Source organism: Ambystoma mexicanum, chromosome 11 (assembly GCF_040938575.1).
Source record: "Ambystoma mexicanum isolate Mex_15411 chromosome 11, UKY_AmexF1_1, whole genome shotgun sequence".
Lineage (NCBI taxonomy): Eukaryota > Metazoa > Chordata > Amphibia > Caudata > Ambystomatidae > Ambystoma > Ambystoma mexicanum.
In genome coordinates this window covers 1225387958-1225676315 of record NC_090934.1, presented here as the reverse complement: position 1 = coordinate 1225676315, position 288358 = coordinate 1225387958, and the positions used below count along the sequence as shown (strand labels likewise).

General features: G+C 47.6%; 2 protein-coding genes across 2 annotated transcripts; one reads left to right on the top strand and one right to left on the bottom strand.

Annotated features, from left to right (window-relative positions):
• The first annotated feature begins 117693 nt into the window (after positions 1 to 117693).
• On the top strand, positions 117694 to 230585 carry LOXL1 (lysyl oxidase like 1). The gene is made up of 7 exons (XM_069624597.1): positions 117694 to 119898; positions 198486 to 198594; positions 204903 to 205040; positions 211596 to 211752; positions 216632 to 216727; positions 224988 to 225103; positions 230279 to 230585. Exons 1-7 carry the CDS (start codon positions 118728 to 118730, stop codon positions 230283 to 230285), a joined length of 1794 nt encoding a protein of 597 aa, XP_069480698.1. The 5' UTR covers positions 117694 to 118727; the 3' UTR covers positions 230286 to 230585.
• A 4066-nt stretch (positions 230586 to 234651) lies between these two features.
• Positions 234652 to 235089, bottom strand: LOC138505125 (uncharacterized). Its single transcript, XM_069625420.1, has one exon. The coding sequence runs from the start codon at positions 235087 to 235089 to the stop codon at positions 234652 to 234654; it is 438 nt and encodes a 145-aa protein (XP_069481521.1).
• Between the last annotated feature and the right edge of the window lie 53269 nt (positions 235090 to 288358).

Genomic DNA, 288358 nt, shown 5'->3' with positions numbered 1-288358 from the left:
GAAAGGCCTGATCAAGTTGTGCAGTTGTGGCCCCAAAGGTCAGGATATCATCACTGTAGACGTGGCGAATGACTTTCTGCACAAGTTCCTGGAAAATTACAGCCACCGAAGAAATGCCAAAGCTGAGTCTCTTGTATCTGAAGAGCCCAATGTGTAAGGCAAATGTGGTGATTACCGATATTTTTCATCTATTCTGATCTAATGATATCCTGTGTTTAGATCAAGTTTCAAGAACACCTTCACCCCATTCAGTAGGCTGGCTATGTCATCTAAGTGCATTCATGGGTGCCTTGTACGTCCAATGGCCTTGGTTGCCTGCCGTATATGCATATTTTGTCTGATGACCCTATTTTTGGGACAGCTACTATGTGGGATACCCATGGAGTCAGACCGCTGGCCCGTTGTATTATGCCTTCACTCAGAAGACATTGGACGTCATTACGACCCTGGCGTTAAGGGTTTAATGGCGCCGTAAAAGGTGTCGGCGCCATTAAACCCGTAACGCCTGATTACGAGGTCCCTTTCCGGGACCCGACCTTAATGGCTGGTTTTACCAGCCGTTAAAGTAGGGTGCCGCAAAGGGACCTCGGTGCTAATTACGGTACCGCAATTTGCGGTACCGTACCTAGCGATTTCCCCAGCCCCATTGAGCCCTATGGGGAGAAAATTGGAATGGGGAAGGGCCAAGGTGAAATGGGGAAATACCGCCCCGCCAACCTTGGAATGGGGCGGTATTTCCCCATTCCACCATGGCGGACTCGTTACAACACCGGCACCAACCATGGTGCTAATAGCTTTAGCGCCGGGGTTGTAATGAGGGCCATTGTGTCTCTTTTTCTATGAGCGGTTGTAGGTAAATTGGTATTCTCCTTGGGTGTTGGGCTATGGGCGTAATGGATCTGTTAATGTGAAGTGTCACAGGATCCCTTTTGAGGCACCGCATTACTTTGAACAGAGTTGGAAAGGCTTACATAATCGAGGGGTTGTGCTGCATGGTGTATGTCACTGCCGCAATCTCCATCTTGAGGGCAATGGGCGGCCCAGTAAATTACTCCTTGGGACTTCCCCCTGTAGGACATGGAGTTCAGCATGTGCGCACTTTCCTTTGTATTGTAATGTTGTGGAAAACTTCCCATGATTTTATACTGGGCCCTTCAGGTCAGATGGTATTTACTGTGGAGGAGGTGTCATTTTGCAACATTCTGACACACACTTGATAGTTAGTGTGGCCCCAGTGTTGATGATGAATTTGGACTGCGATCCCCTACCAGCAGGTTGATGTCTCTCTCAGGCAAAGTCGTCAACTCGTTCATCATGTATGCAGAGTCATGCTGGGTCACCTACCTGGAAGGTGAGGGCAATGGAGACCTTCTTGTGACTTGTCTGACGTGTCTCACGAGGTCTCGTCATGCACCTGCATCTTTTCTCAAATCAGTGCTGCGCATGCCATGCTCTTGTTTGGCAGGCGTGAAGTTGTATCCTTGTGTCCGTCAAGGTGGGGAATAGCAAACAACTGCTAGGTGGTTCTCTCTGCCACATTGGGTGCATGTGTGTCCAAATGCGGGACACTTTACACCTTCTTTATGAGGGAAAAGGAGGCTGAATCAATAGCATCTCCCAGACAGAGCAGGTCCCCTTCACATAGTGCCACTCACACATTTGCTCCAAGTTGCTTGATATATTTGTTCTCTTCCAGAGGCCTTGCAGGTTTAAATTTGCGAGGCTTGTGTTTCCACTCTAGATTCCATCCTGCCCATTCGCAGTCTGGTGAACAGAGGGAGCGGTTCTCGAAGTAGCTTCTTTCTGAATTAGGACTGTTAAACGGGAAATCATATTGTGCCTCCTTCTGATTTATATTGGCCTAAGCCTAGTCGCTCTGTGAAGAAAACCGCGTTGCAAAGTTCCGATTTTAGATCGACTTTGCCGCCATTTTAGAATCATCCGCCATTTTGATTTATGTTCCTATGTGATTCTCTGTTCTAAAATGGTGGACTGTGTTTCTAATTGGCAACCAAGCCTTCCCAAACTTTGAGTTCTGTTAATGGTTAGACTGTCGAGGGCCGACTGTTTAGACTAGGTAATAAGATCTTGCCCCGAGCATGACTTGTGGTCTAAGGATTGTCTGCACTAACAAGACTCATCGACGAATACACATCGAGGACAATACTATGTAAATGTGGAGCGTGGACACTGGCAGAACTACATTGTGAAGGGATATGTACTAAGACTCACTGCTAAATCCAGGAATACACTTCGCCATTGTAACTTGTTGGAAACACAAACCTATGTAATCCATGTGCATATCATTGTAAGAGCTATATGTGAACTCGGCACGAACTCTAGACCGCAGATTATTAACCTGTAGAGGGGCTGGACAATACTGTAAGAAATGTATAACAATGTGAATGTTTAGATGTCCAGCACTCTCCCTCCTCACTCTGACGGGCTGGTACTCATTGCGGGGTGTCGACAGCCAGATAGCTATCTGTATCAGATCTGCTTTTCTTTGTAACTGCGCAGTATTAAAGATCTGTGAATCTTTATAGCCCGTGTTTGGTGTATTTCCTTTTGTTGTACTCAGCCTCGATATTTCCTTGCTTTTACAGATGGTGCCCGAATAGGGACCCTCAAGATTGATGCCATCTCGTTGAAGTGTTGAAGCGGCTATCGGACCGGGATCGGACGGTGAGAAAGTGAGCCCCTACCTGGATGAGAGGCGATACCTCAACAGTACTGCACAACCCGATCCCTGGACGGTGAGCCCGCGGTCCGAGACAGCATCTTGACGAGGGTCCATATATCGAGGCGGGCAGTTTTGTCAAAATCACCAACCACGAGGGTCCTTAGTTGTCCTTTGTAATCCGATTGGACCGCCTTCATTTCTTTGATCAGGTGAGTCGTGACCCGATTCTTAAGTATCCTGATAATTTGATTTTGGTGTATTGTACTCTCGAGCACAATTATTGACAAGATAACACCAGGATCTGATATGCCTGAGAAATTGTCTGCCTGTTTCAGGGCATTATTCCGCAGAGACAGACAATCTTTGGAATGTAGCCATCCAGCGCCACAGGAGGGGTCGGTGGCGTGTACTATGTACTGTGAGCATGGCATTAGTACTGTAGTATTTAATGATATTTGGCACAGACAAACTAGACATGCTTCCGAACTTCAGAGGCCAACCAATGGTAGCTTTGAGATTCCTCGTATAGAATATTTAGAGTCTATATTGTTAAAGAAAAAAGCTAGACCTGCAGCATTTGATGTATTACAAAATTGGAAAAAAGAAGCTATGGAGCAACTTAAAATTAGAGAGAAACATGCGCGCCGACATATGTCAAACGCTGAGAAAGCGTTATTGTATGATCAAAGTAAACAGTCAGAGTCAGTTAGAAATATGGACAGGGCTTTTCAACTCGGTATTCAGAAAATATATCTGTCTAAAGATTTTCATGTGTCCGATGAATTAATTAACAAGCTTCTAAATGAAATAAGGCCTGGTGCCACGGCGCCACCTCCTTATGTCCCTATTCCTGGTGCTTTACCTCTTCCTGCTGTCATTCCTCCTCCCGTGGTAGTTCCTGCTCTTCCTTTTGTTCCTCATATTGCTCCTCTGCCTCCGGCTATTGTTCCTCCTCCTATCGCTGGTCCTCCACTTGTACCTCTGCCTTTGCCTACTGTTACTGGTCTGGTAGATTTGTCTTCTGCACCAGTGATAGTACCTTTGTTACCGATTGTACAAGATTCTTCTACTCTTTCTCTTCTAAGTGGTTCTGTTCCACTTGTAGGTCGTGATTTGACTGCATGGCCTAGACAATGCATGTAGAAGGGTGAACAATCTGATGTTTTTGCCACACTCTCTAATTTAGAAAGTTTTCCTGGGAAAAATGTTTTTATCAAAGGACTAGGAATTCATTTATCCGTAATGTGGAATAGACTGAATTATGTAGATCTCCCACAAGGGTTGAGGGATCTGAATGTTTTAGCATATTCAAGAGATACTGCGGAGAAAGTATATGAGCACATCAAGAGGGTTTTTGAGTATAGAAGGGAGTTGGAAAGGTTACGGAATGAAGATATTGATGGTGACAGTTTGGATGCTATTTTTGTACAGAAACCGTTCCTTCCTCTTTGTAAATCGACGAGTGAGGAAACATGAATTTGCACAAAAAATGCAATTAGATGGATTTCAGACTTGTCGATATCTCCCGTAGAAGTATATGACACGTATAGTCAGTATACACCAGAAATGCAGAGGAAAGTGATCCAGGTTATGGTAGAATACCTGCAGGATGAATGTATAAAAAGAAAGATTTGTTGTCCCGTAGAATTATTGAATATCTATAAGAGCGCTTTTTCATCTGACACTCCTTCAGCTGCTTTAGCGCTCGATTTAGCTCTGTTGCTCAGTAAGCGTTCGGAGTTTCCAATCTCTCAGTTGCCTATGAGAGAGGTTCCTCCGACATTTGTCCCAAAAGTTGAGATTCCAGCTAATGTCACAACAGGTACTGCTGCTCATGACATTCCTGCACATTATGTTTGTTCACGTCCCGTTTTCAAGACAGGAAGTGAACACTATTAGACAATTCATCCCAGATATTAGAAATAATCTGACAGGGTTCTATAAAGAGATAGAATCTGTCTTGCAGTCGTCAGTATTTACTGAGTGATATAGATTTGTTATTTCCTGTGCTCCTACGCATTGATTTGTGGAAAAAAATTAGGACAGTATATGATGCAGCAGAGTTAGGGGACACATGGGATAATATGGCTAGACAAGATAGAGATAGACCACCTGGTGAGAGACCGCCACAGGTAATACTGACTTTGCCTGATAGAATAGTGACTGATAGAATAGTGACGAAACTGAAACCCTTAATTCCTGAGAGAAGGATTGTCTGGGACAAACTTACTGCTTGTGTCCAAGGAAAGTCTCAGGGTGCTACCGAACTTTTCTAATCGGTTTGAACAAAGTGTTTTCAGATTTCAGGGGAAAAGATTTGAGCACAGAGTCTGGAAAACGACTATTTGTAGACAAATTTGTGCGTGGATTGTTACCCAACATCCAGTCGCAAATTATGACTTCCGAGAGCGCTTGGCAAGCTAAGTCTAGTCTTAAGTGTTGCATATGGCTCAGTATTATGAAAACCGAGTCAATAATGAGACGGAAAGGATCGAAAAGAAGAAGGGAGACTTGAAAACTAAGGTGTTGTTGCAACAGATTGTTAGAGGTCCTAGAGGGGGTACACAGTTTAGGGGACAGTATGTTCCACAGGGTACTGTGCCGTTGGGTCCTGTACACGCTAACCAATGTGCTTATTGCAGACAAGAGGGTCATTGGCGAGCACAATGCCTGATTCTCCAGCAGAGGTCGAATTTCACATTTGGTATCATGGGTAGACGACCCAGAGGCCGCGCTGGGGCAGTGGGTCCTGTAGAAGCCAGTTTTCTCATAATTGACAGCCTTTTTTACAAGACAATCAGTCACCGAGTGTGGATAATAGAAACATTTTTGATCATCCTTCTACTGCATATCTCTGGTCCTTTTGATGATATATTGTTTCGCTAGGATTGCCCGAAGTAGGGTTTGGAACCAATGCCTATACCGGTTAATCAGAAAGGTCCCTATGTTGAAATGATAGTGGGAAATAGGAAACATCTATTCTTGATAGATACAGGAGCGCAGAAGTGTTCCACTGACCATTCACGGGTTCCAAACATTCCATTGTCAAGGCAAACCAATGTTTCTGTAGGGTTTTCTGGTACACCAGTGGTTAATCTGGTTTCTTCGCCAGTACCGATTACACTGGGTCCATTCATGGATTACTGTCTGTTTCTTTTGACAACGAACTGTGGAGAGAATTTGTTGGGGTTGAATCTGTTGAAGGAATTAAATGCAGTGATTCATTGTTCTTCGGATGGAGTGCGTTTGACGATTTCACCACAACAACTTTCTGCCTCACAGTTCCTGACTAGACCTTTGCCGCTGGAATTTAGTGATGTTCCGGAGTGTGTATGGGCGATTGATGACAATGTTGTTGGTGTTCTACAAATTGAGCCTGTTAAAACCATTTTGAAACAAGGCGTAAAGTTGCCACATATTCCTCAGTATAAGATTTCGGTTGATGGTGAGCAAGCTTTGAAGTGTACAGTTTCCAATTTTGTACACCGTGGGGTAATTGAAGAAATTGCAGGTAGTTTGTGGAATAGCCCGATTTTGCCTGTGTATAAGAAAGGAGATACACAGGAACACTTCCGGGGAAAAGGCTCACAGTGAAAACGTTGAAAACTGGACTTTTCGAAAAACTAACATCTCCAGTACTAAACGTGATGCGAATAGGAGATCGAGCCCGAAGAGGGGTCTCTCTCCGGTACCTCACTCTATACTCAACTCCACTCGTAGAATTTTTGAACGTGTGGAAAAAATGGATGACGCAACGAAGCAGGGCAGAAGTCCACCAAGAAAAATTGTTCCCTGTGAGGAGGGAACTAGATACAGCAGGATCTTCCCGAAACCTCAAGTGAGAAGGCAGTAGCCACCAGAGGGACTTTCCCGTGACTCCACCCGGAAGGAATTGGTTCCCCTGGAAGCCCTGGAGGTGATTTTGAAATTGGGCTCGTGGAACACCAGAGGATTCACCCACTTAACTACTATATCAGATGTTAATTTTGGGAGTTTCGACGCCTTATGTTTGCAAGAAACATGGCTAACTGAGTCACCCACGCTGGACGGTTTCCAAATGACACACTCACCTGCCCATAAAGGTGAGAGGGGTAGGCCTAAATCTGGCCTTATTACTGCCATAAGAGTGGGTTCCAGTCTATCATTGTCCAAGGTACTCTTGGCCTCAGAATTCATTTTGGCGACGCTATTGGAGTGGGAAAGGGTGGAAAGCCCCTCAGAGTCAATTCAATGTGCAGTGATCCTGCTGATCAATGCCTATTGGAACCCAAAGCGAGTGTCTAACGCCCATTTCCTCGCCCAAATCGAGTTCCTAATAGATGACTTTCTGATTACAACCAAGTCCAGTGATGTTATCATTGCTGGAGATCTAAATGTCGACCTATCCCTGTGCTCCAACGCGCCCCAAAGCAGAAACAGCATGTGGCACAATCTACTAAATTCAAGAGAGATGCATATTCTCAAACAAAAGGACGCTGTGGTGACCGAAGTCATCCCCACTTGGGAGAGAGAGGACCAAGAGGCAACAATCGATTAAATCCAGGTTTCCAGGAGCCTACTGCCATTGTTTATATCTTTTACAGTTACCAGGACGCAGCACAGCGATCATAACTTGCTAACCTTCTCGTGGTACTCACGGAGAAGAGAGGCGGTTTATGGTGCTCAAAACCTGGTAGTAAACCAGAGCGGTATAAGGCTAAGATTGTCAGAAGCAGCTATTGCCAACCTTACCAAGCAATATAAGGAACGCAATATGGTTGACCTTTCTAGCCCGGCAAGTTTGATCGAATATTCGCCTCTCCTGACAGTGTATCAACAGAAAAAAGGAGTGGTGAAACCGGGAAATAAGGCTCCACAACATGCATATAACGAACAGCTGGTTGCCCGAAGAAAAGGGGTCAGAAAATTACAACGGGAGGCTGCTAAATCCATATCAATAAGAAAGAAGGTAGAAGCTATTACTGCAGCAAAATCCTATAAATGCTGGTTGAAGTCAACAAAATCACAGAGGGCCCAGGTAGATGCGGAAAATATGCTACGCGCTATCTGTGGTCACAAGGCACGCGATTTCTGGTCACTGATTAAGGGTAACTCTAAATTAGTGAACCGGGCATTGCAAAACTCAATCGGTGAGAAAACTTGTCTATTCCACTTTGAAAATCTCTATGGAGTTCCGGACAAGGAGAAAGAGATCTGGGTCCCAAGTCCTGGGGAAGTGTGGGCAATTCCTCTGGACCTGAATACAATCAAATGGGAAATAACCCATCTTAACGGGTCAAGGGCGGCAGGCCCGGATGGAATAACCAATTTTGATATAAAAAACAACATGGAATTTTGGGCCCTGTTCATCAAGGAGGTCTTTTCAAATTGCGTCCAGTTTTCGATCATTCCATCGTCCTGGAAAAAAGCGATCTTGGTTCCCATTTTTAAAAAGGGAGACAAAGACAATCCTTCACACTATCGGCCAATCGCTTTACTCGACTCTATAGGAAAGCTTTTTGGTGCCTTAATCCTGGACAACTTCAGCAATTGGATCTCCGTGACTGGCCTGTCGGATCCCTTTCAGGCCGGATTTGTGAAAAACGTCGGAACCATGGTTAACATCTTGGCGGTGAGCACATTCAAAGCTAAAGTGTTCGAGGGCAGCCCGAAGATCTATATGGCATTTATTGATCTGGTCCAGGCCTTCGACCGGGTAGACAGGCAACTACTTTGGTCAAAATTACAACGCCATGCCTGTCCACCAAGGATCCTGGAGCCTATAAAGGCCTTATATACCGAAACCACAATGTGTGTTCGGTTGAACAATCAAGGCCTCCTATCGTCCTGGATTCAGACGGAACGAGGGGTAAAGCAGGGATGCCCCCTAGCCCCCGCCTTGTATAACGCATACACGGCCGATTACAAAGACTATGAAGCTAGAGTCCGTATGTTCCCCCCAACATTGGGAATTAGCAAAATCTCACGCCTATTATATGCGGACGATATAATACTTTTTGATGTAACACCTATTGGCCTCCAGAGGCAGATAAATAATCTCGACTCCTATCTTAAAGAGAACAAGCTCCTGATGAACTTGGAAAAAACTAAGATCATGACTTTGGGCAGAAATGAAAGGAAGTCGGAGAAATTTTCATGGTCGGTAAATAACATCAAAATTGAACTTGTGGATAGCTTTAAATATCTGAGCGTTATCATTAACAAAAGCAGTAATGAAACGCTGATGCAGGAGATCATCATGTCAAAGGCGAGATTGCTTATCTCACAATCTCGGGCTATGATGAACAAGTACAGCAAATTCACTATGGCGTCAGTGGTGATCTTCTATAAGTCGAAAGTGATTCCAACTCTCACTTATGGGGCAGAAGCCTTACCTAATCTTCCAGCATCCTTTTGGTTAAAACTGGAAGGTTTTTACTGGAGAAAGGTTCTCAATCTTCCTGACTCACTTCCAACTGTGTTAATAAGAAGGGAACTCTCTCTCCAATCTCTGGGCTCCATCGTGATTCGCAATGAAATTATGTTATTCTGAAAGATCTTACTTCCAAGTTCCCCATTGATTCTGCAAGAAATCCAGCGGGAAATACAATCGGGATCCTGTAAAATGTTAACGGAATGGGCAGCAAAGATATACTCATTGCTAGATGGGGCTGGCAGCTCCAAAGAAGAATTAATTCATAACCCTTCTAAGGTCAAACGACGCCTCCTAAACCAAGACTGGATAGACACTTTGGAAAAGGCAGAAGCCTCAAAACTGTTAAAAGATCTGCCTCCGCAGCTGACTAAAGTGAATGAATTAAAATCTTACCTGATAAAAGGCCCGGACCCTAAATTCCGGGCGAACTTTCTAAGAATCCGCCTTAATATCCTTCATACAAGGGAAGTCCTGTCAAGAAGAAAATTGGTAGCGGATGCAGCTTGTAGATTTTGCCAAAACCAGAGGTGGTGGAAACTATAAGACATCTCCTGCTAAATTCCTTAGGGGTCACGGGCCCCCGTTTGACACACCTGGGGCACTTGTTTAAAAACTTGCATGTCTATGATGAAGAGGAATGGTGGTGCCGGCTTCTGAGTGGGGAAAAGACCACTTGGGTTATTGCGGTGGTGGGCTTCTTTCGAGATATCGACCTACTCACCTGATTGTCGTTATGGTCGGGCAGGGCCGAAAGATGGTGTTCTCATCTTAACATCTCCTAGGGGGACGTCGACCCTGACCCTGAATGTGAATTTGAAACTGAGCTGAACTGACCGGGATTTTTCTTCCTCTTCTTTTTCTCTTTTTCTCCCCCTCCTTCTCCTTCTCCTTTTCTGCTCCTCTCTTTTTCATTTTCAAAGTGACATTTGGTTTTTTTAGAGTTGAGAGACGAATTGGATATTAAACGAGGAGGGAACGTGTTGCGGATCCGGAACAGTTAATGTGGGGACTTTTATTTATTTTGTAAAAATTGTTTTATACAAATTAATCAAATAAAAAAAAAAGAAAGGAGATAATGCAATTCCTTTTCGTTTTATCATTGATTTACGTGCTATCAATAAGATTGTTGTTCCACAATTTGCTATTATGCCTGATGTAATGATAATATTAACTATGATCCCAGCTTCTGCTACTCATTTTAGTGTTGTAGATCTTTTTTAGCATCCCTATTCACAAGGATAGCAGATATCTGTTCGCGTTTACCCTAGGGGGACGCTCATTTACATTCACCCATGCGCCACAAGGATACACGGAAAGTCTGAGCATTTATAGTAGAGCTTTGAAAGAGCAGCTTGATACACTCGAGTTGCCCACTACTTGTGCATTGCTTCAATACGTAGATGATCTTCTTTTAGCTGCTGATTCAGAAAGTGCCTGTAAGGAGGGCACTGTGTTGTTGTTTATTCACCTAGCAAAACATGGACATAAAGCTTCACCCAGAAATGTCTATATTGTCGACAGGAGGTCGCCTATTTAGGCTATCTTCTGTCAAAGGAGGGAAGAAGGTTGACGCCTGAACGGATTAAAATCATTTCTAGCATGTCTGTCCCAAATACACAGAAGGAAGTCAGAGTCTTGATAGGAATGGCTTCTTACTGTAGGCAGTGGATCCCCAATTTCTCACTAGTGATTAAACCAATGTTGGCTTTGACAAAGAAGGGCATTTCTTTGCCATTGCTGTGGAACTTGGAACACCAGAAAACGTTTCATCTGCTCAAGACTGCACTGTGTTCAGCACCAGTTGTGGGCACACCAAATTATGAAAAGGCCTTCGAGTTGTCTGTGCATGAACATGATGGATGTGCTTTGGCTGTATTAACGCAGGAACATGGAGGGAAGAATAGGCCGTGCGGTTACTTTTCTTCCGCCCTTGATCCTGTTGCATGCGCTTTGCCGAGATGTCTGAGAGCTGTCGCTGCTGCTGCTGCGTCTGTAAAACAGAGCGAGGGTATAGTCCTAGGCCATGCTTTAACCTTGTTGGTACCTCACTCTGTAGATGTTCTATTAATTAGAACACAAACACAACACCTCACCTCCGCACGATTAACGAGATATGAATTGATCTTGTTTGAACCACATATACACATCAAGAGGTGTTGTGTATTGAATCCGGCTGAACTATTACCTTTCCCGCAAGGTACTGCTTGCAGTGACGAAATGTCACATGACTGCTTTTACACCACAGATCAAGAGACTAAAGGCAGGATCGATCTGAAAGATACACCTTTGAACGACCCACAAGGGGAGCTGTTTTGCAATGGCTCCTGTTTCAAACTTCCAGATGGTTCATCCACGGCTGCTTATGCCATCACCACACTAATTACGATTGTGGAAACCAAAAGAATTTCACATAATTCCGTGCAGGCCGCAGAGATTATTGCATTGACTCGAGCTTGTGAACTTTCCGAAGGGCTTAGAGTAAATATATATACTGATAGTCAGTATGCTTTTGGGGTAGTTCACAACTTCGGTAGACTTTGGGCAGAACGAGGTTTCTTGACCTCACATGGAACGAAGATTCAATATGGCTCCTTGATAGTGCGGTTACTTTCAGTGCTTGCACTTCCCACTCAGTTAGCGATCATGAAATACGCGGCACATCAGAAAATCATAAATGATGTAGGAAAAGGGAACGCTTTCGCAGACCAGATAGCCAAACAAACTGCTGCTGATCTCTATTCAATATGTACACTACAAGGGAAGCCACAAATGTTTGTACCATAGATGAAGGTATTGAATCTGTAAAGAATATCCAAGCCGATGCCACTTCAGAAGAAACTTAGCAATGGGCTGAGGGTTTGGCGAGGTTAGATGATGATGGGTGTTGGTTGGATAAGTTAGAGGGAAAATGGATGCTGCCAGATCCGTACATTACTATGATGGTCGCAATGGCTCATGGGGCCACCCACATCTGCGCAAGGAAAATTTGCAAAATGTTAGAAAATGTCTGGGTGAATGATAAAATCACAAAAACAGCTGAGCGTTTTGTCCAAAGTTGCACGATCTGTCTATAGCACAATATGGGGAAGGGCACATTGACAACAAGGGGTAGTTTGGTCCACCTTCTGTCTCCTTTGAAGTGATCCACTTTGATTTTATTGAAATGGAGCGTTGTAACAATTTTAAGTTTGTTTTGGTTATTATTTGTGCCTTTAGTAAATGGGTTGAAGCCTTTCCTGTAAAAGATGCCACAGCAATGACAACGGAGAAAACCATGCTCAAGGAATATTTTCCTAGGTTTGGTTTTCCAAGGGTCATCTGGTCGGACAATGGTCCACATTTTTTCGCTTCTGTAATTCTGCAGATATGCGCTGGATACAGATCGATAAACGGTTCCATTCGGCTAGACATGCTCAGAGTGCTGGATTGGTAGAGAGACGCAATGGAATTTTGAAAAAACAAACTCACTAAGACGTGTGCCGGCACCAAATTGAAATGGCCGGATGCCTTACCGATAGTGTTACTGTCAATGCGCACCACCCCACTGACTAAGAATAGGCTCTCTCCATATGAGGTGGTCATGGGTAGGCCAGCTAACATTTGAAACCTCCCAAAACCCCGGGCTCTGAGGGACATTGAGCATGCACTTCTTTCTGATTACTTTGACTGGTTAACATAAAATCTGTATTTGATTTACCAACAGGTGCGAGAAGCCCTTCCAGCAAAGTACGAGGAGCAAGGTCATAGTATCTGACCTGGGCAATGGGTGCTCGTTAAGGCATCAAACGAGCATCCTGTTTCGCACCACGGTGGAGAGGGCCGCACCAGGTTCTCCTGGCCACACAGATGGCAATTCGGGTGGAGAGCAAGAGGCACTGGATACATGCATCGCATGTCAAGAGGATACCCTTCCCTTTGCCACGCGATAAAGAAGATACGGAGAAACCTACCTGTTCTGCTCCCAACTATCACTCAGCATTGAGCAATACTGAGAGTGCTTCGGAGACACTGCCTGAGCCCGTGGGGCCTGGGGAAACAGCTGCTTCATCTCCACACTCTCCTGCAGGTCCTTTTTCACCACTGTTAGGTTCTGTTGCAAATTCACCACTTCCATCAGGAAGCAACGACACACTATTCACAGATCACACTGTACCAGGAGTCACAAGGTACAATCTGCGTCCGCGGAGCTAGACTTATTGCACGGTTTGGCTGTGCCAACAGGAAACTCACATAGGGCTTCTCCTTTTCCCTGTCTTTTGCATACAAAGGAAAGTTGTTGGGTCGGGATAGGGAAAGACTAAGAAAACACGTGATCTGGAGATCACCAGCAAATGAACTCCAGTGTTTTCATTTCAAAGGAACAATGGCTGTTATCGCCTCTACCGGTATGGAACAAATAAATGACTGTGTGGCCAGTAAAGACAATGGACGATCAAATACATTGGGCCTCATTACACGGTAGGCAGTAACCATGGCGCTGTTAGCACCATGGTTGCCGCCGGTACCGTACCGAGTCCGCCATGGTGAATCGTGGAAATTCCAAGGTGTGTGGGGGCGGTAATTCCCCATTCACCATGGCCCTTCCCCATTCCCATTTGAAACCCTATAGGGCTCAATGGGAATGGGGAAGGCAGCAATTACGGTACCGCAAATTATGCTTCTCTAAGGGCACTATTCTTTGGCCGATGGAATGATAGCATCTCAGGGAACTTTGATGGAACGAATTTAAATGAGTTTGAAAGACGTGTTCTAACGCCCCTGGGATGCTCGCTTTTCGCAAATAGAAGCAAGCTTAATGTTGCTTCCATTAGGCCTTCTGAAAGATTGTCTCGACCTTTTCAATCTTTGATCTCTTTCAAGATGGCTCTTATACGCAATAGGGATGCCACGCCACCTTCCTATATTGTTAACCATAGCCCCGACTCAGTTTCTTTCTGCATACGGAGGAATGGTACTCAGTCAATGGGTGATTTCAAGGGTTGCACCAATGTTGCGAACTTGACCAGTGAGGACAGACCTTTGTATGTAGGCAAACATGTCTACTTCGTTTGCGGTAATGAAGCTTTCCCATGGCTACCTAGGGATTGGCAGGGAACCTGCTATTTAGGAATTCTGCTGCTAGGGGTATTTATAGCTAGTACCACAGAAATCTCTAGGGCTCGTCCAAGGTGGGATGAGAATGGCGATACTTTGTCACAAGTTCTGGGTGATGTAGCAAAATCCTTTGTACCTTTTTGGGGACAAATACTAAACTCTGAGGATATCAGAAGACTAGCGAGAGTACTGGAGAAAACCATCAACCAGACCACTGACATACTCTATAACATGACTCTAGAACAGAAAGCGATAAGGTTAGTGGCCCTTCAGAACCGGATGGCATTAGATGTCATCCCGGCTGAGCGTGGTGGAGTATGCAAATTAGTGGAGTCCGCTTGTTGCGTTTTCATACCGGATTCCTCCCCAACCATCTTTAAGGCTATACAAAATATGCACTTCCTTAGTCCAGTAGTGCATGTTCCTGAGGGAAATTGGGATCTTAGCACTTGGTTCTGGGACTTCTTACGATCTTGGGGATGGAAGCTACTCTCAGTCTTATTGATTATTCTAGGTATTGTGTTGTTCTGCTGTTGCTGTATTCAATGTCATCCTGCCATATGTTCACTGTTAAGGGGATGTTGTGCACAGACTATGGGAACATTAGGACCAAAGATACGCGCACTGGAAAGAATAACCAATGTATTTGTGTTAAAGGAAATTTCCGTCACAGACCTTATGGCGATTGATATCTCTGATGATTGTGATTCGGGTTGTATGGACATTGAGACGTTGAGTTACTCGTAAAGTGACTAGTTGTAGTTTAGCGCTTGGTTTAGGCCAAAATGACGGTTTGTTAAACGGTTAATCATATTGTGCCGCCTTCTGATTTATATTGGCCTAAGCCAAGTCGCTCTTTGAAGAAAACCCAGTTGCAAAGTTCCGATTTTAGATCGACTTCGCCGCCATTTTAGAATCATCCGCCATTTTGATTTATGTTCCTATGTGATTCTCTGTTCTAAAATGGTGGATTGTGTGTCTAACTTGCAACCAAGCCTTCCCGACCTTTGAGTTCTGTTAATGGTTAGACTGTCTGAGGGCCGACTGTTTAGACTAGGTAATAAGACCTTTCCCCAAGCATGACTTGTGGTCTAAGGATTGTCTGCACTAACAAGCCTCATCCACGAATACACATCAAGGACAATACTATGTAAATGTCGAGCGTGGACACTGGCAGAACTACATTGTGAAGGGATATGTACTAAGACTCACTGCTAAATCCAGGAATACACTTCGTCATTGTAACTTGTTGGAAACACAAACCTATGCAATCCATGTGTATATTATTGTATGAGCTATATGTGAACTTGGCAAGAACTCTAGACTGCAGATTATTAACCTGTAGAGGGGCTAGACAATATTGTAAGAAATGTATAAAAATGTGAATGTTTAGATGTCCAGCACTCTCCCTCCTCACTCTGACGGGCTGGCACTCATTGCGGGGTGTCGAGAGCCAGATCTGTATCAGATATGTGTTTCTTTGTAACTGGGCAGTATTAAAGATCTGTGAATCTTTATAGCCCGTGTTTGGTGTATTTCCTTTTGTGGTACTCAGCCTCAATATTTCCTTGCTTTTACAGGATGACAAACATCCTCCCATGATCCTTAATCTGATTGCCTCCTCATTCATGAATTTGTGAAATTCACAGTGTGCCACTAATTTGCAAAGACGATTCACCCACTATTTGGCATGCCATGTGGAAGGTGTGTCTTTCATGGTTGATGTTACTTTGTGGGTCGAAGTATACGCTTAGCGCTTCTTTGAGACCTGCGTACGTTTAACCTCTCCTGGTGGCAAGGTAGGCATTAGGTCTTCTACCTCATCTCCGACTATATTCATTGTCAATCTACTCGCAAATTTTTTCTTTCAGGCGCATTTTCATTGTGAGCTTGTAGATAGTTTTCAAATCTCCTTATCCATCTCTCCCAGCATGGACCCAATGCTTGCTAGTCGCCCATGTCAAACGGCCCAGGACACTGAAAAGCAGCAGCGCTGCGTGCCTCTTCTTCACTTGGCTAACCTTCTGATATCCCCGGAGTGAGGTGTTCTTTATTGCACCTTGAAAATCGAGTTGTGCTGTAAAATTGAGGCTGAGGCGTGTCTTTACTGAAAAAGTAATCCTACCTTCGTCGCATTATCATGTTTTCTTCAGTGTGGGTGCTAATGGTGCATAACATGAAGGTATGAGAGAAAAATGCAAACACAATGCCACCCAGTGGCAATAAACACCAGGAGCCTCAGTGCTGGCAAACTATCTTTTATATGTAGCACTGCCTAAGCGCGGTTTAACTTCCGAATGCGCATGGATGATGTCCGCACTTTCTGATTGGTGCAATGGACTCTGTGACGGAGCTGCACAGCTCCATTAACACGGTCCTTGCCAGATCACGACACAAGATATGACCACATATTTACATGCTGCATATAGGGGAAGGAAGTTACAAAAAAGATGAGCAATTTTGAAGCTATGTAAGATGTTCGGAGATGAGGTGGAGGATACACCCCACAGAAAGTGGATGCTTAATCAGCATGAACGGGAAGGCAAAGCGCCCACAGCTCCTCCTCCTCCTCCCCAGAATAGCGATCCGCCAAATGAAGGACAGGGATTTTACCCATTGAAAGAGTTAAAAGCAGCGGCAGTCTATACCAACCCCTTACATGCACCCCCACATATAGCAGCGAAAATTAAATAAATGGAGCCAAGTCACAAGACCAGAAACAAGTGTCTATGTGCAATGAGTATCAAGAGACAGAAAACAAGGCAGGACTACAGATAAGGGACAGTAATTGCACCAAATGAGTGGGTCGGAGGACAAATATTTGTTAAATTAGACAGAAGGAATAAAGACAATCCTAAAGACCAGGAAGAGGGAAGATAGGAAAAACAGGAAAAACAGGACGAAGAGGTACACAGAGAAGGAAGTTGGAAGAGGAAGAAAGAGCATGGGGAAACATATTGGAAGAAGCAGAAGAAAGAGAAAGGATGTACAGGAAAAACAAGGAGTAGGAGAAGAGACGCAGGAAGAGATGAGAAGGGAGTTAGAGGAAAGAGAAAAGGAGAAGGAGCGAGATGGCAAGGAAAGAGTGAGAAAGCAAAGTCAAGAGAGATGGTGAAAAGAAGTCCAAAGACTCAATAAAGAGCATGTGCATCAAAGGAGGGAGAAAAGTGAGGAACAGGAGTGGGAAAGAGAGAGGATCTGGGCGAGGCGCTTTAGAGAAATGGAGAAGACAATGAAAAATCTTACTCTTCTAGATGAAGATGAGGGAGCAACGATAAGGAGGAGGATTGATAGCCTATATAGATGCAGGAGGGACAGTGGTACTGTTCGTAAAGTGAAAAGGAGCATAGTTGGATCCCCACATAGGTTGGAGTCGAGTCTATTGGAGAAAGCACTGAAGGGGATGTATGGAAAAAACCCTCTATAACTACCAGATTTTGAGGATAGGGGAGACGGAGAAAGTGAGGATGACTGTGGGACGATGTGATCGGATGAGGAAAGGGAGGAGAGTGAAAATGAGGAGGGGGAGGATAGAGCCGCACCAGCCCCCTTCACAGGCAGGAGCCCAGTAAGGCAACTAGAGTGGTCTGATCTGGGAGAACCATAAGGGGAAAAGCCAGAAACTGTTACACATACCAAGTGCCCAAAATGGCGATCGAGTAGTTTAGAAGTTACCTCATATAGACAGAGTTTGAGAGCATTACCAGGACAAAAGAAAGGGAGCATGACCGGTGCCTTCACAAAAACGAAGGGCATAGATGAACTTGAAAATGTTGCAGTGCTCACACAATTCCCTTTGCTAGAAAAAGGAGGAGGGCGGATGCAATACATACCATGGCCACAAATGAACAAAAGTTAATTTGAGATGTAAGCTGCCCTCATAAACATCTCTGGCTGGAAAGTGAATGTATGAGCTGGAAGTAATGACAGCGGTAATGACATTAGCAGTGGGTGACGTTAGCAGTGGGTGACATAAAAAGCTTGCTCGATGCCATATTGGGGAGAGAGCTGATAACATTTAGAAGTGAGTGCAATAACCTGGGGTGACTGCAAAGAACATAGCTCATGATGCAGCCAGCATTTGATAACTGTAGGGCAGCTGTATGGGAGGGCGCTTACAGTACAATATCCCGAAACATCGGACATGAGTGTGAACATGACGCACAAAATGCGTGAGGACTTTAATGAAAAAGTACTCCTACCTTCATCGCATTATCATGTTTTCTTCAGTGTGGGTGCTAATGGTGCATAACATGAAGGTGTGAGAGAAAAATGCACACACAATGCCACTCAGTGGCAATAAACAGCAGGAGCCTCAGTGCTGGCAAACTATCTTTTTTATGTAGCACTGCCTGAGCATGGTATAACTTCCAAATGCGCATGCATGATGTCCGCACTTTCTAATTGGTGCAATGGACTCTGTGACGGAGCTGCACGGCTCATCGCAAAAAGAAGACCCTGTTGCCTACATTAAGGAGAATCAAAAGCGTTGGCGTCTTGAGACTCGTGATCTGTGGGACAAAACTATAGTCCTTTTCTACCACATACTGTGTCGTAGACTACCTGAGCCAGTGCAGAGTCTGTTGAAAGAAGGAGTGGGAATGGAAACGAAGCCATGGCCAGAGATTCAGTTGACTATTCTTCACCATAGCTAGTTGATACAAGAGAAAATCAGGAAGAAAGTTGAGGAAAGGAAGATAAAAGAAGCAAAGTTAGTGCAAAAAAAACGATTGAAGTTTTCAATGGAAGGGGCCATGTTGACAAGTGGAGAGGGAATGGTAATGCAAGACAACCAGCACAGTCAGCCAATGGCTGGGGGAAGCTTTGCCGGAAGGGGAGAATACCATCACTGGCCCTCCTTCTACACAACCAGGAGATTTGTACCATTTTCCCACACGTCCAACATTGCTAAAATGGTCCTCCAAACCGGGGCTGTCCCCAATTAAAACCTCCTCCTTGCAAAAGTTGGAAATCCAACCCTCTTTCTCTAGGAGAATAGGTAAGAGAAGCAATCTTCATCCTGCTCCACTTCACTTCCTCTCTTCTCCTGGATCCCCTCCTGGCTGGCCAATGGATTCAAAGTATTAATAGCTATATTAGTGCTAGTATTATTTGGTTTCTGCATCCTAACAATAGCCATAAACCAATGCAAGAAGACTGCTAAAAAGATGGTAGTGATGATAATAGTGATAGATATGAACACTAAGACGGATGAACAAACACAAACACAAGCTGATAATCTAGTTCTGTTCAACCTGAAACAACGTCCTATTGTTCCCCAGGCACAACATTCTTCTATCCCTGAGACGCTGGCAATTACGTGGGATGTTGGGTGTTGTGCAAACGAGATGGGGAGTACTGCACTATGACCTGGAGCATGGATGAACATATACAAAGTTCAGGTGACCTGAGGCAGGTGACAAAGTTATGGATTCCCAAAGTACCCTACAGTGGGGAGCGTCCTCTGAGAAGTATGGTCGAGGACTCGAGTAGAGCGGGGAATGTTGAGAGGCAAATAATGTGTCATTCATTGCATCAGCCCCTCCCTGTCTCAATGTCACAGAAATGAAAGGTGCATATCATTTATCGCATCTGACTTCTCCTCACCACCATACAACAGAGGGATGCAGAGCAACTGAATTTGCAGGCTCTGGAGGATATGAAAGCACCATGATGCCTTTTTTGGTGACTGCACGCTTTATAAGAATTATAACATAACATAACATGCTGTAACCAAGATGATGTAAACAAATGACATCACTGCTGCGTAGATGCATTAGACATGAAGCAGATACGCATTCACCACGAAGATACACAAACAATAGGTCAAACTGCATTTAGACATGTAGATTATGCTTGCATGCAGCCAATATATACTAGAAAACAAATGCTTCATATATATGCTAAAACAGAAGACACATAAGAATACATGTAAAGCTTGCTTAACGCAGAAACGTAACAAGAATGAGTGGCCATTTTAAATAAGTGCAACTATGTTTGAATGAATGGGAGACATCAAGAAACCTCAAAGCTGCACGGGGAACCAATTCACTGAATTAGCAAGGAAAGTTAGATCTGAACAACCCAGACAACAATTTAGCATCTCATGGATCGGCACTCAAGAGAACAGACGATAACAGCTCCCATTCGAGCGATTAAGCAAAGAAACAAATAACTCTGGAAGGTCAGATTCCCATTGACCAAGGCTTAAAATTGGGTAGAAAGTAGCTCGAACAAGTCAGCGGTCAGAGAGGGTAAGGCAGGGTAATGCGGGTGGCATTAATGAGGGCTAAAATCCTAGTAAATGCTGAGCAGAATAATCCAAAATGTGGTCACCACACAAGTGACCTGAAGGTGGAGAATAATGGCTATTCACTAGCTTCAGGGACAAGCAGGCTGAGGCCTTCGATACCCCTCAAATTCTCCAGACATTGATACAAGATATGCCACGTCCTGGCTTGGGGCCTAGAGAATCAGAGATGGTAACCTAATGTGGAGAAGCAGCACCTTGGTGCCCCTCCCCCCTGCTACTATTGTTGCTCATTTGCTGATAGCCTTTCAAATTGCCAAGGCTGAGAAATGCACTGCTAACCAATCCCTACCCCCAAATAATGTTGTCCTATAAAAGTTGCATCTGCCAATAACGTAGAGTAGAGATGACATGTATCACCTGTATCAATTTAGGGGTGGGCCCAGGTGGGGCCATCAGATAGGTTATAGCCAATGAAAAGAATAACACCTAAGTATACTATATGTAGACAGTTCCGTTTCCAATCCCTTCACCTTGTATGTTTGTGACAATGAGAAAAACCTAAGGTCAGTTGTGATGTATTTTAGGTTTATATCCCATTGTCAAACCTAAGACTGCCACTTGCTTGAAGAATTTCATTTTTCATGGCTGCCCCTGTTTTATGTGGATTGTAAATAAAACAGGTCTTTGTCAAATGTGTTGACTCTTCCATTATTGGGCGTGGCATTTCCCCAGCCTGTCCTTTCTGTTTAACCGGGGGTTTCCACCTCACCGTAACACAGTTCCACACATTCATCTTCCCTCGCACGTTTGACTGATGAGGATATGTTGCCTTTTTGGCTTACATATCCAAGGTGCAGACAGGACTGCCATGAACCCGGTTGTCACATAGCCCGGTGTAATGAAGCACCTGGCACAAAACTCTCCTTGGCACATGCTGTGTTGCCTAACACCAAAACTCTAAATCTTGCCACCGGCCAACACTGGTGGCACTAGCAGAATGGGCCGATAGACACTTTGCAAAGTATGAAGTGCCTGCACAGAAGCCTCACTCAAACTGTTTTGTATCACACCAACGTGTAATCCACTTGCAAATCAAACACTTAGCAAACATTGGCAGCAGCTGCCAAAGAAGAAGGTGAAAATTGCTATGCAATCTAGTGCTGTAATAAACACTAGCACATCTGGTGGGTCAAAGCCAACATCTTATGGAAAGTATGTAATTCCTTGACAGGATGTGTAACCACGAGGTGGGTGGGTGTGGTACAAATCAATCATGTGTACAGCATTACATTTCTGCAAGTTTAACTCTCAGGTCTGCTGCCAAAACCTCCTAGCAGCTGTGTTTTGCCAGGCAAGCTCTGAGCCCTTTGACTTGGACCGAAAGATTTAGTGCCTCCGAAAGTTTCTCTCTAGCCTTTGTGCAAATCTCTAAGTGAGCTCAACTATTATCATTTTTACTTTTTCCAAAGGGTTCAGCATTCAGCAGCTGAGAGCCGTTGATTAACTCATTATGTGACAAGTGGAACAAAGGCAAGAGGCCTCAGACAGGAAAAAAACATTGGATGTGCAAACATTTACAATTTAGACCGCTTTCCGAAAGCTATGGATTCCAAGGCAGTGATGGCAGCTGTTCAAAAACAAATGGAGAAAAAGTTCCGGAACCTGCATGTGCATATTGACAAGAATCAGGGAGAAATGAGGGTTGGTCAGCGAAAGGGGGGAGGCGGAGGGCATAGAATTTGACATAGCAAGATAACGATGCATTGAGCCACAAGGAGATGTCTCCCGCCCACGTTTATAGTAAAATGCAGCAGGACTTAATTGCAACGGAAGTCACGACGGACATCTTTGTTTGGGGCGAACAGGTCTGTAGTCATTGGAATTGCCACCTTGGAACAGGGTCACAATGCAGTGGCAGAAGGCAGCAGGTTGTGCAACAAGTATGGGACTATATAGGTCCTCGCATTTACAAGATTACAAGCTGGATAGAAGGGGGCGGGCTCCAAAGGCTCCAAATGAAAAAGACTTTGAGTGTTTTGAAAATATCTACAATGAGATGCACTGTAGCTAAGAGGACCATGGATTCCAAGACGCTGATGGCAATTGTTAAAAAAACAAATGAGGAAAATGTTCAGCAACCAACCCACACACACATGGGCACACATTCACAAGAATCAGGCAGCCACAAGAATTGAGTAGGATGCAAGGGGGCGAAGAACACAATGTAGTTAGAACACAGTTCATCGAGACACAAGGGGATGCATCCTCAGCCCCATTTTATAGTGGGGCCAATCAGGACTGAATTTACTTGGCAGTAAAGGCAGCCATCTTGGTTTGAGGTCAACCTGCCTGTGGTTGTTGGAATTGCCATCTTGGAATTGGATTCCATCACAGAGATATGGGGCAGCAGGAACTGCAGCAAGTATGAAACCTGAGAGGGCAGAGGGTGCTGATGCTACATCCAGCTGATCTCTGGGCAGCAACATGGAAGTACAAATTGCCTTGAAAGGTTGGGGACCCTATTGCGGCCAGCATTAGCCCAGTGGAACAACACCAGTGAGCCGAACAGAGCCGGTAAGCCTGTACCAACATTGCTCCAAAATGATACATTGAAATACTTTAACAAAGAACATTGTAGTAACTCAGATCATTCTTACAATGTAATCACTCATTGAGCATGCTCTCAGATAAGGCTGGAAAAATGTCGCATCGAAAATCCAACAGGTCGAACCGAATCCACATCATGGAATTCAGCAGAACCTTGAGATCTCACGAGGCTCGCTGGCGGCCCAATAAAGCACATGAACCCACACACCATTTGGGTGGCGCAAGTTTCTCTTGAGCTGGCCCATCATAAATATTCAATCCCTCTGGAAGATTTGGTGGGCTCTGCAAAGTACTGGTGGTTCTATAAAAGGCCCAGACACTTCCCTTTCCTTTTGTGGGGTTTTGGTAGGTTGTAAAAGATGGCGTTTACAAGTTAGGGCTACAACTTATCTTTTATACACGTTTTGGTAGACTTTGGTGCGGTCTGGTTGTCTTTTTGTGTCAGTGCATGAGATTTTGGTTTGGGGTCTAAACCCTGCATGCATAAAACTGACTTTACAGAGGCAGCCGTGAAGGCTAGCCCCCCTAAGGTCAGTCCTTTGCCTTCCCCTCCTTTCCCCTGTCAATTTCGAGGCCTGCACCAGCACCTCTCAAATGCTGTGCAGCCCCATCTCCACACTCCCCCTCTGCCCCTCCCCCCTCGTCCTCCCAGCCAATTTACCATCAGCGATCCGATGCTCTGTTCCGGCTTCCTTGTAGGCCACGCCCCCTAAAGTCCTACGTACAGGAGGTGTCCTTCTGTACGCAGCCTTCCTTACGCAGCCCTTTAGAGGGCACAGCATAGAAACCACAATCAGGGCTTTTAGTGCTTGTTTGAACTCTATTATCTCCCCTTTGTCTGCAGGTTTATTTTGTCACTTATCTGTAACTTTGGTTCTCCAGCATTTGTATCTTTCATAGATTCACATGCTGTTGAATATTCCCCATCGACAGGCTGGGAATCCGCGGAACATTGATGTAGAAGTTTCGATAGAAGTCAAGAAACTGCACTCACAACGCCTTAATTGACTTTGGACTTGAAGAGAAGATGGGTGAAACTCAACAGGGAGAGGGTGCGGCAGCAGTGGGGCGCATCTCAGCAATGGACGATGAAAGGTCGTGGGTGATAATGCTGCAGGAGATAAAACAGCAGCCGATGGAGAAGGCACCGGTGGAGCCCAGATGCTGGCTGAGGAGGAGGAAGAGAATGAAGTCTCTGTAGCCATGATTGGCTAGGTGTCCCGAGTTAAGGTTCAGGCAGGACATGTTACATCCTGAACCATTAAACTGCCCACTTTGTCATGGTTGTGGGACTACATTAGGTTGCCGGAGGGGAAGACTGTGAAGACAGATCAATTCACTGCAATATCCAGCATAGGAGAAATGCCATTCAAGCGCTGTATACCATGAAAGTATTGTGCTTTGGGACACCATGGCAATGCAGAAGCGCATACATGTGTGCCATGTTCGGACTAGCCCTTGGGTGTGCCTTTTAACATCCAGGGACACCTCTTCGAAGGCACCCTCCAGTGGAGAAGACGGTAATGAGGGAGTATCTCTGGGTAAACACCTGCAGCCTGTTGGTGGAGGTGTTTTTTTTGGTGTGATGTTATTTGGGCAGTAATCACCTCTGCCCCCCAAGCATACTACAGCAGTAGCACCATCCAACAATGAGGTCTTGTTGCCCCCAAAATTACTGCAAATTGTTGCTGCTAGTGGTGGTGGTGGTAATAGCTTTGTTGGTGTGTTGCAATTTGGGAAGTGTCTACTGCCTCATTCTGGAAACCTCTGGTGGGGTGACTAAGTGGGCCAGCAGCCTCCCCAAACTAGTGGATTATGGGACTCGGGTGGTATGGGAAGGATTACCTGGTCACCCACACTTAGTGTCTGTCTGAGGTCAGGGGACAGTTACATTGCCTCCTGGCCCCTTAAAGGAGTTGAAGAATGGTGGTCACACAGAACTTGCAGCACTTTCATGCTCAACTCCTCTCGCCCGCGTGCAAAGATCCCATATAATTCTACAGAGGGACCTGAGTTAGGATCTCCCTCCCTCCCGCCCTCCCTCCCTGAAGGCCTCCATGCGCATACAGTTATGAACATATAGCCTAAGGAGAGACAGGGTGTGACAATGAGAGAGAGGACCTCCCAAGAGGATGGATTGGCCAGCCCCAAGTCCCACGTAAGAACTGAAAACCACGCCCCGTGGTGGGACCCACATGCCAAATCCTATTAAAGGGCCACACCCGAATTCTCTTATCCTAGAGAGAGACTGAACACCCCATAAGAGTAGAGACGAGCCAAGCCCAAGTCCCACTTCAGGGCTGCAAGCCATCTCCACGGACAGAGACCGACAGCCAAATCCCATTCCCATCTAACACACCTCTGTCCCCCTTCATCAGGGAGAGGCACGAAGCATGTCCAAAGCCCTTTTAAAGCCCACACGCTCACTTTGGAGTAGAAGCTGGGGACTGGATTGTGAAGACAGGGGTTTGTTTGGGGAATACTGGCATCTGGGAGCTGGGGAGAGACCCAGGAGTCCAACACCAGGGACACAGAGCTGGAGAAAGAGGCAAAGAGTGGGAGAGAGGAGGCTAAAGAGTGGTGCATCATTGAGAAAGAATGTGATGCCCTAAGGGGTGGAGACGGTGCCCAGAGGGGCAGAGAAGAAGGGAGAGATCTAGAGACCATTGAACTGTAAAGTAGAAGGAAAGAGGGTGAACCCAGAGGGGTGAAGATGGTGCCCTCAGGGGTGAGGAAGACAGGAGAGACCTTGAAATCCTTGACTACCAAAGCTGAATGCAGAAAAGTGCTGCCCAAAGTGAAGATGAGGCATAGATTGGAAGTAGCCGGGAGAAGAGCAATGGCCAAAGGGGTGAACACATGTAGTGTGAAGGTATTAATAAGGAGTTTGATGCTCCGAAGAGCAAAGAAGCCGCACCAAGGGGTGAAGGCGAAAGAGGCATCGAGTTTATTAAGCCTGAGATTAGAAAGGGAAAAAGTGGTGCTCAGAGGGGCAAAGGAAGTATCGCAAGGGGTGAAGAAGGTGGGAGAGAGAAGAGAGGTTTGGAGAACCGGGACTCCACTGGCCAAAGGGGTTCTGAAGTGAGCGGACATGGCGAAATCTGAAAACTATAGAGAATAATACCCAGACGTGGGAAGACAGCGGGAGAGAATATAATCATTGCAATTATTTGTTATTTAAATAGTGCTTTCACCAAAGTGCTGTAAATAGAACATTGTATATATATTTATTATTACCCAACTTAAGTTGCTACTCATTTAATGAGTTCAGATGGAGGAAAGGCTGGGTTGGATTTGCAGAGATTCGAACCTGTGAGCTGCAGGGGGCAGATAAAGAAGCAGGGGCTTGGAAGAAAGGAAGTCAGAAAGGAGATCAGTGAATCCCCATGCTCCAAGTCCAGGAGAGTGGGAGGAACCCCCATTGCTACCAAGGACCTTATTCCTTTGCCACAAGGTGCCAATGAGTGAATTTATTTCGAGTTGTAGAGAGTGTGGGTCCCAAGGAAAGACAACTGACAGGGGACCCGCAAGACCAGGTCATAGAAGAGAAGGAGAAAAAAAGGTAAGACCCCACCTCGAAACCAGTTCTTGCTCAGAATCGCCAAAGAAACCGGAAGAAGCCAAATACGGAACCCCCACTAACCAACTCATCATACCCGAGAAGGGAACCCCAGGATCACCGCAGACTGGCGAGAAGTCCTTTTAAAAAAAATAGCTTTTAGCATCCTTCAACTTTTAGGTAGTCAACGCCATCATATGAATCCTGACGTTTCATGTGCGTTTTATTCCCACAATGTAAAATACCCTAATACAATATCTAAACTTAGGTGTTCCGTGTTTGTCTGGTCATTTTGTCCCCGTCACAGTTGAGTGGGTCCTCAGACTCTCTTCATGGTACCACTAGATTATAGGTGTGGCCAGGGGGCACTGGTGCTGGGGGCACAAATGCAAAATATTGCCACTGGCACGTCCGGCAGGGTTATTAAAATGAGCACAAGGTTGATTTAGCACTGAATTATCACCTTCCTTTTCAGAGGCGGGCTAAGTGACTCATGAAACAATAATAATATGACATCAATTTGTTAAATAGCGCTTCATGCCAGATTCCCCCAGCTTCTAAGTGCTGAAATAAAGCTGTTTTTGTTGGCCAATTGAACAGTGCTCAGTTTAGCAATCTTAGAAGGATCTGGAGTGAGTTTGCCCGGTATCCAGTCATTTTATCGTGAACATTACAGAGAAGTGCATAAAAGAGCGGACAATAACACTGAAAAACACTGACAAAGAAAGATTAAATAAATATTTAACGGGAAGTGGGACAAGGTGTTAAAATGGGTTGGGGAGGATTTGGGCTGGCATTAGAAGGGTGGACAATCAGGGGGTTTGGGTGGAGAGCCACCCAAATAAAATAAAAAAACGAAATATGACTGTTTTTCAGTGTTTTGCCCTCAATGAAATGTACCACTCTGTAATTGTGGTGGATAAAATCACATATAACCGATGCCCTGCCAGGATTAGAACTTGCGCCGTGCATATCGTGAGAGGCGAGCACCTACCGCATGAATGACCCCGCTGGAATATCAAAATCCAGCTGGGTTTCCAGAATGGCCAACAGAAATGTAAATAATCTTCACTAAAATTCATTACATTTTCATGCAAATTCACCTGCACTTTTTTCATGCGCAGATCTTGTTGAATTTCCTGATTTAACTATTTGCTGTTTTGGAACGCCCCGCTCCTCCTGGCGCCTTAGGTGAAGGTGTGTGGTATATCCGCGAAATAATGCATTTTTTGTTTGTGTTGCCAGGGGATAACCGTGTTAGGCTGTAAGTGCTGAAAGTTGAGTCACGTGATTAAATGTCAGGACTGTCCATCCTACCCAGAGCAAATGACCATTCACGGAATTAGGCATTTCTGGATTATAAATTGAAATGGCCTATTTTTCTCTTACATTATAGGAAGAAGGGATTTCTTCTTGTATGTGTTAAACCGAGCATAATTTGGATGGTTAATCAATCAATTTGTTTATTTTGGATTTTGTACTGTTGCATGGCACCCGTCCTGGGAGCATGGTAGCTCCCAGGATGTTGTAATGGGTCACTTGGCAGTAGCCACGTGACCAACTTAATAAAAGATATGAGCCGCTTCCGGCTCGTCAGTCAAACCAAGAAAGGCTCTGGTGTCGTTCAAGTCATGCGCCCTGCTGGCGCCACACCACGTGCTGTAGGCAGGAGGACGGGGCCCAGCACGAGGACGGTGCCCCTGCTGGGCAACGCCATCCCATGGGGTATGGAAGCCATAACCCAATGGCTGTTATGGGGACCCCGGCCTGGGTGCCCCCAGAGCCGGGGCCGCCGTGTGCTGTGTGCCCCCAGCCACGGGGATCTCTCCAGTGGTAAGGAGCGAGTGATGGTCTGTGGCATAACCGCTGCCCACAATGACTGTGTCGGGTGCTCCCGACGTGCCCATGGGGCCTGCTCGGTGGTCTAGGGCGGGCCCCCAACAATGGCGACAAGGTGTCGAGGGGATACGGGCTGCTGGAGGCCAGTCTTCCTGTGTTTGGATGCGGTGTTGGCCGCCCTGCAGGTGGCCCAGGGCCCTGTGTCCTTTCGTGGCACGGGCCGCCTGGTGCCTGCAGGAGACCCTGCAACGGTGGCAGCAAGAAGAAGTGGCGGTGGCCGCAAGAAGAACGGGAGGGAGCTGAGCTCCCCCTCCCCCACCCACAGGCCGCATAACATGAAGCGGCTTGGCCTGCATGGTTTTCGGTTTCAGGTATGGCATCGGAAACGTGCCGGCCGTGTGGCCTGCTGCCCCTTCCTCACCGAGAGGTGGAAGATGCGGGTCATCGCCCGCGGTGGGGGAGGTGAGATGCATGCTCCCAAGAAGAAATGGAGCGCCATTTGCCGCGAAAGGAGGGAAGTCTGCCCCCACGGGGGGGGAAGGAACATGCGAGAGGCTGCGCTCCCATGAAGTGGGCTGCCCCCATGAAGAAATGAGCGACACCCGCCGCAAAAGGAAGGGTGAGTTGCCCCTCCTCCACCCGCGGGCCGCGCTGGGTGGGAGCTGTGGCTGCCGCGCTGGTCGAGAGGTGAAGGGGCCGCCAAACAGCTGAGATGGCCCCCCACGGGAGGCGGGCCCAAATTCAACTGGCCCTGTGCAAAAAAAACCAAAAACGAAGGTAACTTAGCCGTCCGACGGCCCGATATGAATAATGGGAGGGGGTGTGGCCTTCCAACGCCTGGGCCCGGCGGTGATCATGACAGCATCTTGCCCGAAATAATGAAGAGGGTTGCGGTGGCACACGGAACAACAAAGTTTCGAGTATCTCGGCCACAGCAAGAGGGGCGAGGCCTATGAATACCCGGGCCTGCCAGGGTGAAATGTTCAAGGCAGACCACGACAGAAAGGATGAAGGAAGGGAGGTGCTGCAGGTGACCACCCAACACTGTGGGAATGGGGGAGAAGGGGACAACATTATCCTGCAGCGCTTCCGCCACCCTCAACCAGAACGGAGAGCAACACTGGTCGGCTGGGCACCCACTCAAAAGGGCCCGCAGCCCCCCAGCTGCTCAGGGTGTCCGTTCAGGGTGGGGCTAATCCCAAAAGACCGGGGAAGGCCATGCGACCAGCACTACCCAGTTCCAGAATGGACATTCCATCAGCCCAGAATGCGATCCGGGCCCATCAATGCGTGCCTCACACAGGCTCTCAGTTTTGCCATGGTAGAGCCAGGAAGGGTAGCGGCTCCAGGGAGGAGTGCTTGTGCGCCCTGAGGGATTTTGACTCTGAGCCGATACAGGTGCGAGCCGCAGGTGGACACGGCTGGGGAACATCAATGAGCCTGGTGCAGAAAAGGGAGCGCTGGTAGTGTCCCATCGACGAAACTCCCACCCTGCCATCATGCTACCCGAGTCTTCCTGCAACCACCCAGAGGTCAGACTGAGGTGGTGCCCGGGCGTTCCCAAGTACAGCGCTGCCTGCCCTGAACAGGTAGCTGGCCTGTCATGGCCACGCCAGCAGCCTGCCATACTATCTGCCTCCACCAGCGAAGGACTAGGCTGATGTGGCCCCTGGTGCCCCCAGGTGCAGCTTTGCCGGTTTTATCCTTGTGTGACTCTGGTGTGGCTGTCCCAAGTGAACATTGGTGAGGACTCAAGCTGGCCTCCTGCAACTCCACGATGGCGGAAGAAGGACATCGTCACCGACATCCTCATGAAGACTCGGAACCTGCAGACACGGACTTGCTTAAAATGGCCCTGTCGGTGGGAAATGTAATGTGGTGTCTTTAGCTCTCATCAGTGTTTTGTGATAGTAGAACCACTCACCCTGGTTAATAAAGGGTGAGAAAAACTAGTAGAGTGGTTACAGTAGCATTAGTGTGTGGTTGTGTTGGGGTTTTTGGGGTTTTGTTTTGTTGTTATGAAAAAAGAGGAGTGTTGCATGGCACCCTTCCTGGGAGCATGGTAGCTCCCAGGATGTTGTAATGGGTGACGTGGCAGTAGCCACGTGACCAACTTAATAAAAGATACGAGCCGCTTCCGGCTCGTCAGTCGAACCAACAAAGGCTCTGGTGTCGTTCATGTCATGCGCCCTGCTGCCTCCACAACGCGTGCTGTAGGCCCGAGGACGGGGCCCAGCACGAGGACGGTGCCCCTGCTGGGCAACGCCATCCCATGTGGTATGGAAGCCATGTGACCATGGCTGTTGTGGTGACCCTGGCCTGGGTGGCCCCAGAGCCGGGGCCGCCGTGTGCAGGGTGCCCACAGCCACAGGGTTCTCTCCAGTGATAAGGAGCGAGTGGGGTGACCCCCACTCTGGTCTGCGGCGTGACCGCTGCCCACATTGACTGTGGCGGGTGCTCCCGACATGCCCATGGGCCCTGCCCGGTGGTCCAGGCTGGGCCCGCAAAACGTACGATCCATAAAACATCACAAGATAAAATCAGATCAGATCATCGCAATGTACGACAGCTAAGATAAAACATAATATTCTGAAAAATGTACAGACAGTTAAATCGCCGTCTCATCCCCGTAACGTACAAAAATATAGTTTAAAAGATCCCAGCATCTGCAGAACATATATTTTGCAAAGGGTACGATACTACGAAGCCATTCATTTAGATCTACGGTGCATACCTGTCTACATTCCCAAATGAAAACCTGGGGAATGATGTCACCGATGCCCCACCCCTTCCCCAAGACCATGCCCACCCGACTCAACCACGTTAAAAAAAAAAAAAAAAAAAGAAATGGCTGAGAGACACGCAAACAAAAGAAAAAGAGACGTCTTTTTTTTTTGCTAGTGTGCGGGTGTCACTCTTCACATCAGTGCAGGAAATGCTGCTAACTGGGCGCTGGCCTTCAGATCTGTTGCAGATCCTTAGTTTCTGCCCACACCTCGATGTGATTGGCCACAATAGGTGTGTTTGTAATCAATCACATCGAGACGTGAGCGGATTTCCTTGGATTGGGGAAACCCCAGAGACTCCACGCTCTTTCCCGGAGACCCGGAGAAGAGCATAAAAACTCGGAGTCTCCGGGGTAAACTAGAGACTAGGCAGGTATGCTACAGTGCCAAGCAGATTTTAAAGCAGTTTAAAAAAAAAACAGAGAAAAGCAGAGGCAACCCTAGGTTCAGAAAGAGACAGCAAAAGCATAAAGGCCAACCACAGCCTCCGCTAAAAGCTTTCGAGTGCAGCGCGGTACCCTGAGAAAATCCCTTCCTGCTGTTTCTGCTCGGCACGATTTGTATTATCTGCTCAGCTCTGCAAATATCGATTCCTCTGCTGTGTGCGACAGAAACTCTGTGATAAAAAGGCTGCTGTGTTCTGTGACATACGACTTGGTTCCTTTCCAAATCAGGTAGAATCTATTGCGAAAAGACATAAGGAGCTGCCTTTACTTCAGTTACGCATTTTACTGTAGTCTGAATGTTATGGTACTGATGATTTGTGCCTATTAAAGACTTGGAGTTTCCAAACAATAGTTTAAAAAATAACAATATAAAAACAATGAGTGTTTGAGCATTGAATTTCCTGCTCAGAACATTTTCGTTTTGTGTACAGTGCCTGGCGTGCAGATCGGAGTCTGCTTTCTACTTCTACACACAGCCTACAAAGGTGATATTGCAGGCGGAGCCTCGGCGGAGTGAGGCAGAGTGTTGTGTTTGGTGTTTGGCGGGTTGGTGTCCCACGGCCCCAAGGAAAGGCTCCATCCCCAGACCCAGACCGCACCCTATCGCACTTTTCATCTAGGACACGTCACATCGTTCCGGTGTGCCGTGATGTCTATTTCCACTGGATGGTGAGCGCACTGGAAGCAGTAAAATTAACATATTGAGAAAGCCCCTGAGAGGGACGCTGAGGACAGGAAGTCGATCCTCACTTGCTGCCTGCCTGCTCCACCCCGGACTGTCACGCCTCCGCTGACGCCGACGCTCACCTTAGGACAAAAAGCGGGTTGGGAGCGAAGCATAGCGGCGTGTGACCTAAGCGTCCGTTGTAAGGTGATAGCGGACGGAGACAGGTGACACTCCGCAGAGGTTTGAAATTAAGGTAAGTATTTTGCTGACACTGTGAAAAGGACACGTGTGAGCTATTGAAGCCTAAAAGTATGGAGTCTATCCAGCTACAGGCACAAAGATTGCCTTTGGGCCAATTGCAAGAACCTGAAACAGGTGACCGCCATAAAACAGATAAGGAGATCAAAGAGTCGGAAGACTGTGCTACACCATCATGGGCGGCGGAGCCAGACACGGTAGGTCCATTGGTAGACCCGTTTAAAAAAATAGATGATCACGGGTGCGTGGAAACAGTGACAAAGTACCCATTTAACGTAACTGTTAACATAGGAGCAACCATGGCCTCCTTTATCAAAAACACAGGGAAGACCTAGGACTACAACAAAGTGCAGAGAGTATACCACCTGCAGTATTACTTCAGCCCCATGTAACTAAATTGGAGCTACACAAGCAAGATACCTCCAGCCAGCATAGCGCGGACCAGCTGCTGATAGCGAAGGGGACTACGCGGGGAGGCCAGGAGCCTAAAACGGGCCAGCTAGAAGGAACTATTGAACAGCAATTTAAGCCGAAGGGAGACAGCAACAGCCCTGCCAGAGCACAAGAGAAGCTAACAGAAGAAAAAAAAAAACACAAATGGGGGCATGGAGAAGGGGGAAAGCCACAACAAAACGATATAGTGACCAGTAAACAACAGGAAACGTCCTATATCCAATTTGAGGAAGGAGAGGTGGACGATACCTTGGATGCATCGACACCGAAGAGAATGGACGACAAGGAAATTGAACAATGGCGCATTAGAGAAAACACCCTAACAAAGCAGGGTAAAAACAACATGGAGGAACTCAAGCCAATGGTAAACAGAGGGACAACAATACGATTTAGATGACGGGCTCTCCATTTCAAAACACCACCGTACTAAGAATGTGGTTACCAAATAGAAGACAACAGAACAGTAACATGCTAACTGAAACTCCACATGTAACCAAAAAACTAGTGGACACAAGTATCTGGAAACCTCAGAAACTGACTGACGCCTTGAGACCCTGCCGCTTCGTTTTTAATAGATCACCACTCCAGGACAAGCAAAGTTGCTTCAACAGTTACCAAACACAGTCAGTGCAAAGAGTGGCAAACAAAGCGCACCTCGAAATTCCAGACAAAGTTATATTAGAAACAAACCTCAAGATCCATGGAAGACGAGGTGAAATCAACAATGCAGGCAAATGAGGTCATCAATAACGACCAGTGGAAAAAAATGGCTTCAACAATAACCAACGACAAGGCGGTACAGACATTGCAACGTGGTAACAAAACACGAAAAATCTTTAATGACATGAAGCCGCATTACGAATCAGGCGTTAAGGGGTTAACGGCGCCTTAAACGGCGCCGACCCTTAACTCCTGATTCCGAGGTCCCTTTGCGCCATGGTGAGTTTAACGCCTGCTTTTTGCAGGCGTTAAAATCCATGGCGCTAAGGGACCATGGTGCTAATTACGCCACCGTAATTTACGGTGGCGTAATTAGCGCCTTCCCCACTCCCATTATGCCCTATGGGGCAAAAATGGGAATGGGGAAGGGTAAAATGGGAAATGGGGATTTACCGCCCCACTCACCTTGGAATGGGGCGGTAAATCCGCCATCCACCATGGTATAAACGTAGTTTGCACCATGGTGGTAAGGGTACGACCCAGGCGGTAACTTACCTCCTGGGTCGTAATGAGGCCCATGGTGCTGCAAACGTCCCCTTATAAAGAAGAACAACTACAAAACATGGGCAAAAACAACACAAAAAAAGACTGCTATCGCGAGCGTCCAACATGGACAGACTTTAATAAAGAACCGACAATAAAAGGCCCAAACCTACAAGGATATCCAGAAGAAAAATGTCTACTAGTCTCCACGATGGTGGCTATTTTGGAACCCTTCATGAAGCTATACGAGGATTTAGCAATCAAACTACAAGATCAAACCACGCTTTTAGCAATGCTCCATTTGAAGACAATTTTTGTGGAAGGCTTAATTACGTCAGTGCAAAATAAACTTGACAATAGTAACGTGAAGGTAGCCCAATTGTTGCAGGACATACTTGAGCCGATTGTAAAGGATAGAAAAGAAACAAAATTGGAAGAAAGGAGGGAATCAATGGTTACAGTACCAGAAACGAAAATAGACAGTCATACGGCTCATAACACAAATTGGGTCATCAGACACATCAACCAAGATATTGGGGACTTCAGGGAACCAAATACAGCAGGAAAAAGCCTCCCCTTATTACAACTATCAAAGGAAGCCCCTATAGGTGAAAACAAAGTAAACAAAGAAAAAATGACAGAGACCTTCCAAAATCCTAAAATGGTTGTGAGCAAAGCTAGCAGAATCGCAGAGGGGACAAAGCCGTCATCAAGCATACAAAAAGCACCAACCACGAACCAGAGAGAAACTTCAAATCGAAATGTTAACCCAAGTATGGTCCAGGGAAAACACGAAAATAAAAAAGACATAACGTTAGAAAGCACAAACTTAAATGAACGGATAACAGATGAAAACAGTGAAAACAGTCACAACGACATGAACACTACCGAGGGAAAACAAAAAAAATGTTGTGACCTCTTTTCAAAACCAGGACAAAGGGAAAACCACAAGGTTTTAGGGGCAAAAAAAAATACTAGACCCTAAGATCAAGGAGGGTAAAGGAAGCATAATGATGAAAAAAACAATGAATCAACCACCACTCCCTAATCAGAAATCCAACAAAAGTCGAGAGTTCTTTAAAAAACTAACAGCACCAACACAAGGCCTGATAAGTACCAAGCTGGGAGCAGAGGAACCCAAGTGCGAAGAAAAGAAAAAAGAGGGAGAAAAACAAAAACCAGAGATCGAGGAATGTCCTGAACAGGAGGAAATAGAGCAAAACCTCCTGGACCTCTCCACATACTCATCTCAGAGGAGGAAGAACCGACGGAAGAACACAAAACCACAAAACACGAGAGTGACCAGGAAGTAACCTCAGATAATTCAGTAAACCTGGAGACTGATGTAAGCGACTCAGAAGACAAAGGAAAGAGCGAAGTCCAGCAAATGAAAGGTAGAAACCCAGGAGAAACTCGATACCCAGAAAAGAAAAATTATGATAGGATACCAAAGGGCCTAAACCGGAAAGTAGAACCAGAAAAAAGAGCAGGAAACTTCAAAGACGGGAACACTGAAAACCCACAGAGAAAGGGAAGAAGCCAAGTACCGTCTTCGTTGAGGTTAGGGCTCCCAAAAAGTAGAAAAACCCTGTCAAACAACTAACCAGACTTGGGAAACCATAAAGACGGGCAAGCAAAAAATGCAGAAGTCAGAAAAGAGACTGAAGCAAGGGAGGAGAGCCCGGAACAACCAGAAGGCCTTATCTAGGAGAGAATTCTGCACTACAATGATGGTCTGATCTTGAATAGATCAAATGTGATTAGACTACTGCACCATATCCCGGCACTGAGATTGATAACATCAAATGATATAGCCACAGTAGAATTTCTTGAACAAGATGGCACACCTATTCCATACAGTTTTGAGAGTGGTAAAAAACTGCTTCTGGAAGAAGCCTCTCATCTAAGACCAATGGGTTTTGACCTAAGTATAAAAAAATATGTGCAACCAAAAAAAAAAGTTTCAAATCCATGTAACTCAAAATCTAGAGACAGGGAACCGACCAAAGGCAAACAAAACGATGATCTGGAAAAAACAGGAACAAAAAAGCAAGGAGTCCAAAGTACAGCTAGGGGAAAAACAAAAATACAGACGCTGATGACAACAAATGGAATTGGTTAGCCACACTGGTAGCTGCAAAAATGCAACAGAAATAATGTTTAAAGGAGCAGACAGAAGATCAATGGAGGTTGCTGAGCTGGAATACAAGAGGTTTTACTCACCTGTATAGGTAAGGTGATTTGCAAAAACTAAGGGCTCAGGTGATGTGCCTCCCGGAAACATGGCTGATTGAAACACAGATGATAGAGGGTTACCAAGTGTTAATAACCCCAGCCAGAAAGGGCCAAAAGGGAAGACCCCAAGCAGGCCTTCTGACTGCAATAAAGAACGACCTGAACTGGGAGGTGCTGGACGAGACAAATCCTACCCCTTACATCCAGGCACTAACAATTAAGACAGAACAAGTACCAACAACTGCACAGAGGGTTCTGATAGTCATTAATGTTTACTGGAACACGGCAATACCATCAAACGAGAATTTACCAGAGGATGTAGTGAGGTGGATAGACGAATATAGGGAAAAATGGTCAGATACGACTTTTATAATAGTCAGTGATTTAATTTGGAATGTGGATAATTTGCAAAATGACGAACTCACTAACAGCACGAACAAACAAAAACGTGGCACACGATGGAGAAACACCCTAAATTCAAGAGTCTGGGCCTCATTACGAATCCGGCGGTAACCGAGGCGGTAAAACCGCCTGGGTACCGCCGGACTCGTATTACCATTCCGCCTCCGTGATTCCCGGAATTACCGGGGCATTACAACCCCGGTTTTCCGGGAATCACGGAGGCGGAATGGTGTTAATCCCCATTCCCATTCAGTCCTATGGGACTCGATGGGAATGGGGATCGTGGAAACACTGGCAGCATCTCGTAATGCTGCCGGTGTTTCCTCATTCGCCTGCAGGCGGGCGGTGTTAAACCCGCCAGGTCAAACCTGGCGGGAACATCACCTCCCACCTGCAGGGGTCGGACTCAGGCGGTCCGGAAACAACGGTGGCGGCGGGTTTACCGCCACCGTTATTTCCGGACCGCCTGGGTCATAATGAGGCCCTCTGTGTCTTATTGAATGGATCAACAAATGGGGACGTCCTGGCAAGGCCAACGAAGAGAGCCATCTTTTCTACAGCGACCCTTGATTACATATATATTTCCTCGAAACTGTCTCACAGAATTGAAAAATTGGAGATAGTTGATATCTTAGCGAGCGATCATAACATTCTGCAGCTGACATGCAAAAATATGAACAACAACAAAATATGCAAACACAGAGCTGATCTTACATTGTCTGTTAACCTGGGTGGAAACAGACTAAGAATCAAAGCTAACAAGTTACCTGGTTTGACTCTTAATTTGAGAAGCTTAATCAAGAAGAAGCAAAGAGAAGAAGAGAAAAACACAATCGATTACTTGCCGCTATTGAAAGTTTTCACAACAACTTAAAAGGAAGGAAACAATAAAGCATCAAGTACACATAAGTATGTATATGACAAAGCAATTGTAAACTGGAAAAACGCACTGAAGAAAACAATAAGAAATGTAATCAAAATCAAGAATCAAAACCCAGAGGAGGAAATAAGGAAAGACAAACAAAAATACCGAAATTGGCTATGTATTCACAAAAAAACGATGCTAAATCAGGATTCTATCTCCATGTTTTTTTTTAACTTTGTTTATTTTAAATCAAGGCAACTAGTCACGAAATCTGGAGCCTTATAAATCAAATCAATGCTCCTCAAGATGCCTTGATGTCAAACCCTATAATGGCAAGCACATGGTGCAAATTTCATGCACAAATGCAACAGACAGCGAGTACACATGAAATACTGGAACAACATTTAAATGGGAAAGACACAGAATTGGACTATGCTATTTCAACGATAGAAGACATGATCAAGAAACTCAAAAACTCGAGGGCTCCGGGACCCGACGGTCTCACAAATATGATGTTAAAAACCCACCCACTGCAATGGGCAACCTTCCTGAATCATCTATTGGAATATATAATAAAAGGGGGCAAGGTACTGAATTCTTGGAAAGATGCAGTGATTGTCCCTATACACAAGAAAGGCCTTAGGACAAATCCAGAGAACTACAGGCCCATAGCCCTTCTTGATGTGCTGGAGAAACTTTTTGTCTCAGTATTGCTGAAATCGTTAACAACTTGGAGCCTAGAAACAGGTAGAAGGGACCCTTGGCAATCAGGCTTTGTAAAAGGGAGAGGGACCTCCCTCAACAAATTCCTAATCAACTTGTTAAAAGATAAATCAAAACAAACAAATACCAAAATATATGTAGCCTTCGTGGACCTATCTAAGGCCTTTGACATGATCAATTGGGAAAACGTATGGCCAAAATTAGCAAAATGGCAGTGCCCCCCGACAGTGCTGCACAATATCAAACCACTATACACCAACACCATGATAAGAATACGACTGGATAAGTCAGGGCTAACATCTAAAAACATAGGGCCTCATTACAACTCAGGCGTTAAGGGTTAACGCCACCGTTAACCCTTAACGCCTGATTCTGATTTTAACGCCTGTTTTTAGCAGGCATTAAAATCCATGGCGCTAACCTGCCATGGTGCTAATTACACCGCCGTAATTTACGGCGGCGTAATTAGCGCCTTCCCCACTCCCATTATGCCCTATGGGGCAAAAATGGGAATGGGGAAGGGAAAATGGGAAATGGGGATTTACCGCCCCACTCACCTTGGAATGGGGCAGTAAATCCACCATTTACCATGGTGGTAAAGTTGGTGCACTTAGCACCAAGGTTGTAATGAGGCCCATAGACACCATCACAAGGATAAAACAAGGTTGCCCATTAGCTCCTGAACTATATAATCTATATACCTCCAAGGATTGGAGGAACACCTGTAGGGAGACTCCTATACGCGGATGACATCGTCTTACTAGACCAGACGCCAATAGGACTCCAGCGACAATTGGAGGCACTGGAAAAATATATCAAGACAAACGGACTAACAACCAACTCTGAAAAAACTCAAATACTGACCTTGTCAAATACAAAAAACAACAAAAGAGACGACTTCAGTTGGTTCCTCAAGGGGAAGAGAATTCTAGAGGTAAACTCAATAAAATACCTAGGAGTATGCATCAACAACAGCCCAACTGAGGCACAAAGGAAAGACATATCAACAACAAGGTTAAAAACTTGAGTGCCCAAGGAAAAATTCTACTAAAAAGACACTATAGATTTTCACTTAAACCATTAATAATTTTCTACAGAATGAAAGTGATCCCAATCTTGGTGTATGGAGCAGAAACCACACTTGACTTACCCAAGAAGATCTGGGCACATTATGAGGGCATGTATTTGTTGGCGAGCGGTATTGCAATTGCCAAAATCATTGGCAATACAAGCAATAAGGAGAGAACTTAGCTTAACATCATTGAAAGCCATAGTGGAGTGGAAGATCATTTCATTCTACAGTAAATGCCATGAAAAGCCCCTAACGGGGGGATTTGAGTTGCTAAACAATGTGCTAAATAGCGGTAAGGACCCACAGTTGAAAAAATGGCACGTCAAATGTGAATCACTCCTAAAAGAGTTGAACGAAACAAAAAAAAAGCTGTACACAAAAGATTAGATACAGACACTCGAGGAGTTAAGCCTCTATAAGAGTATGAAGACTTTTGGTCCATACCGAGGAAATTGAACATGAACATGCTTCCAGGAAACCTAAGATTATTCCCAAACTGTTTTTTCAGGTCGCAACTAATGAGGTTCCACCTGAACACTTTACCCTCAGGGGAAGTCACTCAGAGAAGATCGAAACAAAACGCCATGTCAAATTGTAGAATCTGGTTAAAACCTAACTCAGTGAAATCATTGAAACACCTAACTTTAGAGTGCAAAGGTTTAATAAACGAAAGAGAAACATATCTGAGAGAAATTGCAAAAAGCACCCCAAAGAGAGACTTGGAGACATGAAAGAAAGTTTTTATTGAAGGGGAGAAAATATCGAATAACTTGGCTCTGGTTGGACTGATAATAATTATCTTTAAGAAAATAGAAAATCTCCCAAAGCATCCCACCTAAGAAAGTGTGTTTGGATTTGCAGACTCAGCAATATTTCGGCGTTTTAAGTGTTATTGCGACAAAAATGTGAATGCTTGTATTTTGGCTTAAGGTTTTCAATTTGTTAAACCAATTGAGGCCAAATAACAAAAAAAAAAATAATAATAATAAAGGCCATAAGCCACACTCTGAGAAAGTTCAGTGAATATCGTTTTGATGCTGTTTAAGTCAACATGCCCAGTCGACAACACACAGATGATCACCATTGAGGTTGAAATTGCGTACACATTGTTACAATGGTTGTCACGTTTGAATGCACTCTCATTGACCTATCAGCCTTGAAGAGGACCCGTTGAGGTCGAAACACATGTCGGCTGACTTTTGTTACTTGTATTAATGCAAGATTAAATTATTTTTAGATGTATTCTTGTGTAAACAAATTGTGTGTTCTACTAAACCAATAGTGAGAAACAGAGTTTAGATGAAAGAGTGACCAAGCGCAACCTGTGCACAAGACCCCTCTATGAGTTCATATACTTTAGATGATGCCAGGGCATCGTTATCTCACCTTTTTGCACAGTCTTTTTTTTTTCACACTCAATTGCAAAACCAAGCTCAGTTTGAGAGATGTTGTATTCCCCTAATTTCTCTTTTGAACGCACAGGTGGTTATCGCATCCTTGAGAGCTGCCCGTCATGAGCTGATGAAGCTAGGTCTAAAATGGCAGCAGTGCCCTATAAGACAATGGTAATTATCTCACATGGAGCTATCATGCAAGCATTTCCGTTAACACAGTGCATTGCTCTGTAGCTCAGTACTGGAGCTAAACTTGCAGCGCTGGCCACTAGGTGTCGCTGTGGCATATGTGGCTTGTTAACCGAAATGGCCTCTTCTACTCTCAGCTTTGAATAACATGCTTAATACCCAGAGGTGTCTAAGCGCGGACCCAGGGATCGAAACTGAGTTGCTCCGTGTTGTCTCGCTTCCAAAGCGAGCACGTTGCCCCTGAGCTATCCTCCCAAGACATTTTAAATTTCACGCTATATCAGATCTATTTCTTTGCATTCCACTAAGGGTCAAGTACTCACTCTGTCAGTCGGTGAGTGCTGTGGATGTGTTTGTTAAAGCCAACTATCTCGGCAGGTGTGCGTGTGTTGTCCTCATGGCGATGCGCCAGAGCATGTGAACGCTTCCCACATCAGAGGGTGATGTGAGTTCAGCCCACAGACAAATGCTGGACTGCCCCAGCGTCAGCTTTTCTGTTGGATGAGATCAATGTTAGAGGAGGTTTTAGTATGCAGTGCAATAATTGAAGTCATTGGGAAGAAGCCTGGACAGAGGTGTAGACAAGGTAGGGCCTGACCAGGCAAGTCCCACCCAAAATCTATAAATGCCCTCTCAGCAGCACTGTGTGGGCATTAACAGATGTTAATGTCACTGCAGTGGGCCCAACTACATTAGCATCAGGCCCCACTTGTTAGACAATCCTCACTACCCCTCTGGGCCTGGAGTTAGCTAAAAATTGGGAGAGGGCTGATGGGTGCATGAAAGAAGAGTCCTCTATCACCACATCACCAGGGGAAGGAAGGTTGGGTGCAGAGAACTGGAGGGAAAGAGCTGGAGGGTTACATCCTATGCCCACGATTGCATCCCTGGAATGAAACATCCCACCTGCCACTTTCGCCCTGGGCAGCAGCATCCAAAGCTGATGACAGAAAAAAGATTTTAAAAATCCAGCAGCTTCAAAGGGAAGCAGGGTCCAAGCTCCTACTCTGGTTGTTGTTTGGAAGTCAGGCCCAGCCCATCATTTCTTACAGATCTTTCAGCCAATGGCGTGTCCAGACTCTTTTGGCTGGGGTGGCACAAGTGGGCACTGACTTATGCAGGGGTGGCATGAAGTACGAGCACATACACACACACACACACACACACACATAATGATCATAGTTTAGCATAATGGGGTGGCACTTGGGGTGACCAATTAGATTCTAGGGGTAGCACGTGCCACCCGAGGCCACTCCCTGAACATGCCACTGCTTCTGATGCCACTGGGTTTGAGGTTAAACTACAGAAACATATCACTGTCAAAAGACCCAAAGTCATGCGTGACACCTTCGACAGTCTTGGCTTTTTCAGGATAGGGAGAAAATGGCGAGTCCCATCGCTGCGAATAATGTAGTTTTTTTCTGTTAAATCGTTGCACTTTTTCTCGCAATTATAAATGGTAATGGGAGTTAGGGGTATTAATTGGACATGGGGGGTGTAGTCGGGGGGCGCTGCTGTGGTCTAACACTGCATTTATTTGCGAGAAAAAGTGCAAACATTTAATGCAAAAAATAAATCGACTGTTTCGGGACTTGCAGTAAAAAATTAACAGTGATGATATAGATCCATCTTTTCACTTTGGATGCTGGGAATTGTAGGCCCATGCCCAAGATAGGAAACATGAACCTGCAAGTCCCAGCATGCAAATTGAAAGGACAGGACTGGGTCAAGTTGCCATGCACCTGGCAGCTATGTCAACAGGGCCAAGCTTGTCTTCCGTCCTGCAAACAGAACAATTAGCCAAACATCCAAACTTATTAACCCCGGCATGGTTTCTCCAGCTTTTCCCCTCCCTGTCAAGAGCACCTGCCTACTATTATGATGCTACTCAACGGAGCAGTTTATCCTCCACGAACGCTCTTCTGTAGCTAATTGAATTGAAGGGTAACTCATTGGAACACCCAGTAACTCAACAGCGGTTTCTTTCCTGTCTATTCTAAACTCGCATCTCTTCCCATAAGCCCTAACATGCAAAGGGGACAAACAGATCAGACGGAAATGGAACAAACAGAATTCCTGTTTTTAGCAAACACGTGTTTACCTTATACTCACCTTAAAAGGCAGCGAGCGTGAATGCAAAATGAAGAAGGATATGGGTCACCGTTAGAGCTCCCCTAGTTGGTGTCTACCTTTCACACACTGTAGTTTATTTTAACTAGACCACTGCTCCCTGTAAATGTATACCCTGTTTGAGTTGCATTAGAACAGCCAGAGGGAGATACATCATACGTGTGTCCTTGAAAGCTACAATCCAAAAATATGGTTTGCCCATGAGGGATGGAAGATTGCCCTCAGCTGAAAGAGATGATGACGCATCTCCGGATTGATAAAGACAACTCCCTGTACCTGGAACGACAAACCAAAGCACTAGTCAAAAACGCTGTGTTCCATCTAAAGTCTATCGCACACCCATCCCATATTTGACATTTCCACACAGAACACTGGCGGGCATTGCCATTGTGCTGTCTAGACTCAACAGCCTACACCTAGGCCACCTCAGAACTCCAGACCCTGCCATGGCTTTCAAGAGACTATCGCTCTGCATCGCACAACGGGTCATGAATCCTAGGGGTTCAGGAGAAACCCGGGAAAAGTGAATCCCCTGTGACCCGGGCAAGACATTGTGTTCAACAGAGGCAACCTAAGTGAGGGTCTCATTTGCTGCTATGACCACTAACCTTCAAAACACTATGGAGCTCATTTTGTACAGTGGCGTAACCCAAATGGAAAGCATAAAAGCCTTGAATGCCTTCCATTCATACCACAGCTCATTTTTAATCCTTTGTATGGTGGAGAGGAGTGCTAGAATGCAACTTGCATTTCCACCGCCTTCATTCCTTCCTCTACGCCATACAAATACTCCAGCAGTTGTACCAGCATGCATGTTCATGCCCGTGCAAATGCTGGGGATCCTTATGGGGTCCGCCGGGTTTATGCACCAGCAAGAAGCAGGCAGATCCCATGGGGATTGCATGGCGGAGTGCAAACGTGCAGGGCAAAAGGCAGCATAGTCATGCTTGTGCCCTGCCTTTTGCCCTGTACTCGGCCGTGCAACTGACCAAAATTCAGCAGCGGAGACCTGTCTAAGTGTACGTGTACAGGTGACGTGTCTCCAAATCCGAATATTCAGGGATTCGAATATGAGCCCCCATACGGGGTCAGCTCTTATACAGCAGGCCAGCTGACCTTTGGAAACTGGAAACCTTTTGGAAACTGCTCAAAATCAGTGATGGTTTGTCCAATATGTGTATGGAAGCGTGTATGCTTGTGTTATGAGTGAGTGCAAGATGATGGGTGCTCGTGTGAATGAGAGAGTGCTCGCTGTGTCTATGTTGTGTAAATGTGTGTATTTGTATGTTCATCACTTATTTATTATTTAAATATGTGTATGGAAGCGTGTATGCTTGTGTTATGAGTGAGTGCAAGATGATGGGTGCTCGTGTGAATGAGAGACTGTTTGCTGTGTGTATGATGTTTAAATGTCTGTGTTTGTATGGTCATCATTTATTTATTATTATTATTATTTTAATTAAGTGCATTTGGCTTGTCAAACAAACCTTTTACGCTAAACACATATAAAACATGCATACACATAATTATGCAATACAATATCACAAATTCTTCTTAACAGGAAGACACTAACATATCGAATAAAAACAGTAAAATTCCAAACATGTCATTGTGTAAATGATGAAATTGCAATAAGATGGAAAAAAGAGACATCCACAAATTAAGTTGAAAGAATCGAATCAAACTGTATCTTAGCCTTCAGCCATATGTGGCAGGCAGCCCTAGTTATTACTAATGATTCTGCCCCAAAAATCACAGACCAGAATTGGTCAGTAACAGAACTTGCAAATGTAGGCTTTAGTCTAGCATGCTCCACTGTAAGGCCCAGCAGAGATGCATTGGAGCCAGCAGCCATGATGATTTTAATAGGAATTTACACTTTGCCACTTTCCAAAACAAGGAGAGGGACTGGAGGCCTAATTCCAGTCTCACTGCCTCTACTGGGGTTGCACCAGGCTGGCCTAGTAAAGATCGCAATATCTTGGCCTCAACCTTGTCCAACTAACTGACAAATCAGCAGACAATAACTCTAGTGCATGTAGAATGCTAGGTATTATGCATTCACTATACGCTTCCACCATTCCTTCTATAAAATTGCCACCTCACTTACAAATGGTGCTCTTAATGGCTTGCCATTTTCGGATGGATTTATCCGGCAATACCTCTGTTTAAAACGATGAAGAAGGGACATTATGAATCGTCAACCCCAGAAAATTACATGTTTTTACCAGCTCTACCCATTTGCCACCCATAATGCAGGGATAGACTGGCCTTCTAGACACCCTCCTTCTGAATATCATGATCTTAGCTTTTGTCAGATTGATTTTTGAATCGTTGGGCCGAGCGTACTGATGTAATGCATCTAACAAGTGATGCAAGCCTATCAATGTTTTATCAAGCAGTTCTGTATTGCCGGCATACAAGAGCCATAAGATGCTCTCGCCGACAAACTTAGGTGGAAAATTGCAAGCAGTCTGTGTGGTGCTCTAGCACCTTGAAGCATCTTGTGTGCTAGATGGAATTACAAATAATTATCTCAGACCAAATAATCGGACAGACTCAAAAAATATGGCAAAGTACTACTTTATACTCATTTAATAAAGTAGGGAGACCTAACAAACATCGGACTGATGCATGTACACTCGCACAGTAGCTTTATTACATAGAGGTCTTATACCCCAATATGCGTCATCAGTGATGTCATTCTACATGGCAAAAATACAAAACCTATTGAGGGAAGGGACTGATTAAGGGAACACATCTATGTATAGAACATATACAAATTAGTACATCATTGGCTACCCCTTATCTGTAGGGCACACCTCTAGATACATATAGTACTGATTATAGTGAAAAAAATAACAGTGGATTGGTCTATGCAACATTGTATGTTAGGTTGCCCCATCAAACCCACTGATTGGTTGGCATACTATCCAACCTTGGACTTCCGCCTCCTTAACAACATGTGCGTGAAACAAAACTTAGGTGTTTTAATCCTTTCAAACTATGCCCTTTTTTCTCAATTAGTCCATCATCTCTCATTGGTCTTCTGTTTGTAGTTGACCTTGCAGCCTGCTCATTGTCCTTGAACATTCAATGGAGAGTGAGCACACCACTATCTTCATCTGTATCTTAATAAATCACGTGTTAGCAGACCACACATTTGTCCATTTCGGCCTTCTATTTAATGCTATGTGATTCAATTATACAGGGTGCACTTGCTCCTCTCGCCCTCTAGATACGTGCTCACTTTATCTCATATGAACTTTGCACACGTTTAATTGACCAACAGTTGGCTCCTGCAGATGTTTTCTTCTTTTTCAATCTATGAAGAATGTCCCACATTCAGAGCTTATCCATGTAACTCCATTTGTTCTCTGTGCTTATTCTTTTCCTTAAAATAGCATCCTTAATTCTGGACCGACCTTGACTCATCATCGGTTCTGCTGGCAGAACTATTCTTCTGTGTCTCCTGATTCTACAGTCTTGGTCTTTCTCTGAGGTAGCTTGGTTGAATTTGACACGAGCCATCACCCATTTCCCAATCATGGCCTTCCTTACACATTATATATTCCACTATAGCAAGCCTCTTTCTGTTTCTTTTATACCTTGCGTTACTGCGTATTAACAGTTATTGGCCAGTAAGTTACTTCATTGTCTTTGTATTCACGATTACTTTAGCTTTAGGTACATGTTTCTCTTGGTGCTTCAGTTACATTATCACCCTTAAGTATCTTCATATCATTTCAGCATAGGTTCATATATCTTGTTCATGACATCAGTCTGCTCTTGTCAGATTCCACTTAACGTTCCATGATGTCCATAGGTGGGTGATGACATCCTTCCATGTAGCATCCTTCCACACATAGAGCTGCAACAATCTTACTGCTAGAGTTCAGCATAGCAGCCGAAAATGATTTGGGTCCTGGCGAGACCTCTTTTTGTGAACTGGGATCATGATTGATTCTTGCTAGCTGCTAGGTATTTTGCCAGGCTTGATAACCGATAAGAAAAGCTCATGAAAAATACGGGTCCAAAGCTGGGGTTCACGCTTAACAGCAGCATTTGAAGGTCATCCGGGCTAAGGGCTCGAGCCCTTGATCCTTGTAATAACCTTAAAAACCTCATCTTCATCAAAGATAAGAGATTCGCTACTGTCCTACTGAGTAGACCCGGTGCTCATGGATGAGGCAGTGACACGTCCCAGTACATGCCAGCAATATAGTGCCCTCAGGCCTCCTCAGAAATGCCACACACTTCATTAGCCATCTCCCCCCGACATAAATGATCGAAACAAATGGCAGAACTTTTTTACTGTCATGCGTTCGAATTAAAACCTGTAACATTTTCCAACTGGCGGAATCAAGGATAAACGTGTGGTTTAAAACCCAGTTTTTGTAATGCTTGCATAAGATGATGACCCAAGCATTTTCCCACCACTTACAGCCAAGTGCTTATGCCTCTTGATCTTGCATATGGCTGCATATAGCAGCCTTTTTCTCTTATATATAGAGAGCAAGGCCTAACCAGGAAAAATTAGTGGTAAAGGTTTTATGCAGAACTAAGTCCCTATGCTGACAGGGCCAGAAGTTATTTGCCATTTCCTTTATGTCCCATTGACTATGGTATGGTATTGTTTATTTATATAGCGCCTATACACAGGCAAGTGTTTTAAAGCGCTCAAGGAGGGTGTGAACATGGGAAAAAAACAAACAGTCGCTCAGAGCCCTTGAAATTCGGAGACGATAATAGTCTGCACAGGCAGAGTAAGTGCGTAAAAAGTACATTTAACAGATTGGGGGACAGCAAGTAGGCCTGACAGCGATTCTGCAGTTTTAGACACTGCGATTAAGGGGTGAAGACAAGGGAGACAGACATGCGATCTTTGGCGCAGTGCATACGGATCAAGCAAGTGCACAGAGGGTCACAGTGAGAGGGGGGATCAAGTGCACCCAATGAGACAGAACTTGTACATAGGGGTTGGTTTAAACTAACAATGTTCACCTCTGACCATAGTATTCTGTTTCCCTGCAAGTTAATAGCAACATTCACACAAGAGCCTTTCTTCGGAGTAAACATGTTTAAAAGCGGAGATGCTTTAAGCATGGCGTGATCACTAAGTCGTGTTGGAGCAATAACAAGATCCCTAACACATCTACGTACTGGATGATTCAGAAATATGTCATCGATACAACATTGAGCCCTTAGGTGCGCAGTAAGAAGCATGCTCAGGCATACTGTCGCAATTCAACACTCTATTGAGCACATAATGCATTAAAATGGCCGGACAATATGATGCCCCCCCTGCGGCATTTGCGCCAGCCAATCCAATGTCATTAGTTGTTCCGTGATCATTCCCTCAGGGGGGGTCATGGTGTCCAGTCAAAGGGTCGAATATATTGATTCGAATTACAATAGTTTCGAGTCAAAAGGACTGAAAAAAAAGGTTGAATGCTTTTTTCAATTTGCTCAATTTTTTTTGGCTTCCGTATAGGAAAAAACCTGTTTTTTACACCAAAAACAGGGGTTAGCGGGGGTACCCCCCAAAAAAAAAAATCGACCTTTTTTTCTGGTCCTTTTGACTCGAAACTATTGCATTCGAATCAATTGCAGTCGAACCTTTAACCTACCACCGGGGGTCATACAGCGTAAACCACCAGCGTGTTGTTATTGAGAGAGGGGCAGTTGGGTAACACTGTGCAAAGAAAATTAGAATGGGGCCTAGGACCTCTATGTTCCCTCAATGATAAATGTGCCCTCGCTCCAATACACAAACCCTCCTTGAGGCGTCCCCCCTGAGAGGGTTGTGCCGTGTAGCCATCAAGTGCAAATTCCGTCAATAGCCATGTCTCTTGTAGTAAAAACACATTCGCATTTTGTAGGTCCTCCAGACCCGCCGGTTGGGACAACAAGGAGCGATGGCCATGGGTATTCCAAGAGAGGATGGAGAAGGACTCAACGTCTTGCTTCTTAAGTCAAGGCTTTTCATCCCTGACAGGCATCCACCATGACCCAGCCTGCCTTGACTCTGAATTTGCCCCCCTCTGAGAATTTGTGTAAAGTTCAGTTTGATAACCAATGTCAGATGTCTGTGGACCATCAATTCTTGTTTGTCTTCCATTGTGTACATGGGCAGAAAAGACTGCACCATTTGATATTTGGGTTAAAAGGTCCAAATCCATTCTAGTCATATTAACAGAATATGAATATATTCTCTCAACAATGGAGAGACGAATCCCGCCAGCACCCAGTTGTGGTACTGCCTCCTCCCTCCTGGCTGCCCTTACACTTGGGTCTGTATCTGCAACTCTACAGTCCCCTTACCTGCACTTATTAGACACCGGTTGTCTGCGCTTAATTCTTGCACTTGCCACCTGCTGGCAGCACTACTTGTTGTTATATGATCCCGTGTTCAGCACTTTCCACTCCTCCCCTGCCCCTTCCACTCTCCCCTTCCCCTTGCACGTTCTCAATGTCACTGGACCTAGTGAGATCGTTCTCTTGCGCTCCCTTGTACCCCTCCCTTGCCTTGTCGTGCCCTGAAACACTTGTGTATGGGTGCACTATAAATAAAATATCATATCACATCATATAGCTCAGGCAGTTCGGGGCACTCAATGTCTCTGGATGAAATAATCCTAAACTCTGGTATCTGGTGTAATACATCCAGAATCCTGGCACGGTTGAGGAAGGGCCTGGTGTCAAAGGGCTGTTGTTCAACCATTTTCAAACATTTAAGTCTGGCAAACCTGGGCCTTATCGATTGTGCAGGCCGATTCCCTGGTACAGGCATGCAGTGTGCCGGCTGCGATGAAACTGGAGGATCTTGGCTTATACTCGACCCCCGGTCCATAAAAGCACACAATGATCAATCTTGTTGGGTGTTGGCTCTTGCCAGAGCACTCGAGAAACTATTACACCACGTGCCAATATGATATGATATGATATTTATAATGCGCCTATACACAAGTGTTTCAATGTGCTTTTGCTTTCCCCCTGAGAGCTGCCTGCCCCTGTGCCCTCATGGAGCAAGGGGAGAAGACCAGCCTACACAGGTTTTTCAGGCACTTGATGCCACTTATCCAATGCCCCTTTGTTAATGCTTTGACCAGCTGTATCTACGGACCACCCTCTCATACTGCACGGCTGTTGTGTGACCGGCATCACGCGTGCCTCCTCCATCAATGGTAGTTCGCCTTCATTAATTGGAGGCTAATGTAAGTGCTGCATCGGGTGGGTGGGCGAGCGCGGCAGCACTATTCTTATTTCTTTACCTTACTTTGCGTTTCTTTCTTGCCCCCCACCCTCCGGCTGAGTGAGGCTGAGTTTAGGTTTCTCGGCCCCAGTCTGCCTTCCCATTTGAGCAGCATTCAGGCTCAGACTGGCCTATAGGGCAATAGGCCCACAGCCGAACCAAAGACACAAAATGCTGCTGTTGTGGGCCACTGTTTTGGCCAATGTGGGCCACTTTGATGAGTTACTTCACTTTGTGGCTAAATGCAAACTTTGAATCACTTTTTATCAAAAAACTCCCCCTTTGGTACTATTCAAACAGTCTGGCACAAAAGGAATGAACTGCCATTTGCAACTGTGGGCCACTTTTTCATTGGTGCCCGAGACAATTGTATGGCCCAGTCCGACCCTGGCCGCAGTCAGTGCCCTTCTGCCGAATGATGTAGCGGAATTAAGGCACAGAGCGAGGGGGACACAGAGATGTTTCCATCACGTTCCCAGGTCGTCAGTGAGTATAAACTCACACAGCTGGGTTCAAAGTCTGTTGGAATAGGCCCCACACATTCGCTATATTTTAATATTATATCCATCGCTCCTGCCAAGATTCATTTCATGCGTGCCTGTTCTGGTGCTTACGTGGAGCAGAGACCACATACTGCATCGAGTCCATCGACAATCACCGCAGTAGAGTTTGGTGTCGGATTAAAAGGCGCTTCCTCAGGCGGCGAGTGCTTAGAATTCATAGGTGAACTTGAGAGGTCGAGGCGTGCTGCCGGGCTCTGTATTGATTCTGAGGCCAAGCCTAGGAGGTCGGGCGAGGTGGATTAATTAGAGCAGATGATTTTGTCTGCCTCAACTGCTACACCTTTATTGCGTCGTGCTCTCCTTCGCTTCCTTCTGAAGATGTAGGGAAAGATTTAGCAAAGAAGTGTTATCCATTCATGCCGATATTGTAGGTGAGATAGCACTTAGCTGTACAGTCGCTTGGCCCATGCCTCCATTGGCAGTCATTGTGGTAACAGGAAGAAAGCCTGTGATCTTGGGCTGATCTGGCGGATTCAGTGCTTCTTGAGTGGTATTTTTTTTGTGCAGCGCCACCACTTGAGAACATCCCTGCTTCCCTCAGAGCTAGCCCCGCGTTGAGCGTGATGAAAAGAGACTTCTGATGGCACACGAGTGCGGTGGGGTGGGGTACGTTGTTTTCACTTTAGTGGTACGTACCAATTCGTCCCTGTGAGTGAAAGAGCCGCAGCAGGGAGAAAACTTTGCCAAACAGTTGTAAATGTGCATACAGAGTACCCTCTGCCTCCAACTACCAGCAGATCACTCTGCTCATTCCGCCGTGCTCCGTGCCAGAGAGCAGTTTTTGTAGGAAAGTGATGGTGTCACCAGCAATGCGTTCTTCCCCACAACGCTGCACACAACCCAAAGTTCCTGTAACTCCAACAATGTCCCCAACTGCCAGCATGTCACTCTGCTCACTCTGCTGCACTCCGCTTGTTCTTCTTCTTGCTGATAGATTTTTATCCATCAGCGGTGATTTTTTGTATACCGAGGCTTGAGCCTCATTACTCCATCTTCTCGGGTTGAGTGTGTAGTCGTGGGTTTGTATTCTTCTTGGTCTGTGTGGTCTTGTCACAGTAGGGCTGGTTTCACTGGGTCTTCGCAGTGATGGGCCGCAGGTAGCGGTCGAAGGGGTTTGCAGTGGTGGCAGTGAGTCTTCTGATCAGAGGGTTCGGGTTCTGATCCAGTTCTTGGCAGAAGTTTTTACTCAGCTTCGCTAGATGTTCATCCAACATCTCGATGTCCAGGTCTCTGTGAAGGTCTGCTATCCTTGTGAAGATTGGAGCTCCAGATGATATCCGCAGGGCCTTGTTCTGGACTATCTGAAGACTCTTCCGGTGTCGCTCATGGCAGGTCATCCATGCTGGTGAGGCATAAGTCAGGGTTGGTCTGATGATCGCCTTGTAGACGTTGATCTTTGTCCGGAGGGGCATGGACTTGCTCTTCAGGAGTGGGTACAGCGCTGCCATCTTTCCTGTTGCCTTCTGCTGAGTATTTTCGATGTGGCTTTCCCAGTTGAGTTTGCTGTCCAGGGTCACACCGAGGTAGCGGCTGCTGCTCTCCCATTTGATGGTCTCCCCATTGAGGCTGATGTGTGGATGCTCCTTGATCTTCTTTCTGGTGAACAGCGTTGCAGTTGTCTTGCTGGTGTTGAGTTCTATCCGCCAGTCGCTGTACCACTTTGCAATGGTATCCAATGAAGCTTGCAGGTTCTTCGCCACTTCCTTTTCGCTGAAAGACTGGGAGATGACTGCAACATCGTCTGCATACAGCGCCAGGTTCGTCTTGTGGAGATCTGTCGGGATGTCGTTGGTGAAGAGGTTGAACAGGAAGGGTCCGAGGTTCGATCCCTGTGGCACGCCTGCTCGGATGGGATGTGAAGAGGACATCTCAGACCGCATGGCGACATGGAAGGTGCGGCCTCCCAGGTAGCTTGCAATCGTCTTCACCAGGTAGTTCGGAAATCCCAGGCCAATCATCTTGTGCAGCAGTCCCTTGTGCCAGACTCGGTCGAATGCTTTGGCTACATCCAGGAAGACGATTCCTGTGGACTTCTTGATGTTGAATCCGTGGCTGATGGTGTCCACCACTCTCAGTAGCTGATGAGTCGTTGCATGCTCCTTTCGAAATCCAAACTGTTCTTTTGCTAGTAGATTTCTTTCGGAGGTGAAGTCGCTGAGTCGAGCGAGGAGGACCTTCTCCAGGAGCTTCGATAATTCAGAAAGCAGGCTGATGGGGCGGTAGTTTGCTGGATCCCTCAGTGGTTTGCCGGCCTTTGGAAAAACGATGACCCTTGCTTCTTTCCAGGAACTCGGGAAGTGCTGGAGCCTCATGCATGCATTGAAGATCTCTGTGAGATGTTCCATTGATGCCGGTGGGAGGTTCTTGATTGCCAGGTTGGTTATTCCGTCGCTCCCCGGTGCCTTGCCGTTCGCCAGCTTTTCTGCAAGTCCTGCTACCTCAGAGCTTGTGCACTCCTCGATGTCTTCTGCTCCCAGCCCGGTTCCGTGATCTGTGAGGTACTTCTCAACGGCTTCCTCCACTCCGTCTGAGAGCCTACTTACCTTGTTCGGGGTGAACGAAGCCTCCAGTGTCTCGGCAAGGACCTCTGCCTTATCCTTGTTGCTGCCTGCAAGGTGGGTTAGTCCCTGGATTGGTGGGCTTGGCTCCTTCTTTCCAGTCAGGCGACGAGTCATTCTCCACACCGAGTTGTCCGCCTCCTTCAGCTTGGCTGTTGCTGACTCCCACTTCTCTCCACGGTGCTGTCGGATCTGTTGTAGGAAAGTAAAGGTGTCACCAGCAATGCGATCCTCCCCACAACGCGGCACACAACTCAAAGTTCCTGTAACTCCAACAATGTCTCCAACTGCCAGCATGTCACTCTGCTCACTCACTTATTTACATATGTGTATGGATGTGTACCGGAGAGCAGTTTTTGTAGGAAAGTAAAGGTGTCACCAGCAATGCGATCCTCTCCACAACGCGGCACACAACTCAAAGTTCCTGTAACTCCAACAATGTCTCCAACTGCCAGCATGTCACTCTGCTCACTCACTTATTTACATATGTGTATGGATGTGTGTATGCTTGTGTTAAGAGTGAGTGCATAATGATGGGTGCTTGTGTGAATGAGAGAGTGCTCGCTGTGTGTATGTTTTGTAAATGTGTGTGTTTGTATGTTCATTTATTTATTATATAACTATGTGTATGGAAGAGTGTATGCTTGTGCATTGAGTGAGAGCATGATGATGGGTGCTTGAGTCAATGAGAGAGTGCTTGCAGTGTGAATGTTGTGTGAATGTGTGTGTGCTTGTCTGTGGAGCAGATTTTGGCAAGTGAGGAGGAGGAGGGCTGTACAACAAAGGCATTTAAACAAATCCTCCATCACCTCCCCACTGGCCAAAATCAGCTCTGCTTCTGAGGCGCTGTGGGGCCCAGGGTACAGGGATGGTAATTTTTTACTGGACATCTATGACAGATGTCTAGTAAAGAAAATACCATGCTTGTCCCATGGCCCCCCCAGTGCCTTGCATACATAAATAATCACTTTGATTGTGTGCATGTGTTAAGCGCTGTGGGGCCCAGGGCACAGGGATGGCATTTTTTACTGGGCATCTATCAAAGATGTCTAGTAAAGAAAATTCCATGACTGCCCCTAGGTGCCCCAGTGCCTTGCATAAACACATAATCACTTTGATTGTGTGTGTGTTAGGAGTTGTGGGGCCCAGGGGACAGTCATGCCATTTTTTTTACTGAGCATCTATGACAGATGTCCAGTAAATAATACCATGCCTGACCCCGGTGCCCCCAGCGCCTCACATACACACAATTAATGGTGTGCGTGTGAGGCATTGTGGTCCAGGGGGCAGGCATGGCATTTGTTACCAGTAAAGGATGCCAGCCCATTCTGCAGGGATTCCTAGCGCTGCACATGCAATGTCATGCCTGACTCCTAAGCCCCCCAGTGCCTCATATGTACACATAATTGATTATCTGTACATGTGAGGTACTGGAGGGCCCAGAGGGAAGGCATGCCATTTATTAATGGGCATCTTTGATAGATGCCCTGTAAACAATGCCATGCCTGCTTCCCCCCCAACACCTCACACACACACTATTGATGTGTGCCTGTGAGGTGCTCTGGGGACCAGGGGGCAGGCATGGCAGTTTTTACTGGACATCTATACCCAGTAGAAAATGCCATAGCTGTACCCTGGACCCCAGAACCTGACACACATCTGCCCCCTGGGCCGCACAGTGCCTCGCACTCACACATAATTAATGTGATTACGTCTGAGTGCAAGGGGATGGGGAACCACAGGGCAGGCAAGGCATTTTCTACTGGGCATGGTTGATAAAGCAAGCATGATAAGTGTTATTATGTAGCTAGACAGGCATTTTAATGCAGCCAGCCTAGTCATTTCTTATTATGGTATGACATTTTGTATTGGGCATATTTGATAATTCAAGCATGATAAGTGTTATTACGAAGCAAGACTGGCATTTTTGTGAAACCCGTCTAGCCATTTCTTATTGTGGTATGACATTTGAAATTGGGCTTTGATAAAGCAAGCGTGATAAGTGTTATTATGTAGCTTGTTTGGTATTTTAGTGCAGCCAGTGTGGACATGTTTTCCTACTGTGGCATGCATATATAATGGTAAAGCCAACTGGAGTATGTTCTTAGATGGGGATGCTGCCATATATATTGGCAGACCAATTGCGCAAAGCATACATGAGTATGTTCTTATATGGGAATTGTAGAGTATAATTGGGCAGTCAGCATGGAAATGTATGGGCACAGACCGTGTGAGAATGTTTTATACTGGCACATATTTAGTGTAAGGGTATCATGAAAATGTGTTGGAGAAATGCTCCTGTGCACTGTTGGTGACTTGCATCTATTGTATCTTTCCATGAGTTACCCTACAAAACCAATTGCAAACTGTTTGGCTTTTTACCCAATTTTTCTAAAAAGTGTGCTCTAAAATGCTCAGTGGTAACCCATTATTTAAAAAAATGTGTCTGGGAGAGAACCCCTCTGAACCTCCACTTGATTGGTTTGGGCTCCCTCGCTATGCTCGCATATCTGGGAGCAATATTGATGTCCCTTAACTTAAATAATTCACCAGCCGCCACTGCTGAAAATCTCGCTCTTCAATTAAGCAATAGAAAGAAACTAGGTATTTCAAGCACTATGCATAAGACTGGATCTGAGTTTAGACACCAAGCCATCCAAGCCAAACCACCACCCTCCTCTCACCCTGTGGCAACACCCGCCCCATGACATTTGACTTTCACCCTGTCTCAGAACTGGAAGTAGCCAACATAATCAAAAGCCATCCCGTTGCAAAGGCGATGCCTGCCCGGCCCCCATCATCAAAGACTGTGCAGTGTCACTGACACTGTTCATCACAGCCATAACCACGGCCTCCTTCTCCACAAAAACTGTTCCAGCTTCCCTGAAAGAAGCATGGATCCTCCCGCTACTAAAAAAAACCTCCCTCAGCCCCTCCATCCCTACCAACTACCGTCCCATCACGGCAGTGCCCTTCATCCTAAAGATCCTCGACCATGCAGCCCACATCCAGATACAATACCTTGAAGCCAACCACATACTAGTCACCCATCAAGCAGGCTGCCGCACAAGGCATGGCATGGAAACTACCCTGCTCGATTTGACAACATCAAAGACACAGATAAATCTCACTTGCTCCTCATGCTGGACCTCTCAGCTGCATTTGATCTCATCGACCATCAGCTTCTCTGCGATCACCTCACCACCACAGCAAATTTCTCTGCTGCAGCCACTGGATGGATCAGAACCTTCCTAGCAGACATATCTCCTCAGTTCGTCATAGATGATCATGCCGTTTTACCCATGCCAGTTGCCTGCTGTGTCCCCCAAGGTTGTTGCCTTTCCCCGACTCTGTATAACATTCATACAAAACCCCTTTCGATCACCTGGATGCCCTCGGTATCTCCTACACAAACTACGCCGATGACACCTAAATTCTCCTCCCCGTCTCAGGCTCTTACCACCAAGACACTGCCACCATTAACTCAGCCTACAACATCATCCAAAACTGGATGGCAACACACATGCTATGCTTAAATGTCGACGGCAACATAATCCCCATCTCACCCACCGCCAAGACTCTGGGTATCTATCTGGACGCTTCACTCGACCTATCACGTAAAGTTAACGCCATCTCCTCCACTGCTGCCTACACAGACAAACTGATCAACGCCAGTAAGCCGTTCCTCTCCATACCCAATCGCCTCACTAATGCCAGAGCCATCACTGGGGCCAAGTTGGACTACTGTACTACTGACTTTGCTGGCACCTCGGAACGTAACCTGAAAAGGCTACAAATCATACAGCACGATGCCCTCCAAGCTGCCCTCGGTCTTACCAAACACGCCCATGTCTCAGAAGCCGGAAAAGAAGGCCATTGGCTGCCGGTCCGAGAGCGAATCGACTTCAAGATCCTTTCCATCGTGCACAAGTGCCTCTCCAAAACTGTACCAGCCTACCTTTCTCAGCGCATGGAAAAATAACCCCCTCTCGGACACTAAATCCTCATACGACCTCTGGCTCAAAGTGCCCAGCTTCAACCGCCAAACTGCAGGCGGCTCAAGCTTCCCGGTCGTCGCTGGCAAACTATGGACCAATCCACTTGTTCTTGAGAATGGAACCCTCCAATTGAACCTCTAGGAGAAACTTACGCCTCCTGCTTTCCCTGATTACCTTTACCTGCACACCCCATCCCTAATGTAACTAGCAAATAGATACCTGAGGGTTCAGTGCGCTGCTGCAAATGCATAAATAAATAAATAAATGAATAAATAAATAATCTCATGAACAACTAGTGAAGCCACAACATATAAACATCACCATGCATACTGGATAACCACAGCCCAGACGACAGCACTGATGTAAGTCATGAGTGAGATGGCCCATTCAATCCCATTGAAGTCTGGAATTTAAGACACCCATAGTTCACAATAATAGACACAAATGCATTTTGGAAATGCCAAATTAACTGGTCAGGCAAGACCACATACCAGCATGCACCTAGTATACCACCTCTCAACCTGAAAACTGCACAACATACCCTTCAGCATATTTTCTCACACAAAGAGAGTGAATTCAGTTCAGACTCAATTACTTAAAACATTGCGAAAAAGCTTCAGATAATACTTATGAAAAACAGATGCAATTCAGCCACACAGCCTCATAAGCAAGAAAATACCTCATCAGGACAATCGATAGAGATCTGCAAAGTCACAGGGGCAGGCCCTGGATCTGCCGAATTCAACATGCAGTTAAGGATACAAGCATCCATCTGCAAGCCCCCTGCACGCCCCCACGATAACCAAACTTCCCACCCACCAACTCATCACACCCCTGCTTCCCACCATACACTCCATACATCAAGTCGGCGGAACACACCGCAGCGATACGTCTATTCAGTGCCCTGTCACACGATGACAACTAACATCGAACCACAGTGCACCCCCCAACCTGCCTGTCTCGGGAGGATAGCTCAGCGGCAACATACTCGCCTTGGAAACAAGACGACACGGAGCAACATCGGTTCGATCCCTGGTCCGTGCTTAGAAACCTCTGGGTATTGAGCATGTTATAAACAACCTATCATATCATATCATATGCCCACCGGATGGTATTTGTTACCAAAGACCTGAGGCTCCCTAATGGTAACACAAACCCAACGTACCCATGGGACACGTCCTAAAAAAGGTGGACTATTTGTTAACATACGGAATGAGAAGTGATGTCACAGGGTGTCAATTGCCCCTTCCTAATCGAAGAATGTGCAAGGGGCAAATGAGCATCTGCCTTTCAGAGGCATAATCATCCACACCTGAAACATTTTCTGAGAGAGAGACATTATGTTGCTGGAAATGTATAAATGGTGTGAACCTTTCAGTGGAGTAACTTTGTTGAAAATGTTAGGGGGCACATGGCATCTAAAGGAAAGGGTTCCCTGACAAATGAGGGGGACACAATGGTGCCACGAAAGTTGGGGGAGAAGGGTGGGGCAAACACCCTTGTCCCCTCCTAAAATTGCACACATGGAACCTTTTAAACTCGAGTCTGATAACACTGTTACATGGCCTTGTGGGCAAGCATCTGGACTGAGAACCTGACATCATGGGGTTGAATCCCAACTTCCTAACACACACAAAATCAGTAATTTAATTAAAGTGAGGAAACCACCTTTTTTTGACTGCCAGCCTCAAAAACCAGGGAGACGGCGTCCACCCTATGAAGATATCGAGATGTCCTCCCGTGTGCACCTTCCACCTGTACTGCTCCCATTGTGAGTGCGTCATCACCTCAGGCTTCCACCTCTTGCCTTTTCATCTGCTCCCACCCACCAGCCCAAGGCAAAGAGGCATTGAACATGGCAGATGGGCTACTACACCCGTCCCCCTTATATTCCATTGCATTATGTATCTATGGACACCCTTTTGCCAACCAGCCGTGCACATATTTATGAGTCATACACACCCCAGGTTACCACCGTCTTTGCAATGTCATCAACCTTTGGCTAGAGGTGAGCAGATGGATGTGCCATGCATAGTGTACGTTACACAAGTGTGTTGCATGACATCATTGCCAGCTGCTGGGTCGCATACTTGAGGGCCTGAGGTGCACTGCCAAGATCTTGCCAGAAATGGCAAGCAGAGACGCGGCATATTTAAAACCCTAAACAGGTTTTTGTCTTTTTCCTAATTATTTCTGTGCCTACGTTTCTGTGTGCATATATGTGTTGAGTAGACTGGCATGGGGGCTGGAGGCAGGATATCCATCCAGCCTCCCTGACTCCTTCCATAGTGATGTACATTAAATACATTTCTATTAAGTACTTGACAAATTGCAAGCTGCTTCTGCACTTTGCAGCCATTCGTATCCTGCACAGACCTTCTAGTGGTTTTTTCAAAGCTCTGTGAGTGCTCACAGAGCGTAGCTGTACACAGTAGCACGCCTTGGTTGTTGTTGAAACCGGCGCTCTAATACTGCTGACGCTGTGTCTCTAGCAAAGTAGTACCCAAACGCAGGGGCGTTACTGGGGGGCGGGGGGGGACTAAGGGGGCTATAGCCCCTGATCTTTTGGTTGTAGCCCCGGATAGAATCTCAGGAGCTACAGCCAAAAGACTAGCTAGCCCCCAGTCCCAACAGTTCCGACATCAGCTTAGCCCCGGGTCTTTTCCAGACCTAGCAACTCCCCTGCCCAAACGGTACCTGCCTTCCCCCCAAGAGCAGCCAGGAGAATGGCCAGAGCTAGGGGCTTGGGGAGTGGGGGGGCGGTCTGAAGCCCTTTGAAAAGACAGATTTGTGTCTCCCTTTACTAGGAAAAATAGAGTACTGGCATTTTCGGTGGGAGCAGCTACAGTACTTGTATGCATCAAAATGCCTCATATCGAAAATTAAAAATAGAGATTTCTTTTGAAAATGACAGGGACATGTTATGGTCACAAAGGTCTTTAAAAATGTTAACTCTTTGAGGGTGCGCATAATTGTGTGCGGTATTAGCAATGGGTGTTGTTTTGGTAACTTGCATTGGGGATCACTGTGGGGCACAGTCTCAAACATTCGCCTCTGGGAAAAACTGCAAAAGCGAGGCGTTCGATCACGTCAAAGAAAGTGTAAAGTGATAAACATGCTAGCCCATGCATTGGCCATTCAATAGCCTGGTGTCCTTTACTTGCTAAGAAATAATACATATCGCATTAGTCAAAGAGCTGACACTGTAGTGAATTCTCCACACACACTATGATGTATTGGGTGCCAGTGTGTCTGCTGCTCTCCACAAAGACCTCTTCCCTGAAGCGGATGTAGAATATCTTTTTAAAAAAACTTTAAAGTTAATTCTAATGAACTACAAAGAATGATTGTCAGCACTGAACGCTCCTTTTACTCTTTCCATGCAACAGCAAAACAGCAGTATCATGGACTGTTTTCAGATAGTTCTCTTATTTGCTGACTATTGCATTCACAATTGAGAATGGACCAGATGTCCATAGTCATCTGGTTGAAGACCACCCGCTGAAGGACTTGTAATAATGGGGAAATACAGAAACTGGGCAATAGTTTGCTGGGACGTTTGGGTCAACAGAGGTTTTCTTCAATAGGGGTAAGACAGTTGCAGATTTAAAGGAGACAGTGAGCCTCCTGCGCAGAGAAAGAGGTGGAAGAGCTCAGAGAGATAAGGCCAAGTTATTAAGAGGGACTCGTCACAAGTTGGGTGGTGCGGTAAAAATGCGGCAGTAATAGTGTTACTGCTGCATAACTGCACCGCCCAACTACGAGGTAGGCGGAAAGTTGGAGGATTCACCACCAGCCATGAGCTGCAGGTAAATCTGCTGACTTTCTGCCCATTTTCGGTGCAATTACTGTCACAGTAATTTCGCAGAAAATGCCCCATTGAGTCCAATAGACACAATAAAAATGGGGACCTAAACCACCACCGCCACTTGTAAACCGATGGTAATACCGGGGGACTAACTGGCTGTAACGCTAATTGCACTGGGTGGTATTCCACCAGGTTTACTACCAGTATACCTGCCAACTCATGATGATGGCCTTAAGTCTTTGACCATTTGGAAAGCAAAAGGAGCGCAAGGTGAGTTGGCACTGCAAAGGATGGGTGAACATTCAATAGGGGAGGTTGGGGAGAAGTAGTTGAGCGTAGAGGAGGTAGCGGGAGAGTAGGGGGTCAGAATGAGGGTTAGGAAGGGAGAGAGAGGAGAGTGTTATGAATTTTAGAGGATTTAGAGGAAAAGTAGTGAGCACAGTCATTAGTAGAAAGGGAGCAGGCAATGGATATTAGCTTGTGGGGGTGAGAAAAGCTTGGAAGGTAGATGAATGTTTGCAGGGGTGATTGTGACGGAAGGAGATTAGGTTTGTGAAGTAGGAGGATTGGGCAGAGTCCAGTGCAGCGGTTAGGGCAGCAAGGGAATTTCTGTTGGCTAGGAGTAGGGAAGGTGTCTGTAATTTGTGCTAGCGGTGTAGGTTATGGCGCATGTTTGTTTTGAGGGTCTGAACTTCACAGGTGATCCAAGGCGTAGGGCATGGGACAGGAAGGTGTGGATGTGCAAGTAGGATTGTGTTGGTCATATGGTGACATAAGTGCATAGTGAAAACCAGAAAAAAGCATGGTCAATGGAAGAGGCATGAATAGGGGAAAGAGGCACAACAGAGGTCCTCAAATCATCAAAGTAAGGGGAAAGAGAGTCTTGCCTGATTGTCCTCTTAGTCATTGAAGAGAAGGTGGAGGGACACAGATGTTAAAGTGAACAATGGAGTGATCCGCGGACAAGGGGTGAATGGAGAAGGTAGAGGACGAAAGAGACTTAGAGAGAAAGGCAAGGTCCAGAGAGTTCCCACTAGAGAGGATAGGCTGGTCATGGGGGGAGTAGAAGGAGTGATCAGATAGGAGGTATTTAAGTTCCAGGAAGGTTGCTGCAGAGGGCCTGGGAAGGTTAAAGTCCCCCAGCATGACAATTGAGATGTTGGCATGACATGACTCAGGGAGAAGGGTCATATCATGGAAGAAGGAGTTGAAAGAACTAGGGGGTCTATGGAGAGCCAGGACAATGAGAGGAGTAGAAGTCGAATAGTGGCATATTCAAAAGGGGTAGATTTGATGTTAGAAGGGGATAAAGGATCAGTGTTGAGGGCTTTATTGATAAGGAACCCCACACCACTGCCCTTCTTAGCAGGTCTGAGCTAGCGGGAGAGCAGAGTCAGCGTGGAGAGATTCTAGCGTAGCAGAGTCATGAGGGGAGACCCAGGTTTCTGTGTATATCTAATACTACCCAAGCTCCGGTGTATTTTTCACTTCCCTATTCTGAGTGCCCCAGAGGCATACTTTCGTACAATACACTGTAAGAAGTACAGATATACGGAAGGATAAACTATCTTGAAAAAGATATTATAAACCTACCCACGATAAGTATATCCAAAGACAAAGCTAACTGATTTTCATACATTTTAACTCATTTCGATTCAAATTAAAAATAATCAGGACGTTGCGGAGGTGAGAGTGTATTCATCAGACCTGGATAATTCTGTAATGATGAAGATTCTCAAATAATTCTTTATGCATTTGGCAACCCAAGTCTAAGTTCAAGACTATGTTTTAAGTAATGTATAGAATTGAATACTTAAGAGAATAAATAGAAAAGTCTTACATCCTCATTACCAATTTGGTGGAAATTCCTGAGTAATGACTGCCAAACTTAGACACCAGGCAAAATACGCTCGATTACAGGTTGCAGAATGGCACATTTGATCCACATTCCTGCACTCAATATTACTCCATGTGGGTGCAGGGGGGGCTTGAAAGATATACTACAGGTTACAATTTTCACCCATGATGATTTCTCCATTGGATGGTGTACTCCACTGTAATCGGGTGGCGTGGGAAAGTGGCGGAAATGGAATTACTGCTATTTCACTGCCACTTTTTCCCACATGCCAAACTCATAATGAGGCACTAGGTAATCATGGACCTACTTCCAAAAACCCTTTATTCTTTACTGGATTTAAAAATGAAAAATGATGGATAACAGCTAACAAAACAATGAGCCATCTGGGGTACATTCCCCATATTAAAGGATAAAGAAGAGCAATAGACTTTAGTGGCATACTACATTTCATTGGGCATCATTACCACTCAGGAGCTAATGGCTTAACAGCGCCGTAAAAGGCTGCGGCGCCGTTAACCTATTAGCGCCTAATTACGAGGTCCCTTTGCGGGTCGAGACCTTAACGGCTGGTTAAAGTAGGGACCCGCAAAGGGACCTTGGTGCTAAGTACGGTGCCGCAATTTGCGGCACCGTACTTAGCGCCTTCCCCATTCCCATTGAGCCCTATGGGGCAAAAATGGGAATGGGGAAGGGCCATGGCGTCATGGGGAATTACCGCCCCGCCAACCTCGGAATGGGGTGGTAATTCCCCATTCCGCCATGGCGGACACCGGCATTGACCATGGTGCTAATAGCACCATGGTCCGCCGCCTGGGTCGTAATGAGGCCCATTGCTTTGAACTCTGGCCATGTTTTGATGAAAATTAATGTAAAGTGAGAAGCAAGGAAAACAAAGTTTAAAAAGAAAATCTTTTTTCTGTAGTAAGCAAAAACGGTGTTGTTTCAAAATATCATCAGTTGTAGGAAAAAAAACAGAGAAGAGGAAAATGTAGATAAAACTGGAGACCAGAACGTGGAGAGCAGGTCACAACAGAGGCTTCTTAAAATGAGTCATGACTGTGTGAGACCCTCAGCCTCACAATATGGACCAATGTTATGCAAAATTACATGTACACTATTCAACAGAAGCTCTCCTTAGCTTGTGTTGGCCAAAAGATCATTTATCTGCAATGCATGGCTCATTACAGTTCCGGCAGTGACCCTGCTGGTGCTACCGGCGTGTTGCCACCATACCCATAAGAAATTACTGCTGCATGAATTCCCGGTGCCACCGGGCTATTCCAAGTCCGGCGGCCGGGAAGTCAGGCGCTGGTAATTTCGTTAATCCCCATTCCCATAGAGACCCGGACTCTATGGGAGTGGGGACACGGAAGCGCCGGCACTGTTGTTAACGGTGCCGGTGCTTCCATGACGGCTTTGCCTGCCGTGACCACTGTGCCTGGCAGGGTCAGACCTGTCGGGCACAGTGGCTCCGGCAGGCAAACCCGTAGTTTGCCAGTCTGGAAACAAGAGTGCCAGTGAATTTATTAGCACCCTTATTTCCGGACCCGGTCAAACTTGTAATGAAGCATGGAGAGGACTAGGAAACTGCAGCCAGATGAATTTACACCGGGCTAAGTTAAATCATTACTGGTGCAGAATAACAAACACAATTGATGCTCGTTTGTCGCCTAGACATAGCTTTGATGGATAAAGGGATTCTGCAGGGATATGAGGAGAACGTAGTTGAATTAAATCGGCTTGAAAGGACTTAAATCTTCAACTTGATAGAATTGGCACAGAAAATGACATTGGGCCTCATTGTAACCTCAGTGGTAGCCGAGCCGGTAAATATGTCAGGCTGCCGCCGGAGTTGTGGTTTTTTTCCAGCGCCTGGCTTTAGGGAATAACCGGGGCATTACAGCTCTGGCGGTACTTGAAGCGAGGTGCCAGAAAATATCACTCTCCATTCCCATTGGCAATGGGGAGGACGGAAGCCCCGGCACCGTTAACAATGGTGCCGGTGCTTCCGTCAAAGTTTGTGGGTGGGTGCCGTTCAGCGGTACAGGACCCGCCCGCAGAACTCGGAGTGTGCCAGTCAAGTAACAACAGTGCCGGTAGCTTACCGGCACCGTTGTTACCGGAGCCAGCGCACTCGTAATGAGGCCCATTGAAACAACAGATAAATTAAGAAGCCCCGACATAAGTTGATTAGCTGGACAAAGCTGTAAAAACTGTAATATATATAAGAAACCCATCTCCAAATTCCTATCCAGTGAGGAAGAGGAAATAAGACTTCAAAAGCATTCATGTAGGTCGTGGATCATTCTGGGGGAATGTTTCAATTCTGTTGAACTGGATCAATTTATGAGAAACAGTGCTTAAGAGTTTGGTGGGAGGGAAAATAAAAGAAAGGAGAAAAGGCTAAAAAGAATACAAATAAAAAGGGTAAGGTCTTAGATAGTGGAATACCTAATCTTCTCATAGCAATAAGTAGCCTATGAATGAAAGTTCATTGGAGGGTAAATAGCCAGGTATGGGTGGAAAGTGGTAGGACAGTACAACGGTCGCTGGCCATGACGTCATCCAGCAGGCTGGAAGCAATCTTAGGGGGGGCAGTGAAAAAAAAAGGGCGGGCATATTTATAGGCCAAAACTGCATTCATAAAGGGTGTTGGAAGGGTGTGGCTCTCTGGGCCCTGCACAGGCTATAAGGCTTCCACGGCTTGTGGAAAACCACCCTGCACAATGAAAAACTTACAGTGGTATCACTTTAATTATTTGCTTGGAATATCTAAAGTCATACATTTGGCATGGCTCACTGAGAGTTCTCATGCCCGCTGCTTCTGCCCGCGCCCTGTGCCGCGCGCGGCTTTTCCTCGCCAGTGGGGATGCATGCAGCTCTCCTGCTCCTTGTTACTTCGCATTTGGCGCACTTGTTTTTTCTTCTGAAATTTAACGAGGTGACGTTTTGACTTAATGAATCGGTTGGCTGTTGCAGAATGCACCCACCACCACCTGTGTGCAGCTCGAGGCCGGAAATTGCAACAGTGCCACCAAAAACACTGACACACTGTGGCCAGAACACTGGGGATCTTAAACCTGGACTGCAATAAAAGCTCACACATTTCTGCTCCTCGGGGCTAATTATCCAGCAACGTTTTCGTTGACTCGTGGCTGAAATACATGCCTTGTCTTCGCCTGAATTACGTAATAATGGCGCTGCTGGCATTCCGTGGCACTGCTATTAACCAACGCCCCATTCAGAGCCGGAGTGAGCCGAGGGCACCATTTCAATGTCGGTCTAAGTTTTGCCAGCTCAAAAATGTGTTGAAGGAAAGCCAAGGGCCTTCTTCATAATGAATCCCCATTTCCTGGTTTCCCACAGGTTACGTGTTTTAGTTCTAGCTATTAGGAGGCGCTTTAGCACCACCTGTATGCCAAAACTACTGCAATAGAGTACAGATAGAGAGAAATGGCATATGAGACGCTTGTAGGTGTTGTTTGGTTATTTGTTCCCTCACTGACTGCCCATGGCCATGCTAACACCTATGGCCATTCCCAACCAGTTCCTGCCCCATCCGCCCAAAACTCATACTCATGGAACCCTCTGAGCTTGCTTTAATCAAGCCTTACCAGCCAACTTTACACTGGAAGTGTTTGCAGTTTTTTTTTTTCCAAAACAGTCTTCCGAGAGTTAATTACTTAACTGGAGCTGTAAACACGCTTCTGGTGCAATAAAAACGTCTTCACCATGTCTACCTTCAGCCACTCCATTCACAAGCACTATGCATGTCCTTCACTGAAGGCCTGTTAAAAACAAGCATTGACAAAGCCAACACGTTTAGCTTGTGTACAAGTATTAGACATTTTTATATGCTGGAGTGCTTGCACCATTTTGCACCTGCTACCATCAATGACTAGTTAATACCACTACAGCAGTGCCTGGCAAATGACTTTGCAAACCCTACACAAAAGCCCAAACCATTGGCATTGCCAATGCTTGTTTGCTTTTGTGATCACATTGGTTATCCCGATGGGGTGTCTGACTCCGACCAGTTTTGTATATTAGGAAAGCTTTAGCGTCCTAGTTTGTCATTTAATTGGTCATTATCTGTATTGCCGGACTAAGCGCTGTATGCCGATAACAGTCACTGGGCCTCATTATAAGTTTGGCGGTAGCCGTGCCCTTTTTAAGGGCACGGCTACCGCCAAACTCGCTACCGGCCCGGGCACCCGCGAATGGGCCATTACCGGCCCATTACGAGATGAATGGGCCGGTAATTGCCCATTCGCGGGTGCCAGTATGGCCTGCCTCCTGATCCCCATTCTGCCCCATATGGCAGATTGGGGGTCGGGAGCATGGTTTCACCGGCACCGTTAATAACAGTGCCGGTGCAATCACGAGTTCTGCTCGCGGGTGCTGGTCTGCACGCCTGGTCGGACCACGCCTGCAGTCCGGCACCGGCAAGCAGAACTCGTAATGTGGCGGAGAGGTAAGAACGGCACCGGTAGCACTACCGGCGCCATTGTTGCCTTTCCGCCACATTCGTAATGAGGCCCACTGACTCCATGGCATTCATACGATGGAGCGAAAACCGAACACGCAGTAAGTGGCACCGCTAGCACTCATGGCTGACATTGAGTCTCGTAGTCTGGAGTTAATTATTGCCATAGTGGCTGCACATGCAGCAGGTGCTACGTGGTGAATCTTTATGGTGGCAGCCACCTCCAGTGGGCTGGAAAGAGAATACGCGGTTCAGATATTCCTTACAACCGCTTAAACACAAAGCCTTACCACCAAAAAGGGGATGAGCTCTGACGCGTACACGAGCTAACCAGGATACATTTTAAAGGGCCTCATTACACGGAATGCGGTAATGGTTAACGGCCACCGTTAATGGTAACGGTGACCGTTAACCATTACCGCCTTACTACAAGGTCCCTTAGCGGGTTGGTGCTTTAACGCATGCAGCGTTAAAAACCAACCCGCTAAGGGACCTCAGAGCTAATTACGGCACCGCAAAATTGCGGTGCTGTAATTAGCGCCTTCCCCATTCCCATAGAGCCCTATGGGGCAGAAATGGGAATTGGGAAGGGCAATGGCGGAAGGGGGATTTACCGCCCCACCAACCTTGGAATGGGGCGGTAAATCCCCTTTCCGCCAAGGCGGTGCCGGTATTTTACCGGCATGAGCCATGGCGCTAATAGCGCCATGGCTCACTGCCTTCCATGTAATGAGGCCCAAAGCCTTTCACACCTTATACATTTGGGTATGGATATGACTTATATAGCATTAGCCCTGCTAAAGAGCAGCAGAGCACTGCCCATACATAGCATGCGGTACAACATGGAAGAGGGAGGTCATTGTGAGTAGCCTTTATCACAGGGGTCTGAAAACGGCGGCTCTTCAGAGGTTTGGTACGACAACTCCCTTGATTCCTCACCCTTGCATCTGTTGGCTAGGAGAGACAAAGGCTGAAGACCCCTGCTCTATCACCAGTCAGCGTAGGGTTCCTTCCTCTAGTGCAGACATCCTGATGTTGATCAGTATGTTCTTACAGAGAGGGGTAGCATTGCATGGGGATGCTTGCACTTCTTGTATCCCAGTCTGAAGATGACTTTGCTCCTTGGGGTTGCGTTGGCTTTCAGAAAGAGTGAGTGCCTCAACCAGGTAGGACATTATCTTGGCCATCTGCGATTTGTAGGTGAGGCGGGCTATCTTAAAGGCAAAACGGAGGTTGAAGGTGCAGCAAGTTGAGATTCTTTAGACTGTGGGTAGTGCTATTACACTTCTTGAGTCATATAATGATGCTGGCTGTGATCTGCTGGTCAGATTGCGGCAGAAGCAGGGTTGTGGCTTGGAGACTTGCAAGGAGGGTGCTCCCACTATTCGTGTTTGAGAGCGTCAGCGCCTGGAGGACAATTCTGAAGTCTCTGCTGGAGCTGGAGGGATTGATTTTCTTGCATTGGAGGGAGCAAGTACCAGCCTGTCAGCATCAGGTTTGCAACTATAACACTGCTGTCTCGGCCAAACTCGAAAGCTGACGCAACCCACTGGAAGCCATCGATGAACCATCCTTAAACGCAGACTTGTCTACTGACTTGACCTTTTGGGAGCCATTAAGTCAACTGGTGGAGTGCAATTCGACCATCTTGATACTGGCTCGACGTCAGAAAAACACCAGGAAGCCTGGTGTGATGCTATCAAGCCACCAAGAAAAGCACTGAAGGTATTTGGGATGGTCAGCTCCCTCTGGTCCACCTTAAAGGGTCATTGTGATTTATGAAGCCCTACTTTTTGCCTTTTCCATAGACACTTTAAGTACTTTTGAGATGTTTTATTATTATTAATATTGTTATTTGTTGAGCACGGACCTAGCTTCGAGACGCAACGGAGCGCTTTACAGAGGTATACAGCAGTACAGATGCATAACGGAGCACTTTTCAGATGTAACAAAAGAACAGATATGCGGGGGGGGGTAGGATACAGACGGCACAGGGGAGGGGTAAAGCTGTACCGGGTGGGGAAGAGGAGAAGGGCAGGCGCCATCTAGTGAGTCAGGTGGCGTGAGGGGCTAGGTGATGGCGTAGGTGTGGAGGAGAGACTCCTTGAAGAGGTGGGTCTTGTGTTCTTTTCTGAATTGTAAGAGCGTGGGGGCAAGTCTCATGCTGATGGAGAGGAGGTTCCATAGCCTTGGGGCATAGGCAGAGAAGGCTGTTTTTCTGGTCCTTTCCTTTTCGCAGCGGCAGATTTCAAGTCTGTACGTGTCTTTACTTCTGGTGGTGCGCTATCCACTGGAGAAGATGAGTGTCTCTGTGAGGTAGCTCGGTTACTTGAGGGCGATTGCAGTAAGACTTGAAGGTGATTTGTGCGTGCAGCAGGAGTCAGTGAAGGCCGATGTGGGCCAGGGTGATGTGGTCGTATCTGCCTAGACCATTGATGAGGCGTGCCACTCCGTGTAGGACATTTCTCAGGGACACTCAGGGAGGAGAATGGGAGACCTTCGAGGAGTACATTGCCCCCATCCAGGTGGGAGAGGACCAGTGCTTGAGCAGTGGATCCAAAGCTGTCCAGAGGGAGGAAGGGCTTGACTTTCCACAGGAGGCAGAGCTGATACCAAGCTGTCTGAGTTTTCTTATCTATATGTGCCTTGATGGAGAGGTGTTTGTCGATATGGAACCTGAGGGACTTGGCACAGGAGTTGAGCTCAGGTGTGATGCCCTCAGATTTCATGGTTAATACCCAGGTCTGTATGTCTGGGTGTTCGTGTTGTTGGTGAGGAGAAGGAATTTGGTGTTGGAGGGGTTGAGCTTCAAGTATGTACTGGGCATCCAAGACTGGATCAGCGAGAGGCAGGCTTTGAGCCTATGGATGTCATTTTCTGCTCAAATCAATTGCTTGCACCCCTGTCTTCAGCCACAGTGGCCTCTTGCTCTCATAGTCTGCAGTCTCTGTGTTTCCTTTACAGGGGTGGGTCTTCAGTGTTTTTTGTTAGTTGTATGCGTTGTTCAATTTGTTTAAAGTTCCTATTTTTATAGAACCGTGGTTGACATTCTTTTATTTTGGTGCATCTGTAATGCAATAACCTGTGTCTATTAACATCCTGGCTGTATTTATGTGTCTCCCTAAAATGTGTGCACCACACAGTTGCCTCAGATTTAATTTTCACGCTCTAGGCAAGGGCCCCCCCAAAAATCATACTGCAATGGGCCCAGTTGCACGTCTTCAGCCCCCCCCTCTCTCCGTAGGATTGCAGTTACAGGGTTTCTGAGTGTGACTTTGACCAGTTATGCCTCAGCAAGTGACTGCTCCATCTGTTCTGTCAGTTCAGACTCAAGAAGTCTGATTCAGTGTCAGCTGGACCTGCTGCTGCCCAGGGATCATCTCATGTGCCCCCGCTGCCACAGGGACGTCATTTCACCAAAATGCCAGGGGTAACGGAAGTGACATCACAGTGCCACGCCCCCAAGAGTAACGTCACAGGAAGTGATGTAATTTGACCATGCCGCCACAGGAAGTGATGTCATTAGACCACACCCCACAGGGAGTGATGTCATTTGACCAGGCCCCCCACATGACATCACAGGAAGTGGCCTCATAAAGCATTATCCCTCAGTACACTAAGAAAAAAATGGTTACGATATCAGTGTATTGTGACATTTCATACAAGAATGGATCATCATATGTAGCAGTGTCAAGGTCCATGTTGCCACGTGAAGTGTATGAACCCCAATCCCCTCTTTATGTGGATCTACCCTGTTATTTCAACTGGACTGCAGAGCAAAATCACATTCTGGGGGGACAGGGACGGATAGGCAGGCATGGTGATTGGGGAAAGCCAGGATAAAAGGGGAGAAGGAGAATATTTCACCAGAAAACATGTATGCATCCTCAGTTTTTAATGATTCTTCTTCTAGTGTTATTTTGGAGCAACATGCTCGCCTTGGAAGCAAGACGACATGGAGCAACACAGGTTCGATCCCTCGGTCCGCGCAATACAGGTTCGATCCCTCGGTCCGCGCAACACAGGTTCGATCCCTCGTCCGTGCTTAGAAACCTCTGGGTATTAAGCTCGTTATTAATAACCTATCATATCATATCATATCAAACAGTCTCATTTGCCCTCTCCCTGCCACCTCATTTTGCAGATGCAATGCAAGAGGGGCGCCAAAAAGATTTTTTGAAATTGAGGGACAGACTTGCTTTGCATCTGTGCCTCTATTTCTAAAAATCATTAGATCCCAACCATCGGCAGTACCCGTCTCACCTGATCCCGACCCTCGCCCGCACCCCTCTCACCTCAACTGATCCCCACCCTTACCAGCCCCCCTCTCACCTGATCCCCACCCTCGCCAGCCCCCTCTCATCTGATCCCCACCCTCACCTGCCCGCCCCCCTCTCACCTGATCCCCACCCTCGCCAGCCCCCATCTCACCTGATCCCCACACCCTCTCACCTGATCCCCACCATCGTGGGCATCCCTCAGCTGCCCTGATCCCTGTCCTCGCCAGTCCCCCTCTCACCTGATCCGGACCCTCGCCCACCCCCATTTCACCTCACCTACATCCTCACCAGCCCCCCGCTCACCTGATCCCCACCATTGCAGGAACCCCTCATCTGCCCTGATCCACATCCTCGCACGGCACTCCTCTCACCTGATCCCCACCTTCACCAGTCCCCCCCCTCAACTGATCCCCACCCCCTCTCACCTGATCCCCACCATCGCAGGCTTCCCTCATCTGCCCTGCATACGGGCGCTCCAACAAATAAACTGCAAAGGAGGATCTAATGAGGGTGATTATCCAAATTAAACTTCACTATCTTCAGGGGAAAGGCATCATTTACAGAGCAGGTCCTTGCAGGTCAGAGGTTGACTGACAATGACGCACTTTCAAAGCCAGCAGTGCAGTTGTTCCAGACTGTCAGTTCCGGGATTGGAGCACTGTTGCTTTCTTCCCAAGGCCCAGCACTATAGGCTGTGGCTGCCAGGTGTGGAATTTCAGCGACCTTTCCAGTGTTGTTGTGATAGCCGTTCTTTATCGCCCTGAAGTTCCACCCTCTTTGACAGGGGCAGCACAAAACAGGTTGATGGCCAGTAAACATAAATGTATTTCTGATCACTGACACGCCTTCATCGTCCCACACAGGCTCTGCATGTCTGCAAACTATCACAAACTGACAGCAGCACATTCCCTTTCGTTTATGTCCAAATCTTTTATGTACCTTTCAACTTTCACACCTTTGCCCTCTTCTCATGCCCTTTCGTATCAGCCCGCAGACCGAGGTCAGGACATTTACCCTTGGTGTCTTTGGCTCGAACACAAATCCCCTTTCTATTGGAAGCAGCCCTTGCTTGGGCCGTGCCAGGACTGCACTGTAAATAAAATGCTGTGCGTTGCTCTCAGTATAGAAGGGGGCCCCGGGGGGAACGCGAAGCGTTTCCCCCGGGGAAGTTTTTGGCGATGGGGTATTTAAGGGGGCAGGGAAGGTTCGGGAGGCAGGCGACGGTTGGACTTGCCGATTGTCCCGCCCTCCCACCCCTTCATTTTGGTTTAGGTCTGGGGTCTGGTTTATTAAAGGAGGGGGGAGGACCATTGGAGGTTGGTTTGGTTGGGGTTTTTACGTCCCATGGCGGTTTGTAAGGGAGTTTTTTGGTAGGTTAAGGGGCGACTGGCTGGTAGTTTTGTGTGACAGGTCGGGGCAGTAGAGAAGTTGTGATGTAAAATTTATGTTGCTGATGTGGCAGGTCAGTCTGGCTGCAGGTCATAGGAAGGGGGAGATTGGTGTAGAGGGGAGTATGAGGGGTATTGAAGTGGGTCTGGGCTCCGGGGGCATGGCCCCTTTTGATGTGGGGGGAGGGAAGCACAATGGGGGAATGACACGGGAAAGGATGGGGTGGTGCTGTTTGCACAAGCGGGCCACCCCGGGGGAACAGGTATTGAGCCTGGAGGGGCATGGCCCGAGGGAGAAAGCGGGACGCCTGGAAAAGGGGTAAGGAGATGGTAGGGTCCAAGGGACAGTTAGGGAGGAAATGGCTTTATTTAATTATTTAATTGTTGGGGGAAATGAAAATGTGTAATTAGTTAATTGGTTGTTTAAATATTTCGTTAGTCTGTAAGGTCATGGAGCCAGGTAAGCGTTAATTGTAAGCTTGGGCCTGTCACATTAAAGCGACCTTTTCCACTTTTAAATGAGTCTGGGTTTTTGTGCAGTAAGCCAACAAGCAGGACGGCTTTCATACCTTGTAAGACAATGAACACACCATGTTTAAAAAAAAAAGCACGAAAAGCGCTGCAGGAATTAAATAAACACGAGGTGCAATATTTTCATACCTTCCATTTATATGAATGTAAATACCGTCAACGAAATGAAAGTGAGTTCAATACATATTTGATTTCTTTGCATGTTATATATACTACGGCGAAAGCAGCGCACGTTTGCATACGAACTGTTCATGACACACGCGCGCACTCAATCTTTATCTATCTTGGCAGCGTGCGCGATATGGAATAAAGCACCTCAGTGCCTATACATTGCGAGTATACCATATGGCCCCTCCTGCCATCCATGCTAGCTACGTTAACCCGTGCGCTCCCAAGCCTTTAATTTGTTTCTCGTTCCGGGAGTACAGTTCACAAAACGATAGCGAATCTGCCCCAACGATGCTTACCGGAAACAACAGAGGCACCTGGGCCTCATTCACAGGAGAGTTTTATAATGGTGCAGTCCTGTTGGAAAACCCTCTGTGAATCGGGCCCTTACAGAGCAGCAGCTTTCCGCCGGTTCTGTGTGATTACCGACCGCTAGATAAAGTGGCAGCTCATAATGATGACTGGAGTCATGCAGCAGGGACGGGCGGCCAGAGGTCGCGAGGGCACACGGCCACCGACACGCCAGAGACATGTCTCTGCCATGCCGGTGGCCGCGTGCCCTCACCTGCGGCGTCACCGTCGGGTCCTGGGGCTGCGCGGCAGGCAGGCTATAAATAAAAACAAAACCCACCCAGCACTGCAGCAGCGCGCACCAAGCGCCAACGGTGGCAGTGCTGCACCGGCAGCCCGCCCGCCACACACACACACACGACAACACCCGCCTCAACCCACCAGTACTCACCAAGTCGCTGCAGCTTGCCTAGCCTGGCCTTCTTCAGTGGAGCGAGTCGGGCACGGGTCACTGGATGGACTGGAGCAGCAAGAGCTGATCAGCGAGCGAGCACTCGTTTACACGTGCGCAACTAAATCAAAATGGAGGACCACAAGCGTTGCAGCACGCTGTGGCCACGCCCCCTCCTCCTCTGACTGGTCAATGGCCAGAGGTCACAAGAGATTGACAGAGGTCGCTGGCCAATCGGCAGCGATCGCTCTTGCGACCTCTACAGACCCCTTAATGACGTCCCTGCACTGCCACCATCCAAAACCTGTGGAGTTTCTGTCTGTGGGGTCACTCTGTTGATGTGGCTGTGTCACCTGGAAAGCTATTCCCATGCTTCTGGGGAAATGGATAAGGCAGTGAAGCAGAGGAGTCCCCAGGACAGGGCAAAGGGGGCCAATTACCCTCCTGATTTGTGATCTGTCCCCTCCTCCCAACAATTGGTCCTATGCCTGCTCTGGCTAAGGACACTTGTCAGCATCCCTCCTTAAAGGTACTCCTTCGACCAGCAGGCAACTACATTTTGACAGTACCGTTGCTTGCTTAACTTTCCTTTCTTCATATGTGAAGTAGACACCATGGGGAAGTTATGGGCCATCAATATAGGTAAATAAATAAATAAATAAATAAATACATAAATAAATAAATAAATAAATAAATAAATAAATAAATAAAATATCATTGGGTGGAGGCCACCTATTTTCAAAGCAGGCTTCCCACATGCTGGGGATATTGGGCCTGATCACGAGTTGGGGGTAGCCCTTAAATGTGGCAGTTATGCAAATACCACCGTATTTAAGGGCTGGCCTGATCACTAGTTGGGTGCTAAATGGGCTGTGTCACCTCCATCTTTTTGCTGGAGGTGAAAATCCCATTTGGCGCCCCATTTTCAGTGCATTTACCGCCGGCGGGATTAGTGCGCGGTACTTGCGCCGAAAATGCCCTAATGGGGAAGGGAAATTTCCTGTTATCACCCAAACCGTGATCTGGCGCTAATTGCTCCGGACCATGTGGTGATAATGCAATTAACGTAGGGCGGTACCAAAGTAGTACTACCGCCGGGATACCGCCCAACTCGTGACCAGGCCCAATTGTTTGCTAAAGGCGCTGCTTGCAATTTATTATGAAACAACAAAGAAGGCATTTTCAAAGTGAAACACGTTCTTACACTTACACTTAAACCCACCCGTTTTTTTCAATCTGTGTTGATTTTTTGTGAGACTAGCCACACAAAATCTTTGCCATTCCTATTCCCCTTCCTTTGAGTTTGTCACCCTAGGGTATATCTTTAAAGACATGGCTGGCTTGCTCAAACTGCCCAATCAAAATGAAATACTTCATTGTACCGAAAGCAGTTATTAGGAAATTGAGCTGTGGGTTTATGGCTGCCAATTTATGATTTTTCCTATGGGGGGGTACACATTCTCCCACCCCCATCCTGAATATGAGCAAGCGACCAGGCCAATCCTTCCCTTGGTAAACCATTGCAATTTACGGCACAGATTTGTTTTTGCAACCAATACCAGAAAGCCATATGTTTTTCAGGCAGCTTATCTTTAAACATATACAATCTAGGAAACATACACACAGCTTTCTGACCCACCTTGGTGGATTTCTTTTTTGGGACATGTCACTCTAATTTAAAAGAATTGAAGTTTACACGTTGTGCCCTGATTGTGCTCATATGACTGGTTTACAAGTGCAGTTCATGTACATGACGTTAAGGTCACAAGTGTTTCACCCCTTTCCACACTGACACTTTGCACAGTGTAACTATGCCTCATTACAAGTTTGCCAGTCCAGAAACAAGGGTGCTGGTAAGCTCACCGGCACTCTTATTTCCGGACCGGCAAACTACGAGTTTGCCTGCCGTGGCCGCTGCACCCCCATAGGTCTGACTCTGCTGGGCGCAGCGGACACGGTAGGCAGACTCTTCACTGAAGCGCCGGCACCCGTTAGTAGCGGTGCCGGCGCTTCCGAGTCCCCACTCCCATAGAGTCCTATGGGACTCTATGGGAGCGGGGACTAACATTTTACTGGCGCCTGACTTCCCGGGCCGCAGGACTTGTAATGTCCCGGTGGTACCGGGAAGTCAGGCGCCGGTAAAATATTACGGGTCCGGCAGCAACACGCCGGTAGCACCCTAATTTAATTATGCTCCAATGACAGTATTAGAAGTGCAGTCCATGTACATGACTTTAAGGTCATTAGTGTTTCACCCTTTCCACACTGACACTATGTACAGTGTAACTAAAACTGTACAGTCAGAAACTGTGGGCCTCATTACAAGTTTGCCAGTCCAGAAACAAGGGTTCAACAGAGTCAGTTGCCCATTTGCTTCCCGCTGTACACAGCACCTATGTGTGATATCTCTTCTGTTAAACAGATTGGGCCTCATTACGACCCCGGCGGTAGCCATGCCGCCACCGAAATCGCGTCTGGGTCCGGGTCCTCAGAATGAGGAATTACTGGGCCATTCCGAGTTCGGAAGGCCTGGTAATTCCTCCCTCCAAGGACCCGGACCCGGTCCTTCCCCATTCCCATTTCAGCCCCCATAGGGCTGAATGGGAATGGGAGAGGGAGCAAACAACGGACCATTACGAGTTGGCCCGTTGTTTGCTCCTTCTTCCCCTCGCGGGACCCGGTAAGCACGCCTGGTTTGACCAGGCGTTGCTTCCTGGGTCCCGCGAGGGGACCTCGTAATGAGGCGGTACGGGTAAACGGCGCTGGCACCTTTTACGGCGCCGTTTACCCCGTACCGCCAGGGTCGTAATGAGGCCCATTGTCATTTTATTTGAAGCTTAACTGGAAGTGATGTCTGTGTTAATTTAGAGTACCATGCAAAGTGCATACTTCTAGGAGGCTGAAGTATGAATAATGCCTTGTAAAGGTGTGCTGTTCTATTCTAGTATGCATATCGTGCATAAAAATAAGCTGCATACATACCTGCATCAAAGAAAGACTACAAGCAGGTAACTGTCACACCAGAGGCAGATTTAGCCCTTGTATGAAGGGCAAAGAGCGAGTGTGCCCTGCAGTTTCCTGGTGACATCGTCCAAATATCTTCAACAGACACACCCTCATTCCCTCTATGCTGGCAGTCAGGCACAGTGGAATAACAATGAGCAGTTTTAAGGGCTCGCACACAGGGCCCGGGCTAAACATTTGTCTTGGCTAATGGGGCCCATTTCAATATGGGCCCCCCTTGCTTCAGTTAGGGGAAGGACACAGTCTGTGGCACCCTTTGGTTTCTTAAATTAGAATGCTCTTTGATCTCAATGGGGCAGCAGCCAGAGTGAACCTAAACTGCCACTAAAAAAGTTAGTAATTGCTCTGTCAGCAAGGTGCTAATGCAGATGAAACCAAGGGAAAAACAGTGATAACACTGCTGGCGGCTGGGTGCTATCAAAGCCAGTAACCTACTGCAAGCGCACATGTAAAGTCTTCAGTTAAGGTAACATTAGCCAGCAAAGGGCTGCCTGTAACATGCACACAAGGCAAAGTGCACATTTAATGCCATGAAAATAAGTAATATGTTGCTGTGAAGTAGCCAATTTAGGGGCAGCTGTTTGAACGCCCCCTGTTCCCCGAAGCATTTTCGCATACACAGAACAATAAAATCAAAACACTGTGGGACTGTTAGGAATACAAGACGCTGATATGTTCTAATTTGTTTTTCCGACCTGTCCAGCAAAAGATAGGCAGAACCCATTTTGCACGATAATGATTAACATGATCAGTAACAACATCACAGTAAATAACATTACAAGCAGTGGCATGTGTCTTCAGTACTCTAGGACACCATTGGTAAATACATTAAAAGAAGTTTTCAAGTGTAAACCAAGAGAATAATGTGCTGTGCAATATATAAATATTCACTATTATTAATATGCAGCAACTCAATAGTTCAGTAAACCATGAAGGTGTTTCCATATCTGAAAAATTTTAATCAAAATCACCTCTAGCGACGCCCAATGTCAGCTGATCAGGCACAGTGAGGTTTAGGGGTAATTCATAGAATTCAGCGGACAAGTGGCGCACGCGGCTGGCGCACAGTGTGCGCGTGCGAATCTCTGTGCCAGCCGTGTGCGCTAAAATCCATTTCCGCGTACAGCGTATTCATGGATTTTAGCTACCAAAACCAGCCGTGGCACACAGTGGCACAGCGACCCTGCAGCAGCGCCAGTTACGCCCCTAGGAACGCCCCTCGCGCAGGGAAAAGCCATTAAAATCCCCAATCCAGCGCAAAGGGCTGCGCTAACCCTGTACCAGCACGGCAAGCGGGGAACGTGTATTACTGGGGTTCACGGGAAGGTTCACACGCGATTGGCCCTGTGCAAGTGGGGTACGTGTATTACGGGGGTTCGCGGGAAGTTTCACACGTGAAAGGGCCTGTGCGAGTGGGGTACGTGTATAACCGGGGTTCACGGGAAGTTTCACACGCGATTGGAGCAGGGTACATGTATTACGGGGGTTCGCGGGAAGTTTCACACGCGAAAGGGCCTGTGCGAGTGGGGTACGTGTATAACCGCGGTTCGCGTGAAGTTTCACATGCGATTTCATCAGGGTACGTGTATTACGGGGTTCGTGGGAAGTTTCACACGCGAAAGGGCCTGTGCGAGTGGGGTACGTGTATAACTGGGGTTCGCGGGAAGTTTCACCTGCGATTTCAGCAGGGTACGTGTATTACGGGGGTTCGCGGGAAGTTTCACACGCGAAAGGGCCTGTGCGAGTGGGGTACATGTATAACTGGGGTTTGCGTGAAGTTTCACACGCGATTGGCGCAGGGTATGTGTATTACGGGGTTCGCGGGAAGTTTCACATGCGAAAGGGCCTGTGCGAGTGGGGTACGTGTATAACTGGGATTCGCGTGAAGTTTCACACGCGATTGGAGCAGGGTACGTGTATTACGGGGTTTGCGGGAAGTTTCACACGCGAAAGGGCATGTGCGAGTGGGGTACGTGTATAACTGGGATTCGCGTGAAGTTTCACACGCGATTGGAGCAGGGTACGTGTATTACGTGGTTTGCGGGAAGTTTCACGCGCGAAAGGGCCTGTGCGAGTGGGGTACGTGTATAACTGGGATTCGCGTGAAGTTTCACATGCGATTTCAGCAGGGTACGTGTATTACGGGGTGCGTGGGAAGTCTCACACGTGAAAGGGCCTGTGCGAGTGGGGTACGTGTATTCCTGGGGTTTGCGTGAAGTTTTACACGCGAAAGGGCAACGCCTGTGCGCAATACGTCACAGATGCGCTTACGCGCTAAGGGCCTTTGGTCCAATGAAATCAAGTACGTGTGCTGACGCGCTTACGTGCTAAGGGCCTTTCCTCGAATTACACGCTGACGTGCACATTTTTCACGTGCCACTCCGTATCAAGCTGGCCACGCATACACACACATAAGACCACGCTCCTGCCCTGAAGGACATTTTCCTGCCCCCCAGAGCCCCGAGCACGCTCCCACCTGCCATCTGCTGCTGCCTGACTGTCTGCTGCCCACATGCCCTGCTATTTGGTGCCTGCACATCAGCCATCTGCAGGGGTCCAGTTGCTGTGTCCACCCCTGCTGGAACAGAAGACTCCCGACTGGGATACCATCGCTCCACAGCCCAGCCCCAGGACCCAGTTGCCCACCCACTCCTGCCTCTGGGGTTGCCATGTCGGGCACATCTCCATCTGGCACCACTGGCAACCCCCAGCTATAGAGAGGCAGAGGGCCACCAGCTTCACTGCCACAGAAGTTGGTGTCCTGGTGGAGCATGTCCTGGGGCATTATGATGCCCTCTTCGGAACATCACGCGCCAACAAGGAAGGACGGGAGAAGATCTGGGACGACGTAGTGGTTGCCATCAACTCGGAGGGGGTGATAACCCGTGACATCAAGCACGTCAAGAAGCGCTGGGAGGACTTCAGGTCCAGGACCATCCACAGGGCCCGGCGCCTCGCAGAGGGGGGCCGGGCACGCATGAGTAACATCCAGATGAGGGTCCTGGAACGCGTAGGCCCAGCGCTCCACGCCCAGATCCTTCGGAGGCAGACCCGTCCGAAGTTGAGCGGTAAGTGGACATGCATTGCTGTGTGAGACAGGGCATGTTGCAGTGTGCTGGTAGTCTGATGCTTGCCTGTCTGTGTGACATAGGCCATGTATGGATGTGTGTGTGCAGGGACATCATGGTCATGCATGTGAGACCAGTTATGTGTGAACCACATGGTTGGTGCATGTGTCTCAATGCAACATGGGGAGCTCTATGCGGAATGCACACATGAAAGCATGGCTGTCTCTGTTCCTGGACATGAAGGGGGGGTGAGGAATGGGTGCTGATGTCATGTACATGTATGGTGCACATTTGTGTGTGTGTGCCTGAGAATTGTGTGTGTGACTTTGAAACGCCATGGATGCATGTGACTTTGAAGGCAACATCTTGGTTTACAGGGGCCCTTCTACATGGATGTTGATGTTGATTGCAGGCACCAGGACTGTTTCTGCATGTGTGTTGTGTGCATTCACCCATGTGTTGTGGAATGACAGGATGGAAGTGACATTTGACAGTGCCACTCATGTGTTATTGCTTCCTGTCTAGGGTATTTTGTACTGTACCCTGATGCTTGTGTTCTATGTCTCTCTCTACGCAGCGTCAAGTGAAAAAGAGGGCGGAGACGGCGCTGTGGAGCCAAGCGGCGGGGATGCCTACACTGGGCGGCGACGCAAGGCTCAGCCACCCTCCCAGGAATAACCATCATCCGGGACCGAGGGGGCTGGTGCTGCGTCTGCCACAACGGCTGTGGCGGAAGGGCCGGGTGAGCCCCCACAGGAGCTTCCAATGGAGGAAGACGGTGTGGAGACATCCAGGTTGGTGGTCTCCACAGAGGAGGAGGAGCCCGCTACTGAGCCGCACATGGGGCCTTGTGGGGGTAGTACCACTGGTGCAAGTGGTGCAGTCCAGGGCCAGGGTCAGGAGGCAGCACAGGTCACCGCGGAGGGGCCTGTGCATGTCGCTGTCCCGGACCCTGTGACTGCACCACCATGCACCAGCAGGGAGGCCCCGTCCCAGGCCCGTCCGCAGGTAGGGGAGAGTGCCATGTCATCTGCCTCTCCACTACCTGTGGACGAGGGGTCCCACGAACGTATGGGCTCCGTCCTGGTTGGTGGGTTCCTACATGTGTCGCGCACTCTAGCGGACCTCTCCTCCTCTGTGGTGACTATGCGCCAGTCGTTCTCCACACCGTCATCCGGCCCAGATTCCACCAGGGCCCCCTGTGGACCTGGCCTGACCAACACAGCCAGCTTGGTGGAGCTCACATCCCTGCCACAGTCGGGAGTCGGCGGCCCAGCAGGGGTGCACACCACAACTGGAGACCAGCTGATGGAGGATGCGCAGGCACCATCAGACACGGCACATGGACAGCAGCAGCAGGAGCAAGGTCTAGGTGGGAGCAATGATGGCTCGGGGACATCAACATCGGAGGGGCAGGCATCGGCCAGAGGGCAGGAGGACCCAGGACTGGAAGTGTCTTCCGTGTGGCAGCGGTTAGGCCATGCTATAAATGCGGAGCGGCAGCGGGCAGAAGAGGCACGGCTCACGATGGTCAGGGCGGAGAACTCCATGCGGAGGGCCCTGATGCGGGCCGAGTGTTAAGATGGATTTCTGAACTCTGTCCTGGAGGGGCAGAGGTTCAGAAGGCCAGCCTAGTTTCTTGGAACAGGGTAACCTCTGGACAAGCCAGACCAATCAGGGTAGCGATTGTGGCGGTCAAGACTAGGTCTCAAGAGGGGTGAGGGTGACTGAAAGCCCGCAATGAGCACACAAAGCAAGGACACTTACAAATTACTCCAAGCAGGTGTTATATTAAAAATATAGACACATTTATTACAAGGCCTTTGTAACATTGACCGCAGCGAGAAATCACAATAAAACTCAAGTAAACCAACACATCACAATCAAATACAATATATATACAATCACCAACGAGTCTAACGAGTTAGACGCACGAAATGTGAAGACCACCTAGATGGGGAGGAAAACAGGCAGTGTGAATAATAGTTAGACCCAGTCTGCCTTCAGAGGCACCTAACTAAAAGGAAGTCTGAGCCCTACGAAGAGTGGAGCCTTGTGCTCAAAAGTACCTGCACATGCTGGTGCCAACGGGAAAAGGGGAGTCTCTTCGAGGGAGTCAGGCAGTTTAGTTCGATGAACAAATGAAGATGAACAGAGCTCCGCGACTCAAGCGCAGCCTCCAATGTGGGCAGAAGCAGAGCGCGAGTACGGAAAGGTGTGCTGTTAGACACAGCGGGGAAAAGCTATGGGCTACTGCAGGAGGGCGACCAGTTCCTAGCAATGCTACTCACCGGTCCCCGATGCAGGCAGACCCAGGCTTCTCCGCATCAGTTTCCGTGCTGGCAGGTTCAGATACGAGCAGGGGACGTCTCAGCGTCGTGTAGATTCCGCAGCAGCAGAAGTTAGAGTTGCGGAGGTCCCAAACGCAGTGAACCCGCACAGTTTGTTACCACAGCAGGGCAACGGAGTGGCCGTGTGTATTTCAGCCCAATGTACACTACTCACTTCAGACCTGGGAATGCCAAGTGTACGAATCGTGTGAGAGTGACAAGGACTCGTAATACAACACAACCTGACGGCGGTTACAGAGCAAGACTCCTGGGCAGGCTGCTCAGTCCACTGGATGGCCCAGAGACACTTCCCAAGGCTTACGTACAGGAGATGGTGAAGATGCCGAGAATAGTTGTTCCCACCAATCCAAGGGTCGAAGTACCAGTACAGGCCTTCTCATTCGATCAGAGGTAGAAAGGGTTTCACCAAGCGACAGCAGTGCAGAGGAGTAGTCCTTCAGCGGGTCACCAGCGATTCCTCGGTTCAGCCTCGTAGTTGCAGGATACTTGGCTCCTGTATTCCTTTGTTCGTGAGATATCAGGAGATCGACATGGTAGTGGTGTTTCCAGCCCCCTCTTATCCACGGTTCCCTTCGCGCCAAAACGGAGGGGACCCAATGGGAGATCTGCTCACAAAACACTCACACCATACGTGGACCTATCACGGACCACAGTGGTCCCAGGCATTCACGGCACACTAGACTCTCTGGCACCCAGGATGTGTATTGGGACCAGACATCCCAGCCCATATCCTGGAGGCACACACAAGGCCTGTAGAAGCCCGCGAAAGCATCTGTGTTTCGCGGGAAAGTACATGCCCAAATAAGGAAGGCCCCGGGTCGGCTTGACCTGGGGAAGGTGAAGGGGGCAAGACGGTCAGCGGACAGGACAAAGAGCCTCGTGGTCTGGCCATTTTGGGAGCCAGGCCACCATTTTGGGCTAAGCGCGAGAAACGTGCTTAAACAGCCAAAAGGAGCTCAAAACACAAAGAGACGATAGCTGCTACCAGTCCCGTCCGTGATTCACTTGCACCGTTCATTAACAATCCAAAGAGAGTATCTAGGGCCTGTAGAAGACTAGAGACCCAAGAGAGCAGTAACTTAGCTTACAGTGCCCTCTTGTGCCATGTTGCGCAAAAGCTCAAACATGATAAAAGAACTACGGAAAACAATGTTTCCCGGTACTGACTGTCTTAAGGGCATGTCAGTTTCCCTGTAAGAATGGTGCGAAAGCCCAGAGGAGTGCGGCAGAAAGCTGCACTTCTCTGGCAAAGTCTAGATCATGGTGAAAATAACAGCAAAAAGTTTTGGGGTTGCCACATAATTGAAAATTACCCACAATTCAGAAATCTTTCCTAACACCGAGTGCCTCGAGGCAATTCGCAGGGAGTTGGAGGAGAACATGTCGTCGTCCCTGCGAATCCTCGGGGCCATGGAAGAGGACCGCCTCCAGGACATTGAGCAGGAGTTTGATGATGCCCTGGGCCGGGACATCCAAAAATGAGCCGTCGGACTAGCCCACTGCCCTTGTAAATAGTTTTTAGAGTTAGGTTTCCTTTTTATTTTCCTTTTATTTGTGGTCAATGGACAATGCCACACAAATTTGTATATTGTTATATTTTTAGGTAGTTTGTTAGGTAGGTTTCATTTGTTTTGTTGGGATCATGGACCCTTTACATCCTTGGACAATGGATTGTATATAGTTTCATCATGTATTCATTTTTGTTTTTTTTGGCATTATGGACATGGAGCAATGGACTTATTTTTTCCGGACAATGCATTGTAAATAGTTGGACTATGGATTGATTTCTCTTTTTTTTAATTATGAACATGAAGCAATGGATTTTTTTTTTACATTTCCTTTGGATTTGTGTTGTTGGAGGGTGACTTTGGACTGTTTTTCTTTCAAGTTTTTTTGGATTGGTTATCATTTTCATTAAATCATCTTTTACACATGCTTTTCATTTCATGTTTCATATTTTGGTATGCTTTCATTTCATTTTTGATTTCATTTACATAATACATTTTCATTTTTTAGTTCCATGTGTGGGATTCTCTCATTGGGTTGATGCATGTGAAAATGTGGGTTTACACAAGCAATGCCAACCAGTGTATGTGTGTGACGGACATGTGTTGATGTACATAGTTGACTAATGGTTTGTGTCATGAGATCGCCATTTCACTGCTGGGAGGTGGGGGTGCAAGGGGACATGAGTGGGGGCCTGCTGGCAGGTGCCCTGCACTGCTGGGGGGTGGGGGTGCAAGGGGACATGAGTGGGGGCCTGCTGGCAGGTGCCCTGAACTGCTGGGGGGTGGGGGTGCAAGGTGACATGAATGGGGGCCTGCTGGCAGGGGCCCTGCACTGCTGGGGTGTGGGGGTGCAAGGGGACATGAGTGGGACATGAGTGGGGGCCTGCTGGCAGCTGCCCCTCAGTGCTGGGGGGTGGGGGTGCAAGGGGACATGAGTGGGGGCCTGCTGGCAGGTGCCCTGCACTGCTGGGGTGTGATGGTGCAAGGGGACATGAGTGGGGGCCTGCTGGCAGGCGCCCTGCACTGCTGGGGTGTGGGGGTGCAAGGGGACATGAGTGGGACATGAGTGGGGGCCTGCTGGCAGGTGCCCCTCAGTGCTGGGGGGTGGGGGTGCAAGGGGACATGAGTGGGGGCCTGCTGGCAGGTGCCCTGCACTGCTGGGGGGTGGGGGTCCAAGGGGACATGAGTGGGACATGACTGGGGGCCTGCTGGCAGGTGCTCTGCACTGATGGGGGGTGGGGGTGCAAGGGGACATGAGTGTGACATGAGTGGGGGCCTGCTGGCAGGTGCCCTGCACTGCTGGGGGGTGGGGGTGCAAGCGGACATGAGTGGGACATGAGTGGGGCCCTGCTGGCAGGTGCCCCTCAGTGCTGGGGGTGGGGGTGCAAGGGGTCATGCGTTGGTGATCAGTAGTGCAAGGTGACATGTGGCTTGGGTGGGGGGCATTCCCATGGTGGATGTGCTGCCTGCGGGACATAAATCCATTGCTCAAAAATAAGTCCATAATGCCAAAAAAACAAAAATGAATACATGATGAAACTATATACAATCCATTGTCCAAGGATGTAAAGGGTCCATGATCCCAACAAAACAAATGAAACCTACCTAACTAACTACCTAAAAACATAACAAAATACAAATTTGGGTGGCATTGTCCATTGACCACAAATAAAAGGAAAACGTAAAGGAAACCTAACTCTAAAAAATATTTACAAGGGCAGCGGGCTAGTCCGACGGCTCACTTTTGGATGTCCCGGGACAGGGCATCATCGAACTCCTGCTCAATGTCCTGGAGGCGGTCCTCTTCCATGGCCCCGAGGGTTCGCAGGGACGACGACATGTTCTCCTCCAACTCCCTGCGAATTGCCTCCAGGCACGCGGCCCTCCTCAGGGCCCTCCGCATGGAGTTCTCCGCCCTGACCATCGTGAGCCGTGCCTCTTCTGCCCGCTTCCGCTCCGCATCTATAGCATGGCCTAACCGCTGCCACACGGGAGACACTTTTATTCCTGGGTCCTCCTGCCCTCTGGCCGATGCCTGCCCCTCCGATGTCGAAGGCCCCGAGCCATGATGGCTCCCACCTTGTTGCTGCTGCTGCTCTGCCTCTGCATGAGCCCTGGCTCTTGCTGCCTGCACATCCTCCTCTGGCTGGGGTGCAGTTGTTGTGGTGGCCACCCCTGCTGGACGTCCGACTCCCAACTGTGGCAGGGATGTGTCCTCCACCAGCCTGGCCGTAGGGTCAGAGGCAGCTCCACAGGGTACCCAGGTGATACATGGGTGGGAAGATGACATGGAGGACGACTGGGGCATAGGGTGTTCAGTTGAGGAGGGGGTCGGAACAAGGTCCAGAAAACGGAGGAATCCGGCCCTGGTGAGCTGTCCCAGTAGTCAACGCGGTCAACGAGCCATCCGAGAAGACGTGCAGTCTCCTCATAAAAAGACTGCAGGTCAGCTCGCATGGCCCGTTGACACACGCCACCCCACCCAGGACAGGCTCAACCCGGAGCCGGATAGCCATGTCCGCAGGGAGAGGAAGGCCAGTTGTTGTAAGCGGATCCCCTCCCTGAAAACGGGTCAGGACGTGGGCATCCCTGCTGGTGCGGGATGATGCAGTCACAGGATCGGGGACAGGATTACACACAGGCACCTCTGCGGTGGCCTGTGCTGCCTCCTGTCCCTGCCCCTGCACTGCACCTCTAGCACCAGTGGAATCCCCACCTCAAGACCCTGTGTCCCTTGCACGGCCTCCTCCTCCACCAAACCCCCCACCAACCTGGATGACTCCGTGCCATCTTTCTCCGTCGGACTCTGTGGGGTCTCAGCTGCCCCTTCTGCTGCTGAGGAGTCCAACTCCAACCTCCGCCTCTTGGACCTAGCCTCGGCAGCTGTGGCCTGGGACGCGGCACTGGGCTCCTCACTCCCTAACAAGATCACAACCTGGGAGGGGAGCCGGGCCTTGCGTCTCCGGCTGGTGGTGCGATCCCTGCCGCTGTGCTCCACAGCACCCTCTCCGCCCTCTTCATCAGTTGACGCTACAGAGAGGGAGAGATAGGAGACAGGCATCAGGGCACTGTACAATGTACTGATACACACATGACAGTTGCACATTAGGGGCATCGCTTAACTACAGACACGGCATCACACTCCACGACACACATGTCATTTTAACTCACACGAACATTTCAACAGCAATATTGCACCAGGCAGCACCATCCAAACACATACAACTGCATGAACAGCCAAAGGTGAGCCTGACATCACATGAAACACAAGGAGTGCACTAGACATGCACACACGCCACTACACTTACATGCATGTTTACATCTCCTCCAACTGTTGCAGTGATGAGATTGCCATACATGTCACATCTGCCATTCATCCTTCTACATATCAGTGTCACGTGCATCCATGTTGCATCACAGTTGCACACTTGTCAGATACACATACATGCACATGTACACAGTGCAGATACATGCATTATGAACCACCATCCATGCCACAACCATGCCAATGTACATACACAGAAACGCAAACATGTGTGCTCCCACACCTGCATTTGCCCAGCATGCTTACCAACACATACACCATCAATGTGTCTCACAACTGAGAGGACTCACATGTGGCAGCATCACGCCCATGTTCATACACATCCCTACATAGCCCTACATAAACACATGTGCAACCTGCACACTACTGGCACACCACGACACGCACAGCATACTTTCAACATGCATGTACACTTACCGCTTGACTCCAGACGGGTCTGCCTCTCAAGGATCTGGACGTAGAGCTCTGGGCATATGCGTTCCAGGACGCTCATTTGATGGTTCGACAGGTGGCCCTGGCGCCCCTTGGCATCCGCTGCCTCAGCGAGGCGCCGGGCCTTGTTGAGGGTCCTGGACCTGAAGTCCTCCCAGAGCTTCTTGACATGATGTAAGTCGCGGACTGCCACACCCTCCGCATTGATGGCAGTCACAATGCCCATCCAGATCCTGGTCCGTCCTTCATTGTCGGCACGCAGACTTCCAAAGAGGGCATCATAGTGTCCCAGGACTTGCTCCACCAGGACACCAACTTCGGTGGCAGTGAAGCTGGTGGCCCTCTGCCTCTCTGGCTGGGGGTTGCCAGTGCTGCCAGATGGTGTTGTGCTGGACATGGCAACCCCAGAGGCAGGACTGGGTGGGCAACTGGGTCCTGGGGCTGGGCTGTGGAGCGATGGAATCCCAATCGGGAGTCTTCGGTTCCAGCAGGGGTGGTCACAGCAACTACACCCCTGGCTGACGTGCAGGCAGCAAATGGCAGGGCACGTGGGCAGCAGGCAGTCAGGCAGCAGCAGATGGCAGGTGGGAGCATGCTCAGGTCTCTGGGGGGGCAGTAATTCGGCCTTCTATTTCTAGGAAAGGCCCTTAGCACGCAAGCGCGTCAGCGATTTCATTGGACCAAAGGCCCTTCGCGCGTAAGCGCTTCTGTGACGTGACACGTGCAGGCGTTTCCCCCATGACGTGGGCATAGTGGATTAGCACGCGCGCGAAAAAAATGCACGTCCCTGTGTGAAAGCGTGTAATCCAAGGAAAGGGCCTACGCGTGTAAGTGACGTGACGTGCGCGGGCGTTTCCCTCAGCACGGGTTAAAGGTGAGCGGGGCAAGCAGTTCACTGTACGTGCCTTTCGTGGAGACCGACGTGTGTTGCTGCTTCGCGTTGTTTCGCGTGCCATCACAACTTCACAGCTATCAAGGACGTATCTCTTCTTTTGGCGGGGGTATTGGCTATGCATGTTTTTCTGCATCGCGCTAGTCAGACGGTGAGTCGAGCACGCTATTTTTCCCACTGCGGGTGCCCCTGTGTATCGCACCATTTTTGATGTCATAGTAGCCTGCGTGTCCCAAACGTATGCGTTTTTCGTGTTACTGGGTGCCACTGCGTACTGCGGGAGGTTGATTCCATGCACGTAGGCTGCAGGGTTGCGTGCACGGTTTTACTGCAGTTTTGGGGTGCCTGAGCGTAGCGTGACCCGTCACTACATCACCGGGGTCACATACAGCCTTGCAGGTGCAGGGGGGCTGTTAACATCTTGCTTCCCACTCCCTTCAACCCAATTGCCCAGGTCAATTGTGGTGTACACCTCCCATTGGCACTACTCCATCTGTGCCGGCACTACTACATCTGTGCCATGGTTGTGAGGCCACCAAAGGTGAGGGGCGCCTCAGCTGGGCGTCCTCCTCGTGGCGGGCATAGTCAGGGACGTGGCCGGGGTGACCAGGGAGTAGGGGGACTCCAGGGCGTACAGGGCGGCCGCAGAGGGGGAAGAGGCAGGGGTGCGCCACTTGAGCACGATGTTGTGCCATGTGTCGGTGCAGTCATGCCACCACCCCCTGTGGTTCCGGGAGATGCAGCTTCTGCATTTGGCACTGGCGCCCGTGTGACCCGGCAGTCCGTTCCATCGACTGCCACGGGCCCAAGGGTAGTGGTAGCTGCAGGTGCAGCTGTGGACACCGCCGCTCAGGGTCTGCCAGTGCAGGCTGCGTTAGCACTTGAGGAGCCCTTGGAAGATTTCCAACAGGCCAGGAGGGAAACTGTAGGGGCACGCAGGGCTGCCCTGACCAAGACACGTGTCCCTGGGGCAGTTATGTCATCTGCTGTCCCGAACAGCCAGGTGTTGGCAAGTGCAGGGGCAGATGCACCCAACAACACCCCGGTTGTGAGTCTGCCAACCAGGACAGTTGCGGACAATGATCCTGCCACAGCGGATGTTGCTGCGCAGGGTATATTGGAGGGCACCCAGCTGCCACTGACAGAAGTCAGGCCTTTGGTCATCCCTCCACCTGCCACTCCCTTGGCTCAATCCACCGAACCCACTAGCCATACTGGTCAGGGCGGCATTAGCCAGCCAGGGTCTGAGCCACAATCCAATAGGAGGAAGGTTGCACCTGCAGCACAGGCTGGGACCCCACACACAGCCACGACCTCCTGCATGTCGAAGAAGAAGCCTTTCTGCAACCAGGAACTGGACTTCCTCATGGGCTACGTGCGGGGCCACAGCCGTGACATGCTAGTAGGTGCCAATAGTCAGACTATGGCTGCCCAACGTGATACCCACTGGAAGCAAGAGTGCAAAAAGCGTTGGAATGACATCAAACGCAGTGCTAAGGCTAAGCGTGCCTCAAATTACTCTGGTGACTGGCGGTGGGCCTGAACCAGAGGAGGAAGTCCTCACTCCGCATGAGTCACTCGTTGCAGAGTTCATACCATCTGAATCGGTCGAAGGAGTGGGAGAGATGCCGGACTTTGATGCCCAGTCCAGTGAGTGTTGATGCGTGTTTGTTGAGGATGTGTGTGTTTTACTTGTGGGATGTGTTGTGCATGATTGCCACTACATGTGACGTGTACATGGTTCTGATGTGCAAGTAATGCAATGCTTCTGTGATGCATGTCTGCTCTGCTGGATGGTAGACATGTGGAGCAGACGGGGACTGTACGCATCACCACTATTGCACCCTACTCACATGCTGGTTACCAGTATGCCCCTCCGGTCCATGTTCCAGCTCACTGGCCCGTCTGCATGTAGCGTGGGGTGACCTTCCTCTCAGCCCAGGCATGATGTCATAGCATGACTGACGTGCATGTGTCCTCTGCCTGCATGCGGGTACTCCATGTAGGCATGCTCCCTTGCCCCTCCACCCCCCGCTCTGCACCCCAATTCCACCTTTGCACTGGTCTGCTTCAATATTGCCGTTGGGTACTTCCCTGTTCATGCGTCCTGTGTACATGCTAACTTCCAGCGACCAATCTGCCAGACATATGCTGTGTGGTACAGCCTTAGTACTTGATGCAGGGTATCTCACTTGTACTGTGCAGAGGTCAGATGCCCCGCAGGGACATGAGTGCCCATTCATGCTCCATGTGCATTTCATGCATGCCCCTATGTGTCCTTGACTGCATGATCACCGTAATACAAGTCCTCGGTGACATACATTGCATGGCATTTCATTAGCCTTCCCATGTCAACTGTGGCTCAGTACTGCGTTGCACACATGTTTAGGGTCTGACAATCTGTGTGGGTCACAGGCCTCAGCCTGTTTAATGGCCAATGACTCTGTCCAACTGGTGTAGTGTCTTCTTCACACGTGGGTGGCCTCCAGACGTTTCATCATGTGTCCTGCTTATGTGTCATCATTTGCAGTGTTGTCACTTGACTCACATGAAGCTGTTGATGCTAGTCAACACTGCCTGTCAATACACAGGTCTATGGTCAGCCTTTTGATACCATGCTAGGCATCCCTGCTTGTGCACTTGTAGTGGAGGGGTGCTTTGCTTGTAGATATGCTACCCATTGAATGCACATTGCACGTGATGCCTGAAGTTGACCTTGCACTGCCTTCACATTTTCTGACACACACCATGAAGTACTTGTACATGTAGGTAGTGAGTAACATACATACACATTTGCTGCACTGCATAGACCCACTTCAATGCAAACTGCCACCTTTCAACAGGTCTGATCACAGAAGCAATTCCAAGTTGACCCAGCATGCATGCCAGGTTCTATTTTGTGTGTCACATGTCTGCCTGTCGTGTTTGTTGTCGGTGTGTGTGTGTGTTGTGTGCTTCGGGCATGTGTAGTGACCTTTTTTATCTCTATTTTTCAGATGATGACGCAATGGAGCCGGAGGATGGTGTTGTCAAGCCAGGCACAGGGTTGTTATCACTACATCAACCCGGCACAAGTGGGGGTCGTGGGGTGGTAGGCCAAGAAAACCCCCAAGTGCTACAGTCCATCTTGTCTCTGGATGCCTATGAGTCCAGCCCTGATGACAACTCTGACGTCCATGTCGAGTTGGATGAGCATCAGATCCATGTGTCAGGGGTGAGTGATTCTGATGTGGACACTCCTCTGTCCGTGACACCTGCACTGAGGGGTCAGACAGTCTTGGAACCTCCACACGTGGTGGATCGGGACGCAGGGTCACCATCCACACCAGTCACTGATGTGCCTGGGACATCACGTCGATGGGGGCATGTAGTCGTGCAGCCGTGGGCGGTGCCAACACGACGAGGACACCCGGTCCTTGAGTCCCGCAGGGGTCAAGCCCAGCAACGCGGTCGCAGCACGCAACCGCAGTATACTGAGTGGGAGCAAGACATGACTGCCAATTCAGAATGGCAGGGGACAGCTATGGAGAACATCGCTGAGAGCATGGAGTGTGTGGCACGATCCGTGCTCCCCCTGCTAGGCAGGTGCTTCTCCAGCAGCAGGCGGCACGGTCCACGGCCCACTCGCTCAGGCTGGGCATGGCGGCCTCAGACAGGGCACGCCAGGCTGAAATGTTGTCTCTGTGTGAAGCAATTGCTGCTCACGCAGAGGCACACATGGAGGCCCTGAGGGAGGAGTATGCTTCCCTCAAATCCACTCTGGGTGTCCTTATGATATCCCAGAGGGAGAGGTCAGAGGAGAGGTTTGCACAGCTTGAGCGTACCATCTTGGCTGAGCTACAAGCTTGCCGGGAGGTGCAGCGGTTGTCCAGCCAGGCCCTGCAGGAGGAACTCCGGGTTACACGTGCTACCTTGCAAGAGCAAGCACGTGTATCACGGGAGGTTCTGCATGCAGACCTACGTGTTATCACCACACAGAACCAGGCTCACCCGTCCGGCAGACTTGCTGCCGACGAGGGGCAAGCTGCAGCTAGGCGTGGCCAGGCTACTGTGCCATGTCCTCCTTTTCAAGATGAGCCAGACTCGGACGACAATCTATCTCCCACATAGGTCGGGCTGTGCAGGCGTTGAGCCCATGGAGGTTTTTTTTTTGCTCAGCATCATCGCATGTGGGTGTTGAGCAGCACCGTGTACCTCCCCCTCCTGGGTGCCTCCCCCCCCCCCAGGTCGTATGTGGACATTTTTGATTTTTCTTTTAGTTTAGTTAGTTAAGTTTCTGTTTGATAGTTAGTTTAATTAGGTAATGTAGGTTTTTCATAGTTAGTGTAATTAGTTAATATAGTTTAAAATTGCTTGTCTATTGTGCTTTCATGTGACGGTGTGGTGGTTTGTGGCTTTTGAAAGCATCCACTGTCTGTTCCAGCTGGGACCTTCAGGCTTGTCTTGTGTATGTAGTAGTTGGTTTGTGCCTACACTCCTTTGCGCCACATTCTTATGTCAGTCAAATAAATTTCCAGAGCCAAAATGTCTTTATACAAATAACTCTTGATTTATTTGTTCTCTTATTCACCCTTTAATGGATGACACGTGTTTCGGCTCATGCGCCTTTTTCAAATCCGGGCCTTATATGCTTAAGTCGAAATCCCCCTTTCCCGGGAAATAGATGTGTGATCGGATTAATTCAACGTAGTTCTAGGGTTCAATCCCTCCTGCGTGGCAACTGCACGTTCTCCTCATAGCTCCCCTACCATTCATGCGCAAATCCCACCGAGCAACACGGAAAAATTAAGTCTAACACGACATTGGGAAGACATCATTAGCCTCATCATTACAGGTCGCGAGTGTACACCTCAACATCCCCAACCAAAAAAGTTCCTCCATTAAGTTGTCTTGTGTATGTGTTTGCTGCTTGGGGTCCTTGACTCACATATGCCACTCCTGCTTCCCTTATTCATGGGCTCGCAAGGATGGTTTGGTGTAACAGCCTATTACACAAGGGCTTTGGACTGTCATATCTGTGGCATGTCTGCTGCTGTGGAACTTGTGTTAACACCCCTAGTGGGGATGATTGGGGTGTTATTGACCACTGTTTTGCTTTTGCTAGATGGGGTGTTTCATGATTCATGTGTACATTCATTGCTATGCATTGTGTAGTATGTTTCTTATCTTTACTGTACATGTGCTTGTTGCAATTCATGCCGTAGATAGTGTGTTCCACACTTTGGCTGTGAAAGACGGACTGATGGTGTGATTTCTGATGTACGTCTCTGCCATGGTCCAGTGATGAGATGCCTGAAGAGACACACACAGATTAATCTAAAGCATTAATCATGTGTTTCATGCCCTTTCTGCAGGGGGATGAGCCTCCAGACCACCTTTGCCAGCAGACATGGGCCATTGGACGTCTGGAATCTGGACACGTTTGGTGGTGCCCACATGTACATGTGTGCGCAAGCAGAGGCACAGGGATTGCAATAATACATCCTAAAACTGCTGACGTGTTTCAAGGGACTCCAGGCAAGGTGAGCAGCACAAGGGGGGCACAACACAGCAAACCTTCCACCAGGCCAGTTGCACATGCATGCTTAGTAGCAGCACTGAGGGTGAGCTTGGACGAATATTGGTGTTGAAGCTCACAATACAGCTCAGATGTGTTGGTGGACTCATGGCTAGTTGATTGTAAGGTTGTCTGGGGCACCTGCAGGGGCAGTGGCACATACCCTCCGGTCCACCATGGTCCATTGAGGCACTTGTATCACCCATGTAGCGTTCCGAGACATGGAAAGAAGCAGCTCACAGGGACAGACAGCAAGGGACAGACTCGGGTGCAGTGCATTTCATTTCCATGTAGAATTTGAAACATGCACTGCCTACTTTATTTCGGTCATGGTGGAACACAACTTGTTCTGAAGTCATACCTTGCTATATGCGCCTGTCTGCTTACCCAGGGAACATTGCATGTTGTGTGAATCGTGACACATTGGTGTTCCATTTGCCACGCACCCAACGGCGACTGACTGACTTCATTGACTGTGTATGAACCATCACAGGGGTAATGTTACGTATGGGTACGAAGCATCCACACCAGATTGTCTGTTTGTAGAGTAGTTTGTTACTTTGGGGCATATTTGGTGGTGTGTTTGTGTGTTATGGGCACGCACAGATTTTTAACTGTGGCTCTCTTTGCAGCATTGAAGTGCTCCTGTTACCGGACCTGAGAGTGAGCAGGCAGGAGGCCTGCACTCACCCCAGAGATAAGTTTCTCTTTGACTTCCATTTCAGTGAATTGCTGCTATGTGCATGATGAACAAGTTTCGTATGATTGTGTATGGGTTAATGTTAGTACTACATTTTTGTGCATTTCCTACTTTCCCGTGTCAATTCTACTCCCCTCTCCTGCCCCTCATTCCGGTTATCCTGTATGCCAACGCCTGTCCCGACTGCATATACCTGACCCTCCTTCCCCACCAGGGTCTCAGAGGCCTGTGTGAGTTTGACCTTGCAGGCACCCAGACCACGGTGGGGTGGATGGTTCGTGCCACTCCTGCGCCTGTACACGGGAGCTGTGACAGTACACATCCGTTTGTGGTGCATCATTCTATGTTATGTACCACACATGGTACACATCCTGTTGTGACATTGTTTTACTGTGCTACCTTGGTTGTTATGTCATTGTGGTAGTACTTGGCCTTTGTGAGGTACTGCTACTTCAAGTCATCTACTGGAGGCTGTTCTGGTTAGTTTTTCTGCCTGCAGGCTTTTTGCTTGGCTTCTGTGTTGGCCTGCTTTGAGTTCTCTTGGATGAAGTGTTTTTGCAAATCAAGATGGACTCTGAGGGTGCTGGCAACTTTTTACACACAAGGTGGGAGATGGTGACAAAGGGGAAGGGTGATCCTGTGACCAGGTGAAATTCAAGGATGAAGGCTCCATAACCCCGGTGCAGTTGTTCAGTGGGTCATGGTGATTTGTGAGGGAGGGGGGGTGCTTTGTTGGTGATAGTTGCCTTGCCCTGCAGTGTGATGGGCACCCTGACATTGTAATTGTGGTATCCTCTGTACATGATGTGTTCTGCTGATCAATGCCTGTTCATGTGTTGTGTTTATCTTTCAGGTGTGAGGGGATAGTTGTGGTTTGACATGCTGGGGTGTACACATGGTGAATGTTCACATGTGATGTGTAGAGGACACTGATGGTCACTTGATTGCACATGCATATGTTGAGTGCATGTCCCTACTGACCCACACACTCGCACTATAATGCACTACATGTACAACCACCCTTCCATGTCCACGTGTACACTCTGTTTGCCTTCTGGTGCCCACTGTGTCCCTGCAGCACATGTCCTATGACCAGTTGTGGATCCTGTACATGCCTAATTTGCTTTTTGATGTGGTTTGTCACTTAGGTGTGATGCTCAGGGTGTGCATCACACGCAATGGCTGTTAACTGTGCTGTGCACTGAGCAGTGTGTTGCAGGAGGTGGACACGGCACACAGAAGCTGCAGTGTTGATTTTGCAATGCACAATGTCCATGTAGACAGGCGTTCATTGTTATGTTACAACTACGACTTTTGGAATGCATTTAGGTATGACTTATTTTGGGTGGGAGGTTGTTGGTCAGTCATTCCATCTGATTCCATGTCAGGCATCATTGTCTGATGCCAATTTACATATTTCACATGGCAATGTGTACCTTATTGGTACTGTGTTGGTGTATGGCTATTGCTTGCCATGTCATGTTGTGGTTTGGGAAGGTTTGAGTGACATACCAGTGATAGTCATGGCCTGTTTTGCAGGTGTGTGTGATTCACACCTTGCATGTGTGCCTTTTGGTCACACAGGATTGCTTGTGTTTAAGTAGCTAGGGATGCACGCAATGTGGCACTTCCATGGCAGCAATCTCAGACTGTCTCTTTGTCATCATCGATTGTCACCTGGTATGTGCCAGGCCTGTGTGCACTCCGCAGAGGTGGGAGTTTAGGTGAAAAGTGTGGCCACAAGCTGGGTCCGGGCTTTCTCGCCACGTGCCCTATCCCCACCCATGGGCAGCACCTGTGCCTGTGGTTGGGGATGTGGGGGCACCACCATGTCCACCGGTACGCCTTGCCGTGTTGCAACATTGTGCAGGACACATGCTGCCACAATGATCCTGCACACTACTGGGGGTGCATAGAGTAGCTGCCCGCCAGAGTGGTCAAGGGAGCGGAAGCGTGACTTGACCACTCCGAATGTGCGCTCCACTATGGCCCTGGTTGCAATATGGGCCGCATTGTATCTTACCTGGGGTGGTGTGGTGGGGTTCCGGATTGGTGTCATCATGTGGTTGCTCAGAGGGTAGGCACTGTCCCCTGCAGAGGTGATAATGGTTGTGATTATTGGGGTTTGTGTATTTGTGTGTGTGTGTGTGACATGCATGCATGTGCAAGGGCATTTGTACTCACCTAGGAGCCATGTGTCGCCATGCTGCCCAGCTTCCAGGGCCCGGCTCAGGGCAGACATTCTGTATATGAAACTGTCATGGGTGGAGCCAGGGTAGTTTGCATAGACAGAGGTGATGATTCCCTTTGCATCGCATACCACCTGTACATTGATGGAATGCCAGTGCTTGCGGTTTCGGTAGATGTGCTCAGTGGCCCTAGGTGGACGTAGGGCCACATGGGTGCAATCTATGGCACCGAGCACTTTGGGGAAGTGTGCCACCATGTAAAAGTCCAGGACAACGGCCTGCCTTTCTGTGGGTGTTCTGGGCATGTATATGTGCCTGCGGACTGAGGGGCGCGCTGTCATGATTGCCAAGACCTGGTGTAGGCAGCGTGACTGCGTGGCCTGTGAGACCCCCCCCACTATGGCAGTAGTCCGCTGAAATGACCCAGTGGCCAAAAAATGCAGGACATTGTGCACCTTCTCCAAGGGGCTCAATGCTTGGGAGCAAATGGTGGGGGGTGTAAGGTCATCTTCCCACTCCCTGACCAGGTCTAGGATGATACGGGATGGAAACCTATACCTGCCGTAGACCTGGTCGTCAGGCATCCCAAAAAGGCTTGTCCGTGGTGAAAAAATGCATGCCCTGGCTACTCTCCTCCTCCTGCGGTGTCCCACGATCAGTGCTGCGACAAATGGGGCATTCATCGTAGCTGTATATACGTGTTTGTTGTTTGCGCGCACTTTTATACTGTGCATGGGGACGCTTCCGCCTGCCTTCGTGGGGCGGACGCGTTCACGCCTGTGTGCGTCTTTTGCTGTGCGCGGGTTTCCCGTATTCGAATCCATGAATACGGGTTGTTCGAGTGCGTGTGGGCGTTCCGTGTAGTTCCCTAAAGTACTTCCACAGTTACGCCTTCTTTTTCACGCGTTATTCCCCATTCCGTGTGTTACGCCCACTGTTCTGCCCACTTTTGTTGTGTGCGCTGCGCTATGTGCGCTTTTGCTGTGCGCGTAGCGCACGCCGTTTGATGACGTGTGTACCCGCGTGCGACATGCACCGATTTGGCGCACAGCCAGTGGGAAACAAGCGCAGCGCCTTCCTTGAATCGCACGCGTGCACGTGCGCTTGCTTTCTCACGCTTGCACCACTTTGCGCCTGCTTGCGCTGGGATTTTCGGCGCACGTTTGTTCCATGAATCGGCTCCTAAATGATTTGGCCAGAATGACACATTATGTTAAAGTGGTGAAATCAGTATTTGGAGCAAGGCTGTGATTTAAGCACTTGACTACATATCTTCCCATATGTTTTACGGTTGGATTTCCAAAAACAAAATAATTCGCTATTGTATGAATGCCTTGAAAAGTACTTAAATCACTTAAGAAACCAACCTGCCATTATATACATTGTTATAGAAATAGGTCAAGCAAAAAGACTTGCATAGCTTTACATCATCCACCCTGAATGCATAATCGCAGTAGCAGCCTGCAAAGGAATGTGGGATAAAAACAATATCATTTGGTTTTAAGAAAGCTACTCACAGTGAAAGAGAATTCAATATAATATTGAGCCATTATTTTACACAGCATGCAGCGTTATTCCATTCATTATCACCCACCAATTGCACCTCCTAAAGGACAATAGTACTTACCCAGGTGCCCCTGTGTCTGGGTCATTAACCTCTAATCGGTTTATTGAAATGAGGTTGACACAAAGCTGAACTTGGGGGCGCTAGGGGAGCAGTAGGAAAGGTGTTGTGCTTCCTTGCGCATTTAACTATCACATGAAAAGTGGGAGCTGGGAAGACTTTGGACAGCTGATCCTGCGTCAATGGAGAAAAGTCAGGCCTTTTTCCTGTCCCGAGCTGGCACGAGACATGGCCCATGAAATTGGGACAGTCCTGCAAAATACGGGATGGTTGGCCACCCTACAGACACACCCAGCCCTGTTCGCCGAACTTGGGTTTCACCTGGGCTTGTTTAGCTGTCAACCTGGTATAAGGTGAACACGGAGAACTTTCACAAAGGAGATTTTCGTCAACCATGTGGATCTTTTTGTCCCATTTCAATGTAACCTTGTCTAAGTGGCTGCATTTTAATTGTTTCCCTGTTCATGTATCTATTGCAGCTGTGACTGTGTATAGGTGACCAGCTAGGGCAAGCACATGCTCACCTCACATCACAAATATGCTCCTTTTTTACTCCTTTCCCTACTGCTCCCTTTTTCCTCCCATACAGCATTCTTTTTGCCACTCTCGTTTTTCCTTTCCAGCAATTTCCTCTCTACTATCCTACTCATTCCTGCTCTTTTTTAACATTGTCATCCCCAGTTCTTGCCTCATTCCCTTAATCCTCCTGCCTTTTTTTTTCCATTTCTGCCTTCACTCAATTCTTCCCTCCCTTGTTTACCCACGTCAAACACCATTTGCCTTTACATTGATGCAGCTCCACTCCCCATTCCTCACGCATTTGCTTCCCTTCTCTCCCTTTCTCCTGCCCTCCCTCACTCTTCACTTCTCCCTGACTCTTTAGACCTCCATTATTCCCCATGCTTCTTACACTCCTGAACCAACTGCTCTTTATTTCCCCTCCCTTTAATTCTCTTTACCCTGCATTTTCCCCACTCTGGTGCCTCATTAACTATTGCCCCATTCTCCTGCCCTCCTACATTCTCTGTACCCTTTCACCCTTTTACAGTCACTGGCTCCCTTCGATCACCTTATCTCCTGCCTTCCCTCACTCTCAATCTCTCACTCACGCTTCTGCCCGCCTTTATTCTCCACACGCCTGTGCCATCAGTGTTCATGTTACCTTCTCCTACTCTACTTTTCTCCCTCACTATCCTGCCCTTATTTCCTCTCCATTTCCATTCACTGCCCTGTAGCTGGAGGAGATGTAGGGGTGGTAGATTGGAGTTAAGGGTTCTTTCAAGTGCCACAAGCAGCACCCACCAAAAATGTAGCCTGTGGTATGCTTTGAGAGATTTCAGGTGTGTGGGGTAAGAACACCGCAGACATGCACAAAATGGTTCTACATGCAGCAGGGATTACCCTGTGATACCATCTCCTGTAAAGGCCCTTCCCATTGTCCATATTATTGCTGACTGCCTTGAACCTGTATCATTTCCAACATTAGCTGCAGGCTTGATCATTCAATATTACCACCATTGACAACAAAACCTGGCGAGGAGGCCCAGCTGTCTCTTGCTAGAGTCAGACCCCAACACAGAAAACAGTAAAAAAAAAACACAGAACTAAAGTTCTTCTTTGTGCAAATCCATCAACTCTAGGCTCCGCCTCCATGACCCACCCACCTGGGCCCTCTGTCATGTGTGTCCACAGGCCCTTTGCCTTAAATCTGCCACTGTGTCACACACGCAAAAACCACTGGGGGGATTAAAGACATCTCAAATTAGACCTTGTCAAATGTGAGATGCTAACTGGGTTTTTATCATCAGATACCATTCTGGTACTTATAAAGCTGACTTTATAATAAGAAACGGAGGAACTGATTCATGGAATTTTTAGCACGGTGCAGTGTCACTTTGCACTGGTGCAAAATGACTTTGCACTGCCAACAAAAACCCTGATTCACAGAGCGGTGCAAAGTGTATTTTTGCAGTGCAAAGTGACTTTGCACTACTTTTGCATCAGTGCAAAGTCACGTTGCACTGCAGAAATGCACTTTTCGACGCACTCTGAATACTTTGCACTGCAGACATGCACTTTTCGACGCACTCTGAATCAGGGTGTTTGTTGGTAATGCAAAGTGACTTTGCACCAGTGCTAAAAGTTCCATAAATCAGGCCCTAAAAGTAAAATTACTGTGCAAGAATACCGAATGAAGTGCGCCTACAGCAAGTCCTTGAACATCCCAGCCCTTACACCCCAACTCAAGAGCTTTGTTTCAACTGATTCATAAAACACAGTGAAAATAAGCAACAGTAGGTTAGTCCACGCCATTGGGATATTTACAGGACTAAAGACAGACTGGAAAAAGGGTGCCGTGGTGGCATGTAGTTACCTGGTCCCTCTAGTCAATGCCTGCACCCCTCCCCACAACTACAAACATAGTAGCACAATCAAATGTTATGTTATGTTAAACGTACTTATATAGCGCACCGTCACCAATGGAATTGGTCCCCAGGCACTCTGGTGGATCTGTAAACAGGAAGGTGGGATGGGTTAGTAAGGTGAAGAGGGAGTAGGATAGAGAGAGAAGTGGTGTACTGTTGGCAGCTTCAACTCGGTAGACACCGGGTGCTGAGCTTTGGTGCGAATATTGGATCAGTGTCAGTCCGCGTGTGCTGTTGGTGCAGCTTATGTGTTGTTGTGGTGTGGTGAAGTGCGTGCAGCTTGTTGTGCGAGAGATGGTTGTGTGAGTTTTTTGTGAGACAAGTATGCTGGGAGTTTGAGCTTATATCAGTTAGTGGGTTATATTACATTTAACATGCTAACACTCACAGTTCTGTCTAAGTGTAGTACCTGCTGATCTACATAGTTCCGTCTGAGTGTGGCACTCGCTAGTCTTCACAATAATTATCTAGATACTGCGCAGGCTAGTGTTCTCAATTCTGGTGTGGGACATGCTAACATCCAAGTTCCATCTAGGTGTGGCATATGCTAACATTCACAATCCTATCTAGAAACAGCGCAGGCTAATGTTCTCAATTCTAGGTGTGGCACATGCTAACATCCAAGTTCCATCTAGGTGTGGCACATGCTAACATTTACAATCCTATCTAGATGAAAAGGGAACTAAAATCTTCAAGTATAGATCGGGATGGAAGGACCGGGTAACAAAAGGTAAGGGTCATTGTTGCACAGGCAGGATTATTGCAAGTAACTTCCCACCGCTGACAGAAGAAAATGTGGTTAAGTGCAGCCTGGGCAGCAAAAGTGAAAGATTATATCATTCAGAATAGGTAGGGAAATAGCAAGGCATGCCTAAATCTACATCTTCCCCTTCTCTTCCCCTCTTCCAACAGACCTCAACTACCTGTATTGTAATTTCAATGTTTGGCAAAGGTTTTTAATCCCCTGCAACGAACCCACATACACCACAGACTTTGCCTCCTAAACGATAATGCTAGAATTAAGCCTTCCAAGGTAGACCTCAGATTCTCAGGCCGGTTGTAGTTTCCATAGGTATTTGGGGCCCTCACCCCAGTATTCCCTGTGAAAGAGTCGAGCCAGAAGTTTAAAAGCTGACCCTCCACTGTACATCAGGAGCGAGCCTAGGAATTGCAGTGCAGGAGTAGTGTGGTAAATGTTTTCAAAGTAATGTCTGGCTGCATGATGTCTGACTGAGCGCTTGCTTCAGACATCTGTGTGCAGTCTGCAGTCACACATTTGAGTTCTGCCTGGGTGTACTTGGCCCTTTATCCTTCTGAAGTTGATAAACTGAGTACCTTGAACATCATCCTACTCTTCCCGGGCAACCACACCATGGAGTTCAATGCCCATGTAACTCCACACACAGGATGGTCAGGCCTCATCACGAGTTGAGTGCTATCCCAGTGGTAATACCGCCGGGATACCGCCCAATGTTGATCGCATTACCGCAACTCGGTCTGGTGCAATTTGTGCCAGATCACGAGTTGTGGTGGCACTGTTAGTCTCCATTTTTTTAGAGTCCGTGGGACTCTGTGGGGCTTTTCTGCGCTATTAACACTGGTAGTAATATCGGCAGCAGTAATAGTGCCAAAAATGGCTTACCGCCAAGGCATTCACCTCCACATCAGAGTTGCAGTTTTGGGTTAGTTGGAAAGCTGAGGATGTTCGTTTGTAGCATAAACGGTGAAGAAGTTATGAAGGTTATTGTGGATTTTTTCAGAGAGAGGCAAAATTTTAAATAAGGATGCACTTTTTAAAATGACAAACGTTTCTTTACACTAGGGGTAGACTAGGAAGATGCAAACTACACGACAGCGCAGCCACCAGCCCATAATATCTCTGGTTGGTTTGGCCTGCCGAGACGCTCGCCTTTCTTCAGAAAATATATTAGCGCAAAGATGATTTTAACACTACTATTACAGAGAAAGGGTAAGAGAAAGAGTTCAGGCAAGACAAAATATTCTAATAATGCAGTTCTGGATGTGGATGTAAGAGAATGGGTTTGGATAGGGATGGCTTATGGACAATACATATGCTAGTGACAATCCTATGCTATGGATACTCACTACCAATGTTTGGAATGGACCCGTCATGGATCTGGTCAGGGATCTTTCTGGACAGGAATTCTGCTAGCACACCGGACTGGACTCAAGGCGCTCTGGTTCTGCAATCAGCAAGGCACTCTGGACACCGCACGGTGGGACTGGACTGGATCTCACGGGTTCTGGTTCTGGTTCGCAGCTATCTGGTCACAGCACGGTTCTACTGGGTTGGATCTTTGGATTCTGGCAAGAATACTTAGCAAGAAAGCAGGACAGCCAGGCTGTTCTTTTGTTTCCTTTAGACGTCTGGGGTAAAATCTGGTTTCTGGATTTTAAAAGGCCAAGCTGAGAAGGGTTCAGCTTTGGAAATGGGCCTTTCTGCTTTCAAAGTTCTGGAGTCTGGAGTATGGATTTCTCTTGCAAAGTGCTCCGCCAGCAATCGGTTGGTGTGTGAATGTGTCTGTCTCCTTCAAGGTCCTAAGCTATCTCTATTTATGTATTTCCTAATGGAGTGGGTATTCTGAATTATACTAGGCACACCCCTAGGTATTCTATTGGTTAGGGTCTTTCCTCTCCCCTGATTTGAAAAGAAAACAGAGTGTCATCATGACGATGTGTTTTATGATCCAGGGAAAAACCTCCCCTTTGTTTCTGCACATGAAATCTATTTTTCATACAAGACATATTTACAATTTTACACACTTGATAGTAATGGCATATTGATAATACAGATTTGGTGGAGCAAGTATTCATCCAAGCCCCGTAGCGATGAGAGCTTGGGTCTAGATTTGGCAATTTTTCGCACTTTTGGTCTGGTACCCAATGTCGGATTTATCCACAATTTTACATATATGTGCGCATGATATCTGGGCATAATCATATGAAGTTTCATGTTTCTGGCATCAATACAATTTCTACAAAACCACAAATTCTGCAGTCATGTCCTTGAACAAAGCACAGAGTTCTGAGTACTTTTAAAACGTGACCAAAAAATTCACATTAACAATACTGTAATTTTACAATTTTTACAAATTCGCACAGTCCTTTGTCAGTCCTTTTCAAAAATATACTTTTCTGTGCTTTAAGAATACACAAAACTGTCTATTCCCGCCCCCAAAGTTCCTGGTGGCTCAGAGCAATCCCCGCCTCTTTCCTCTAGCAGGGGCTTCTGTTGAAACTTGCATCTGCATATCTTTTCAATCAAGGAAGTCCTTTGTCTCTCCCAGCCCAAATCCCCTCCCCTCTTCATTAACTCCTGAATGTGAGTTCCTGGGCCAGAGAGCAGAAGGGAGGTGCCTTTTGTTGGGGTAAGCTGTGGAATTTGCTTTGGAGTTCTGCTGAATCTGGCTTACTTTAAAGTCAATTGTTAAGTTTTTCTTTGGGCAAACAGATCTCTAATTCCAGTCTTTTAAAACATAGAGATTAAATAGTTGCAACCTATATGGCTTTTGATAGCAAGTCACTTAATTCCAACCATTTGATTTTAACTGCACAAGTTTAAGCTTCCAATGCACTTAAATGACAGCTGTCATGCAGGCGACCGGCGGTACTGCGCCCATATTTTGACAGATTGTCCCAGATAAGCACACTTTTTAATGTGGGTATTCTTATGATGGATTCTGCTTTTCCTGGCATTGTGTGCTTATGTGTATTCCTTAAATAAGGTGATGGGTAACACCCAGCAAGGATGTTGCATATTTTCAGATGTTTGGAACCATTATTTTGCAATCTCAGCAACCAAGGAAAAAAAAGGAGCACTTCTGGGTTTCCTTGCAATAAAGCACTGCCCTTCATGTAGTTTCCATTTTCACTCTGTGGGCAGCCCAATGACAGGTTTCAGCAGTGTGGTCTCCTGTTCCACCACTGACACAGGCAATGTAGATTGGCAGCCATCTTTCTGGTTTCACAGCGCAATTTTCATAGGTTTAGCGGGCTTTTGCGGCCTTTTTGCTGGTTCTGGTGCCACCAGCACACAGTGATGTCGTAGGGCAGAGCCTAGTGGGTCAGTACATCCCACAAACCTAAGACATTGACATTACCCCACAATCATCATAAAATGGAACCCAGAACAGTAACAATACCTCATCCCAAGAGACAGCAACATGACTCTCCCATTTCATGCAGCCCTAAAATACCAATAATCGGACTCCACGGGCACTGCACACCACCTTCTGCTTCTCCAGCTGATTGACCCACATTTAACTGCATGAGCACCGTTCAACTCCACACATGGACCACAAAACACAAGGAAGCTATGCCTGCGGGCGCCATCCCAACCACAGGAACTCTGTGGAAGCAGCTCAGAGATCATCTCACGGTCTGCTACATCTTTTGCTCTACAACAACTGTGTCCTACCAGAGCCTCTCTCCGTCTCCCAGCATGGACGTCAAAACATACGCAAATGTCAATAAAGCCAACCATATGTAACTAAACCGGCATTCAGGATTTAGGTCCTTCCAGCACAAAGTTATCAACACCACATGTTTCCCACTTGCCTTTCGCTTACAACCCCCCGCCACTTTTTTGGTAGCACCACGCCGGACAAGGCCACCACACATTTCAGAGATGCGCTATACAAGACCACTTTACAATCCATTACATTACCATTAAATTGGGTAGTAATTACACGTATTACAGCTCTCAAATAAGAGAGATTTCCGCAGTTAAGCGCTGGATAAAAATGTGCTATTATTATTATTGTTAAACTTGAAATAATAGACATAGGGAAGATGGAACATTGCTACGGGTTATCTGTTTAAAGCACAAAGTTGGCACTTTAAGGAAGGCCGCAGAACTGTCATGCTGGTGTTGCAACATTGAAGAGTGGCTGAGGTGCAATTCTAGTTACTGCGGGTTGGATCCTCAAGGTACCTGATGATGGCAAAGAGTGGGGCGCTGAACACAGACGATCAATTTCTTTTGCTATGTATTTTTTTCATCAATTGATTTGAAGCTACAACAATGAATGATGGTGAAATGTGTTCAAATAAAAACACACAGTAAAATACTTGTAAGGCCAAATGCCTGTGGAAGTTTTCTTAAGGGATTTTTGCCACCCTTGGACATGAATGGCCTTTTAAGGGTGTCCATTAACTTGATGCAAACCTTTTATTGCCTCAAACCCACTCAGAACTTGCATAATCTCGCCTTTTTAATAAATACAAACAGCTTGGTAAAATATATGTTTACTTAAACCAGTCTGGCCTGTTGACCCTTATTGATTTGTGTTCCCACCCCACACACCTAGCCCTATTTGTGCCCCCATATTTGTTTTAGAATACTTTAATGAACTATTCCTGTTGATCCCCAACATTAGCAACGAGGGCTATGGTTCTGCCGGCGCTGTTCTCACCGCCTGGAGTGTTGCTAGGTCTGGAAAAGATCCAGTGCTACACTAATGTTGGGACTGCTGGGACTCGGGGCTAACTAGCCTTTTGGTTGCAGCCCCTGAGCTTCTATCTGGGGCTACAACCAAAAGACACTCAGCCCCCCCTTTCTAACACCTCTCATTTTCACCCTGAAGGCAATCCTGACACCCTGACTATGGGCCTCATTACAAATCAGGCAGTCCGGAAATAACGGTGGCGGTAAACCCACCGCCACCGTTGTTTCCGGACCGCCTGATCCCGACTCCTGCAGGCGAGAGGTGATGTTCCCGCCAGGTTTGACCTGCCGGGTTTAACACTGCCCGCCTGCAGGTGGACGAGGAAACACCGGCAGCATTACGAGATGCTGCCGGTGTTTCCATGATCCCCATTCCCATTGAGTCCCATTGGACTCAATGGGAATGGGGATTAACACCATTCCGTCTCCGTGATTCCCGGAAAACCGGGGTTGTAATGCCCCGGTAATTCCGTGAATCACGGAGGTGGAATGGTAATACGAGTCCGGCGGTGACCAGGCGGTTTTACCGCCTCGGTTACTGCCGGACTCGTAGTGAGGCCCTATGAGTGTTTCCACTGTACACTTTCATGGTGGGCCTATGGACATATATTTATTTTATTTATTGAACATTTGTATCGTGCCTATACAGCAGAAAGTGTTTCCAGGCACCACAAGATAAAAAGGTATCAGGTAATACTATCCCCACAAATAATGTCGCCGTATATATGGTCGCCAGGAAAGGCCATAGGCAACATTATTTGTGGGGATAATTTATGGGGTAAATGGGCGTAGGGGTTGCGGGTGTGTCCTCGGTTCCCTATAAAAAAATATGGGGTTTGCAGGGGTTTTCCCCGCAGGTTCCATGGGTTAATATCACCACAAAAAACGGCGCCATTCTTGTATGGCAATATTTTTGCTGGGATATTAACACATGGAACTGACAAAAAAGGGGGCTAGGGGACAGGAGAAAACAACAATAATGGTCCTACTAAGATCGTGCAAGTGCATTATCAAGAAGTGCAGGGGGGGGGCAGGTCAGGACAAGGGATGGGATAGGGAGAGGGTGAAGGAGGAAGGAGTGCTGGCGGGGGGCAAGGGGCTGGGCAAGTGCTAAGTGGTGCCTAGGAGGGCAGGTGCCAAGGGGAGGAGGGCAAGGGGTCACTAGTGGGAGGGCGTAGGAGCATCTCCCTCGGAAGGCTAGTCAGGGAAGAGTGCCTGAGGGTAAGCGCTGGTTTGAAGGGGAGAGAGTGGAGGACTGGACGAAGGAGAGCCTGATCCAGGAGAGATTCATAAGGGACACAGGCATTCAGTCATGGCGGCCGGCGGAAACTAGCAGGGGAGGCAGAGAGAGAAGGAGGAGGAGAAAAGGAAGGTCTTGATAAGCTTCTGGAACTTAAGGCGATCTGGCACATGTCTGAGAGGGTGTGAAAAAATCAGTGAGCACACTGATGCAACAATGGTCCTCTTTTTTTGTTAGGGGCTTGTGGGGGGAGGACTAAGTCAAGGAAACACAAGGGGGTCCCAACAAGCTACCTTTCGATGTCTACACCAAAGGTGACAGAACTAGGTCTCAATCCACATACACTTTTAGGGCCATCTTTTTTAGAAAAAATAAAAAGATGGAGGGCTCAGGTTTTACAAAAAATATATCTTATATTTATTATTCTGTAATAGATCATATAAAAAAGACCGTTAGGTCACATTTGCAAATCAAAACACCATAAAACAAAGTTATTATAGAGACAATTATTCCACAATTTCTGTCCTTGCTTTCACTCATGGAATACATTATATTTTAAGTGATGTTTGTAACACGTGGATGACATTAGAAAAGCCCATTCATGTTTGCTTTTATACAAAGTCCCCATCTAAATTGTGTAGACAGGAGTAGATCTGTTCCCAGCCTTATTCTTTGATTAACAAAAGGACTGTCGCTCATTCTTATACTGATCAGTCTTTTGTATAAGGTTTTCCTTAGGACACATCAACCCATCATCTTGGGGAGTGTTAAGATGGATTTCTGAACTCTGTCCTGGAGGGGCAGAGGTTCAGAAGGCCAACCTAGTTTCTTGGAACAGGGTAACCTCGGGACAAGCCAGACCAATCAGGGTAACGATCGCAGCGGTCAAGACTAGGTCTCAAGAGGGGTGAGGGTGACTGAAAGCCCGCAATGAGCACACAAAGCAAGGACACTTACAAATTACTCCAAGCAGGTGTTATATTAAAAATATATACACATTTATTACAAGGCCTTTGTAACATTGACCGTAGCGAGAAATCACAATAAAACTCAAGTAAACCAACACATACCAAACCAATACAATATATATACAAATACAAACGAGTCTAACGAGTTAGAAGCACGAAATGTGTAGACCACCTAGATGGGGAGGAAAACAGGCAGTGCGAATAATAATTAGACCCAGTCCGCCTTCAGAGGCACCTAACTAAAAGGAAGTCCAAGCCCTACGAATAGTGGAGCCTTGTGCTAAAAAGTACCTGCACACGCTGGTGCCAACGGGCAAAAAGGGAGTCTCTTTGAGGGAATCAGGCAGTTTAGTTCGGTGAACAAATGAAGATGAACAGAGCTCCACGACTCAAGCGCAGCCTCCACTGTGGGCAAAAGCAGAGCGCGAGTACGGAAAGGCGTGCTGGTAGACACAGCGGGGAAAAGCTATGGGCTCCTGCAGGAGGGCAACCAGTTCCTAGCGATGCTACTCACCGGTTCCCGATGCAAGCAGGCCCAGGCTTCTCCGCGTCAGTTTCAGTGCTGGCAGGTTCAGATACGAGCAGGGGACGTCTCGGCGTCGTGTAGATTCCGCAGCAGCAGAAGTTGAGTTGAGGATGTCCCAAACGCAGTGAACCCGCACAGTTTGTTACCACAGCAGGGCAACGGAGCGGCCGTGTGTATTTCAGCCAAATGTACACTACTCACTTCAGACCTGGGAATGCCAAGTGTACGAATCTTGTGAGAGTGACAAGGACTCGTAATACAACACAACCTGACGGCGGTTACAGAGCAAGACTCCTGGGTAGGCTGGTCAGTCAACTGGATGGCCCAGAGACACTTCCAACGGCTTACGTGCAGGAGCTGGTGAAGATGCCGAGAATAGTTGTTCCCACTATTCCAAGGGTCGAAGTACCAGTACAGGCCTTCTCGTTCGATCCGGGGTAGAAAAGGTTTCACAAGGCGACAGCAGTGCAGAGGAGCAGTCCTTCAGCGGGTCACCAGCGATTCCTGGGTTCAGCCTCGTGGTTGCAGGATACTTGGCTCCTGTATTCCTTTGTTAGTGAGAACTCAGGAGATCGACATGGTAGTGGTGTTTCCAGCCCCCTCTTATCCACGGTTCCCTTCGCGCCAAAATGGAGGGGACCCAATGGGACATCTGCTCACAAAACACTCACACCATACGTGGACCTATCACGGACCACGGAGGTCCCAGGCATTCACACAGGGGCGTTGCTAGGGGGGGGCTAAGGGGGCTATAGCCCCTGATCTTTTGGTTGTAGCCCAGGATAGAATCTCAGGAGCTACAGCCAAAAGACTAGCTAACCCCCAGTCCCAACAGTTCCAACATCAGCTTAGCCCCGCGTCTTTTCCAGACCTAGCAACTCCCCTGCATTCACACCACCCTAGACTCTCTGGCACCCAGGATGTGTATTGGGACCAGACATCCCAGCCGACACCTTGGAGGCACACACAAGGCCTGTAGAAGCCAGCGAAAGCATCTGTGTTTCGCGGGAAAGTACATGCCCAAATAAGGAAGGCCCCGGGTCGGCTTGACCTGGGGAAGGTAAAGGGGGCAAGACGGTCAGCGGACAGGACAATGAGCCTCGTGGTCTGGCCATTTTGGGAGCCAGGCCACCATTTTGGGCTAAGCGCGAGAAATGCGCTTAAAACGCCAAAAGGAGCTCAAAAACACAAGAAACGATCGCTGCCACCAGTCCTGTCCGTGATTCACTTGCACCGATCATTTACAATCCAGAAAGAGTATCTAGGGCCTGTAGAAGACTAGAGCCCCAAGAGAGCAGTAACTTAGCTTACAGTGCCCTCTTGTGTCATGTTGCACGAAAGCTGCAACATGATAAAGAAACTACGGAAAACAACGTTTCCCGGTACTGACTGTCTTAAGGGCATGTCAGTTTCCCCGTAAGAATGGAGCGAAAGCCCAGAGGAGTGCGGCAGAAGGCTGCACTTCTCTGGCAAAGTCTAGATCCTGGTGAAAACAACATCAAAAAGTTTAGGGGTTGCCACATGGAAGGAAAATTACCCACAATTAAGAAATCTTTCCTAACACGCGGGCTTGTACAAAACCCGATCCGTACGCAAGAAGACTCCTTCCAAAAATTCCTGCAAGGATTGAAGTCAGGTGAGAAAGGGGGAAATCCGTGACAGTAACAAGCTAGCCTTTCTAGAACGGCATCACGTGACCGCACTACAATATCTTGTGGTGGCGTCACGTGCTGCACAGCCATCTGAGGAACACGCCAGTTCTCTGGTTTTGTGCACGGCTCGTCTCCGGTGTCAAAGACCCCCGTACTGCTGAATAACAACAAGTAAGCGACTGAATCCATATAAACATGGACCCTTTCATGCGGAACCATATTAATTTTGTCCGCGCCTTCCTTTTCTTTTCTTTTCTTGGCTTTCACTAGGTACCAGCGTATCTCAGCTGCTCTTTAGAACACACGTGGCGAATTTCCCCTGAAACAGCCATCTATACAAAAGCATCTGAGGCTGCAATAGGTAGGCGATTTTACATACCCCCTGCCTGTCCAATAATGATTGTGTAAGACGTACCCCACTAGATTAAAAAACACGTTTTTTTTTATTTTTATTACAGTTGCATATTGAATATGTGAAAGTGGCAGATCTCTAAAAAGCACCGTGATATTCAGTTACTCATGAACTAATATATCACTCACAAGAAGCCATAAAGGTATGTCTGGTTCCTAAAATCATACTGATAGGAAACAAGACATGTAGACAGTAATTTCGAAATTAGTGGCCTGCGCCCTCCTGTAGACTGTTGTGTGTGTCCACCCCTCCTTCCCTCCCTTTTGTTTTTGTTCCCCCGGCCGCTTTCCTTGTTTTTTTCCCATGTGTCTGGCACTTGACACTAATCTGTATAGTATGTGCACTAGATGCACAAAATATAAGACGCTCAGTGATGGAGGCAAAAATATGAGAGACTATGATATGTATGGCATAGAGTTGAATTAATTCCAATGACGTAACTGTCACTACTGTATAAGCCAGACAATGCAGTCACACTAAAGAAAGTGTTTGATGCACACCAAGACTGAGAGGTTGATAGTATGGCCTCATATAAAAAAGGATATAAAAAAAAAAATGTTAAGAACAATTATGGGTTCTGGTTGCTATATTTTGATATGAATGTCTCTGTTTTTATAGATATTTGGAGATAACTTTGCAATAACACTTGTGAAATGCTATACCCCCCAAGATGATGGGTTGATGTGTCCTGAGGAAAGCCTTTTACAAACGACTAATCAGTATAAGAATGAGCGACAGTCCTTTTGTTAATCAAAGAATAAGGCTGGGAACAGATCTACTCCTGTCTACACAATTTAGATGGGGACTTTGTATAAAAGCAAACATGAATGGGCTATTCTAATGTCATCCACGTGTTACTAACATCACTTAAAATGTAATGTATTCCATGAGTGAACGCAAGGACAAAAATTGTTGAATAATTGTCTTTATAATAACTTTGTTTTATGTTGTTTTAATTTACAAATGTGACCTAACGGTCTTTTTTATATGACCTATTACAGAATAATAAATATATTATATATTTTTTGAAAAACCTGAGCCCTCCATCTTTTTATATTTGCTAAAAAAGATGGCCCTACAAGTGTATGTGGATTGAGACCTAGCTCTGTCACTTTGGTGTAGACATCGAAGGGTAGCTTGTTGGGACCCCCCTGCCGAAGAGAGAGATTTACCACCCACACTTTACTTGGGGAAACGTCTGGTGTGCAGAGAGCTGGAGCTAGAGGACTGAAGGACTCTAGTGGCGAGGTATTTAGGGAGAGAGAGTTGGATGTTGCATGGTCCCAGGCCCAGGAAAGCCTTGTGGATGATGCAGAGGGTCTTGAATTTGATTCTTGGAGCCACCAAGAGCCAGTGGGGAGATTTTTGGGCTGGACAGATGCAGTCCCTGGGCTTGAGGCCAAGGATAACTCTTGCAGTCCTATTCTGGATTGGTTGAAGAGGGCGGAGTGAGGAAAGAGGCAGATTAAGGAAGTGGCTTTTGCAGTAATCAAGCCTTGAGAGAACCAGAGCTCTGGAGACATTGAGTTTCTGGGGGAAGGTGAGAAACGGGACAATGCCTCTAAGGAGGCAAATCTGATAGTGGGCCTTCTTGGAAAAGTCAGCGATATGAGGTGAGAATGAGAGAGAGGAGTTGAAGATGACACCCATGTTTTTTGCGATGCACAAGGGTGAGGGGAGGGGTCCCAAGGAGGGCGGACAGAGTATAGGAGGAATGGAGGGAGTAGGGGTCCCAATGAGAAGGATCTCAGTCTTACTGGCGTTAAGGTAGAGAGCATTAGTACCATACCATGCCTGGACAGCTGTCAGACAGTCAGGAATGAGAGAGTAAGGAGAGGAGAAAGAGGAGGGTAGCTTAAAGGAGAGCTGTGTGTCATCAGCATGACACCGGAAATGAGGCGAGAAGGTGGAGATCAAGTGGGCAAGGTAAATATTGAAAAGCCACCGCGAGGGGATAGAGCCCTGAGGGATGCTGCAATTCGAGAGTGAGGTAGAGGAGAGAAAGGGGCCCAATTGAACTTGGGCGGGCCGATTCAAGAGGAAAGAGGTCAACCAATACGGTGCCCGGTCCGTGATGCCCATGGTATCACAGAGCCGATTTGAGGATGGAATGATTGACTGTGTCAAAGGCAGAGTACAGATAAAGGAGAATAAGGGCAGAAGGAGAGTTGGAGTCGAGGTTTGAGAGCAGGTCAGCACGGGTGGTCAGGAGAGCAGTTTCTGGTTCTCTGGCTGCTCTGAAGCCAGACTGGTGGTCGCGAAGGCAGCCAACAGATTCAGTGTGATGGATTAGTTGGGAGATGACCAACTTCTCCAGGAGTTTGCCCAAGATGGGGATGTTGGAGATAGGGAGGTAGCTAGCCAGGCAGGAAGGGTCCGCAGACGGCTTTTGTAGGAGTGTGGTGCACAATGGAGTTCTTGAGGGGTCAAGGCAAAGAGCCAGTGGCAAAAGAGTGGTTACAGAACTCAGCCAAGGAGGGAGCGAGAGGCATGTTGTCCATGATAGTTCTAGTGGAGCAGGGAAGCACCTGTTTGGAGGAGACTTTCATAGAGCCTGCTGTCTTGGTGACTTCATCCAGTGAAATGGGTAAGAAGGAGGAGAGTAGGGAGAGCAAGAGGGTGCAGGGAGGCCTGCATAGAGGCGAGGGAGGGGGGCATAGAGAAGAGAGATGACAGGATGTCCTGAGTTTTGGTTATTAAATGGGTGGCCAACGCCATGCAGTGGACTGAGAGGGAAGAGAAGTTGAGATTGCAGTAGGATTGGCAAGTTCCTTGCAGATTTTTTGAAGTTCAGCCGTGTTGTTCGTGGCCCCAGTGATGTGGGATTGGATGCAGGCCTGTTTCTTGGAGTGGATAGAGAGTCTGTATTGCCTTTTGAGCAGGCGACATGCCAGATTGCCACAGGATGTGCTAGAAGCCAGCCACTTCCATTCCGCAACTTTGCATTTGCATTTCAACAATGCTAAGTCAGAGTCAAACCAACTATTGCACTTGGAAGTAGGCTTCATGCGGATCCTCATGGCAGTAGCAAGTAAGTCAAGGGTGTTGAAGATGGAGAGGTGAAGGTTAGCAAGAGCTGAGTTAATGTGAGGGTGAATAGTAGGAGTGGTAAGGGGTGAAGGAGATGGCAAAAGCAGCTATTGACACTCGCTTCATCGGTTGAAATACGTAGAAGGAGACTGGCAGTGCGGTCAGAAGCTTTGCCGGGGAGCCCAGGAGCTCCAGGTGGGAGGAGAGGAGAGCATGGTAAGACCAGGAGAGAGGAGTATTGAGAGGGTTAGAGAGAGCGATATCAGCAGTGATGAACACATCCAGGGTGTGCCCGGCTGAGTGGGTAGGGCCAGAACGAAGAATGGTGAGTGAGAGAGAGTCGCAGAGGTTTCAAAAGAGTAGAGTGGCCGCATCAGGAGAATCCAGATGGATATTGAATTCTCCAAGGAGAAATAGCATAGAGGAAGAGGTCGGCAGAGAGGAGGCGAGGTTGGCCTACTCAGAAAGGAAGGGGGGATCGGCCTAGGAGGCATGTAGATGGCAGCGAGAGGGTCTGAGAGACGCAGAGCTTGCAGAAAACTCATTCAAAGGAGGAGTACGATTGAATTGGTATGATGTGAGCAGGGATCCATTCAGGGTAGACAAGGGCACTCCTCCTCCAAACCGGTTTGACCTAGGCTTGGAGAGGATCTTGTAGCCCTCAGGAAGGAGAGTGTCAAAAGCAGTGACAGAGCTGGCATTGAACCATGCCTCAGTCAGAGGGAGGAAGTGGAGGAGAAAGTCTTCAAGGAGGTGACAGATGTCAGAGGAGTATTTGACAGCAGAGTAAGAATTTAGGGTAGCTGCATGAAGCTGATTGCCCCCTTTAAAGGTCTTCCGAGGTGGGATACAGGGGCGAGGTACACCTGTCAGTGGGGGCGAAGAGGTCACAGAGGTGGCAGCCGGGGGAAAGGCAGTGGGAGGGAGGAAGTTAATGAGATACAGAAGACGCCTGGTAAGAAGGAGAAGGTTGGGCAGAGATTCCTGGGCCATGATCGTGCCATTCTGGTACACATTAATGATGCACCTAGAAGATAGGAAGTGTGCCAAGAGAACTTCCCACCTGGTAACACCATTAATGGGTGAGGAAGAGAAAGGGGAGAGGATAGAGATCATCTGAGGAGTGCACATGGCCGAGGAAGGGGTGACAAGAGGAAGTCAGTCATTGTCTGCCTGGATGAAGCATTGACGTAGCAGTTGGAGTAGATAGGGGAGATAGAGAGCACCATAGTGGGAGGCCGTTGGGGGTGGATGGACAGAGGAGATGGATGTTCAGGAACTGAGCAATGCACAAGGAACTCACCAGGTGGCCTAGCAGCCATTCAAGGAAGAGAGACTGAAGAGCAGTAGGTCAGGCAAAGGGGGATAGAAATTCAGAGTAACAGTAGAAGGCTTCACAGTTTAAGCAGGCAGCGATGCATAAAGAAAGTATTTAGATCTGACCTTCAAGTAATGATAAAACCTAACAATTGGAAACAGCCAGTAGGATTTAAACACAGTGATTTGAGTTTCAAGTACTTCAGAATATACAACAAAGCTAGGTTTGACTTTCTAAATACATTCATATTTCTAACCAAGTAGATTTGACATTCAGTGCATTTAAGAAATGTTAAAAACACCCAGAAATGGCTATCGAAGAGATCAGAGATCCACATCACCTAGATCTGATAATCAGATACATCAGAAAAGTAAAAACACCTTCCAGTCTAGGCTACGTCACCTAGTGCGCCCCTGTGAATCCACAAACAAGATGAAATTCGTGCTCCGTTGATATGGCTCCAGAAGATTCTGCCAATGTTATGCAATCACGAACTGGCAGATTCCCGCACTGCTGTATGCTCGTGTCTTCAATTGGGAAGCATGCAGTGTGCTATTATCATTCCTTGCTATTTCTTACAAGTGCAGCTTCAAAAGGATGAAAGGCTGAGCTGCCCACACCCTAATTCAAACCTTGGACCTGCAGGTCATCACACACACGGACAAGACACGCACCACACACCTCCTTCCTCCTATGAGCGAGTGATTGTGTTACCGGACTGTCTCAATGGCAGATTGTAGTCTGTGCTTTGGGAACCCACAAACTGAGGCAGTCACAATCATTAAATGCTAAGCGCTGTACGCACACAGCTCTAAAAATCAGTCATCCAATGTCGATGGTTCTTTCCACTTCTGTTAGAGCTGTTGGCACCCCCACCTGCTTCTGAACAGAGATAAAGGGGTCTTGTGTAAGAGAAACAATAAACGGCTTTCTTTTCAAGTCGAGTGGCTGGCATTTTAACGAGGAAAAACCCTCAGTGCTCGCGGAATGTGGCGGTTTCTAGGACCTGGGGTGGGGGCTATCTCGCTGGCTGCCTGCAGCCCTCCAAAACATTTCACAAACTTGTTGCTTATTCATTCAGAGCCAGACCAAACGAAAGGGCTAGCGAGAGAAAGAGAGCGAGGGGAAGGAGGGAGGGAGTGAATTAGGGGAGATCCAATCCCTGCAGGGGACTTTCTGGCAACACTAAGAACACGCAAACAGCAGGAGAAAAAAACCCTGTTCGACACAAAAAACCTCCACTCGGAAAAGACATCAGCCGCAGCGTTGCCCGGGGCGGCCAACTCTTGCAGAGTTTGCGCGACCTTTTCTACTTGTTTCTTAGCCCGCGCCGGCAGGCTGCTCCTCTGACATGTCAATGGGAAATGCCACCGCCAGAAAACGCATCCGAGGAAACAGCTAGTGCCAGAGAGAAAAGGACTAGGGCGAGCTGTGGTTCCATCCGCGACAGCAAGAAAAGGGGCTCCGATCGCTAGGGGAAGAGGAGGTGGGACACCATCACCGGAGAGGAAGAAGAGGTGCGTATGCGAAGACAGATTGCGGTCCTGTGAGAAAACCAGGCGGGGCTATCTTTCCTTGGGAGAAGGAAGAGGGGGTTACTGCACATGTGAGGAATGAGACGGGGTAGCTGTGCTGGGAAGAAGAAGAGGTAGTTTTTTATCTCAGTGTAACAGAAGAGGCTATCCATCCCTGGGAGGAGGACGAGGAGACTATCCATCCCTGGGAGGAGGACGAGGAGACTATCCATCCCTGGGAAGACGAGGAGACTATCCATCCCTGGGAGCAGGACGAGGAGACTATCCATCCCTGGGAAGACGAGGAGACTATCCATACCTGGGAGGAGAACGAGGAGACTATCCATCCCTGGCAGAAGGACGAGGACACTATCCATCCCTGGGAAGACGAGGAGACTATCCATCCGTGGGAGGAGAACGAGGAGACTAACCATCCCTGGGAGCAGGACGAGGAGACTATCCATCCCTGGGAGGAGGAAGAGTTCTCCATCTCCAGGAAAGGGGTCTCATCACTGGAGGAAGGTATCCAACTTCCAGGAGACATTGGTAAACATCTGGGAGTGATTCGTCTCAAAGGCTCCGGTGACGCTTCTGACATGCCATCTGTTGGACCTTGGGTTCTGCAGACTTGCCTAGGGCTGGGAGTCCTCTTGCTGGTGCAGGGCCAGGAGAGCAATGGGGACAGCGGCCGCTGGAGGCAGATGATTCAGTGGGAGAACAATGGCCGGCGGTACAGTCTGCTGAACAGCGGCTCAGAGTATGTGCCGGCTGCAGGCCGTGCCGGAGAGGAGACCCCGTCTAGGGTCCTGCTGGCAGACAGTGCTGGGAGCCAAAGTCGCAGGGTCCCAGGGAACACCAGGAGGCAGGCCCCTTCGCAACCTGTACGCTCGGGTTCCGAGACAGTGAGGGGGCAGACAAGGCACCCGTTTGGGTTCGGTCAAGTGCCCGACAACTGGAGGGATGGAGCGACAAGGGAGAGTGCTGGGGGACAGCGATTCCGTCCATCATCAGGGCGGCAGCGCCAGGCTGGTTCATCCACATCCTCTTCTTCATCATCTTCATCATTCTCAAGCTCCTCCTTCCCCCAACCTCCTTTCATGCAACCTTCCTTTCCCCAGCCACCCTTCTTCAATCAGTACGAGACTTATGACCCACAGGTGCCTCCGGGCTACGATGATAGTTTCTCTTACTTCAGGTTTGGAGGTAGCGCAGGGGTGTATCCTGTCCATCCTCTGCCAAGGTTTAGTGACTTTAGGGAAGACCAGGGTGGCTACCGGCCCCAGGGCGTCTACCCTCCCCAGGAGCAACCTCAGGTGCCATATCAGCAGCCACCTCAGCCACCAGCACAGCCTGCCGACGGGCTAGACCGGCGGTACACCCACAGTCTCTTTCAGAATGGTGAATCCGATGCCACCCAGGCCAGACAAGACCCTCCTTTTGTGGCACAGACCGACCCTAGGTTTGGACAGTACCAACCAGTTGGGTATGGACCGCCAGATCCTTATGTGCCAGAGTCGCTGCTACCTTTCCGCAGCTTGGACCCTTACCCCGTCGTCCCAAGGCAAGACTCTTTCCCTGCCGTACCAAGGCAGGACCCGTATGCCGCTGTCCCTAGGCAAGATTCTTATCCCGTGGTGCCGCGACCAGAACCTTATTTGCCAGCCAGGAGCCCAGACGTGCCTCAGGCAGGACAGGAAACCCAGGCAGCACAGCAGACGAGAAGCAGCAGTGTGGGCAGCGTCTTCCGACCCAACCAAAATGGAAGAGGTAAGTCAAGTGTCAGTGCATCCTCATAATGGAATGTGGGCAGGACATGGCCTGCCTCAGAGCTTGGATGTCTAATAATCCAGTGAAAAGGTTGTGCTTTTGTGTGGCCATATGTTTGCACAACAGCTTGGGAACTTCCTCCCACACCCTACTGGTAGATATACGGTGTGTGTGACTTGTTACAGCTACAAAAGATATTCCATGTAAAAGTGCCCGCTGCTCCTTGCTGCTTGCTCTATGCCATTAGGGCACATTTCTGAAAGAAAATCAAATCTTATGTATTTGCAGAGCTCAGTGCTTCCTTCACTAGAACCAGTCCAGCATCCAAGGGACAATTCACACATCTCAGAAGTAGGGAGCAGTAACAACCTAGCCATGATTAAGAGGAGAACCCCTTCTGTCCCCACATCTCAAGAGCTAGCGACCTTCTCTCACTAAGAGCTAGCGACCTTCTCTAGTTCTAAGGGTAAATGAGTGATCAGGGGATAATCTTGCGTCTCTACACATTTGAGAGCCAAAGTGTAGCGGTGGGAGGACTTCTTAGAATTTCACTCTGATTTCCACCGGTAAGATGCAAGCGAAAAACGGTGCCATGATTACTCACAAGCTGCCATTCCACACCTATCCCTAAAAAAAGAAAAATACTTTTTCTATATTGTGCTTCATGACAGACTCCAGCCTCTGAGCGCTAGGCCGGGTATCCAAGCCATGCTGCTCAGTATTGTCTTCTTTCGAGTGCCTTGCCTCTTTGCTAACCTACTTACTAAGGACTAAGGGTGTCCAACTCCAGGCCTCGAGGGCCGTATCCATGTCAGATTTTCAGGATACCCAGCAATAATATTCATGAGATAAATTTGCATGCAATGATTCTAAATGTATGCACATTTTTGCTCATGAATATTCATGAGGGATATGCTGAAAACCTGTCCGGTTTCTGGCCCTCAAGGCCTGGAGTTAGACAACCCATATTATTGTTCTGAGACCCTTAAGCTTTTGCCTTTAACATTTTGCTAGGACTCACTGGCATATTTTTGTTAGTATTTGTACTTACTTTACCAGCATCACTGCAAAAAGTAGATGAAGTAAACCATGGCAAGGAACTAGACCCGACAGCGTTTTACAGAAGCCTGGACTGAGTGGGAGACAGGGAAGAGCGAGAGATGGGGGTGTGCGTGTGAGGCTCTGCAGATATGAGCATAGATGGACCGTGGTCCGAAGAGGGTTTATCGTTTTACAGAGGTCACTAGCTTCCTCACTGTGCCATTGCTGCTCATAACTTTCAGTGTGGGTGGGCATAAGGCTGCTTTGTGGTTCCTTCTGACAGAGGAGAGGGCTCTTGTGTCGACTCTCACTGTAAGGTAGCTCAGCAAGTTAACTGCTGCTTCAGAGATCTGTGTTCAACCAGTGACCAGAGGTTCAAATCAAAGACTCCAGGCATCCCCAATAATATGGGACCACCAATGTGTTGGAGTATGACAATGTTGCATGATTATTATTGGGCTACAACCCCATCATACATGAACCACAAACCACTGCCATCAATGTGCCATAAAACCATGATCCATGCACCACAAAACCCTTTGGCTGGGCTCCAATTCCCCCCACTTCCCAGAATGGGCCACAATATAACCTGTAATGGGCAACAAAACCCTCTTACATGTGCCACAACACCTCTACTCATGGGCGTGATATTATTGTGACGTGCCCTAGTTTCCTGGTGGCAGTGAACTGTTGCCTGGATGGAAGCTCCATTGTGCTGACTCCCATATACCAATGTTGTGACTCGGTCAGGGGTCCTCTTAGGCAGATTTGTTCACTGCACATGTTTGACCTTGTTCTGTATAGCTCAGTATGTCATCTACTTGCAAAAAAGCTTAATAATAGAGCAATTGCGCCAAACTTACAGATCTATAATATGCAAGCAAAGCAAGCCTCCTCCCATGGGGTAGAACTATTGGTGTACTGTTCAGCCCTTAAATTAGTTATGATAGAACATGCATCCCACAAAAAGGTACTGGGTCTCCCAAGAGGTTTCCCTATTATACCAACGTGCTTAGAAATCAATGCTCGGCTTATGGACTCTGTGATAGCCCTCTAAGCACTGATGTACTGAATTCTCATGTGTGCCAGCCCACACTTAACTGAAGCCCAATACCTCACTATTAGACATTATGAGCCAGTAAGTCGGCAGTACACTACCACTGGTCGGGCTTGTGTGCAATCTGGCAAACGATTTTAAATTTGCAGACACATTGGGTTATCTGGGGAGATTTGATCGAAACACACAGCGAAGCAGGCATATTCATTCAATGTCCTTGATAATATTATGGGGACGTGCATTTTGAGTTCAATTGCTAGTATTCTCTATAGGAGTCCACAGCCTTTGGATCTCCAGATGTTTTGAACTACAGATCCCATTTGCCTTAGCCAGAAATGACTCGAGGACAAAGTAAAAAAAATCCATGGAACAACAAGAAGGTATATGCAGAATGGCACCACCAATGTAGGACAGTCCAGCTAGGTAAAACACAGTTATCATGTTTCCATTACCCTTAAGGCCAAGTAAATAAAGCCATGCAACAACAAGAAAGTATATGCAGACTGGCACCACCAATGTAGGCCAGTCTATCCATGTAAAAACATGCATCTTTGCTTTTCCCTTGATGCACGTGTCCTGTGCATCAAGGGTAAAGCAAACATAATAAGTGTTATTACCTGGCTAGACTGTCCTACATTGGTGCTGCCAGTCTGCATATACTTTCTTGTTGTTGCATGGCTTTGTACTTGCCATTAAGGATCATGCAGACATGATAAGTATAATTACCTGTCTAGACTGGCCTACATTGAATGTAGGTCAGTCTAGCCAGATAATAACACTTATCATGTTTGTTTTACCCTTGATGCCAAGTGTCACATACCATGCCACATTAAGAAAGTATTTGCAGACTGGCACTACTATTGTCAGTCTGCATATACGTTCTTAATGTGGCATTGCATTCTTTTTACTTTCTCATCAATGGTAAAACAAACATAAGTGTTAATACGTAGCTAGACTAACCTACATTAGTAGTGCCAGTCGGCTTATAGTTTGTCAATGGTGGCTTGACATTTTGTACTTGCCATCAAGTGTAAATCAAACGTGATAAGTGCTATTATATGGCTAACTTGGCCTATGGTGTCAGTGTAGATTTACTTTTGTACTGGGGCATGGCATTTGATACTTTTGACTTGACATCACTGGTAACACAATCATTTTGAGTACTATTACGTGGCGAGACAAGGTTTACAATGGTAGCTCCAGTCTAGCCATATATGCTTTGTGTGTCATGGCATTTTTGTACTTTACATCAAGGGTAAAAGCCAACTTAAGATTACTTGGTACACTGGCCTATCTTGGTATAACTTGTCTAGATATACTTTATTTCTGTGGTGTGACATTTTTTACTGAATGGGAGTTTGTATATGGTAATACTGGCATATAGTGGTGCGGCATGCATGGGCATGTATGGGCACAGTCAGCATGAACATGTTTGAAATACTGGCATATGTTGTGAGCAAAGGCATAATGAAAATGTGTTTGAAAATGGTCCTGTGCACCCCAGATCTCCTGCTTGGCTCCCACTGCCTGGCTGCCAAGCAATTGCCAGCCCTTCCCCATAACTAGGGGCCCCCTTCGCTGAAGGCGGCTTCAGCGAGGGGGGCCCCTAGTTATGGGGTTTGTCCTAAGTACGGGTGGGTGGGGTGGTGAGGGAGAGCCTTCCTGCCACCTCAAACTCTACTTAGGCTTCACCACCTAACTTGAGCCCCCCGCCCTCCCTCGATTCTGCCTCCCACATAAAGCTCTGGATAACTCTACAGTTAATCAGGGGCCAGAGTATGGTGGAACGAACAACCAAAACGTGAAGCTTTAGTGGCCCTGAACCAGAAGAACTGAGGCCTTCTGTATCATCTGGAACGTATTGAGTAAGTGGTACATAGAGGGAGCTGTATGAAGACTGATTTCCACTATAGGTTTCTGTTTTTCAGAATAAAAAGAAGAAGGGTCTTTAGATTCCTAAAGCAGTGTCTAGTGCAGGGGTCTGCAACCTTTGGCTCTCCAGATGTGTTGGTCTCCAATTCCCCTAATATCTGGCTATTGACTATGCTGGTTAGGAATGATCGGAGTTGTAGTCCAAAACATCTGGAGATCCAAAGGTTGCAGACCCCTGGTCTAGGGCAGTCCCAAGAGTTACCAAGCTTCGCACAAACAGTCATTGGTGAGAGGTCATGCTTGTAATCCATACCTTTGCGTGCACCTGTTTGGTTTCTGGCTTGTATGCAAGTGGATATTACCAACACACAACACTCAAGGCCAGTGTTTGGGCGCCTGTGCGCAGTAGCTAATCCTGGAAGGATAGACCTAGGCTCAGGGGTGGAAGTCAAAAAAAGGAACTCGTGGTACTCTGGCTGTTTCCAAAAATGAGGGCTGGGCCGGGCAGGGCTTGACCCTTAGTATGCAATCTACAGTGGTTCTTGTTGCTTTGTGGCTAGACTAGACATTACCTCGAATACTATCAAAACAATATATTCAGTCTTTGATCCACCTGTGCATGCAAATTACCCAGGATACTATGTGACACACATTTCTTCAGAACATGTTTACTAGTGTCATCTGTACATCACTTACACTGAAACACACTTACAAACATAGCTGAAACATAGTTTGATTGGCATTGCATTTGAACTGCACAAGGCTCTAAACAGTGTCAGTAGATACACAATCTAATTTTCCTACATGAATAGTACAGGCAATGCAACAATGGCAGGTTACTCGCTTTAATGTTCCTTTTAAACAATTGTGTTATCCTTTTCTATTTATAAATACTTTTATGTGTAAATAATGGTCATTAAGAACAAAAGAAATTCAATACTTCAAACACGCCCATACCCCTACATTAAACTCAATACGCTTTGTAGTTGCCATTAATCACCCGACTGCAGTCACTTCAATTGAATACAAACATTAGCAAAGACAACGATTTTGGCTTTTATGCAGGCATGGGATAGGCATTTGCCAAGTACTACCATAGTCGTACTACCTGGTCATATGATGGCAACGGCTGGACATTTTTGTGATTATCTAGGGATATGATATGAGTGCTTGGCATGTGCCTATCTATTACCCATACACAAGCCAAAACTGTTGACTGTGTCAATGTTTGTTTAAATAGGACCTAAGTGCAACAGATATGAATCAAGTGGTTGAAGGCCCTTTTTATTACACAACTAGCACATTTACACCTTCCGTTAAGCCATTAATTCTTAGAAGACTACTTAGAATTAACACTGGCATGCCAAAGTTTGATGTGACTGCCGATAGAGCCAACTCAAAGAGATCTAGGATAGGTTTCAGCCTGGGAGGGGCATGTAGCGGATGGGAATGACAATAGTGAATAACATGGCTATTGCAGTAATTGGGTTGGTAAATAACTAAACAAAACCCTCAATCTGTGCGTACCTCCTCACATGTCATCTCCCTTCTAGCTGTGCTCCAGTGCAATAGTTTTCAGCTTATAGTCAAAACTGAAGTAAAACTAAAATAAGAGCAAATCTCTCTGGTCAGTTGCCCCTCTGGTCCTTGGCTTCTCCTGTCCGCCGTCCCTCTGCTCCTTGGCCACTCTGGTGAGTAACTGTCCTCTAGTCCTTGGCTTCCTTGCGAGTTGCTCCTCTGGTCCATCCCACCTTTGGCCTTTGGCTCCCTGGCGAATCGCTGGCAAAAACAACCGGAAGCAAAAAGCTTCAATTTTCTGCATGCTGTTGCTGCTTAAAGTGCACTCTGAAAGCTACAAAATCCCACTCTTGCATGGTGTGTCCATGCAATCAAATTCAATATTAATTGCAGAAACCGAATGGCAATACTTTCGAGTCAAAAGGACCGAAAAAAAAGGTCGATTTTATTTTGGGGGGGAGGGGTCCCTCACCAAACCCCCGTTTTTGGTGTAAAAACCACTTTTTTTTCATATACGGAAGCCAAAAAAAATATATACATTTTAAAAAAGGCATTCAACCCTTTTCTTCGGTCCATTTGACTCGAAAATATTGTATTTGATCCTTTTGTTTTCGATCCTTTGACTGGACACCAACGATAGCCACTTCAACAATACTTCTTCCTCCCACTTTACTGATAATACATCTGGGAATGCAGCCCATTCACCAAAACAGCACAGATTACACAATGGACGTACACAACATCCGAAGGCACCTGTCTGCACTCAATGTGCCTAAAGACCAAAATAATCCACCATAGATACACCAACACAACTCTGCACAGTCCATAAGCAGCTCTATGGCAGACTCAGACACTCACTCACACAGACAAGATCCTTAACAACATTGAGTGCACATTAACAAATTCTCCAGACAATTAAAAAGGAACATTGCACAGAGAGACGTATCCTTTCACATCTGCAAACATCAATGTTGTAACAAACCAATCATGCCCCGATCCCGGGCCGGGAGGATAGGTCAGGGGCAATGTGCTACCCTTGGAAGCAAGAAGAAGTAGAGAAACACAGGTTCGATCCCCGAGTCCGCGCGTAGAAACCTCTGGGTATAAAGCGCATTATAAATAACAAATTACCTATTACAAATCCCTTGCTACTGCATTAGTCCCCTAACCTATCTCTTGCAGATACTCAGAGCTCCTAGAAGAGTGAACATGGCAGATGATGGCCACTAAAAGATGAAATAAGATGGCATAATAGGACATAGACAAGAGTCTCACTCAGTCTCCTGTGAGGCGATACACGGGACGGCCCAAGCAACTTCTGCGTCTGGCAGCAATCGGGGAAAACATGTAATGGTTCTGCCACAGTTAGTCTGCTATACTAGAAGCCCTGGTCCATTGACTGGCTGGTGAGAGTATATATCTGCCTTTCAAATCAAGTGATACGGGACTAAGCGAGGCCTAGAGAATCAATATTGCAATTCTAGGTGACAGCCTTGGGGTCCACTAAAAGAGGAACCCCCAAACTCATTATATTTGTTAGGATTCTGTGTTGGGCCCTAGGTAGGGAACCTTCCTTGCTTGTTACGGTCTGAACTTAATCACTTATAAGCACTCCAATTTTTCCACTTATGTCAGAGTGAGATTACATTTTGTACCCAGGGTCTCGGACACTGGCTGAAAAGCAAAGTCGTGATTCTAAACCACTCTGCAGTTTAGGCACATGACCACATATCTTCCAAGCTTTTTACTTGGTACAAATATGAAAGTTTTTGATGAATAATACCGTCTCGTAGAGTCCGTTTACAGAATACACAAATTGCATAGTAAAGCGACATGATAACATGTAAATCCTTAAAGCACAAGTGAAGCGAACATTATATAATTGTAGCTTTATTTTCAACATCCTGAACGGAAAACTAGAAGACCCAGAATGCAAATAAATGCAAGCCTGAGCAATCTATTTGCCCACTGTACTTTCAATGGTGTAAGACCCACAGTACAATACGTTGTGTAATAAACTCCGTTATGTTTGGAAATGCTTTGTCAAAAACTCCCAGCTCTTGATCTATACTGCCATCTTAATCCTATGTTGTAATGTTAAGCACTCAATAAACAGTGCGATGCATGGTCTTTCTGCTGGGAATGCCCCATCATGCATAGGAAAGCCTCTGCTGCTGACAACAAAGCAACCTTGGTGAGTTGGTTAAGGTACTGGCTGCAGAGCCACGCGAGAAACTAAATGGGTCCAACTAGTGGTACGACGTACCACTTAATATGGCACGTCTACCTCTGCCGAAGCAAGCGTCCGCTCTGTGTATACCTCCAAGGTGCACACTGCAAGGTAGCACGGCTAAGGGCCCTTCCGATACTCATCCAAGAAACACACTAGAGCTGCTTGCAATGTTAACATCATCTCTCCTCATGACCTCCGGGAGGTAGTCACTTGGTTGTCCTCCATCTTGTGACCACAATTCTTCTCCCTTCTATGGCTTGCGGCCAGCCACCTCAACACATGTAATCGTATGGTAAGCCGCTTCATGTCGCTCAATCTAGTGATCGCGTTCCACCAGCCTCTTCAGCTTGTAGTCAGCCCCACTTCCCCCATCCTCGAACTGATCCATCATGCGGTGGGTCCGATGCCACTGTTCCCCCGGCATATAGTCAACCTATCAAAGTCCCTCCTCTATCTTGTGTAAAGCCGCGTCTCTTGCAGTCCCCTCCAGGTTCTGGACAGTTTTCTACAGCCCCCACCTCAAAGCTTTTGGGCACTCCGACCATCTTCTTGCAGATCCCCAGACCCACCTCACCCTAGCCGCACACTCCAATCCGCCTCTCGAGTTCTCGTTTGCTTTTTATTTTTGGTTCAGGCCAATTGGAAAACAAACACACGAAGACCTTGATAGCATGGAGCCTAGTTCATGGAGGGATGATATTTTCCTATGCTCAATAAAGAGAATGTGATTTGCCGATCCCCCACACTACAGTAGGGGTTTGGGCACTGGGGTGGTTATAAGGGCCAACACTGGTGGGCTGTTGCATATTTGTCTGTTATCGCTTTTCATGGAAATTCCCAATTTCTTTTTCTTCCCCCTTCCTCTAGAAAGGGATTTGAGGAGCGGGCGAGTGGAGGTAGGGATGCAACATAATACCACTAAGCGATATGAAGACATCCTAAAAGTAGTACTGCACAGAGTTCAAAATGCAACCTCACCCACCAATAAATTACAGTATCGCAAAAGCCCCAAAATAATATGAAAGTAAAAAACAACCTGTAGTAAAATTAAATATAGGAATCCGCAGTAACGAATAACAAACACATTTTGAAGGAAAGGTGCATAGACGTTAAAACAGAAACACAGCAATAAGTCATTTCTCTCACTTCCTTTGCCAGTCCATCTCTCCTCTTCTCTTTCTTTCTGCCTGTTTTTCCCTTCATCCCTCAGACTCTTTGATTCCTCTTTTTCATATTCATCCATCCCCCCTTTACCTCCCTGTCAAGCCCCCTATCTTCTCACGGTTTCTGTTTTCTCTGTTACTCACTTCACTCAATTTCCTTTCCGGACATGCCCCGTGCCTTTGTGAAGAAAACACATCCAGTTTTACTTTGGTTGTTTGAATTGTGGGGCACCTAGTTTTGCTTTTCTCAGGATAAACACATGAGTACAAGTTCAAGAATGCAAAGGAAAAAACAGAGGCTGGCTGAGCATTCCCTGAAGGACGGGGGGAATGTTTCAATACAAAACCATGAAATCAAGTATATGTACCAGTTAAGTAAATCAACGTGCATTGTTGTGTTCCTATATGTGTTGATTTGTCTTGGCATTTCGAACAGAAACAACTTACAAGAGTAGAGAGCTGAGGCTGGAGCAGTGCCGTGACTGGGTGTTTCACGTTGGGATGGGTGTAGTAGATTGGGGTCCAGTTGATGGAGGGATCAGAATGTAGCACTGAATGGGGACAGAAGAGACAAGAATAAACATAATATTACCAGTACATCTAAAGCAAGGCTACTAGGCTGTTCAAGGCATTGTATAACAGGGAGATTAGACAGGTGCGTCTTGTAGTTTAATTTAGGAAGCATTTGCAAGGTAGAGCTAATCACAGCTGTGGGGACTATGGGGAATGGATGATGAGATGGGTCACATCAGGTGGACCGTTGAGGGCGGGGAGATGCTGTATGAGGGCACATTTAAAGGCTGGAGTGCTGTTGAAGTTCTTCATGTCAGGATGGAGGCCGTCCCACGGGTTGGAGGCAAGAATGGTGAAGGAGGAAAGCAATAGGCAGAGCAGGGCGAGTGGAGTACCGTGAGACTGAGTGAAGGATTAGAGGAAAGGATATCGGCTGCAGAATGATGTAGACGTAGCCAGATTTGGAAGGAAAAGGGGAGGCCCATGGATTGATTTGAAGGCTAGGAGGAGAGCTTTAAATAAGGCTCAGTGGTGCACAGAGAGCCTCCCCGTGGGCAGAGTTGGGGGTGGTGCCATGGAGGTTTGAGAGAGGTAGAGTTGCAATAAAATGGACATAGGAGTAGAGAGGAGGACCCCAAGAGGAGGCTGCAACAGAAGTCCAAGTGTGCCAAGGGCACAACTAGCAATCAGAGTCTTGGTAGACAGGTAGATGAGGTGGGGGTGGATCTTCCTAATGGTGATTAGGTTCAGTCTTGCACATGTGGCGGGACCTAATCTTGAAATCATTCTCAAAGAGGTTGCAAGCCTCGAGACAGGTATCAGACAGTCATGGGAAAAGGAATGCTGGAGGAGTGACTGAGGGGTATTAGAGGCAGGGAGGTAGATCACTTCAGTTTTGGAGGCGTTCAACATAAGACACAGCAGTGCCCCCCAGTGGCAGAGAAAAGTTAGAAGTACATGAGGATAGTTTAGGAGGCGGGGGGGAGAAAATCTGAGTGCCTTTGGCAAAAAGATGGAAGGAGAAGCTAACGGATTAGAAGATCTTCCCAAGGGATTGGGTGCAGGGGTAAAGAGCAGGGGGACAAATACAGATCCTTTAGTGACTCCGGCCATCAGAGGTTTTTTTTATTATTTTGTATTTATTTAATTGTTTTTTTTATAATGTGCCTAATACCATACCTGTGTTCAGTTTCTAAGCTCGGATCCAGGATTCAGAACCTCTGTTGCTCTGCATGATCTTGCTTCCAAGACCAGCGTGTTGCCCCTGTGCTATCCTCAGTTCACAAGGGTTGGGATTGAAGGGGTGTGAATTCAATTAATAAGGGATTCATATCTGATCATAGTCCGAATAAACACAGATAAACCATCTGTCTTGTTGGCAGCTGATTTCTTGCTTTGACTTAAAGGCTACCTTGTCCAGTGCATCACGCTCAGCGTCTGGCGTCTTATGTGTTTAAGGTATAAAACAACTGCTCGCCTTGGTGGCAGTGGGAGCTGTCACACTCTGTAGCTCCTCCATTGTCTGATTAAACCCACAATCAATCATTCCTCAGCTGTGATTTTAAAACACATATGTATTTACAATGTACACCGTTGGCATTTTGAATTGTACTGAAAATAAACCAATCCAGTGCTTAGCCATTAAAACCCTATGGGCCTGATTCGTGGAAGTGTTTTATAATGGCGCAATCCCATAGGAAAACGTTCCATGAATCAGGCCCTACATATCTTTTGGTGGGCACAGTGAGCCATACCTCCAGATTCTGCACTAATTAGTTTAGTAAAGATATTCACATTCGCTTTTGATCTCCTAATTGCGGCCACTGTGATACTCCATGGACAAGCCTAGGCGCTCTGAGACTACTTTGGTGGTGATCTGAAGCCTATTCACATGATATAACATAGCTGTATTTTCAGAGGCCTGATTATTTATTTAACCAATAGAACATTTCAGGAGGTTCCAAAGGGCTGCATAGTCGAAAAGCCATTATGGCTTGGGGTGCCCATATGTAAGCTCAGTTTGACGAGGAATCGGTCATTCACCGGTCCTGTGGTAAAACTCTGGAAGGCTTTTCCTATGAAAATGTTTTGACCAAAGAAATCTGAAGTTTCGGCAGATTTCATAAGCATGCCCTTGGAATGCCGCTGTTTAGACTTGTTAGGAGTTCAGTCAGTGATAGGCTACATGAAATGTTCGAGGGGATTTTATAAGCCTATGTTTTTTTTAATGGACTCTTTTTAGTGGATGAATTTGGACATTATTGTATTCCTTTTATTATTTTGTTATGTTCTATTGTGAGTATTGTATGTGTTTTTTATTGTACAGCCCCCTGAAGCTCTTGTTTGCCATGTTTGCATTTAAGATCATTTTCTAAAAATAAACTATGCATAACACCAACTTTATTATATAATAGTGGCGTTTGACTCCCACCATTTAGTTGTACCAGTAGCTGGTTTGCACTCCACGCGCATCCACTGCGTCACATGAAAGAAGGGTTCTCAGAAAGAATCTCCTTTCAGTGACACCATTCGGCCTCAGTGAAAAGAATTGTGCATAGGGTAGTAGGAGTTCACGTTAACGTCTCTACAAACCCTCTCACCAGTCACCCGGACATGCGCATTCTACCAGGGGGTTCTTCTATGTGTGGCCTCCCCGTAACACCGCGCCCCCAACGCCCACTGACAGTAAGATGTCGATTGTAACATCTCTCTCCATCACTTGTTGCAGTCAGCTCCTAACGACGCCATGTTGATTTTAACAGTGCCCCTCTGTGACCTCACCTCACTGAGCCCTATTGACTGGCGCACAGAAGGTGAATCCCCGCCAGCATGAATGGGAGGTCGCGCGCACCGACCGGGGGCGCGCTTCTCCGGCCATTCTTAACATTCTACAGAAACCACTTCCCCGCTCGCAGCTCTTGGCCACAACTCCTCATTTCCGTCCAGTAGCAAATGTAGTGTCTCAGCGCCTTTTCCCTCAAATTGTGGCCAGCTCTGAAAAAAGTCTGTTCCCCAGAGAGAGCGGTGGCTCCCAATGCATGGATCACCTACATAGCACGTGTTGGTGCAGAGTGGCAATGTTTGTGTTAATAAAGTTGCTGCGTGAACTTGAATCATCCCTGCAGATCCTCGTGGGTTCCCTCGCTCGAGCACCCGCAGACACACACGCATTGGCAAAGCCAACTGGTTTTGGTTGGCACGTTTCAAACAACGATTGAACCTCATGCTATGACCAAATGGCAGCAATGAACCATTACAAGTGATAACAGCCAGTAATGTACTTAACATAAAATAGCCACACACTTCAAGCAAAAGAGGAAGAGGAAAAGAAAACCCTTCTATGTCAAGTCTGGACATCTGGGACTCTTTCCATTCTATTGAGAGCAGAGGCAACCAGCTGCAACTAAAGCACACACATAGTGTTCGCCTTTCAACATATGACAATGGCAGATGCATACAAAAGACTGGAATAATGACCGATCATCATGGCACATGCAGGGATGTCATTTCACCAAAATTCCTGGGGTAGCGGAAGTGACATAACACAACCCTTGACCTCTGATGACATCACAGGAAGTTATGTCATTTGACCCCGCTCCCAAGTGACGTCACAGGAAGTGATGGCACACGACTTTCAGATGCATCTAACACCTGTGTTTACACACAGAACATTGTAACACACATGATCACATTCCTACTCATTCACCCACCAGTCACTCACTCATACACCTTCTCTTACATCCACTCGCACTGCATTCACCACACAGGCACACACCCATCAAGAACATGCAAATATACACACTAGTGCATTTCTTTTCATTCACCCACCACTCACTGTCCCATACCACATGCATACATCTGACACACACTTCACACATGCAAAATACACACCACATTTAAACAAAAAAAAGCCTTGTTACCTGTTTTTCCAGCTTCGGTCCGTCACTCTAGGTCACCCTCAGCTCCTCTGTGCTGCTCACTAACAGGAACCAAGAAGCTGGGAGAGCTTCCTGGTTCCTGTATATGAACCATGAGGAAGCCGGAGAAAGGGTTAGAGCTGAACATGGCATGTGACACGTTCCACATGTCATGGTCTGCCCAATCTACTGAGCGCTTCCTCGCGCTGCAAGACCCGGCCCAGCCTTCACCCTGATGGGTAAGGATTGGGCCGGGCCCCCCCAGACCTGATGTGGGGGGCCCCCGCTACTTCAGTGCCCAGGAGCTTCAGCAAAGGAGACCACAGGGGTTGCTTCTGCGACCCATGGCGACCCCCAAATGATGTCCCTGGGTACATGTGCGTTGTTAAATATTTATCATCTGTCATTATCTTTACCAATGACATGTTCTCCAGTGAACCAATACCTAAAAAAGGGCCCCTGGATAAGACACATCAGCGACCCTCTACATTTTGCACACTCTAATGTCAGTCTTAGCGGATAGGATCAGTACCATTCAGGCCTAGCCCGAATACGACATAAGCATTTACCACTTGAAGTGAAGCATTACACACGCATGCAAAAAACACACACAGGCAAACACTCTGGCACCCAAGCACCTTTGATTGGTCCTTTACAAACTAAGATACAAAATATAACTAAAAATAATATAATATTGCAGATTCACACATAGTCTGCTAGATGCCTGTCGGGGTGATTATCCCGGGGTCGGCTGAGCCGTCCTCGGATCTCCAGGCTGGGAGGCCCCAACTCCTCCCGTGCTTCACAAAAATGAGTATGAGACACACACAAGGAGCAAGGTGGTTCTGCTGTTTATTATAACAATGGCAGGGATGGGTCTAGGATCGTACGCGTCGGTCCAGACTCTAAAAATTCATGGGACTCGCAGGCCCTTTTTACCGCAGTATGACGCGCTACTTGCATCACCTGGGAAAGTTAGCGAAAAAACCTATTTCCACTTCGGATTGGTTCCTCGAGTGGTAGGGTTAGTATAGTATACATATAGAGAACAGTATTAGTGGTTAAGGATGAGTCAGGTAGTATACTTGGGCTCTCCCTTCTATTAGATACTTGAAAATTGTTACACAAAGACCCCTAATGATTGGCTAATGTTAGTGGCGTCAGTGATGAGTCCCCTCATGTTCTGATTGGTCCTCCCGCGAGCCCCCAAGTCTGGGACCATCATCGTTCCAAGCTCGCGGTGTACCTGTCACTAGCAACAATGTGTAACTATGTGTTTGTGCAGACAATGTGCGGGTTTGCTCATAGGCCTGAGAGCAGGCCATTCCCATCGCCGTAGGTGTCCATCTTGTCATTTTCACTGTTGCAACCTGTGTCCCAGATGTGGGACCCAGGCGACTTCTTTCTCGTGGGTCTTGCACCTTGTCAGGTCGGCTTGGTCACGTGTGGAAAGACCGTAGCTGGAGCGGAATTCTGCACATGTAAAGTTGTATTTTGCTTCTGTGTGCTTGGCTTTGCTTACAGGTGTGACCTTGGCGCTGGCTGGTAGCATACGAGTTGCAACATCGCGCCCTTGGCTATGAGCTCTCGCTGGGCTTGTTCTGTGTGATCAGCACTTGTACTCTTGCTCATACAGTGTTCATTGCGGTTCCTGCTTGCGGCCTACTTGGGCCTAGTTCATGGGTGGGGATGCATAAAGCATGGTACCTACGTCGCGGTTTGACATGGCCTCATAAGCAAATTATGTCTACATTATGTTCTCATCATGATGCGAGAGGTGTGAGAAGCGTCAGCAAGCGTATACGCGAGTCCTTCAGGCGTCTTGCGTTTCTGCATTACTATAAAGGGGCCTATGTGAAAAATAATAAAGATGCGCGTCAGTGGGTGTTTCCGTCACCTACGTCATAACACTGAATATATTCTTCGTGTAGGCTGGTGCATGAGTGACCAGTGTGCATGGTGGCACGTGTGTTCTTGGCAGTTGGCTAGGTCGTTGTGGCATCACTAACGATGTGGGTGCTCGTTGTTAATGTCTTAGTCGAGTTCATCCATGCCGCAGGTGTCGGCTTGAGTGGGAGAGGCTGGTGGGCATATCCTTATGTTCTTGAACCAGGCTATTTTGTCATCTGGTAGATAGGCGAACTCATCTCGTGGTGGATGCCTGGGCCGCGATCCTCTAGGCCATGGTCGCGATGAGATTGGGGGGAGCTTGTTCTCCCATTCTCCCACTTCATTCCCCCCTCTGGTCGACTTGTCGAGCACAAACATATCCTTTTCTTTATCTCCTCTTACTCTCTATATTTTAGTTATTCCGGCCAAGTGTCCATAGTGGTTGACATGGTCTTCAAATGACCAGTACATATAAACACAGCTCCCTCCTAGTTTGCAGTATACCCATCTTCCAACATAGCTCCTGGGGTTTCTTGGGTTTTCCAACTTTACAGATGGTGGGTCCAAGTGGTTGGTGATGATCAGTTTGCGCAGTTTCTCTCTTTCCTTTATTATCACGTCGTTGTGCTGGTTATCATCAGTTGGCATCAAGGGGTGCATGCCAACCATTTCGATCATCACGTCTGTAGTGCGTGCCTTCCTGGCCTTCCAGATCCTTATTACAATCAACACTGCTGCAGCCAATATTATGCATCCAACTATTACCTTCAGCCCGTCTGACAGCCATGATGGCATCCATGACCATTACAATGAAAACCAGCTATTATCCTTCTTCACTCCTTTACTTTCTTCCATCATTTTGGAGTGCATCTGGGCCAGTTGTGATACTGCTTCAGTAAGTGTTCCATTATCTGCATCGTTAGCAGGAATAAATGTGCAGCATGATTGTCCTAGTTTTGCACAGAATCCTCCTTCTATTGCTGTGAGAAGATCCAGTACATATCTGTTCTGCAGTGCTACCATTCTTACCGCTCGCAGCTCCTCTTTTATGGCATTGAATCCGTTTACTGTTGAATTAATCGTCATCATTAGTTCCCATCGGATGATCTGGAGCCATTTCGCATTCGCATATGCTTGTAGTCCTGGGTGTATTATTGACGAGAAGAACATTGCAGCCCTGCTGAATAATCTATGTTCTGCTGGAATGGAGGTGAGTGCTGTTTCCGACCTTCCCCACAGGTAGTTTCCTGTCAGGGGTTCTCCTTGTCTTTTCATTCTTGTTAGAATATTATTGTTGTTGTTGTTGTTGTTCTCTCCTTCTTGTGATTGTACAGACCTTCTCTTCCTCTTGTTTCCTTCTTCCATTTTAGGGAAATTGGCCATGTTCACTTGTTTTTTGGGCACCACTAGTGATGGTACATTGATGTGTACCATTGTGCATACACCATTCCACAACGGAGGCAAGGTGTGGTATGCCTTATCTCCGCAGGCCCAATAGTGATCCATTATTACTGCCGTTCCTGCACCCCCCTCTGGTAGTTCTAACACGCCTCCGCAGTTGGTGTTATATCCCACCTCCACATCTCCTTTGTGTTGGTAGCATAACTTGGGTGCGGCCAGCGGTAGTATGCTTATGGGTCTTCATCCTTCTCCATCCATGTCAGCATGGGTACATATTTGCCCCATGTCGTCCAGCATCTGTCGTCGTGTTCCTGTATGGTGGTAATATTTTCGTTATCATGTTGCTACCAACCACTCCTATTCCCCGTTCATTGTTCATGTATATCTTCCCTGTTATTGTTATCAGTGGCCTTTCCCAACATCCCTGTACACCAGGAACTTGAGTGGCGTACCAATCACATGGCAGGTATTCTAGCGTTATTTTATTCGTTTCTCCTTTATCAGGGCCACTCGTCATGTATCTGAATGCCTCAGCATGTAAGCTGCTCTTATGGTAGCTCAAATATGACTTGAGGAAGTTGTTTTTGTATGGGTATGTGTCCCTTGTCTCCCTACTGCATCCTCACCACCATTCCTTGGAATCGTCCTCGCGTTTGGAATAGTGCCAGATATATTATACATCGCGCTGTCTTTTCCTGTATTTCTGTGCAACAAAGGTCCTTGAAGCGCTCATGGCGTATGGGATCAATGAGCATGCATAACAGCTATCTTCTGTTGTCTGCTTACCAATTTGGGTCATGTGCTGGTACCACATGTTGTTTGAGATGTGTGCTGAATCTGTTATGTAATTATCGATACCTTTGTTATAGTATATGTGCTGCGTTTAACTCTACTTCCCTTATCCTTAGGGTTGCTAGTACCACCTGACATCATACCTGTTGCAGCCGTGGGAGGGGGCATGTTAGTTTTGGGTGCAGCCATAATATTGATAGCATAACTTTTCTGCCATACAGAGGCAGCCAACAGACCAGTGATGACCAATACTCCTATCATTTTTATTACAAGAGCTAGTCTCACCGGCATTTTGCTCTTACCTTGCTGCATTCCGGCAGCTTATTCTTGCGACGTTAAAGGTGCCCGCCTGAAAATCCTCAATATGCTTGTTATTATTGTTAGTTGTTGTTATTAGGCTCTTCCTATCAAGTAATCGTTCAGTGCCCAGGCGAAGAGCTGTTCCTACGCTAATCTTAGAGATCTATCTCTTAGAGCCGGTAAGTGCTCGTGAAGATGGGGAAATGATTGTTTTATGGCCAAAACAAATGCGGTGTAATATACACGTACCCTTCTTCTTTTTATATACAAATTGGTGTGATAGTGCTTCAGGGGTGTTATAATCCGTGGGCAGCATCTACTCCTGGGCAGAGCACACTGTTCGTTACTTTATTTTCTAAACAGTACAATTATATACGGTACCTGCTTGTGCGAGAGAAAAAATAGAGAAAACATACAAGTGTTTTATGTGTGTGCAATATCCAAGTTTGTTATACAACGTCCTTCAATCAGTGGTGGCCTTGGAGGGGAGGGGACTGGGGCTCGATTGGGCAGAAGTTTGTTTACTTTGTGATCTCGTGACCATGGGATGGGCTGTGGGCAATCTTTCAATGTCTATGGCAGTGGTTGCGTCTGGGGAATCTGGGGGGTGATCAAGTGTGGTGACACTATTGTCCTCAGCTGTGGTCGATGTATCCTTCTCTGTAGCCGATGCTGTTGATGGCCCTGTCGTTAACGCTAGGGTGGGTCTGGAGTTTATAGATCTTTACGTCGTGTAGGTGATTCCAGGCGCGCTTATCCTGCAATTTCATCGCTCTGGGAGCCACCTCCTCTACCAAGTGAGGTCCGGTAAAGCGCGGGCCGTTCCACTTTCTATTAAAGTTGCGGAGTAGCACATGTTCACCTTCAGCAATAGTGCATAGTCCTTCCTTTCCCAGTTCCTTGCCGGTGTCTTCTTGTTGAGAACTCTTCGACCCGCCCCGCATGCGCTCGAGCTGTTGAGATACAAAGGCGACACTAGAAATCAAAGAAGACACATATTGATACATTTCGTCACCAAGAACAGTTGCAGTGTTTTCATAGTCCGTGAATGCTCTTGATGTTGGCATTAGAGGAAGGTGCATTTGACGTCCTGTCACCACCTCGTGGGGGGTGAGGTGGTGATCAAACCCTGGCCTATTCCTTAGCTCAAACAGAGCCAGCGGAAGGCAGTACAACCAACTTTTCTTAGTTGTCTGCTGAATTTTTGCGATCACTTCTTTCAATAGGCCGTTCAGGCGTTCCCATATACCGTTGACCTGCGGGTGATATGCACATGCAAATTTATGTTTAATACCCAGCAAGGATGTGATGTGTTGAAACATTTCATTATCAAAGTGTGGGCCGTTGTCCGACCGCAGCACTTCGCAGACACCCCACCTGGGGAAGACTTCTCTCACTAAAAATGTAGCTGCTCTGAACGCATCCGCATGTGAGCAGGGTCCGGCCTCAATCCACCTGGAGAATGGACATACCACTACAATCATATACCTATGTCCTTGACATACATTGATCATATCAATGTAGTCAATATGAAGGTGTAGGAAGGGTCCCTCGGGCCGGGGTATAGTACCATTTATCACTTGCAGCGTGTGACCAGCCGTAAACTGTTGGCATGTGAGGCAGTTGCTGATGAAATTGGTGACATGAGAATTTAACTCGGGGCAGAACCAATATTCCCTAATTCGTGCTGCAATCACTTCCTTTCCTGTATGTGCTGGATGATGGAGCTGGGCCAGGGAGGTGTTCAACAGTGCCAATGGCATGACCACTTTTCCGGTATTATTTTGACGCCACAGTGCGTCTGTTGGGGACATCGTACATCCTCTTTTTACCCATAGTTCCTTTTCTGTCATTGGTGCGGCTGCCTGTAATTTCATTATCTGTGTTGCGGGGAGATGAGAGTACCCTTCTTTCATCATCATCTGTTTTGCCATTCCCCTACCTCTCCCTCTCTCTGATTCTGGGGGGTTCCATATTTCACCAAAGTATGCCGCATGCTTGGCATGCGCATCTGCTGTTTCATTCCCTTTCGAGATATGGTTGTCTCCATTGGTGTGTGCCGGGCATTTAACCAAAGCTATCTCTTGGGGTCATTAATTAGTTCAATTAATTCTGCTAGTAATAGGGCATGTTGCACTGGGGTGCCATCAGCTCTTCTAAACCCTCTTCTCTGCCATTTTATCAGCCCTGAGTGGACGGTTGATGTGACATATGCGCTATCAGAATATATGGTAACTCTTTTGTCAACACTTTCCTTCAACGCCAAAATCAGCGCAACCAATTCCGCTGCTTGAGCCGAATAATGCTGTGGTAACTGCACGCATTTCACCGGGACATACATCAAATCTTGTGTCATTTTTTACAACTGCTGCCCCAGTTCTCCTTATACCATCACTTTGGTCTATTGTTGACGAACCATCAATGTACAAAATCTCCCCACCTTTAAGTGCATCCTCCTCAACTTTTCTAGTGCATGAGTACGTTTCGATAGTCTGTGTGCAATCGTGAGCATAATCACCTTCCTCAATAACTTCCAATATAAATCTGGCTGGGTGAACTGTACTGCATATGACAATTGACAATTCGGGTCTAGATAAAATGATCTCATAACCTGATGCCCTCTGTGTGGTTAGTGTGGATTTAGGCTTATTCAATATTGCAAATAGTGCATGCTCCACAAATAGTGTGGTGGGGCACCCCATTGTAATCGATGATGATTTCTCCACCGCAAATGCAGCTGCGGCGAGACCCTGTTTGCAAGGGAAATGTCCTAGCATAACAGGGTCCAAGTGACCGCTGTAGAACGCTATTGGCTTGTGTCCCATGCTGGTTTTCTGAGTCAATATTGCTTTCATTACTGCTGATTCGCAATGTGAAAAGATGAAGAATTGCCGTTCGTAATCTGGGGTGGCTAGTACAGGTGCTGTGGATATGGCGTGTTTCAACTCATCAAACGCCTCCTTCATTTCTCTTGTCCATCCCAATGTCTTGTCCCCTTTGTGTGCTTCTCTCAATGTCTCAAGTAGGGGTCCTATGTATGAGCTGTAGTCAAAAACCCATGCTCTACAGTAGTTGCATACGCCCAGGAACTGCTGCAGTTCCCTCACCGTTTGTGGTTGTGGCGTGTTGGATATGGCTTGTGCTCTTTGTGGTGCAATCTTTCTTCCATGCTGGGATATTAGTTAACCAATGTATAGTACCTGTTCCTGACAGTACTGTAACTTTTCCTTGTCTACCTTGTACCCTTTTTCGGCCAACACTGTCAGCATTTTCACTGAGTCCTCCCTGCACCTTTTCTCAGTTGTGCTGCAAATTATTATATCGTCAACATATTGCAGCACCGTACTTTCCAATTCAATGTTCTCCAAATCCATCTGTATTACTCTGTTGAAAATTGAGGGTGACTCGCAGTACCCTTGTGGTAACCTGGTGTGTTTCCACTTTGTGTTCCTGTATGTGAAGCTTGTCAAGTCTTGTGAATCTGGGTGCAGAGGTATTGAGAAAAAGGCATTTTTTAGGTCAATCACGGTGAACCGTGATGCCTCTGCTGGAATTCCACATAGTATTGTGGCTGGGTTTGCTGCTATGGGGTATTCTGCCTCTACAATGTTATTCAAGGGCCTGAGGTCCTGGATGAAACGCCAAGACCCTCCTTTAGCCTTGCGCACTGGGTACACGGCCGTGTTACATGGTGATTCTGATGGTACCAATATGCCATTATTTATCAGGGCCGTTATGGTTTCCTATATACCCTCATCTGCCTCTTTTGATAACGGATATTGCTTCACTCTAGGTAGTATTGCACCCTTTTTCAGCTTTATTTTTACTCCTCCGATACTCTTTATGCAACCCACGTCATAGGGACTGGTGGTCCACAGTGATGCTGGAACCTTAGCCATATCTTCCTCGTAGAATGGTACTGGGGTAGATGCGGGTGCCTCGAGAGCCATGGCCATTTTCTGTGCCACTTGCTTGTATGTCACTCTTAGCCAGATATCTACACTCATCATAAATACCATCTCTCCTTCTCCCCTGTCTTCTGAAAAGAGCTCTTCATCAGACACCTGGGTGAGCCTGCATCCCTCAGCCAGGGCTATCACTGCCCTCCATGCTCTCCCTTCCCTGTCTTGGGCATGTACTGCGATGTAATCAGCAGTTGCTATGATACTCTCGATGCTCACCGAAATCACCTTCCCTTCTGGTTCACTAGCTGGTGTCTCAGGCCTGAACAAATATGCTGTTGGCCTCTTCCAAATCTTGCCTTCTATTCCTGGCATCCATGCAAATGCCGTGTCTGTTCCGTACTGGAACAGCTCGCCATCCACAGGCTCAGCTCGAGCTACTATCTGGCCACAGTACGCTTGTAGAATTTGTCGTGCAGTAAGCATGTTTATCCCTGGTGTGGAGCAAATTATGCCACTCTCCGTGAAGGAGATTGTCATATTTAACCTGCCCATTATGTCCCTTCCAAGTATGTTCACTGGCGACTCCCTTGAGTACAGGAGTGGGACAGACATGTCATAATCTCCTATAGATAAGGAGATGTTATCAGTAAGGGGTACCAACCCTCTAGCCCCAGAAAATCCTTGGGTGTTCATGGCCTCACCTGACATTTTAAATCTATCCTCCCTTATGCAAGACCTGGTTGCCCCAGTGTCAACAGGGAATGATAATTTTTTGTCACCTATCGTTACCTCAATGCGTGGTTCCTCCGCACTATTAGGTGTTATCGACAGGATGGGACACACCAAGGACGTCTGTGGGCTGTCCTATTGTGGGTACAGTGACTGACGGCTTCCTGTGTAAGGGTTGTGTCCCAAGACAGTCACCCTCCCCAACTGTGTTTGTTGTAGTTGTGTATCGATGGGGGTTAACTTATGGTCCTGTATTTGAGTGAGCTGTTGCACTGGTTGTACTTGGTGTTGTTGTGTTATTGCCACCTGTTTTTGCGGTGGTGAGTACGTCTGCAACTGTTGTTGTGTTGCTAATTGCTGCTGTGTGCTGCGCTGTTGTGTTCCCTGTGGTTGTTGGTAACCCTGCTGCTCCCTCATAGGCCCTTGTGGTCCTTGTTCCCCCCATGCTGGTGGGGAGGGTCTCATTCTACACATACGCGACATGTGTCCTAACATTCCACAAACCCAACATACAGGTGGTTCCCTGGTCTGCCATGGGAAACTTCCTGCATTATCTTGGTACCCTGGTTGCCCATTGGGGTAGAAACTCCGAAATCCTCCCCCTTGCGGTTGTGCAGGTTGGCCATATCCCCTCCCTCTCATCATACCTCCCCTTCCCCTGATGTTGCTATAATATCCATTTCCCGGTATCATATACCCTCCTCCTGTGGGAGCCGTGTATGGTGGGGGTGGTGGCATCTGTTGTGTTATAAGTCGTGGTGGTTGTGATAGTGGTGCTATTTGTAGTTGTGAGGGATCCTGTGCAGCCACCACTTGCGTGGGGTTTGGTGTCATTGTTGTTGGTGTAGTTATTAGTGCTCCTTCCATGGTATACTTAGTTTTTTCTGCACTAATTTTTCCTCTTCCATTTTCTTATCTTCTTCCTTTTGTTTCATCTTTTCTTGCCACATCCTACAATGGTGTACTATTGTTAATTGTATTTCCGGCCAGGACTTAGCTTCCATCCCCACTATCTTCTTCAATTGTTTATGTACTGCCTCCGGAAGCCCTTGTATTAGTATGTGGTAGAAGACTGCCGGTGTCTTGTCCCATTGCTCTCTAGTTTCCATGCACCACTTCTCCTGAATCTCCTGGATATAATCAACAGGATCTTCATTCTCACGCATCTTGCGTGACGTAATTGCTCCTGTATCTGAGGTGTCTGGATACTGTACCCTCAGAGCATGCCATAATGCATGCCTGCAGTTCGCAAATGGTGCCCCGTCATGTGATGTGTTCATTATTGTAACCCCGGGGAATCCTGCCCTCTTCCAGATGTCGTCTGCCGCATCCCCTAATATTGATATTAATAGGCCCTTCACGTCCCCTCCTGCTAGTTTCTGGCCTGCGGTGTGTTTTTCCATCTCGTATATCCATTTTCCCGCTCCTCCACTTAGTGATGGGAGCCTGCACTTTATATTTTCCTTATCGGCATGCTTCCATGGGACGTATTGTGGTCTAACCCCTCCCCCCTCCAATAGTGGCATTAAATTGTGCCCCATCTGTACCCCCAGTTGTCGCGGGGTGGAGTCCGTATACTCCCCCTCTTCCTCTGTGTCTACTAGATCATCTGCCATGTCCATATTACCGCTGCTTGTTGTAGCTTCTCCTTAATTTCTCCCCTTTCTCTTATTGCTTCCTTTATTTACTGCAGGTGTGTGTGTCCGTTCTTCCTGTCTGTGTCCCAGGAGGTCTCTAAGCCTGCCGGCGTATGGGGTGTGTTCAGGAGCAGGTGTGGGTGGGCATGCTGGGTGGAATGACGTGGGTGTAACTGCACATGTTTGCCCTCCCGCCGCTTCTCGTTCTTGCTCCTCACTTCCCTTCACTTCTTCCTTCTTTCTGCATGCCCAAGGTGATTCCCTGTTTGTGCGTGTGATGTACAATTTGTCTAAGCTTTCCCTACCGCCGCTTCTTCCTTCTGCCCCCACTCCTTCTTCTTCTTCGCTGCAGAATTCATCCAGGAGCGACAACCCCCAATCTGTCCTTTTCCCCCTAATCGTCACCATTTTTAAGTCTATTAAATCCGTTCCTTCCTGTTCTCCTTTGCCAATTGCTCCCGTTTGCGCTGATGTTGTGGCTACTTCTGCATCCCATCGTACATATGTTCTTACCCCACTCCCCCCTTTCCTCTCTCTTCTTTCCTCTTCCCTAATATTTCACCACCTATCTCCTCTCCTTTCTTTTTCAGTTCCTCCATTACCTCATTACTTACCTTCTCTAATATCCTTTCTTCCTCTCTCTTCCTTTCCCATTTCTCTCTCTCCCTTTCTAATATGCTTTCTATTACTTTACCTTCTTCGTATTTCCTGGTGCTCTCGGAGAGTAGTTTCTTCTTCCATAGTTCCATTTCCTTTTCTTTCTCTTCTTCCTCTCTTTTCCTGTCATGCTGTGCTGCTTGTAATACCCTTTCTGCTATTGCCTTCATTCTCCCAGCTTCCCTCTTCCTTTCTTCAGTTCGTTCCCTCATTCTCTTTAACTCATCCCTACTTTTCTTCCTTTCCCGCCTTCTCCCTCGTGCCTCTTTCTTGAGCTGTTTGATCAGTGCATTTCGCTCATTCCTTAATTCGGCCAATCGTTCCTCCAACATCTCCTCCTCTTCTTGTGACAGCTCCCCTTCTCTCGTGTTACCTTCCTCCCCTCTTATTTCAGTACTACCCTCGTCGTCCTTGTTCATTCTTCGTACTACCTCCTTTTCTTCTCCCGTTAGTGTCCCTCGCAATTTTAACAGCACCTGCGCTGCTACCCACTCGTCGTGTCCTATATTTGGGATGGGTTCTTCGCTGTTCTTCCCTTCCCTTCGTTCAAGTTGGGCCTACCGTGCTTGTCACTTCCTACCCCCCCCCGGGTAGCTACCTGTGGCTGTATATGGTGGTGGGCTGTACGTAGGGTTTGAAATATCCCTCAGCTGCCGTTAGTTGTTGCCTTGCTGCTTCTTGTAGTTCCGTCACAGGATATAACCCGCCTTCCTCCTTCTTTACTACTTTCGCTAGGGGCATGTCGTCGGTCCCTTCCTTCTTTAATTCAACTTTACTTACAGTGCCAGGCTTTTCGTCCCCCTTTCTGTCTCTTCCCACGCACTGTGCGCTACCAATCTCCTTTTCCCCGTTTCCCTCTTCCTCCTTAATCTTCTTCCCCTCCTTCGTTTCCTCCCTCCCCTTTACCTCTGCCGTCCCTTCCACAGTGAACATCCCGGTTGGCCCTGGTCGCGATCCCTGGAACATCCTCCATAAGTTAAACACCTCCACGTGATGTGCCAACTTCTTCCCCTTGTACGTGTTATGTATGTGTGTCAGTAGTGAGTGTTGGACGTACGGGTCGAAACTGCCGTTAGGCAGCCAGGGTGTCGTCATTTTGTTGTCTGTCCCTTGTGTCCATTCTATGCTGTATTTGATCAGTTTTTCCCTATGGGGTGATAGTGTTTTACAAATATGCTGGAGGGGGGGTAGTCAGGGTATTCCCCCACCCTCCCGATTCTAACCGATATGACATGGTTACACTGTGTTTTTAGCTCCCTTCAGTACAGTTGTCGTTATCTGGCCCCGTAGTTTGTGGACTTTCGACCGTCCGCTGAAAGAAAAACAGCGAAATATAACAATTGCAAATATACAGTCTTTTCCTGTGTTTGTTTTCTTCCTTAATACCGTTACAGCCCCCTGCGGCCACGGCGCACGAAGCCCCCTGCGGCTGCGTGCCCTGTGTGACGTGCTTATACAGCCGTCCCACTTTGTCTCCTCCCCTCCTCCATCCACCTCACCCTGCGTGGCCGGCGTTCTCCGTGCGCGCTCACTTCCCCTTCTCCACCTGTCCCGTATTTGGGGTGGCCGGCGGTCTCCGTGTGCACCCCCTGCCCCCACCTCAGTTTCACTGCCCCTGTCCTCTGTTTACTTCCCCACCACCCTTCAACAACGCTGTGTGGTCAAGGTGTCCTATGAAGGCCCTACGGGTGACGTCACCAACCTCTTTCAACAACTACCGGTAAGATCTTTTACACTTCAAGAGAGCGCACAATAAGTTTTAACTGCTTGTCCCCGTTATCCCCACAGCTGTCCTCTTGTTACGCCTGGAACAAGGTAACCAACAATACACTTGTATAATCGGACTGCGCACGCTGCGTCGCTTCGTGTGTCACATGCCCCTCGCCGGGAGGGCTTAACCAGCCAATTATCTTCCGTACTTGGCAACAATCTAGCTACCTCCTACAGGAAAACGTCATCTATCTATCGAGTTTCACTGCTCGATCAATAGGGATCCTCATCTACTCATTGATCGAAAACGCCAATTCGTAGGAAAGCCACACACACACACACACCCCCCCTTTACAGGTGGCCACAACGTAGGCCAATCAGTGTCTACGAACAACCGCACGTGGTGCTTTCTGGCTCCACCCACCCTTCTTCCGTGACGTGGTAGCGGACGGCCCTCGCGCCTGTCCTGCTACCACTCACTTCTCCGTCAACACTGATTGATCAAATCTTCGTCGCACACCTTAGTAACACCTCCCGCGGCCCATATTACAACTCCTCCCCCCTCCCTCACAATCTCACATTGCTTGTTGGGTGTGACATACTCACCAAGTTCTCTTGATGCGGGGCTGCTCGACTGCGTGCACCCCTCCAAGCGGCTCGCCGCCTCCCTTCGTCTGGACCACGTCTGGACACTCGCCAACTGCGGGCGGGATACTTTTCAACCGGCTCCCGAGGGCCAATATCTGGATTGCGCTGTCCGGTCTTCTCGCAGTTTCCGCGATGGTCCTGTAGTCCTCAAAAAGGGAGCTGCGGCAGAGGGGCCCGCGCCGCCAGGCCTCCCCGAAGGTAGACCTTAAACAGATCTCAGCAGTGCCTCCAACTTGTCGGGGTGATTATCCCGGGGTCGGCTGAGCCGTCCGCGGATCTCCAGGCTGGGAGGCCCCAACTCCTCCCGTGCTTCCCAAAAATGAGTATGAGACACACACAAGGAGCAAGGTGGTTCTGCTGTTTATTATAACCACGGCAGGGATGGGCCTGGATCGTACGCGTCCGTCCAGACTCTCAAAATTTGTGGGGCTCGCAGGCCCTTTTTACCGCCGTATGACGCGCTACTTGCGTCACCTGGGAAAGTTAGCGAAAAAAACCTATTTCCACTTCGGATTGGTTCCTCGAGTGGTAGGGTTAGTATAGTATACATATAGAGAACAATATTAGTGGTTAAGGATGAGTCAGGGGTATACCTGGGGTGTCCCTTCTATTAGATACTTGAAAATTGTTACACAAAGACCCCTAATGATTGGCTAATTTTAGTGGCGTCAGTGATAAGTCTCCTCATGTTCTGATTGGTCCTCCCGCGAGCCCCCAAGTCTGGGACCATCGTCGTTCTCAGCTCGCGGTGTACCTGTCACTAGCAACAATGTGTAACTATGTGTTTGTGCAGACAATGTGCGGGTTTGCTCATAGGCCTGAGAGCAGGCCATTCCCATCGCCGTAGGTGTCCATCTTGTCATTTTCACTGTTGCAACCTGTGTCCCAGACGTGGGACCCAGGCGACTTCTTTCTCGTGGGTCTGACACCTTGTCAGGTCGGCTTGGTCACGTGTGGAGAGACCGTAGCTGGAGCAGAATTCTGCACATTTAAAGTTGTATTTTGCTTCTGTGTGCTTGGCTTTGCTTACAGGTGTGACCTTGGCGCCGGCTGGTAGCATACGAGTTGCAACATCGCGCCCTTGGCTATGAGCTCTCGCTGGGCTCGTTCTGCGTGATCAGCGCTTGTACTCTTGCTCATACAGTGTTCATGGCGGTTCCTGCTTGCGGCCTGCTTGGGCCTTGTTCATGGGTGGGGATGCATAATGCACGGTACCTACGTCGCGGATTGACATGGCCTCATAAGCAATATTATGTCTACATTATGTTCTCATCATGATGCAAGAGGTGTGAGAAGAGTCAGCAAGCGTATACGCGAGTCCTTCAGGCGTCTTGCGTTTCTGCATTACTATAAAGGGGCCTATGTGAAAAATAATACAGATGTGCGTCAGTGGGTGTATCCGTCACCTACGTCATAGCACTGAATATATTCTTCGTGTAGGCTGGTGCGTGAGTGACCAGTGTGCATGGTGGCACGTGTGTTCTTGGCAGTTGGCTAGGTCGTTGTGGCATCTCTAACGATGTGGGTGCTCGTTGTTAATGTCTTAGTCGAGTTCATCCATGCCGCAGGTGTCGGTTTGAGTGGGACAGGCTGGTGGGCATATCCTTATGTTCTTGAACCAGGCTATTTTGTCATCTGGTAGATAGGCAAACTCATCTCGTGGTGGATGCCTGGGCCGCGATCATCTAGGCCATGGTCGCGATGAGATTGGGGGGAGCTTGTTCTCCCATTCTCCCACTGCATGCCATTCTGCAGTTCCCCAGATAGCAAAGGGCCTCCTACACTGATGCTTTATAATAAAATCAAGGATGTATTCAGGCAGGATGAGCCAGAGGTTCATTTCCCAGCATGCACATGCAAATGGGTGCCGGCGCCCTGGCTTCTCTAAACCCGCTATCGCGGGAGAACTGGTGCAACGGTTTCACAGGCCCTGGGGATGGTGAACAGAATGATAGCGTGCAGGTGTGGTGAGCTTGGGCTTTTGAATACCAGGAACTTCTACTGCTGCTTCTTCTTTAGCTTCAAACTGGCAGCATCCTCTGACTGGAGTCAACCATGGATCGCCAACCTATGGTCCATCCCTTAGTCTCGGGAGGATAGCTCAGGGGCAAAGTGCTCGCCTGGGAAGCAAGACGACGCGGAGCAACACGGGTTCAATCCCCGGGTCCGCGCTTTGAAACCTTTGGGTATTAAGCGCGTTATAAATAACCTATCATATCATATCAAAGAGGGAGATGCAGCAGGGATGGATAGCTCATGGCATGGATCGGTAAAAATACTAACAGTGACCGGTTATACGGCACACATCTCTGTGTCTTAAATGTTAGCAACTACTATTACCCAACTCCAGCATTCAATCTATTTACCTTCAGACAATGGATGACTAAGTTAGCCGTGGTCTGGATGTAAGTCTGTGACATGCATGTCTGTAGGAGGGTGCTCCACCTCCCAGAGAATAATACATGCGAGAAAACTAAGTAGCTCAATAGAGCCTTAAGAATAGGTCCAAATTTCACACACATACAACACCCGAAATGAGCTGGTCACAAACAGAGGTTCACCAAAGTAACTGTGTCTTGCGCTGTAGCTTGATCCCGCTCAAGTCTTAATCCTGCAAGAGGTACTGGGGAGGCCAGAAATGAGAAGCACAATAATGACCTAATATTATAGGGAAAAAGGAAGCAATAGCACCCGAACATAGTCTTATAGGAAAGATTATTCCTAACTGAGAAAATGTTCCAGGACATGTTCACGGGGGGAACAGGCGGGAATTGGTTAAATCCTTTCTCGAGTGCTCTCTAGCGCAGTGAGCTTGCACTCCATGCCACAACCATTCCGCCCACAATTACAGAATTGGAATCGACCCACCGCGTCTCTCTCAGGATAACACCACACATTCCAACCAGCCAGTAAGGCAGGTGTGTAGCCAAGTCAATTGGGGCATGCAGAGGATCTGACCAGTAAGGGCGCCGGAACACTTTGCATCCCATGATAGGCCAGAATGCCCTACATTCCAGCCAATCAGGTGGCTAGAACTCATTGCCCGATGTGATCAGCAGTATTGCAGGGCATTCCAGAAAATCCTGCCCCATTATGTTGTCCCCACTGAACAATCCAGTTTAAGAATCTACAGGAATTATACGAATTCCACTTCCAGGGCAGTCTGAAATCCAGAGGTGGAATTAGTCCCTTCAACTTCCACCACTGGAATTCTGCTCACCTCTGGTTGACAGCAGACTTGAGTGGAATATGTCTAACTGCAATGCTCCTCTCTCAATAACCGTTCTGTTCCCCACCATCTGAACCTCCCCTCGCGTCCACTCCTTCTCCTTCGTATTGCCAAGCTCCTTCCTTGGCCTTTAAGGCCACCCATCAGTGAAACTGGGTAAGACCAGGCTCGAGCTCCACTGGCTAGCTGGTGAAGGGGTGTCTATGTCCCTCCTCAACTATCCACCCCCCCACGCTTCCTCGCTGGTTTTGGCTACAAATTGGGTCCACTTTTAAAAAATGTATGTCTGTTTTATAATATGTGATTTAGAGATGAAATGTGTATTTTATATTATGTAATGTGTTATATGTAAAGCCTTGCCAGCTGAATGCATATTATTTTAATAAATAAATAAATAAATAAATAAATAAAAAATGAGTATCACACTGAGGCTTTCTTGCAGAGCAGAGTTCTTGCAAGGGGTTGTTTTGAGGGTGTCACTGCGAAGACGTGTTGCTAAGGAATCCTGAAAGGCAACAGATCCATGGGGTTTTCATGAGGTGCCGGTGCAACCATGCCCCACCCCCATTCTGCCCTATTGGGCAGAATGGGGATCGTGAGCCCGGCATTACCGCCACCGCAAATGGGCAATTACCTGTCCATTCAACTCGTAATGGGCCGGGTATTGCCCGTTCGCGGGAGTGGCGGGGCCGGTAGCGAGCATGGCGGTAGCCGTGCCTCCCATACAGGCACGGCTACCGCCATGCTCGTAATGAGGCCCATTGTCTCTGATATCATAGATACAGCCCCGAGCAGGCTTCCATGTTTCTCTCTGGGGCTCTGCTGCCTCTCCCACCTCTGTCTCTCTCTCTCTCGCTCTCTCTCTTTCAGGGTCTATTTCTCTCCCATCTGGATGTCTCAAAGGGCCTGCTTCCCTCCCTCAGTCAATCTCTCTCAGTCAGTTCTCTCACTCTGCAAGGATGCTCTTTCCACTCTATATGCATTATGGTAGCCCAGCCTCAGCAGTCTCTTGAGGCCTCTGATTCCTCAGAGTCTCACATATCCTCCTGGATTTCCTGCTGACTCTAGTTTCACAGCCCTCCAGCTCACGTCTGCACTACTGCTTTCTTTCAGACTGTGGAAACAGCTCCTCCTTTATACTGCCTGGGCCAGGTGCCTACTCCCTGATTAGCTGAGGTGACCAGGTGTTCTCTGAGCGATGTAATTGGCAGTAAGACTGTGCGGCACAGAACCCAGGTAGAGGGCTTTAATGAGGCCGGCGGCCATTTTGAATCCATGCCATGTGTTCTTGGTGTTTAGTGCACTGTCTGTTTCTCTTTTCTCCCTGGTTTGCTGTCTTCACATTTCTGGGGCCTATGTGCTTCCCTTTTCCCTTCAGAATTTGGAGTTGGTGTTTTCCGTGTGGTTTTAAGGACATGGAAGTGTTCTGTATGCGCAAGCCTTGTTGCTGAATGGGAAAGACAGGTTACTATTAGTGTGTGAAGAAGGTGTTGGGGACGGTGTGTTTTCCTTCCCCTTTAGCTGGTGTTTGGGGCACTTCACCTCCTGCCTTGGGGCAACAGGTTGGTGGTTCCATTTAAAGCAAAGGAGTGGGTTCCCGCTGGATATCGGGTTGTGCGTGGGAAGTGGTGGGCTCCCTGACACCTGGCTGGGCCTGGGGAGCTTTCGGTAATGTTTCAGATGGGCGCCTTGATCAAACACTTCTCTCAAAATAGTCAGTAAGCTGGGCAGTATCCTCTCCTGTCCTTGGGGCACACAATACTTTGGGGAATGCGCAATGGCTCTTGGAAATCCAACGCCTACCACCTCCAGGTAGCTCCCCATGTAGCTTCAGGGCATCCCCCAGACCGGCAGATGTTCCCAAAATGGAGCCGTCGCACAGAGTGATTTAGTCACACAGGCCGACAAGTCCTATGGCATTCAGGAGGTCTTTTCTCTGTCCTGCTTAGAACTTTGGATACTGAAAATCATAGCCGTGATTTTTCCATGATAAATTACGGACTACATGTCCCAGAATACAATGGTAAAAAACAGGTCTGCACATACACAAAATGGGGCGTGCTGGCACTTACTCTATCAGAATTGTCCCTGGACCAAATGTGATAGCAACCTCGTCTGTTTCCTCCACCCTCCCATTACTGTTTTTTTCCTCCCCACCACCCCTGCAGCACTATCTGAAATGGTGTCAGGCCTAGTATGATAGTCGCTTGTTTTGGTCCTCCCCTCCCTTTCTGCACCCCTCTCCCTCACCTTTTGTTTTTCTCCGGCTCTACCAGAAATGTCGTCAGGCCTAGTATGGTAGTCGCCTGTCTGTTTCCATTTCCTTCCCACTCTCCCCCTCCCTTCCTTATCTATGTCTTAGCTCTTGCACTATCTGAAATGTCATTAGGCCGAGTATGATAGTTAATATCACATCCTTACTGTTCATGGCCTGTAAGAATGTCGTTGTATTTTCCCTTGTTCCCTCCCTTGCCTTGAAGCGCTTTGAAACACATTGTGTATAGGCGCTATATAAATAAACAATCATATCATATCATATCATGTAATCGAGAATCCTTAATCGAATGTGCCAAATGTTACGGAAGGCGTGTGGATTGGAAGACATGTTGAATCCATTGGAGCAAGAAGGGTTCGCACCAAAGGCACATTCACAAAACTAGAGGACGTTTGGCATGAGGGGTCTATGTATGCATTGGTTTGCACGCCAAATACCACAGGATAATCAAGAGCAGGTTTGGGCCAACCTCCATGGCCCCTTGTCAACAAAAGCACTGTGACCGCATGTCTGGGGAGTGAGATCACTCTATAAAGAGTGAATTCCTTGGAGTGAAAGAGTGGGCTGTATGATTCCATCCATGTACTGCTTAGAAGTATGCATAGCCTCATAGGCCCCCCCTTATCCATTTATGTAAGTCATGTGTTTAGTATTACGCCCACAGGCCCCAGAGCATCGAAAGCGCACACCGTTTATAGGAAATGGATAGTATGAATCGAGCATCAAAGAGCGAAAAGCCTTACCATGCTCACACTGGGCCATGGGGCAACAGGAAGGGACCTGACCCCTCCAGTGCTAAGGGCGGGTATGTTTACCCTGAATTCCCAGAATAAATCATTGTAGGATCCGCCCACTCCTGCCGGTAAGTGTTAAGGGCTGGTCGGCCAGCCTCCTGCGCTCTACTGTTTCTAGGCAACTTGGTGTTAAGCATAGTGGATTAAATCAGAGGTTTAGCATAAGCATAATGGGGATCATTACGAGTATGGTGGTGTGGCAAAATATTGACGGCAAAAGGAATTACCACCACTTTCCCCCCTCCGTCGTACTACGAGTATGACCATGGAGTGGGGGATTTACCTCTACCATTATGCTGACGGTAAACCCTCTGACTTTCTGCCGAAAATCATCAAAATCGGCGGAATTACCGCAGTGGTAATTCCACCAAAAATGACCAGAGTCCAATGGAACCTCAAAAAATGGGGATTAACTTTGCCACTTGTAATCCGGCGGTAATTCCACCGGACCAAGTGGTGGTAGCAGTAATTCCATTGGGCGGTATTCTGGTGGATTTACCACCGGAATACCACCCAACTTGTAATGAGGTCCAATGGTTTTTTTCATCAAGCAAGTAGACATGGAAATGGAATTGGCAGCTTTGAACAGCTTGTTATCTGTACTGCCTTTTAGTTTGGGCACATTTGAATGTGCTCCAGTGCCACACTGTTGCATGGAGAAGGAGGAGACATGGTTGGCATAGCAACTGACAATGCGTGTGACATGCATTGGCCGGTGTACAAATTGTTATATTTTTTGTTTGCTGGTATACAGGACCAATGAGGAGATGTTATATTCAATGTGTGCCACAGTGCCAGTCTGGACTTGTGGTGTAACATGGTGCAGTTTCCATGACCACAAGGAGTCTGATAATATGTAGTGTTGATATGGAATCTCAGGTGACACTGGACCAAGGTGAGAGAGGAGCGGTGAGTGAATGGATGGTTCAGTGACTCAGTGGTGTGTGTGTGGACGCATGTTTGTTTATTATGTTGCCTTATCGGGTACTGTCTGTTCACGGTGAAAGAGCTGCGGATTCATTTTGTGTGCAGAGGTTGAGAAGTCATGTGTAGCTACCAAGGTGGCAACTATGGACATGATTTTAAGGGAATGTATGTTGGTTCCCCCCGCCCTAAACTCTCCCCTGTGAAGTCTTCATCCTCTGTTGTTGCCTGTTGAAGTTCCCTTAATTGCTACATGTGTTTTAACGATGGGGGCCCCTGCATTGCTGCCTGCACCCACCATTTCTCCCTGCTATTTCTTGCTGTGTGTGCATGGCGGACTGCAGAGTCCGCAGCGCCTCCCGGCCCTCCATGAGGTTGAGTGATAACAGCTGAGAGCGCCCATTGCTGCATGCCTGCAAAGCAGTGGTATGTCAGAAAACCCGAGTCCCCATCGGTGGCGAACACTCTTTTCTGTCTCATGTAACGTAATGAGGCCTTGGGCAACGTTCAGTTTGGTTCTTTTTCTGATTCTGGACCACTGGACTTCCTGTTGCATGTCACCCCCTCCTGGGCGCTAGGTCGCTCCCAGGAAGGATGTAATGGTCACATGGTAGTTACCATGGGACCATCCCAATAAAAGGGACGAGCTGCTTCTGGCTCGTCAGTCACACCAAGACCTGACTGCTGTGTCTCAGTGCACCATGCTGGTGCGGCGCAGCATTCCGTGGGCCCGCCACGTGGCCCGGCCTGAAGACGGTGCCTCTGCTGGGCAACTCTGTCTATATTGAGGGGTAATGCCGTGGGATCACGGCGATGGCGTTGCCCCGGCCTGGGTGCCCCCAGGAATGGGGCTGATGGACCTGTGGCGCCGGTGCCCGGGAGCCCAGGAGGCCGCAGGGTGCCCCCTGCGATCCGCCAGGAGCAGAGTGTCCTATCAAGTGATCCGGATACAAGAGGGTGCCCCCTCTGGTCCGCCCATCTGCATGGATGCAGATCGGGTGGAGGCCTGGTGATCCCAGCCCCTACAACAATGGCAACGAAGGAGTGGCTGTCCGGACCTGTGTGCACTGGTGTGCAGACCACCGGAGGCCTGTGATCCTTCTGTGTTTTTTAATCCCCTTTTCATCCATGCGGCGGTGTCAGCCGCGTGAGGCACTGTGAGTGCTATGTTCCAGCCCTCGGCGTGCGCGCACGAGGGCTGGAGGGATTATGCAAGGCCGCACGGCCTGTGGCGCAGCTCCAGCGGGAGCTTCAATGACTCACACGCACACGGGTGGATGGTCTGCCCCGGAACTGCCTCCCGAGCGCGGGGGCGGGACTTTTATTTGGCACGCCCTGCGTCACCGCGTAGCGGGATGCAGGGCGGAACATAACAGTGAGGAGGAAGGAGATGCGGTTTCGGCCACTGGTGCTCTGGGTGGCCCAGGGTCCTGTGCAGTGATTGCGCGGGCCGCCTGGTGCCCAGGAGGAGGAGGCGCCGTGGCCGCGAAACGAACAACATGATCAGCTGCGAGGAGGGGGCGTGGTCTATGATCGCCGGGCTGCAGCGGTGAACCAGCATGGTAGTGCGGCCTGGCTGGCGGCTACCTGGGGTGCACATGATCTAGCCCCAAGGCAGGTGGAGGTGCGTGTGGGCGGCGGCCTGCAAGGAGAGGACACGGATGGTGTTGCGGGTCCTCGAGAGTGCCCGCAGCCTTGGTAGCGGGCAGCGCCATCAGCACTGCTGAGTGCCCCAAGAGGAGAAATCATCACGCGCCCGGAAGGGAGAAGCGTGCAGAGGCACCCCCAACATCCCTGCACGCATCTGAAGTGTGTTTGTTTTTGTTTGTTTCTGTGAAATGTGCTCCGTACCGGAGCGCAAGCAAAAACAAATAAAAAACCACGAACTGAGCCCGTGGTGGCCCTGAACATGAACAAAGGCGGGGGGCGTGGCTCATTACCACCGGGGTCCGTTAACAAAAAAAAATGCAAAAGAAACGGATGCCCGTGGCGGCCTCCAGCATAGCAAAGGATGGAAGTGTGGCCTGTGGACGCCAGGCCGCAGCGTTTCAAGGGACAAAGCAAGAGGGGGAGCAGCACTGGGCTTTGGCCCGCATTACCTGGTGCCCACCCCTACGGCAATCAGACTAGTGTACGGAGAGTCGGGGAAGCCAGAATACTCGTGCCTTGCCCACAGCATTAAGAGGAAAGGGCGAACAATGCAGGTGGCCCTCCCAACATCCCGGGCTGCCTCGTGGTGTTGTTCGGGATCAGAGCATACCCTAACAGGAAACAAAGGGGGGGGGGGCTGTCGCAGAGAGCACCGACAGACGGGTGGAAGTCCTCCCACCTGTAAAGGAGAAAAGGGATCATAATAATGATGTCACATAGGCAAGGAGGCACTCTGTGTTTGCAGGGTCCTATATCAATGACAACTCATCAAGTGTGGGCAGAGTATGTACCAACCCCTCTCAGCCTGCCAGTTTCACTGCCCAAGAGGTGTGCAAGAGGGTAGCGGCTCCACAAGGAGTGCTTGTGCGCCCTCGTTGCTAAATAGTGGGGCTCTATTGTGATCCAGGGCCCAGCAGCTGTGATGACCAGCAGGCTTCATGCCAGTGTACTTAACGTTCGGTCACCACCTCAGAGCTAGGTGGCCATGACCCCCAAGAGGAAGAAGACTGAGGGGACAAGGGTGCAACTCTCGCGAGTGCTTGTGCGCCCTATACCGGTAGTGGTGTCCTGCATCGGCCCCTGTGTGGAAGGCATAGTGATGTGAGTGGCCCGTCGTCCAACATCAGCACCCGGACATCGTGCTGCCACAGTCTTCCTGGTACTGTCTATGGACTACGCCGATGTGGCCCCTGGGTGCCCGAGGTGCGGCTTTGCCGGCCCTGGAACTTTGAACTGTCCTGAAATTATCCCAAAGGAAGTCGGGCTGGTATCCTGCAAACCTGCGAGTGGGTAAAGTGAGCCCAGGAGTCGTACCATTCAAGACTGGAGCACGCAGACCCTGCACATGCTTAAAAATGACCCAACCAAAATGTTGTGTGGAGCAGTGCTCATGCGTTGTGGGCTGTGTAGTGAGGGGTGTCAGGTGCGAGTGATGGGGTTTGTCAGTGGTGCAAGATCCACTCACCCAGGTTAATAAAGGGTGTTGCTTTAATGGGGATTTTTCCAATGTGTCACCAGTAGCCCACCAAACCTGACTGTCACCTAGTGGGTAACCTAGGCCCCTATGTATCTGCAGATTAGTTGCACTAATAGTCATAGTATTATTGTTTGTAGTGTGGTGTGATGTTATGTTGTTTTGTCGTTATGAAAAAGGAGGAGTGTTGCATGTCACCCCCTCCTGGGCGCTTGGTAGCTCCCAGGAAGGATGTAACAGTCACATGGTAGTTACCATGTGACCATCCCAATAAAAGGGACAAGCTGCTTCCGGCTCGTCAGTCGCACCAAGACCTGACTCCTGTGTCTCAGTGCACCATGCTGGTGCGGCCAGCATGCCGTGGGCCCGCCACCTGGCCCGGCCTGAAGACGGTGCCCCTGCTAGGCAACTCCGTCTATATTGAGGGGTAATGCCGTGTGATCACGGCGATGGTGTTGCCCCGGCCTGGGTGCCCCCAGGACCGGGGCTGATGGACCTGTGGCACCGGTCTCCCGGATCCCAGGAGGACGCAGGGTGCCCCCTGCGATCCGCCAGGAGCAGAGTGTCCTGTCCGGTGATCCGGATACAAGAGGGTGCCCCCTTTGGTCCGCCCATCTGCATGGATGCAGATCGGGTGGGGGCCTGGTGATCCCGGCCCCTACAACACTCCCCAGCACTGCCTCCATCCCCATGTAAAGCTTCCCAATGAAACCCTAGGCATTAGAAAGAGTTTCAGAAACAACTCGCTTCTTCCTCCCTGCAGGGACGCAAGCAGCCTTGTGCCAGAGCCCTCAGTAGCTGCTTATTCCACCTCTGTGCCAGCGTGTTTTGACTGATTTCTACTTCCCTTTGCTGTCAGCACCAAGCCGCTCAGTTCCTGACCTGGTGCAGATCGCGTGGCGGCCTCCATCTTGCCGGATCCGAGACCCAGCATCCATGTGTGAAGCCTGGATTCTCCTAGTAGGAACTCCCAGGTGTGCTGCCACCACGTCTCCCCATATCCAGGCTCCTAGGCCTCATGGTCCAGCACACAGCATAGCCACTGTTACGTTCCGCCCTGCGTCCTGCTACGCGGTGACGCAGGGCGTCCTAAATAAAAGCCCCGCCCCCGCGTTCGGGAGGCAGTTCCGGGGCAGACCTGTAACCAGCGTGGGTGTTTCATTCCTTCGGCTCCCGCTGGAGCTGCGCCACCGGCCGCGCGGCCTATTAGCATTGTGGCAGCCCCCGCGCGCAGGCCGCGGGCCGACAATACAACAATGGCGACGAGGCAAGACGAACTCCAAGACAGGCTCGGTGCTGTGAAGGCACCATAACGCCACACAGCCATCGCGGCTAAATTTTTGGACACCCGGTGGGGGTGCCATCACACACGTGACCCCCCCACCCCCAAAAAAAAAAAAAAAAAAAAAAAAAATTATTTTTTTCTCTTCTCCTTCATCAATTCATGCTCTCTGCCACTAAGACCATAGTTCTTCCCTCCGGAAACGGGAGAACCAGGTGGCATTGGACATCCAACACGGGAGAGCAGCATCACAGTGTGTGGGGAGCGCCAGGCCCTGAATTGTAACACGGCGCCTGGGTACGGCGGCACCTCCAAGGTAGGCCCAACGTCGCAGCATTGGTGGCCGTCGGAGGTACCTACGACACACGGATCAGGTCCACGCCAACATGGCGGCCGGCACATCCACGCCTGGGCCCTCCACGCCGTCCAGAATTGCGGCAAACCTGTCCATGACGCCACCTCCGCCTCGAACACAAGGCACTTCGTCGACATTGGTCCAGCCGTTTGACCCATTCACGGATCCGTCGTCATGCGGACCCAGATGGCAGCTGTGGATCCAGAAGTTTGAGATGGCGATGGAGTGCAAAGAGATCACAGCGCCCAGGAAACTGAAGGCACACCTACTACTCAGCGTGGGTGACGAGGTATTGCGCATTTTCAATTCCCTGAACGTTGATGATGGCCAGGATGGGTACCGAAGCGCGAAAGATGCCCTCACCGATCACTTCCTCCCTCAACTAAACCCAGACTATGAGACGTTTCTTTTCTGCACCACCTTACAGGCAGCGGAGGAAACCCTTGATGCGTACCACACCAGCCTGAGAAAGTTAGCCATGTCCTGTGAATTCACGAACGTGGAGAGGGAGATCAGGAGGCAGATCATCAACGGGATTCATTCGGAAAAATTGAGGCGCCTGATACTTAGCGAGAAGGGTATCCCCCTACAGCGGATCCTTGAACTAGGACGTCAGAGGGAACTGGCACATACCAGAGCGGCCAACATGGAGGCCACGCTACACAGGCTGCAACCTGCTCTCAACACGGCTATGGTAGCCCGCATCAACAACAAACAATCCTCGAGAGACGACAACAGTGGCGGATACGGCCAAAACAGGTGGCAACCGCGCATTCCGGGACCCACAGAGTGTGGCTGGTGCGGTGGCCCACGACATGGCCGTCGCAACTGTCCTGCTCAAGGCACCACATGTGGAGCATGTGGCCGGAAGGACCATTACGCGAAGGTATGCCGATCAACGGACATCCCCATACAGCCCCTGCAGAACCAGCCGGAGAAGGTCGCGACCAAGAAAAAGAAGCAAGCCAGTGCCAGAAGGGTCGCAGTGGCCAGCTCTTCCACGGAGGAGGAAGGGGATGACGTCTCGGCGATGCTGCAGGCCCCCTCCAAGGACACAGACAGGAAAGGAAGGAAGGTATACTTGGTGTCTGCCCTATGCCAGGACCGAGGACCTCGAAGAAAAGCCGCCCGAAGGCGCAAATGCATGGTCACCATCCAAAACCAGTGCATTCTCATGACCATCGACACAGGCGCTTCGGTGAACGTCATGCCTGAAAGCATCTTCCTGACTCTAAGTCCTCCACCAGAGCTGAAAAGCACCGACACTCTGTTGTATGCATACGGCTGTCGAAAGCCCCTGCCGGTAATTGGCAGGTTCCGCACTACGCTGGAACACGGAAAAAACAGACTATGGTCCAAAGTCTATGTTGTGAAGGCAGGTGTTGAGAGCCTCCTGAGTGGGGACGCAGCGGAGGATTTGGGAGTGGTCCAATTCATCTGCCATGTCAACGAAGAAAAGGAAGTGGAGCAGATGCTGAACCAATACCCTGACTTGCAAGAGGGCATAGGCTGTCTAAGAGGCAAAACCATCAAACTTCATATTGATGAGACAGTGCAGCCGAAAGCCGTCCGGCACCGGAGAACGCCTTTCCACATGAGAGAACAAGTGGAGCAGGAACTCAAGGCACTGGAAGAAGCGGGTATCATTGAGGAGGTCACAGGGCCCACACCGTGGGTCTCTCCAATGGTGGTAACACGGAAGCCTAAGCAGCCTGGAAAGGTGCGGATCTGCATAGACATGCGCCTCCCCAACACTGCCATTAAAAGAGAACGCCACATAACCCCAACAATCGACGAGATTGTGGCTGACCTCACAGGGTCGAACATATTTTCAAAGATTGATCTCAGGGCGGGGTATCATCAACTCAAACTCCACAGAGACTCTCGATACATAACAACGTTCTCTACGCATTTGGGGCTGCGGAGATACAAACGCCTAAGTTTCGGAATATCGTCTGCTGCGGAGGTGTTCCAGCAAACCATCCAGGAGGTCATCCGGGGCATCCCTGGTGTCCTCAACGTGAGCGATGATATTCTGATTCACGCCCCCGACAAAGAAACACACATCAAGAGGCTTCACGCCCTACTGGGCCGACTACAAGATGTTGGGCTCACAATACACCGGGAAAAGTGCGAGTTCCTCAAATCGGAGATCAATTTTTTCGGATACAAGTTTGGCAGCACAGGCATCTCCCCTGACCCGCAGAAGGTCGCAGACATCCAGGCGGCGAGTCCACCGATGGCCCCCACAGAAGTGCGCAGTTTTTTAGGCATGGCCACCTACTGCGGGAGGTTCATCCGAAACCTGGCCACACTATCTGAGCCGCTGCGGGAACTCACCAAGGCCAACGTCAAGTGGGAGTGGGGGCAAACATGCCAGGACTCGTTTGAAAGCATCAAGGACTCCCTCTCCGCTGACACCAAGATGGCCTACTATAACACTGAACTGCCCACAGAACTGTTTGTGGATGCCAGCCCCGTGGGGCTCGGAGCCATCCTAATGCAAGTCACGAGGGAAGGGGAGAAGAGACCGATTGCATATGCATCGAGAGCCCTCACAGAGACCGAACAAAGGTACTCACACATCGAAAAGGAGGCCATCGCCGTGCTGTGGGGGTGCCGGCATTTTCACCTCTACCTATATGGGCGTCATTTCACGACGATCACGGACCACAAGCCCCTACTACCCATTTTCATGGGAACATCAGCACACCCTCCGGCACGAATCACCAAGTGGTTGTTGCACCTCCAGCAATATGACTTTGATCTCGTCTACCAACCAGGCAGCGGAAACCCGGCGGATTTTCTCTCCAGGCATCCGCGAGAGGCCACTCAACAAGAGATCCAAGTAGCGGCAGAGACAGAGGAACACATATGCCAGGTGGTGCGCGCAATGAGGCCCAAGGCGGTGAGCATCGAGGAAATCGAGGCGGAAACGCACCAGGACCCGTGTTGTGACTTAGTGAAAGATGCCATCCTTTCCGGTGACTGGAAGACTTTCATGAGACACACACACAACAGAACAGCGGCAGCAAAAGGGTTTCTGTCCGGCATATTCACAGTGCGGCAAGACTTGTCAGTCACGGAAGGTGGACTGTTACTACGAGGAAACCGCATCGTGATCCCTCTCAAACTACAGAACAGGATAGTGGCCCTAGCGCATGAAGGACACCAAGGACTGGCAAGGACGAAAGCCCGCATTCGGCACCGAGTATGGTTTCCCCAGATCGAGGAGCGGGTCGAGACACTCGTTAGCACGTGCCTATCCTGTCAGATAACGGGGGCCCCGCCAGACCCGGAACCCATCATATCAGCAGAACGGGGCCGCTCTCGCTGGGAGGCCATCAGCATTGACTTTTGCAAGCTCCGAGAGGGCCTCCACCTGTTGGTGGCCGTCGATGATCACTCCCGATACCCGGAAGTTGAGGTAGTTGAGTCCACAGCAGCCGAAGTGGTCATTCCGGCCCTAGAGAAAATGTTCGCAACCCACGGGCTACCCATCTCAATCAAAAGCGACAATGGGCCACCGTTTACGGGAGAGGACTTCAAAAAGTATCTGCAGGAACTCAATGTGAAATATCATCACATCACTCCAAGACACCCCCAGGCAAATGGGGACGTAGAACGATTTATGAGGACTATCAACAAGGTGCTCAGAGTGTCTAAGGCTAACGCCAGCCCCTGGAAGGTTGACCTCTTCCGATTCCTCCGAAATTACCGGGTCACGCCCCACAGCACAACCGGCGTACCGCCAGCGGACCTCATGTTCGGCACCGTCATCAGATCCTCGATCCCGCATCACCCAAGCAGAACCCCGGACACGGTGAACGAGGAACGCACAGAGAGAAGGAGAAGGGATGCCAACGAACACATGAGCGGCAAGCGGAGAGCGAGGCCGTCCCATCATCAAGTGGGTGACCAGGTCATCATGCTACGAAACCCCTCCAAGTCAAAACTTGACACCAGGTACGAGGAACTTCCATGGACCGTCAGCAACCGGCATGGAACCATGGTAACTGTGACACGAGGAAACCGCCAAGTGACGAGAAATGCGTCATGGTTCAAGGCCATACCCCGTACCCTGTGGACCGATAAGGAGGGCCCTCGGGAAGGCGAGGACACTCCTCCCAGTGAAGAAGAGCCGGAGGCCATCCCTGAGGAGAATGGAGCGGGGGATGGAAACTGGGAGCCGGGGGATGAACCCGGCCTCGAGGGCCCGAACAGCGAAGACGGAACAGAGCCTGAAGCAAGGGGGAATGACCCCCGCGAAGGGCGATACAGACTGAGAACAAAGACGAGACCGCCAGCCAAGCTAAGTGACTATGTGTGGTAACTGGTGCCTTGGTGCCATGAACCCCAATGGCAGGGTGGCTGAGTGTTGAAGAATGAAAGCTTATGTTGGACTTCGCCGTTGTTTGGCAGTTAGAGTTATGTGTTTTGTTTTGTTTTATAATAAAGGAGGAATGTTACGTTCCGCCCTGCGTCCCGCTACGCGGTGACGCAGGGCGTCCTAAATAAAAGCCCCGCCCCCGCGTTCGGGAGGCAGTTCCGGGGCAGACCTGTAACCAGCGTGGGTGTTTCATTCCTTCGGCTCCCGCTGGAGCTGCGCCACAGGCCGCGCGGCCTATTAGCATTGTGGCAGACCCCGCGCGCAGGCCGCGGGCCGACAATACAACAGCCACATCAAACAAACGCGCGAACAACACTATCACACATGCTCACACTGCATGAGCAATCGCATACACATTTTGTTTTGCATACACTTTTTGATGCACGTTCCTCTTTCGCTCTAAATCACACACAAATAACACGCTTCACCCTGTTGTGTTGCATATTAGAACACCCTAGCGGGTGTTTGGCATTGGTGATTACGCACTGGTATAGCCCGCAGATTGATTACAGCCCGTAGTTTTCGGGCTTCATTTACTTACGTGAACAGGTGTCATTTCGGAACGGAAAGAGTTCACTTTCCATTCCGAAAGGCACGTTGCAAAACCAACGTGTTCATGTAGGGACAAGTGAAAGCGAAGGTAACGCTTTCGGTTTTAATTTAGATATGGAAGCCTTTGGATAAGTGAAAAAGAAGCAGATATGAGTTAGAGCAGCACTGTGCAACGTGGAACGTGGGGAAAAGCTTTGTGTTTGACAAGACAATTAAAAGCAATTTTCTACGCACCTCGGATTGTTTAATGGACCATGGCAATGGCAATATAAAAGAAAGACACAAAAAGGTAAGTGAATTGCCTGTTTATTGAATGCATGTACAGATGCAGCTTAGTAACTGCATGTTTGTGTACATTAATTTGAACCTTACATTTGTGTAGTGGGTAGGCACTCCTGAATGAAACTAAAATAAAGCAGGGGGGAGGCATATACACACACCTGATTACACTTTGGTAGCATACTCCTCCGACCCTAGCAACTTACACCAACCTATAAAAAAATGAGACATGTTTAATTGAAGTACAAAGAATGTCTGCAACATGTATTTACCGTTTTGCAATTTTTTGCACTTCAATTAAAAATGTCTCATTTATTTGACTTTAATTAAATGGTGAGGGTGTTCTAATAGCTTTATAGACCTGCAGCTCGGGCCGTACCTGGCGTTATGGTCCCTCATACCTCGTTAAAGGCCCTCGCTTCGCTTGGGCCATTAACTCGGTCTTCAGGGCCCATAACACATAGATTTAAAAAGCACACATTTGACCACAGGTAACCAACGCAGAGCACACAGAACTGGGGAAACATGATCCCTGAAGGAAGCACAGGTAGCAAGCCAGGCAGCGGAATTTTGAAGAATCTGGAGGCGATGCAACAGGTAGTCAGGTTGCACCAGATAGAGAGAATTACAATAATCAATCCTGCTAAGAACCAAGGCAGCAACGACTGGAGCACAAAGATGGAAAGGAATGAACTGCAGTACCTTTCTAAGAATCATCAACTGAAAATGACCAGCTTGACAAACTGAGCTAATCTGGGACGACATGGACAGAGAAGCCGACAGTTTAACTCCTAGATTCTTAACCAAAGGGACAGCAGCAGGAAATTAACCAAACAAGGAAGGGCAGAGAGACGGGATGCAAGGGGACGTAGCAGCAGCAGAACCAACAACCAAGACCTCTGACTTATCCCCATTCAGTTTGAGCCAATTCATCCAGTTTCCCACAGCCTGGAGGCAATCTCTCAGCTGAGTGGCATGGGCGAGATGGAGATGGTCCAACTGAACCAAAATCTGCGTATCGTCAGCATAAGAGTAACATCTGAAGCCGTGAGAGCACATAAAAGCATGAAGGAGCTGAATGTACATATTGAACAGGCTGGGATAGAGAGCAGAACCCTGAGGAACCCTGAGGAACCCCACATACCAAGGCAGAGAGAGCAGAGAGAAAAGGTTGGAAAGAGAGCAACTTTGAGCGATCAGAAAGAAAAGAGTGAAACCAGGAGAGAACAGAGTCAGAGATCCCCGCAGAAGAGAGACAGCTGATCAGGATGGAGTGATTGACCGTATCAAAGGCGGCAGAAAGATCGAGAAGGATCAAAGCCACCACTCCACTCTGATCAGATATCATCGTTAGGTCATCAAGTACAGAGACCAAAACAGTCGCTGTACCTCGACCCGTTCTAAAACCTAACTGAAGCGTATTAAACAAAGAAGTATCTTCACAGAACTGACCAAGCAGAGGAGCAAATAATGATTGCAACAACTTCATGAAAAACAGAAGGAGCGATATGGGACGAAAATCAGCAGGGACCAAAGGATCAAGGGAGGGTTTCTTAAGCAAAGAAATCACGGTTGCACATTTAAGTGCAGAAGGAATACTCCCTGTAGAGAACAAATGGTTAATTGCAGTTGTAACATTATATATAATAAGAGGCAAGATTGCTTTCACAATTCTCAGAGGAATAGCATCGGCAGGTGAGGCCGATTTCATTCTCTCCACCGCCGAGCTAATATCCCCCACAGAAAAGGAAGGGAAGGAATCCCAACAAATGCCGGTCATAGACAAAGACCCAACCACCAGGGATTTGGCAGATTGTGGGGCAGGAATTACCGTGTTAGGCTTCTGAACAGAAGAGATGTGCTCACGAATATCAGTGATTTTATGAACAAAGAAATCCGCCAATGCGTCACAAAGCTCCTGTGAAGGGGGAGTGGAATCAGCAGGAGACCCCTTCGCAGAAAAGGAGCAAATAACCTTAAACAATTCTTTATAGAATTCTCAATTTGAGAGGTAAAAAACATTTGTTTTGTCTGTTTTATGGCAAGATGATAGCTAGACGTGATGGCACAGAACATGGCTCTATCACTAGAGGAGTAAGAGGGACGCTATTTACATTCCGCTTGCCTACGCTTAAGACGGAGAAGCTTAAGATCGCCATTAAATCAGGGCTCAGAAGGCCAACCACGCACCCTAATATCAACCACAGGGGCCACTGAATCAGCAACAGTAGTGAATATCTCAAAAAAAGAGCAGACATCCAAACAAGGGGTCGCCCGACAGCACTCATTAATCTGGGCAGCCAGAAGAAAATGATCAACTGGACGCCAATTTTGCTTCCTCGCTTTCCTAGTACAAGATATAGGGGGGCAATCCAAAAAATCCTAAAGAAAAGGATTAACAAAATAGTCAGACTAGATGATCCTATTGGCAGAGGAGACAACCGTGCCAGCCTCAGCAAAAACCAGATCCAGGCGATTGCCCATAATATGCAGAATTAACATTGTGGAGTTGCACCTATGGGTGTAATGTAAAGAGATGCAGGGGCAAATAAGCTACCAAACTTCAACGATTGCCCAACACACACGCAAGCCCTTCGTGCATACAGCTGTACATTGTGTACTAATGTGCAATTCTTCAAATTTGCCTTCGAAACACAACCGAATTATCTGAACACTTTAGATCATATCCGCAGCGTCCTTTTTTGCAGAAATATGGTCCACCTAACGGGACTGACAAGCACTCATGCTATCACAAATCGTTCTCCCCCGCTGCATCCCTCACTCCCTCTCTGTGCTTGAAGTATCTATTTTCCACTTTCCCATACTTTTATCTTCCACTTGATCATTTTCTTTACTCCAGCAGACTAATGTCTGGACGTTCACCACTCCACAGACAAGCCCGGGTGCTCTGGAACTACTACATTGGTGACTCGGTGCAGTATAAAAGCATATTACCATAACATAACAATTAACGGTCTCAGGGTCCAAAAATGTGTTTTTACAGAAGTATCAGGATTTTAATTATCAGTCACATGCATTTGACATGTTTAAAAGGAATATGACGGTAAAGGTCACAGTAAAAAATAGGCATTTGTGGTACTTGCAAGTCTGCAGTTGTCACAAATCTGGGTAACTTGTCCCTTCTTCCCAGGGGGAGCCACCTCCTTTGAGAATAGTGAGGTCAGCCAGCTAAGCAAGACCCTCCTTAGGGGTCTGGGAAAGCGGGACCTCACTGGCAGTGACTCCCCTCTTGGATAGAAGGACTCCCATTCCTATAAGGAACTCCCTATCAGCATATATGGGAGTGGTAAAGACTGATGAAATCTCTGTGTGGCATTCAAAACATAATGACGTTGATTCTATATCTTTGGCTCAAGGTAATGTTAGAAGCACCTTGAGCTCAGCAGCTGGTGAAGAACAACATGCCCTTTTGAAATACGGTGGCGCGAATAAAGAGATGAGGAAGTTTGAACAGAGGAGAAGAGTCCTTCACAGAGGCGAGCCTCTGATGAGCATACGTCCTGGAGGGGGAGAGACACTCTAGACCGTGGAGGCAGTGGTGACATGGAAGAGCAGAGCGGATCATGAGAGATGTCGAACGGCTGGCACCAAGCACAGCGATACTGCTGTGAAGGAGACAATGAGGGAAGAACTGTCACCTGGTGGCATGACCATGTTGAAGCCGCGGGGGGCCTGGGGCCGGGAAACAAATGCTGAGAGCGGAGCAGAGGAAAAAATCCTCTGTTTGGCCTACGAGGGCTGATCAAGCGGCCAAGATGGACAGAATCCGAGAAGTGATCACTTCTATAGCAGAGACAGCAAAGAGGGGAATACACTGTAACATCCACACTGCAACACCATTCTGCCCTAGCACCCAAGACAACAAAGAAGGTGCCAGCGTTGCCCAGGGAGGAAGCAGGCGAGTGGGACACAACATGAAAAAGCCTAATGAGAATGGTTACGGGAGCCAGAGTTATGAATATTGGCAGGGGCCAACAATCGCTCCACAAAATGTAAGGCAGACAAAAACCCATAGTGGTCTGGAGAGCCATGTGGAAATGAGGAATCTTACACAACTGATGAAGAAAAGAGAACCTGGAGGGTTCAATGAGTCTGGTAAAGACTCTGACATAGGGGACGGAAGAAAAGGGCCAAATTGGTGGACAAGGAGGAAGGGAATCCTCTCTCCCGTTAAAGGACAATTGACATTTGGTTTATACAGAGACTTGCAACATTTTAGGAGGAACATAAAGATAGACCTTGGGAGTTTGCTTTGAAGAATGGTCAATAATATTTCTTTGGTTGCCATGGAAGTGATCCCAACACCATTGGCTGGATAAAGCTTGAACGTAGAGGCCATGGTTCTGGCCTAATTTTCTGTTGCTTTGTTAAAGTGGTAGGGCCAGATATTGAATAGGTTTTGGACTGAGGACTATCTTTTCTTATTTTGGCAGTAGACAAGCACCCTTAGTTTTAGTTCATAGGTAGGGAAAACCCTCTTAGCAGTAAGGAGCAGATAGGCATGTTTCTTTTAGTTAAATAAAATAGCTTGAATATGACATCCCTGTGTCTGCCTCCTCCTTCCGGCTCCCCACACAGTGCACTCCATAAGAGAGTGCAAGTCTCAGGGCCCAATTCATGGAAAAGAGTGCATCGATCCCGCAGATCCTGCACGCCGAGAAAGACTCTGCGTGAGCCTGCGCGCCGACGTTATTCTACACGCTCTGCGTATTCATGGAATTGTTTACGCAAAGTAACCATATAAGCAAGTTGCGGCCGGATCACCTACAACACACCTCCACGCAAATCACACAACAACCTTTGTGCCTACCTTTACCCGACCATACAGCACCCCCAGAGAACGGCGTGCGATCACCTTTTAATTTGCGTGCACTCAAGTTACGATCAGCATCACTCAACTTGCATGCCCTCTGTAAATTACGATCAGTATCGCTCAACTTGCATGCCCTCTATAAGTTACGATCAGCATCATTCAACTTACGATCAGCATCACTCAACTTGCATGCCCTCTGTAAGTTACGATCAGCATCATTCAATTTACGATCAGCATCACTCAACTTGCATGCCGTCTGTAAGTTACGATCATCACCACTCAACTTGCGTGAACCCAAGTTACGATCAGCATCACTCAACTTGCATGCCCTCTGTAAGTTACGATCAGCATCATTCAGCTTACGATCAGCATCACTCAACTTGCATGCCCTCTGTATGTTATGATCGCACCACTCAACTTGCATGAACCCAAGTTACGAGGTGCTGATCGTAATTTACAGAGGGCATGCAAGTTGAGTGATGCTGACAGTAAGTTGAGTGATGCTGATCATAATTTACAGAGAGCATGTAAGTTACGAGCTCTTGTAACTTGCTTGCACCCCTGCGATTGTATGTACTGTCACCCGTATGATCAGCGTTTTGCACGCTCGCTGTTCCCTATGGTTCTTTGGAATTTACGCCTGCTATCATGTGGCGTGTGCGTCCTGGGGTTTGAGTGTCATTTTTCGTGACGCGACGTTCCGAGTTCAAATCCATAAATATGGTTGTATTTGCATTGGTATGATTGTGCGATTGCTTGCCTGTGGACTGTTCCTCAACATGCCCACATTTTTTGCGTGTTCTTCTTCATTTTGCATGTTCGGCCCCCTATTTGGGTCGCTGCGTAGGCCGGGCCCACACTCTGCTTGGAGTTTCGCGACAGGTTCTCGTCCACTTGCAGAGACATGCCAGGCCTGCAAGGAATCCATTCAATTCCCGGAAAAGTCCCACACATTTGGTTCCATGACTCGCCAAATCAGGGAAAGTGTGTTTGTTTCAACATACCTCCACTTTTTGGGCCATGCATCAGGGCAGGCACCGTTAGCCCCAATCAGATGTAATTGTGTGCCCCTTTAGCCCCGCTGTCATTGTTAGCTGGTGTGACAGGGTCAGGGGCTTAACCCTGTCATTCGGGGGAACATGGACCCTTCATGATTTGTGGCAGGCGGCCCACCAGTGCGTATGCCAGTGCCTGTCCTTCCCAGAGGCTGGGTGAGGGAGATGGGGGGGCATTCCCTACCCCCTGAGTGTGCATGTGTACACTACTGGCCCTTCCACCATGCCTGTCAGCCTCTCTTCTGGCTAGAGTTGCCTTTTGTCATTTTCAGAACCGCTCATCCCATAGTACGCCTGGGCGCAACCAAGAAAACATGGACTGGAACCTGAGGAATGAAATCAAGGCCAGGCATGGAGCGGACTGGAATTTTTCCTGTCAAAAAGGGACAGGAAAGCCAACACCTGAATCATCAAACCGAGGCAGATCCCAGGGAAATGTTGGGGCAATACAAAATGAACTGAGTGTGAGAGGGGATTGCAGAGTAAAAGGGGAGATACAACCCCCGCCCCTAACCCAGCACCTGAAGCAAAACACAAGGAAAAGGTGCAGCTTGAGCACATTGGTGGCATCCGAAAAAAGGGGATGCAAAAAAGAGGGTGGGCTTAAAAACCTTTTGATAGCCTTTCAAAGAAAGTCCCATTCCACAGAGAAATAGCTTAGTCAGAGATTGGAAATGTAGAATGTGACTAAGGAGGCGAATGGGAGCCGGGAGGAGTGGTGGAAGTGGATAGGCTGGGCTATAAAAGGACACAGAGGAGCACAGAGGAGAATAAAAGGTGTTCGGCTGAGGTCAGGTGGAGCGGCGGTGGACCAAGAGGCCAGGCAGTGGGTGGATGGTGGATTGAAGTGCTGGGGAAACTGTGGCATTGTTATGAGAGAGTGCAGGTAAAGTGTTGTGTGTGAGAGACAGTGGTGCCAGTTGAGTGTAGTGAGGGGTGTGTAAAAGGCGAGTGAAAGAGAGATAGAGAGGGGAGGAAGTGTAGGGAGATTTTGAAAGGGTGTGAGAGTGAGTATAAGTGGTTCAACATTTTTATTTTCACAACAGCAAATAACAACAAAATATGGCGTTAATCTTTAAATCACATTCCTTGTCAACCAAAGTCAAAACATATTAATCAGATCATCACAAACTATACCTACATATCCTTTATAAGAAAAAGAATAGAGGGGAGAAAAGAAGAAGAAAAGGAAGAAAGGAAAAAGAAAAAGTAGTAATTACACATAACATCAATATTCAAAGCCAGGGAGACATCATTCCCGAATGAAAGTTCATGTTCATCCATAAACATCAAGAAAACAACTCCAAATGTCCCAACATTTTTCTATTTCATCCTTGTTCTTGTAAATGGCTTTCTCATATGTTGAGACAGTAAGAAGCTCCTCCACCCATTCATCAATATTAAAAGAGAGGCTTGATTTCCAGGACTTCAATATTATTTTTTTTAGCAACCATGCATGCTCGCAGCAACCAAACTTTCCTGCCAAAGTCAATTTCATCCAGTAAAGAAATATCACCTAGAATGAATAAAGAAGCATTCATGGGAATTGCAATGTTTAAGACTAGACTCAATCGTTCACAAAACTTTTCCCAGAACTGCATTGTTTTGGGACAAGACCAAATCAAGTGACTGAGGGAATGTCTTGAGCGGTTACACTTCCAACAGAGGTCAGTGTCCAAAAGTTGCCTCCTGAGCAGCCTCCCCGGAGTCCAATAGGCCGTAAACAGAAATTTTGTTTGAGAAGCTCTGAGGCCCAATCCAAACTCACCAGACAAGTGTTTTCACAGCACTTCCGCCAACATCTCAAGCCAACATCTTCTCCTAATTCCTCGGCCCAAATTGTCGGCAGCCGTGGATCTCCTTTTCTATTAGCTTTCATGATTCCATACATGGTAGAAGCAGGGTGTGATGCACTCGAGCATATCTCCACAGCTGCCCAGGCGGTACTTTGAACATTCAATCGTGGCACCTCAACACAAGCTGAAATTATAATCTTCAGTTTTCTATATTCAGCAAACGAGCAGTCCGCCATGTCACGTAACTGTGCAAGTCGAGCGTACGGTATCCAATTGCCATCTTCAAACAAATCTTTAAAGTATTTTATACCAGCCACAAACCATTCTGTCCAAAAGAGGGACTTACTCTGGAATTTCAATGCTGGGTTATTCCAAATGGAGGCATCTGGGTGTAAATAGCGATCAGTACCCATACGACTCGAGAGTTCACACCAGCAGTCCTGCAGAAACAAAGTGAGTGCGTTGGTCATTTTGGATTTACATCTTTTAGAAGACAGCAGGTCTTTAGGGTCCAGCTCAGAAACTGCACCACATTCCTACGACAACAGTTCAGACTGCTCATTGAAAGAGTCAGCAACCTTGCACAAGTGGCGAGCGGAGAATGATAAATGGTAGTCCAGGAAGTTAGGCAGGTTCATTCCCCCAATTTTAAAGGGAGTTGAAGTTTCCAAATTGCGAGCCTCGGAGGCTTCCCATTCAAAATAAAGTTTTGCAAAATTCTATCGATCTCCTTGAAAATGCTTCTTGGTATCCTGACAGGAAGCATGCTTCAGATGTAATTTATCTGAGGTGTCAAATTTATTTTTATTCAGTTTGTTTTGCTCAAGGTTGACAACTTCAAGAGACCCCATCTTTCCAAATCCGATTTGAGTATCGGGAGGATCCATGCAAAATTTATGCCAGGTAGTTTCACTATATCCGCTCAAATCCAGATGCCAAGATATTTCATCTTGTCCCCACACCATCGAAATTGAAACTGAGCACATGTATGCAGTAGACACAGGTTATTGATCGGTAGGATCTCAGATTTACTCCAGTTCATCTTATAGCCTGACAACATGGAGAAACAATGAACTGCTCGCATCAGGTGAGAAATACCAATAGCAGGGTCGTGAAGGGCGATCAACAAATCGTCCGCATACAACCACAGCAAGTTATTTCGGTCATTTCCAATAATAGGTTAAAAGTTTGCATTCGCTCTTAAGCATACCGCAAGTGTCTCCATGGACAAAATGAACAGGAGAGGTGAGAGCGGGCAGCCCTGTCTTGTACCTCGAACAAGTCTAAAAGCATCAGAAATAAGTCAATTCGTCAACACACTCGCAGAAGGATTGCTATAGAATAGCTTGACCCAGCGTTGGAAATCTTGCCCAAAGTTCATTTTTTCAAGGCACGCAAACAAATATTCCCACTCCACACGATCAAATGCCTTTTCAGGATCAAGTGAGATTACCGCATTGGCAATGATTGCGTCCCTTCTCAATGGTCAACAGCAGGCCTCTCATGTTGTCCGCCACCGCCCTACCAGAGAGTGAGTATAAGTGATGAATAGTGTTGGGCAGGAGAGTGGTGAGAAAGGGAAAGGTGATTGTAGGAGTAATAGTGGGGAGGGTGGAGAGAACATGGAGTACATTAGTGGTGAGAGACAAGCAGAGAGTGTGTGAAAAGATCAGGTGACAGATGAGCAGTTAGAGGTCATTGAGGGAGAGGTGAGAGGAGAGGGGTGCCGGTAAGGAGAGAGAGGGGAAAGCGGTGAGAGATGCAGTAAGTGAGTGTGTGGCAAAAGAGATGTGGGAGGAGAAGGAGAGGGGCATGGAGAGCGGAGTAGATATGAGGAGAGATGAGGGAGAGAAGTGAGTGGAGAAGGAAAGGGTGCAGGGTGAGAATGAGGGGTATGAGAAAGATCACAGAGAGAGCAGATAGAGACAGAGGGAGAGGTAGAGATTGAGATAGTGAGAGAGTGTGAAGGAGCGAGACAAGTGGGAAACTCATGTGAAATCAATATGCTAACAAAAGGGAGAGGATCGTTTAGAAATTCTGTGACGGAGCTAGATAGCGAAGATGACTGCCTTTAAGTTCCCTCCCACATTATAAAAGACATATATAGTAATGGCTATCTTGCTTCAGAATGTGTCAGAACATTCTGGTGCTTAGAAGTATCTAGCCTTCGGTCAAGGGAGCCCACAGGAAGGTTGAGAGAGCTGTAGGATTCCCCCTTAGTTTCAACCATCCCAGCATTACCAAACCATTTCTTTAAAATTGTAATACTGCACGTTAAATCTAGAATATAAGTCTGTGGATTTCTGAAGTCATCTGTGACAATGGCATAACTAGCCATAGGGACCCTCCAATAAGGTGGCAACAGAGATAGAATGCCCCTCCCTTGAGGGCAATGTAGTCCTCCTGTCAAAACAAAATGTTATACAACAGCAAAGATGCTGCGTGTGCAGCATTGGACCCTGTGATGAATCAACTTCCGGGGCACCAGTGGTCCAGGGATAAATATCGGCTTCTAAACCATCAACCAACCCCACACCTCTAGTACACCAGAAGGGCTCCGGACAGATTGGAAACACAAGTAAATTATAAACCTCCTTGTCCAATTTTGGTAACGTGGATGGAATGGCAGGCTTATCTCTGCAAGGTCGTGGATCGTTGGTAAATTACAACACAGTGAAAATACAATTATTATCCAATGATAAAAGGGACTGTCCAGTCAAGGTTGTATACAAATATCTACTTTATTATTATTACAACAGACAGTTCTTGCACACTACAAAATACAACCCACCGTGGAAAGGAACACAGAGGAAAGACAGTTTCACGAAGCAAATGGATACACTCTGGATACTGACAGGAGGGTAGTCGCTAAAGCAATCAGTCTTAACTGTCCAAGGTTATTTGGTTCCAGCACCAAGGAAGCAAGTGGTTGTAAATGTCACTAGCGGCCTTTGAGAAGGACCAGGGGGACAGAACCACAATGTACCTGGTGCTTGAGCTGATCTTGATGCTCAACAGCATTGAGTCGGTTCCAGGATGATTTGCAGCTCCTACGACAGAGTTCAAGATGGGAGACAGCTGCGGTTATCAGGCGCCAGGCAGTTCCACAAGTGAGGCTGGATGGACTGCTGCAGGCTGGGCTACACGGCTGCTCGGGGTCAAGAATCATTGTCTCTGTGCTGGTTGGCGGATCTGGAACACTGGTCGAGGTGTCTTGGACGGCTTTAGTGTCTGCAGCATGACAACAATCAGTGATGCAGCTGATGGTGGTGCGAGGGCTCGATGGTCTCGGGTTTGTAGAGGAGGTCCCAGACATGACCTGCAACCCTGCCCCTCATTTCGAGCTGCCAGGAAGGTACTCGTCAAGGTGCGTGACGTATGAAGAGCAAATGAACCAACAGAGAGCCCCACTGGGACTCTGCCCAGTGTACATTAGAAGATCCGTGCCTGTTGAAGCGCCCATAACCAGACAACCCTGGGCAGCACGGTAACCTATCAGACAGCCATACCAGCCGCTGATACGAAATGAGGAGTACCTTCATGCGGTCCATGAAGAGACCCCAAGAGCCTTAATGGAAGGCCAGTAGAAATGACAAGGGCCTGAACAGACTCGCAAATGAACAAAACGACTAACGAAGATAACACGCCAGCGCGAGTAGTTATGAAAATAGAGGTAATGGGCATAGGAGAGAGACGATGCTAAAATGTAAGGAAACGTGTTACAAGACAGGATGAAAGTAACCAACCCGTCAAACATATGTAAATAGGTTTGGAACGCAAGAAACTAAGAAAAAGATACTGCTTTCAATGCTTAGTAGAATAACAGAAGCGGCACGCGCCAACTATATATCTACCTCAAGAAGTACATTATACAAGTGCGACTCCATTTTGTAAAGCAGAAATGTGCCCAGGACTGCCCGAGGTCTAACAGGCCAAGTTTCACAACCCAGCCAGAACAGAGAGGAAGAGCGGAATAGAAACTCAATGGAGAGCGGCTCATGCCTGGGAAATCGAGGTCACCCAGAGAAGGGGAGGAGAGCGTCAACTTGCAAGAATCAAACTTCGGAGCGTACCAGCTCGCCCGTGAAGGTCAAGATAAGAGGCCCAGGCAGGTGGCAGAGCCGAAGCAGAATTAAATACAATAAAAGCTCGAAACTGAAGCGGATTCACGGTGAACTGACACGTGACCAGCCAGGCACGAAGTGCTACCATCGCCTGATGTCATCCAGAACCCGAGGATGCCATAACTTTTCCTGATAAGAGGCTACAGTCCGAGGCCATGCCCAGCCAACGAATTGACACATAGCCCTAAGATACTGATTGATGGAAGGGAGGCAGGGTGAAACTTGGGACACCAGGCACCTGGGTGTCCATTCTGCATGCTGCTAATTAAAATGGGGATTTATGTTTAGGGGTGTTACCCGCGCAATCACAATGGACCAAGTAATCTAGGGTCCTATAGAACGAAGAACCAACGGGATGTCGTAGTTATAGTGACGTCTATTACGCGTGACATAGAGGGTTGGACGAAGACGCCCACCCGATAAGAGTTATCCAATCCACATTCTCTGTTACCATATACAGATATAGCACCTATACTTAAGTTACCTTTCCTAAACAATTATATTGCATGATGATTTTTGTAAAGTTAGACGTCAATGATGACGAGTTTTATGCATAAAAGTTGCTGTTCAACGGAAGTTCTAGGAAGTCGGAGCGAGACAGGTGATCGCAATGCTGCTGATTTCCATTTGTTTCTCTGTTTGATGTACTTGTCTTTAAACGGACTTCCCTTTGCCAACTTACTGAGTCCTCATTATTGAGCCGTGCTGAAGTATGTGAATCCTGCACCCCCTGTCCTCACATGGTGCAGCTATCTTGTCTTACATGTTCTAGAGGGTGAGCACTGACCTATGGGCCCGTCAGTAACTTCCTCTCCTCCTGAAAACTTGGTAGCGTGAGGATGGTTTTGGCCATTGATTATTGATTATCGATTGATATAGTTATAAGACACCTTTAGACCAACGGCATGAAGTAACTCTAGGCCTTCGGTAAGATCACAAGTCTTTTCGCCCTTCCGGCTGAGTAGACTGAGAAGCTCCCCGTGGACAATGATAGAGTAAAACTTCAAAAATCTGCAGTGGGTCTGAAGGAACCCACCTTTCCAAGCATAACCCTTCTCATTCCCATGGGCAGAGGATCTGACGAAAACCTTAAAAGCAGGAAGAGGATTACCAGGGGGGCACCTGAGATAAAAATGTAAGGATTTGCCTTATTCCTGCGCTTTAAAGAGTGGTCAGAAGGAACGTGAACCCATAGCCCACAGTGGGGGGACAATTTAGGCTACGGTGACGTTCGTTCACATCCCATGACAGGGTATTGATTAGAAGGCAGGTATATGTATGACCAGCTGGTGTCCGTCTAGTCTGTCAAATGTCTGTCATATATGTCCTGTTTATGTCAAATGTGAAATAACTGTATTGATGATTGATTGAAATGCATTATGGCTTTACACGATTCTGTAACTAAGAGAGAATTGCCATTGAATTGATGGGTTTTGAGTAAATTGTTGGTACAAAATTTGGTGGGAAAAAATTGGATTGGAGCTTGCTTATGTGGTGCTCGCTCATACTATTGGAAGATTAAAGAACTGTATAAATACTGTTGGTGACGAAATTAAGAATGGAGGATGTTACCCCACTTGCGCATTTATGCAAGCAACTGTCCAAGCATGCACTAAAACTGAACAAATACAGCCAGGAGTGGGTTAAGGGTATCGCCAATAAGATGTTTATGCCTTGGCCCCAGAACGGGTCACATTCTAAGGCTGTTTTACAGCACATGACAACCTTCCTACATGCCACATATACAGGCAAGAAGCTAGAGAAACGTCTTGCTGTTCTAGAATTGTGGAAAATGTTTGAAGAAATGAAGGTGGAAGAACCACCCACAGACTGGATACTAAATGTATGTACGGAGGGGGGTGAGACACCTACCGCGCCACCAGTCCCGCCTGAGCCAGTCATTGAAGGGAGTAAAACAGATGGGCTTTACCCACTAAGAGAACTCAAGGCAGCTACGGGGTATAGTAACCCTGCCTATGAGTCCCCTACGTGCAGCAGTGACGAGGTCAAGGAGAGGGAGCAGGAGAGTAATCTTGCCTCCGCAGTCCTGAGGGACAAGGAAAGATGTGGTGGTGGAAAAAGGATCAGGCAAAGAGTAGTGCATTTCTCGAGAAAGAGAGAGAGGGAAAGAAACGGAAAGGAAGTGAAGAGTCAGCATTTGCAAAAGATGAATGGATGGGAGGGCAGATACTATTGAAATTAGATGGAAGGGGAAGTGATGAGGTAAGGCCGAGAGAAAGGCCTGATGAAGTGCAAAGAAGGGAGAAAGAAAAGGAGAAGGAAGTAAGGGATGAAAGGACAAGAAAGAAAGATAGACTTAGGCGAGAACAACTATATCGCGAAGAGCAAGGAATACCGCTCAGTCGCACACAATACGCAGCCTATGAAAAGTACAGGCAGAACATGCTAAAGTTAGAGGAAAAAAGGAGAGTGCACGAAAGGAAGGTAAAAAAGCGGGAAGATGAGGAGATTAGAAGGGCAAAGGAACGTAGAAATGAACGGATGAGGGAAGTAGATAAGGCTAGAGAAGAAGCGAAGAAACGAAAGGAAATCAATGAGGAAAAAGAGCACAAGCCCAGACAGAGGGCACGAGATCTTGAATATTTGCAGCGGGAAGTGATTAAACCCAATCCTACAGTAGAATGGGAAGAATTATTTCCTGCAAGCGATACGGTTCCAGGTACAAGCGGGACAAATATTGAAGATGACTTCGAACACCAGAAGCATTGGGGAAACGATTGATAAAATCTATGACGAGATGGGGCTGGAACTAATTTACCAAGGGGGAAGGGAGTATGAGCACCTAGAAAGCACTCAGTTATATGACACTGAGGATGTCGTTGGAGCAGGGGACTATTCCTTGACAGGCTGGAGATCAGGCAGAACGAAGAGGATGCAAGGGGTTGTGTGAACTGGGATCATTCAGAAACCGACTCCAGTGGGGAAACGGAGGACGAGGCACAAGAGCAAGGGAGTTGGTGCGAGAAGCGGCTCCGGAAGGGCCAGGGGGTACGATGGTCCGATGCTAACAAATCTGAGCCCAGTACATCGATGCCTGCCACAGTGCAAGGCCAACATGAGGGAACTCCCCACGGACAGAGGGGGGAGCCAGCATCTACCTATACAGACAGATTAAGGGCACTGCCGGGTAGATGGAAGGGCGGGAATACTGCCCCACCAGTAGACAGGAGAGCTGTGGGAAAAGAAAAGGAAGACTGTTCATTCCAGTTCCCACTGCTAGAAAAAGGGGGAGCAAGGCCACAGTAAATTCCATGGCCACATATGGATCGAGAGAACCTGAAAAATAAGCTTCCAATGCTGACATCGGCAGCTGGGAAGTGGATACACGAGTTAGAGAAAATAACGGGGGGAGTCACCTTAACCATAGGAGACATTAAGGGCCTCCTAATTCCTATACTTGGTGAAAGAGCAGATGATGTATGGAAGCGGGCAGGCTACCCTAGGGTAACCTTAACCGATCCCTCCCATGACGGAGCACCATTTAATAACTGTAGAGCAGCATTGTGGAAAGCGCTGCGTACGCTATATCCAGACATGTCTGATATGGGAGCTATAATGACTCGGAAAATGAAAGAGTCAGAGGATCCGTTGATTTATATCCAGAATTTTCAAGACGCGTGGGTGCTCGAAACGCATGAGTTTTGGATGAAATCTATCCCTGTATTCTACCACATATTAAGCCAGGGGTTGCCTGAATCGGTGCAAAAACAGCTCAAGAAATTGGTAGGAATAGAAGCTAAACCATGGGCTTAAATACAGGTGACAATTGCACACTATTGCAGATTGTTGCAAGAAAAGAATCGGGAAAAGGAGGCAACTCGTAAGGGAGAGGAGGCAAAGCTGGTGCAAAAGAAACTCTCCAAGTATGCTCTCGAGGGAGCCATGCTCACCAGCCCAGCCGGGCCAAGTGCACATCAAGCGACTAACCCATCGCGAATAATCAAGGTAACACAGGATTTTACCAGAGGGGAAGGGGTTTTGGAGGAAGAAGATGGCAGAATAATCAGGGAGGGGTTTGAGGTAACCAAGGAGGTTTTCAGAATGTTCAAGGGGGCTTCCAGGACACACAGATGGGCAGTCCAACTACGCCAGATGGACAGATGCCCCGACCACCGCCAGTGTATTGGCTGTGTGAAATGACTGGACACGTGGCGCGCATGTGCAGAAGCCAAGGCATGTGGCAAAATAGCCAAGGGATGGGGGCAGGCATGGTGAATCAACCTACCGTCCTGCAACAGGGTGGTGCATAAAATTACACTGTGCAACAGCAGGCGTCAGGCTTGCAGCAAGGTGCACAGCAAGTAGTTCAACCACCGAACATGGGGAATTTGCCACAGGGACAACCCCAGCAAGTACCGCCACAGATGGCACAGGGTACTAATTCCGGAGGGGTTGTTAACCCTGGAAATGGGGGGAACTCACAAGTATACAGTGGGCCGAACCTATATATAAAATAGGACAGCTCACGGGGGACTCTGATGTGCTCTATCCTATCAGTGACACCAGACCCTAACGGGGAACCCAGGGTAAATGTCACCATAGGGGGTAAAGAATATTCCTTCTTAGTTGACACAGGTGCAACGCGTTCGTGCATACGGGAAGGCAAGTTTTCCTTGTCCGGCGAGGCTATAGATACTCAGAGTTTCACTGGAGCTCATAGTAGAGTTCCCTTCACAGACACCATCCCAGTCTCAGTGGGAGAGCATGAAAGGAATGTACCTCTATTATATTCACGTCAGACCTCATGACTAAATTAAACATGACTATCTCGTTTACTGAGAATGGTATAGTGTGCTCCACCCCAGGAATCCATTATTCGAACGTGTGCGAAATGATCAGAGCATACTCAGGATGTATAGCAATGAGGGCTATACCGTTAGAACCAAAAGTTTTCGCATATGGCGTGCGGGTGCTTTTGGCGGGATTGCCAGGCCTCGCAGACAAAACTATAAGAACCCCTGATGAGTTTCTATTCAGACCAAGAATACCTATGCACGAAGACGAGGGACAAGTATTTACCTTAATGATACAATCTGCCGCAGTGCGAGGGAAAGTGGTATTGGTTGAAGGATATGACGATGAAGACAGACAATGGTGTGCAATTATCGCCATTGAAGAAGGGTATCGAGTGACTGACGTCACCAATGACGATCTGTTCAAAGAACACCCTGACCTAGAAGAGACAAGCGTGGAAGTGAGTCTCATATTTTGGGTCAGAATGATCCGACGAGAGGTGCCACAGAGAATGATGTTGGCACTGATACGTCCAGAATACTTTAATGACGACATGGCCCGAGTGCCTGCCGCAGTATGGACTACAGGGCCCTATGATGTAGGTCTCCTGAAAGGGGCAGGTGAAGTGAAATTTAAACTGAAACCAGGAGCAATTTTACCATGAGCGCAACAATATCCCATGTCCAGAGAGGCAGACGAAGGGACCGCAAAGACAATTTCTACCATGATGGAGCAGGGCATCCTAGTGACGTCAGAATCATCTTGCAATACGTTGATCTACCCTGTCAAAAAATCAAAGGGAGGGTCTTGGCGTTTAATCCAAGATTTAAGAGCATTAAACGATATTGTTGAAGCCGAGTTCTCTCTAGTCCCGAACACGTCTACAATTCTATGCAATATACCCACTGAGGCAAAGTATTTCACGGTGATCGATTTGAAAAATGCATTTTTCTCGATTCCGTTGCACCGTGACTCACAAGACCTGACGTCATTGACTTTCAGACAAATGCACCTGAAAAGCACGAGGTTGCCACAGGGGTACTGCGAGTCCCCGTCTATTTTCAACAGAGTCCTGCAAATGGACCTAAGCAATATTGCAGTGGACAGTGTTGTTTTGCAGTATGTGGATTACATTCTGATCTGCAGCACCACTGAAGGGCAATGCAGGCGTGACTCCATCCAGCTACTAACAATACTGGCTCAGAAGGGATACAAGGTTGATAAGGAGAGGTTGCAGTACTGTCAACAAGAAGTGTTCTACATAGGGCAACTGATCTCACATGAGGGGAAGAAGGTAACCCCAGAGAGGGCTGAAGCTATCATGAACAAGGCCAAGCCGCGCACGTTAAAACAAATGCAAAGCTTCTTAGGCCTGTGCAATTATATCAGAGCATGGGTCTTTGACTACAGCTCATATACCAAGCCCTTTCTTCAGGCCCTAAAATAGGCCTATGCGACAAGGGAAGATATCGAATGGACTGAGGCAATCGAAAAGGGGGTTACAGAACTCAAGGGAGTAATTTGTAAGGCCCCAGTTCTCAGGATTCCTAATTATGCAGAGGAATTCTATCTGTTCTCACATACCGATGGTAATTTCATGGCGGCAGTGCTCGTGCAGCAACCTCGCTGGGGTACAAGCCCCTAGCATTTTACAGCGGGGGTCTGGACCCGGTCATGAAGGGCCACTTCCCATGCGAACAAAACCTAGCTGCTGCCGCATTCACTATCAAAAAGGCATCAGCTTTTGTGATGGGGTGCTCCATGACACTGTATGTTGAGCACTCACTGTTTGCCATACTAGAGAAGCCAAAGGGCACACTGACATCTCAGTGAACATCCGCCTATGAGGTGATTATCTCTAATCCATCAAACAAAATAGTGCGATGTAAAACTGTAAACACTGCTACGTTCATAGCTGAGCCAATCACAGAGGGAGAACCTATACACGACTGTACGAACTATGAGGAATTCTATGATGAGATCCCCAGGGTAAAGGAAAATGCCCTGGCGAGTGGAGAGATCATCTTCATTGACGGGTCTTCGAGAATCGACCAAGAAGACGGACAAAGGTATACAGGCGTGGCCGTGATAAAACACCTGGTGAATGGGGAGTTTTGAGTACTCGTTAGTGCACAAATACCATCTCACTATTCGGCACAGGCTGCAGAACTCTTGGCATTGATACTCACCATTGAGAATCATGCAGACCAGGAAGTAACAGTGTATAGTGACTCCGCCTATGTGATGTCCACAGTGCACGCAGGACTAGCGCGCTGTAAATGAGGGGCTACCTCCGAGCAGACGGCACGCCAGTGCAGCACGCAGCCTTATTGGACAGGCTGATAAAAGCACTACAGCTCCCAGTGGGCATAGCGGTCGTGAAATACGCCGTTCACACCAAGGGGACAGATTTTGTGTCACGTGGAAACCATGAAGCGGACACAGAAGCCAAGTGTATGGCATCTAGGAACGAAACAATCGTGGAGGTGGCATATACCCATGAGTGGATGATGGTAGCGCAAGCCACACCAGAAGCCTATAGCAATATGGGGCAGATTCAGCTAATGGAGCTCCAGGGGGAGGCACCTCAGGAGGAGAAAACTTTGTGGAAGCGTCGAGGGTGTTCTTTAAACCCCTCTGACGGATTGTGGAGGCAAGACAGCACTGGTAAACCAGTAATGCCTGTCGCCCTTCTAAAGGTAGCGCTAGAAAAGCTTCACTACCCCATTCGCATGTCAAAAGAAAACCTAGCTGCAATGCTTGCAGAAGACTGGTTCAAACCAAATTTATCGGAGCATGTAGCATTTTATATGGTGAACTGCATAGTCTGCCAGCAATTCACCGCTGGGCATACATTAAAAGTAGTGAGAGGAATCATTCCCAGACCAAATGGACCGTTTTAGCACTTACATATCAATTATGTCGATATGATTCAAGTATGCAATGGGTGCAGGTATTTAATTGTGGTGATGTGTCCATTCTCTAGATGGATAGAAGCAGGTCCCTCCACACACCCCGATGCTACCTGTGCTGCCAAGTTCCTGGTGAGGAAAGTGTTCCCTAGATGGGGGGTGTGCGAGGTAATGAGATCAGACGGGGCTCACTTTGTCAACAGTTTTTGAGCAGTTTAGCTTGTTGCTTGGTATAAAGCACAAGTTCTCGTCGGCGTATCACCCGGAGGGAAATGGCATATGTTTGCGACTCAACGGCCTGTTGAAGGAAAGAATAGCCAAATAGAAGCTCACATTAAAAAAGGGATGGTTGCACTGTCTACCACTGGCATTGTATGCACTTTGGAACCAACCCGGCTCCGACCATTATCTCACGCCGCACGGATGAAGGATGGGGAGACCTCTTACCCCCCGAGATAGAGCTAGATGTGATGCCCAGCGACTAGAGAGGTTCTGGGTACAGAGATGCAAGACTATCTTAAATGTATGACATCCAGTGCCTCTGTCATTACAGACCAGCTGCAGCGACGGCGAAAAGGGGACATCACAGCACAAAACACAACAGGAAGTGCTGAAGCAGGCGCAGCTCAAATCCTTTGTGCGCCGCTCGTCTTCCCTGGTGATGCAGTATTGGTGAGAAACCACACAAGAAAAAGGTGGGACGAGCCAAGATTCAATGGCCCCTTTAACGTAGAGAACTGCACCCCGTCCTCCGTCAAGCTCCAGGGCAGAAGAGCATGGATCTTTCTAAATGACATTAAACCCTATGCAGGAGAGAGCCCTCCAGCTGCATCCAGATGCGGAGAATCTACAGACAACGGGGAAGAACCTCAGCACGTGCAGACAAGATCCATGACGAGGAAGAAGGACACATGATCAGAAAAGACAAAACGAGAGAGCTCATTGTGAAAACTTGGCCTTACACTGAACATTCCATCTAAGCGCTGAAAGGAATAAAAACAATAAAACAAACACTCTGTGCAGCCAAAGGTGCAGTGTAAAGAAGACAATCGCACATCCAAAGCTGCAGTAACGCTACTCATATGAACGTTTAAAGCCACACAAAGCATTGGAAAAGCCCTAAGACTTTGATAAGTGGAAAATATGACATTTCTGAGAACCAAAAACGATATCCTGAAGCAACCAGTACCAAGACTTTGTCATAAAACGTATGGTATCCCCCAGTAGAAATATTACAAAGGATGTGCTTTCCTGTTTTCGGTTAGTATTAGAGACATATCCATCACTTGTGGGGAGAGACACCAGTATCGCAGATTTCATTCAAAATCCAGCTAACAGGAAGATAATACGGCAGCTACTGACTGTCCTCGCGGAGGCTTTTGCCAAAGTACCAGAGTTCTGGGAATAAGGACACAAATGCTTCCACCTCAAGTGATCATCGATGAATTGACATACACCTTGTTTTTACGAATCATAGAGGAGTGCCCAGGACTTGTTGGGAGAACCACAGATACCCTAACCTTCATCGGAGATCCAAGAAACAACGAATTCCTAAACCAAGTGTGGTACAAGCTGAATTATGTGGGCGCAATCCACGCAGCAGGAAAGTGTAAAGACTGTTCACGTCACAAGAAAGGCCTGTGATCTAGAGACCAGAAAATCAGAGCGAATGTCGTTGTCACCAGAAGACAGCAGATACCCATACCAAGTCTTCTTCCACCTCATTGAGAACTTTCCAGAACTAGTGGGTAGACCCAACAATGTTGACGTACCCACATACCCACATTCCTCAGAGACCCAGTAAAGAACGCACAATTAAACAAGCTCCTGAGAGCTATCATAGCGCAACTGAGAAGCAATTAGGGACATCCACTGCTGAGGAGAGCCTTAGAAGGAGGAGATCCACAATACATTTTTGTCATCCTTCCGCCGTGGAGCAGATAGAGGAAAGAGACACTATTCTTTAACTTGTCACTGAGAGACCGAACGAAAGGAGCAGACACAAGAACTTCGCCATCTTATTTTCCTTTTCTTAATTTTTCTCATTTTTTTCTATTTTCTGATCTGTTCACTTTTATTTTTATTTTTACAGAATTCTATTTTTGTGTGATTTTTAGCAGTTCCATCGTTTCATTCTTTCACATTGAACTGTTTCCAGCATGTACTCAGGACCAAGGCAAATTCGAGGCGTGCACTGGGACTTCGCCTACCATCGATATGTATAATGAATGTGATGTACCAACATTGCTAGCCTAACCTTTTTTCCCATAGTCTAGCAAACGGAACCGTGCTGCATACCCAGGGACTATCGTCATCACCCGCAAGAGGGGGGACACTTGAAAGCACTCGACACTTTGGTAATAATAAACTTTTAAACTGTGAGCTCAGAGCGAGAAAAGAATAAATAATTGACTATGGACTCGGTCGAAATGGGGGCCCAGAACAGTAACATAGTTTTACCCCCAGCAGAAGGGCGCCCCCGCATCCATGGAAGGAAATGCTGCAAACTGCCATTCCGAACGATAATGTGCATATGTACAGTGATTATTACTGTTTTTCTATTATTAACAATCAGAACTGCTTTCTTTATTGGTGTACAAAGTGTCCCACTATGAGTACGACCACAGGATAATGAACGTCAGGGTCCCACAAAAACCACCCAGACCCTATATAGTGATTCCAGTTCCAAAAAAAAGCTAATGATGAAGCAAATGATTTAAAATTGAATGTAATTAGCAGTGATACGTATACACATGAGGTAATGAATGGGGAGAAAAGCTTGAGACAGGGTCAGCACGGAATGAATGATAATGTAGCATTGACCACAGCACGCACCGACACACAGAATGCACACAAACAAGGGCAAGTGTCAATGGCTACAAGACCTCCAACGTAGGCAGCAGAGAAGGAGAGACTGCCTGCCGAACAAGCAGTTCCAGAGAACAGTGGATATGACCAAGAAAAGCCAAGTAAAGTACCAAAGACGGAGGGAATAGCAAAATCCCTCAAAAGAACAGAAGTGGCCACGAAGGAATTCACAGAGAAGACACACATGCTAATAGATTATTTGTTCCCATTTATAGTCCAAGCAAAGAAACTGCACGCGAAACTGAAAAACAGGACTATAGAAACTATGACAGCAAGCACACCTGCTCCAACGCTAGGAGCAAGCCGCAGGCCTACATCACAGCCTCGCGTTGGGAAGTTGGCGAACAGATGGGGGTCAGGGGAAGGTTATGACAGACTACAAAAGGAAAGGAAAGGAAGCACAAAACCTTCTCCTACCACAGCGATGCAGTCGAGACAGCCTGCTCCACCGAGATACCCGAAGTGGAAAAGCAGCACAGATGCATTTAGAGAAGTAGTCATAGCAAACTACAGAACAACGCTGAGAATCAAGAGAAGCCCTCACGAAGATACCAATGAAATTAACGACTACCTGGACAGTACAGCCCATCTTAGAAACAACATATGGTACCAGCACATGAAGGAAGTAGGACGAAGCCAGTCAGAAGGAGAATGCTTCGTCTATGCACTCCTACCTTACAGCATGGGAAAATCCAAGATCTTCGTGGCTGTAGAAATTGCTGTCCAGACAGCAAACTGTATGTCACACGTAGCAATGTGCAAGACCAGAGGCCAGTTCATGGGCAGTGATGCCTCCCTGAAATGGGCAACAGAAGCAACTGACCCCGACGAGGATGATTATGTTCAGGACATAAAGACAAGAAACAGAGCCCATACTAAGAATCATGTAATCAGGTACGAGAACCCTGTAGTAAAGGGGGCTGGAATTAGATGGTAAGTGAATCAGAAACTAAACGTTCAAGGAAAAACTCCAGAGGAGGCTTGAAGTTGGAAGAACAGAGGCCAAATGCAGATTTGGGGAACAGTGCTTTCACCAGACAGATGGGTGAAAGGAGTGGTGATCTGCAGAGCCTAGATGGTCATTGGTCAATACAAACCTACCATCACCATAGTGCGGAACGGATGCAAGCCATTATGGCCAAAACTCGCAAAATTACTCACATGGGTCGAAGACAGAGGGGGACCCCTGCAGATAGTACCACTGGAAAACCCAAAATTTTGCTTCAGAAACAATGGTACGAGGAAGATGGGAGAGAATCAGAACTGTGGACGAGTCTTTGACGCCCCAGGAATGGTACATGGAACCGCAGTGATTATGGACCATTACTGGGCGTGTGGATCCAAGGCATACATAAGACTACCGAAGAACTGGGGAGGCATATGCACGATAGTAAACGTCCACGTTCCTGCGATAGTGATCCCAAAAAGTGACAGTTTCCCGAAAGCAGATGCTCACCTGAGGAAAAGGAGATCTGTGGAGCTGGTATCCTGAATGAAGAGAGAGAATTACTTCTCTGCCAAATTAGAGGAAGCATTTAATGCAATCCCCTACAAACACAGGCTGTTTAGCCTAACCTCATCAGTATTCACAACGATACTCTTGCCACACATCCAAGTTGGAGCAAATAATAAATGGTTACAGATAACCAGATGGGAGTTACTGCAGACCATCAATACCACTGTAAAATGATTCAACATGATCAAAGAAGAACTGAGAGCAATCAGACTGATGACCCTCCAAAACAGATATGTGCTTGACATGATCACTGCAATGGATGGAGGTGTTTGTGCAAAAACCGGAGAATCGTGTTGCACATTTATACCATCGCACGTTGAAGAAAATGGAACCCTTACAGAGACCATAAGCATGTTGCCAAACCTAAAGAACCAAATGATTGATGAAACGGATGAAGTGGACGATGACAGCTGGTTTAGGAACCTGTTCTCATGGGTCCCACAATGGATGGCAGACATATTCAAGTTTCTGGAAGATGTGCTAGTAATGATACTACTAGGTTTCTATGTGATCAAAATAATCATCACACAGTGCCAGAAAACTGCAATGAAAATCATGGTTGACGTCGAACCAGGGAGGAAGCCCAGAGACCTGACAGATGAAGAGATAAGAGACTTAGTGAAGGCCAGTGAGTTTGCGCCAGAAGGAACCAGTTCTAAATCGCTACCCAATTTCTCCTCCTCTTTATTCTCCTATGCTGACTAAACACCATACACACTAACTCACCTGTGCTGCCTCTCGTAAACACTCGGGAAGCATCTTAATACTTTTGTATGCACATCACTCATCGATCTACAGGACCAAGAAACCCCTACATTGGTGAACGTACGCCCTATAAATACGCCTGTTATCATGGGCGTAGGACATAGGGAGGACAGGGGGGACAAATCCCCCCACAATTTTAAGTGGGGGGATATAATAGATTTTATCCCCCCCAGAATGTGTGTCTCTAGCGCCTTCACCTCAATGCCATGTGTGTGTGTCTCATTCCTGCGGTGCCATAAAATACCTCACTGGGTCCAGGACCAGAACGCCCCCGCCCCTCGCCCACAGTGACAGAGCACGCCAGGTGTTCTCCCTGCTACCCAGTACACACAGTGCCACCGAACGCACACCTTTGATCCAGTGTCTCAGTCGCTGTGGTCCTGGGTTAAGAGCTGTGGCGAGGAAGGGGGGGCGCATTGCTGACTGCCCCCGTTCACAATCGCTCTATTTGCCTTGCTCGCATGCAGTGTCAGACCACAACATATTTTTACCACTGCATTCAGTGCCCCAACAAAACCCACCTTTCTTTCCACAATGCATGCAGTGCCAGCACACACACCATATAACATTCTTCCCCAATGCATGCATTGTTAGATCACCCACACTCCCCAACATAATGCATGCAACACCTGAAGAAAGCACCCCCAGAACACACGCACCCTAGCTCCCTTTAAAACTTGCATGCAGGGATGAAACATAGCCCGTCTATTTCACTGCACCCCCACTACATGCACTGTGTGAAGACACACTCTTTCTCTCCCCAATCAAGCACATATAATGCCAGAAAACACACCCCTCCGACTCCTTTCACCCTAATGCAGCAATGCCCCAATGCCGGCCCTGCCTCCTCCTTTGGGCACAATCCATGTACTGCCTCGGTGCCTCACCCACCGCTCCCAGCTGTATGCAGTGCCACAGCAGCACCTGTGCGCTCTCCAAACCCCTTCCACTGCAGTGGTGCCACTCTTGGCCCTCTCTGGGCACTCCATCGCATCATTACATTGCCTAGAAGCTGAAAGCATCTAGCATGAAGCGCTATGACCAAAGTGTTATTATATTCCATAAAACAAACAATTACCAACCCAGACCTGAACTCTGTCCCTGCCTAAAAGAAAAAATGTCTTGGTGCCCATGCTGCGCATCTCTAATCAAGCTCTAATCTTCTGTAGGTCTTGGCTAACCTTCACCCTATTTTATTCAGCCTGGCTGTTTCTGTCAGCGTACTTGAGTGGTCACAGTGTGATCAGATTTTGGGGGTAGAGCCTCAGCAGTATGTGGATTTAGTGATGGCTGTGTCTGGCCCGCTTCCGAATATCCATGGTCCTGACTATTTCTTAAGAGTTAATGTGTGCAGGTATCAATGGGCCATTTTAAGGTCATGGATCTGGCATGACTGTTCCAGCTTATTCTGAGAAACTTTATGGAGTGGTTGGTCATGCAAGGCGTGCAAGAGAAAACCTGTGAAATGTAAGCCAGGATATCGAGGGTGCTCTGAAGACTGAGGAGAAAGTGCCGAGTAAGTGTACAGATGAGAGTTGTGTTGGGTGCTGGCCAGGTGGGAATCGGAAGCGAGGGACTGGGGTGCAGTAGAGTGTGGGACTGCAAAGTGAAAAAGGGTAGAAAGGGTGCAGAAGACAGACAAAGAGAGGAGCAAGGGAGGGGAGAACAAGAACGGAGTGCAGATGAAAGATAGGGATGGTTTGCAGCACGGGGTGACCATTGTGTGACCAGAACACAGGGCGAGTGGTTTAGGGCAGAAATGGCATAGGAGGTGCTTCGGGTTTTGCAAATGAGAGAGAAGTACAGAAAAGTGAGAAAGTGCAGAGGGCAGTGTATCAGAGGAGTGACTTGGTGTGGGGTGCAGGGAAGGGGCATGGGAGAAAAGTGTGTACAGCAGACGAGAATGTGGAGTTGAGAAGGGTAGAGAGGGGAGATTTGTACAAGGAAGAATGGTGTTCCCAGATAAAGGGTGCAATCACTAATGCGTCTTCTTCGAATGCTTGATCCGTGCTCACGAGGACGATTAGAAGTCGTTTGTTGAAATAATTGCAGATATATGCACACTACACCATATCTGTCTGCGCTTTGATTGGGCCTGATAATACATACAGTGCCCCCCTCTCCCAGGTGCAGGCCAGCATGGGGAGGATTTATTAGAGGGAACGTGGGAGCTCGGGCTGAACGCTCTCCCACTGCCCAAGTGTCATCTGCACTCATGTCTGGTTCCTCTCCAGGAAGAGACAGTCACAGCAGGCGGTTCCTGCATCAACTCCCTTTTCATTCAATCCTACCTGCAGCCTAGGTCTGAAGGCAGGACTAACCTTAAATGAGGTATATATTCACCTCTGACCTGTCCTGTAGTGGGAGCTGGTGCCAGGGTGCGTGGCATCTTGCCTTGCGACACACCATCATGTTACTTGGGCTATCGTAGCAATTTTTATCGGTTTTTGGTGGATAAATGCCACGCAGGCCGCAGACTCATTTTACGCCATAACCTATTCCTTACACTAGAATGATCTATAAAGGGCACGTAAAGTGCCAGTTCTGGTTTAGATAAAGCCACTGACTTAGGGATGTTTACTACAAAGCACTGTGTAGTTAATAACTTAATTGGAGCTGGGAACATACTACTGGTGTAATACAAATGCCTTATCCAGGGATGCCTTCAGCCACTCTATTAGCACTATGCATTTCCTTCACTGAAGTCCTGCTAAAAAACAGCTGTGGCAAGTGTTTGCTTGTCAATACGTGTTGGGCATTTGCCAGGCACTGCTATTAAAGTTCCGGAACTTGCACCATTTTGCAGCTGCTACCATCAGAGGATACCTAATACCACTATGGCGGTGCTTGGCAAGTGCCTTTTCCATGCCTACATTAAAGCCCAAATGGTTGGCTGTGCCAACGCTTGTTTTGAAATAGGGATGCAACTGCATTTTTGGTACCCACCACCAGCTGAATAATGAGTTGTAGACAAGTTTTAATACAGGGACGTCATTTAGGGGTCGCCAGAGGTCGCAATTGCGACCTCTGAGGTCTCCCTTGCGACCTCTAAAAAAACACTCCAAAAAAACCCTGTTTTTTTAATTTTATTTATTTGTTTTAATGCAAGCTTCTGGGCTGTGGCCAGCACCATGTGGCTCTTTACTTCTGGAGTGGCTGGCTTTCTTGTTCAGACCACTTAAAAAAAAGAAGAACAGGAGTGCCACAAGTCTAACACTTTCAGCACTGACCCTAAATAAGAAAGAATAGGAATACCAAATACCAGATAATGTGTCTTTCTGGAATTCTATACAATAATTGCTAGACTCATTAAAGATCACTGATTTAGTCTGTTCTTAAATGCCTCAACTCAGCCTTTCATCCTTCTGAGGTTGATAAATGAGTACCAACACAGGTTGGGTGATATTGGGTGTATATTTTTTCTATATAAAGCGCTTAAGCGTAAGTGCTATATAATAACACATCATTATCATTTGTCATGGATGTCTGCTTGCATTCACAGTAATTTGGTAATATGGGCCTATACACACTGGTCTTAAAGATACATATGGCGATCCATTCTTGTATGAAATGTAAATCACATTATAGTGATATCTTAACCATTTTTTCGTAGTGTACATTGCTATGTGATGCCACTTCCTGTTTTGTCAACGGGTGAAAGGTCATGTTCCATCGCTTCCGGCGATATCACTTTGGGGTGGGGTCAAATGACACCACTTCCTGTGATGTCATCAAGGGGTCAAGGGTCGTGTGATGTCACTTCCGCTACCCCTGGCATTGGGGTGAAATGACGTCCCTGTTTTAATAGAGGCCGCCATAAGCCATCTGGGTGACCCATAAAAAAATATACAGAGCCTCGAGATTCACAACAGCACTTGTTCCGCTATCCATGTAAATCCAGTGAATACCCTGGTGCCGAGGTATGATTGCAGTTCATACACTGCTGTAAAGGGGCACACTCATATTCCATCATTGAGGGTTCAAGTGGAATAGGATAACTCCATAAAGCACCTGCACTTAAAGCGCAGGTGAGAGTATTATAAAAGATCTCTTTAAATCTCCATCGCTGGGAGGATTTTATACTCTGAATTGGAACTGCTTTTCTTTTTCTTAATTGTCTTCTGTTTTCTTTTCTTCTTTTCTCTTGTTTTATACAGTGATGATATATGTAATTTAATGCGTACTGGTATTTTTATTTTTTGAAAAGTCGAGTTCTTTGCCCAAGGTGTCCCCTGACCCCCTCCAGATTTTATGAGTCTCCTACGCCTCTGCCTGTTCTGCTTTTTATACTTCCCCCTTTGCCTCTCTGTCATTATAGACCTTTCCCATGTTACCTTGTCCCCATTCCTTTCTTTTAAGCTAGGAATGAGCAACACACCTGGCATTGTGTGGGCGTGGGGATCTCTCCCACCCGCCAAGACCCAGAACGCATCAGCCGACATAGCTCCTAGGTAACCTGTTCGAGGACTGGTGCCTTAACAGTGTGATGGGTGCAATGCACATGGGGGTCACTGCAGAACGAGAGGCAGCTCGCAGCCCCCCTCCCCCCGCCCACCTCGTTCCTCCCTCCCAGGGCCTTTTCATCACTCGCAATGACCTTGGGCAGAGGCAGGAAACCGCAGTCCAAACTGGTGATGTGATGTTGCCGAGGGAGCAAGGCCCGTGGAAAAGAGGAATTGTTCTTTTGGAAAAACAAACAGGCAACGAAAAGTGAGACTATAACAAGCAACGTGTTTAAAAGAAATAAACACAGTCTGGCGTGTGATAGGCTTGCATGTTGCAACGCCCATGCTTTGACGCAGAAAAGGAGGTAACGAATGGCGGTGTGGGTGAAGAGCGGTCTCGGGGGACTGAAACACATCTGTAGCTAATCAGGATACCCACGGGCAAAATACCTCCCCCCTGCACGCATCTACACTGCACTTGGCGGGAAGGAAATCAAGGGACTTTCCATTTCCAGTAGGTTTTGCAATCTGTTTATGACATGACTACACGTCCCTCTGAGGGCGCGCCGCGGCGGAGGCGTGACCTCACGTAACTCAGGGCAGGCCAGATTGCGAATCAAAACAGGGCAGCCACTAGGAAAACAAAGCCTGCGGGCAGATGATGTCCAGGCCTGGCGGGGCCCGGGAACTCTCCGGAGCAGGGGCCTGGCGTAGGCGGGCGGCTCTCCTTACCTTTGAAGTCAGAAAGAACACGGAAAGAGTGCGTTGGCGAGTAGGGTGGACAACTTTACGAAATGGTCCCGCAGGACACTTTGGTGGTGAAGCGTCCTGCAGTGCTCGCCCATTGTATACGGTATCATTCGCATCCCCCAATACACTTTTTTGGTAGCATTAGAGGTGGATGGCATTTTAACACATAACCAAGACAAAACTTTTGGAACCATTGCAGATGCATGAAACTCACCCATTACAGCTCTATTCAGGTATGTGGGGCAGAATACATGCACACCTCCTAATTTGCATATCTCTTGCCAACAGAAGTGACTTCACAGAACAGACATTGAAGGGAGCATCATCAGTCTTTGATACTTGGAGGCACCATGGAAGTGGCGTTAGAATAAGTTGATTGATTGATATTTTATTTCTATCGCGCTCGTACACAAGTGTTTCAGAGCGCGACAAGGCAAGGGAGGGGAACAGGGGAGAACAAAACAGCGATCTTACTAGGCCCAGTGACATTGAGAACGCGCAAGTGCATGAGAGAGGGGGAGGGGAAAAGTGCATGGAAGGGGGAGAGGTGGAAAGTGCGAAGCAGAGGAGAAACATAAATAACAATAAATAAATAAATAATAAAGGCAACAAACAGTTGTAATGCAGCCAGCAATTTGCAAGTGCTAGGTTTAAGGCAGTGGACAGGGTAGGTCGGATAAGTGCAGGAAGAAAAAGGGGGAGCTGTATGGGTACCCATACAGACCCCAGTGCAAGGGGTGGCCCAGAGGCAGTGCGGGAGGGTGACAGGATGAGCAGGTACCTGGGCCCAAAAGACAGAGGGTGGCCAGGTGCACGGTGCCAAGAGAGAACAGATCAGCAGGGGAGAGTAAGCCTAGTGGCAAATAACTTTGTAGTGTAAAATACCTAAATTGCACTATTATTATCCATGTAGTAACTCTATAGTCATGATGCTTTTTTTTATATAATAACATGATAACATAAGCTAAAGTAAATAATTTATGGAGGCTGTAGAGAAGACACAGTGAGATTAAATGATTTGGCCAGGATCACACACTTCGGTTAATCATCTTAAAGATGACCCACGCGTGCAAACCCTTCCTTTCTACTAAAAGCTGCATCACGCTGGCCAGAGCATTAGCATTGTCTAAAATGGACTACTGCAATGCACTATACCTAAGTGCCAGGAAATACATTACTAACAAACTACAGATCTTGCAGAATAATGCACTCAGAACTGCCCTGTGTATCTCCAGAAGGCAACACATTTCTGGGATCAGACGAGACAACAACTGGCTCTCAATCAATGAGTGACTACAACTAAAAACAGCTTGCCTAACCTGCAAATGCCTCAATAACCCAGCCCCTCCATACCTTATTGAAACATTTTCTAAGAATAACACCACCCGGCAAACCAGATCTACGAACTCTGGCTGCTTAAAAGTGCCCAGGTACAAATTAAAAAAAACAGGGGGCAGCAGCTTCCCTGTAATGGCTGCTCAACTTTGGAACTCACTACCTACCTCCTAAGTGCTGACCAGTCTTTTTATAAATTCAGGAACGAAACCAAACTCTGGCTCATCTCCAAAGACTCACCAGAATAGGCACCCTCTTCTAGATTCCCTCACTGCAGTCCTATGACTTGTATCTACACTTCATACCTATGGAACTACTGTTTGACTATGTAGCTTCTTAGTAATTCTTAACTATATAGTATTGTATATTATTGTAGATTCCTTTTGAGTAAATTTGATATTTTTGTAATTCTCACTTTTCTAGATTCTCAGTAACTCTGAATTATTATTATTGTATATTATTGTATATTCCCTTTTGTGCAAATCCGATATTTTGGATCTCTCACTAATGTAATGCCATCTCTGTAACCAAGAAACTGCATGTCCTTGTAAACTGTGCCCAGTTACCCCCGGGTTGGGAGCACATTATAAATAAATAAACAAACAAACAAAGATGATGTTAACTCCAAAAATCACATATGTTGTAAGTGTGGTTCCCCTCCCAGTGAAGGAGTCTACATGGAGGAATGTAGATAGCATTCTCCAGTCCTTTCCATGGATTAAAAAGTCTCCAAGAGTGAAACTGTGGAAACTGCAATTACAATCTGACAGAGGAGGTCTAAACATTCCGAAATTCAAACAATATCACCATGCGTTCGCGTTGCGACACGTTATGCCATTCATAGCTGGAGAAGATGATGAATGGGATATCGCGGAGGATAATGGGGCAGGTCCATTGGACACTTGGGCAATCCTTTCTACCATCACTACAGACTGTGAAGCTCGTTCTGCTTTAACAGATTTTCTGAGATCCACCTGGGGGGCTTATGAAGTTATATCGAAATTGAACCCCGGTAGGACCGATAATTCATCAATTTGGATGAACCCAGTAATTAGGATAGATAGTAAAGTCTTTTGGATTAGCTGGTTCACTGCCGGTATCAGGAAAATTGAAGACCTATTCGAAGGAGCAAGATGGAAAACATTTAGAGAGTTAAAAATTGAATATAACTTGGTTGACTGCACGTATGGGGAATACAGGGAATTGAGAAGAGCAGTGAATTTGCCAACATTAGACAAATCAGAATTATTGATCACCGTTAAGAAAATAGGCAGCAATGATCATATGGCTTCTAAGATGTACAATCTGTTAAGTGGGTTCTCAGAAGGAAATAAAAAAGTCTTGGAAGCTTGGTCAGCATGCCTAGATGAGGAAATGACGGAAGAAAGATTGACGGCACTCTGTGGAAACATCAGGCGCGTCAAGTCAAAATCCTGAACAGAGTGTTTTGGACGCCAGCCCAAATGTTTAAGCAAGGTTTAATCACGTCAGGCGTTTGTTGGGGATGTGGTCATGCTCGTGGAACAATGGAACACATGTTCTGGGAGTGCCATGAGGTGAGAGACATTAGGAGTGGAATCACTGGCGTGATGAACAGCGTGCTAAAGGATAATCTGGTACATTGATCCTGGGGGAAACTACCTCACTGGAGGATTTGAACCATCATCAGAAAACCTGGGTCTTAAAAGGGGCCTTAGTGGCGAATGAACTGATTTTGCGTAATTGGAAGTCAACATGCTTTCTGACATGGAATAATTGGATGGAAGAAATGTTCAATACTTGCAATATTGAAAGGGTGATTTTATCAATGCAAAAGAAGGAGTCACTTTTTCGAAGAACTTGGAGGGCCTTCTTGAGCTTGGACCTGGTCTGACCGTGTATCCTATTGAGAGGTTTGCAGCTGAGATAAGTACTTCTCTCTGTTATTCCTTAACTCTGAATTAGTTGTGTAAGCATACATATACTGTGATTACTGATATTTGTATAATGTGATTCCCTTCAATATATATTATTTTCCCTGGTTGCCTTGAGATGTTCCCCCTCCTCCCTTTTTTGTATTTGTTTTTTTCTTCTCCCTCTCTATTCTTACCTTCCCTCTTTATTAAATATGTGCATTACATCGTAGAGGCTTGCTGGGGGTGGGTGTTATCTATTCATGTTGTTTTAAACTTGGGGGGGAGGTTAGGTATATTTTGTGCAAGTTGTTGTTTTCTTATTGTACATGTTTTATTTAAAATTTAGAATAAATCGGTTAAAAAAAAACCCCACATGTCCCGTTCCTTCGCTTGCACTGATTTAGATTCTCGTGTGCAACGCAGTAAGCAAAGATATTGAGCATTCTATTGTATTTGTAACTGTGCAGACCACACTGTAACCTGAGCCCTTGTCATTGTGGTGTCATTTCAGAGCTTTGTAAATAAATGTTCAGGACTAAAGCCTGAAATCATGTTCCAGTAATGTTCAACGAATGGCGTTTCTGAGTGGGGGAGCATAAATATGTAGATTCTCTGCAATTCTGGTGCATATCTGCCTTGTCATATCCTTTTTGCAATTGGGTTGGTGGGGCTTCTGGAGGAAGGCTGCTTAGCAGGGCAGCAGTGTTGCAAGGGTGGTTGTGTTGTTAAGTCCCCATGCCCATCTTTCATACAGGATCAAGGGCTGGATCCATGTTGGATTTTCAGGATATCCCTCATTAATATGCATGAGACAAATTTGCATACAATGATTCTAAATGTATGCACATTTTTCCTCATGAATATTAATGAGGGATATTCTGAAAACCCATCAGGATCCCGGCCCTCGAGGTCTGGAGTTGGACCCCTCCCTGGTCTAAGAGGAGGGTTCAGTATCCACGCCCATACAATCCATGGCTTCTTTAATAACGGATCATCTGTCAGGCCGCGTGGGGGAGAGTAGGCCATCGGGCCATTTTCCTTCTTATACAAAGTGTCACTTATTCAGATGAAAGATTAACTATTAACCTTCACTCCATTGCCTACATGGGTCTCCACCTAGGGGTGGACTAGCCTATAGCGAACTACAGAGAGTTCCCGTTAGGCCTCTGCACTCTGGGCCTCTTTTGTGTGGTAACAAAGTTTTTTCCAAATATTATTATGGGGAAAGGGTTGTGCTTGCTGAAAGGGGGCTACTTTGAAAAGTATTTCCAGGCCCTCTTTTGGTTCCCAGTCCACCCAAGGTCTCCACATATCACTGCTGAGTTACTTGATGTCTTTTTGTCTCCTCAGGACTCCCGGACCTGGTACCAGATCCTAACTATGTCCAAGCCTCAACCTATGTGCAGCGGGCCCACCTCTACTCCCTCCGCTGCGCCGCTGAAGAGAAGTGTCTCGCCAGGTAATGCGCACCCCTTCTCCCAGGGAATCACTTCCTCTGGGAGAGCACCTGCGCACTGTTTTTCTTGTGGAGGCAATCTCATGGTGGACCTCTGGTTCACCGTAGAGCCATGTGCGTTCTCTTCTATGGTCAGGGTTAATAAAAGTGGAAGCCAATCCCCAAAGCTTAGGGGGCACTGCCAGTGGCAGAGAAAGAAGAAGCTGAACCTCTAGCAGCATTTGTCCTGGCAACCTTGAGTTGCGGCGGCTGGCAGCCATAGATCTGGCTACAGACCAGGATCTTGATCAGCCACGCGAGGCGTCAACAGTGGTCTGATCTGATGTGACTCCAAGGTGCGGACGGTTCTAAGAGCACGGCTGTAGCTGACGTTTCGCCCTCTCCACAATGAAAGTAGTGCCGCGGAAGCATCCGCCCAGCAAAGTTGGTGAATTTCCTGTGACTAAGTAGCAACGGATCAGTACATGTACCCAAGTCATTAAGGTGCGCAGGCTTTTAGTAAAATTACACTGATGCTGCCAGACTTCTTTACAGTGCAGATCATCTACTTTAATCGTGGTAGGCCACGTGTGCCCTTCCAAAACTATGGTAGGTCACCTCCAGCCATAGGAAGAGAAAAGCAATTAGGTGTTCAAGTCATGTGTTCAGGGGTGGACTGACCTATAGGGAACTCTGGAGATTTCCCTGGTAGGCCTCTGCACCTTGGGCTTCATTTGTGTTTTATTTCCAAATGTTCTCATAGGAAAATGGTTGGCTTTGCTGAAAATGTGCGATATGGGGCCACTTTGAAAAGTATTTCCAGGGCCTCTTTTGGTTCCCAGTCCTCCCCTGCATGTGTTGGCAGAGGAGCTCCAGGCACAGCTTCTTTTCTTTAGGTTCCCAAAGCGAAGTGGCAACATGGCATGTCTGGAAGTGAGAAGATAGGCACCACCCAGATCTGCATAAATGCTTGATACTTCTGTCATATAAACGGATATCACTTTGCTTGCACACCTCGTTGTCTCGGGAGGATAGTTTAGGGGCAACTTGCTCGTCTTGGAAGCAAGATGATGTGGAACAACACAGGTTCGATCCCGGGGTCTGCGCTTAGAAACCTCTGGGTATTAAACACGTTACAAATAACCAAATATATATATATCGAAAGTGGAATTTGCCACAAACTGACCATCGCAATTGACATCAGACTCTGTTGTATTCTGCAACCAGCTCATTACCTAGCTTGTCTCTAGGGTTGTCAAATGTGCATGTCCTATCTTCCTATCATGCCATGGCACAAGGCAGGCCCAGATCTGGCTAGGGGGGCTGGTGCTGGACAATTGAGTTGAGTACTAGAATTTACTTCCCATTTGTAGAGGCTTGAATAACCAACAGAACAAAGGAAAGGCAAAATAAGAGCTTGGTCCCATTCATTGAATTGGCTACTCACTGTAGACAGCTCTTTGGGTGAAGTGGTTGTCTATTCAGCTGCATAGGGTATAGAACACATGGGGGAAGCACCCTTTATGAAAGCATTTTCAATAAGTAATGTGACAACATATATACGTTTTCAGTTTTTATTAAAAACCACTGTATAAAAAAGGCATATGGGGCTCCAATTCTAGGGCGGATCACTGTATGTGTTCCCTCATCCTTGAAAGGGGCTCCCCCACCCTACACCAGGCTCCATACTCCAAGAAGGCTTGCTGCAAGATGGATTTACTATGGCTATGGTACCCCTACTGACCAGGCTGTCCCAGACCTTTGGGGTGCCTGAAGGCCCTAGCTGTAACTATCTGTCTCCCTCAGGGAATTCCTGGGTAATCCAAACTGGGTTAGTCTGATGGTACTGTCATACTGCTCCTCTGGTGACAGTCTCTCTTTCCCTACCCTCACTCTCTTTTGACACTCCTCTGACTCTCACTCCACTGCTCTACCCTCCTTTCCTCTCCTAGTCTTATAGCTCTCTTCTGTATCCATCCTGGTCTTTGTCCAGCTTTCATTCCTCCTCTCACTCTGCCTCCCTAACTTCACTCTGCCTCCCTAACCTCCTTCCACCTCCTAGTCTTACAGCTCTCCTCACTATTCAGTTCTGTATCCATCCTGGTCTTACTCCAGCTTTCATTCCTCCTCTCACTCTGCCTTGCTTACTTCACTCTGCCTCCCTAACCTCCTTCCACCTCCTAGTCTTACAGCTCTCCTCACGTCTCATCCCTGCCTCCCTCCGGTCTTATTCCAGCTTTCATTCTTCTCACTCTGCCTCCCTAACCTCATGCTGCCTCCCTGACCTTCTTCTGCCTCCTAGTCTTACAGCTCCCCTCACTTCTCATCTCTGCCTCCCTCCTGGTCTGACTCGAGCTTTCATTCCTCCTCTCACTCTGCCATCCTAACTTCACTCTGCCTCCCTAGCCTCCTTCCACCTTCTAGTCTTACAGCTCTCCTCACTTCTCATCTCTGCCTCCCTCCTGGTCTTATTCCAGCTTTCATTACTCATCTCACTCTGCCTCCCTAACCTCACGCTGCCTCCCTAACCTCCTTCTGCCTCCTAGTCTTACAGCTCTCCTCACTTCTTATCTCTGCCTCCTTCCTGGTCTTACAACAGCTTTCATTCCTCCTTTCACTCTGCCTCCCTAACCTCACTCAGCATCCCTAACCTCTTTCCTCTAACGGTTTATTGAGAAGCCACCCTCAACACAGGGAGTTCCTTCCCTCCCCACTTAAGTGGTTATGCAACAAACTGTTTAACAGATTATTTTTTTTAGCCCTATCTCAGACACATACCATGCCCCTTGGATTCCTCTGCCCTGAGCTAACAATGAGCCAAGAACCAGGCCGGTGTACGGGAAATATCTTGGTATTTATTTAAATTAAAAGTAATAGAAATTAGCACGAAAAGGTCAAAGCACCACTTTATCCATTGCACAACACAATTAACTTCAGGGGCAACATGCTCACCTTGGAAGCAAGATGACACGGAGCACCACAGGTTCGATCCCCGGGTCCGTGCTTAGGAACCTCTGGGTATTAAGCGCGTTATAAATAACCTATCATATCCTAAACAAATCACAAAAGTGAGTTAAAAAGAACACCACCACATTTCATCCCTGTCTGTAAATTTCACTTCACAAAATAATTAAACTGATCAATAAAGAAGGCACTCATGTAATGTTGTGCGATTTTGATTTCCCTGCAGGCTTAAAAGGCTAGCAGTAGGATTTCAAAATTGGTTCAAATACATTTGGCAATTATGATTTCGTCCACACTTTTGGTTTAAAATAAACACATGGTGATTTAGCAGTTTGTTTTTCAGACCCCCTTTCCTTTGGTCTGTGTTGCGAAATCAGACAGAAAAATTGGAATGATTTGGGGAATTTTGGATTTCGGCCCCCCTTACTGAAAGGCCTGTGTTGGAGAAGCTGGATAAAAAGGTTGGATTGATTTAAGAACAAAAACACCCTCTTCCTTAAAGAAGTCAAAATCAGCTGGACAACAAGGATTACCCAATTAAATTATAGGCTATAGTTTTCAGCACAAACTGGGAAGTGAGCTTTGTTAATTTCAAATTTTAACAAAATTCACCCTGTCGTGTTCTGCAAAATGGGGAATGAATTAAATTAATATTTGTGGTTAAATAGGCTAAGGATCTACACAGTTGAGGCCCCCTGCCCACTATATAGGGAAGGAATTCAAGGCTAGCAGACTCCCCCACCTTTTGGTTTCCCAGGGCTCAGTTCTACCTACATAGCAAGCTTCTGTTAAAGGTTGAGGAAAGCCAGCTGCGTCTCAGGACACTGTGGAAAGATAGGGTAGGAGTCTGGTCACTCCTCTCTCAAAGATGGCCTCCCGCTCTCCTCCACCATAGGACCCAGTCAGCTTTGAGACCTTTCTAGAAATAGACAGCTCCACCCAGATCCTTTCTAAGCAATCTCCTCTGGTGTCTCCTTACAGCTGTCAGATGGTAAGTTCCAGCAGCTTTCCTGGTGGTCGGCCTCTTGTCTGTCTGTTCATGCCTTTCTCCTTTTTCTGTGTCCTAGTGCAGTCTCTCTTATACAGCAGCGATGACACCACCAATTTTACAATCTTGGGGAAGTACCCTGCAATAATCCCTGCCACTAGGATAGGGCAGTTACCCTTCTCTCTCCTCCCAAACCCAGCCTCCAAGTCAGGATTGGTTTAGGGGTCTGGAGCAACATATGGCCATTCCCATTTGTAATTGCCCCTTTGTTCTCCTTTCAACTTGTTGGCAAAAACGAGTTATGTATCACAACTTTAAAATTCTAATAGCAACTGCCATACTAAATTTATTTTCTCTACAGACTGACTCTCCTGGTTTTTGATGGTCCACCGCTTCCTGTCTAGAAAGTTCTGTAAGCACCAATCGGGTACTCGAGTCTGTGGCTTCCCTGGACCAATCTCTTCGATCTATTTCCAACTTCTCCAATCTCCCCCACCTTTGGCCTGGCATTTTCCCCGAAAGCCATCATAAAGGCCTTTAGCCCCACCCCCTTTTCTGCATCCATTTCTGCCCAGCCTGCCATGTGGTCTCTGGCAATGTTTGTTCTCTTTCTCCCTCTTATACTCAGTAAGCCATTGTCCAAAACGGGTTTGCAAAGTGTTCTCTGCTTTGCACCCGTTGCTCGACTGCGCCCCTATGGTCAGTATTGGGGTTGTATGGTAGGTTTTGGGTTTCCCATTCAGCTCCGGGAATAGGGAAGAACTGCTCATCTTCAATAATGCAATTACTTCTTTCCTCCTTTCCAGGCTGTATCTTGTCCCTCGGGCACAGGTGTATTGTGGTACTTGTAGTCCTTGTTTTTCTTTGGATGGTGCTTCCACCCGTAACCAAATGAACGATTTGTAATAGAGGCCTTGTCAGCAACCTCTGTGCTGACATGGCCTCTATTACAAATCGTTCATTCAGCATAGGCCAGCGTGGCATTAACTTATCCACTTAGGACTGCTGAGTTTCTGGCGTGGTAAGGACATCAGTGTCACAAAGTGGCAGAACCCTAAGCAGGAAAACATAGCAGCCTGCAGTGGGTGAGAGATAAGATCTGACAGAGTGAAAGCAGGCTTTTTACAGGCTAATCACAGAATCAGCAACTGGGGCCTCAGAAGGTGTTGCATTAGCGCGACCCTGGTGAGCACTGTCTGCATAGCAGTGCTACAGGACGGGAAAAGGCCTTTTATAGCCAGAGTCTCAAACCCCTGAAGCTGTCCTAGGGATGGGGAGTAGAAAGGGACAAACTGCAATGGGAAGACCACCTGTGCATGCACACGAGTGGCTTGCAGTAATGTGTGTATGCACAGTGGTCATATTGACAGGCTACAAGAACAGAGGTGCCTGGCACCTAACAGGCTTGCATCTGAGAAGCTGTGGATTGGTAAACTGTTCATTGTGATGGGTGGTAATGCCAATACCCTCATGTATTCATCCCCATTGATTGATTGAAGCTGTCTTACTTACTAAATGTTGCAGTAACTGATACATTCCATGGAATCAATAGAAAAATAATGGGTGTTTTATCATGTGATTGATTTTACCCCAGAAAGGAGACTAACTCGAAAATACAGGAGAGGCCATATAGCATTGTGGGAAAACAATATTTGCCTAGCAACAAAAGGTCGCTGTGGTTACAGCGGGAAGGGCCTGTTTTTTGTATAATGTTGTTAACAATGGAGCGTGAATTAGGGTTACCTATTGCTTACTGACCCCTACAAATGTACTTACCTGTTACTCTAATGCTTTAACAGATGGATGCTAAGGGCCTAATTCACAGAAGCGTTTTATAATGGCAAACCCCCATTGGAAAAAAGCACTGTGAATAAGGGCCTAAACCTGCGGTACACACCGTTTACTGATTATTGCAACGTTTACTGAGTCAAAGGCCCTCATTACGACCTTGGCGGAGAACCATGGTGCTATTAGCACCATGGTCCATGGCGCTAAGCTGCCAACTCCGCCATGGTGGTTGGCGGACTTACCGCCCCATTTCGACCTTGGCGGGGCGGTAAGTCCCCAATCCCCATTTACCCTTCCCCATTCCCATTTTTGCCCCATAGGGCATAATGGGAGTGGGGAAGGCGTTAATTACGCCACCGTAAATTACGGTGGCGTAATTAACGAGGTCCCTTAGCGCCATGGATTTTAACACCTGCTAAAAGCAGGTGTTAAATCCGCCATGGCGCTAAGGGAACTCGTACTCAGGCGGTAAGGGTCGGCGAAGTTTACGCCGGCGTAAACCCCTTACCGCCTGGGTCGTAATGAGGGCCAAAAGGGTCGGAACCGGTTTTTTAGTAGTAAACAATAATTGTCTTCTCTTTAACCCTTGCAGTACTGCCTACACAGCCGAATCTTCAGACTATGATATCCGGGTGCTACTGAGGTTCCCACAGCGCGTGAAGAATCAGGGCACAGCCGACTTCTTGCCCAACCGGGCCCGCAACACCTGGGAGTGGCACAGCTGCCACCAGTGAGTCTGGGTTGGTGGGGAGGTATGGGGTATTCGAAACCACTGTGAAAAGTAATGCTGCCAGTCGACACAAATCTCCTCTGGGTTGTACAACTGTACTTTCAAGACTTTAAAGGCATGCTACAACAATACGTTGTGACAAGGTCATCAGCTTGTAGTCATTGTTCGTTGCAGACCTTTCGCTTATTATGTATGCTGTGAAGAAAATGTGGAGTCCCAATCCCACATTTGTGAGTGGGTGTGTGTATTTAACGTCATGGAGCTAAACCAGACAGTTTAAAAGGGCAGGGAGGCTTACCTACTTTTTAGATCTTACAAGAAGAAGCCACTGTTGATAATAGTTTTTATACAGCGCTAGCTCACCCCGGGTATCAAAGCGCTGTAATAACACTTGATATCCTGACCCACCGCACAGTACTCAATTTATTGACCTCAGAAGGATGAAAGGCTGAGTTGGCCCCACTGGGATTCAAGCCTATGTAAGCAGGCTGTCCACAGATGCCAGAAACGAGTGCTTAACTTGCTGTGCTATCGGACCAGCACTGGTTGGATACTTATCTGAAACTGTGTGTGAGGAGTGCAGGAGGTAGCTTTCAGGTACACATCTGCCTATCCAGATGTTTTGTTAGAATAATTGTAGGTGCTGTCATGGTGACCATTCCCCACTTACTGCTGCATCTGCTACCTTCTACCTAAAGAGCTTTTCATAGCAGTGAGATAGACCTGTGGCAAAGGATTTGCCAGAAGACTAGTGAGGCTCTGTAGTTGGGGAAGGTCAGGACATCAGATAGATGTCCTGACCTTGCAAACTTTAATTTTGAAAAATGTTTTCTTTCATGGACATGCAGATGTGGCTTGGCTTGAGTTTTTGGTGGCTAGTAGCTTTAAACTAGAGTCAAACTGGAGCCAGCCACTTGACACGAGCCATGACAAGCTCGCCCCCTCTAATGCCAGTGCATGAGCCAGGATCGTTTGCACCCATGAAGGTTTCCTGCCCAGATCAGCTGAGAAAAGTTGCATTCCACACGATGAGTGGGGACACCTGCAAAACAGTGTGAAATATCGCTGAGATGCCTGACACCCATGAACGGATACAGGTCTTACATGAATCTGGGGGTTCTTAGCAGCAGTGCTCTCTCTGTACTGCCGGGGCTGCAGGGCAGTCTGTTACTCCCTTGGTTCAGACATTTATCGAAACGATGCCTGGGAAAGCAGGCCCTATGTTTAAGCAGAAATGATAAGTGGAGAGAGCGACCAGCTTGAAAATAGTGCCAAGAAGGTCCATAAATGGAAGAGGTTGAGCTATACAAGACACAGGTACATTCCTTGCATAACACGCACGCGCAGGTGCCACTCTTTGGTGTCTTTACCCATTCCCTCCAATCTTCACAAGTGGGCTGAGCCGCTTCTTTGAAAAGGTAATTCTAGGCAATCCGCCGTGGCACCAAAAGCCTGCGCCATTGGGGGGGGGGGGTTGCTGCTAAAAGCATAATCTCTAGTCCCATTGCAAGCTAATGCAGTGCAAAATGGCACAGATGGCATCAATCCTTACACCAGCCCCTGGAGAGGCTTCTTGCCCTAGTCCTACTTTCAGAAATTCAAGGAGACAGAGGGCAGCAGGACTCCATCAAACACAATTATTTTCATTGCCTTTTTAGGCAAGTTTCCATATTCAGGCTCCGTATAAGTCATAGCCAATGTGACGGCTTGGAATGCAGCATCCACTGCTGGTAAAGTCCCGCAAAAGAAAGGAACGCCGACCTGCTTTCGCCAAACGATGCTCCAGCATCTTCTACCTCTACCCTGCATAGCCGCCTGAAGCTGCCTCTTCCATGATCTGTGTGGCTGCCATGGAAATAGAAATGGGACTCCCTCGTTACAGAAGGAGCTCTGTCTTCCATTTCGCTGGCTGCCATCTTTGTTAGCGTTCTTCTTTGAAAGGGGAACGCTGTCTGAGCTCAGAACACATTGATTTGGAGAAACTCATGCTGGTTTCTCATTTTGGAGGAGGCAGCCGCTTGAGAGCAGAGCTCCTGCTTCTTCCTGGAAGTATTCTTGATAGAGCTAGATGAGGCTCAGACAAGAGGATGTAAGACTATGAATAAGATGGAGCTTCCTTCCAGTGAAAAAGAGACGGATGAGGTGGAAGTTTAGGCAGAGAAAGACAGGAACACTCCCTTGCCTGAGGAAAAAAAAAGATCTAAAAGGATCAGAGAAAGTGGTGAACGTCCTGTTCACCCTGCGCACCCAGGAGTGGCCAATCTAAGGAGCAATACCTTATGGGAATAATGGACCAGGGAGCCATGTCTACGGAGGCAATGAAGTTAACAATTAAAGAGCTTAAACATGATTATGAATACATTAAAAAAATGTATGGATGCCCTGAAAATTGGGTCTCAAAAGTTGAGAACAGAGCAAATTTCCTGGAGAAAGGAGTAGAAGATTTATCCTGAAAGAAACATAAGAGGTGAAAAAGGGTAGACTCCAAGTGTTTCTTCAAACAGTCCTTCCAAGAAAACATGAATTACCCCAGGAAATAAAATCTAACACCCTTATATGTGAGCACGCACATCAAGCACCAGCTCCCAAGCCTAGACCTGGACAACCTCCCAGGTACTTTGTTGTTAGATTTCTGTGCTACCCTGTGAAAGAAATGATCATAAAAAGGGCTGGCGAATTGTAAGCTGTCACGTGGGGTGAGAACAAAAAAGTAGGTTTTCCATTGGCTATGCCAAAGAGACTGTTCATCTGAGGAAGATGTCCAAGGAGATTAAAGCCTGTGCTAGGGGGAAACAAAGCATATTATATGGTATGCTTTGTAGTAGTAACCTATGCTTCACTAATGATAGGAAGGCTCTAGATTTCCTTAGAGATTGATAAGGTAGGGTTGACGGTTGTTTAAATTGAGGGTCTCTTGGACCGAAGGATGTTTCATTTGTTTCATATACTAACCATTTCTTTGGCGTTTCCTGTACACTTTTCAGGTGTACTGGCACACATCTCAAAGTGTTTAGGTCATATGGCTTAAACCTCTGGCCTGTTGGGCGTGGGGTGCTGGCTTGGGCGCTATAAGTACTGCCTCTGAAATAATTGCCTTTTTCTTGTTTTCCTTATTGTTCAAATGTGTATCATTATTGTCCATAATGCCCATAATGGTGATGGGTAGTGGTTACCATATGTATTAACTATTTAATTGACGTGCCAAATGAAAGTACTGGTTTGGCAGGTCAACGCTGCACCTCCAGGAGGTAGCATAACACCTGCACGGACAAAAGCACGCTGATGATGTGTACACTCAAGTTCGTCGGGCCTTCTTGTTCGGAGACCACCTACATAATTTGGGAGTCATGCAACTAGGAGGAACTCTGAGGTGCAAGGGGCACCTCCTTCCGACTCAAGCTCGGATTCATGGTCACAGACAGCCAGGAAAGGAAAAGAGTGGATGGTGTCCTCCGACCAGGACTTCACAACAACAGTGGTGGCTTCAGAACGGCTTGGACTGGACCAACCACAAATGCACGTTAGCACGGCTGAGATGGGCTTTCTGTGGTACGAAGCCCCCTTTGGTTCCCAATACCAATTGAATTGAGCTCAGTTGTCAGCGGAATAAATGATACGTGAAGTAGGTTCACAGTTTCGGGGGGGTGGGGGTCACCTGATGGAAAATTAAATATACAACTGGATTCCAAACTCATTTATTTCCCACTACAGAGCAAATCTGTTCCTTTCAAAAAGCATGAGCAGACCCTACTATAACAACTCTGTCTCTCAGGATAGTAGAACCCGTTTACCCACCTGCCGCAATTCCACACTCCTTCCTACACATGTTCTTGCTGGCAACATCTCAGGGCTAGACCGGTGTCACCCGGATCTTCCCCGACTCCCGAGGCTGGCATACTCTCAGAAAAATGGGGGAGGTACAGTGAATTTAGGATATGACCTGAGATGTGGAGGCCTAATTACATCTATCATTGAGGTGGAGGGATGACCCTGGGACTGTCGCCCTCAGTGTCCTGACCTGCCTATCCCCGTGTTGCAGCATTTCCAATACATCTTGCAGCCTAATTGAGGTGACAGGGAGATGAGGGTGTGGGGGTCTCTTTGGGGCTTTTGGTTTGAGTGCAGATAGTGTGTGCATGGATGGTTGTGTGCGCCTTTCCTTTTGTGTCTAAACCCTCAGGGATGGTGTCTTTTTGTTTGTATTCTACCACCTTGAGATATATGTGTACAATGATCGGTGTGCCACTGAGAGAAGCGGTGAGCCAGTAAATGGTCATCCTGATCGCCATATGCAGTTATCCGCCTTCTTGGACAGCATTTTATAATAGTAACATTATCAGGTTGTTCTGCTTCTAAGGGCTGTTGTAATTGCTGCTGGAATGCGATTTAATGGTATTAAATATATCAACCTAGGAAAAAGAGCGGAGATGACCCTGCCGTGACCATGAGAAATACATGCTGGTCCACGGAGCCACAGATTAAAGAAGTGGCAAGGCAGAGTAGAGCAATACCTGCGCTTTCACAAGGTCAGCATTATACATGCTGGTCCACTGAGCCACAGATTAAAGAAGTGGCAAGGCAGAGTAGAGCAATGCCTGCGCTTTGACAAGGTCAGCATTATACATGCTGGTCCACTGAGCCACAGATTAAAGAAGTGGCAAGGCAGAGTAGAGCAATACCTGCGCTTTGACAAGGTCAGCATTATACATGCTGGTCCACTGAGCCACAGATTAAAGAAGTGGCAAGGCAGAGTAGAGCAATACCTGCGCTTTGACAAGGTCAGCATTATACATGCTGGTCCACTGAGCCACAGATTAAAGAAGTGGCATGGCAGAGTAGAGCAATACCTGCGCTTTGACAAGGTCAGCATTATACATGCTGGTCCACTGAGCCACAGATTAAAGAAGTGGCATGGCAGAGTAGAGCAATACCTGCGCTTTGACAAGGTCAGCATTATACATGCTGGTCCACTGAGCCACAGATTAAAGAAGTGGCATGGCAGAGTAGAGCAATACCTGCGCTTTCACAAGGTCAGCATTATACATGCTGGTCCACTGAGCCACAGATTAAAGAAGTGGCAAGGCAGAGTAGAGCAATGCCTGCGCTTTGACAAGGTCAGCATTATACATGCTGGTCCACTGAGCCACAGATTAAAGAAGTGGCAAGGCAGAGTAGAGCAATGCCTGCGCTTTGACAAGGTCAGCATTATACATGCTGGTCCACTGAGCCACAGATTAAAGAAGTGGCAAGGCAGAGTAGAGCAATGCCTGCGCTTTGACAAGGTCAGCATTATACATGCTAGTCCACTGAGCCACAGATTAAAGAAGTGGCAAGGCAGAGTAGAGCAATACCTGCGCTTTGACAAGGTCAGCATTATACATGCTGGTCCACTGAGCCACAGATTAAAGAAGTGGCAAGGCAGAGTAGAGCAATGCCTGCGCTTTGACAAGGTCAGCATTATACATGCTGGTCCACTGAGCCACAGATTAAAGAAGTGGCAAGGCAGAGTAGAGCAATGCCTGCGCTTTGACAAGGTCAGCATAATTAGTTTGGAGACTCCCCCCGGAGGTGTAGACAGTGACTGCTGCTAGAAACAGCCTTTTCGGAAAGTAATAGGGGCAAAGAAGGCTCCATTGCCTACCCCTCCCCGTCACCAAATTAGTATTATAATTTTATATTGTGATTCTGGTTGTTCATACTCAACCTTACACAAGTTAAAACAAAAGGAAAATATGAAAATACATTGTCTATATATATATACACACTTGTATTATAAAAAATGCAATTTTAAAACAAAGGAAAAATAAAAAAAAAAAATCATAGTTCCAGCAGCTACATAACATAGTCAACATTATCACCAATGATTGTGCTAGCAGACACGTGTTTCGAACAACTTGTGCTTTATCAAGGCCGTAAAGACTTGAAAGGAGTTCCTTCGAGCTGAAGAACAATGTTTGTTATGGCTCCTTGTTGGCTAGATTCTAAAGGTTAGGCCTGCTAATTTTATAAAAGAAGAAAAGTTATCAATCTGTTAAACCGTTGATATTGTTAGGCAGAACTTTCCCAAATGAATTGCGTGGGTCTAAAAATAGCATTGTTACTATAAATGATTGAAAACGATATTATTTCTATTTAAGGAGATGTTGCGAGGCATTACCCACGGTTATGAATAACTATCAGGTGCAATATTCCCTAATTGTGAAAAATGCAATGTTGTCTGCTAATGGAAGAGAATCAGGGGGCAATGTTTCCCTATTTTCACAATTTCAATAAGAGAAGAGGGGATAGGCGTTAGATGTCCCTATAGAATGGCCAGTGGAAGGAAATCAGGGTTTACACCTCTCCTGCTCTGCAGAAAGGTGAGGGCTGAGGGGGCAGGCACAGGCAAGTCTGCTTTTCAGCCAGATGTGCAGACCTGCAGTGATACTGGTCGGAATTGGATGCCAGAGTTTGATGATCCTACTAACCTGGTTATGGCTGTCTTTCCTATTCGTGTGCTGTCTTATAAAGAGGTTTGGCTTGGAGATAATCATTTCGTGTACATGTGTCTTCTAGGCACTATCACAGCATGGACGAGTTTAGCCACTATGACCTGCTCGATGCAACAACGGGGAGGAAAGTCGCAGAAGGGCACAAGGCCAGCTTCTGCCTAGAGGACACGACTTGCGACTTCGGAAACTTGAAGCGCTATGCCTGCACATCACACACCCAGGTAGGAGGTCCTGTTCATCACACACCAAGGTAGGAGGGCTTGCTCATCACACACCCATGTAGGAGGGACGGCTCATCACACCGGTTCACATGGTACGTCTCTCCCTCTCCCCTCGCCCCTCTCTCTCTGTCTCTCTCTCTCTCTCGCTCTTTCACACACACAAAGGGAAACAGCATACATAACACATCACTAAAATGAATATGCACACATCACTCACACGGGTAAGGCACTTGCACATCATGCTAATGTGGAAAGTGCCTGAACATCACAAATTCATGTAAGGGGTATGCGCATGCTACAGTCAGGCAAAGGGAATGCAAACCACATACCAAGATCAGGAACTCGCACATCACACACGCTGGTGAGGAGCCTGCAAATAAAAAAATTAGAAGTTGCTGTAAGTGCCCACAAAGCACACATCCAGTCGAGGAGCTTGCGCATCACACACCCTGGTGAGGAGGCTGCAAATAAGAAAACGAGCGGTCGCTGTAGGTTCCCACAAATCACACCCCCAGGTCAGAGGCTCGCACATCACACACCGTGGTGAGGAGCCGGCAAATAAGAAAACAAGAAGTTGCTGTAAGTGTCCACAAACTACACATCCAGGGTTCCATGTCTTAAAATCACTGCAAAAATGGCCGTGAATACAAAATATCGCGGCAAAAATGCTGTGGTTTTGCCACCACGATCATGTAAAGGATGCGGGGGCACCCTCGCAACTCCTGCTCCCCTTAAATGGTATAATGGGGTACACCTTTAACGGGTCAAACCACAGCATTTTTGCCGTGATTTTATTACCTGATACCACATCCAGGCCAGGAGCTTGCGCATCACTCACCCTGCTGAGGAGCCTGTAAATAAGAAAACAAGAAGTTGCTGTAAGGGCCTACAAATCACACACCCAGGCCAGGAGCTTGCTCATCACTCACCCGGCTGAGGAGCCTGCAAATAAGAAAACAAGAAGTTACTGTAAGGGCCTACAAACCACACACCCAGCTGAGGAGCTCGCACATCACACACTGTGGTGAGGAGCCTACAAATAAGAAGTCACTGTAAGTGCCCACAAACCACACACCCAGCCTAGGAGCTCACGCATCACACACTGTGGTGAGGAGCCTGCAAATAAGAAGTCACTGTAAGTGCCCACAAACCACACACCCAGCCGAGGAGCTTGCGCATCACACACTGTGGTGAGAAGCCTGCAAATAAGAAAATAAGAAGTCGCTGTAAGTGCCCACAAACCACACACCCAGCTGAGGATCCTGCGCATCACACACCCTGGTGAGGAGCCTGCAAATAAGAAAACAAGGTGTCGCTGCAAGTGCCCACAAACCACACACCCTGCTGAGAAGTTTGTGCATCACACACCCTGCCGAGGAACCTGCAAATAAGAAAACAAGGTGTTGCTGCACTTGCCCACAAGGCACACACCCAGCTGATAAGTTTGTGCATCACACACCCTGCCGAGGAACCTGCAAATAAGAAAACAAGGTGTTGCTGCACGTGCCCACAAACCACACACCCAGCTGAGAAGTTTGTGCATCACACACCCTGCTGAGGAACCTGCAAATAAGAAAGAAGTATCTGTAAGTGCCCACAAGCCACACACCCAGGCCAGGAACTAGCGCATCACACACCCTGGTGAGGAGCCTGCAAATAATAAAACAAGAAGTCGCTGTAAGTGCCCACAAGCCAAACACCCAGGCCAGGAATTTGCGCATCACACACCCTGGGGAGGAGCCTGCAAATAATAAAACAAGAAGTCGCTGTAAGTGCCCACAAACCACACACCTAGGTCAGGACCCCACCCGTCGCACACCCTGCTGAGGAGCCTGCAAATAAGAAAACAAGAAGTCCGGTAAGTGCCCGCAAGCCACACACCCAGGCTAGAAACCTGCGCATCACACATCCTGCCGAGGAGCCTGCGAATAAGAAAACAAAAAGTAGCTGTAAGTGCCCACAAACCACACACCGAGGTAAACGGCCTGAATATTACACGTCCTGTTAAGATGACAGACATCACAAAGAGCTAAGGAGCCTGCACATTAATTTAATGCATTTATTTATATCGTTCCGACGGGTCTGAAGGCGTAAGGACATCAAAAAAGAAGTAACACCTTCGCATCACATAAAGACTGTGAAGGTATTTGCACATCATGCAAACATGCACATTGTGCTACACCTCGCAATTATATCTAAGACATTGTAGACTCAGACAAAGGGCCGGCCGACAAAACACCCAGGTCAGGGTGTGACATCATGACACACCACGGCCACGAGTCTCAACTTCCCACACATACAGAAGGAACACACATGCATCACATACCTAGTTAAGTCGACTGCATATCATCCACCTGTGTAAATAGACTGCAAATCACAAAGAAGCCTGTCCACGGTGCACTCAGATAAAGGACAAGCACTACATGCACACACATAGGGTGTTTGCATGTTTCTTACCAAGAAAACGAGCCTAAACATTACACATTCATTAAATAACCCTGCACATTAGACATCAGTGTGAGGAACATGCACACACACATCGCACAACTGCGTGCAAGACAACAACCTCACACACCTAGGTAAGGAGTCTACAACTTGTAAACCCAAATAGGTGGTCTGCATATCACACATTATGTAAAGGACATGTGCATCACACACTCAACCAAAGCACCCCCTCAACACACACCCATGAAAGCTGCCTACACATATCCAGGTGAGGATTCTACAATCTACACACACAGATGAGGAGTTTACACATTAGACACTTGATTAAAAAACATACATATTATTGTAATAATCGTTTGTTTCACCAAAGCGCTGTACATAGAACATTGTTTATGCAATTATTATTATTATTATTCAACAATGTTGGTACTCGTTTATCGACCATGGAAGGATGAAAGGCTGAGTTGCGGTTGCCAGGATTTGACCCTATGACCTACAGATCATGCAGACACATCTAAGCAGTGAGTGCCCAATCCACTGAGCTATCCTAATGGCACAAGGCATACGGCAGACACACATCCACACCCTAAATGTTACTTAACTACTTAATGAGCCTTCATGTTACCCACCCAGGTAAGGAGTCTACATGGTTCGACGTTGTTACATCAACTTCCTTTTGAAAGTCTATGCTACATATGCAGGGCAACTCGGAAGACCAGACATTACATGCACACACAGAGGCACTCATGCTTGTAGTTTAAAACGCTAACACCCCGGGCACTCAATCAAGGCCGAATATCATTAAAGAAAAGCACGAGAAACTCGTCCATGGGTTGAACCGTTCAAGCATTTTCATTCCATGCAGTCAAGGATATATGTCTTTACTTCCTGTGCATTCACTTCGCCATACACTCAATGAGTCACATTTACTTCTCCATACCTTTACTTCTCCTGTCTTGGCTTCCTCTGCATTCACTTTGGCATACATTCACTGAGTTACATTTACTTTTCCATACCTTTACTTCTCCTGTCTTTACTTCCTCTGCATTCACTTTGGCATACATTCACTGAGTCACATTTACTTCTCCATACCTTTACTTCTCCTGTCTTTACTACCTCTGCATTCACTTCGCCATACACTCAATGAGTCACATTTACTTCTCCATACCTTTACTTCTCCTGTCTTTACTTCCTCTGCATTCACTTTGGCATACATTCACTGAGTTACATTTACTTTTCCATACCTTTACTTCTCCTGTCTTTACTTCCTCTACATTCACTTTGCCATACATTCACTTCACCACATTTACTTCTCCATACCTTTACTTCTCCTGTCTTTGCTACCTGTGCATTCACTCCGCCATACATTCACTGAGTCACATTTACTTCTCCATACCTTTACTTCTCCTGTCTTTGCTACCTGTGCATTCACTTTTCCATACATTCACTGAATCACATTTACTTTTCCATACCTTTACTTCTCCTGTCTTTACTTCCTCTACATTCACTTTGCCATACATTCACTTCACCACATTTACTTCTCCATACCTTTACATCTCCTGTCTTTGCTACCTGTGCATTCACTCCGCCATACATTCACTGAGTCACATTTACTTCTGCATACATGTACTTCTCCTGTCTTGGCTTCCTCTGCATTCACTTTTCCATACATTCACTGAGTCACATTTACTTCTCCATACCTTTACTTCTCCTCTCTTTACTTCCTCTGCATTCACTTTGGCATACATTCACTGAGTCACATTTACTTCTGCATACATGTACTTCTCCTGTCTTGGCTTCCTCTGCATTCACTTTTCCATACATTCACTGAGTCACATTTACTTCTCCATACCTTTACTTCTCCTGTATTTACTTCCCGTGTATTCACTTCGCCATACATTCAGTGAGTCACATTTACTTCTCACAATTTACTTCTCCTGTCTTCCACTTCTTGCATTCATTTCGTCATTACAGGGAGGAGACACCCTTTGCACCCCTTCTTTTTCACCCCATATTCTACCCTGCTGCTACCCTTTGACCCCAACCCTAACCTTGAGCTAATCTTAACCACATGCATTGCCTGTGAAGAGGCAGACAAAGGCATGGAGAAGTAAATGTATGACAAAGTAAATGGCTGGCAAAGTGAAGTTAGAGTGTAGGGGAAGTTTTCTAGGTGAAGTAAAGGGGGAGATACCGTAGCCAAAGAATATAACTTTGAAATCCCGGGCACCACCCCCCTTGCTATACTCATAGAGGGTGTTGGGATGCCCTGCATCCGGCTCCCTCCATGAACGCTAAGCAAACAGACGCATTCAGGTGATTTTCACTCCCCACATGCCTGTCCCTCTGGTGCCTGCAAGATTAGACACACAGCTCCAAGCATCCGAGGGAAGACACTACATCATTCCAACATCCCATTGTTTCTCTCTTCCAGGGATTGAGCCCCGGCTGCTATGACACCTATAATGCGGACATTGACTGCCAGTGGATCGATATCACCGATGTCCAGCCTGGAAACTACATCCTGAAGGTATGGAAGGAGGGGACACTGGTCTGTCTTCTAGTTCAGGGTATTTGATGGCCCACTAGGCATGCTGGGCTTTGCAGCTGGGGTGGTTACATAGACCACATAGTCATGCCACCACTCTTGCAACGTGGAAGAGACCATATGTGGTAGCTAGGTAAGATCTCTGGCGTCCTTCATGAAATGGGCATATACACGCCCCCCCCCCCCCTGTATTCATTATAAAGAAAGCAATGGTGAAAGCAAGGGGTTGTCAACAGAATAATGTACGGAGGGGAAAAAAAGCTAAATGGTAATAGGAAAAGGGTCATGCATGTTCTAGGCATGGCCTGGGAGCCAGCAGCATGCACAGGCCCCTGCATAAAGGATGCCCCATTAGAAAATACATTTGGTTCAAATCATAATGCGAATGATTACATGGTAATAATGTAGTGGTTAGGTAGTGCTTATGGACATAGGCTTAAAGGGATGTGTGAGTGTATTAACCCAACACAATGACATTTTTTAATGGGATACAGTAGGTTAGAAAGTGGAACATTATGAATTCCAACTTGCAGGGAGGGCTGGAAGGATAGTGCAGGGGAAATATGGTTGTCTTGAAAGCAAGACAAAACAGAGCAACACATGTTCGAATCCTCTTCCGCATCTAGAGGCAGGTCTGCTATTAATAGTGTTATAAATATTAATTATCTATCTTCAGTAAAATATGTGCTCACTTAGCTGGTCTATAACCTCACTGATCAGCACTAGATTTGAACGCATAGGCCCAGATGACAATGAAGGCTCTGCTTCCTCTGGACTGGTTGATGTCCGTTTTCAATGGAGTGCACTTTAAAGGAATAGTGACAGGTGTCACCAGTAGTCCGGAACACGTCTGCCTCCAGGGTCACTGCCAATGCATGTCAGTGAGTTTCAGGGTCCTCACTGCCCACTGATGGCCAAGTCAGCAGTGTCTGCCAGTGGCAGGATGCCGCTCACTATCCAGGACGATGCACTTGGGGTCTGCGGCAATAGGCACTAGGGACTCCCCATAATCTAAGGCCAGTAAGGTCTTCAATGTCACTGCACCTTAGAATACGTTTTTCCAGGCAACATCCATCTGTCCACTTGGGTACTTGGGTACTAGTGCTGCAAGAGTCGGTGGATATTGGTTGTGGGTTCTACAATGCCAGTAGCCATCAATGCCAAAACAAGTTGCTTGTGGTTCCATTTTTGCATTGGTCCTCCGCAAGTGCACTTCACTGCACAGTAGCCGGGATAAGGCACATCAGTGACATAGCCCTAGAATCCCTCTGCCCCCGAGGCAGTGCCCATGCATGCAAATATCCCCGAGTCTAATCAGTGCCTCATTACCAATATCTCCGGTCATCGTCATCAACAGTGCACCCATGACTTATGCCCATAAGTGTACTCATGCCTTATGCCCATCAGTCTCAGGGCCATAGAATCCCTCTGCCCCGGTGGCAGTGCCCAGGTATGCCCATGCATGAAAATATTCCTGAGTCTGATCAGTGCGTCATTCCAAATGATTTTCATCATCTTCATCATCAGTGTAGCCATGCATTATGCCCATCAGTGTACCCATGCTTTATGCCCATTAGGGTCGAGGCCCCAGAATCCCTCTGCCCCGGTGGCATTGCCCATGTATGCCCATGCATCCAAATATCCCAGAGTTTGATCAGTACCTATATCTCTGGTCATCGTCATCAACAGTACACCCATGACGTATGCCCATCAGTGTACCCATGCGTTATGCCCATCAGGATCAGGACCCTAGAATCCCTCTGCCCCTTTGGCAGTGCCCATGTATGCCCATGCATGCAAATATCCCAGAGTCTGATCAGTGCATCATTACCTATATCTTCGGTCATCGTCATCAACAGTGCACCCATGACTTATGCCCATCAGTGTACCCATGCGTTATGCCCATCAGGGTCGGGCCCGAGCATCCCTCTGCCCCTGTGGCAGTTCCCATCTATGCCCATGCATGCAAATATCCCAGAATCTGATCAGTGCATCATTACCAATATCTCCGGTCATCGTCATCAACAGTGCACCCATGCCTTATGCCCATCAGTGTTAGGGCCGTATAATCCCCCTGCCCCTGTGGCAGTGCCCTTGTATCCCCGTGCATGCAAATATCCCAAGGTCTGATCAGTGCATCATTACCAATGTCTTTGGTGATCATCATCAACACTGCACCCATGACTTATACCCATCAGTGTACCCATGCCTTATGCCTATCAGTGTCAGGGCCCTAGAATACCTTTGCCCCAGTGGCAGTGCCCATACATGCAAATATCCCAGTGTCTGATCAGTGCATCATTCCCAATGTATTCCGTAATCTTTATCACAGTGCGCCCATTATGAATGCCCATCAGTGTCAGGGTCCCAAAAACTAAGCCCATCAGTTTAGGGTCTTCAGTGGTACTACAGCAAATCAGCACACATGTACCTCTGGTATTGCTAATCAGTGGGTGGCCAGGTGCACAATGCCAGGAGAGAGCAGATCAGCAAGGGAGAGGCTGAGCGAAGGCAGAAGCAAAGAGGAAGGCCTTGAGGTGCTTCCGGAACCGGAGATGGTTCTCCTCAAGTTTTAGAGTGGCAAGAAGGCTGTTCCAGAGAGAAGCCCCAGCCGAAGACGGAGGTCTACCCCTGCTCGTTTCTCTAAAAAACGACTGACCCTGAGGGAGTTCGAAGTAGAGGAGCGAAGGGCTCTAGAAGGGAGGTATTTATGGAGGGATAGCTGAAGGTATTTTGGACCCAGGCGCCAGAACGCCTTGTGGACAATGCATAGGGTTTTGAATTTAATGCAATAACTGGGAGCCAATGGAGAGATTTCAGAGCTGGTGAGATACGATCCCAGGGTTTGAGGCCAGGGACAAGTCTTGCAGGCCTGTTCTGGATAAGTTGTAGAGGGCGGAGAGTAGAGGCAGGTAGATTTAGAAAGAGGCTGTTACAATAGTCCAACCTGGGGAGAACCAGAGCTTGGTGAGACAATGAGCTTCTGGGGGAAGGCAAGGAAAGGCAGAGTACCTCTGTCGAGGTGCAGTAGGAAGTTTGACTTTTTAGAGACCTCAGAGATTTGGGCGGAGAAGGAAAGTGTGGAGTCAAAGATGACCTCAAGGTTCTTAGCCTTGCAGGTAGGGGTAGGAGGAGGGCCAAGGGAGGCTGGCCAGAGAGTGAGGGGAAAGGATGGTGAAGGTGTGCCGATGAGGAGGATCTCAGTCTTGCTGGCATTCAGACAAAGATCATTGGCGGCACACCAATCTTGAATGGCAGTTAGGCAATCAGAGATGAGAGAGGGAGAGGAGGAGGCAGAGGGGAGCCTGAAAATGAGTTGAGTGTCGTCAGCATAGCACTGGAAGTTTGAGCAGAAAATGGCAATGCAGTGTGCGAGAGTTGCCAGATATTGGTTGAAAAGCCAGGGTGAGAGGTTAGACCACTGGGAAACACCACAGGTAGAGAGGAAGATAGATGATAGGAAGGACCCCAGTTGGACCTTGGAGGGTCAATCAGAGAGGAAAGAGGTCAGCCAGGCCAGAGCCTGATCAGTGATACCCAGGTTATGACAGAGACGGTTGAGCAGGACAATATGATTGACCATGTCGAAGGTAGAAGAGAGATCGAGTAGGATGAGGACAGATGGAAAGTTAGAGTCAAGGTTGGAGAGCAGATCTTCACGGATGTTCAGGAGAGCAATTTCCATGCTTCTGGCTGCTCTGCAGCCAGACTGGTGGTCATGGAGACAGCTAACAAAATCGGAATGAAGGTTAAGCTGAGAGATGGCCAGCTTTTCCAGGAGTTTGCCCAGAAAGGGAGTAATGGAAATTGGGCAATAGTTAGCCGGACTGGAAGGATCAGTTGTGGGCTTCTTGAGAAGAGGGTGCACAAGGGAGTGCTTCAGAGGGGAGGGGAAGGATCCTGAGGCACAGGAGTGATTGCACAAATCGGCAAGGTCCGGAGTGAGGATGTCATTGTGGTCTTTGGTGGATTTAGAGGAACAGGGATGAAGCTGTTTTGACAAGGCTTTCATGGATCGGACTTGCCTAGCGACCTCATCAGGGGAGAAAACAGGAAAGGAGGAGAAGGAGGGTGGGGGTGGTTAAAGGAGGGTCAGCAAGCACAGACTGAGAAGGAATAAGAGGGGGAGGAGAGGGTGGACAGGATGTCCTGGGTTTTAGAGATAAAGTGAGAGGCAATGGCATTGCAGAGAGCCTGGGAGGCAAGAGGATGGGTAGGGACTGCGGCAGGGTTGGCAAGCTCCTTGCAGATTTTAAAGAGTTTGGCTGAGTTGTTTGATGCCGCAGAGACACGGCTTGAATGTAGCCTCTCTTCTTGGTGCGGACAGAGAGTCTGTATTGCCTTTGGAGCAGGCGACAGGCCAGTTTGTCAGAAGATGAACAAGAAGCCCTCCATTTCCTCTCAGCTGCCCTACACTTATGTTTAAGTGTAGCTAGGTCAGAGTCATACCAGGAATTCCACTTGGCTTTGGACTTCAAGCGGATCCTTATGACAGGAGCAAGAGTATCAAGAGTATCAGAAATAGAAGAGCAGAGAAGGGACAGGGCTGTGTCCGGGTGTGAGTCAGCCAGAGGAGATGGGGCGGGGGGAGAGAAGGTGGCGTCAAAAGCCTCAACTGACACACGCATCATAGGCCGGATGTCCGAGAAGGTAGGTGGCAGTGTTGGGGTGGGCTTGGTTTGGGGGCAATAGAGTGAGAGATGAGTGGAGAGAAGGAAGTGGTCACTCCAGGAGAGAGGAGTGGTCAGAGGGCTAGAGAGGGGGTGGCCAGAGGAGATCAAGACATCAAGAAGGGGGGCCTGCAGAGAGCGTTGGGCAAAAGGGGAGGATAGAGAGGGAGAGGGAATCGCAGAGGTCCCAGTTTCCCTGCCTCACTATCCTTCGAGGTGTCCTGCGCTCCTACTATGGTCTCTGGTGAGAGAAGTTCACTGTGCTTCTTGCACTAGTTGGGCTCTCACCCTCAGCATCCTGATAAACATAGGAGTATTGAACAGAAGCCCATAGTGGCAGAAGTTTGGAATAGGTGGGATAGAGGCAGTAGGTGGGATACAAAGGGTAGGTAGAAGATTGGCAGCAGGTGGGATTGTGGTGGCAGGCGGGTTAGTTGTGGCAGGTGGGATAGTGGCGGCCGGTGGGATAGGGATGGTACTTGGGATAGTGGCAATTGGTGGGATAGGGATGCTAGGTGGGATAGTGGCTGTATGTGGGATGGTGGTCGCAGGTGGGATAGTGGTAATCGGTGGGATAGGGATGGTACTTGGGATAGTGGCAATTGGTGGGATAGGGATGCTAGGTGGGATAGTGGTGGTAGGTTGGATAGTGGCTGTATGTGGGATGGTGGTGGCAGGTGGGATAGTGGTAATTGGTGAGATAGGGATGGTACTTGGGATAGTGGCAATTGGTGGGATAGGGATGCTAGGTGGGATAGTGGCTGTATGTGGGATGGTGGTCGCAGGTGGGATAGTGGTAATCGGTGGGATAGGGATGGTACTTGGGATAGTGGCAATTGGTGGGATATGGATGCTAGGTGGGATAGTGGTGGTAGGTTGGATAGTGGCAGTATGTGGGATGGTGGTCGCAGGTGGGATAGTGGTCGCAATAGGTGGGGTAGCGGTGGGAGGCGAGATAGTGAAAGTAGGTTGCATAGTTGTGGTTGGTAACATGTTGGCGGTAGGTGAACGATGGTGATGTACTTTGAGATATATGGGCAAGGGATGATTGGTAAATTGAGGCAGAAGTGTTATGGGTTATTACAGAGATTTGATGGGAGACGGGGAAAGTGTTGGGGGGATAAAGAAAAACACGTGAACCGTAAATGTGAGGAATACAGAATAAAGGAGAAGCCTGCCCTCTTCCCGGGGCTTCATGGTGCACTACTCTTAAGCTATGGGCATTTGATCCGAAAACAAAGGCAACTTTTCTTCCCTTCTTCGCCTAGGAATCCCACATTGGCATTCTGGCAAAGTTGCCATCAAGCATCTGGGATTACCCTCCAATACACCTAGAAAGAGGATTCCTTTTTTTTGTACTGAATATAGCCAGCTATTGTTTCCCCAATGGAGGTCATGAAGAGATGACCTTGGATTCTGGACAAGGCATCCCAAAGTGGTGGAAGCGTCGCTTTCCCTTCCCCCCCAACTACAGGAAGTGACCCTGCCATTTTCAGGAAACCCGTGAGCTATGTGTGCCCTTCAATTACGCCCTTTAAATGCAGCCGTCCCAAGTATCTACCCCTTGAAAGCAGTAAGTCCTTAGTGTAGCGACAGATGTCGAAGGCTGCTTTCCTTTGTGCAAAGGTGAGAACTACCCAGTGATGGGTAAGATGCACTGGTCAGCCTTCCTCCGAGCTACCTGGGTTGGCTCGGCGTTCGCCCCCTATGGCAGTGATCTCCCTCACTCCACAGAATTTAGAAGTCCAATTCTTCAATTCCCTACCTCTGGGGCTGGGCGCGGGGAAGGCGTGGCCTACTCAAGGATACTGTCACCTCCTTGCACGAAGACACATTCTTATCTGGGAAGTTAAATCACACACGCTTAGTTCCTCTCCTCAGAATATATCATTTAAAAGGTGACGTTCACTTGAGCACTGAGCGGGGCCATGCACGAGGAAAAAGCGGCCTTCCGTGGGCAACGGGTTTCTTCATAATGATCCAATGCGTTCATTATAACATTGTAGATCTCCCCCCGCCCCCCTCCAGCAGGCAATGCCATTCTCAGTGCATCATACATCACTATTAAACATTAATACAAACGCCCCCTGTCCTACCGCCCGTATATCTGTTCTATTGTTACCACTGAAAAGCACTTCTTTATGCAGCTGTAATGTTGTACAACTCTGTAAAGAGCTCTGTTGTGTCTCGGAGTTAGGTCCGAGCTCAATAAATACAATTTTAATAATAATAATAAAAACGTAAAGGATAACAAAATGGTGTTACAATCCCACGTGCCAATCCCACGTGCCATTCTACAAGACCATGTTTGGAGTTGCCTTGCTGGCCAAGACCGTATATGCTCAAATTACTCAGCATACCACCGGATGCCAGCCTATCCATGCTCCCAACTCATTCTGGAATATCATAGCAAGTTAAGACGTTTCTTTAATTAATTGTGCGCAAGGCAGACCAACATTCTTTGGTGAGCATCTTCTGAGGTTATGTGTTGACTGGGGAAAATGACAACTATATCCCTCAGTTTAAAGAAAGGAAGGAGGGACTTGAAAAAAACCTATTGGGCCCTCCTATAGGGCGAGGAATTGAACTGATGGATCATAAAAAGTTGCCCACTCTTTGGGGGTCCCCAAAAGTATGTTGTTAGTTCCTCCCACTCCAAAATTACTCAGATGTGTCTGCACAATGAACTGTTATTGCATGTATTGCTGATGTAAACATTTGGAAGGGCGGAATTCTGGTGGCAAGACAGTCAGATGGAAAGTTGACTTTTTGTAACACTCTCAGAGAACCCTAAGGGCTCTGGATACCATAGTCCCGCCTGGTTTGTCTGTCAGCCATTGTTGCATGCCCCGACTGTGCTTAGAGTGTAAAGCAATGAAGGCAGTGTCCGTGTCCACTACCTGATGCAGAGAAGGAATAGTCACGGGTTACAGCGGCCCTCTACTCTGGTGCAAAGCCGCTGTGACCTCAGCCACCCCTGGAATCTTTCTACCGTTTCCACTGCCCCAAAAATAGTGTACAATGAATTATTGTACTACCATGGTATCCACTTCCCGGTGTAGGGATGCGAGGTGTGGGGTGGGCTCTGGGGTATTGGGAATCAGCCACTCAGATGGACGCCACAATTTGCTAGCAGGTCCTTTGAGCTCAATGACCACCTGGCACCCTGTTGCCCATGGGTTCTGTGGTTCTTAACTGCTGACCACAAACATGCTCACTGTGCACTAAAATAACGTGGCATGTCAGGATCCGCGTTCACGTGTAACTTCTTGATACAAGTATCCCCAAAGTGGAGGTTAGTGGTTATTCATCGCTTGTAGCGGCGTGTCCATCAACAGCAATGTTCTGAAAATAGGTTTCATGGTGGAAACCACATGGAAAGCTAACCATGAGTACATTCCGCAGCATGAGAAAGAAGAGCGAAGATTGGGAGAGGTTGTAACTCTGATTCTGGCAATGCCCTGTGCATAGTTCCCCACACAGACATGGGGCATTCTCAAGCCACTGCTCCGCATGTGACAATGGTACCTTCTGCGGCCATCTTTGACTAGTCTTTTTCCTGTCTCCTTCAGGTGGTGGTGAACCCCAAGTACATTGTGCTGGAGTCAGACTTCACCAACAACGTGGTCCGATGCAACATCCATTACACGGGGCGATTCGTCTCCACCACTAACTGCCGGATCTCACAGTAAGGGACGGACCGTGGTTTCTCGCTCTTCTTCTCCGGTACAGATTGGGTGATGGAGAGGCAATGATGGTGGGAATTAATGGCAGCATTGCCATTTCAAAGGCCAACCCTGTACTTAAATTCTATAAACACCTCTGTATTGCTCTACTACATTTTCTGTCAAAAGCAACATTCTGTGGTACTTCAGTAGGAGTTCAATGGTGTGACTGGGAACATCTGCTTTTGGCTTATTGTTACTTAATGCCTTTCTAAGGAACTAAGACTGGCAGCTAGAACAGCGCCTTAATTTCACCCCCTCCTCCCAGACACACTATTGACTTTCACAATCAGCTTGCTTATAACAAGGTTTGGTGCCTGGTTGAATCTTTAACCTTATATAGGCAGACTACTGCACTTAAGTCATATTACTGACTTATCAGTTCATGGCGCCTAAGGAGCTTTACTCCTGTCCCTCGTTTACTGGTTCAGAACATTCTTATTAAGAGCCTAGGTCCTCTTGTGAAAGTTGGCTCATCTGTTGTGAGAAACTGTCACCTCAAATTTCTCTAGCGCTCTGGCTCAGACTTTGAAATAAATTGTTAATTCAAGCAGCCCCAGACCTTTGATAAGCACATAGTAACATTCAATCAGGTTATTAGGATTTCTGAAATGAATATACATTAAAATCTAATGAATTTCCGAGCGAAATACTCACGTAATTGAGGCTCATCCCTGCAGCTCATGTTCCAATGGGATGGAGCCATCAAGTACAGAGGTGTGCTGCATAAGTGTGGTGTTATGTTGCCTCAATGTTTATGAATTATGAGAAGACCCATCAACCCCTGGAAACTCATAGACCCACATTCTGGTAATTCTACACTTTCATAGCTGTTAGATATCATTATGTGAAGGACGTAAGGCGAGTCCAGGGACTTCAGTTCATCAAAATGACAGGCGTAGCAGAAGTGATATCACACGCCAGCGACATCACAGGAAGTGATGTCATATGACCGTTGACCCTGATGGAATAAATTGCATGACATTTAACCCTGATGTCATTACTTAAAATAGAGGCGTCACTAGGGAGAGACTGGGGGTTCTATATCCCTGGGTCTTTTGATTGTATCCACTGATAGACACTCAAGGGCTACAACCAGAAGGCTAGCTATCCTGAGTCCCGACATTAGCATAGCCCCCGGATCTTTTACAAACCTAGTAACAGCCCTGCTTAAAATGACTCACAGGTGTAAAATAAATTGTGCATTAGCATGATTTGACAGGGGTAGACTGAGCAGAACCAACGTAGGCCAGTGACACGGCCATGCATCTACTACTACATATGGCAATTTGCTGCCATCTTATACCATTAATAGCTGCACATGCCAGTATGCCCAATGTCGCCTCTATTTGAGGCTACTATCATCCTATGTATGTTTTAACCTTGCAACACAGGTATAGTCAAAAGATACTGGTAACAGTTTTCCATATCCATTTGCTCAATCATATGCCAAGCGCATCCTTACATGTCCAGGAATGCCACCCAATGACAGTTAATGCCTCATGCACCTGGTACGGTCACCATATGTAGTTGCTGCTATCATATGTGAAGTGCAGCCTTAAGTGTCACAGTAATGTCATTCAATGCTTTTATGCATGTGTACGGTACCATATATGCGCAGCCTCGTGTGTAATATCTCTAAAGTGCCAAAACGTCACAAGGTTATTTCCACAATTAAAGAGAGCTCTAAGAAACCTCTTTATTTTCGTTTGCACACTGCCTCTGCAATCCTTGACCACAGGCCACAGAGGCAGTGCACGAGGTTGCAGGGGTGTGATCAGCTGCAACCCCTGGCAGCCCCCAAATGACATCCAGGGCGAGTCTCCCAACCCCACCGCCTGCCTTCCAGCGAAACGATAATTGCGGCTTGTTGACAACCAGAGTGTCCTTGGCTGCTCTTCCACTGATCACTGGGGAAACTCTATGGTGAGATGACAAGGATTTCTCATAAGTATATCTTCATGGGAACTCTCGGATCTTTGCTTGTCCAGCTCAATCCTTCCAATTTGGCCGTATGACTCTGTTTCCTGCTTCACTTACTTGGAAACAGATGTCAAGTGGACCAGAGGAACACTATGTGATCCTTAGAGACATTATACGTCAATGTCCATAGTAGATCAGGCAAGTACCTCTCGACAGGTTTGCGTCTACAGGAAGACTTAAGGTTTGATGAACAAATGTATAATCTCCAAACAGAGAAGTGTCTTCCTCTCCCGTTGGGCAGAAGCGGGTCATGGAACATTCGGAGAGGAAGGCTATAAAACGCACCTAAAGTTATTCTATCGCAAAATGAAGACAATAGGTCTCATAATTCCGGCGGTAACCGTGCTGGTAAAAACGGCAGGCTGCCGCAGGAGTTGTGTTTTTTTCCGGTGCCGGTGCATTACAGCCTGGTGGTCCGTGAAGCTAGGCGCCGGAAAAAGTAACTCCCCATTCCCATTCGAGTCCCACAGGACTCAATGGGAATGAGGAGGACGGTAGCACCGGCACCGTTAACAGCGGAGCTGGTTCTATCGTGAAAGTCTGCAGTGGGTGCCGTTCCGCCCCGCCAGGTCAGACCTGGCAGGTGGGAGGGCATCCTGCCCGCACACTTGTGATTTGCTGGTCCGGTAACAACGGTGCCGGTAAGCCTACCGGCACCGTTGTTACCAGACCGGCAATGTCATAATGAGGCACAGTGACCCTCCAACAAATGGATTGTGAATAGCTCTTGACGGTGGAAGATGCACTGACTTCTTGGATGGGAAAGTTTTGGACTTTTAGGAAAGTCGACTGTGCTACCTATGGAATTCTGAGATAGTCCTGGGGCTATTGTCTTGTGGCGCACAGTTCTCCTGTGCTTTGATGCTTTACGTGCCGTAAAAGTTGCTCCATCTGAAACCTTCATGTTTGCACAAGCAACATAAGACCCCAGGAAACTCTGCTCCCGCGTGCTCTGTACCATGGAAAAAGACCAAAGCACCCATTGCTCCAGAGAAAGTTGCTTTAGGGCACTCTTCTCGAGGACACAATATCATGAGGCACACCGAGCTAAAGCACTAATCCTGGTGGTCTCTGCTCACGGGCAAGGTGCACTAAAGCGCCCTGCTACAAAGTGCAAGGTCTGAGCGAACCCGTACTCTAGGGCAAAGGACTCGAGAACACACTGCTCCTGTGCAAGAGGCCCCATGGCTCTGTGCTCAGGGACAGAAGGTCCTAGAACGATACAAACCAGAACAGAAGACCCTGCAATACAGCACACCGTGGCAAGACTGTACAACTCTCTGGACTAATGCACAAGAAAACAACACAGTCTGCTCCAGAGTATACGTTCTTAGGGTAATTGACTACAATAAAGAATTCTTTCCTATTGCACATGACCCAGAAGCACTGCATTAGGTCACATGACCCTATGTCATTTGTCTCTAGGTTGTGTGTCTCTAGGACACAATATATCAGAACTAAACATCCTAATAGGCTCTACAGAGGATACAAGACCCTTGAAGTCTGTCGAGTACATAACGCCCTAAGGCAGGGGCTACAACCTATGGCTTGCCAGATACTTTGGACTATAACTCCCTTGATTCCCATCATTGGCTATTCTGGCTTGTACTGATGGGAGTTGTAGTCCATGACAACCAGAGGGGTAAAGGTTACAGACCCCTTCCCTGGGGTATACCCTGCTCTAGGAGACAACATCCCAAGCCACTCTATGCTAGGACACAGGAGCACACAGCTCAAAAGTTAGGTAAAGAAACTAAGAGTCCCTCCTGGATAGGAAAAGGCATGAAGGCACCATTACTCCAAAGCACATGGTTCAGGCTCTTCACACAAAAGGCAAAACACATCTGTGTTGTGAGCTATTAGCAGCCAATTGGAAGCCAGGATTGGTCCAGTTGGCAAAGCCAAAACCTGTGGTGTGGACAACAATTTGAGCTAATTCTAGCTAGAGTAGAGTCAAGGCTGTGACGGAATAGAGTGGTATAGGACTTACAAGGCTGAATGTTTTACATACGATAGAAGTTGGTAATTTCACTCTTATTCTGTTACTATTAGACAGGCGTTGTAACACCGCAACCTAGTTGAGAGTGCACATTAGGCAGGGATAGCCTATCTTTCGCTCTATCCTACTGTCTTCCGTCACAGCCTTGACTCTACTCTAGCTAGAATGAGCTCAAATTGTTGTCCACACCACAGGTTTTGGCTTTGCCAACTGGACCAATCCTGGGTTCCAATTGGCTGCTAATAGCTCACAACACAGATGTGTTTTGCCTGCTTATTGTGTGAATGTAATCTACTAAGGGCAATACCCTGTTAACTTTATATAATTCGCCGTCTTGTCTAGTAACAATCTTCACACAAAAGACCCCAGAGCTTTCTGCAGTAATATGGAGGGCCTGATTCATGGAACGTTTTCCTAAGGGATTGCACCATTATAAAAGACATCCACGAATCAGGCCCTGAATGTCCTGTAACTCTCTGAACCAATACAGTAGAACCTGGAAAAGTCAGTATCACTCCGTCATTTCGCGGCCAAAAATCCTGAAACCCAAAATGGCGTAAATGTTACTGTATTCAACGTAATTATGTTTGGGGGGTGGGGTTGGGTAATATATAACTTGAGGGGAGCATGGGGAGCTTTGGGCGGGGGTCCTCCCACATATAATTGTGCTGAATGGTTCGGGAAAAAAAGAAGTAAAAAAATCGACATTTTGGGTTTCGGGATTTTTCCCCAACTCAGTATTCACGTGGCTCCGAATATCCCTGGAGTCTGCCCTGTGCTCTAGGGCCCGTCTGGTACACTCCCACGCTCCTCCACGGGCCCCCTTCGCCTGTTCATACTTGAGTCTAATCTGTAGACACAGTTAAGAGTACAGTTTTCTAGGCGAGAACCCAAGTCTGTGATATGCTTGGAATAAGACTCGCCTTCTGGCACCGAGAAACGTGGCAGACACCCCCATTGCTCCCAGCCCGATGGCTCCTCCAAGCCAAAGACAAACAGTCATTATCGCTCTAATTTCTCCTTTTTAGCAAACTGTTCATCAGTGTATCTTTTGGGGGAGTGCCTGTGGAACGTGCTCTGTGCAGACAGTTCCAGCTGCAGGACTGACGCACTATCTCGGCTCGCTTTAGCCCACTTTCTGCTTTTTCTCTTGCAGGTCCTGAGCTCGGGGGACATGGCGAAAAGGCGGACGGCCCTCACAAGACCACCCCGTCCCACCCTTGCCCCTTTTGCGGGCTGACCATCCCTACAACCAGGGCCCAGGATGAGAGGAGGGGGCCGCCCTGACATCCCGCCTGCGAGACCTGCTCAGTCTAGAATACTCTGTAACGAAATAGGGTTGAAATGGGAGCCACTGTGTTAATATTTTTTTTTAAATATATTTGTTCAACTTTTCTCATAAATGTCCATGTCAGTGTTGGCTGTATTGATCGTTTTGATTAAATAAAAGGATTATATCCAGACGATGCGCACGTGTTCTTTCAGGACATCAAAAAGCACTAGAGGGGCAAAGAGGTGAGAGAAAGCAGTGACTAGGCGAGAAGGCTGACGAGGAGAGAGAGAGAGAGAGAGATTGAGAGTGAGTGAAGGGTAGAGAGCGAAAGGGAGGAAACGTGAGAGAATAAAGAGAACGATAAGACGTGGGGAAGATAAATAGAAGAGGCATGAAAGAAAGTAGACATAGTGAGAAGGGAGAGAGAGAGACAGGAACCGTCTGTGGTAGATAAAGCATGATACACCAAAAGAAACAAGAATTGGCAATGCCAACACTTTGGGCTTTCAGGTAGGCATGGGAAAGGCACTTGCCAGGCCCTGCCATAGTGGTATTAACTGCCCAATGATGTGCAAAATGGTGCACTTTCCTGGGCGTCTAATAGCAGTGCCTGGCAAATGCCTAATGCATATACACAAGCCAAAGCTGTTGGCTTTGCCAGTACTAGTTTTTAACAGGACTTCAGTGAAGGACACACATAGTGATTATAAATCGAGTGGCTGAAGGCAGACCTGGTTAAGATGTTTGTATTACACCAGTAATGTCTTTACAGCTCAAGTTAAGTCATTAACTCTCGGGAGACTGCTTTGAAAAAACACTGGCAAGGACTTTGAGTGCAAAGTTTGATGGTAAGGCTTGATTATGAGGAGGTGTTTTGGGCAGGGAGGGGCAGGAACTGTGTGAGAATGGCCATAGGGATTAGCATGGCCAGAGGCAGTCAATGGGTGGTAATTAACCAAACAACACCTGCAAGTTCTGTGTCCTTGCTCATATGTCATTTCTCCCCATCTGCACTCTAATGCAATCGTTTTCAGCTTATAGGTGTGCACGTAACAGCCCAAACTACTGGTACTCTAGCAGCATCCATAAAGGAGCCAGTGGGAGCAAGAGGGATGACAGGAGGGGTGGAGGAGGGGCAGGTTGGGAAGGACAGGGCTTGACCTTTGGTTTGCAATCTCCAATTGGGTCTTGTTGCATTGTGACTAGACTCGACATTGCCTGAAATAATACAAAAATGGCAGTAGATTTTTCCCCAACAGAAATATCAAAACAATATATTAATAAATAGAATCTTTGATCTAAAGGAGCACGCACATTAAACAGGATAATCTTTGGTGGCATGTATATCTGTTTAGAGCATGCTTATTAGTGTTATCAGTGAATCATCATTTACACTAAAGCACACATTTCTAAGCGTAGTTGAAAAATATTGTGATTGGCATTAAATTAGAACTGCACAGGGCTCCAAACGGTGTCAATAGGTAAACATTTCATGTTCCTACATGGATAGTACAGGAAGTCAAATCGGCTGTGACAGTTGATATGCTAAAGTTCCTTTTCATTTGTTACATTATTATTTTCTATTAATTATTGTATTTCTAAGTAATTTTTAAACATTTTAAAAACTTTTATCAAGTGTTGTTGATCAACGTTTGACCTTTACACAGTAAAAAGGAGGATACAAAACACAAATTCAATACTTGATCTTTACACTTATAAAAGAATAAAACACACACAATTACCGCATTAATTCATCATCCATTAAAACATTCTTTGAGATAAAAGTTTATAAATATCCCCATTCATCAGCACTGTAATGGAATCAGGAGGTTTAATTATTAGGATCAGGATGTTTTTAGGTAGGACGGTGTCAAGTAATTATATATCTCCTTAAACATAGGTTTCAAAAGTACTACTTACCTTGTACCTGAACGTACTTGATTTAGGGGAGTCCTCCAGATTTTACATTAGGCCCCTTAAACAGATCCAGATTTCTTTCCACATGAGGACAAATGTGATGCGCTGCATTTATAAGTAATACTTATAAAGCAACGCAGAAATCAATATTTTTGGCAAGCCCTTATACATCCCTTAAACTCAAAACACTTTGTAGTTGCTAGTCATCACCTGGTTGTTGTCACTTCCGCTGGAACAAGCATTGGCAAAGACAACAGTTTTGGCTTTTGTATAGGCATATGCCAGGCATCTGTTAGCCATTTCTATAAAGGTACTACCTGGCCATAAGATGGGAACAGTTGGAAAATGGTACGATTACCTAGGAATATCATAAATGTGCCTGGCATATGCCTATCTAATACCAATACACCAGCCAAAATCGGTTGACTTTGTCAATTCTTGTTTAAAGAGGTCCTCAGAGCAAGGAACATATAGAAATCAAGTGGTTGAAGGCACACTTAGTTAAGACATTTTTATTACACCTGAAACACATTTTCAATTAACCCATTAACTCCTAGCAGACACCTTAGAAATAATGCAGGAGGGCAAACTTTTGATGTTACTGCTTGATAGAATCTAGCTTAAAGAAATCCCAGTATGATGCATTATACTGGTAGTGGGTGGGAAGCACTATTGGATTGACATGGCGATGGCTCCTTAAAGAATAGCCAAACAACCACCTCAGCAGTGCACCCCTCCTCACATGTCATCTCCCTCCTAGCTGTACTCCAGTGCAATAGTTTAGTCAAAACTAAAAATAGAATGAAGTAAAACGAAGGTAAAAGCAACGCTTTCTGGTTAGTTGCTCCTCTGGTCCTTGGCTACTCTGGTTCATCACACTGCTGGTCCTTGGCTGGTCTGGTGGGTCACCTTCCTCTGGTCCTTGACTACTCTGACCCACCACACTGCTGGCCCTTGGCTGCCCTGGTGGTTTACTCTCTGGTCCTTGGCTACTCTGGACCCTCACACTGCTGGTCCTTGGCTGCTGTGGTGGGTCACTCTCCTCTGGTCCTTGGCTACTTATGGCCCATCGCACTGCTGGTCCTTGGATGTTCTGGTGTGCCATCCTCCTCTGGTCCTTGGCCCCCCTGGTCCATCGCACTGCTGGTCCTTGGATACTCCGGTGGGTCACTCTCCCCTTGTGCTTGGCTACTCTGGTCCCTCACACTGCTGGGCTGCTCTGTTGGGTCACTGTCCTCTGGTCCTTGGCTACTTCTGCTCCATCGCACTGCTGGTCTTTAGCTGCTCTGGTGGGTCACGTCCCTCTGGTCCTTGTCTACCCTGGTCCCCCCAGACTGCTGGGCCTTGGCAGCTCTGGTGGGCCACACTCCTCTGGTCCTCGCTACTTTGGTCCATCGCACTGCTCGTCCTTGGCTGCTCTGGTGGGTCAAGCTCCTCTGGTCCTTGGCTACTCTGGTCCACCGCACTGCTGGTGCTTGGCTGCTCTGGTCAGTCACTCTCCTCTGGTCCTCGACTACTCTGACCCATAGCACTGCTTGTCCTTGGCTGCTCTGGTGGGTCACAATCCTCTGGTCCTTGACTACTCTGACCCATAGCACCACTGGTCCTTCGCTGCTCTGGTGGGTCACTCTCCTCTGGTCCTTTACTACTCTGACCCATCACACTACTGGTCCTTGGCTGCTCTGGTGGGTCACTCTCCTCTGGTCCTTGGCTACTTCTGGTCCATTGCACTGCTGGCCTTTGGCTGCCCTGCTGGGTCACTCCCCTCTGGTCCATGGCTTCCCTGGTACACCGCACTGCTGGTCCTTGGCTGCTCTCGTGAGTCACTCTCCGCTTGTCCTTTGCTACTGTGGTCCATCGCACTGCTTGTCCTTGGCGGCTCTGCTGTGCCATCCTACTCTGGTGCTTAACTCCTCTAGTCCATCACACTGCTGGTCCTCGGCTGCTCTGGCAGGTCACTCTCCCCTGGTCCTTGGCTACTCTGATCCATCACACTGCTGTTCCTTGGCTGCTCTGGTGGGTCACTCTCCTCTCGTCCATGGCTACTTCTGATCCATTGCACAGCTGGTACTTGGCTGCTTTGATGGGTAACACTCCTCTGGTCCTTTGCTACTTTGGTCCACCGCACTGCTGATACTTGGCTGCTCTGATGGGCCACCCTCCTGTGGTCCTTGACTACTCTGACCCACAGCACTGCTGGTCCTTGGCTGCTCTGGTGGGTCACTCTCGTCTGGTCCTTGACTACTCTGACCCATAGCACTGCTGGTCCTTGGCTGCTGTGATGGGTCACTCTCCTCTGGTCCTTGACTATGACCCATAGCACTGTTGGTCTTTGGCTGTTATGGTTTGTCATTCTTCTCTGGTTCTTGGCTACTCTGGTCCATCACACTGCTGGTCCTTGGCTGCTGAGGTGGGTCACCCTCCTCTGGTCCTTTGCTATTCTGGTCCATTGCACTGCTGGTCCTTGGCTGCTTTGGTGGGTCACCCTCCTCTGGTCCTTTGCTATTCTGGTCCATTGCACTGCTGGTCCTTGGCTGCTTTGGTGGGTCACCCTCCTCTGGTCCTTTGCTATTCTGACCCACAGCACTGCTGGTCCTTGGCTGCTCTGGTGGGTCACTCTCGTCTGGTCCTTGACTACTCTGACCCACAGCACTGCTGGTCGTTGGCTGCTCTGGTGGGTCGCTCTCGTCTGGTCCTTGACTACTCTGACCCATAGCACTGCTCGTCCTTGGCTGCTGTGGTGGGTCACTCTCCTCTGGTCCTTGCCTGTGGCCCATAGCACTGTTGGTCTTTGGCTGTTATGGTTTGTCACTCTCGTCTGGTCCTTGACTACTCTGACCCATAGCACTGCTGGTCCTTGGCTGCTGTGATGGGTCACTCTCCTCTGGTCCTTGACTATGACCCATAGCACTGTTGGTCTTTGGCTGTTATGGTTTGTCATTCTTCTCTGGTTCTTGGCTACTCTGGTCCATCACACTGCTGGTCCTTGGCTGCTGAGGTGGGTCACCCTCCTCTGGTCCTTTGCTATTCTGGTCCATTGCACTGCTGGTCCTTGGCTGCTTTGGTGGGTCACCCTCCTCTGGTCCTTTGCTATTCTGACCCACAGCACTGCTGGTCCTTGGCTGCTCTGGTGGGTCACTCTCGTCTGGTCCTTGACTACTCTGACCCACAGCACTGCTGGTCCTTGGCTGCTCTGGTGGGTCGCTCTCGTCTGGTCCTTGACTACTCTGACCCATAGCACTGCTCGTCCTTGGCTGCTGTGATGGGTCACTCTCCTCTGGTCCTTGCCTATGGCCCATAGCACTGTTGGTCTTTGGCTGTTATGGTTTGTCATTCTCCTCTGGTTCTTGGCTACTCTGGTCCATCACACTGCTGGTCCTTGGCTGCTGAGGTGGGTCACCCTCCTCTGGTCCTTTGCTATTCTGGTCCATTGCACTGCTGGTCCTTGGCTGCTTTGGTGGGTCACCCTCCTCTGGTCCTTTGCTATTCTGACCCACAGCACTGCTGGTCCTTGGCTGCTCTGGTGGGTCACACTCGTCTGGTCCATGACTACTCTGACCCACAGCACTGCTGGTCCTTGGCTGCTCTGGTGGGTCGCTCTCGTCTGGTCCTTGACTACTCTGACCCATAGCACTGCTGGTCCTTGGCTGCTGTGGTGAGTCACTCTCCTCTGGTCCTTGACTATGGCCCATAGCACTGTTGGTCTTTGGCTGTTATGGTTTGTCATTCTCCTCTGGTTCTTGGCTACTCTGGTCCATCACACTGCTGGTCATTGGCTGCACTGGTGGGCCCCTCACCTCTGGTCATTGGTGAGTTACCGGCCAAAGCAAACTGTTTTTCTCTCGACTAAAGTGCACTTTGAAAGCCTCAAATTCCCACTTTTACATGGTGTGTCCATGCAATTAAAACTGGGACACCTTAGAGAAAGATATGGTAACAATAATCACTTCAATAACTTTCTACCTCCCAATAGAGGACACTACACTACAATATACAACCTGTTCTTCAAAACAACAAAGGTTACCCAATGGAACTTACACCATCCGAAGGCTTGTGTCTGCAAGAAATGTCCCTAAACACAAAACTAAACCACCATAGATACACCAACACAACTCCCCACACTCAAGCGCTGCTCTGACAGACCCATAGACAACCAATTACCTTAGCCACGTAGAGCACATATTAACCACTACTCTAGACCACTCATAAATGATCTGAAAACCTCCACTGCAAAGAGGGTCCTATCATCCCTGATAAGCACAAACCAACATTGTCCTGCTCCCTCTGCCACTGTATTATTCCCCTACCACACCGCTTGCTGATCTGGAAGCTCCTAGAAACTGAAAACCACAGAGAGTGAGCTATAAAAGACACAATAACGTAGGATAGCTGGGCGTATCAAAGAGTTTCACTCATTGTCCTGTGGGGCAGTACCCTGGATGGGCCAAGCAACTTCAGGGACTGGCAGTAACAGGTCCCTGACCTTATCACACTTGGTATTAATATTTACATTTTGGAATTCGAGGCCTCCAATAATACAGTCTTGTAAATGTTACAATTGATCATTTGTAATGCGCATTTGCACGTGTGTCTCATGACATGATCCTACTAGGCCTTGTACATTTGGATCGAGCGAGTGCAGGTATTTATAACACACTTACTAGCGGAGGTGGATTCTAAGCGCGGATCCAGGATTCGAACCAGTGTTGCCCAGCGGGGTCTTGCTTCTAAGACACGTGCATTGCCACTGAGCTATCCTGCCTTCACCCGTCTTATAGAGTTAACTTGTAAAATGCAAAAATTGCAAAGAAAAGCAACATGCCAACGTGTAAACCCTTATAGAAAGTTGTTATGCCAAAAGAATATCACTGCAGCTTTATTTTTCACACCCTGAAAGGAAAAATAGAAGTCCAAGAATGCAAAATAATGTGAGCCCGAAAAAAAATCTCCCGCTTAACACTGCTGTACTTTCAGAGCTTTCAGAAGCGCAGTGAAAGAAGTTGTTTAGTAAAATCAGATAGGTATGGAGATTCTTTGTCACAAACTTATGAATGATGTTAAGAACATTTGGCTATCAACGTAAAAGCAAACTTATTTTGTACATGGCACGTTAGTAGACATGGATAAAAACAAATCTTTAAAAGGGCACTTTATTGTCAATCACTTTGTCACAGATTTTCTAGGTAACTAGTGTTATCTGGAGTCTTTAAGTCAGAAATGGCCCATCACACATTAGAGAAAGTCTCTGCTGCTGATAACAAAACAAACGTGTCAGTGAGGTTGCTAAGGTGCTGGCTGCAGAGCCATGGACACGGTGTGTGTCTCAGCCTGGCCATGAATTTGGAAATGGGCCTTGCTTGATTGCCCGAGCCAAGTTGATTCTATATATGGCTCTAGCAGGGGTCAAACTCTAAAAAAACAAGTGTGGGGGGGGTGGGAGTACCTGTTAACAAACCAATTGAATATAGTGTCACCAGAAATTAGCATATAAAGCTGCACGCTGAAGAAAATGGGTGGACTCCGTCCACCCGCTTGTATCCCTGACTTGAGCCTCGGGCTCCAGAGAAAGAAAATGTGTCCAGGTTGCTTTTCGTGAGCCTGTGAACTAAACGTCCTAAAAAAGGAAGAACTCGTGGTACGGTGTTTGATTTTTATCACACTTCCACATCTGACTTTTTCATTGCTTACCCCAATACAAGACTCAGAGCCTGCTCTGTGTGCTCCATACACTTATCTTCTCTCGTGCTCTCTCTCTGTGCAAAACTCCGTTCCGCCCACAATCCCCTGCACAATAGACATGGTTGTGCCTGGACAACAAGTACACACAGTGGGAAGAGACATGGCTGCTTTGTCGCGAGACTGCACCATCTCCCTTTGCAAGAAGAGGGAGATGTTAATAGAGTTCGTAACCCTTTTTCCAATTGAGAGCTGGAAGAAGCTCTAAACCTTTACTGGAACATGTCACATTTTGAGGCTGACACCTCTACACATTTTATACAATTAGATGTGATCGCAAGTATGGGTTTTGGACACAGACAGACATTTGCTTTGGACTTCCTGACACAGACTATCATTAGTTTCAGTTATGTAGGGAAATCTCACCTAAGCATAGGCAAGTTAGGCCTGTTTTCCAACCCGATTTTTTCTTTAATAAATCTTTATAGCCCAAATTGTATTCAGCTAAGTCTGCTTCTTGATGCCTTCACAAATGGTGCCAGAAGTGGGATGCGGCTCAACTGGTACAAATATGGGGAACAATACACCTATACTTCTTGTAGTCCAACATCCATCAGGAAAATGTACTATTGCAAAAGTTCAGGCTCAGAAAAAGGTTTCAAAAATCAAAACCTTAACCACTGCTCAGTTTCAAATTTCAGTTAAGTGTCAGGATTTAGTGTATGAATCACAAATCCTTCTCGACACTTTTATTCATTTTTTATTTTTATATCTGTAAAGCACCTGGAAGCCCGGAGTCATCGCGGCGCTGTTTTAAGAATTTGATTTAGTTGACACTCTTACCTTTGCCACTTACCAATTAAAACAAGGTGACGTAATCCTCTTAAAAATTCAAAAACCTCAAGGATTCATTTGGCCAGGGGCATTAAGTTTGTTTTTCCCCCAAAAAAGGTATTCCCCTCTCTGCCTCTGCCTTCCTCTTGCCCAGAGATAGTTGGAGTTACACAGGAAGGAAAGGGCATGAATCTACACATCCTAACAAAGGTTGAATCAGGCCCAGAAACAAAGGAGGACTTAGAGTTCTTTTCCCTCTCTGATTCTGAGGAAAACTCAACCCAAACCACCACGCCTCAAGACATCATGGCCACGGTGGAAACTGCGTTGGCCCAATTGGCGACGCATCAAATACAAGCTGAGGAAAGGTTCCAGACAGGTTTTGTTTTTACATTTTGAGTGATTAGCCAACCAATTCCGATGGGGGATAATTTGAAACCCTGTTATCTAGGTCCTTTGCTGAAGGGGGAGCTACAAACCTACTACCAATTATTAAACATCCCTGGAACAGCTACCTTTGCTGAAATCAAGTAAGGTCTCTTATAAAGAGTGGGTAAAACTAGTCATTTCTATCGACAGAGACTTAGAAGCATTACATTGAACCCAGGAGAAACACCAGTGGAATCGGGAGAGCAAGTTAATAACACAAAGTTGTTGTGATTGGGAAGAAAAACTTTACCTGCGGTATTGGAAGCTCTAAATATAGAGCAGTTTATCAATTCCTTGCCCCCTCCCTTCAGAGGGCTGTTTTACAACTCAACAAACCCACACTAGCTTTAGCTTTTGAAAGTGCCCAAAACTTTGCAGTTGCCAATAAACATTTCCATCTGTTACACGAGGGGAAGAGAAAAGGAAAAATCGAGGGCTCCCCCCCCCCATAATTTCCAATCAAGAGAAAGAATGATGCTCACCACTAAACCCAAGGAGTTTAATAGCAGGGAAAGGGAGAAAACAGAAAGAAAACCAGAACCTAAAGTAATGAAAGGAATAAGGAAGGAGGAAAGCAGACCAGCTGAACCAATGGTTCCGGTATGTTTTTGCTGCAGGGAATATGGACACCTAGTTCGAAATTGTGCACAAAACAGAAGGGCAGAACCCATGGAGATTGGGTGTATGCTAGGGTAAGAGTGGGAAAGTCCAATACCCTATGGGATTATTGAGATAGAAAGTATTTTTTTTGTGGGACATTGACTAAATCCACTCATGAAAGAGCTCTAGTGAATGGGATCCCCGTACAAGCTCTGGTAGACTCTGCAGTAAACAAACAGCAGTACAAGCCGATTTGGTTCCCCCGGAGAAGCTAAGAACTGCTGCTTTGGTGAGAATCACCTGTGTCCACGGGGATCATGAGATCTACCATAAAGTTGCCATCCCCATCCACATACAAAAGACAACTCTGATTGTCCCCACAGCCAATATTCCAGATCTGCTGGAAGAAACAATCTTTGTGACCGACTTCCCTGGTTTTCCTGAAATTAAGAGCTGAATTTTATGATACTGGTGAAACTGATGAAAGGCGACCAACCCAGAAGAGCTGGGAAGTAACCCAAGGAGTTGTGTTGTTTTGAAACATTGAGAGACTTGGAAGCTTGGGAAAGGTAACCCTTGTTTTTGTGAATTGTGTTTTGGAAGATTGTGAGGCTTGAGAGCTTGGGGAAGGGAAACACCTTTTCGAAACGAGCGCTGGAAGAAGCTCTGAACATTTAATGGAACACTTTTCGATTTGACACTGACATCCCTACACATTATATACAATTAGATGTGAGGGCAAGTATTTGTTTTTGACACAGACAGACATTTGCTTTGGGCTTCCTAACACAGACTATCATTAATAAACGTTTATAGCCCAAATTGTATTCCTTTGTCTGTGTCTGCTTCTTGATGCCTTCAGATATCTCACTTGCCGAGACCCCTAGGGAGGGTCTTGTGGAGCGTGCTCACCTCCCTATCCTCAAAGGAGGTGGTTCCCCCCTGAGGAGAAGGGTTGAATGCTCGCGATTTATCACAATGTATACATAGATGTGTAGCCTTACAGGTGTATGGCTGTAGTGTTTTTGATTTTTGTTTGTGTTAGGGTAAAGTGCATATTTTATAGAGCCTTGTTTGGACTTTCCTTTTATTTTGGTACTTACTGTTTGAAGGCTTTGTCTGCTGATTCACATCTCTAGAAAGGAAGCCTGAACTTAGTCCATGATGACATTATACAGGCGAATGAGGTATTCTACTCACTAAGGGCCTCATTACACGGAATGCGGTAAACCATGGTGCTATTACCATACCGGTATCACCATGGAGGAAAGGGGAATTACCACCCCATTCCAAGGTTCCAAGGTTGGCGGGGCAGTAATTCCCCCTTTCTTCATGGCCCTTCCCCATTCCCATTTTTGCCCCATATGGCTCAATGGGAATGGGGAAGGAGCTGATTACGGTACCGCAAATTGCAATACCGTAATTAGCACCAAGGTCCCTTTGCGGGTCCCAACTTTAACGGCTGGTCTACACCAGCCGTTAAGATTGGGTCCAGCAAAGGGACCTCGTAGTAAGGCGGTAAGGGTTTACCGGTACCGGTGCCCTTACCGGTACCAGTAAACCCTTACCGCCTACCGTGTATTGAGGCCCTATGTCTTTTTTTACTTTTTGACTGAAACACGGCTGAGCCAAGTTGTTGTACAAGTTTGGGCACATTGCATAGAAGGCTTGCACTGGGGCACTCTCATTTCTGAACGTTTGCCACTGTCTGAACCTGTGGAGCACTTGTTAACGTGGAACTCAACCTCACATTGCATCACTGGCCAGTATTGCTGTCATGCAGCGGTGTGCCTTTTCGAGGGTCATCCCTATGTTGCTTTCATGATCTAGCGAAATGAGCGCACCTAATAAACACTTTCACTCTATTGTGTAGAAAAAGGTATGACTATCCACAGCAAAGCCCCTACCTTCCAAAAGGGTTGAAGTCAGAGTCCATTTGGTTCTCATATGGCAGAGGCCTGCCACCTTTGACCCTCCAGATGTTTTGGACTACAGCTCCGATTAACCGTAGCCATCATAGTCAATGGTCAGGGATCATGAAAGTTGTAGTACAAAGGTTGCAGAACCCTGTCCTAGGGCCATCATCTGGTTGCTGCAGTCACTGCTTTGATGCCTTCATCCAGACTCCAGCCACGTAGGACAGTGGGGTTAGTTGGAAACCAGCAAAGGCAGTCTGTTTGTTTGTTCTTCCAGCCGGCCACTTGCAGTTTCAAGGCTAGACCTGCAAGGTGAGGCTTTGCTTCTTTTTTTCTTTTTTTAAAAGGTGAGGTTATAATGTAGAAGATTGTGTTAGGTGTGCAGGGTATTCCAACTCCCCCAAATATGCTGTAGTTAAATTCTGCATTGCTCAGAAGCAACCGAATATTCAGTTCCAACCGCCATCTGCATGAAGACAACATGTGCTAGCATGCACAGCAAGTATGATATCATGATGTCATTTCAGGGATCCAAAGGCGGGCGGTAGGGGCATGCCATGATGTCCGTCTTTACCGGCTGAAAGGTTTGTGTGAAATGATCATCCTATCAAGACGTGTACCTTTCTTGAGCAGTGCACAGAGCAGCTCTGACTTGCACGAGCTTTGCATAGTACTCCGAGATACCCATGAATGAATGGAGTTGCTCTTTGGAAGTGACCTGGGAGTATCTTGCATACTCATCTGGGGGAGCAATCACACACTACGAAATTTAGCACTGCAAATACTACACTGAGCATTGTGGAATAGTGCAGCTCTCTCCAGGCAGTCCGAGGCCACTGAAGCTTGTCCTGCAAAGGATACACCCAAGAGTCTGGTCATGCTCGGCTTGGGTGTCGTCACAGACCTGTACATCTTCCTGAAAGCTGTCAACTCGCCAAGTGTTCCTCAACAGATGAGACACCCTTCTGAGATGCCAACGCTGCTCAGGGGAGTCCGACAGCCATGCTTGTGAACTGGAATGCGGTCTGTGAAGCTGCCACATACTTGGAGTCAGGTTGTAGATTGAACTGCTGGTATGCATTGCTTAAGTCAAGCTTAGGAAAGTGGATGGACTTGGCCAACGCCAGGGTCAAGTCTGCTAGGTTGGCTAGGGGAGAGTGGACCGCTGTCACGCTGCTGTTCACTCTGCTGAGGTCCACACGCAAGCGTAGTTCTCCATAATGCTTCTTGGTGAGGTTGATAGGGCTTTGCAGTTCTCTTGCCTCCGTGGCCTCTATCACATTACTCCAGCATGCCAGCCAGAAGGTTGCATAGCATGCCCCCGAACACAGCTCACTTTCAACATGGCATGCACCTTCTCCCAGTTGAATGTTGTGCATTCACACCTTCCCTGCACCTGTATAAGGTAGAAAACCATTGGCACATTTATGTAGCAGGTCTGCACATCAGGGTGCCAGTACAAACAAACTGGACCTTCTCTGCATGGGTCAAACTGCATGCAAAGCGACCCCTGGTCTTCCCATCCCAGTATCAGTGGGCTACTCTCCATGGCATACAATCTCCCTACAACAGTCCTCTTCTTGAACACCATCAGTACCCTGGCAGGTTGATCCTCTGCCCTTCATATGCACTCGAATGAGCTTGTGGGCTTCATAAGGGTCGTCGTGGGCTCCCTCTGAATAGGTCTTTCTACCCTACTTCAGAAATATTGGTGCAATAAGATTTACTCCCACCCCCCACCCCCAAGTCTGGCATGAGGGTCATCTGCAGACACCCAAAGAGACTTTGCAGAACAGTGTCGTTCTTTTACCGACCTCTGCAGCACAGACACATGCAGCACTGACTGACAGGTAGATTCTGCCAGCTCATCTGAATCCAAGGAACCATATTCATACTGGCTTTGCACGCTCCGGTGAAATTAAAGTTCTCCTTACAAATTGGCCTACCTGTTATCGCTAGCAGGAAATTATGTGCTATACGAAACATAGAAATGGCTTCCAGACTTCTTGTCTCCCGCAAGATACTGTAAGCTATACGCAACACAGGAATGGCTTCCACACCTACTGCACACCCTTTGGCTCTGCCATGTGATGTCTGGACCATCAGACCTGGTTCTGAGCTCCTGCACAGGGGATCCTTTTTCCTAGGCTTTCATATATTCCCTGGATGGCTTGATCGTTTCACAGACATCTTCCTTGGACTCCGTGCCCATCCCTTCCTGATTGCAATGCTTCACCCTCTTACCAATGCTGACCACTTCTTCAAGCGAGAGATCTCTGCTTGAACCAACCGACCCGCAACTGGCTAAGAAGCACATGAAGTCACCAATTCTTGGGGACCTGTGACAAGACCTTGCATCGACTCATGCGGCGGAGCCATTTTGTTGAAGAATGAGTCTCTTTCCACCACAAAATTAACTTGGTTTGTCAAATAGGCGCTCCGCTCTTGGGATGCCCTATCAACATTCTTGACCGCTGCAGTCAGTAAAGACAGTCTTTATAGAAAAGCGCCTTCTATCTCATCTCTGTGCAAGAAGACGCTGGGCAACACAGGTTCGATCCCCAGATCCGCGCTTAGAAACCTCTAGGTATTAAGTGCATTAAACAACCAATTACACTTAGAATTCATTACCACCCATCACCATAACGTGGTGGTTGTCCATGGCATGTGTCCACTGAGTCCAAGGCACTGGAAAAACACCAGGTGATTGCACAAATACAGAGGTGGTGAAAAAAATAATGGAGCCCTTCTATGAATTGGTGCCCCGGCCTTACCTCCAGAGGTGCCTTGCAGAAAATCATGCCATCTCTGCCCTGTTCAGCTCATTCTAGTCTCCACTTTGGTGTAAAAGATCAATGCACAGAAGACAAACAATCACTCTGACAGTTACTTCGATTGACGTCAGGGCCTTTAACCACTTTTGGGGCCCAGACTCTTTAAGGCCCCCCTCCAGCGAACCAAAGAAATGAAGGGATCCAGCATATCTGGTCGCGTCCCGATCGTCGCGGCCATAACCCATAATTTGATATGCTGCCCCACAGCGAACCAAAGAAGCATGGGTACGTGGGTTCAGCCCCCTTGCCCTCTTCCTTCTTGTGATCAGTATAATAAACAAGTAGCATTTCAAGGGACACTTTAGCAGTCCACAATGAGGCTATAGGCACAGGTCTCTATTTTATCAACAGCAGCCACGAGGGAGGTATATGGGCCATAGTGTCAATGCAGGACAGATATCATATGAAAACTGGGCACATTACCCAGAACAGACAGGGGACTCCGATGGGCAGACTCACAGAATGCAAAAGTGCTCAAACATGGCTAGAGGAGAAAGCAACATATTTCACAGCATTGATAGTCGATACAGATTAGAACATACCAGGACGACGTTCATATCTGGACAGACTGATATTAGAAAACAGACATGGGGCCTCATTACGAGTTTGGAGGTAACCATGGCGCTATTAGCGCCATGGCTGCCTCCAAATCCTTACTGACTGCGCCCTGGTGAATGGAGCTATTACCGCCCCATTCCAAGGTTGGCGGGGGCGGTAAATCCCCATTCACCAGGGCCCTTCCCCATTCCCATTGAGCCCCCATAGGGCTCCCCCCATAGGGCTCAATGGGAATGGGGAAGGCGCAAATTGCGGTACCGTTATTGGCACCAAAGTCCCTTTGCGGGTCGCGTCCGTAACGCCTGATAAAACCAGGCGTTAAGGGAGGACCCGCAAAGGGAACTCGTAATAGGGGGGTAAGTGATTACCGGTACCGGTGCCCTTACCGGAACCGGTAATCCCTTACCACCCACCTCGTAATGAGGCCCATGGTTTTCAAGTGGTGTTGCCATTAGAGAGCAAAGAAACAAGTGTCTGTAGTGTGCAATATATTAATGTGTACTACTATTATAGATGAAGCAACAACCTATCCAGTGAAACCATGAGTGAGGTGTTTTTGAAGATCATGGCCCTGATTCATGGAATTATTTGCATGTAAATGTTTGACAAATGGGGATTTGCGGGCCGAATGGCACCCAAATCCCTGTTTTCCACGAAAATAATTCCATGAATAAGGGCCCATATGCTCAGAACGAAATCACTCTGAAGAGCTGACAATTTTGAAAGGTTTAGGGACTAGTAGTTTTGACAGCTTAGGCAATACCAAATGAAATGAAAGGGCCAGGATCACGCATTGGCTAAGAGGTGAAGCCGGGATTTGCTCTTACCATAACCAAGGTGCAATTATTTGTTACTGTTTGACTTTCATGAACTAATATAATCCCATTTTATAGAACTGACTGGTAAAATAAGCAAATTATATAACACAGCATGACAATTTTAAAAAAAATACGTTCTAGAAGCATGTTGTGCAAAATGGGAATGATTATAGCTTCATTGTATGCAAGTAGAATACTAAATAATGTGCTCTTAAAAGATTTAATCTGTTTTTTCTTTTGTGTTTCAAAACTTTAAATACACCCAACACACAGGCTTGTGGCTAGTTATTTATGATGTGAAGAACCTTTCAACTGTACTAAAAAAGCAAACTTTTTTGTGCCAAATAAGCACTTGCTTGCCAGAGGCCTGTGATATTTTGTCTGCTTCATTCTGCCTTTCTAGCCACACAAATTGCATACATAAGAAGAAGGATTAGGTAATAAGCTAATCATGCCACCAGCATTTGAGAAGGGAAACCTTTTCACAGAAGACAGCGGAGTACTGTCACTGATATAAGATGATTTGTCCAGTATCACTGTATTGTCTGCTGGCAAAGCCAGGATACAAGCATGAACGCTTTGGTTCCACAGTCTTGAACTTGGGTACCTAATACCCTCTCCGGACTAGCACTTTATGCTTATCATTGGAGTTGCTGCCTAGGTTTTATTACCCCCTATATGAAGGAACTAATTTCTAGACGATCACCATTCTGAGGCTATGTCTGTTTTTATAGCAACCACTATCTGGTGCAGGTACATTGGTGATAATAGCACCTATTGTGCTACAAAACAAAGTACAAATGCAGGCATGTTTACTAGCTTCAGACATAGGAAAGGCTGAGTCGGCCTTGCTGGAATTTGGTAATGTACTCTTGCATATGAACTGAAATCTCTGCAATGAGTGCTTAGCACACTGAGCTATCTTCTGAACCATCATGGCACTCAAATTTCTCAACATGTATTTTGACATTGACTATTTCACATAATCAATATAAGCCCCACAGAAAGGGGAGAATGCTACAGGGGCTGTGCCCTAGTGAACAAACGCTCTGCATGCACAGTGAGCACAAAAATCATTATGGGCTAATTAATAAGAGCAGAATGCACTTGTCAATAACAGACATGCAAGAGGTTTCTTAAGAGCCTCAACAGCACACCATAAAATATGCTGAAATGTGCTAGTTAAATTGTGTGAACAATGGGAATTACTTCTTTTGATCAGGCAGCCTGGTGGCCATCGATAAGGTGGGAGCCCGGGTACTCTGCTCACTTGTTTTCTCTGCACCAAACGTAGCTCATCCACAGTCCCTCACACCTGGACAGGTAATGCATACTTCTGGACGGCAGGGATGGGTTGTGCAGTAGGGCAGGGACAGAAATTGGATATTACACTATCCCACCTGCAAGGAAGTCATGTTATCAAACAGTGAACACAGGCTCAAGAAGTGATCACAGTTCAGGGGTGTTTATTAAACTTCAATGGGTTGGTTCAATGCCTAGCTAATCCTAAATCTAAGGAGGGAAACAAGCTATGACCATCAAATAATAATAACGCAGTGCTACTGGAGTGTGTCGAAATAAAAGGGCTTATACTAATAAACCTATTGCCAATTCTTACTGCTAAATACAAAATGTGTGGGACAACAATCTAGGCAAAAGAAAAGTGTTCAACAAATGATATGTCAGGATAGTTGAGCAGTTGACTTTCCTTCCCCACATTTTCAGCACGGGACAAGGCAGCACATTTGAGCTTCACACACACTCTGGCTTCTTGGCCACGAGGAAACAGTTCAAAGGATAGTGTGAGAAACCTCTCCTCACCCACCAGTCCCTGGGGATCTGTCATCCAGGTGGCCAGGACACGGCCATCGCTATTGGACCCAGTTCCTGGGGGTGAACGAGTGCGGGAGGATCACCTGGATGGGGGGTGTCAGGGAGTGGTATGGTATGGTAGGGTATGGTAATGTTTATTTGTAAAGCGCCTACAAACAAGGCAAGTATTTCAAAGCACTCAAGGAGGGAGGGAACAAGGGGGAAAAAAACAACAGAGGCCTTGAATTTCTGAAAGATACAAGTCTTTACAGGTAGAGTAAGTGCACATTTATTTATTTATTTGATTTCTTTAAAGGTGCTGCGTGCCCGTAGGCCTCAGAGCGCTAGAAGAGAAGTGAGTAAACAGGAAGGAAACAGAGGCAGCAAAATTGAAATTCTATTCAGCAAGAGTAAACAGTAATATCTTCACCTTTTACTTGAACATAGTGACCGGTTGGGCTGCCTTAATGTTCAAGGGCAAGACATTCCATTCCAAAAAGGCATTAAATTCAAAGCTACAGTCGCCAAAATTTTTTAAACAAGAACGCGGCTGGCTGAGCTGGAGAGTGTCAGAGGAACGAAGAACTCTACTGGATGATTTCATCGTTAGTCTTTTGATGAGATTGTGTAGTGCATTTGAATTCTGGCATATATATGTATGTGAGAGAATTTTGTGTCTAATTCTCTGTCTCACTGGAATCCAGGGAAGTTTCCTCCAGAAGGCAGTGACATGGTCACGTCTAGCCAGGCCAGATACTGCCCTAACGGCTCCATTATGGGCAGTTTGAAGCCGAATAAGGTTTTCTTGAGATGTGCCGACTAGTAGACTATTACAATAGTCCAAACCGTGAGTTTATTAGTGAGGAAGCCAACATAGATCTGTTTATAAGTGTAAGATATGGCCTGATCTGATGCAGTAGTTTAGTAACAAGTGCACATGATGAACGAATCTGAGAAACCTATTTTTTCATTATAAGTTTGCATCCAACGTCACTCCCAGGGTTTTCACTTATTTGATTACAGGGGTAATGTTACCAGAAACATCAAAAGATTCATATTCTTGAGGGAGTACATTTAGTCGAGGGGCCGGGGCCAGGATAAGCAGCTCCATTTTTTAATCATTAAGAGCTTGTTACTTGTGTGCCATCCATGCTTGGATTAAAAAGATAACACGATTCATGGCCGCTTCATCCTCCTGATACATGCCAAAAAGTACAAAGAGGAACTGGGTGTCATCGGCATTATTTGCAAATTGAACACCCAGATCCTCAAAGAGATCCTGATTGCCGGTCCTCCGATAGCACAGCGAGTAGACAGATAACTTTAACATCTGTGCAGAGCTTGCTGACGCAGGTTCGAATCCCAGCAGGGCCCAACTCAGCCTTTCATCCTTCCGAGATCGATAATTGAGCACCACACACGGTGGGTAATAATAAGCAGCGCTCAGATACCTCAGAGTTTGTAGTGCTATATAAATGGTAAATTATTATTATTATTATCATCAAGAAAAGGTCTAATATAGATGTTAAAAAGCAAGGGAGACAAACATGAACCTCGAGGGGACCAACATGCGATGGAAGTGGGATTAGCATGAGCTCTCTCGACAGCCACTCTGGAAGTTCTGGTGCCCAAAAAGGACACAATTCATTTGGATGAATTTTCAGAGCAGTTGGAGATCATCAGCAGTCTATCATGTAGCAGATTGTGATCGATAATATCAAAAGCTGCTGAAAGATCTAAGAGTAGTAGCTGCGCAGGTTGCTTTCTTTCTATAATACCGAGGATGTTTGATTTAAGATCTAGAAGAGCGGACTCTGTGCCATGCTGGGCATGAAAACCAGACTGATTTGGATTGAGGAGGTTATGTTCGTCAATACATTTCTGGAACTGTAAATAAGCCACGCTATCTAAAAATGTTAACATGTAACCCATACCTCCTTCAGAGCTTAGGGTACTTTGCCCGTTAGAAAGGAGGAGTTCATCAAAACATCCATCGATTCTTTCAAAATATCAGGCAGGCAGGAGTCGCCTAGGCAAGATGTAGATTTCATATTGATGATAGTCTCATTGATCTCTTGTTCGGTGCAAGTGTGAAATTCAATTTTCGGAAGAGTAACTGACAGGGTATTGTCTTGATGATCTTCATTGATATAGTCTTTTTTGGTGTCAAGATTGGCCAATTGATTAGAAATCGCTAGGCGATGTCCAGCTATTTTGTGTGTAAATTCATCCTGGATTTGTTGACACTAGACTGAATCCTTAGAGATAGGAGGGATGGAAGATGTATGATTTTCAAAGTCTCTAAGAATTGTTAATAATTCTTTTGAATTTGATTTAGCATTATCAATGCAGGTGCTGCATGATTTTTTTTTGATTCAATTATAGCATTATTATAGTTTTGAACAGATTTATTATATTTTTCCAGAATAATCGGACATGGAATCTTCCTCCAGTCTCTCTAATGAGTCCTTTTTATTTTTCATGCTTCCACAATCTCATCACAGAACCAGGTTTTATTGGTAGTCTCAGCTTTCAATATCGTGGATTTTTCTGGAGCCAAGGTATTGATATGACTGAGTAGTATAGCTGTATCTTCATGTGAGTCAATGTTACCCAATTTGGTTAAGACCAAAGAAGAGAAGGCAGTTGGTGTGACCTTTATACTATTTCTGCAGTTAATCATAGTCCTAGCATTGGTATTAAGTCTTAAGGGAGGATTTGGTAAGATGATCGTTGTGTTTACAAAGAAATTATCGGACCAAGGGCATCCCAGGGTACGCATAGAGGAGTTCTGGACGTTATGCAATAATATCCAATCCAGGGTATGACCATCTTGATGAGTTGTACCTTTACCTGTTGGATGTGACCTAATACTTCCAAAGAGGAAAGGAGGGAAGTGGCAGAGGTATCTAGTGGGTCTTCAGCCCATAGGTTAAAATCACCCATAACGATAACTGGTGAGTTTGCTTTAGTGATGCTATTCAATATGCTATTCAATATGCCGAATAATTGTTCTTCAAAGGCTGGAATAGATTGGGGAGGTTTGTAAAGTATAATTAAGGTGAGGGAGATACTGGGATACATTTTCTATGTATCTAGAGATATGAGATTTACCCATGAGATATTAGCATCCATCCAATTGATGGATTTTAGGATCATGACAGTTAAAATGTTCTTTCACCACAATTGCAACACCCCCACTCTGTTGATCTTTACGATTAACAGTGTAGTTAACAGAAAATAGGTCTGATGACAATTCTGCAGTTGTTCCAAGTGCATTGAGGCACCACCATGCAAGTAGGGGAGACAGGGAAGATAGATAGACGATCCTCAAGGCATGGTATGATCAGATCAGGCAAGTGCACAGGAGAGAGCAGGGGGGACAATTGCAGGGAGGGGAATCCAAGTGCGCCGAGTCAGTCAGAAAAAACGGGGTCAGTGCTGAGAGATGACACTCTCATGGGTCATTGAACAGGTGCAGTAGCGATGAGGCAAGTGCAGGCCCAGAATCAAGTGTGAGAGGACTGGAGAGGGTACCAGGGACCACTGAGATTCTAAGGTACACCCGGTGGATAGTCAGCAAGCCGTGTGGAAAAGGAGGGAGAGAGGGAAAGAGCGCAGAGAGAGGTTAGCAGGGTAGAGGGAGAGAGAAGGAAGAGGAGAAGAGGAAGTCGGACACCAAAGGGTGAGATGCAGTATCCCCTTTCTTCTGACACCTTTTCTCCATCCTACCGGGTAGGATACCTAGAAACTCAACCCTCCCCCCCATTTCTCGACACAACCACTTTCTCACAGACAGTTCATCGTGAGCGACAACAGACGAACACCAGAGCCATATACCTGACATGTCCCAAAGCAAGGGTAGGGCAGAGTCAGGCAATTACTGATAATTACACACATCTTACTTCTATCACACTTTCGCACATGGATAAAATGGAGAGCAGGAAAGCACACTCTGCGCAAGGCAAAACACACAAGGAAGCAGCAATTCCAAGATGGCAGTTTAAACTGAGGAGAAAGGCAGCAAGACCAGAGAGGATGACAAGGAGGGAAGTACTCTTACCCTTTTCAGCAAAAGAGAGCGACTTTCGAGAAGCCTCAAGAAAAAGAAACATAAGACCGGGAATTGCAGCTGCCAAATGGTGTAGTGTGTGTCAAGGGTACATTGAGCCCTCCCTCATTGATTGCCAAGGCGGGGAGAAGCGATTGCCACTGTGGTACTGTCCTTGACTCCGACAACAAAGCAACAGCAGAGAGTTCAGCACAGCTGGTTGGTTGGAGAAACTGATAACAGACCGAGCGCTGTTACGCTCAAGGTTGCAAGCGGCAACAATGTATGAAGAAACAAAACTTATATACAATTGAACTTTATGAAACCGAAATAGGTGCCAGATACAGAGTGGTCTGGTGCTACATGGGTGCTCACTCGAAGGTCTCTGCTTGGTACCCCCCTGAGCATGTAAAAATGTATGAACTGTGAAATCAAAGTGGTCCTCCAGCGGGTTAAGTTGAATCCTGTGTACATTCGAAAGTCTTCGATTGTCTGTAAACTGAAATTGGTCTGAGCCTGGTTGATGGGGACTAATTGTAGAAAAGGGGTGTGGGGTGAAGAGTAACACACCCGCGAAGATATTGTTGTGACAAATGTGAACCCGACTGAGGGATGTCTGTGAACAAAAATGGTCTGACCCCTACTGATGGAAGTTAATTGTGAAAATAGGATCTGCTCCTGGCTGAGGGGGATCCCGGGTGAAGAGTGAATCGCCCAAATTGAATATTTGGAAGGGAACGTTTCTTTGTTGTTTCTGGTATATCAGGCCCTCTGAGGCAAGAGACTTTGAATACAAGAAACTTGGGCACAGAAGGCCTTGATGTTGGTAAAAGGAACTGTAACCTTGTGCCAAAGAAGCCCAAGAGTTTGCTGTGCTCCAGTGACCCGCATTGTCCCATGCTAAAAACATGGGGACGGGGTAGCCAACAGCCTAAACATCCTGACATATCATTTTGTGAACACTTCTTTCTTTTTGTGAACATTATCCCACACTATCTATAGCGTATCAGTAAGGACTGGCAAAAGCTTTTTTTTTAGTATAGGCTCTTTTTTATTTGACTAGACTCCACTAGGACTGTATTATTATTTTTTTGGTGGTCACAGCTTGCTCCTATCTTTGATTTAGTTTAGACAGGTTTTGATAAAGTTTAATAAACACCCTTGAATTGTGATCTCTTGTGTCGGTCTTACTTTGAAACCATGCCTTCTTTACAGCACATAATGGACAATATTGGCCACTTAAAGCTTTTGCTGTGAAAGGCTAGAAGAATCTCTGCATCTAAGATACCATCATTTTCACCCATTTCTGAAAACTTGAAGTCATTTGAAGGATAGCTCCACTGCTTTGAGCGCAACACAAATAGATTTTATTGGTCAGACTTACTGCCTCTCCATCACCAAATCCACGGATGACACCCGATGCAGTTACCTCTGCTTCTATGAATTTAAATATGCAGCAACCTTTACAAGAAAGTTCAATATGTCTGCAAATGGAATGTGAAGTACACTCAGCGTTTTTCAATGTGTTGTTTTTGAGCAGTGCCCATAGCTACTATTACCATCAAGTGCCCGACCACAATTTCTTCTCGTGTCTTGCTTAACATTAATGACAAAATGACAAATAAAAGTGATCTGGCATTTACATCTGAACCAGGGCATGAAAGGGGTTTTTTACAAGCAATTACTCAATGGGCAATGTTGGAAAATAAAAAGCGGTTGAATGCCAGGTAAGGGATGGGAAGTCAGTGAACGAATAGCGAAAAATTGTAACATAGGTGTGCTATTTTATTGGAAGTAATCACAGGATGAAGGAGCATCAAATATATGCTTCAATGGAAGAACCCCAAAAGGTGTGGTGTATGTAAAATAGGGTAAATGATATAGAAGTGTAAATCATGAACGCTGGGTCATTAGATTGAGTGGCCGTTGCAAAATATTTATCCTTGACTAGCAAGCCAATGCAACTCCTTGTGGAACACAATTAATAGTTATTGTTCCGTCAATCCATGTCCTGTATGCAAGATACATTTAAAAATGTTAATAATACATCTTGCATTTTTTTAATTTCAAAATATTCAATGATGTGATTGCATTACTTTCTGTGGATGTTCTATTTCTTCTAATGAACAATTTGCTGAGACTATTCACAAATAGTTTGAGAATAAAAAAGCATATGTATATAGAAATGTAATCAAAAAAGTATTTACAATGAATTTGAAATAAAGTCACATGCTTAAAATAATCAGATTGACATTTATTGTTGTCATATAAATCCAAGATATCGAGGGTAAAAAATAAAAAAGGCAAAGAAAAATAGCACTATTATCATTTTTTTATACAATCAAAACAATTTCCAAACATTGTGCAAAAGCTTGAAACTGGCTTTGTTAAAAATTGTGAACACAGCCACACATCATTTGAATCTTGAAGTCAACCTATCAACAAGTTCAGGTTTTGGAGGACAAACCTCTTTTGCAGTGTTCTGTTGCATAGACTGGGCCTCATTACGAGTTTGGAGGCAACCATGCCATGGCTGCCTCCAAACTCGGGTCCGTGTCCGGGTTCCTTGAATGAGGAATTACGGGCCATTCCAACTTTGGAGGACCCGGTAATTCCTCATTCAATTTACCCATCCCCATTCCCATTCGGGCCTCCATAAGGCTCAATGGGAATGGGGAGGGAGCTAACAACGGGCCTGTTAATAACAGGCCCGTTGTTAGCTCCCTCGTCCCATTGCAGGACCCGGAAAGGATGTCTGGTCTGACCAGACGTCCAGAGCGGGTCCCGCAAGGGAGCCTCGTAATAGGGCAGAATAGGATTAACGGCACTGGCACCTTTACCTGCGCCGTTAAACCCATTCCGCCTGTTTCGTAATGAGGCCCAATGTGTTTGCCTGGCCAGCACATGCAATGTCAAATTTTTAACAAATTCAAAATCCATCTGCTGGAATATTGTCTTTGCCACCCACTGTTTGTTTCTTTTTGTAAACTCCTTGTTTTAACGATGCATCCCAAACGTTCCTGCAGTTTTTGCTTGTTCTGTACCAATGTTCTCATTGTGTGCAAGTATAGCCAGCCTTGTTCTGGCTCCATCCCATCTATTCCAAAATGCAACCTTTTAGGCCTGTACTTTAGGCACTGTTTGGGCATCTTGGAATAAGACAGACAATACTTTCTGAATTAGAAACAAACTTTATTAACTTAAAAATCAAGATGGAAAAAAGGCCTATCTTGCCCGATGCTATGATGGGATATCCCTACCAAAACAAAACTAAGGAAAGTCCAAGTCAAAGAGTTCAACTTAGAAATCTGTCTGTGTCCAAAACCTATACTTGCCCTCACAACTAGTCTACACAAAGTGTAGGGATGCCAGCAACCGACAAAACAAAACAGTGGTCATCCCAAAGTTTGAAGCTCCGTCCTGCTTGCAGCTTTCTTTCAGCTCCCACCCCCCCCCCCCCAAGTATAAAACAGTTCAAACAAAAGTCTCAGGATTGAATTACATTCAGGATGCAAAAGAGTTTTAAGCAATGCTTGGGGTTCCCTTCCCAAGTTCCAAATAACACAGTTCCAAACCAAACACAAACGTATCTTGAGATTCGGCTTCAAGGCAATAAGTAGGTTAATCCTCAGAGTTCCCTTTCTCAAGATGAACTCTCAATGTCGGGGTATTCTTTCCAGTTCTGTGCCACACTTGCACCTTCTGGACATGATTGATGTGGACATAAAAGTATCTTGACTGAGAGTTACAGTTTATTCAGCTTTCCAAATATTTATTTACAATGTCTACCACTCTGCAGTTTATATATGTCTTTCTTTGGTTCACTGGTATAGTTCATATCCAAAGTTCCATTCACTCTCGAGTTCAAAATATATTGTGTTCACTTGTATTGTTCAAGTTTTATTCGTTTTGAAGTTTGTTATGTATTGGATTAATTTTAATTTGAAGGAATGTTCACTTGTAGATTCAACATATATAGTGTTCCTTGTATTAAAGTGTCAATCAGTTCTGGGATTGGCACATGGTGGTTTTATTTGAATTCTAAAGCTCCATTCACTTGTAAACTTCATAGATAGCAGTTCTGTTTATTTGTTAAGTTTTTCTTCAATTCGGTATTCAATAAAGATATGTTTGCTTAATACTTTCACTCTGATCAAACTTGAATAATTGTGAAGATATTTGTTAAAGCTTTCATTTAGTTCATCTCATTGTTTCACATCTTTGAAGATTTCCTTTTATTCAGTAGTTAATTAGAATTCAGTTCAGAGACCTTCGAAAATGTGTTTTACCATGCACGTGACCACTCTGATACAAAGTATTTTCAATTATTCAGTAGTTAACTAGGATTCTAATCGGAGACCTTCGAAAACGTGTATTATCATACATGCGACCACTTTGATACAAAGTAATCCTCCGCGTAAGTTCAAAACACTTTCATACAGGGTTTCCTCTTTCACAGAAACTCACTGGTTGCTTCTTTGGATTTCCCTGCAGCGCAGATCGCTTGGCCTTCTTTTCCCTGCCTCAGGGGTGCACCTTCTGCCCTCAGGCACTCCTGTGTCCACAGGAACATGAGCACTCCCCAAACCAGGAAAAGGGGCAGACTCTCTGAACGGTTCCCTTTCCAGCATTCATTCGGTTCCACAGAGCCCCAGCTCCCGGGTCGCACATTCATGAACCGTTAGAATGCAACACAGGCACAGCTCCCTGCTGCTTCTCTTGGCTTCTCTGCTGCTGCTTCACAGTCACCGCCACTGCCTCGCCTTCACCACTTTGCATTTGATTGGGCCTCTTTTTATACACCGGCAGCAATTTAACAGGTGTCAAGTGCGAATGTGAAATCAGCCTTGCCTGACCATCATTAAGGGGACATGCCTCATCTATACAGCTCTTAGCAGGCCTCTTCCTCGTCCCAGTACCAGAGTGGTAAAATCACCTAATCTTCATCACTCCTAGTTGCCTCGCCCCTGTACTGTCAGTAATCCTTTATGTTATATTATGTTATTGTGTCTTTGTATAGTGCCTTATATATCATTGGTATGATCTCAAAGCACTGTGAGTTAAACTACCCTTGAGGACCGTAGTCCAGGTCAGTGGAGAGAGTAGAGTAATATATAGTGGTAGGGTGCACTTGGTATGTGTGCAGCCAGTGCGGTTTTCCTGGAGTTGGCTGCATCCTAATGCTTGGTGTGGTGCAGTGGTTGTGAGAGATCAGTTGAATGTGAGCAGCAAGGTAGATAGCCTCCGAGTCTGCATTCTGGCTGCCGTGGGGCCTGTGTAAGAGATTGTGTGTGCAGCTAGGCTGAATTCTTTCATGGGGTATCACTGCATTCTAGCAGACTGTTGATGTCACAGCCTTATCCCCACCGCATGGCAACGGGTTCCTTGGAGCCAGTCCTGGCACTGTTGGCATCGGAGGCACATGCTAGGACGGGGTTTCAATGGGCAATGGACAAGCATGGCCGCCCCCATGAGGACTAATGGGGAACTGCAACTAGCGGTCTAGCATCCAGGGCGGAGCCCGCCCCGAAGGCACCTGGGATACCTGCTGGCTATTTAAACCACGCCCGATAGGAGGCACGTGCTTTGCATTATTCTGCTTTCGCAGCATGACGTTCACCGGGTCCTGCTCAGCATCCTGGCCTGCACGGGCGAGAGAAGACCAGAACCATCGTCATCCTTACCTGCCCAGCGGCATCCTGCATCAACCGAAGTCGTTCAACATCCATCATCTTCCTCCGGCATCATCTCTGGAAAGCAGAGCATGAACAAGACATTGAGTAAGCTACTTACCAGTCCGTCTGGAAGACCATCGTCTTCAGCACATCATCCGTCGGCTTAGGCTCTGGTGGGCCCATTCTTTCTGGATTCTTTCATGACCTGCAAGACAAACAATAGCACAGGTTAGCCTATTGCATGGACGCTCGCAGCGCCGCTTGGCTCATCCATCCTACCTCCTCGAACACAGCTCCAGCATCCGTTCTCTGCCTTCGGCACCTGCAAGAAAAAAGGAGAAGGTTATTTGGTGCCTTTACCAATATAGAGATTGCTCTCATTTTAAAGACTTACCTGAAAAGTGGAGTCGCAGCCGGTCTGGACTCCGGCCCTAGCCCGTGAAGAAACTCGGCAGTACTGTGCCATTGACAACGTGCCCCTGCCCAGCGCGGCAGGATGGAGAGCGCATCTTTATAGAAATCAAGGTGAGAAACTTCCCCAGGAGAACCGCCGGGAGAACTTGGGAGGTGGGTCGCAAGGGAAGGAATAGCAGCTAAACGTCACCTCCTGTCTTCCAGAACTGATCCTCGACAGCACGAACTTCAGTGAGGGTGCGGAGTCCCGGAGAGCGTTCCGGCCAGACGAGGGGCGTCCCAGTAGATACAAGGTGAGCGTTACAGTTGAGCTGTTCAAGGAGCAGTGTAGGTATATGTGCAGCTAGGCCAAAATTGATCGAGGGGTATAGCTGTGTTCTATTGTTTGTTGGTGTAAAGTGTTGAATGAGCATACCAGTGGGAGTGAGTGTCTGTGCTTACTGCTAGGAGGCCCCTGTTCCTGGCTACCTTCTGGAACCCGATGAGCTGGCCATGTTTGTCCTGGTGATATGTGGTAGTGGATCTCCAAGAGAGATTCTCTGGCTGGTCCAGAGTATTTTGTGTTTGCCCAGTTGGATGGTCTCTCTTCCAGAGGTGCTGTTGTAGGTGACAGAGGTCCCATTTTATGGGTCCTTGGCCATAGTTCATGGCGGGTGGCTGGCTAATTCCCGACACGTCTGTGCTTATTGCGTATTTCTCAGGAGAGTCCAACCGAGCATAGTTGCTACAGCACCTCGGGTGTGGGGATTCCCGGCCTCAGTCCCAGGTAGGCTAGGATTGCTATGAGGCTCTGCAGCAGGAACAGGGTTAAATGTAGTAGGCTTATTGGGGGGCCCACGACAGTGGCTCTGCGTGCTAATTCCTAGATGGGTAAAGTTTGACAGGAGCAGGCCCAATCGCATTTGGCTAAAGAGCTAATTACGCTCAGAGAACGCGGTGGTGCGCAGAAGTCTGCGTCTGGCCTGTATGACAGTGGTTGGCTTCTCCTGGAGTGACAGCGTTGTGCTTCCCTATGGGAAGATAATGAATAAGCTCAGTTATGGGTGCTGTTGTGCTCTAGATTCCAGTTTGATATATACAGACAGACATTTTAGACGTCTTAGATCGTGGGGCATGTCTGGTCGGGTGGTAGTGAGCTTGCCTGATGACGTCAAGGTGATGCCTAATGATGTCAAGTCTTAGGTTTGGAGTCGTGTGCCCCTTGGATTGGGAGCGCTGGGGGGCATGGCCAACTTCTTGGCACAAGGGGGGCTGCTAGGCTATTGTAGTCGAACCAGGGTGCAGAGAGCCCACAGCTGCTAAACCCAGAGCCTACTGGTCTCTTGAGCTGGATTTCGTGCCCCGCCTGTTCATGTATTTCCACGGTGATGCCTATTATTAGCCGGCTTCCCTGGCCTGCCTGCTCTTACTTTGAGATAATGCTGTTCTAGCCAAATTCTGGCCATTGGTGGAGGGTATGGCGGCCCTATGTTGTTCATTTCATGGTTTGGGGAAAAAGCCAGGTTTTCAATGCTTTATGGAAGGTCATGTAGTCATGGATGTGTCGAATGTGGGGAGGCAATGAGTTCCATAGTGTTGGTGCCAAGGTAGAGTAGGCAGATCCTCTAATCCTGGCTGAATTGGAGGCTGCAATCAAGAGTAGGTGAGCCGTGCTTGACCTTAGGGTGCTTGTTGGTGGATAGGGTATAATCTTGTCTTGTAGGTATGCCGGGCCAGCCTTGTGCACTGCTCGGTGTGAGGCATAGGATTTTGAAAGTGGCCCTTCGTCCAATAGTGAGGCAGTAAAGGGTGCAGAGATCAGGCGAGATGTGATCCCTTCATCCAAGTGCAAGAAGGAGTCTGGCAGCCGTGTTTTGGACTCTTTGGAGTTTAAGTTGGTAGGCCGGTGCACCCGAGTAGATCGAGTTTGCATAGTCCATTGTGGAGATGACAATGGACATAATAGTTGCCAGGCTGTTGGGGTAGGTGAGGTAAGGGAAGATGTGTCTCAGAAGCCTGAGGTGATAGGGACAGGATTTGGATACATTGTTGAGCTGGTGGGACATGGTTAGGCCAAGTCCATTGTGCAGCCATGGTTTTTGACTGTGTTGGAGGTGGGGGAGGAGTGCAGAGGAAGTGGGGCAATGGGAGTGGTTGCGGGAGTAGAGTTCTGTTGCCACACACCATGATATCTGTTTTCTCTGGGTTCAGAAGGAGGTGGTTTCTTGTCATCCATATGTCTATATCCCCTGAGGCAAGCTGCTAGGTCAGGTTGCGGACTGGAGCTAATTTTGGAAATTCTCAGGATAATTTGGGTGTCGTCAGCGTAGTTATAGCAAGTGAGGTTGTGCGAGCGCAAGATCCCTTGAACAGGGGTCATGTAGAGGTTGAAAAGAAGAGGTGAAAGGCAGGTGCTCACCGGGCGCGCATTGGAGAGAAAAGTGGGGAGGAAAGTGATTTGTTTCCTGTTGTTGAGGAACGATGCAATCCAGTTGAGTGCCAAAAGAATCGATAGGTAGGGTCTATCTGAGTGCGGGAGTGCCGGGAGTGTGCATAGCAGAGCTTCAGCCAAGTCAGAAAGTACCTTTACCTTGTTCCAGCATTTCTGGTCATGAGGGGGTACAGGGCGGGCCTTGGGTGGTGGGGCGGTGTATGGACAGTGAAAGGTATGGCTGAGTGGTATGCCCAGATGGTTTGGGGCCGGACAACAAGGCCAGAGGAGCTGAAGATTGCATCAAAAAAAGTTCTGACTTTACCAAAAGTCCGAAAATGCATACCACCAATGATTCAAACACCAAAAGTTCGAACCTTTGGTGTCATGCATTTTAGGTAAGTAAAAAAAAAAAAAAAAGACTGCGAGGGCTGCAGGGGTGTCCCCCGCAACATCCCGCTCACCATACTTTACAGTATAGTGAGCGGGGTTGGGGGAGGCACTCCCACTGCACACCCGACAAATGGAAAAAAAAAAAGAAACAGGTGCTACGGGGGTGTCCCCCTCAACACCCTGCTTAGTATACTGTGTGGTATAGTGAGCGGGGTGTTGCGGGGGACACCCCCGCAGCACACCCAAGAAAGAAAAAATAGAACGGGGGCTTTGGGAGTGTCACTATACTGTAAAGTATAGTGAGCAGGGGATGCGGGGGAAACCCCTGCAGATGGCAAAAAAAGAAAAAAAAAAGAAAAGGACCCTGTGGCGCTGGTTCCCGAACACGGAAGTGAAAGGGAACTGGCGCTGCAGGGACACAGCGTGAAGAAAAGGTAAGTAGGGTTTGGTTATTTTGGGGGCGTGGGTGGGGGTGTGGGTGTGTTGAGGGTGTGGGTGGGGTGGTGGTGTGGGTGGGGGAGTGGGTATGTAGTGTTTTGCAGTGTATGTTTGCATGGGAAATGTACAAACCTTTTGAGGTGCGTACATTTCTCATGCAAACTTTTCTGTGACTGACTTTTCCGTGACAGAAAAATCATGCAGATCCATGGGTGGGACCTGTGGTATACCGGTGAAGTGGGAAAAGTGAACAAAAGGCTCCCACCAATCCCCTCTCAACCCTGGCCTAGAGGATCACGGCCCAGGCACCCGCCACAAGAGGAGTTTGCCCATCTACCAGACGACCAAATACCCTGGTACAAGAACATACGGATGTGCCCACTTGCGTGCCCACCCGCCTGCCCACCAGCCTGCCCTGCACATGCCGACACCTGCGGCATGGATGGACTCGACTGAACCATCCAGCACCAAATCAACACATCGTTAGAGATGCCATGACGACCTAGCCAACGGTCAGCACACCCGTGCAAACATACACACCGGACACTCCCACACCAAACCACACGAAGAACATACTCAGTGCTATCACGTAGGCGACGGACACACCCACGGACGTGCATCTTTATTATTTTCCACATAGGCTTTTCAAATGCAGAAACGCAAGACGCATAATGAACCCATCTAAAAAGGCTTGCTCACGCTTCTCCTAAACCCATGTACCATAATGAGAAATATAACGAAGACACGATACTGGGGATAGAGCGATATGATACCATAACCTAAAGCGCTCTGTATCACACGGTTCCAAGTAGGCCGCAAGCAAAAGCTTCCATGAACATTGAATGAGCAAGAGATCGGTTGCTGACCCTGCAGAATGAGCCCAGCGAAAGCAGACAGTCAAGGGCACAACGTTGCAAACTCTCATACCGCAAGCCGACACCAAGGTCACACCTGCAAGATAAGCCAGGCACACAGTGAGAAATGCAATATTAATTGTGCAGAATTCTGCCTCAACTACGGTCCCACCTCACGTGACCAAGCCGAACCTGATAGGGTGCCAAGCCCAGGAGGAAGAAGGCGCCTGGATCCCCCGTCTCAAGACACAGGCAGATACAATTAAGCGACTCAATGGACATCTGCGGCGGTGGGAGTAGTCGGCCTTCCTGCTTATGAACAAATCCTCACATTGTCTGCACATACCCATAGTGAAACATTGTTGCAAATGACAGGTGCACCGCGAGCTGGGAACAGCGATGGTCCCAGACTGGGAGGCTCGCTGGTAGACCAATCAGAACATGGGGCCCTTATCACTGACGCCATTTACATTGACCAATCCTCAGAGGTCTTCATGTAACAATTTTTATGTATCAAACTGAAGGGACAACCCAAGTATACCACCTGACTGAACCTTAACCACTAACAACGTTCTCTATACGTATGCTATACTAACCCTACCACTCGGGGAACCAATCCAGAGTGGCGATAGGTTTGTTTTTGCTAACTTTCTCAGGTGACGCAAGTAGCACGTCATACTAAGGTAAAAAGGGCCTGCGAGCCCCACAATGTTGAGAGAGTGTCAGGACGGACGCGTACGATCCTTGACCCATCCCTGCCGTTTTGTTTAATAAACAGCAGAATCACCTTGCTTCTTGCGTGTGTCTCATACTCTATCTCTTTTGGGATATACGGGAGGAGTTGGGGCCTCCCTGCCCGGAGGTCCGCGGACGGCCCAGCTGACCCCGGGAGAATTTCCCCCCGACACCGGGAAAGGTTGAGTGCCTCTAGACTGTCCACCAGGGGTTGGGTCATGGAGTTGTTGGGCACATCAAACCAGTTATTAAAGTCCCCTAGTTGTGTGAGTGCTGGGTGGCTGACCAGAGTGGTAGCTAGTGAGTCGGAGAGACTGTTGGTTAAATGTCTGTCATATCCAGGTGGCCTGTCGATAAGTAGGAAGCTGTGTGAGAGAGTGGGCAACAGGGAGAGACTGACAAGGAGGGATTCGCAATTAGCAGTGCATAGCTTGGTTTCGGTGAGTGAGATGGAAATGTGAGGTTTGTGGAGGGTGGCTATGCCGCCACCTCTGGAAGGTCTGTTGTGGGAGATGAGCGAGTAGTCGGATGGGAAAGCATTATGTGCGACTGCTTTGAAATCATCTGCAAATAATTTTTTAGTGGTGTAGATGAGATCGGGATTGTCAGAGGATAGGAGGTCAAAGATGCTGTGTCTGTTTTTGACCACATAGCGGGAATTGAATAGGAGGCAGGTGACTTGATTGGATGTGGTGGTTCCCCTTATGTTCAAGGCCAGATGGGCTTGGCAGGATGAAGTGGCCGGTGGGGAGTTGTCGGTTACAGGGGGCGCGGTGTGGGCGGCAGGGTCAGAACAGTTGGAGTGATTGAAACCGACTGAGGGGAAGTGTTAGGGGTTCGGTCCGGGATGCTGTTTGAAGGGCCAGTGAGTTAGTGAGATAGGTAGGGAGCGGGAAGAGTAAGCTGGTGGTGGCTGGTTTGTGTGCGATCGAAGGAGGTGGATCGGGGGTAGGAAGGTGGGTGGTGAGAAGTGCCAGGTGGGTTCCAGTTAGCTGATGAGTGGGGTATAAGTCCGGAGGGGGTTAGAGGTGTAGAAGTAGTAGGCGAGAGGCCGTGTTCAAAGAGGGAGAGTCGGGCAGTGGCTAGCAGGGAAGTATTGACAGCTGGGCTGGGGACAATGGGAGGGCGGACAAATGCAGGTGAGGCGAGGCAAGAAGAGATGAGGATGAGGGCTGGTCTCTGTTCCCAAGGTTTGGGTGTTTGGGTGTAAGAGGTGTGTGTGTGAGAGGGTAGAGGATTCAGAGGGGTAACGGGAAGAAGCGATAGTTCTGGAAAGAGCAAGGCGTGCCATGCTTAGAGATGGGAACGGGGTGGAAGCGGTTGGTCTGGAGTTGGAGGGCGAGGGGATGCCGAAGGGAACATCTGAGTGGAGGGGTGTGGGCATGGTGGGTGATGAGGAGAGGAGGCTTAACTGAGTGGAGTTCGGGGTGGGGAGTGGTGTGAGTGGGATGAAGTTGTCTAGGGGAGCCAGGTTTTCATGGAATTGAGGCTGGGGGTGAGGTGGGGCAGGTCAGGTGGACGGTTGGGAGGGTATGCATATTGGTAGAGGGACAAGGTTAGTGGTGCGATGCGGAGCTCCCCATGTATGAGTGTTTGATATGGTGTGCAGTGCAGGGCTCTTTGTAGTGCGGGGCAGGGATGGATGAGGGCGGAGGTACAGATCTCAGAGGGGAATTCCTGCGAGGTAAAGCAGATGTTGCAGTAGTTCCAGTGCAGTTGTGTTGTTTGAAATGCCACAACACTCCTCTGGCTTCAGAGTTGGATGGTGTGCGGTGTGTAGAAGCGGAGGAAGGGGTTAATTCTCAATGGTAGACCAGAGGGAGGAGGTGAACGTGAGGGGATGTTGTGTGGAAGTGTATGGGAGCAGGGTAGGAGAGGGGCGGTTCTTGATGCGCTTGATCGCTCCTCTGGTCTGAGAGTTGGAGAGGGTGTGGTGGGAGGAAGAAGGGTGAAAAGGGTCAGAGTGTAAAAGGGTCAGCGTGTAAGAGAATTCCAGTGCTGGGGTTGGAGTTAGAGAGGTGTTGTGGTGTGTAGCCGGGGTTTGTGAATGAAGGTTCTAGTCTGGAGGTGGTGGGCCGCTTGAGGTGCTTTTTGGCTTGCCAGAGGGTTTCTTTATTTGTGGGTTGAGATGCATGTGGTGAGTGGGTGTGTGTAGGAGTGATGCTCTGGGTGAGTGTGGTGTAGATGGATCAGAGTTATGGGGCGGAAAGATGGTTTCGGTTGTTGCTGAGTTCCAGTTTGATTGGATTGCCAGTCATGGTCGTTTGAGGGAGCATCACGGCAGGTGAGAAAACGTCAGGTCTGAGTGAAATAGCTACAAGTAGAGAGCGCTTTGGTGAGAGGTGCCTAGGTCAAGAGAGAGGCACCTAAGTCTAAGATACTGCTGCCGTTCAGGCTAGAACGGGAGTTCCTGAGCTGTCTGGGCAACACCCAGAACCAATATCACTGCAGTGGGTAGTCAACAGCCAAATGTGTTGGTAATTTTGATCAGTTTCAATCCACAATTTTTCGGTAAAAAATATAACTGTGGCCAGTACTTTTCCACATGTATTCAAATTTAAAAAAGTACACTAACACGTGGAAGCTGCATTTTCATATCTAATACTCGCCTCTTTTTATTTTAAAATTGTGTATAGGTGAAACATTCAAAAAACAATGTGCAACAAGATTTACAATTCATAGTTAAAAGTTAAATTATAGCAGCAAAGATTCGTAGCCCATGCAAATGCATTGCATTAATTGCATAACATGTTCCTGCTAGATTCTTAATACCCCAAAACATTTCGGAATGCATTTCTTTTAAAAAGAGGAGTTAGTAGTTAATTGGTGTGGACCTAGAACAGAATGTAAACCAAAACGATTAATTCAACCTAGGAGGCCCATGTACTGAAGGAACTTGTTAATAGGCAGCGTTAATGTTACACAACGGGCCACACCACTTCCTCTGTTCAAATTCTGTGGTGACAAAAACAATTTTCCAGAAAAAACGCTCCCGTCATCCAAACGGGGACAAAAATAGCAGATCTCTCAGAGTAGGTGGGATAGCCATCCTTCACAAATCTCACCTTTCCATATCCCAATTAAAGCAACAAGCCTGCAACGCAGACTGTGAATCTCTGCTAGTGAAGTTTTGCCTCAAACCCTCTCTTCCCCACAGATTCCTACTGATGTACAGGCCTTCAGGCTACAACAGAGACTTCACTAACACTCTAAGTGACTCCCTAACAGCCATCCTGGTCACCCACCCCTCAACTCACCATGCTTGGAAACATCAACATATGGTTTGACGCCCTGTACAACCTCTTCTAGACAACCTGGAAGCCCTTAACATGACTCAACTAGTGGCAGGTACTGCACACATCAGAGGACACACCCTAGACGCAATATTGAGTTCTACCTCCCTTATCTCCATGCTCCCCCCAGACCACTCATATGGACAGACAATGCATCAATGATCTACTTGCTTGTTACACCTATCACTCCTCCTCGATGGACCATCATAGGAACAACCACCCATTTCCTGCTGTGGAACGAGGTCATAGTTTTGCCAGACCTGGCAGACTCACCTCTTCATCCTTCCAAATCTGCCATTTATGAGAGGTCCACCCACCATCAGCCATTTTGATTTATGGCTCGCTAAGGACTTCGAACCACTCACCCTCTCCAGGATAGCCTCCCATAGACAATGCCCCTCAGCAAGATGGTTTACACTCTCACTCAAAACTCTCAACCACTCCTAATAGAGCAGCATACGGCCATCAGATTCATGTCTACAAGGCAGAAATCCAGAAGGCCAATGCCCTCAAATGCATGCAGAAACTCCATGGAATCATCGCATAATTCAAGGTCCCTCTCTGCAAGCCCCTCGCACATCTCCCAAGCACTCTGCAATGCCCTCTCAGACCACTTATAAAACATTTCTTTAAAAAGAAAACGTGCCATATGTGCTAAATTATCAGCATTTCAACCCGACCACCTGCACCATCGCCTGACCCCTCTGACCCACCTTTCTCTCGCCCTATCTTCTCCTCTTTCACTCCCACCTCTCGAACCGAAGTCCTAAAGCTACTTGCTAACAACTGCCCATTGGGATCCCTGAATGATCCATGCCCGCCTTGCCTCCTCAGAAATCTTCTCCTTAACCTTGCAGGCAGTATAGCAAGATCCATCATTGACTCCTTCCTCACCTCAGGCCTATTGCCAGCAGCATTCAATACCTCACACATCAAACCCCTCCTAAGAAACACTCCCTGGATCCTCTCCTTCCAGCTAACTACAGTCCTATCTCCAACAACTGCTTCTTAGCTAAACCTACTGACCAAACAACCTAGTCCCAGCTTTGTCTCTTCGCAGGATCCAACCACCTCCTCGACCCTCCCCAGCCTGGCTTCAGATCCCTCCATGGAACTGAATCATCCCTAGTCTCTGTCTGGAATGACCTAAAAAACACTGCCGATTTTTGATGGCTTGGACGGACTCATCCTCCTAGTCCTCTCAGCTGTCTTTGACACCATTGACCATGGCATCCTCACTGACAGACTCCACTCACTGGGCATAAGGGACACAGCTCTTAGGTGGATTTTCTCCTTTGTGGCTTATAGATCACAAATCACCCTCCTCCCTCCCTTCTCCTCTGCCCCCTGCCCTGTCTCCAATGGGTTGCACAGGGCACCTCACTGTCTCCCCTACTCTTCAACCTCTTTCTGAGCCCCTTACCAAGAATTATCCACTGACACAACCATCCCTACAACAACTGCACTGGCAACACCAAGATCATCTTTAAGATTCCTAAGTGCACCTCCCTCCCCCAGCCTGACCTGACATCAGCATATGGATGATGGCCAACCACCACCTCCTCAACCCTGGAAAAAACAGAAATCATGATCTGCAGTAAGACGGCTTGCTTCCCCCATCCCACGCGTCTGCTATCTTCCATGGCCCCCTCCCATTGCATGCAACTCAGTAAAGAACCTAGGATGCACAATGGACACTCTCACACCACATTAACAGTGTCTAAATCCTGCTCTCTACACCTCTGCATTCTCAGACACATCTTCCCCTACCTCTCCTTCCCTCACAGAATTGCTGCAATCAGTGCTATAGTCCTCTCCCGCCTAGATTACGCAAACTCCCTGTACCTGGGGGCCCCTGCTTGTCAACTCAGAAAGCTCCAACGGGCCCAATACACCGCAGCCAGACTCCTCCTGGCCCTAGGCCCCAGAAAGCATAGCTCACCTGCCCTCCGTGTCCTCCAATGTCTCCCTGTCGGGTGAAGGCCCACTTTCAAAGCCATGTGCATCACCCACCGTACCCTACACAAAACAGGCTCAGAATACCTTCAACATAAACTCATCCACTACCAACCCATCAGACACATGTGCTCAGGCACTGCACTACTTCATGTGATCACTGCTTTAAAATCACCAAGATTAGGGGGGTCCTTAAAGACGGGCTCGCAAACAATATTTTTATTGAAGGGGGGGCTCTGCATAAAAAAGTTTGAATCTCACTGGTGAATAGCCACTGGGTTATATTTATCTGCATTCTTTTTGAGTATATCCACTGTGTCATCTTTAGCTGCATTTTGTACATCGGGGCGTATTACAGGCTGGGCGGAGCAGTTAAATGTGGCAGTATTACCATATACCACCGCATTACCACACCGCCCAACTATGAGTTGCGGCAGAAAGTTGGAGGATTCACCTTCAGCTATGATCAACTTTCTGCCCAATGTCCTTGGAAATTACTGCTGCAGTAATTCAGCCGAATGGACTGATATGATATGATGCACCATTTATAAAGCGCCTGTACACAAGTGTCTCTAGGTGTGACAAAACAAGGTAGGGAAGACAGAGGGAGGACAAAACAACGATCTTACTAGGCCTTGTGTCATTCAGATCATGCAGTGCAGGGCGGAGAGGGAAACGAGAAGTGCCAGGGTGGAGAGAAGGGGGAAGTGAAATCAGGGCAGCATTGCTCTAAGTAAGTGCAGCCAGGGCAGCGCGGCTCTGAGTAAGTGCAATGTGACAGGGGACTTTAGGGTTATAGATACAGCCCCATGTGCGCAGTAGGCCTCGAGGCAGTGCAGGGGCTACTGGTCGTGGAGGAGCCTAGTGCCCATAGAGATTCTGAGGGTAGCCAGGCAACTAGTCAGTGCAGCAGACAGGTAGGTCAGCAGGGGAGAGGGAGAGAGAGAGAGAAAGCAGAAGTGAAACGGAAGGTCTTGAGCTGCTTCCTGAACCTCAGGTGGTCCGGCTCAAGTTTGAGAGGGGCAGGGAGGCCATTCCAAAGGGAGGCACCTTCAGAGGAGCAAGAGCATCCATTCTCTGCCAGGAGAAGCGTCTGACCCTCAGAGAGTTGGAGGTGGCTCAGCGAAGGGCTCTAGAAGGAAGGTGTTTAGGAAGAGAGAGTTGGATGTGGTGCGGGCTCCAGCCCCAGAAAGCCTTGTGCACAATGCAGAAGGTCTTGAACTTGATCATTGCAGCCACCGGGAGCCAGTGGAGAGATTTCAGGGCTGGAGAGATATGATCCCTGGGCTTTAGGCCAAGGACAAGTCTTGCAGTCCTGTTCTGGATTAGTTGCAGATGGCAGAGAGTAGAGGAAGGCAGAGTGAGAAAGAGGCTGTTGCAGTAGTCCAGCCTAGAGAGAACCAGGGCTCTGGAGACTGTGATCTTCTGGGGAAAGTGAGAAAAGAAGAATACCTATGAGGAGGTACACCTGGTAGAGAGACCTCTTAGTGAGGTCTGTGATGTGCGGAGAGAAGGAGAGAGTGGAGTTGAAAATGACACCAAGGTTTGTTGACTCACAGGAAGGCGCAGGAAGAGGTCCCAAGGAGAGCAGTCAGATTGAAAGAGGGAAAGCAAGAGCAAGTGTCCCAATGAGAAGGATCTCAGTCTTACTGGCATTAAGGTAGAGATCGCTGGAGGCACACCACTCCTGAATCGCGGGTAGACAGTCGGGAATGAGAGAGAGAGGAGAGGAGGATGAAGGGACCCTGAAGGAGAGCTAAGTGTCATCCGCATAACACTGAAAGTTAGAGAAGGTAGAAATGAGGTGGGCCAAATGTGTCAAGTAGACGTTGAAAAGCCAAGGTGAGAGGTTAGAGCCCTGGGGAAAACCACACATGGAGAGAGAGGTGGTGTAGAGGACAGACTCAAGTTGCACCTGGGAGGGTCGGTCCAGGAGGAAGGAGGTTCTCGCAGAGATGATTGATGAGGATGGTATGATTGACCGTGTCCAAATCAGAGGACAGATCAAGGAGGATGAGGGCAGAAGGAAGGCTAGAGTCAAGATTAGTGAGCAGATCTTCAGGAGTGTTCAGGAGAGCAGTTTCCATGCCTCTGGCTGCTCTGAAGCCAGACTGATGGTCGTGGAGACAAACAACAGATTCAGTGTGAAGAGTAAGCTGGAAGATGGGCAACTTTTCCAGGAGTTTGCCCAGGAAAGGAGTGATAGAGATCGGGTGATAGTTTTCCAAACAGGACGGATAGGTGGAAGGTTTTTCAGGAGGGGGTGCACAAGGAAGTGCTTTAGAGGGGAAGGGAATGTTCCAGTGGTAAAAGAGGGCTTGCAGAAATCGGCCATGGCTGGAGCGAGGGTGACAATGTGGTCCTTGATTATTCCGGAGGAGCAGGGGAGCATGTGCTTGGGCGGCACTTTCATAGATCGGACTTGTCTAGAAACATCAGGTGTGATCGGAGAGAAAGAGAAGAAAGGAAGAGGAGAGGTAGAGGCAGGCAGAGGGGAGCCGGGAGAGGTAGAGGGAGAGGAAAAGGAGAGAGAGGACAGGATGTCCTGAGTTTTAGTGGTGAAGTGAGAAGCCAGAGCCATGCAGAGGCCTGGGAGGGAACAGGAGAGGTGGAGACTGCAGTAGGATTGGCCAGCTCCTTGCAGATTTTGAGAAGTTCAGATGTGTTTTTAGAGGCACATAGATGCGGGCTTGGATGTGGGCTCTCTTCTTGGACAGGACAAAGAGTCTGTATTGCCTTTGGTGCAGGCGGCAGGCCAATTTGTCAGAGGATGAGGCTGATGCCCTCCACTTCCTCTCAGCCAACCTATACTTACGTTTCATGGTGGTGAGGTCGGAGTCATACCAAGAGTTGCACTTGGATGTAGGCTTCAGGTGGATTCTCATGACAGGGGCCAGGACATTCAGAGTGCTGGAGATAGAAAGATGCAGGTTAGAGAGGGCTGTGTCACAGTGTGATATAGCCGCAGATGTAGGAGGACGAGAGAAAGTAGCGTCAAAGGCCTCCACTAACACGCCTCATGGGCCAGATGAGCGAGAAGGTACGTGGCAGTGCTTGAGTCAGCTTACCTAGGGGACAGAGAGCTACAGATGGGAGGAGAGCAGAAAGTGGTCAGTCTACAAGAGAGAGAAGAGGTGAGAGGATTAGAGAGGGGGATGTCTTAGGAGATAAGAACACCCAGGTTGTGCCCGGCAGAGTGTCGGGTAAGAGGGTTGAATAGTAAGAGAGAGAGTGTTGCAGAGATTGTGGAAGATCCCAGAGGAGGAATTTGAAGCATCCAGGAGGATGTTGAGGTCTCAGAGGAGATGTTGAGGGGTAGAGACTATGAAAGAAGAGGAGAGATCAGTCCACTCTGAGAGGAAGAGGGTGACCTGGCCAGTTGGCCTGTAGATGGTGGCCACAGTCAGCGAGAGAGTGTCTAGGAGAGATAGAAGACCTGTAGACTAGGTATTCAAAAGAGGCATAGGGCTGCGTAGGAATGACAGAAGCAGGGATCCACTTTGGAAAGATCAGAGCTACTCCATCTGTGGGACAGTTGGTTCTGGGTTTGGAGAGGATCTTGTAGCCGTCAGGGAGGAGAGTGTCAAAACTCGTGACAGAGCTGGCCGTGAACCATCTCTCAGTGAGAGCAAGGACATCCAGGTCCAATTCTTTAAGGAGGTGGCAGATGTCAGATTATGTTTGACAGCAGAGCGAGAATTGAGAATAGCGATGCGGAGCAAGTTGCCACATTTGAAACACTTCCAGGTGTGAGGGTACAGGTGTGAAGTACGCCCTGAGGAAGTGTAAAGGGGCCCAAGAGTGGGCAGAGGAAGAAGAAGAAGATGGCAGAGTAGCCAGAGAGGGTGAGGAGGGTGCCAGAGAGGTGGCAGAAGATTAAGATGGTGGATGAGTCAGAGAGATGCTGATAGGAGTGGCAGGAGAAGGCAGGAAATTGATAAGAAGCGGGAGGTGCATATAGAAAAGGAGGAGATTGGGCTGAGTGCCCTGGACCAAGACAGTGCCATTCAGATAGACATTAATGATGGTCTTAGAGGAGTGGAAGGGGGCCACAATGACCTCCCACTGAGAGCCACCATTAATGAAAGAGAAGGAAAAAGGAGAGAGAGCAGAAACCATATGATTGGGTCCATAGGTTGGGAGAGGAAATGATGAACAGGATGTTGGTAACACTCTGCCTGGAGGAAGCACTGATATGGGTATCAGCGATAGGGAGGCATGGGTTGAAGACCAGGTTGTCCCTCTTGAACTTCTTCCTTATAGACTTAGTGAGAGGGGCAGGATACGACCCTGGCGTTGGACCATGGTACTAATAGCACCATGGTCCATGCCGGTAACTTACCGACTCCGCCATGGCGGAATGGGGAATTACCGCCCCATTCCGAGGTTGGCGGGGCGGTAATTCCCCATGCCGCCATGGCCCTTCCCCATTCCCATTTTTGCCCCATAGGGCTCAATGGGAATGGGGAAGGCACTAAGTACGGTGCCGCAAATTGCTGCACCGTACTTAGCACCAAGGTCCCTTTGCGGGTTGGTTTTTAACGCCTGCAAAAAGCAGGCGTTAAATTCTCCAAACCGGAAAGGGACCTCGTAATCAGGCGTTAAAGGTTTAACGGCGCTGCCACCTTTTACGGCGCCGTTAACCCCTTAACGCCTGGGTTGCAATGAGGGCCGTAATCCCATTGAACCTGATATTACTGTCCCCATGTCCTCAGTCAGTGAGGCACCTAATGAGTACTGTTGCTAAATACCCGATCGCTCCCTGCACATGCTGATGAGATACGTCTTCTGCTTCAAGATCGTCACCCAACACTATTGTGTCTCACTGAGACGTGGCTACAGGCTAGCTCGGCTCCCCATATTCTTCAGGCCATCCCACCTGAGTTCTGCATCTTACATGCAAACCGTGAGCCACCACACAATGGAGGTGGGACTGCAGTGATATTTAGGACTGAAGTTACTGTTACCCAACTTGACTGCCCTCATAATATCCCTATGGAGGCTTTGCTATTTAGATGTGCGAGTTCAACAATTAGCATATGTCATTTTTTGCTCATATACCGCCCTCCTGGTCTCAGCCAATGAAGTTTCCTTGAGAAACGGCCTTATTTAATAGCCAATCTTCTGGTCCAATACACTCACTTGGTAGTTCTGGGGGACTTTAACTTAAAATACAATCCGCCCAGACCCCCTACCCTTGCCTGTTTGTCGATAGTCTGGCTGATCTCCAACTTCAACATTGCAGTCAGTTGAACCCATTCCTTGGTCAGACCATTTCCTGCTCTCCAGTAGACTGGAAGGTATGGGTAAAAGCCCACTAAGATCCCAGTAGAGAAAAATTGGCGACGCTCTTGGCACGCTGTGGACACTCAAAGTCTGGCTACTATGATTGAAGCCAAATGTGGTAGTCAGCCGTGTCATTATCCTCTCTATCCGAGTACTTTCTTGATGTCGCCAATACTGTTGTGCCTCTTCATTTGATCCAACCACGTAGGCTGTTATCAGAGCCATGGTTTACTGATCTCCTGAAAGAGGAATGCCTTAAATTGCGCCAGTTGGAAGGTAAATGGCGCAGAACATATGATTCCTCTCTCAAAATACAGTAGAAAATATGCTCCGTAATCTATTCGGCTAAACTCAAAGCTGCTAAAATGGTTTATTTCACCACTAAAATCAAGTCCTCTTTATCTAAGCAGAGGGCTCTGTTCTCTGCTGTCAAGGCTCTTGCCTCAGCAGAGAGACTCACTCCTATTGTCACGCCCACCCAAGAGCTATGCGAGGCTCTATCGCATTTCTTTATTACTAAGATTGATACGATTCGGCAAAACATTTCCTCTATAGTGACAAGGGATGCACCAATTGGCAACACAATTTCTCCCCATGCCATCCCTGCTCCTATTGTAGTCAATACCTGGTCTACCTTCCCTCGTTTTTCTGAGGAAACAGTTCTGACGATATATCAGGGCAGGTGCTAGCCTGGTTCACGTCATTCCTTGTGGATCGTATCCAGAACCTCTCAATGCCCCCTTTTCTTTCTGCTCCTTTTCACCTCAGTTGTGGAGTGTCACAGGGCTCCTCCCTGTCTTCTATTTTGTTTAACATCTATATTTGGGCCCTTGTGTGTCTTATCCACTCCTTCGGCATCAGATGCTACTCATACGCCAACGAAACCCAGATTCTGATCCGTTTAGACCTTCATCAGGCTCAGGTGGTGTTGTGCCTGCGAGAGTGCCTGACAGCTGCCGGAGATTGGATGAAACACAATTGGCTCAAATTAAAAGGAGATAAAACGGAAGGGATGGTGGTGGGCTATCCCCCTGACCCTACACTCTGGGTGGCCTCCTTCTGGCCCCCTTCCCTGGGACCTCTTCCCATCCCAGTAAAGAAAGTGAAAAATCTTGGTGTTATTCTATCTGCACCACTTTCTATGGACCAACAGGTCACTGCTGTATGCCAGGCTGGTCACTTTGAGCTGAAAATACTGAGGAAGGTACTGCCTCTGATTCCGGCCTCACTGTGCCCTCTGGTTGTAGCAGCCATGGTCATATCTTGCCTAGATATTATTGTAACTCTCTGTACCTGGCCCAACCTAAGGACGTGATTAAGCGGTTGCAGCTGTTGCAAAATCTGGCCGCATGGGTAGCCACTGGCACACCCTTTGGAGCCCATATCTCTCCTTCCTGTGGTTTGAACCCTCCATTGGCTCCCGGGGGCTCAGCGGGTGGAGTTCAAGGCTCTATGTATACTTCATCACGCCCTCCACAATCAGGGCGCGGAATATCTCCATGCCAAGTTTACCCGGTACCTCCCTACTCGTCACCTTCGCTCAGCTACTGCTGAACAACTTGTGCCAAAATACAAACTGTGTCGGGTTGGCGGTCGGGCTTTTTGTGTCGCGGTGGCAGCTCTGTGGAACAACCTTCCATGTGCTATTAAACAAACATCTAACTATTTAGCTTTTAGAAGGCTGGTGAAAACCCATTTATTCTGATCTGCCGTGGCCCAGTTCTAACTCTATCCATCAGCGCCATGATACCTTCGGGTGACCGTGCGCTTTACAAGAAGAGGTAACATAACAGAACAGAGTACAGAGTAGAGGGGGACAAATGGGAAGGGGGACTAATGGGGACTAACACTGCCACTGCTACTTGTAATCTAGCAGTAATACCCCCAGACCAAATGTGGGTAATGGTAATTCTGTTCGGTGGTATCTCTGCAGATTGACCGCCGAGATACCCCCAAACATATGAGGCCCATCATATTTAGCTGCATTATGAGTAAAGCCACTGTGTGATACTTAGCTGCATTTCTGAGTATATCCACTGTCATATTTAGCTGCATCTGTGAGTACATAATATTTAGCTGTATTATGAATATAGCCACTGTGTCATACTCAGCTGCATTTCTGAGCATATCCACTGTCATATTTAGCTGCATCTGTGAGTACATCAAATTTAGCTGCATTTTAAGCATAGCCTCTGTGTCATACTTTGCTGCATTTTTTAGTACATCCACTGTGGTATATTTAGCTGCCTTATGTATAACCACTGTGTCACATCTAGCTGCATTTTTAGTTTAGCCACTGTGGTATATTTAGCTGCATTTGAAAATAGCCACTTTTAAATGTAGCTGCATTATTTGAGTATAACCAATGTCTTATGCTTTTTGAGTAGAGCCACAGTTTTATATTTAGCTGCATTCTTTTTTGATTGTAGCCTCTGTGTTATATTTACCTACATTCTTTGAGTATAGCCACTGTATTAGCTGCTCTGAATATAGTCACAGTGTATAATTTAGCTGCGCGCCTAGAATTCACACCTCTGAAATTCAGCTACATCTACGAAACCAAGAAACCATCCAGGAAATACGGCAATGTATCACACTCCATGCTTATGGAACATAGCAGAAGGCACGGCCACCCACCCGCACGCATCTGCTATCATACACTACTCTCAGACAAATCGCACATCACCTCTGCCATAAGAATGCAGCTATCCCCCACAACAAAAATTGGGTCTAGCGGCACATGTAATGAGTTGTCTGCTCGCGAATACTCTCCAGACCACCTCACAGCACAGCACATGCCAGCTCGACGTGGGTTGCTAGCAGTGACTTAGCCACGTCGACCTACCTTCCTATTGGCTCAGATGTACAAACACATTCTAAACTCCTCTGACAAATTTCCCATACCTGGACTTTGGTGTCTGGCGGGCATTCACCTACAGCGCTTTGAAACCACATCAATGGAAAAGCTGCTATACAAATGACTAATACGTTACATTACTGCTCTACTCATTATGATACCACCAGGAAAAAACTTATCATTGATGAGATTTGATTTGGGGTGAAAATAAGCACATGAGGATTCTTTATAGTGTATGATAGATATCACCTGTGTAAGAAGAGTGCCTGTCTTTCCCCTGCGCTCCCTGCAACCTCATTCTTCCCTCTCTGCCAGAACTGAAGGAAGCCCACACCACCGCCCTCCGCCCAGACACGTCACCTTGGAAGGCACCCTTCCCAAGGATGCGCCTGGCCCGGGTCCATGGAGCAGGTCACGGCAGAGACAGAGCCGGTATGCCAGGAATCTGGCAGACGCTGAAAACATTCCTACCGCGCTGAACTCGTCCTGGGCAGGCCGGGGTCGAATGTGCGCCTGCGCCGTGCCGCCGGTGGGAGCAGGCCACAGGGGCGACTCGGCCGGCGCGTCTTTGCACCCAGCGATGCTCTCATTGCGCTGTATTTGCTATCTTATTTCTTTTTAATAACCTTACAAAGATCTATAGACATGTCTAAATTATGGTATGTAGCGAGTAATTCCAAGCATGCCTACTCTTGCAAAAATACCCACATGGAATCAGTTTGCAACCCCATTTTTTAGGATTTCCAGCTGTGTCAGTTCCCAGTCAGTGCAATAGGACACAGTGTGAGCTTCCTTCGGAGAAGCACTGGCACAAGGCCATGGCACTAACATTCTGCGCTTTCTGCAGCAGTGCCATGCCAGCGCTGTTGAACTGCAGCAGTGCCCTGCCCGCGCTTAAGGATTCCAGCAAGTGAGAGCCTCCTGCGTCACTGCTGCGTCACGAGTGTGAGTCTGCTCCAACAGTTCTCTGTCACCACAGGGCCACAGCAGTGTGAGATTCCGCCCCCAGAAAACTGCCACGGCTGTGGGGCACCAACAAACCCTGTAAGTGATACATTACTTTACACATGGCGACCTTTCTCCAGAAGCTGTGGAAGCCCCCTTTGTGCATCGTCCCCAGTGTAACAGGCTTGTTTTCAGCTGACACCAACATGCTTTGTCAGGTTCTAAGTGATTAAATAGCTATCATTTTGAAGGTGGGAATTTTGGTCGGCGCATTTTGATTGGCCTATTGTCATCAACCCTATTTTTTCTGTTAAGGTGAGAGGGGCATGCCTCCTCTCTGACCCCACTACTATCCACCTTCTACTATATATATTTAGTCAGGGGTGGTCTGGCCTATCGGGAACTCTGGAGATTTCCCGCTAGCCCTCTGTGCCCTGGGTCTATTTTGTGTGGTAACCTATTTTATTTACACATTTGCTCATAGGAAAAGGGTTTAGATTGCTGAAAATGTCTAATACGTGGCCTCTTTTGATTCCCAGTCCAACCCTGGATTTAGCGACTGGACCAAACCATGTCGACCAAACCTGCCACCTTTGAGATGTAGTCTATGTAATCACTGCACCTCCCCATTCGAGTGATACAAGCCCCAGGCACTTTGTAATACAATAGATGCCAAAAAAGGGTAGGGCTTGAGATGGCAAGGTCCACCCAAAATCTGTAAATGCCCCCTCAGCAGTGCTGTTTGGGCATTTACAGGTGCCAATGTCGCTGTGGTGGGTGCCCACTACATTAGCTTCAAGCCCCACTTGTTAGACAATACTGGATACGCCTCTGTGACATCAATGCGTTGTGCGGGTAATATGACCTCATGTGCGTGCTGTTAGACTCTTGGTTTAGGGTCCACCCCTAAAGTCCCTACTCATGTCTCCAGGGCCCCACCAGAGTTTCCATAGAGGGGTGCATGGAGCCTTCTGGGGTCTGTAACCCAGAAGCTGGGAAGGGCCAGACGCTACTGGGAAGGAGCAGGCTGCTGAGACTGCCGGGGGCAGAGCCTGGTGGGAGTTGCTGTGAAGCCAGTAGAGTTGGAATTGACCTGGAGGATATTGTTGAAATTACAACTGCGAAATTCAGGAGATGGATAGAATCTGCAAACCTAAGAAAAATGCGTGCATGGGCATTGTAAACCCCTTAGGTGCCAGGCTATTATGCCAGTCTCTGCAAAAAGATCGAGCATGCTCGTCTTAAACACCTTGGGACTGTCAGCGAATTAAGCAAAGGAAAACGCGGATGACTCTCCGATTGGATAAGGGACTTGGACATCGCAATGGGACATTAGGTCCTTTGGGCTAGGCCCTCCACTAGACAGATGTAGTTACTCCACCATCATTATACTGTTGAAGCTAGTTTTCTTGTTTTATGTTTTCAATGGTATACACCAGGGTGGATAGGAGCTCTTCTCACCCATAACCCTGATGCTTGACTGCAAGTGGGAGGGAATGTGCCCCAGGATAGAGGCCAGGACTCTGATCTATGGTTGCCAAACCAGAACTAGAAGAAAGGGAGAAGGGGAGTGGACAGGAGCTGAACATCCTGATATCCTCATTTTTATTCTACGGGCCACTCCAAGTAGGCAATCCATTCCTTACTGTTTACCCCTTTGCTCTTTTAATTTAACCCTTGATTTAATGGAGAATAACGCCACTGGGATTAGTGCTCCATGCTCTGTTCCTTCTACCACGCGGCAATATGCATTATACCTCATCACACGCCCTGTTGGCCCAATTGAAATTTCCCAGTCCCCTTACTGCCCAATCCATCTCTACTCTTGTCTATACTGTCTCTTCCTTGACAAGAAGTACAACGTGGAAAGTTACTAGGTGGACGATTACTTTGTGAGTGTAAAATAGGGAAATGGTAGGTGAGGGTGAGGGTTTTGGAGGCATTATAACACAAAAAGAGGCCAACCTACCACAAAGTAACTTTCAATGTAGGGATTTTTTGTTGTTGATGAAGCCATGTAAATCATGCTTTTTTGATTCTTTAAAATAATGTAAGGCTATCCTGTGATTTTAGCAGGAAATGTTGCTGATTTTGATTTTGGTTATTTCTTGTGCACACCAGGCAGACTAATCTGCATTCGGGCGCAGATGTTAACTATAATTCAACCTTTAACTGTAAGATGCTGTTCTCGCCCCTACCTCTTTGGTTCACTTAAATAGAAAGGTTTTAATGAGGTAAGTTTAACCGAAACCAAAATACTGAAAAAAAACTGAAAATAAGTTTATGTATATATTAATAGTGGGGGGTAAAGGGTTCAAACAGATGGGAAGGAGGTTGGGATGGGTTATAAAATGTGGAAATGGGGAGTTTGGGGGGTGAACCCTGCCCCCCAAACAAAAATAAATCTGTATGTTTTCGGTATTTTGGTTTCGGTAAAACTTATCTCATCAAAAATGTTTTGGTGAAAATCACTTACAACCTAATTTAACTTGGATTTAGATGTAAATAATGTTCACTTATTTTTGATCTTCAGTACCCGATCTAAACTTGAAGCACGTGATTCACATCAGACACGCTAGGTCTTTGATCATTTAATTCCCTTGACCTTATTGTCCTGAGTCTTCCAATGGCTATCCAGGATCTGGCTGTTGCTTCTGCTGCCCATCTCTCCTACCTCCTGTCTTCTTGCTGCCTCCTCCTCTTGCTGTATTGCAACACATCTCATCTCGGTGCTGAATTTGTGAAAAAAGTTCTGCGAACTATAGGTTTCTATTTACAGGTGCGTTATTTCATTTTTCAAAAAATATATTTATTTACCTAGCGAGAATGATTCTTCGCATCACTTAAAATGTCTTGTGTAGACACTTTGAGACTTCGTTTTGCAGAAGGCAATGGATGCGTGTTTCTTCTCTCACGGTCATTATGGGTCATTTTGGTACTAGGACTAGGTTTCCCACAATGTAGTATCAGAACTCTTCTTATCTGAGTCTTTCTTTTAGATATTTTGGTACTTGGACTACAAGTCCAAAAAATCAATGTCCAAGACCTCCTTCCCTGGAACTATTCATTGGACGCTTTGGTATTTTTACTACATTTACCAAGATGCAGCATCAGCCTCAACTCATGTACCTGCATTACCATGGACTACCTTCCACCTCATTCCATCTCAGAGGTACATGTAGACTTCCAATGTTGGTGGCTTCTCTTATTTCTCACAGCACACCCCTCTGCTCCCCACATATCTCTAACTTGCGCAGTGTTACCCAGATGATTACTTTGTGCTAGAGGTTTCTCAACTTACCTCGTAGAGTCAAGGGAGCCCCTTGAGTGGTCAGCTCTGTCGCCAGCAGTTGAGTTAAGCATTGTGGTATTTTTCCTAGGTCAGCGTGACCACATTGTGGAAGACATAGAATTAGTATAATGAAGCAATTTTAAAGAACCTGCCTCACGCATCTGTTCTGTTGGGCTTGCAATGCATCCTGGGGCAATGCATTCTGGGGAGAGCCCTAAGTGAATGCAAAAATACATAGCACACATACATTAGTGTGGGAACTGCTCCATCACAGCTCTGTTAGTTTTGGTAATCTTTTCCCTGATCGGCCGCTGACGCATACACTTGCACTCCAGGGCATTAAACACCTTCAACCAGAGGCGTTGCTAGTGGGGGGCTGTGCGGGCTATAGTCCTGTGTCTTTTGGTTGTAGCCCTGAGTAGAAGCTCAAGGTCTACAACCAAAAGGCTAGCTAGACCCAAGTCCAGACATTTGCGCTATTAGCATAGCCCCAGATCTTTTCCAGACCTAGCAACAGACCTGCCTTCAAACCTCTAGGCGCGCGTGCGCGTGCGCGCGCGCGCACACACACACACACACGCGTGCGCGCGAAACACCTGCTATGCAGGTCGGCTTGCCCATCTCTCAAACAGAGAACTGTTATGGCAGGACAGGACCCATGAGAAGTAGGGGAGCTATTACTTAACAAAATAACATCTGTCGGCGACTAACCTGGCACCCTTGAGATGTGCCCTGCATGCTGCAGAACGACTCATCAAAGGGCTCTGCAAATTCGATCACATCATCCCGACCCTCATCGAACTGTACTGGCTCCAGTGGCAGGCCTGCCTCTATCTTTCAATCCTGCTGCATCATCTACAGGATTGCCACACTGAAGTCCCCAAGCTGCTTCACTAAGAAATTCAGCATCTCTGGAGGCCTACGATACACCAGAAGTAAGGACATGTGTAGACTTGAACTTGGCCGGTACAGAATGGAAAGAACAGAAGACAGGCCTTCTCTGTCTGTGACCCAAGACTCTGGAACTTCCTCCCTGTCAACATCAGTCTCAACCCCTCACTTCTACAGTTCAGGAAGAAGCTCAACACCCTCCTCTAAAGGAATGGCTACCCCCTAACAACTAGGTCATCACATCCTCCACGCCCCACCTTACCTGCTTCCTCCCCTGTTTGCTTGCAGATCCCTTGCTGATAAATTGCCCACCTCCCCACGCCCCCCTCTTGTTAGTTCCCCACTCCTTTTTTTCTCTGCTCCCCTACAATGTTGTTCCCTTTATAGTGTACAGTGTAAAGCGCACGTATGCTTCTCAAAGCTACGTCTGCGCTTAATACATTCCCAAATAATAATAAACAGGTGCATCAAGGGGAGATGATAGTATTTATGGTCTCCCCACTCCACAGTGGGTAGTGGCCACTTTATTTTACCCTCCTTTCATATAGAACTGTCATAAGCAAGAGGTGCAATGAAGTTATGCTCAGTGGGTCTGCCTAGGCTGGATGCCCATGTTCCATTTCACAGCTGAGGTACAGTTAAAAACAACTGAAACACTTTGCCAGACTAGATCAGATTGAGGTGTTCCCCATACTGTACTCTTTGAGCAACACTGCTGCTACCTCACTCCCCCAAACACTCATAACCCTTACATACATCAGGCCAGGTTTGGCCCCACCAGCATTAATGTTGTATTTATTTTCATTGTTATTTTATAACGCGCGGATCCGGGATTGAACCTCTGTTGCTCTGCATGGTCTTGCTTCCGACACCAGTATGTTGCCCCTGTCATGCTATCCTCCTCAATGCTGATTGCTGCCCTGCCACCCCGTTCATCTTCTGTGCTAAATATCAGCTATGCTAGTTTGCGTTAGCCATGGAAAGAAGGACGTTGTATTTTCTTTTTGGTAAATACACGGAGATATTGTTGCACCGGCAGGGTGTCTTGCCCTGGCATTTTTGGGCGAGGCACTACACGTCCTAGCTGGCTTTTGGGGGTGGAGATCACAGGGTCGCAAAGCTTGCTCCAGGAGCAATGTCAAGGCCTTCGTTTCCCAGGAAAAGACACTCCAAAGGGACTTTCTGACAGCAAAGATAAAGGCAAAGACAAAGGTCAAAAAGTGTGCAGAGGCACACTTTTCATGAATCCATCTTTCCTCCCAGTGTTACTTTAGACTGTCAGACTGTCTCTCGTGTGCTTATTCCCTGTTCCGTAGCGTTTGTGTTTATTCCCTGTCCCGTAGACGTTCTGCCAAATCATCACCCTGATGGTGGAAAACAAAGGCGTTGAAAAACCTCTACATGTTGTGGGTGTTCAGTGGTATCCACTTGTGACAGCACTCAAACTAAAACACGTACCTGTCAGGTCGTCCCCCGCACCGGCATTACCGGCCCACATCGTTATGTGGGCGGACCGCCATTGCGGTCCTTTCCGTGAAAGAAGGGAAATGACGTTGGGGTTAGGGAGGGGGCGAGCGAGTTCCGGCAGTTACTGCCTTTGTAAAAAATAAAGGCTGGTTGTATCACGCCCCGGCTCCCGTGTGATAATTGCTGAAGGCGGTTTCTGGGTCCGCGCAAAACCTCACATCTGGCGACGAGCGGTGCCCGACACCCGCTCGTGCCGCACTGAGGACCGCAGTCGAGCGGCTTGGCGCGTAGTCGCGCCTCAACCCAGCGCACACCAGAAGGCAGCCACATAGCCCTGGGGCACCCGTGCTGAGGCGTGCACAGTGCCATTGGAGCGGCCCCAGCCCCACGCAGCAGCCCCGATGACAACGGGCTTTCACGCCGCTTCCAGGGGGCCCCACACTGCAGCCAGTAAGTGGCATTTGGAGGCACCAGACCAGGCACAAAGCCCCAGAGAGGCAGAGACGTCCACAGGCACCAGAAGAGCAAATCTCAGGCTCCTACTCAGGCACCATGTCAAATCCATCCAGTCCAGGAGCCTCCTCGTCTGCAGCAACAGGTATGGCGCCAGATGACGCACAACAGATGCAAGGGGCAGCACACTCTTCCCAGAACCTGCCCATGCCTGACCCTTTTGACTTTAGAGACACATCCAATCTAGGACCCAGGTGGGTCATATGGCTATGTGACTTTAAATTTTATGCAGGTGCAATAGACCTCACAGATGATGCAAGACTTAAAAACGCGCTATTCATGGCCGTAGGCCCGGCTGTCAGAGACATTGCCGGTGAACTACTAAATGTAGACACAGTGACATACGGGGAACTTCATGGCAAACTGTCGGAATACTTTGCCCCCCACACCAACATAGACTACGAGCGTCACATATTCCATACCATGAAGCAAGAAAAAGGGGAATCAATGGACAACTTTGTGATGTGCCTCCGCATCAAGTTGAAATATAGTGAATTCCACAGATACTCCAATGAAGAGGCACTAAGGTCACAGATAATCGCAGGGTGCATATCACAACCTTTCAGAAAACAACTGCTTCAAAAGCAAAGGTCGCTGAAAGGAAATACTTGCATTAGCCAGAATGGAGGCAGCAGTGGAATCACAATTGGACAGCCTGGGAAAAGTCACCATACAGCAGCTGACACCAAACAGAGACATGATTAACAAGCTATACAGCGCCCCCATGCAAGGCGGAAAACACGCGGACGCCACCTGCTATCGATGTGGAGATGAGTACCCTCACATGGGTGGATGCCCCGCAGTTGGACAGCAATGCGCCACATGCAGTGGAATGGACCACTATAGAGCGGTCTGCAAGAACACGCCAGGACTTGCGCTCAGCAGACAGAGATATCAAGAAAGACGGAGGAGTTCACGCCTCAGCCCACCAGCCAAAAGGGGAGAAGGAGAACAAGAGGGACCGAGAAGGGAAGACAGAGCCCGAAGGAGCTAATACGCACGTAATGACAAAAGGCCATCAGAAGGTTCCAGAAGGTCCCAGAGAAGGAGATTTGTCAGATACATTGAGATGCGATCCCCATCCAGCAGTGCAACTCAGTCATCTGAAGAAGACCAGAGGAAGAAAGGATACGTGTGGGCTCTCAACAAGACCACGGCCACCCAGCACAGCTCCACCCTCACACTACAGGTCAATAACACGCCCCTAGAATTCCTCATCGACACAGGGGCGACAGTCAACATCATAAGTGAACAAGCATACAACTCCCTCATCAGTCCACCAAAGATTTGCATGGCCACCGTAGATATCTATCCCTACAGAGCCATGACCCCGCTACCCTGCAAAGGCACAATCTCAGCATGGTGTGTACAGAAAGCTCACACCGCAAAGATCCCTTTACACATCTTGAAGACGGAAGCCAACAGCGGGTGCATACTAAGTTTTAAGACACTGGTAGAAATGGGCCTGGTCCACATACTATGCCAATTTATGGCCCACAAATACTTTACCCGGCCTGACTCCATAGAACAAGCTTTTCCAAATATTTTTAAAGGCCTAGGGAAGCTGAAACACAGGAAGGTACAGCTCCACATTAACCCAGAAATCCCTCCGGTCGCCCAACACTATTGCGGCATACCCGTCAACATACAGCAACAAGTAGAGGAATAGCTAGACAAGCTCATCAAGCTAAATGTCATCGAACCCGTCTCTGGACCAACACCCTGGGTATCACCCATAGTCCCGGTCCCCAAGAAATCCCCAGATGGGTCAATACGCCTGTGCGTAGACATGAGAAGGAGAAACGTAGCGATTGAAAGGGAAAGACATCAAGCGCCCAGGATTACAGAAATGATCCACCTTCTCCATGGAGCACAAGTCTTCTCCAAGCTGGACTTAACAAAAAGGTACCATCAAATCGAGATAGGCCCTGAATCAAGATACATAACAACATTTTTAACCCATCTAGGACTGTTTCAGTATAAGAGACTCAGTTTTGGCATCTCATCTGCCGCCGAGATCTTTCAAGAGGAAATCCATTGAGTGATCAGACACGCACCCAACTGCTTAAATTACTCGGGTGACGTCCAAGTCGTCGGAAAAACCAAGGAGGAACACGACACAGCTCTACACAAGGTGTGTGCGGCCCTAGAAGCAGCTGGGTTTACACTCAACAAAGCCAAATGTGAATTCGGCAAAGGCTCCCTATGCTTTTTCGGACACATTTTCTCCAACAAAGGCATACGGCCGGACCCAGACAAGGTAGCTGCCTCAATTCGGCTTCGCCCCCCACAACCGCAACAGAACTGCGGTCATTTCTCGGTCTGGCCAGCTACTGCTCGAGGTACTTAAAGGACTATGCCACAGTTAGCAACCCACTACGCCTGCTAATGCGAAAGGATCAACCGTACCTCTGGTCCGAAGACTGCCAGAAAGCGTTTGAAGCAATTCCCAATGCCATCGCGAAAGCAGAAGACATGGCCTACTTTGATGCAAAGAGGGACACAGAGGTAATAGTCGATGCCAGCCCGGTCGGGCTAGAAGCCATCCTCACACAAAGGGACCCTGGGGCACCCACGAACCTCTACATAGTGGAATACGCCAGTAGAAGCCTCACCCCTACAGAACAAGCATACTCCCAAGCAGAAAAGGAAAGCCTGGCAGTGGTATGGGCGTGTGAGTACTTTCATTTGTTTCTGTATTGGAAGGAGTTCATAATCATAACAGACCATCAAGCCTTGCTCACAATATACAGAGACCCAAAGGCGAGAATGCCCCCGTGGATAGCCAGGTGGGGATTGCGCCTGCAAGACTACAAATTTGTCATCAAACACCGCCCAGGGAAAGAGGACAACCCGGCAGATTACCTGTCCCATCACCCGACAGGTCCAGCAAGTCCCCAGCCGTCCATAGCGGATGCGTACATTAATTACGTGGTACACCACCTACAGCCCCTGCTGGTGGGGTGGGCAGACATCATCACACAGTCGGAACAAGACCCGACCCTCCGGATCGTCCGCATACAGATGGAAAGGAGAGCACACATGAAACAACAAGCCAGACAGGAACCAGAGGCGGTACGGGAGGACATCAAATGGATAGACCACATCCGGGATGAACTCTGCATTGTAGATGAGCATGTCGTGTTAAAAGGTTGCAAGGTGCTTATCCCGGAGGCCTTGCGGGATTAATCAATACACACAGCGCATGAAAGCCACTGAGGGCTAATCGCCACAAAGCGGCTACTAAGACAGAAAGTGTGGTTCCCGAGGCTTGACGCCATGGTGGAAGAAATAGTGGGAAAATGCCCGACGTGTGCACAAATAGCACCACCACCACACCCGAATCCGCTCCAGATGTCACCCCTACCACCACAAGTATGGGAGGAACTAGCGGTAGACTTCTTCTGGCCGCTACGAGATGGCACATACGTGCTAGAACTAATAGACGAACACTCTCGATTCCCGGAAGCGAAAATCGTGGAGAGCACAGCCACCTCAAGCGTCATTCCTGCCCTGGACCGCATGCTGTCCACCTATGGAATTCCAAGACTGATAAAGTCAGACAAAGTCAGGACTTTGAGAACTTCTCCAGATACATGGGTTTTCAACACTGAAAAATAACGCCCTGATGGCCACAGGCAAATGGCATTGTTGAGAGATTCATGGACAATGTCAAAAGAACACTACAAATAGCAGCCATCCTCAACAAGCTGTTTGAACAGGCTCGCTACCAATTTCGGAGGGATTACAGGCACACCCCTCATATCACGACTGGAATATGCCCGGCCGACCTGATGTTTAGAAGATCAATCAGAACGCGGCTACCAGAAGACCCCAACCCAGGAGCCGCAAAACCACTAGAACAGGAGGCCAAAGAAAGAGATGAAGACGCGAAGGCCAAAATGAAGGCCACGGCAGATCACAAGAGGCGAGCTCGGGAGTCAACAGTGGAACTAGGAGACCAGGTGTGGATGCATCAACCGAAACAACGGAAAGAGGATGTCACATTTGCAAGGGAACCATTGATGGTGACACAAAAGAAATGGACCATGATCATGGCACAGAGAGAGGATCAATCCTCGGTAACTCGCAACGTCTCACACTTCAAGCACATGACAACCAATCCCGAAAACACATGGGACAGAGACGCATCCAGATTGGAGGAAAGACAACGAGACAAACCCTATCTGGGAGACAGCGAGGCCTCTGAGGGTGAAGACGCCCGGCAAACTACCCGGAGACCTGGGGACCCCTCGCAGCGCAAGGAGACCACAGAGGAGTCGGATGAAACCTCACAGACTTATCGAAGAGATGGAGTGAGAGGAGGTGAGGACCTGGTACATTAAAAAGGGGGGAGATGTCAGGTCGCCCCCCGCACCGGCATTGCTGGCCCACATCTTATGTGGGCAGACCGCCGTTGCGGTCCTTTTTGTGAAAGAAGGGAAATGACGTTTGGGTTAGGGAGTGGGGCGAGCGAGTTTCGGCAGTTACTGCCTTTGTAAAAATAAACGCTGGTTGTATCACGCCCTGGCTCCCGTGTGATCATTGCTGTAGGTGGTTTCTGGGTCCGCGCAAAACCTCACAGTACCTACAAACACAGCCACAGGCCACTAACAGATAACCTCGGCATTTGTCCATATTTGTACCAACATGCTTGCTCATTCATTTGCCCCCCTTTCGATACCCCACCAAGGATAAAGGTGCCAAATTAGACATTCTTTCTTTGTTGGCATAAAAAGGCCGCAGATTTATTTTCACAACATTCTTGATAACTACTAAACTCAAAAACATTGCAAACTTTGTAAAAATAGTTCGGAAGATGCAGCAACCAGCCGCCTGCTCTGTGTCCAAACCTTGCTTCCCCCTTTTGTCAACCAAGTCCACTGTAGGCCAAAGTTCCCCCAACCTTTCTTGTCTGAGCCCCGCCTGCCCTTGCAGGTACTCCAGTGCTGGGGGGTGCCATTTTGTCAGGGGAAGCTGAGCCCTCATCGCTACCACCAGCGCCCCTGCCGATTAGGCCCCCAAGAGGTACTGGTCGCAAGAAGAGCGAGAACCCTTCCCGCTTTCCCACGGCTCGTTAGTAGTGTGTACTTGCCACT

Bases quoted from the DNA above. Each gene is read 5' to 3' on its own strand.
- LOXL1 (XM_069624597.1), top strand. From the start codon at position 118,728: ATGCCATCTGTTGGACCTTGGGTTCTGCAGACTTGCCTAGGGCTGGGA. The intron at 198,595-204,902 runs GTAATGCGCACC...TAACCCTTGCAG, and splicing joins GAAGAGAAGTGTCTCGCCAG to TACTGCCTACACAGCCGAAT. The intron at 205,041-211,595 runs GTGAGTCTGGGT...TGTGTCTTCTAG, and splicing joins GAGTGGCACAGCTGCCACCA to GCACTATCACAGCATGGACG.
- LOC138505125 (XM_069625420.1), bottom strand. From the start codon at position 235,089: ATGGGCCACAGGCAAGGACCAGAGGAGAGTGACCCACCACAGCAGCCA.